Source organism: Cheilinus undulatus, linkage group 4, assembly GCF_018320785.1.
Source record: "Cheilinus undulatus linkage group 4, ASM1832078v1, whole genome shotgun sequence".
Lineage (NCBI taxonomy): Eukaryota > Metazoa > Chordata > Actinopteri > Labriformes > Labridae > Cheilinus > Cheilinus undulatus.
Window position 1 is genome coordinate 20,454,316 of NC_054868.1, and position 281,816 is coordinate 20,736,131.

Genomic DNA, 281,816 nt, shown 5'->3' on the forward strand with positions numbered 1-281,816 from the left:
GTCTGAAATCATTTTTGTGTTTGTAGTTGAGTCCACTAGTCCACTCTATGCTGCTCACTATAGAGTGGATAGGGAGTAGTGAATGAGTGAGTGGTTTCAGACACAGCCTGTCTACATCCTCGGTACAATGTCAGACATGTTCCTGGTGCATGTTGGCCCTGCCAGGGCTGTCCCATGTCAGTGATTCTGTATGTGATTTTCACTGATCACACCAGAAGATGTGAGTTCAGTTCAACTATTTTTGTTGTCTGATAAGTTTGTCAATAATTAAGTAAAATGAATAAACAAATATATAAAATCAGTTCAGTTGATTTTTTGAATATTCTTTGTGATGTCGGTATCAAATTCTTAAACAAACGTGGCTTTTTACTGTATAAGAACAACATGGTCAGGTGGTGTAACCACTGTTTTTCATCAAAATATTAAAATACACAGAAAAATGAATATAGCATAGAAAGAACTATGCTATTCCAAGGGTTCAAATGGTTTTAAACCTTGCCACCAGTTATTTAGAAAATGGAGATTTTTTTAGGCAAGTGTACCCAATTCAGTATTACCAAAACGCATTAAATTTGAATCTAAGGTTCTTGGATAAAATGTATTTTAGCGTGATATTTGAGGATGTGTTACTTTTTTACATGAGTACCTTTGAATACACCATAGGCAATCAAAACATGAAATAACTGCAATTATTTTATGGTTACACCATTTGACATTTTCAGCTCATTTTAGTCTAACTTTTTGACAAAAAATGTAAAAACTGTATTTTAAAGTATCTGAAACCAACCAAAATACAAAATTTACATTCTGACAAACCAAAATGAATGCTTTGAAAACTATTTGTTGGGATTTTTTTTTCATCTTGACAAACCTTGTTCGTCACTGACCCAGATATAGGTTGTCCATATAGTTGATATTAATTTTTTTTTTGTCAAAATGTAGCATTTTAGCTCAATATCTCCAAGGTCATGTGTCCTGATGACTCAAAATAATTGCTGAATTATAGAACTACACAACTTATTTACATTTATAAAAAGTAAAAATTTGGCAATATATTTAACCCAAAAATTTTTTTAGGACAAATTTGAGGAAAGAAGAGGTGTGTCTTATTGTTCTAACTTAGTGCTATCATTTGAGGTCTATCTTCAGACAATTTGACATGGAAGCTATTGAAGAAAAAAGTCCAAATTTGGCAATAAATTTAACCCCAAAACATTTTGAGAACAAATTTGAAAAAAAAGAGGTGTGTCTTATTGTTCCACCCTAGGGCTATCATTTGATATGTATTTAAGTACAATTGGTCACATGACATGGAAGCTATTGAACAAAAAATCCAAATTTGGCAATAAATTTCTCCAAAACAACTTTTGAGGACAATCTGAGCAAAAAAAAAAAAAAAAAAAAGAGGTGTGTCTTATTGTTCCACCTTAGAGCTATCATTTGAGATCTATTTTAGTACAATTTGTGGAAACTATTGAAGAAAAAAGTCAAAATTTGGCAATAAATTTAACCCAGATTATTTTCAAGACAAATTTGTCAGAATATTAGGTGTGTTCCAAGTTTCTATTAACATGCGAGGTTGATTTTAGGACAACTGGTCACATGACAAGCTATTAAAGAAAAAAGTCCAAATTTGGCAATAAATTTAACCCAGAATTTTTTCAGGACAATCTGTGGGAAAAATAGGTGTCTTTATTGTTCCAACTTAGTATTATCATTTGAGGTTAATTGTTGGACAGTGAGTGATAACACACGGAAGCTATTGAAGAAAAATACTGCCTTTTTGAGACAACCGGTAATTTATTGACGGTCCCTAAATAAACACCCGACGTTGACAGCGAGGGTGCAGAGTAGATTTAACTGCCCTGCTGTTGCCATTCCCGGGTATAAAGAGTGAGAAGACACCGGTAGATCCGTGGTGAATGTCTGTTGAATATCCAACCTAAAACTAACTTCACCGCGATGGCATAACGTTGGTCCGGAAAGGACGGAACACCTAAAGCAAAACTCCCAGCGTAACTCTGTTTCTATATAGCCCCGTAACTCCAGCAGAGAGCTGTGTCAGGGGGGGAAAGGGAGGCAACCAGCGGCGGACGGAAGAGGACGCACCACAGCCAGAGCGCATAGTGTTGTGTTTGTTGGACGCATGCATGCCAGCGAAAACTAGTGCTATCCAGACCTAAAGAACTGTTTGGAATGAGGAGTCCGTGCCTTGTGTGTGGTAGCTTTTAACAATCCCACCGAAGACATCAAACGAGTTTCTTTCATCGCTCCGGGGATTTTCAACTTCTTTGCTCCGGGGGAATGCGAAGGGAGGAAATCCAGCCTCAGCTCCAAATAACCAGAGACTCTTAACTGGGTCTCCTCTCCAAACTCAGGAAATACGGCCTGGGAAAAAGTTTGAGAGCTTTTGGAAACAAGAGGGGGGCCATCGCTGACGTTTTACACGCGTTTTACGGCGTGATTTCAAAGCACCACTTCTTCGGTAAAGGCTACTGCAATCCTACATCAAGTTTCTGAAAAGTAGTCAAATGTAAACTCAGTGGGTGTTGTTATTGCAGGAGTTTTGATCATCACTATTTATAGACCAGCCTGCTCCGACCGAGGCTGTTCCTCATAGCTGTATATTTTGCCAACTGCGCGCAACAAGTTGCAGACACTCCCAGCAGAGGCAAACCTACACTAATTTGGGCCAGCGGATGGTATTTTCTGCGCTTCTCTTTTTGGATTACTCGTCACTGAATAGCACATACCCCTCCCCAACCACCTCTCTGGAAGTTGAGGGGGGGATAACCGGTGGAGATCCGGAGAGGGAGTTCAGGAAAGGACGGGGCTGGATCCGTGGGAATAGGCCTGGCTGTCAGGCCTCCTATGATCTGGATCTTGGACTGGACAGGGCTCCAAAATAACTCAGTCTGGAATATTTTCAAGGATCCGTTGGGATTATGATTGAAGAAGAATGTTTGGGGGGAAGAAATGCAAATCCTTACACACTGAGCCATGCATGAGAGGGCTAGTATTGGAAGGTAAAGCTGCATTAATTACAGATCATCCACCTTTTTAATTAACAAAGTGTGCCAACATGTTTTTACTCACTGTTCATTATAATCAAGATAGAATAATGTATGCAAAACGGGACAGTTTTTCAGCATTGTAACTTTATGTAACCAGTTTTATGCTTCACCTGCCAGAAGGGAATTTTTAAAGACACATTATTTTGTCACTTCTAGCTTTTCATTGTGACAGTATTTTTACGTTTTACGGACGAGAGGGAGGGCAAAAGAGCCATTTGTTGCGCATGTTCTGGAGATAAGAGGGACAGTGTAACTTTTGCAGCCACTTGCTGTGCACAACTGTTGACAGCCTGAATCTGGACCTCCTCAAACGATGAAGCCCTGGACCTGAGCGCCGCTTTTTACGTAATGAAGACAATTCTGGGCATTTTCCTGCTTCGACTTTGTAATGTCAGCAGTATCGATATTGCGCACATCCAGATGAGGTAATTTCCAGTCATGTAACGTCAGGAATGGCTTGATGAAAGCATAGTAAAAAAAACCGTTGCATCACAACGTTGTCCTTTCCGAGAAGGATGTTCAATTCAGGAGGCAGAAAGAGTGATGACAGTGTTTTTGCCGCAGCTGGGGAGAAAGTCGGGCTCAAACCCAGAGCCTTTTTGGAGAAGGATACATGTAATGTGAGTACTGACGCAAACCCGGGCTCGGATAATGAACTGCTCAAGAAACTGGAACGGCGCGTCTTGTGTGAGTGAGTGTGCAGACTGTTGTGTGCGTAGCAAAGACGTCTGTGCCGTGCTCACCATACATGCTGTGTGATTATTCCAACAAACACCTTTGCTCTCTGTCTGTCTCTCTCCTCCCCTCCCTCCTCGTGCCACATGTGCACACGCGGCGCCCACGCACTCAGTCAGGTTGCCTGAGCGCCATGACAAGATATTATTAATATTTAACACACCCTCGTTTCTCGTCACACAACTCAATATGGCCACTCTGCAACATCACCGGCAGCTTCTCATGCATGGCACGGAAGTGAGCTGCGACTCCAGCGGTGATGGCGCCGTGACCGTGCGGATTACCAACAGCCCGCCACACGTGCATCAACATGAGCAGCTGAGGGCTGTCAGCAGCGGAGCAGGCGGAGGAACTGGAGGATTTGGCGCTGTGAGTAAAATGAACCCTAACCTCCACAAATACAGCATCTCCTCCAGCTGCAGCTCAGCAGACTCCAGACCGGTGCTGACCTCCACTTCCAGGGTGCAGAGGGAAGCACCGCCCCTTTTTGAACGCTCTGCTGCCCAGTTCTGGGACCCCAAGTTTGACTCTGCCATCCTAGAGGAAGCGTGCCAAGAGCGGTGCTTTCCTCAGACGCAGCGGCGTTTCCGTTATGTCCTTTTTTACCTGGCTGTGTCAGCTGTACTGTGGGGGGTTTACTTTGGGGTTAACAGTGACCGCTGTGACCCCGTGGCCTTCATAGCCCCCACAGCCTCCTTTTTAGTTGTTCTCGTGCTCCTCTTTTTGTTCACCTTCACCCAGCCCTACACATGGTTATACAACCAGACCTCCTTGCTCCTAATCGCCATCACTTTTGCAATCACTTTAGCTCCACAGATACAGACTGCTGGTTTCACTGAGCTGGAGTGGAGCGGTGGTGGGAATGCCTCGTATCTCTCATCAGACAAAGCAGCACCACATCACACTCCATGCATCTCTCCTGTGGGCACCTTTTCCCTGTGCATGGAGGTACTGTTGTTGCTTTACAGTGTTCTCCATGTCCGCCTTTATGCCTCTATTTTGCTGGGGTTCCTGTATTCTATATTATTTGAGGCATTAGAGTGGCTACCGTTACTTCAGAAGAGTTATGACACGACCAGATGGGGGACAGGGTTAGTGGGTTCAGGGTCTGATTGGGAAGGAGACACCCTCCGCTGGCTGGGCCCGGCTAAAACTCTGCTTCACCTGTGTGCCCACGCCATAGGCATTCACCTGTTCATTATGTCAGAAGTGCGTTCTCGCAGCACCTTCCTCAAAGTGGGCCAGGCTATCATGCATGGAAAGGACTTGGAGGTGGAGAAGGCCTTGAAGGAGCGAATGATTCATTCAGTCATGCCAAGAAGAGTTGCAGATGAGTTGATGAAGCAAGGTGATGATGAAGGTGTTGGCGAGAACTCTGGCAAGCGTTATTCCTCTGGTGCCTGCTCTGCCTCAGCTGTCTCAGTGGGTGGCGGAGGAGGCGGTGGAGCTTCTCAAGTCCAAAGTGCCACAAACCCCAACAATCATCGTCACAGCAATCACAAACGGAAAAAGACCTCCATTCCCCGCGGACAAATCATCTTCCGGCCTTTTAATATGAAGCGCATGGAGCCTGTCAGTATTCTCTTTGCAGACATTGTGGGTTTTACAAAAATGTCCGCTAATAAGTCAGCCCCAGCCTTGGTGGGCCTACTGAATGACCTGTTTGGACGTTTCGACCGACTTTGCGAACTAACCGGCTGTGAGAAGATAAGCACTCTGGGAGATTGCTACTACTGTGTAGCTGGCTGCCCCGAGCCTCGGCTGGACCATGCCAACTGCTGCGTCGAGATGGGCTTGGGGATGATCCAGGCCATCGAGCAGTTCTGCCAGGAGACATGTGAAACTGTCAGCATGCGAGTGGGCGTCCATACTGGCACTGTCCTGTGTGGGATCCTGGGAATGAAGCGCTTCAAGTTTGATGTGTGGTCAAATGATGTCAATCTGGCTAACTTGATGGAGCAGCTTGGAGTGGCGGGCAAAGTCCACCTGTCAGAAGCTACCGTGCGGTTCCTGGATGACCATTACCAGAGGGAGGATGGCCGAGTGGCAGAGCGAGCTGGGCAGAACGTGGTGGAGAAACTCAAAGGTGAGTGAATGTTTGTCTGATGCGTTTCCTAACAGGAAGTAACCGTGCAGAAGTTTTATTGAGTTGTTGAGATTTCAGGCAGTAGCAGACAGAAAAACTGGCGTACTATTTACTAAGTCCAAAGGAAAAAATGCTTCAAAGTATGCTGCGTTTCATCTTGAAAGCATTGAGATCATGTTAAAATGATCAAAAGGTTAATGCTGCAAAGACTAAAAATATAGGATTGCATGGAGAGGAGTGCAGTTGAATGAAGTGGAAGGTTAGTCTACAGGTTTGTTCTGTATCAGCATAATACTGATTACGTGCACCTCAGCGTTAGGTCATCAGGTTTGAGTGGGGTCAGTGCATGCCTTGACAGCTCTGAAATATGCAATCTGACCAGTTGGTCCAGTCGCAACGATAAACCCACGGAGGCAACAGATCTGGCTATAAGATAAAGAGGTGAGAGCACCAGGAAGAGAGACATGCTTTTGTTTTAATAATTTGACAAGGTGCTGTTAATTAATTCCAAACACCACAGAAACCCTGAAGTCAATAAATGTCTTTGTGAATTGTGGGCCAAATAATACAATCACATAGAGCCATTTTGTTGCCTAAAATCTTCTGTTGCTCTTTGTTGACTTTCTTGTGCTTCCAGTGGTTTTGTTGGACTTCATATTGATTATAAAGTTGTTATTTTGGAGCAGTGCTCTACAGATTTATTATAGGGGCTCAACATTTGAATGTTAGAGGCTTGTGTTGCTGAGATTAGAGACTTTAATCTCCAAAAACAAGTGAACTGGAAATCCATGCAGCATACAAATTTGGACAACTTGCATAGTAAAGCTGTTAATGGATACTTTAGCACAGAAAAGACAGGAAGCTGTAATATTCCTCTCAACACTTCAAAAAAGCTGATAAACAGTGTGTGACTTCAGCTAACACATTGAGTTGATTTGTTGGATTTTTTTAATCCCACTTTAAAAGTTAAACAAGGTCAGGTTGTTCACAGATTAGGACTTGGCTGGGATTTAAAGCAGTTTTGAAGAATACATGAATCAGCTCACTTCAATTTAAGGGACTAGCCTCCATGAGCTGCTTTTACTCTGGCAGAGCTGTCAATCAGCACAAGATCTGGTTTGTTTCATTATTTGTGGCTTGTTTTTACAGTCATTCATTTTAATGCAGATATTCTGACTGATTTCACTGGACTGAACAGGTGGTTATCTTGAAACACAAGGTGTAGCACAGGTGTAGAAAATGCACTGACACTGTAAAGAGGCTGAAAGAACTAGAAGATACTCTTTTAGTCCATCTCATCACTTTGTAGGCAGCAGCATCAATGGAGCTAATCTACCCAGCAGGGAATTCCTCCTGTGCCATCTAATCTTAGTTCTCTTACAAACACATACTGTCTGTTCTATTGTCAGGCCTTATGTCACACTGTATTCACACTTGGCTCTAAATGGTGCCATCACTCCCCCTTCCAGACTGGCAAGTTCTATATTGACTTGCTTTTGTTGTTGGAGGGGAAAGGGGAGAAAGGCATCTTGGCGTCCCCTTGCTCACTGCTTCTTTGGCAGTATCAAGAGGATTCAACACAGTTCTCTTTGCAGTGATATTGACAACCCACTGGTTGTTGAGAGAAATAAACACTCAGAATAGTGTAGTAAGAAGTAGATAGAGGGACTGATGACATTTCTCAAAGCACGTTGAGGAGAAATCATTAGCAATTCCTTTTTGTAGGTTTTGGTGATGTAGGATTCTTCACATCAGTTTTTTAGGTACCTTTCCCTCAGATGATAAAATCCTTTTCTCTTTGCAGTGTGGAAATCGTTGTATTGAATAGTTCCTCTTAGTTTAACAATTTGAGCAGTTCCAAGTGCAGCTTCAGCCTCTTTGTTCCACTTTCCTTATCACTGGACTCGCCCTCTGTCCTAGACTCCCTATCATTTCCTTTACAGTACTATGAAATACAATTCATACACAAAAAAACAACACCGTTTTGTTGTAATCAAGGAGTTACACCCTGTAAGAGTAAGAGGGATACAGACACAAAAATGATCAATGCCATATTGACTGAAGTATTTTGATACTTTTTAATACTTAATGACACCATTTGCTCTAAAGCGATACAGTTTATCTTTTAATTTTCCTTTATCAGTAGGGATGAGTGTAGAAATCTGGTACCAACATGGTAATGGTATGGTATATTCTTATTTTTAATAAGAAAAACATCTTCTGGCAGTTTTGCCTTTAGTTGATAGGACAGCTGACGAGAGACAGGAAATGTGCGGAGAGAGAATGGGGAAGACATACACCTAACATGCGCTGAGACTTTGGAATCGACTGTGACAAGCGCATTGAGGATTATAGCCTCTTCTTATGGGCACCTGCTCTACCCAGTGAGCTACAGCGGCGCACTACCTGTACTCTTTTAACCCCCTTCACTCTCTTTATTATCAAATCAAGCACGGTTTAGGCACCAGCACTATTTAAATGGGATCAGTTTAGCACTAGTATGAGAAAAAAAAACAATACCCAATGCTGCTTATCAGTAGTAGAGTTGCTTTATTATGTAACAAAAATTGTAATCATGATTATTTTGATTGATATTGAAATTAAGGCTGAAACGATTCCTTGAATTATTCAGGTGATTCGATTAAAAAAAAAATTCCTTGAGGCAAATAATCTGCCTCGAGGCTTCGCTAAATCAGTCATGTATCCATATATGTCCAGCTGTAAGCCTGGACATCGCGCCCTGTGTTGCATGGCGTGCTGTGGTTTGCACGGACGCCATGCAATACAGGGTGCTATTTGTGTGGCACAGTGCACTTGTTACTCGCTGTTACTACAACGTAACATGCGTGATGCGAGACATGAAAATCACGAGGGAAGAGGAGTTGATGCAGTGATGTTTACAGGTACGTGTCCTGCATTTTTACGCAGCCACTGCCAGTCACTTCATGGCAAATATGGCACTATGCCTGCACCTGTGAACCTACGCAGATCTCTGAGTTTGCCTGCATGACTAGCTGGTGTCGGACAGCGCTCAGTTTGTGTCTGCAGACTTCAGGGCATTTCATCAACTTCTCTGATTGACCCAATGGTTTCACAGAAGACAGTCAGCCTTCACGATTCAAGTCCTATTTTGGTGCTTTCCCGTTCTCTCGCTCTCGCTCTCGCCCTCTCTCTCTCTCTCTCTCTCTCTCCGCATGCTCACATTATACATTTCATTTTAAATTATTTAAAATTTAACACACTGACGTCTTGATTACAGCGTATGTTTCAAAAATTTTCAGTATCCTGAATAATTTGATAAGACTTACATTGATAATGAATTCACACTAATTAAACAGAAACATGCTATTGCCACAGACAGTGACTGAGACTAAATAGGTTAAAGTTCATCATCATACATTCAGGATTCAACAGGTCATAGAAGCAGCTTTATCCTTTGAATGTGTTCTCCAGGTCAGTGGATGGTCTTAAAGGGTCAGATTTTTATGGTCGATGAACCTTACAAACAAAAATGTGCAAAAATTAAAAGTGCACGCCCTTTGAAAAATTGACCGTATCTAAAGGTTCCCCCTTTCGGACATCATCAGACCACTGTGTGAATGTTGGAGCTTTATTCTTGCTATTATGTGAAATGTTACATTTATGCATAAAGTAGAGGATGTTAAAATGATTAAGTGTCCCTTTACTTTAATGACAAACTGGAAAATAAAAAAAAACTACAATAGAAGAAATAAAGTGTTGGCAACAAAAAAGTCCTTGGAGAGGATCCCTAACCCCAAATATGGCAAAATCTAATGTAATTATTTAACTTCCTGTCCTTGTAACTTTAAGAAATGTAAATTGCCATCAGAACGTCATTGCACTTTGTAAAATATATCTTCTTTAGAGAACCTGTTAATACCAATTTTTAATATAGAAGTAGTTCATTTAAGAGGCCCTAGCTTCTTTTCTTGTTTGTCTAGTACTACTTCTCTTTAAAAAAGCAAAAGTGAGTGACTAAAAAAATGCAATATTTCTTATTAGAGTACTCAATTATGAAAAGAATCAATTACTGCAGCCCTAATGGAAATTGCAATTTTTAAACACAATGACTAACAGATTTTACATCTACATATGTGCATGAATTTTTTGATTAGGCCTGAGTAAATCATTAAAAGTTGCATGAAAGCAGCCACAGCTTTGTCACATTAAGTGTTCTTGGTTTGATGCATTTTATTAGGATTGATTCTGTACAGTAAAAGTTGGAGGGATGTGTACACTTAAGTAAATTATAATCAATGCATGTCAATAAAACATGAATTACTCTTTATTTTACAGGCTGTTTCTCATGCCTTGCAGCAGTGGTTTAGTTATTGTATCTACTGATCTAAGGAAAACAATCTTGTTTACATTTAAAAACAGAAGAAATATATAGGTGCAAAAAAACACTGCATGCTCTGCAAGAGTCAGAGGGGGAGGTAGAGAGGGAAATCACAAATGAATGAATGAATATCACAGCAATCTTATAATTTGAATAATTAAAATAGCATGTGCAAATGTCCTTTGTGATTTGTGTCTGAAGAAAATTTGGCAGGGACCTGAAGAAAGGTCCTTAAAACCCAACAACATGACTTCAATAATGAAACTAGAAAAGCACTCAGAGAGCGCAGACCTCCGCCATTAGCCCTATCTCCCATTAGTATAGCATCCTTTAAAAAATTCTTGGATCCAGATGGTGATCCAGATAACTCCCAAAAGCTAATCAGTTCTTCCTTTCCTAAAAATTTTTATCAAAACCTGCCCACAGTGTTTTGAGTTATGTTGCTAACAAACTAACAAACACACAAACAAACTAACAAACGAACAAACCCACCCGATCACATAACCTCCTTGGCAGCAGTAATGACTTCCCCAGAAACAACTTCAGGATAAAAGCATTATTTGAAAAAGTGTGTCTTATTCCTGAGATTAATCATGATTAATCAAAAAATTTAAATCTTTTGACAGCCCTAAAAGTAACCCTAAAGTACATCTCTGAGTGTTGACTCATCAGTTTTTTTGTAAGTCTCTTTTGGTCATGCACTGTAAGAAGAAGAGGAGTGTTCTCCTATTTTTGACTTTTGTCCTCTTATAATTGAAGAATAGATTGTGCTTATAATTTGAAATTTAATCTGGATGTGTAACGTACCCTACAGTATATCCAGGGAGGTACTGACAGTCAGGATGCAGACAGTAAATCTGCTTTGCATTTTCTAACTCTGTTCCTCACAGAGCAGGTATGCTCATTCAGTGGCTTCAGATTGAGCGATGCTCACATTGTTTATTACCAGAAAACTGAAATGTTTAGTTCATTGCTCAGAAAAAATATGAACATCTGGGATGTTCAGGCACAAAGCTGAGAGTAATTGCTGTGCTTTAAAGGGAGGATGCGTTCGCACTGTTTCTCACACATTATAAAACCAGTGCATCATGGCTTGTGGCACTTCATTGTCTTGGTTTTATGACTTTGGGAAGCGAAAATAGTAATTGTAATGGAAAATCAATTAATTACAGTGCTTAACAAATTTATTAGACCACCTGTCTCAGAGACCATCCAGCATCATGAAGTGCTTTAATGCCAACTCTTTCATTTTCAGTGAGCTCTCCATGTTTTACCACTTTGACCAGGAATGAGGAATTTTCAAACTGAATTCACCTTTTTATACCCAAATTTGAACCGGCTCACTGGGCTTCTCTGAGAAATCAGAAATTAATCAAGCATAACATTCAACCACTAAACCTAATTTTTCTGTTCAGGAATGCAAGTAAATAACTATAATTTGACATATTAATCAAGAAATATTAATGTGCTTTACTATTTTTCAGTTTTTTTGTCAATCAGTAAACTTGAAAATTCATGAATAACAATAATAATTATATTTTAGCATTAAAAATATAATTTGGGTTGAAGAGCTTCTACATATTGGTGTATTAACCATTGCAGTAACATAAAAAATGATTTTGGATTTACCAATTTTTACCAATGCTGTTAATTTAGGGCAGCTGGAGCATAAACCTTACTTTGGGTGGTAGTGTAATAAATTTGTTAAGCACTGTACCTATCACTGATTAGTAGTATTGAACTGTTCTGAGCAGTCGTCTGAGAGCACTATCTAAATTGAGCCAGCATATTTGTGTAATTAAGACAGTATGCTGGAGTTTGCCCGCTACCTTTAGTTCAGTCAAAATCAGAAATTTCCCAATATTCACTGCTTTGACTTGTGTTGTTGATGCTGTAATAAAGAAACAGGTATCAGTATTACTTTGTCTGATTTTTACCTGTCAATTCGGGTATTGTGACAACCCAAATAATGATCAGTCAGGATTAAATAATCCATAGTAAATATAATCTTAGTTACAAAATGTAGGGGTTACAGCAGCTTCTCTCCTGTCCTTTGTCCATCTTTGTATTCTTCCCTCCTTTTTCTTTCCCTCATACACATTTTGTTATCAAAGTCGTTGCCTCAGTCCCTCACCTGGCACCTAGGTGTGTGTACTGTAGGCTTTGTTGTGTAACACTGCTTAATGTAATCTGCTTAGCTGTTGTTCATTGATTTCCTCAGTGGGCTAAAGTGAAAAGTTCTCTCTTTTAGTTCTCAAACACCCGCCATATGCATATTCTTTCTTAAATAGTTACATCAGAAATGTCCTGTAAGTAAGTGATTTCTGTAATGAAATGTGAGAGATGGTGAAGCAGCAAGCATTTATCATGGTGCAGACTACATTTACAGCAAACTCACACACATCAGCTTTACGTATTTCACGAGAGATGCAGGGCTGAGTCATACCTCTGCTGACAAACGCATAAACTCTGCAGGTATTCAGTGAGGAATTTAAATACCAGAGGCAAAATGAGCAATATTTCATGCTTAGCAGCACTTCAAGGAGAATCAAAAGTTCAGGCCAGTTAAGTCTGAACTGTGTCAACGTTTTAAAAGTATAGTCTAGTAATATAATACATAATTTATTTAATACTGCTGTTTCATAGCTTTTTACTTCCTTTTACAATTTTATCTCAATTGCTTTTGCACCAAAACACAGAGTCCAATTCCTTGAGTGTTTTAACCTACTTGGTAATGAAACCTGATGAAACTCTGATACAGTTGTGTTGATATAATGTATGTACTTACATTTATGAACATTAAAGCATGTTGCTTGTTTATGAACTTGAAATAATGGATGCACAATATAATTTGCATGCTATCAGTATTGGTATGTATTAGCTTGAAAAGTTAGTTACCAGTATTGGCAGACAGGAACATTTCTGTCGATATTTACAACTTCTGTATCAACTGTAAAAACTGGCTTTTATCAGCTATGAATATTGGTCCTTTGTAAAAATGAGTTTGAGGAGTTTTAGCAAACGTTTGCATGGATAGGTATAAAACAAAGTGGTCGAAAACACGGTTTAAAATGAGCAACTGGTTGGATCATTGGTGCATAACTCCCACTTAATTTACTGATGTTAACTGAGAAACAAGGTCTTGAATATAATCCAGTATCACTGAATACTGTCATTCTTGATTTTCATATTAAACTTCATCACTTTATGCTGCTTGTTAGAATAAATTGGCTGGTAAAAAATGGCAATGGCTGGTAGGGCTGGGAAATAATGCAATCAAGGTTAATTGAACTTTTGCTTCTTAATAATTTCCAACGATTATTCCAGCCCCGACTCGGTTTGTGCTGGATATATCTGTAAACATTTTAAAACAAATGAATACAATTTTTTGTATTTTAACATTTAATGCATTAATCTTGTGTACTCTGGAACTCAATTATATGGATAAATCTTTGAAAAAGGTTATCATTAAATAATTTTGTTTCCTTGTAGAAATTAAACAGAAGTGGTACTGATTCCAATTTGATTGGCTGATTTCAAATGAAATTGCCTGGTCTGACCTGATTAAAAAAACTAGCATTGACATCAAAAAGATTTTTTTCTAACTTTTATTTGGGCTAATGGATGTTTAATTTTGAATACATCTTAAAACATTGACTTTCTTTAAACTTTTTATGTTAAAAAATCTGCAAAAGGTCACCAGGTCAAATGACCATCTCTTATTTTAACTCAAACTAATCTTCACCAGTAGTTGTGTCACACCCCTTATTTTGCCTGCTGTATTAACCCATCATTTATGCTTACATTGTTTTAAAAATAAAAGTATTAATATCTAACTACTCAGTGAATGTAACTATATTTTAAGTTTGTATTCTGTACATATAAACAGTCATTCTAACAAACTGTTCATCCCACCTTGTTAATGTAACTCGTGAGTAAAATAAATCATACAACACACAGTATGTAGTTATAAATCTAAATAGGAGGCTCTCATAAGCTCAATAGCTACTCAATACCTACCAGCATGTTTCCTTGGAAATTACAGAATCATCTGGCAAATTGGCTAAAAATACAAAGATTTCTAAGTCTGATATGATCCATTACTGCCTCACGTTTAACAGCAGGTGGTGGCGACTCCTTACTCTGCCTGGTTCTGATGTACTGATAACTTTTGCCCCCCTTGTTAAGTGTTTCTGCATTGGCAGAGTGGAGATGGTGGAGACTGTGACATACATGTACAATGTGGCTTTAGTTTACACAGTGGTATAGCTGTATGTCTGCAGTCTCAAGGTTTGGACCTTGAACTGCTTCAGTGGTATCATAGGGTGGCAATGGCACCTTGTGAGGTACTCTGTTGGTTTGTGTAGCTGTAGCTTGTGCATGTATAGATTTCTGCATGCTTCTATCACTTTCTCATTGTCTCTGCCTTGTCTTTAATTCTTCATGCACATCAACACTCATGTAAGAATGAGTCTCTCCTTCAGTATTGTGTGTAGCGGCAGTTCATGCCTTCAGGCTGGTTAGTCTGTACTAAATCAAACATGCCAGCTAAATATGCAGAAGCAAATGGCAGATTCTTGACTATAACCAGGCCAGTCCCAGTGGGTCAGTGACTCTGCTGTTGTACACTCTTCTTTTGTCCTTATCCTGTATTTTTTGGAGGGGTAACATTTTACCTGCGTCATAGTGGACTGTCTCATATGCATTACACCTCTACCCACATTCACTTCTGTCTAGATAGATAGAGCACTGAAACATTCACTACATAACAAAACCTATGCAAAAATGAATAGTTTAAGTTACAAATGAACTGATACAGTTACAAGAGCTAGCGAGGTGAATTATGATAAAGACATGACATCCACGACAGAACATACTGACTGATCAACACTTTTGTACTTCTAATAAACAGAAGTGCATATCAAATAAACTTACAAAAAGTAAGGAAATTTGTGTTTGGTAGATTATTTCTTTGTTGTAACAATAGTTGTTGTCAATAAACAGCTGGAAAGCCTGTTTATTTCCCTTTTAAATGGTGCAACATTTGTAAGGAATATGCATTTGTGGGATGAGCAGCAGAGCTGAGTATGTGGGTTGTGTCCGTGAAAAACTTTCCAAATCTTTTCTGCCAATGCCAAACAGCTTCCTTAACAGATATCCTCCAAGATGGCAACACTACTAAAATAATAAAGGAATCTACCAAACACAAATGTCCTTAATTTTTGTTCTAAGTTTATATACATATCACTACAGCACTGCACCATGGAGGGTAGAATATGAACTTAGGCCTAATTTAGTGTGTTTGTGTTGTATTCTAATTTACCTCTGCTTTTGCAGTGTCTCCCTACTGCACTATTTTATATACTGTCTATTCACTATGACCCGTCTCATATATATTCCTTTTAAGACCAAAGCATCTGTTCCTTTTTTTTAAACAGGTGATTGAGACCTGTGACTCAGACCAATCCCCTGTTTCTTTTACTTGTAACTTGTCTGCCTCTTTTTTTTGCATCACTGGTGGTTAGGATGGTTGATATACCACAATTTGAAACGTCTGAAATGAAATATATCGCTACCTGTTTCCATATCTAGGTAAAAATAGAGTCACTAGGCAGCAGATATTGGAGGCCATTTCTTGTTTTTAATGACCAAAAATTGGAGGCAAACACTTTCTTAATAGCACACATGTATTGGCAATATTTCATTACTGAAATGCAGTTTTTGGTGTAAATTTGACAAAAGATCTGTCTTCTTTTAAAGCTTATCTGCATTTTAAGGCACAAGATGAAGAACACTCATTACATGGTACAGCTTCTTGTTCTATTTCTACACACAATGTGAAGTCCAATGGTTGCTATGGGTTGCCATGCAATTTGCAATTATCATAAGATAACTTTCGTTATATTGCATATTACATTGCAATCATTTCCAGAATGTTCACATGACATAATAGGATCCTAGTCTTTGTAAATTCTGAATTTTATGCAGGATTTTTCCGCATTATGTGAGCAAGAGTTGCAGGAATTTAAAGCCCATGAATGAAACTAAAATCTAACTTGGGGGATCATCTAGTCTTCTCCTTGTTGATTTGTCAATCAATAGCATAACAACAGGGAGTACAGAAGCTGAGGTTTGGAGTGAAGTGAGATAAAATGCTGTGGAAAAATTGCCCTTTTTATGGGCATTTTAATATGAAAACACCCTGATGGGGAGTCAGTGTACTTGGGTGGCCCACCCAAGAATAGCCTGTGTGTGGAAACACTGCATAGATACATAGATTGACAGCTTTCTGTTAACAAAATGCAGCTTGTGGTTAATAACTGATAGGTGCTCTTCAGGGCTCAAGATGAAGGACGGCCTCTACAATGATAGGGCTTCTTGTTACTATCAGTAATGTGAAGTCTGATGGTTACTATATTGTAGGTTGCTATGCGATTTTATAGTTATCATAAGATCTCTTTCATTGTATTTTCATTATATTAAAAATAGGTAACTTGCAGTAAAGAAAGGGTCTTATGATAAGAGTGGTTGGAGTAATACATAAATGCATGACTATGTACTGGACAATTTGATGGCCTGAATTCAAAACGGATGATTGTCCAGCAAAGAGCTGCTTTTAAAGGAACATGGCTACCACATGAGGGTTGATGGTGATTTTATGGCATTCAGTTTGTGTTTGACACTTTTAAGTGTTACCACCACAAAGACATCTTCCAGTGGTACTGCTAAGTAAGGAAGGTATCCCATTCAGAGGTAATGGTTAAAAAAGTCTGGAAGCCTTGCTTTTTCATACAACTGATAATCAAAATAGTTGAGATTGTATTGTTTGAAAAGATTTGGTATTAGAGGTTTTGTACATTTTGAAAATCTAACAGGAAAGAAAAAGAGAGTCATAGGATCATACATTAAATCAGCCAGAGGTTGATAAAATACATAACTATTGTACTCAAATAAAAGCACAGCTACTTTGATAAAAATTGACTGAAGTAAAAGTAAAATTACTGGTTTAAAAATCTACCCAAGTAAAGTTTCAGTAATAAATGTATAGTGTACTTTAAGTACTAAGTAGATACTGAGGAGTTGTACAGTAAAATATGATCTTCCCTTATTGAAAAGAACAAGAAAATCAATGTCTAACCAGGTTGTTCAGGTGAAGTACCACCTCTATAATAAAGTAAATATATGGTAAAATTGACAGTTTTAAGTAAAATTCAAATATAGTTCAATTAACGCTTTCAAATTGACTTTGTTAGCCCACACTGCATATGGTTAACCTACACTCTGATTTACTGGCAAGGTGGGTCTCCTACGGCAGGAACAAAGCAGAGAGTCAACTTAACTTTAACTCAGTAGATAACTTCACTCAGCGTTCACTCCAGTGTTTGCTGTGTACAACAGATGTTTTGGGATTTGATGTGGAGTCTTTCTCCCTTTACTATATATGCCTCTGTTTTCAGAGGCATTACAAGAGTATTGTACTCAAGTATAAGTACAGTTACTCTTGTTAAAATTGCCTTTAGTAGAAGTAATAGTAATAAAAAAAGTATTTGAATATAGTAACTTGAGTAAATGTAATTAATTACTTTCCACCTCTGGAATCAGCTTGATTTTCTTTGCTTTAGTGTCTGCAACTCATTGTCGCTACTTTTAAGACACACAATTCAGTCTGTACCGTGCCCAAGCATGTTTGATCCCAAAATCCAGTTTCTTTGACTGGTGTGAGTGCTCAGTAACATGTTCAGGCATGGTATACTTCCCTAACCTTGCACAGCAGATAGATTTGCCAGACTCTTTCTCTGTCATCAGGCAAATCCATCTCAAAAAGTCCCAGTGTTCGCTTTTGACACTGTTCGGAACAGTCAGTGTCATTTGAAGAGAATGAGGCGGTAGCTATGAGTGGGGTTTAGTTGTACGTGGCCTATAGCTCCCGGTGCAGTGATTTGCGGTTTAGTTGTACATAGCTGATAGCGCCCAGAGCAGTGATAAGCTCGGAGTTAGTTACTGCAGCAGTTTTGTCAACACTGGACAACACTTCTTTATTAAAACAAGGGCAGAGAGCAATACTGAAAGCTTTTCATAATGGAAAACATGTTTTTGCTCTTCTCCTGTCTTGTGCTGGCATAGGTTTACAATTGTTATTTTGGGGTTTGCTGGTGTATGCTGGTGCAGTAGCTCCTAGCCTGGATGTAGCTGTTGGAAAGTGGCAGTTCAATCAGAACTGAACCACGTTTCCCTATTACTCGCAATAACGTAAGTACTAAAATTCTGAGATTAGTTGCATTGAAATGCTGATCATTTGACAGCCCTATTTAAAATGCATATGTCAGAAAAAATACACTTCTGCAGTTAGAGCTATGTTCTTTATATGTTCCAACACATGGCTCTTTGCTGGTTTAGTCATCTTAATAGCTTGGTTTTAATTGTCCAATCATTCATATAACCGCAATGAATAGTCCATTTATTCTTGTTAAAAGTGGTAAAGATGAAAGGGCATTATTAGAGTGGTTCTGTCTGAATTTCCACAGTGCACTGCTCTGTAGTGTACTGTTCTGCTGTGCACCTTCTTCAGTATTATATTAGGTACATCCTTATTCCATTATCATTAAAGCTGACACTAAATCATCATTTTATAGAGACAGTAAGCAGCTAATGAACCAGCAGAGTATAAGGAGAGGCCACAAGCACTGATAACATGAGACAGCCTTCTTTCTTCTCTCTGTCCTTATCTTCTCTTGAGCTCTATCTCTCCTAATAGGCCTCTAATAGCAGTCTGTCATCCTCTGCATCTCTCTCTCTCTCTCTCTCTCTCTGTTAATGGCTCTGTATAGTCACTCACTCATTCCCTCTCCCACACAGTTGTCTAATAGGATTTTATTTTGTTCATTCACCCCACATATTTCACTACAAGTTTGTCATTGTTGTTGCTTAAGAATGTGTTGAGTCAAGTGTTTGAGTGTTCAGTGTGGATAAGCGTGCCCAACCCTGTCCTGGCCTGATTGCCTGAGCAGTATGCGCCCACACACACAAACACCTAATCTTTAACTAGCCTTCCCTGTCAGGTTTTGTGTAATAAACTCTTCTATTTCTGTTACAAGCCAGAGTTAGTTTCTGTCATTAAATTAATTCCCACCCGATAAGTCACCAGCTCGTACTTTCAGGTTTTTTTCTTTGCAGTCTTTGTAGTGATCGAGCCAAAATTTGCTTATGTTTGCATAGGGGTTATTAGTAATTCAGTGGAGCATATCATAACTGTTCAGGACACATTGTATATGTGTTTGTTTTTTGTTCGTTTACCTCTGCTTAACAGACTCTGAAGTGTTGATTAAGCCTGTAAATCAAAGACTGTTAGGATGTGACCTTTAACATTTGGCTTCCCTTGCACCTGGTCTAATTTTGCAGCATGGGTGACTTGCATTTTCCTTACATCACCCAGTCAATGTTTTTGCTTTGTCAGTGAAATGTGAAGGCTGAAATATTGTGAAAATATTCATTTTTACAAAAAAAAAAAAAAAACAGCCTCTATAGCAATATGAGTTATGTGAAGCTGCAATAAAATCCACAGCACTATCACTGTGGGATTTTGAACTTTGCAATGTCAGTCAGTCACATTGTTAATAGTCCTAATGACTCACTTCCTGGTGGACCGAGACCTTGACTTCAAGTCGGTCTTGCTGTTACTAATTGACTAGCTCATGCAGAATTTATGAGTGCCAGAGGAGCAGGGGTCAAGACGCCATTGTTTTGTGTATGTGAAACTTTGTTTTTGATTGCCCACTTGGATTAAAACAAGGGCTTAATGATTTGTGATTGCATTTAAGAAGCTATTACTTTTAAAATCCCTAATAACTCAAGTAATAAGTAATTCCAAATTTAATTTAGCACAAAAATTAAAGAAATGTGTGTTTGGTAGATTATTACTTTGTTGTAACAATGTTTCTTGGCAATAAATCTTATACAGTTGGAAAGCCTGTTTGTCTCCCTTTGAATGGGGCCACATTTGTAAGGAACGTGCATTTGTTGGATGTGCAGCAGAGCTGAGTATGTGGGTTGCACCCATAAAAAACATGTCCAAGTCAGGAACCTGATTGGCACCTGCTATGTTCTGCGATGAGTCCAGATTGGCTGTTGGACTGTAGGGTCAAAGTGTGGAGAAGACCTAGAGAAGGCTATGTTGAATACTGCTGTGATAAAGTAACATCTTTTTACGGGGGCAGTGTGAAGGAAAAGGCTTGCCATCATTGGAGGCAATCTCAATGCAGAGCGGGGTTTATCAGAGACTACCTTCAGAATTTGGGAGTGGAGAGGATGGAATGACCTGATCTTAACCCCAGTGAACACTTTGGAGTGGCCAGAGTTCATGCCAGAGTGACCAACACAACCACAATGACTGACTTGATACAAATGCTAGTTGAAGAATGGGATGCCATCCCACAGCAGTGTATGACCAGGCTGGTGACCAACATGAAGAGGAGGTTGTGGCTGTTGTGGTTTTGTATGGTTCTTCCACATCTACTCTTGTATTAATAAATCGTTAAATTACCAGTATGTCTTGCTTCTGCAGACTTCAATCATCCAATCCACCAAACCGCATCAAAGAAGAGTCATTGGCAGAATAAGCTGTTTGGCATTGGCAGAGAAGATTTGGAAAATTTTCCATGGGTGCAACCAGCATACTGAGCTCTGCTGCTCATCCCACAAATGCATGGTCCTTACAATTGTGCCACCATTTAAAAGGGAAATAAACAGGCTTTTCAGCGATATAAGATTTATTGCAAAGAAGCATTGTTACAACAAAGAAATAATCTACTAGAAACACATTTCCGTCTTTTTTGTGCTATGTTAATATTATAAATAACACAATATTAGATAGATCGAACATAAACTGTTCTTTACTCAAGGCCAGGTAGATATGAAGATGAAATTAGATGATGCATGAATCAATATGAGCTTCATATTCTTATCTATCTCCATTAGTCACTGAGTAAATTGCCTGATTAGTTTAACTTACAGCCTTGTAAGCAGTCATCATGACAACATAACAGCTTTGACAAACAGGTGTGGTTAAAACAGCACTGTAAAAGTCAGCAACAAATCACACAAATTAGAGTGTAGATTTCAGAAACAACGAAACCAAATCTGGCTGTACCACTCTTGACAATTCCAACTTAGGCACTGTAAGAAAGATGATATGTTAACATGTCTGTGAACTTCACTAGACCGTCTTTATAAATAAATACATACACCAGTAGATTAAAAATATGAAAAATAAAGCTTACATGGTGTTGACTCATGTTAAAAATTCAGTATGAATTTTTGTAATGAATGGAATGTTTTTATTTTCCATTCTCATTTTGATTTAGAAAAACATACAAAAATAAGAAAAGTAGGACTTTTTTTCAGAAAGAAGGTTTTAACATGTAGGGGTGTGACGAGATGCTTATCTCATGAGATGAGATTTGGTTCCACGAGACACAAGAAGAGACAAGATTTTACACTTTTTCCTTCATTTTGGAAAAATATAGATGGGTAGATAATATGTCCTTTGTACAGCTGAAAGTCATATTTGCAAAGCATTCAGGTCTATTCAGAAATGTTTAAACTAACTCCTCTTGTACTGAATAGGCTATCAATGCTTACACACAGTTTTTCTTGTCTAACTCTGACTCAAACTGTACATTTTAATGCTCTTCAAATCAGACCTTTCATTCCAATAGTCTACTACATCTTTATATAACTACACTATACATAACCTTGTAAAGCAGATGGATACGCCCATTTCCTTGTTTTTCACTGGCAAATCCATCTTGCAAAATTCCCATCTGAACCGTTTGGGCCCAGTTAGAAAGTGACAGCACTAATCAGCAATGAGGGGCATTACTTTCAGGTGCCGCAGAGTCGTGACGTGAACAAGAGCTGGTGCAGTTATGGAGGAAGAGATAAGCATGGATGCTGCTAAAGCGCCAGTTTTATCAGAAGTTGACGACATTTCTTTGTTAAGAACAAAGAACAGCAGTGAGTTATTCACTATTCAAAAGCGCCAATAGTCGAGTACTTAGGCACTTACATGTCTATAGTCGCCATGTTTGGCTTATTCCTCAGTAACTGTGCATGCACAGCTTGCTAGTGGCTACATCACGTGTTTTGTTGCTCTGATTGGCTGTAGAGATGTGACAGACAGAACATTCATCCAATCATGCTCCGAGTTTTTTTTCAAAGCCTCTGCCTTTTCTCAAACGTTTCCTATTGAAGCTTTCCCAGATGGATGTGTTTCACACATCCATCTGGCGTGTCAGGTTACACTATACACTCATTGCAACAATTACAATAGTAATAATAAAAGCATTTAGATTATTTTGAAAGTACTTTAAAAACTATTTACAACAGACTGAAATATAAAGAGATGCATCAGTAAAGTCAAACTATTTCTCATCCTCTTTAAGGACATCCATATTTAAAACACTCAAAAAAATGTTTCTGTCAATAACACATTTGCTGTAAATTAGAGGAAAAGATTGATTTATTGTTTTGTGGTCTTTTTCTCAGATGAGCTTTGACAGTGTTGGACACAACGCACAGATGAGCGTGTGTGTTAATGTGTGTGCGTTGGTTAGCGAGTGTGTGTCTCTGCTCTGTCTGCTGTCAGACAACAAACAGAGTGCATTTAACCGGGGGTAAAACTTCTCTTTTTGGAGCTAACAGTGGACTCTGAGGCGCTCAAACTGAGTAAGTTTAGCTAAGTTTACCGCTGCAGTATACAACGACCCGTTGCGTTGATGATATGCACAGCCAACAACTGATGGATGTGTGTCTGACAGACAGTGAGACGAGAAGGAGACATGATAATGTAGCAACTGAATAAAAGTTATAAAGTAACATATACCAGCACTGTGAGTGAGTCTGTGCGCATACACGAACTGGTGGAGACTGCACAGTTTTCCAGCAGCAGAATTTCATCATTTCACACCATCATGATAAAGTTATTATGCATTTGTGGAGCGATGATCTGAATGGGTCATGGATCAGCTCCGTTACTTCATCAGCCCTCCCACCAACAGTTTTAAAGTATCCAGGGCATCTTTGTGATCTTTTTTAATTTCCATTTTGAAATTGTTTTGTGTAAGGAGAGCTGCTGATCCTGGTGTCAGGGCAATATTGATTTTACGAGATGATTTTCACCTCCTCGAGAAATCCTTGACCTTGTGACGTTTTGATCAGAGCTCATCACATCCCTATAAACATGGTATTAAACTAAAAGGCTCAGCCCTAATTAAAATTTGGACTGAACGATTTGGGAAAATCAACTAATTGTGATTTTTTTCCTCCAGTATTGCAACTGCGATTTGATATGTGATAATTTCTTACCTTTCTTATGTTACGTTTTTTACCAACAAACACAAGCAATAAATCATTCTATACTACAACCAACACAATATTAGATAAAACTAGACCTGAACAATTTTGAAAAATATAAAATTGTGATGATTTTGACTCATATTGCAGATTGGCTAGGAATTGATGTATTGAGGGAGTTATGATTTTTATATCATTCTCAAATTTAATCAGAAAAACACAAAAAATTAAGACTTTTGTAGACTATTCTAAAAACAATTGCCTGTGGATAATTGCATGATATGTAATGCATGACATTTCTGCTGCAAAAAAAGTTGCAAACTGGTGTTTGAAACAAATTTCAGGTTAAAGAAATATTGCACCTTCAGCTATTTGAAAATTGCAGCAGACCATATCACAATTTAATCTAATTTTCGATTAATTGCCCAGCCCTAATTAAAATGTATATCTCTGTGTATATGAAAACTGTTTCAAACACTACTTATGATAAGCTGTATGTGCCAGTTTGCCAAACGCAGCATCTTTTTCGCTCTTCTGCTATGTTAAGTGTGTGAGTACTTGTGCATTCCCCAGTAAAGTACACCAGAGTGGAGCTGAGCTAAATGACTGCTCTGAATAATAGATACAGAAAGCAGCTTAAGCCTGTTACAGAGTCTGTGAGCTTCCTCTGCAGTCATTTATACAGCCCAAGGGCTAATCATTGACAAAGAGTTCTTCATCTCTTTGGTGAAAAATTAGATGAATTTTAGACATCACACAGAAACCACATCAGAAAGTATTCAGACCCCCTCCATTTTTTGTCAGTTTTGCTACATTGCATTTTTATTTTCATTAATTTACACTTAGTACCGAATCAAGACGAAGTGAAAACAGAATTTTAGAAATTTTTGCAAATTTATTAAAAATGAGAAACTGAAATATCACATTGACATAAGTAGTCAGACACTTCAAATTCAGCTCTGGTTCCTCCCATCATCTTTTATATCCATTAATTATTTATAAACAGCAAATTTATTATATTCCCTGCCAATTAGGGAAGGGCGATATGGACAAAAAAAAATTGTCACAATATTTTGCTGTATTTATTGCGATAACGATATAAATCACGATAAAAAATAGTACCATTCAACACAATCTTTTCAGCTAGGTAAACTGTATCAAAATGGCTGCTTAACTACACCAGCTACATATAAATATAGATACATAAATATATCTATATTTATATAAATATATAAATAGATATCTATTCATGTAGGGATATTTTAATTTATTTATTTATTTATTTTTTTAAAGATTTATTTTTGTGCCTTTATTAGATAGAGGAGGACGGTGGATAGAGTCGGAAACAGGGTTAAGAGTGGGGGAGAGACATGCGGTAAAGGGCCTCAGGCCGGATTCGAGCCCGGGCCGCCCGCGTACATAGGGAGGGCCCTTAACCACTAGGCCACTAGATGTTTCTGCACATGAGCTACGAGTGTGTCGCAGGTGATGACGTATGTGTGCGTGACAGTTGCAGACAAATTCGCCATCAACCATAGTTTGTCGTTATTATCGTTAAATGCCGTTTTCTCATTGTGGAAAGTTTTTCCGCTGTATATTGCAAACAAGAGGATATCGCCCATTCCTACTGCCAATATAGTCTCGTTAAATGTTTTAGTAATTTTATATTAGCAAGCCCATGTGCACAGGTTTTGATGTTTATTTGTCTCTCGTCTTTGTGCCCTCAACAGATTGACGCCTCGAGTCTACACTACAACAACATGTGGGATGCATTTTAGTGTGTGAATGTTGCATTTGTGTGTGTCATTCACATACAGCGTGAAAGCTGTTGCTGCATAGAGACGCACGAATGGTTGAAGAGACTCAGCACTTTTGCAGTAGAGCTGGGCGATATAGGCCTAAATTAATATCATGATATATTTGGCTATATCACAGTATCGCACACCATTAAATGTTCTCACAGTCTTTTATAGTGTATGAAAAGTTATGAAATGTTTTCTGTGTTATGTTTGCTATTGTTGATTATAAAAATTGTGATTAATTTCCTCATGGGTCACATTTGTTAGCTGTTGGACCATAATCTCTGACATGTACAACTCTGGCAGCAAATTTTCTGCAAAATGTGCAAGCCCAGACAAATCATACTTTGAGTGTCCTTATGAGATTTTAAAATCCTGTCTTTTCAACAACACTTACTGGTGCCATGTCTTTGGTCATATGTTGTTTTCCTGCCACCGTAATGTCGGCATCATCTTGCAGATTACCACATTTAGTTGGACATCTTCTTGTTGAAATCAGAACCGATGCCAGATGCCAGATCCAGTGCTGTCCGTCTCTTAGCAACGCAAACCTTAGCGCTCTGTTTACTCCCTTCACTGTCCTATGTTGCTTTCCTCTGCTGATACAAAAACGCGCATGTGTGGAGGAAAGGTTTTCTAGACGGGCAGGGGAGTGAACTCTCTGCTGAGAGAGGCATTCAGAGACAAGCAAAACTCCAGAGAAAACTGTACCCAGACAGCTCCATATTTCCACGTTATTAAAACTCAGTGTTCACGATATAGTCATTTTATTCATCCAATGTGGCAGAAGCCGCGATACATCGAGTATACTTGATTTATCGGCCACCCCCTACTTTGCAGTAATTTTTTAATGAGAAATTTAAACCTTGTATGGGACAAGCTTCAATACTGCAAGCATCTATCATAAACATTGCTGCTAATTAAAAAGCATGGTTCAGTGAAATGTAGGTTGTGGCTATGATAAATTCAAGTGGCCAGTTGAAGTCAGGTATTAGCCACAGCTGAAATTCACCCGCATTTGGCCAGTTAGCGGGTGTTATTCAAGCCCTGTTAGTCCCACTTACTTTTCCAGACTTTTTTTTTTACCTTGTCCCTACTTTTTAGAGAGATATTATAGTCATCAAACTCAAAATAAGCAAATAATTTTCATGAAATGACTGTTCAACATCTGATGTGTTATTTATGTTCTGTTGTGAATTAAATGAGGGTTATGAAGTTTGCAAATAATTATGTTCTGGGTTTTTTTTTTCAAGATTTATTTTTGAGCGCTTTCATGTCTTTATTTGATAGAGTAAGGACAGTGGAGACTCGGAAACAGGGAAGAGAGTGGGGAGAGACATGCGGTGAATGGCCAAAGGCCGGATTCGAACCCGGGCTGCCCATGTACATGGGTAGCGCCTTTAACCACTCGACCATCTGCGCTCCCCAATAATTATATTCTGTTTTTATCTACATTTGACACAATGCCCCAATTTTTTGGAATATGGGTTGTAAGAGGGAAGGCATAGTGTTGAAAAGTACACAAAAGTTTGGGAGTCACACATCATTACTAAGCTGACAATGACAGTGGTTTGATTCCTGTGTTGGACATCAGCCATAACACTGTGATTGACAACACTCTGACCACTCACTGGTCGACAAGCCTTGGTTACTTTTACCCATCATGTCAGTGTGAATAGTGACTTGCAAATATAAGAGTACCTTCTGTAAATAATTTATTTTGTTTCCAAGCATCATTTCTGAGTCTTAAAATGACCAGAAGTCATTCCAGTATTAGTAATCAGCAGTTAACTGCTAAATGATGTTTCACTCAGCTTTTAATCTGTTTATAATACATTGGTTGTTCTCTGCTAATCATGTTTTGCTGTTTATTTTCTGACTTAGTTCAAATGTTTTCCACTAAACATAAAGAAGAAATAACATTTACACAACCACTTTGCATTTCAGATGATATTTAGCAAATGAGTGGTGTTTTATACATAAAAGCCTTCATTTTTTGGTGTGAAAATGAATTTAATATCTGCCTGTATATGTGAGTAACAGCCTTAAGGGTAGTGGGAGCATAGATGGTATTTAAAGCTCTGTTCCCTGGTGGTCTGTGTAAGACATCAGAGAGAGAGAGAGAGCGAAGGATGGAGGCAGAAGAAGGAGTATATTTTCTGGTCATGACCCTTTCCAGAGGATTTCCCACAGTCTAGTTGATGACAGCTGTGTGTGTGGTTGTGGAGGATGGAGTCGGGGGCATGCGATTCAGTTTTATGGAGAACACCTAAAGAAAGATATGTTTGATGATAAGAAGTCCTTATAAGGACAGTCTGCTGCATGTTCATGTTTTTATACCATCCACTGTAACATATTTAACATACAGAGATTTCTGACAAGTGTCCAATGAGCAAAAGTCATGCTGTTGGAGAAAAAACATTTTACCATTATTTTAACTTCTTTTTGTCAGGATTTCTAATAAAAAAAGGCCATGTAATTATACCTTTAGAAAAACTGAGGAAGACAAAAGAACACTCCAAGTAACTCAGAGAAAAGGTTATTAAGAAGTCAAGGCACTGAACATTCCCAGAGTTCAGGTAAATTCGTCAGAAAGAAATGGAAGGAATATGGCACATGTGTAGATCTGCCTAGATCAGACTGTCCTCACAAACTGTGTGACCGTGCAAGAAGAAGGCGTGTGAGAGAGGTGACCAGAGGCTCTGAATATAGTAACTGTTGCTCGGGTTTTTCACTAGCCAAAACTTTATGGGAGAGTGGCAAATAGAAAGCCACTGTTGAAGAAAACTCAGACTAAATCCTGACTAGTTTGCTTAAAAAAAAGCATGTGAGAGACTCCTTGGTCAAGTGGAAGAAATTTATTTGGACTGAGAGACTAAAATGGTGATTTTTAGCTACCCGACAAGACGCAATGTATGGAGGACACCAAATACTGCACATCCCCACAAATACACCATCCCCACTGTGAAGCATGATGGTGGCAGCATCAAGTAGTTGGGATGCTTCTTGGCAGCCTTGCCTGGAAGATTTGTAAAAATAGAGGATAAAATGAATATGGCAAAATATAGGAAAGTCCAGACAGACAATCTTATGCAGTCTTCAAGAGAAACACAGCTTGGGAGAAGACTTATTTACTAGCAGGACAATGAATCAAAGCATACAGTGAAAGCTGAACAGGAATGGCTTAAAGACAACAAGGTGAATGTTTTGCAGTGGCTGGATCAAAGCCCAGACCTCAATCCAATAGAGAATTTGTGGCTGAACTTGAAAAGGCATTTTTTTTCCAAAAATGCTTAATGAAATTGACCTCGATTGATTAATAAAACCAATAAAGGGTTAAAACATCAAAAGCTGTTGAGTACTTTTCACAGGCACTCTACATGAGTATGTTTTTCAAAATAAAGCTACAGTATCACACCGACGCTGCATTCCTCTCCTCCATGCTCTTTATGTGTTTTGAGTTGGTGGCTATGACATCCCTTAAAATGTAATACTTGTAGAATTTGTGTCCTGATGCTTTTTAAAGGAACCAGTTAAGACAAAAATTGTCACATTAGATTATTGTGAACAATCTGTCACTACTCTGGGGTCTGGAGTATAACAGTTGGTTGATCATCCAGCCTGTTTTGAGGCAATAGCTCGACACGTCAGTCGTCATCGGTGTTCCCTCTGCATCTCCACCAAGGTTTGTCATTTTTTACTCAAGGACTGTCCTCAGAGTGACTCAGAGCCTCTGTGAAGTGAAGCACTTAAATGCTTTTTAACAGCTGTTTGTGTGTGTGTGTCTGTGTGTGTGTTTATCAGAGTGACGCAGTGACAGTCGGCAGTGCGTCACTGTTACAGGCAGACTACTGGACTACATGTCTCTGTCTCACACACGCACTTCAGTTGAAAACAGATGGTAAATGATTAAAAAGAGATTTATAAAACCACTTTGCATTCATAAGAGCAGATGTTATATTTGTAGAAGATCAAGAAGTTGACATTTAGGAGATGTTTATAATATTAATTTTAAAAAATTCTGATAAAAGCTGTGTATTACATCATGACTTTACCCTCATTGTGATATTGACCTTCTTAATAGGTGTATGCAACTTTGAAAATAACATTGATTGATTCTCAACCATATATTCCCATCTACCATGCAAAAATAAAGTCAGAGAAAGTTGTGGTTTCATGAACCATGCACTTAAACCATTTGGTTACTCAGCTGAAGGCCCAGTTACTGATTGGTTGGTGCAGTTTTGTTGTGCCTCAGTGTATCTAAAGGAGGAGAGGCTTGAAGAGCACGAACTGATTGATGAAGACACCTTGACATGAACAATGGCACTTTCTTAATTTGAAATTATTTTAAATTAAGACAGATATCCTGTCATGGATACACACATATTCAGAAATGTAATTTAAAGCTTAAACAACACCCTGTAATTAGAAATGAAAAAATATCAGGGCCAATGTTTTGTAATTACTTATTTTGGTGTAAAACTCCCATCATGACATCATTTTCTCTGACAGTGACCAACAAGTTTCTCCAACAAGTCACATCTTCAGCTCAATCATAAATCTCTTCTCTAAATCAGCAATTAGATGTGCTCAATGTCAGCAGTAAGTTGTTCTAACACAGTAGATAAACATCTCCAAATGATATCTGTTCATGCACACATCAAAGTCATTATTCTTGCTAAACTCAAGAGCACATTTAAATGTTTTGAGAGCAAGGGTGCGAAGAAACTTGAGCCCTCGCAGAGAAAGTTCTGTTAGTGCACAGAGAAAAATCAGAGTGGCAACATCACAAACAAGCAGAAGATGACATTAATGAGCAGACATCGCAGAGTAGGGCTGAACAATTTTGGAGTTTTTTGTCTTGTGATTATTTATTAAGTTAATGATGTTGGGTTTTTTTCAACAAACAAATAAAAAATGATTCTATGTTAGCCACTGGCTGATGTTTGTCAAAAGAACTGATATTGGCAGACCCCAGTGTCAAACTGATGCATCTTTGCATCCCTACTAATGATTTGACGTACATTCGAGAGCAACAACAACACAAGCAAAGATCTAGACAAGAAGAAACAACATCAGAAAGTACCACAAAGTGCTTCAAGTCCAACTGGACACAGGTACTGCCATGCAGTATTAAAGGCAAAGCACATAAAAACTACACATACTTGTATCATATGGGCCTGATTCAGGCCCCACTGGCGGTTTTAAAAGGTTCTAAATCTTTATAAATTTTTATATAATGTGTTTTGAAACAATACAAGCAATGTTCTTTTCTATAATTGATAGTATTGAAAAGTACTGAACCTTAAAAGATATATTTTTAGGGTTTTTTTATGCCCTTTATTATGATAGAATGATGGTTAGAGTCTAAAATTGAGGAGCGAGAGAGAGAGAGTGGATGATAACATGCAGGAAAGGAGCCACAGGTTGAACATAACCACTCGGCTACTGGTGCACTGAAATGTTTGAAAAACTGCAGATCCCTCAGTCACATTTTAACTAGAAGCTACAGCAGGCAAAAATAGAGATTTCCATCATAAAACATAAAAAAGGCAGAGTATTGTTTAAGTACTAAAGCATATTGGGGCATTTAGACTGTGTAGAAATTTGTTTGCTGTTTTTTGGTAATTATTAAACTTCTAACAGGCAGCCATGACTCTGAAAGAAGTATTTTATGTTATCACTGTCCAACCTTTGTGCGTTTTAGAACTGGTCCCAGTTCAAACCAGAAAATGTGTCATGATTCAACTCAAGTTTAAGAAGTTCAGTACATGCTAACTGAACCACTAGACTGCACATAAAACCTTTATGATATCCCGTACTTTTGTTTTATAATGAGTCGAAGGAGATGGAGGAGAAACAGACATGGAGGATGGAAAGAGAGTGAGAGAGGGACTCCCTTCGCTGAAATAATGGCACAGGACACGGAGAGGGAGGAGGTATGGATGGATGGATGGGAGGGAGGAATGGGAGGGTATTGGAAGGAGGATCGTGTGAGAGCCTCATCCCTCGGTTTCATCAGCGTGTCCAAATATGGAGGCATCTGCTGTTCTCAAGACTTGCCGCTGACCAGAGAGAAACTCAGAGGGAAGGGAAGGAAGGAAGGAAGGAAGGGGGGTTGAAAAAGAAAGAAAAAATGGTCAGAGAAAGTTTAAGTGGAAGTAGCATGACTAAAACAAAATCAGAGACAGAAAGACTTAATGGATATCATGAAAAGTGGTGGGAGATGTTAAGTTTGGCAACACAAAAAGAAGTGAAGGTGAAGGTTAAAGGGATGTTTGAGTACAAGTTAGACAGTTTGAAGGCCAAGTTTGCCAAAAAAGAAAGCAAGATGAAATATATTTCCAGTGCAGGAGATTTTTGTTTTCTGTCTCTTCCAAGCTGCCTGTTCAAAGTAAAGATTGAGAACAAGATGGACAAAAGATGGTGACACTCTTGATTTGTCCTTTTCTGCTTCTGTGAAGTTCTTTGGTGCCTAACTGATTGGTTTATGTTGTCTTTTAAGGGTCTTGTTATGTGTCCTGTTTTCACATTTGCAAACATCCATTTTACTGTGTGTGGGACCAGAGGGGAGCTGGTGACCTTTGGGACACTAGGGATTGTTTTGATCAAGTGGTCAGATGCTGCCTTAAGGTCAAAGGTCACTTGTCAGGAAGTGCAGACTCCAGATTGGGACGATCCATGTGGGATTGTCTGAAATGTCGTCTTTAGTCTGCCTTCAGCAGTACATTCAGAGGAGGACTGAGGTGTGAGTGTTGATGAGCGATTACTCATTGTGTTTTAGTGAACATGTGAGTTTAAACACAAACCTCACTGACGAAGCACGATGTTAATATTGCTTTCCAGTGTCAGGTGATTCAAAGTACCTTGCAAAGCTGGTGGATTGGCCAGATTTCATGTCTGTCATCAGGTAGATCCATTCTGCAAAGCTTCAAGCTGAAATACTTGTTCCCAGTAAGAGAATGACTGGACCATTTGGCGCCATTTGTGGAGAAAGAGGCACTAGCTACAGGGTTTAGTGTGACTGCAGGCCTGTCAGCAATAGCGCCAGGTCTTTCTTGGTGGAAGATATGTTTTTTGCTTTCCTTCTGACTGCTTTCCTTCAAGTGTTTGGTTCACCAGCCTACTAACAATGGCTACCTGCTGCCTGTCAACATTGGGCTATATATTTTACACCACAGTGTGACACACGCCAAATACCTCATACATTTTGTTGCTCTGATTGACCTTTAATGAGTATGATAGGCATTAGGGATGTGTGATTGTACCTCTGTTTTGAGGACAAATTTTGGTTCTGGTTCATCAAAAAAGAGCTTAATTCAAGGTTTCCCTTATTTATACTTTTAAGCTCAAAGTAGTGCATCTTATAGTTTCATCCATCAAATGTTATTTAGTACTACCTTTGATCAAGGCTGCCCATAAAGGGAGGGGATAGAGGAAAAGGCTTTATGGGTCCCAGCCAATTAGAGGGCCCATGGCGATCAAGAAAAAAAAATGGTCCATTGGAAAGTTAATTTGTGATAACTATACTTGTATTTATCCTAAATAATAACCACTCCTATCAAAGCACCAAAAAATAATGTTATTTATTTATTAATGCTGTGGTACAATATAGCCTTTTCAATCTGTAAACCATTCTTAAAACAGCATTACCTTTTTATGGTCATGTGAACAATGTGGATGGGCCCATTGACATTAACCATTAGAACGTAATGTCAGACTTCAAGACTCAGTCTTCCTATAGATTTATGAATTTGCACTTTAAACTGCTAGTTGTGAAAGTCATGGAATATTGTCTATAGACTGGTCTAGCTTGCTACTTATTACTATACTTTATAAATTTATTTTTATTTTTATTTATTTTATGTTTTTTTCACTTCCCTAAATTTTCAAGAATACCCAGAGTAATAGCTTCATAGAATGACAGGATCATATGTACAACACCCCTATTTACTTCCAATGATAGGATGACAGTTCATCTCTGATTCATTAATAGCACTTTCAGTACTGATAGGCGCCTCTCCAGTTTAATGTATTTTATGACGGCTTCCAGCCCAATGCTTGTTGCATTATAACATGGAGGTTCTCAGCCGAGTTACTTATTTGTTTCTCTATACTTTAATAGAGTTTATAAATGGTTTTCTTTGCAATTTTGATCTACACAGTCATATGTTCTTGTCCTAGATCTGCCTGTGCAGGATTTGTTACATTTTACTTATCTCTATAATGAGGTTAACAATAAGCACTATGTCGTGAACATTTGAAATTGTAAATATCACACATAGCCACTGGGTTGTATGTTAACATGTGATTTTTTTGTCCTTGAAACATGTTCACATGATGACTCTTAGATCGTGTGATTGCCTATGTGATTACCTTCACCTGTGAGGCGCTTTGCACTTGTCACTTTAGTCTGATGAAGAGCATCTCTGCTCGAAATGCACCTTGGTGCAATAAGTAATAATATTTTTGGAGCCCTGCAGTGTGTGAGACATCTTTCTGTTCTTTGTCAGACTTCAAGGCAGAGCCATGGTGTGCATAAATGTCAGGATACATAGAATAAAGTAGAAGGCACTGAAATAACTTTGAGGGAAAAATAAAGAAATAAATAACTGCATAGCAAGGGCAAAAATCACCAAAGATGAGTCAAAGTGGCGTAAAATATGTGAAATGAGGCAAATATGGGATAGAGCAGCTAATATGGGTTAAGAGAGGAAAAAAGGGGCAAAATGGGTGGAAAAATGGTGAAAAGCAGTTAAAGGGGGGTAATAATGGATTAGAATTGGCAATAAGGCATGGCAAAAGTAGTGAAGGAGATTTAAAAAATATAGTGCTAAAAGTGGCAACAATTAATTTGATAAATAGATAAACAAATAAATGCATAAATAGATAAAAAGAACACGCACATAAAAACAAATCACAAGGTGCAGGCTCAGACAGTAAGCAAATACACTGTCACTTCACCTACACACACTCATACACATACCTCAAGAACACACTAAAAAACAGTATCTTCAACTAGAATATAATACAATATGTTGGTAATTCCTGCCCATTTTTCTTTGTTTCTTTCTTTGTTTCTTTCTTTCTTTCTTTCTTTCTTTTTTTCTTTGTCTCTTTCTTTCTTTCTTTCTTTCTTTCTTTCTTTCTTTCTTTCTTTCTTTCTTTCTTTCTTTCTTTCTATTTTCTTAAATTTTGTGGTGTTAAGTTTTTATACTTGGTTTTGTCATGTCTCTCAACATGTCTTTTCACTTGCCCTGTTCTGTTCTGCATCACATAATAAAAAAGGAGGGGTTGCAGGCTTTTAAACTGTGCACTGGATGGCCCTCTCCTCTCTAGTCTGCAGAACAAAGTGTCTGTGGTCTCCACAAAGAATTTAAAATTTTGATTAATCCAACCACAGGACAGTTTTCTATTTTGCTTCAGTCCATTTTAAAGAAGCTTTGGCCCAGAGAGCGTGGCGTTTCTTGATCGTCTTCACACATAGCTTCTTCTCTGGATAAAACACCTTTAACCTGCGTTTGTGGATGGCACAGCAAACTGTGTTGACAAACACTAGTTTCTCTCAGTGTTCCTGAGCCATTGCAGTATAGCATCTTGTCTGCATTTAATGCGCTTGTGCACAGAGATTTCTCCAGATTCTCTGAATCTTTTAATGATATTAAGTACTGTAGATGGTGGAGTATTCAAAGATTTGTAATTCTACACTGAGAAACTTTTTATGAAACTGTTCAACAGTTTTTAGATGCAGTTTTTTTGCAGATTGGTGAATCTCTGTTCATCTTTAATTCTGAGAGACTCTGACTCTCTGAATGCTCCTTTTATACCAAGTCATGTTGCAGACTTTTTTCCAATTAACCCACTTAGTTAGATCAAATTCAAAATGAGCTAATATTTTCATGAAATTGTGAAATGATCTGATATCTGATCCAATATGTTGATTATGTTCAATTTTAGTTTGTTTTTTTATATGCAGGTAGGGAAATATTTTCTCAGCTGAAAACAAAAGAGAAGTCATAAGAAGGGGAATCTTAAGATGACTCTTACAGAAATCATCAGAGATAATTTTCTGTCATTGTGTTTATGTCCTTGCAGTTTCTGCAGTGTGCCGATTCTTTGGAGTGTTTTCACAGCAGTCTTTTTTCTGAAGTTTGTGTGTGTCTTTGGTGTGTATGGCCTTGGGGTGTACATGTGGAATGTAGCGACTCAGCTTCATTTCCTCTCCATTCATACTTCTGTTCATTCATTCCATCTTTCATTCAGGCTTTCATGCATTCATTCATAAACGTGTGCACAGCGTTTGCATCAGGTCTCCTGATGTCAGCTGTGCATGTGTGTTCCTTTACACTTTTGGGTGTTTTCTGACACACAAGGAAAGAAGAGGCAGAAGGATCCCTCTGCAGTGCTCAGCCGTTGATGAGTCATACCAACAGGAAATGACAACTTTGTGTGTGTGTTTGTTCAGATTTATCACCTCTCCAATATGTCTCAAGCAGGCAGAGGCAGCATATTTCCTGGAAAGGGTGTCTGGTGTGTGAGAGGCTATGACCTCGCATGGGTTTGGTTTGTGTGGTCGCTTCACAGACCTACACAGACAGGCACAACCAAATTATTCTCAGTATGAACTAACATTTATGTTAGCCTCTGTCGGAGTTTTTACTGTCCACTGCTAATGTAGTACACATATTTCTGTTCTCATACACATGGGCACACTTTGAAGTGCAAGCATCCTAGTTTTATTTTGAATGCTTACATTGTTTTCCTTTGCACACAGAAACAAAATTATTTCACACAAAGCAAAAACTACCAGGGTCTTTATTATAAGCCCTCCATGCTAATAGTCAGTTGTGTCTCCTTTTTGCTGGCTAATAGCCTGCAGTCATTTGTTGTAGTTTTCAACAAGTCTCAGACACATCTCCTGAGGAATTCTAACCCATTCTTCTTTGACAACATGACAACACAGACCTAGTTTTGCTGCTTGCTCCTTCTTTCTTCATGATTCCTTCCACTTGAGATTCCCAGTTCCAGATGAACTGAAACATGCCCACATCATAACACTCCTAATGCTGTGTTTCACTGTGGGGACGGTGTTCTTTGGTTATAAGCCTCTCTCTTCATTCTCCAAACTTAAGCAACGTCTCCATGGCTGAAGAGCTCAAGTTTGGTCTCATCTGACCAACGAACATGCTTCCAGTATGATTTATCTTTCTCCAGGTTGTCCTCAGCATACTTTAGTCTGGCTTGAAGGTGTTTGGTCTTCAGAAGTGGAGTTTTCTTGGTCCTTTCCTGTGCAGGGCACTAGTGATTGTCTGCACTGAGACTACAATTCCTGACTTGGCTAAGTCATTCACAGAGAGATTGGTCTTTAGACACATCTCTTACTAGTTTTCTTTCCAGAGTCTTTCTCTCCCCACCTCTGCTAGGCTTGTTCTGGACCCTGTGGCTCTCTTTGAATTTCCTCATGATACTTCCTACTCCAGTTCTTGAAACTTGGAAACGCTGTGATAGCTTTGCATATCTATTTCCTGCTTTGTGAGCATCAATAATTTTTTCTCAAGTCTAAACTGAGTTCTTTTGTTTTTGGCATGATACTTTCTCCGGGGATTTTTTTATACTGTGTGTAAATCAGAAGATAATCCTCAGTTTTAACTTGATTTTACAAGCTTAAAGCATTACACAGGTCTTGGTCAATTCTAAAGGGGGCTTATAATTTTGACCCTGGTAGTTTTTAGGTTTTCGTGAAATAATTTTGTTTTGGTGTGCAAAGTAAAGTGGAGAAAACACATATATTCACTGCTGATATATCAGTTGTAAATGCCCATGCTGATAATATGGCACATCTTTAATTTGTATGCTATAATTTTTGATTAAAGTGATTTTTGACAAGTAAATTACGGCAAAAAATATCTGAGATTATCAATAAAAATAAAACATGAATTGCATTTTCTAGAATAAGTTCACACTTCAGAAACATTTGAAGCTTTCCGCTTAAAACCAGACATTATCAACACTCACTTTGGACTTATTTAATTTAACTCATGCATGAATCAGTTAGAGAGATAGATCATTTTACCTTGGTGGTCCAAGATGAAACACTTTTTTAACTCTTGTACTGATCAGATTTTAACTCCAGTGTGTGATTTTGGACTGGTATTTTATAAGGAGCATCCTGCTAGAGTGAAATGACAGCCTGCAGTCCTTTTAAATTTTTGAATGCACACCCGTCATGTTGTTGTATGACAGGTGTGCATTCAAGCACTAATTAATGTATCCTTAATGCTGAAGCTGTCTCCAGAGTGGGTGGTCGGTTTTGGGAGACACTAACCTTGCAAAGCAGATGGATAAGCCTGTTTCCTTGTTTTTCACTGGTGAATCCATCTTGCAAAGCTCCCATCTGAACTGTTTGGGCCCGTTTAGAAAGTGACAGGACCAATCAATGACAAGGGGCAGTACTTTCAGGTGCAGCAGAGTCGTGACATAAACAAGCAGCAGCAAGAGCTGGTGCAGTTATGGAGGAAGAGATTAGCATGGATGCTGCTAAAGCGCCAGTTTTATCAGAACTTAACGAACAAAGAGCAGCAGTGAGTTGTTTTCTTTTCAAAAACAACAAAAGTTGAGTACTTACATGTCTGTAGTCGCTATGTTTGGCTTATTCCTCAGTAACTGTGCATGCACAGCTTGCTAGTGGCTACATCACGTGTTTTGTTGCTCTGATTGGCCGTAGAGATGTGACAGACAGAACATTCATCCAATCATGCTCTGAGTTTTTTCAAAGCCTCTGCCTTTTCTCAAACATTTCCTATTGAAGCTTTCCCAGGTTAGGTGTCAGGTTAGGGAGACACATGGTTTCAGTGTTTATTCTGTTGTGCTTTTTATCCATTAACATTCGTGCATAGATGGGATTTGTGAGTCATATATGGATGAACTGGTTTGTGTAATACAAGTAGCTGATGTGATTTCTCATGTTTGATGTATGACTGTGACTGTCAGTTTGAAATTGTGGAGTTTGCAACAATCCTCCAAGTCTTGGTGGATCTCAAGTTTAAACTGTGTTTTATTATTGATGGTTAATGGCATTTTACTTTCTTCATCACAGCCATCAATGTAATCCCAGGGCATAAATGTAGTTAAGCACTGACATACTGCAGATGTGCAGCTTAATGTAATATTCCCACAAATATAATAAATGTTCCCCAAACGTCATAGCAGTTGCCTTCCATAGTTTTTCATTTTACCTTTTTTTAAACTGAAAATCTTCCAGACAAAAGAAAGATATATGTGTTTAATTTACTTGAAATAAAATGTTATTTGCATGTTTCCTTCCACCTGAGGATGATAATGATTTTGTGCTAGAAGTCTTTAAAACAGTTTCTATTTCATGCATGCTTTTTTAAATATTATGTTCAAGTAATAATAACTCAGTTTTTGAAACTTGAAAGAATAAAGTTGTGAAGACAAGACATATGATTATTTTTAAACTGTTGTTTTAAAAAACTGATATAACTGATGGAATCCTGACCTTTTTTAAAGTTTTAACTAAAGTTCGACTCAGCTTATACCACCTCTGTTGCAAATGTATTTCATTTTGTCTTTCCACCAAACAATAAATGTAAAAATACAAATGGCACATTTGTTTAAGGATTTCATGTGTTTTTCTTAAGATAACAGTGTGTGTTAGTGTTTATGTGCCCATTATATAAAATGCACACACACGTGAATTACACACAAGGTACTAAAACTTGTCGATGAATATAAAAATAGCAGTGGCCAAAAAGTTCATTTTCATATTACATTTGTGGAAAACTCTTACAGTTTTGAAAGTGAAGGATTTTCACCTTCTCTTGGACTGAAGCAAATTACTGCAAATGTAACAGCTTTTACACATTACATTGGAAATTACATGTTATGTTTGTAGTAGGCAGCTGTGACCATTTTGTGGGCAATTTAATCAAGCGTAGCTTTATTTTAGGCATGCCACAGAGTCGAGCTAAGATGAGCTAATCTTACACAAGCCCTAATCAGCTGACAACCAGCTGATTTTCTCTAAGCACGCTATTGGCTAATTGCTCTCATGCTGCCTTATTTACGCTAGGCTCTGTTACTGTCTTTGCAAGCTGCTCTTGCAACCCTCCTCCACCCCAGCTCCTCCTTTATTCTGCTTCTTACTTAATCAGTGTCTTCTGTTGTTGTTGATGCCTGCTCTGCTCTGGGTTTTTTTGCTTCTACTCCCCCCTGCCTTATGCTTTTCTTATTGGCATAGGAAGAGCAGGAACATGTGCAGTTCCTGCTTGATGCTTTCCAAGTAGGCTTTTGGAAGGACAGGGGGATCCCAGAACAGCCGCACTGCCAAGTATAAATAACAGTAATAAATGCCAGTGAGTAACTATTAATAAAGAAATATTTATAGCTGCAAATCATGTGTGTTCCATGACAAAGTGGTCCTGACTGAATTATATTTGTGAGATTATCATATCAAAAGTTGTAGATAGCATTTTTTTTTTTGGCAGATGTTAGAACTCCTTTTCTGGATTATCATTCTACAACAGTGCCATAGTAAAACTTGGAACTGCTTGAGATGGGCCGCTGTGTAATGTTCTAACGGCATGTGAGTTCATATTGCTGCAACTGGAGGAGATAACACATCATTTCCAAAGCAAGGACTCCCACAGTAACTCAATTTAAAGTGATTTAATTTTTAAGTTGCGGTGCAATTTGGAGGGACAGTACTGCCATTATGATAGTGCGCAACATTTATGTCATATGTATGAGGGTGCAGAAGTGGGATTCATCACTAATTCCGTTCTCTTCACCATTATAGGGTGGTAGTGCAATGTCATGGCACATCAAACAAAGCAGTTTAAAAACACCCCAAACCCCACCAGTCTGGTCTGTGCTGTTATGTATTTCAATGAAGCAGCCATTTGAAATACATAATGATTGGGGTGAATTTTCAATCGTGTTAGTTCTCATGCTGCCTGCAGCTGTGGTATGGTGCTGCATATCTTATGGTAGGCTATAGAGGTTGACTTTGCATATAAGCCACACCCAACTTTTTGAATAATTTTAAAACGATGATATGGTCGTTGTTTACGTGTAAGTACAGCTGCAGACTAAAGTAAAGGAAGTGCATCAAAATTAGGCTGAGTACACATTAGACTGAAGGTTGCCTCACACAGGTCAGTGTCAATATGGAAGTATCTGGGATTTTTACCAAAGAAAAAGACCAGAGACACCATATAAATGAAACTGGAACATTTCCAACTGTAGACTAAATGATAAACATGCACTTCACCGTGCTATATCTAATTAGATTCGGTCTGACAGCGGGTGCTTCATCTGTAACCTTATCTGACTCCAGGCCAGTTAAAATTACATTAAGGACAACTCGTCTCCCATACCTCCAAATTATTCTCTTTGGGTGTTGCTCATGTCAGGGTGTCTGATATTTCTGATCATTTAAATGCAGCATAGCAGCAGAGAAATCACTGTTACAAATTGCACAGATTTGCTATTTCACACTCTTATTTTAACTGTTGATTAAAATCGCAGACTCCAAATCAAAAATTTGCACAGACTGGAAACAAACAAAAAAAAAAAAACATTTTGGTCACTGTGTCTCAGAAGAAAACTCTTCCTTGTATGTGTCCAAAAGTATTTACACGGTGTATAAGCATTTCGCAGCCTTTGTGGCTGGCGCTTGGATGTCTTTGTGTCTTGTAGTGGTTGTGCGTCCTCAGATGAACCCTCTGTGCTCCAGGCAGCTGGTCTGAATAAATCAATAAAAACCATTGAGCTGCATTGAGACTTTAGAGTGCTGGTGTCACTTTCCCTGAGTGCAGCATTTACAGAGCCAGGAGAACATCAGTACACACACTCACACAAAAGAAAGCTCTGCGGTGTGTTTCATTGACTGCACAAACTCGGTAGTAAAGGATTAGCTTAGTTATACCTCTGAGCTTGGATAAACACTGATGATACAGTGCATGTGGCACTTTGCAGTTATTCTAAATGTAGCTGACGTTCATGCATTTGCACTCAGACTGCACACACTTCAACCTTCTTGGCATTTAACTGTCAGAAAACTACAAATTTCTGCTGTCTATAATGTGAGGCCCTTGAACACCCTCCCATTTCAAGGCCTGTTTAAGAGTTTAAAGCAAGCTGTTGATAAAGTTAGAAAGCTGAAATGGAAGTAGACAAGGAATGTGGGTTATGTGAGGTATGCTAAACTCAGTGGCCTTCAAAGTACTCTCTGTCTCTTCCTCCCCCTTGCCATCTCCTTGCCGTTTGCCGCTTTAGCCGCTTTGCCTTTATTAATTCTAGTTTCCTGTTGATAATGCAGAGCTACAAAGTCTTCACACGTGTAAATGCAGACATTGCCCATATTTATGTCTCTGTAGTTAAAGGATTTTCCAGCAATAACAGAAAGGGATGAGGCAATACCCTCCATTAGAGTAACAAACAAGTACAAATATAGGCAATCCTAATCATTTTCACAATATTTCTTGCTGTGCTCATTTTGATCATTATAGTCTCTTTTATAAAGAAAAAAATGTGCATTGTTTTGTAAGTAACTACACATCAAAGTAAAAAAATATTGCCAGTGTTTATAAGAAAAAAAAGCATTTTAGTTTTCAGAGAATATTGAGAAAATGATCATACTTCCCAAAAATAATAAATAAATAAATAAATCAAATATAGGAATTAGAAAATTGTTTTGAAAAGTTAAAAAATGGTATCCTGAACTAGGTACAATAGTATTGTGATGTAAGTTAAGCATATACACTTACCAGCCACTTTATTAGGTACACCTTGCTAGTACTGGGATGGACCCCCTTTTGCCTTCAGATCTTCCTTAATTCTTTCTGGCATAGTTCAACAAGGTGTTGGAAACATTCCTCAGATTTTGGTCAATATTGACATGATAGCATCACACAGTTGCAGCAGATTTGTCTGCACATCCATAATGCAAATCTCCCGTAAACCCAACATTGGATGTCTTTTAATCCATTTTAATCCAATTACGATCATTTATTTATTCTAACTCAAATGCTAACTCGAATGCTAACCGCTAACTCGGACGCTGACCGCCATGTTGTTAATAATTCAGTATTTAATCAACCAGAAAAGTGTTAAGTGTACTGCTAATTTTGTATGTACTTTTTTGGAAATATAAAACTAGATGAAATGATTCCAATAATGTTTCAGTACCTTTTGGACTTTTTAATCAAATGTAATAAATACTGTGATAATACTGATATCTATGATACTTTAGATCACCATAATCATGATATGAAATGTTTATTTTGTTATATCTCTATCGCAGTCAAATCAAAAATGAGAAGAAATGAAAATGAAACAAGCGGTTCTGTGTATGTGTTTGTGTGTTTCCTGAGTGACGGTCACCGAGCGAGATCAAGAGCACAACAGAAGAGGCACAAAAGACATCATTAGGCGATTCACAGCTATATGCTTCACTTGTTGTACAGAAGGCCACTGTTGACACCCATTAAAACACAGCTCCAGCAGAGGAACTAAAAGACGGCAGTAGTGAACCTTTGCGTGTTTGTGTGTGTGTGTTGGGCTCTCATAAATGGCCTTTGTCGCCTGTTTGGCTAACGACTCAAACCTCTAAGTTAGGGCTGTTATTGGCCTGGAGGTTGAGTACGTGTGCCAGGTCTACACTGTCCCTGCTCCCAGAACAAGACACGCAGTGCCTCCAGACTTCTGAGATAAGTTCATTGTTTGTTACACATTCAAAACTAATTAGATTTATGCAGACAGGAGAGAAGGACAAAAAGCTGTGGTAAAACTCTGTCATGCCCAGGACTTCTACACTTCTATGCTTCTAAACTACAACTCCCATGTATCTTTTTACCTTTGCAGTTTGTATCAGTTTAAGATCAATGCTCATTCGGGATGCACGTTATCATCAGCATAATATCAGTATCGGCAGATTTGAGCCTTCAGATGTCCCCAAAACATGCCTGTGAAGTCTGTTGCTGAAAAAACACTCCAGTATTGGATTTTTGCATGTCTAAAAAAAAACCTCTGTTTCAGCCCAGCTCAGAACAAGCTATTTCTGTGTCTGTGGCTTTAAATATTATTGAGCTGTCTAAATCCGCCCCTGACTCCGCCTCTCTCAGGAAATGGATGTGGTTAAATTGATATGGCTCAGCTGCCAGCTAATAGGAGGATCAGGATGGAGGGCGGAGTTTTCTTCCAAGTGGGGAGGGCCAACCGAACCTGGGGGCGGTGCTAACTTCCCATGTGACATCATGAGGGGAAACAGTGGGGGGGGGGGTTCCAGTTCTTGGAGTGATTGTGGACAGGCCGGAGGCACATTTTGTTAGAAAGCCTGTGTATGCATAATATATCCCCTTTAACAGGTGAATTATCAGTATCTGCAGTATGACAATTTCTTCACAAGTTAGGCCACAACAAGGTTTGGTGTACTCTCACCACAAACGAACCACACCAGAGTGCGAATGGAAGCGTACCGGGACTCGCCTTTTCAAGTGGTTCAGTTGTTTTGTCTGCTCCAGAGTTCAGTACAACGAAACTCCAGAACGTTTTAAAGCAAACAGGTTAGGTGTACATGCACCTTTGCCAACAAATGGAGCCAAAAACTGTGTTTCCTTGAGTGTCTGCTTGAGGTTGACTGGAAAAAAAAAACCTGAATCCTTCATTACAGCTCCTCAGAAATAAACAGGTGATGTCACTGAGACTATGTCCAGGATTATAAAGTCTGTGTTTTGTTCAGGCAGCAACAAGAAACAGCTGACACCAAGGTTGATCTCGCACTTTGGACTCTGAGTGCTCAAAAGCTGAACTGCATTGGTTTTGTGTAGAAAATAGGTGTTATGAACAAAAAAAGAAAAACCTTAGGGGCCCTAATTTTGCCAACATGTGATCAGTTTAGGCTCCTTAAAACTGGACAAATTTGAATCTAAGAAAATTAATAGACATAAAACTACAGCTGCTGCTTCACAGCACATTATGAATGTGCCTGACTGATAATTTCATTAGCTTTATCCATTTTAAGCTGTTTGGTACAGATGTTTGACTGTGTGTGTTTGCATATTTCTTCAGTCATTCTCTATGAGTTCCATGTCTTTCCTGCAAGGTCCTGCAAGGTGCACGTTAATCCATTCCCAAAGGGACCAACTTTCTGCCAGACATCAGCATATTCCCTGCCAAATACTCTGTGAACCTCTGAGCCACATTAACATGGTCCTTCATGAAATAATTTGAAGGAATTTTTGTCGTTTGATGTCTGGATGGAGAAAATAAAAAACAAGATAATCTAAAGGTAGAGGGGACTCCAGTAAGTCTAAAAAGCAGCATCCAAAAGAGACCCCTTTTTTATTAACAGAAAACTAAATCATTTTAAACAGTTGAGTGATTAAAGAAGTTATTAAAGAATTGTATGTTTTTTTTAGAGATGTTTGGAACAGTCATATAAAAGGAGATGAAATGTGATGGAAAAGCTTGTGTTGACATTAAAGGGATTGTGTGAATATTTGTGTGTGTGAGAGACGCTCTAAGAATCATTAAAGATGTTGAAAATATACTGTAGTACACAAGCCGACGCATGAACACACCCATGCTGCATCGGACTGACGCACATGCTTTCACATAATGGTCCAGATGCTCATCAGTAACTCTCAAACAGGGTGAATATCACATACCTCTCTCTTTCTCTGATGGGTAAGAAAAAAACTGCATATCAGGCCAGCTGATCTGGCTGCGTACATTAAAACTTTTCTGTGAGAGGATTCAGTCTTGCCTCTGTAAGAGAAACTTTCAGTGAGGACATGCTTGAATGACAGATCCCTCAAGTTTCTAAGAAACTTCCTAAGAAGCATTTCTTCACATCGTGCATCAAAGTAGAGTTCAAGAGGGAAATATCTTGTTTGAGAGATTGGTGGTATCGGCCATTTTTTAAAAAGAATAAGATAAGAATGTTTTCTAAGAGGATGAACATGCATTATGTTACCTGGGCTCATTTACATTACCTATAAGAAGTATTCACCCTCCTGGATGTTTTGCCCTTTTATTGATTTTATAATTGAAATGATCAATATAATTGGACTTCTAAAAAAACATCTTTAATGTCAAAGTGAAAACTCATTTCTACAAAGTAATGCCATCTAAATAGAATATGTGATGTAAAATAAGTGACTGCATAAATATTCACCCCCTTCAAGTTAGGAGATGCATCTTTGGCTGCAACCACAGCATTGAGTCTGTTTGGATAGGTCTCAGTCAGGCTTGCACATCTATTCACTGCAATTTTACGTGATTCTTCTTTGCAAAATTGCTCAAGCTCTGTCAGGTTGCACAGGGATCGGGTATGAACAGCCTTTGTGAAGTCCAGCCACAAAATGTCTATTGGATTAAGGTCTGGGCTTTTGACCCAGCCACTCCTTGTCTTCAAAGCATTTCTGTTCAGCTTTCGATGTATGCTTCAGGTCATTGTGTTGCTTGTGTTTCTCTTTCAGACTGAATAAGATTTGTCTGGCAGGATTTTTCTATATTTTGCCGCATTGATTAATACCCACTACTTTTACAAGCCTTTCAGTGCTGGCTGCTGAGAAGCATCCCCACAGCATGATGCTGTCCCCACCATGTTCCACAGTGGGGATGGTGTGTTTGTGGTGATGTGCAGTGTTTGGTGTCTGCCAAACATAACATCTTGCCTGATGGCCACAAAGCACCATTTTGGTCTCATCAGACCAAAGAACATTCTTCTGCTTGACCATGACGTTTCCCACATGCTTTTTTGTGAAATCTAGTTGAGATTTAATGAGTTTTCTTCAACAGTGGTTTTCCTTGTGCCACTCTCCCATAAAACATTGACTGTTGAAGAACCAGGAAAAAGAAGTAGGAAAGGGCCTTCCCAAAACTGTTGTTGGTGTGCTTTACACCACTCCATCTGTCCATTGGTATTAAACTGGTAATGCTAGGCTTGCATGCAGCTGCTCAGTCATGGAAACCCATTCCATGAAGCTCCCGTTGCACAGTTTTTGTGCTTACATTAATGCTGGTGGAAGCTAGGAACTCTTCGGTTATGGAATCAGCAGTATTGGTGACCCAGCTCTTTGATTTTACATGGTCTTCTGCTTGATGGCTGAGTTGCTGTTGTTCCTAAATGCTTCCACTTTCTAGTAATATCACTTATAGTTGTGGAATATCCATTACAGTGCCACGCTTGTAGTCACTGAGCTCTTCATAATGATCCATTGTGTACCATTAATGTTTGCAAATCTAGTCTGCATGGCTAGGTGATTGTTTTTATACACCTGTGGCGACAGGTTTGATTGAAACACCTGAAACGCATGGCTTAAAACATCTGTCCATATGGTGTAGCACAGTGAAGAAATGTGGATATAGAACAGTCCAGGTCTAACATTTCAGGCTTGTTTTAGTCTCCATGATGAAAACTAAACATACTTTTCATCACAGTTTTTATCACCACAGATCTATTTCTCCCAAGTCTCAGTCTCAGTTTCCTGATGGTAAAAGGTAGATGGCCAACATTTTTAGTCATAGTTTTAGTCAACAAAACACACTGGATTAAAAGCATTGAGGATTGACATTAACCAAAAGAGATCATAATCTAAAATGGATTATTGAAGTCCTGTCATACAATAATTCTTATACCAAGTCTAGAGAAGATAAATCATTTATCTGGTTTATCTCTTAAATGAGAAATTAAATCAATGAGCACAAAATAAAAAATGCTTGATGACTGAAGTTAAAATCAGAACAATCAGATTCAATTATGTAAATCCTTAGTCAGTGACACTCATAAAAACGATACAGAAACCCCTGATATATCTATTAAATATCATGTATATCTCTTCTTCTAGAAGATATACATGATCTAGCCAGCATGTAGTATTTTTGTCACATTAGCTTTTAAAAGTTGTAATGGTTTCACTGAGTAGAGATACTGAATGAGGGGTGTTTTTCAAGAATAAAAGAAGACATGACAATAAAATGTTATAACAGCAATCAGTGTAAGGAAGAGAGACTTCTGTACCAGGCCTCTTATGTCTTCATCATGCTAACCAGGTTAGCAACTTTAGCTGTTTAAACAAAGAGGCCTGCTAGCCAGGTTACTGTGTTTAGACAGGCTGATAGCTGCTGGCTATGAGCCATTGCTCTAATCCACTGTTTGTATTTTTTCTTGTTGGCCCAACACCAGTGTGAACACGGCCAGAGCTCTGGGCTGATGTGCAAACATTGTTGGTGAAACACCCAGTATTGCATTACCACTCGTCAGTGCGAGCATCAACAAAGAGTGGCTGACGAGAGTTTTACTGCAAGTGGTGAATTATTTTTACACAACATTCACATAACTTAGAGGTTCATAAATTCTAACAAGGAATGAACATTTTTAAGACAGATTCTGTTTGAGCGGCATGGTTTGAAAGCCATAAACACAACCTTAATGTAGTCTTTTTTTAGCTTAAATGATCCATCACCAAAATGTACAGATTTACCAAACTATAAAAGTCATAATTATGAAATATGATTGTATGCAGAACTGATTCCTTTTTTTTCATGTCTTCTCAGGGCTGAAAACTTACCTGATCTCTGGCAGAAAGTTGGAGCATGATGTGCAGTGTGGCTGTTCACACGTGGGACTGTCAGCAGGTGTTGGCCTGTCCTCCTGTCACAAGCCCCACACCCCAGACCTCATCCCTGGAGGAGCACAGGCTGCTGACCCTCTGCTATCCCACCAACAGTCAGACAGGATAGGGGTACGTCCAGAAAAAGTAAAAGATTAAAAGTTAAACATTTTTCCCTCTGATGTCTTATCTGTGATGATGAATGCTGCTTTTTTAACAGGATAAGAACTCTTTGTTCTACTTCAACTCTTTTTTAACCTTTTTTGTTTACCTTAAAGACTCAGCTTGTTTACATCATTTTCATTAGTGTAGGCAAACCTGAGGCTAGGTTTGTGAGTGTTACCGGTACTAGTCCAAGTCCACTGAAGGTATGGTCTCTTGTATTATTCTTATAGACTTCGACACAGTACGCAGGAGATGTGACTTCAACCGGGCCAAAGTTTTGGGTACTCATCAGCGAGTAGAGAGTTGTGAAGTCAGTGTTGTCTCCTGTCTTTTTACAAATCATTGTAGCCGTGCAGCACAGACCTATTTATCAGAGTTGCACAGCAGATGTGAAATTAGGGAGAGGGTCACCTCTGGCATCTTAAAAATCAGAAGAAAACATCCATGGTAGCCTGCAAGCTGGACTCCATTGTACAAACGGAGCATAAACAACAACAGTAACTAACAGGCCCAACTTATACAACACCTTGACCAACACCTGAAGCTTATACAGGATTTACACTGACAGGCTACAAATGAGGATGATATCAACACCTGTAGAGATCCGCCTTCACTCAGGATTTATAGTGAACAACACCTGCAGCAGGGACAGAGCCAGACGAGTCAAATACACTGGGCTTAGCCCAAACTTAGGAGGGTCCAAGGGCGTGCTGACTATCAAAGCATGCATCCCCTGAATTATGCATTTTTTATTTCTGCATACCCAGCACTTAAATGCACTATTTTCAAAACAATTTAAAGAAAAGTGTTGATTAAAAATGCCAACAAATCTATTACACCTTACAACATGTTTAAGATCGAAACATTTTAATCATGCCAGAGGAAAAAAAAAGGAAATTATAAAAGCAAAATGTGTGGTTACAGATGCAGATTTATTCATGAGAAATATTCATATTTACCACTGTGTTTAAGTCTTTAGAAGAAAAAAAAATTAAAGTTTGTTTTTTTTTCATTTGCTACATGATGAAATTTTTGTTTTGTGATCATTATTGTCCATTTGTTTATCATCATCCAGGTAGTGGCCTTGCATTTAAATCATAAGATTTAGAATGTGGATTTTACCAAAATGAAAGATTCAGGGCTTTTGAGAAAATATTAAAAGTATAAGCCCTGTGAGCCACCCCATGGCTCTGCTTCTGACACACTGATCTTCCACTCCACAGGATTTACACATAACAATGCCAAAATAATGTCGCAGGCCTATGAGCATCTCTATGGTGTGCCTCAGTGACGCATAGGCAGAGGTTCTGGCATGGAGATGCTGAGCCATTATGCTGTTATTTGGGGGGAAAACACCTTATTTGCTTAAAAAGTGGCATCTTTTCTTAAAGCGCTTTATTTACAGACAAGGACAGTAACAGCAAGGCACAAGCAGAGTTAAAAACAATACCGTCTGTGAGAGCTGACAGGAGAGCACTACAATTTTGACGCCCACAAACAATAATCAGGAAAATAATTCCACCCCCATATGGCTTAAAACCAGATAATGTTGACATAAAGTCTGTAAATATGACTCTGACGTTACTATTGTTAATATAAGGCTTGAATTAGTCTGGTGCTGGCTGGTATAGCCTACATTTTGACCATGTTTGGAACAGTTACTGCTAAAGAGGATGTGGGTGTTGTTTTTTTCTTTCTTCCATGCTTCATTCAGAGAAAAAACTTTGATTAGAACAGTGAAAAATGTTCTTTGTCTATGGTAACGTTTGCTGAATGCTCTACATGGCTGCTCAGAATTCAGGAGCATTGGATATACATGCTGCAGGTGCAGGCAGAGGGGATGACACTGCAGGAGCAGGTGCTATTGGTCAGAAATTCAGGGGGAATGGGCAGATATGGTTTTACAAGTCCCACGCAGGGCTCTATCCCAACGTTCAATCCGTTCAGTGCCGTGTGACCGAGGAAACACAGAACTTTTCTCTCAGTGTCTTGCTCCAAGTGCACATGGACCCCTGGCCTGTGCCATAATTATCTGCATTCATAGTTATGCTCCTAAATTCTGACACCTGCTGTAGCATTTGGGCTAGAGGTTTAATAAATGTATTGAAAAGACTCTGAGGTAGCAGGGCAGCCCTGCATGCAGTTGTAGAGCAAAGTTATGGGACTGTAAAGGCTTTTTTCCTGCAGCAAGAGAAGAGTAAAGCACCTGAAGACAGGATATAAAATCTTCTCCAAACCTACCACAACCTGATCAAAACCTGATCAGCATCTAAACTAAGAACAAAAGAGCATATTTACCTCAACTTGGTTTTACTATTCTTCTGCTACTCATGATGATTGGTCAACAGTCCTTCAAACCTACTCTGTATTTGATTTCATTTTTCAGACTTCTGAGAGAATTGATGAAATAGCAGCTGCTCAAATGTTCCTCTCTTGTGATTTTGCAACACCTCAAAATGTTTTTCTCTAATTAAATGTGTCAACCTCTCTCCAGTAATCTGTACCTTTTCTTTCTTCCAGCCTTCCTGTGTGGCTCGCTCTGTGGTCTTGTCTTCAGGGACAGAGCACGGTGACGATGTGGCTGTGCTGAACGGCTGCCAGGAGGAGCACAAGTTGAGCAGTGCAAAGGTTTGCCACACACATATATGAACAGGGACAGCACAAATTCAGGAAATGATTAGTTGAGAATTAGATAAAAAAGGAAAGATCTTTCTACTGTTTTGAAGGTGGTATATTTGATTTAGAAATTTTATTCTGAAAAATGATCTAAGTGCACTAGTGTGCCTTTTTATATGCAAAGGGACTCTTTTCCTAATCTTTTTGGGTCTGTAGCCCTCTGTTGAAAGCATAAACCAACTTGGAAGGAGGAACCTAGTTGCCCTTAAGGAAGCTTGTCAGACAAAAAAACCTGGTTATTTGAAGTGAAAATAAAACTTCAGGGCCTTAATAATATTATACTTTATAACACGGTATTAATCCTTCTTGTGATTTTGGTCTGTCTGTTCTTCCATTTTCTCTCCTACACCCAGTTCATCCCAGGTCACAGTCCCAGAGCAGCCAACGGTCTCCTGAATCCCCCTCTGGAGGACCCGGTGCGGGCCAGCCAGAGCTCTTTGTGCGACATGCTCCAGGAGAAAGAAAAAAAGACAAGCACCAGCACAGGAACCGGCACCAGTCTTGGCATGGCTGGCGGTACTGGGGCAGCGGGCACAGGGATGGATCACTCGGCCCTAATCCAGCTGAGGGCCAAGAACTTCAGAGAGAAAAGTGACGTCCACTTTGTGGATGTTATTAGGGAGGACAGGTGAGCCGACAGTGAAAGATATAATTTATGAACAGATGATGGCTGATAAGGTTGGAAATGTAAGTCGTAGGGCTGTATTTTTTTTTTTTTTATTTTAGTAATAATGGAAAAAATTAACCTTTTTCAATATTCTGTCCTTACTGGTCACCATTTAGCAGAGGAATAAACATAGCATTTAAATAACTAAAGATATAATATGTAGAATGTCTGCACTGAAATGTCTATATTAATGTAAAAGTGACCATTCCTATGTTATGTATGTTTTCTAATTGAGGTCTTACAGCGTCTCAAATAATTCCTAAAGCTTTCAAAGATAGAGAAATCCTTAAATTTTTATCATTATAACAGGGCATGTTTTTTAAGATTGGTTGCAAGTTCAATCGCCCAAAGTCATCTCCATGACATAGAAACCCTCCACAGTTGGCATTTCCAGCTGATTGACACCAGCACTGCTCAGCAATGCCCAGCTCTGTGGCCTCCTTCTCAATGCTACCACTCATTTTGAATTTAGGACAATGTTCAATAAAAACAGCACCTCATAAAGTATATTTACTAAACAGCAAACCAACATTTTGTGTTCATTCATAAATTCCTCATAATGAGGGAGAAATACCTTTAAAAGTGCACTTCCACATTCGTGTTGAAAGTGAGACTAGAAGGCATGCACATCCTTAGATACCAGAGCACATACACAGTCTGGGACTGCTTCCTGTATGAAGGCAGAAGTGCACTTTTAAATGCATTACTTTCTCATTATGAGAAATTTATGAATAGAAACAAAACACCAGTTTTCTGGTAAGTTAATATGCCTTATGAGGTGCTGCTTTTATTGAACAAAGTCCTTAATTCAAAACAAGAAGTAAACGGCAGAGATGGCAGTGCTGGTCTGTATCTTATTTATTGTGTTGTTTTATTGTGAGCCTCCCTTGCAGCGGAATTTTACATTTTGTGTGTTTAAATAACAATTAATTGTCCTTTAAGAGATGCAGGGAAAAAAACATCAACACAGAGACAAAAATACAGACATTATTTATACAAAACTATTGTTGAGTATGTGTAATAACTCAGTAGCTTTACATTCAAAAGCCATTAAAGTTATATAATCTTGGAGGTGTTTCAGTCCATAAATACTTAAATGCTCTGTTTCATTTTTGTGGATCTTTATCTGGATCTATTTGTACATTTTGAGTAGTTTTTAAAATCAGTAATTGTACTTTTACTTACGTATATGTTGGGGTAAGTATTGTTCTCACTGCTTTTTTAACACGTCTTTTCCTGAGTAAAAAATTAAAATCAAAAGTCAAAACAAGGAGGCCCAAGCTTTATTGCAACAATAGTTGTTTGGCTTCAATTATAAAACAGTCAGTAACACACTGTGAGCTAACGATTTTACAGGACATCCAAAATCATCACCAGCCAAATTCAGGCACTTCTAGCAGCTGCAGGTTAATTTGCTTATGTTAGCAGCAGCCTAACCTAACAGAGTGATTTTTTTACAGTTAATGGCGTAAATTAAACCCCTTTTTCTACTTGTTCCTACTGTCTTTATGAGCAAAGCCCAGCAGACCTACACTCTCACTGACCAAAATACCTGCCTCCTCCTCCCTTTGTCAGAGCTGCAGTAATATGTTTACAGTCAGCTGTGTGCTAGGATAGTTCAACTCAGGATCAAATGAGAATAGTTCTCCACTGCAACTAGTATATCTGCTAAAGGGGTTTGAATCAATGTTTACTGAAGTCCAAAGTAATTATGCTATGTTATCAATGCAGCTTGTTAAAAATGACAGATTTTTGATTCCCCCAGCCACAGTGGCAGGTAGATGAAAAAGTTAAATTCCAACCCTGTTGCACAGTAAGGAAAAATCATATTTTACTGTACAGCCCCCTCAGGTATCTTGAGGAGCTAATCTGTACTCAGTACTTTGAGTTAACTTTAAATCTATAGCTTAGTATTTTCACTTGGCAAGATTTATAGACCAGTAAATTTACTTTCACTTCAGTAAATTTTACCCAAAGTAAGTGTACTTTTACCTAACAGTAGTTTTGTATTCCTTCTCTACCAATACTGCTCATGTACAGCATTCAGTCTGTGATATTTTAAAAATAGAATTACACATTACAAATGTATACATTGGATTACATTTAAGCAATATATTTTGATGATTGGCAAAGTACTGAAGTTGATTTTTATTTTTTCTTGTGATTCACAGTCTTATGAAGGATTACTTTTTCAAGCCACCAATCAACAAAATCAGCCTCAATTTCCATGAGAGACCCCTGGAAAAGGCTTACCGCAGCAGCTACAAGGAGGAGGTACACATATACTTCTCCTGCATTAACAATCCTATAATCATTTCATAGTATCTCTTCGTTTTCTGTGCTTGTTTGTGTGTCACTATAAGTTAAACCTCATTATTGTTTTACTCAGTATTACAACATTTTAAATATTCCTGGTAGAATTGATATGTTCTTTAGTTTTTTCATAGTTTTATCTATCCTTGTATTAGAAAAAAAGCAAGAAAACACAAAATACATCCATTAGTTTTGCTGAGATGTAAATTGAGGTATATGCAGACCTTAGGCAGAGTTATCTGCACTGTTTGAGTATTTCTGTGAGTCTTTGATGGTTCCCTGTCTGTATGTGAAGGGGCAGGGTCTGCTCAGGGTTGTGCCTGTATCCCCTTCTTCACTACTTTTAAATCACATTATATAGACAAACATTTTCACCCATCTAGGAGTCCCAGCATTGACCTCGCAGACCTGCAGCCCCCTGCTGTTACACCAGCGTTACTGCAGAGCCAAAAAAACAGACATGTAACCTCAGACTTTCTGTAAATCCACAGTGACTCTTGATGATCATCAGTGTGCACTCCATGATTTTCTGCCTCACTTGTTAACAGAAAACTATGGTTATGATTCTTTCATCAGTAACAAATTATTGGTCCATATTTTTGTTTTCTTCTCTTAAATGAAATTTATATGTAAACTCCTTCCACTTTGGATTTACTTTTTATTACGTGTCAAACTTTATATTTCATAAATGGCTTATGCTACATTTTGCTGTTGAAATATGTGCATTTGAGCAGTTTTGTGTTGAAATAGTAGGACATATTGGCATGTGTTAAAGGGGACATATTATGCAAAAATCACTTTTTCAGGCTTTTCGGGTACCAGAAAAAATCATTTCCCTTCCCCTTTCTCTTTCTTCATCTTTCAGAAAATGTGTGCTAAAACAAGCTGTTCTCAGATTTTACCCTAGTGACCTCACATTGGGAATTAGCACCCAACCCTAGGTTTGGTTGGTCCTGCCCGCTTGGAGGAAAGTTCCACCCTCCTCTCCTGATCCTCCTCTAGCTGAGATGCTGGATAGCTCAGCGGGTTACCCTGCTGTCTGTGGTCTAGGAGATTGATGGTTCAAATACCAGTTGGATCCTAAACTTTGGATAAAAGTGTCTGCAACATTGTAACATCAGGAAAGCCACATTCATTTCCTGAGAGGGGAGTGGTCAGGGGTGGAGTCAGACTGCTAATTACCATTTAAAGCCACAGACACAGAAACGGCGCGTTCTGAGAAGGGCTGAAACGGAGGGGATTTGGACGTGCAAAATCCAAATACTGGAGTGTTTATCAGCAACAAACTTCACAGACATGTTTTGGGGACCTCTGAGAACAATATAAACTTGTCTTAAAAGGGTAAAATATGTCCCCTTTAAGATTATCATTTACAGTATTTACACATGTATAACATACATTATTAAATACAAACCATATAAATAGGTTGCTATTTTTTATGGTTATGTGTTTTTTTAATAACAAAAAGAAGGACTCTTTTGTTCTTTTGTTGTTGTTTTTTTGGTAGCCCAAAATAAAATTTCTGATTGTAGGACATTATTTACCCAACATTCATAGATAGATTATATTACCGAGCAGTTATTTAGCAACTTCACATAATTGCTCAGGACTAGATCATTTTGTTTTGGATTGTTGTAGAATCATGTTTAGTTTTTAGACAAATTATAGTCATCTTTCAAGAAGACACAAACTTTTTGATAAAAAACAATAAATATGCATTAGGTTAGTTATGTATAAGGCCTTATTTTATTGTATTTTTTTCCTCAGTCTTATTCTCCTTTTTCCCTCCAGGTGAAGAACCAGGTTCAGATGCAGACATTTGCAAGCTCCACTTTCAGCTCCTTCTTAGACGTCCTCCTCAGCTGTTTTGTCTTTCTCGCTCTGACTCTGGCCTGCTTTCTCCCTCCCCTGGTGAGCCCAGCCACCGCGGGTCCTACGGCTCTTGCTGCTGTGGCTCTCACTCCACTGGCCGGCTTGTTTGAGCTGGCTTCCCTGGTGCTGTCCATACGGTGAGGAGGCTGAAAAATTGATTTTGTGGGGGTGTGCTTTTGTCTGTGAGGGATTAAAGATGTGTACATATGAGGGCTGTCAAGTTTAATTATGTTAACTGTGATTAATTAAGGTCTTCAATTTGTGTATGGATTTTTAAAATTGTGATTAATCACAGGCTTTATTGTCACTTTCAACTCAGCATCTCCCTGCAGCCTCATGATGGCTGCGTCAAATAAGTCCACCACTGATGATGATGTCATCAGTGATGTCAAATAAGTTCACCACTGCTCCTTAATGTGTCATATCACTTAAAAAAAATCCAAGACAGCCCAGTGGCCAGGTAAAAAGTTATTTGCACCTTGTGTTATCAAACATTTACCTTTGACTAATCTCTTATTTTCTTTTCAATCCAAAAGTTTTATTTTCCAGCAGTTAGGTTCATGTTAAAATCTACAATCTATACGTATAGGTCTGTATCCAAACAGGAAGACAACTGCCCATAGTTAAATACTGTAGAAAAAACACAAAAAACAGTTTTGAGGGCAAAATAATGGCATTTTAAAATGTGATAAAATGGCTTCGATTAATTGCAATTCAGATATAAATCTTGATTAACAATTTTTGTGTTTTGACATCCTTAGTACATATATGTATCCTTCGTCAGCTTGGATGTCGATTTTTATGGCCATTCAAAAAACGCGTGAAATATTATTTTATTCAACATTTGCCACTTTAGTGAATTAAACTAATTATAACTCTGTGTTTTCTTCCTCTGTATTTTTTCATCCCAGGATGAAAAAATACAAAAATAAAAGTTCTGTGTAATCAGGGCCTCAAAATATGATTTGTATGAGTAAAAGCCTTTAATTCTTGGGCTTGAGTGGTGTTAAAATACCACACATGGGCCCTCTGGTAGCACTTTCACTCTCCACCAAAAACAAAACAACATTATTTTATATGGCGATTGGCTCCCAAACCACAATGGTTTAACTTCCTCTGGCCAATGGGTCTGGCTCTTGTCCATTTATCTGTACCAGGCATGACACAGAAATTTACTAAATAACCTATTACTGGAAACAATTCGAAACAGAAAATAGTGAATCATTTGGATATCTAAACATTTGTTTTAATCCATTTTGTGGTTTTATTGGTTTTGGCAAGCATCTCAGTGGAAAACAAATTAGTTTTCACTTGTTGCTACTTGAAAATGGGCAATAAATCATCACTCTCTATCAGTGGCTTTTACAGCACTGTGGTGTTTTCATAATGTGTCTTAATTAAAGACTGATGAGAGTCTGCTGCACACTGCATGTGAGCGCTGGGGCAGGATTATGACTGGGGTGATGGAATCAGGGAAATATAATGGGAGAATATAATTTGTTAATGTCTTTTTCTTTGCTGCATTTGGTGTGTGATGAAATTCAATTGTGGTTTGTTTTACTTTTCTGTTGATTTTGATCCTCTCCTCTCTTGCAGTATGGCCTTCTATCTGGAGGAGGTAATGAACTGCACCCGCTCCCTGCTCCTGGTGGTCTCTGGATGGGTCCCACGTCATGTGATTGGGGCTGTGTTGGTCTCCCTCCCTGCCATCTCTGTGTTGTCCCACCTCATGTGCAGCTGTAACTTGCCTCTCCAGGTAAACATCTTTGTGAAGTTTATATCAGTGGGTGCAAAGTTTGCAAACTTTTTTGAAGATCTCAAATGACAACATCCTGACATCCATGCATCAACTGAGAGAATATGGGAAATTGTTACAGTTGTTACAGCAGCTATAGACCCTTTTCAGGCCGATATCAAGATTATGTTATCGTAGAGGCTGGGGGCAAAAGAAAGATCAGCACGACTAGCAAACACAGAGTGTTCGCCATGTAGGAGACTTAAAATGTGGTTGTGCTGTTGTTAATTTTCTGTCAAAGTGTTTCTGATTTTTTATCAGTTAAAAAAATCTGTGCTTTCCTCTCCTGGGGCGACAGGCTGTGGGAGTTTTGTGCACATAACAAGCCCTTGGTTGTTTCTGTCCTCAATTTTCCTCAGTCCAATAATAAAGAAGAGGAGGAAATGTGAAAATCGGATGATCAACTTTCAGGAGTTTTATATTAAACTGCTGCGTCAGTCGTAGTAAAAGACTTTTAATAATCAGCCAATCAGCTTTGTAGGACATCATAAACAAAGTTTATGGATTATTTAGTATGCTTTTGCTCCAGCCAATAATTCACAAAAAAACTGAAACAAAAAGACATTCTATTTTATGTTATATTTATGTCATATTCATAAGTGCATATATAAACATTGGGACATGCGTATTTATTATATCCTGATCTGACAATTTGACCCATAGACCCAGTTAAGATGAGGCTGAAAACTTTATAATTTTCAGTTTCTGAGTAAGCAATCTGTCTTTTCAGGAAGGGTAGAACCATTGGTGTAGTGCAGAGTATACGCAGGTATGCTAAGTATACTCACTAAATTATTAGCCCTCATAGAGTAGGGCAGAGTTAATTTCAACTCCCAAAGAGTAATTTAACTCCTTTCTGAATCAAATGGTCTTCAGCGTTAGAGTTTTTTGACAGTGTTGATCCTCCATTGTTCAACTCTGTAAAGAGTCAAATGATCTAAACTCTGCCCGCTGTGATTTAAAATCTGGGGGCATGAATGGGCGGAGTTCCCCTTAGGGATTGGTATTGAAATCTGGTACTGACATGATAGACATCACAAAACATCTGATACCTACCATACTGAACTGCATCACGGATTTTGGTACTTAATTTCGGTACCCCAGCCAACTCAACTCAACCTCTTGCAACTATATAATTGAGTACCAGTACAAGTCTTTTTCCACATCTGCACCCTGCCAATTGCTACCATGTATGCTTTTGGGTGGGAATTGTGATCAGGCGTTTGTGTGTCCAGTTGGCCCATCACTGTTTTGAGTTTTCTGAACAAGTAAACTTCATACCACAACAACTACAGGAACTAACACTTATCAGTGGTAGAGAATCTACATGTGATTTCAAAACTTAAAATGTTAGCTTCACTGATATCTCTAAGCAATAATAAGCAGAGAGGAGTCTGGTGGTTTGAGACCCTACCCATGCCGGTGGTCTAAAGTTCCTTTGAGAACAGCAGAACTGTGAGCTGGCATTATCCCCGAAACAAACTGTTGAAGGGAATAGCGAGCAGGTTTCAGGAGGCTTTGTCTGTGGATCTTGGCCCTTGAAATGTTGACTTATCTTCATCTCTTGAGTCCTGCATGTGAGATCATCGAGAGCAGCCTTAATTTTCAGCCTTTTTCTGAAATTTTGAGTCATGTCCATATCCCACTCTGAAGAACTCTTTCTCTTCTGCTCGCTAGATGTGTGCTGTTTTGATATCTTGTTTTTCAAGGATTTTCAACAGCCCGTTTCTGTATCCCTGTCTCCCCTCCACCCTGCTCCGTCTCTTCCCTCAGCTCTCTCTATCTCTTCAGGGCCTGCAGATCAAAGCGGTAGTCTCAGGGAGGGTTGTTAATTAGACATGCAGTTTTCTGGACTTTAATGCCTTTGAAGCTATAAAACCCAATAACAGTACTGGAGGGGAGGGCATGACAGGGAGACAGGGATGACACGTGTAGGGATGAGAGGAGAAAATGTTATCCTCTCAATATAATCACTAACAACCTGTGAATGGCCTCAAAATACCAATGCTTCCCTCCATATTTGAAAAGATTCTGACATGAATATTTGTGAGAGCCCAAATAAAACTGGTTTTACATTAAATATACTCAGAAAAGGTTTTGGTCAGTTTCTGACTTTGAAAGGTGTTTGATTGCAATATGCAAATATTGTATTTTGAATTGTAGTATTGGCATGTTCTCATACCAAACTTCTTTGCTGTTCTGTTATTCCACTTCAAAAACTTCCCCTTTTTTCTAGGTGACCATGTTTTTGTGCTGTGCTACCATCCTGGCCATTATTCAGTACTGCAACTTCATTCAGCTCAGCTTCTGGATGCGTTCGGTCCTGGCCACTGCTACAGGTGTCGCCCTGTTGCTGATGTTGTACAGCTCCTTGCACAGGTACAGGAAGCTTTTGTTCTCACAAGTATCTGTGTACATACTCATCAGCTTCATGCTTGTGGTGCCTCTATTTTCAACTAGAGTGATGGTAACTTTTTATTAATGGTCAACTAAACCATTAAAATATATGGAGGGATCAATTTGGAGTTCAAATACAGAATCCATTAAGCACACAATATGATGCACACAGCTTGGAGAGGGACCCTTTGTCAGTCTATTCAACAGATTTATTTCTTAATAAAATGTTTTACTTTGGCTACAACATTTTAATTACAAGCTGCCTTCCTTCTTGTCATTATCTGTTGCCTAATTCATCATCCATTTATTTATTTAGTTATTTTAGGTATTATATCTAACTATTGAACTATAACTATAAAAATTACTGACATATCGCTGCTACACTGTTGGTGTCTTAAGAAAGACCGTTTGTGATCTCACCACTACTCTACGTCAAGATGTATCGTGTAGCATTGTGCTCCACATTGAATACAATGGAACTCTATTTTTTTTTTCCAATATGTATGCCACATACGTTTTTAAACTGCAGTGATATCTTTGTTGGCTCTCTTAGGTGATCTTTGGCACATTCTAGCCCTTTTAAGCCAATGAGCAAGCAACCACAGAACAGCAATACCGCAAACCTTGTGTATGAGGGTGACCTGATGATGTCATAGAAATTAGGGGGCGGTGCCACAAAAGTCATCTGTACACATGAAAGAAGAACAGAGAGAAGAGAAAAAGGAGTGTGTTATACAGGGGATGTCCTGGAATGATGACTCGGTGCAACATTTAAGGATTTTATTGAAAATCTGTACATGTTTAAGATTGTTTCATAGCACCAGTCTTTAACCAGTGCACCCAATATGTCTTCTGAGAAGTAGTAGTAAGATTAAAACACTTAAGAGTGCATCTGAGTTCTATGAAGTTCAAATCATTGCATGCATTTAATGCTTTAAAGCAAAGTGTATCATATTTGATACTATGAATCTTCAATCCAATCAACATAATCAATAATTTACTTAAAATTAACAATCTGATAAATTATTTAAAAAGCCCTGCAGTATTGGTCGCTAAAAATGCCTAATGTATCATATCTGATACAGAAAAGCTACTTCAACTGTTTCTTTTTTCAAGCCCTTTTGTTTGTCATTATCTTGGCTTCAAAGCCAGAAGTGACGGTAGTTCAGAGACTTGAACTTTAGAGGAACTAGAGGTTAGCAAATGAAAAGTAGGTGTGGTAGAACTAGCGTGGTTAGAGTCTTTATCTCAGTGATAGTGTGTTCCAGATTGCATACTTTGATACAAAATACTTTATAAGTGCATGCAGTGTGTTCACACTGAGAAGTACATTAAAATGCGGATTACTACTGGCACATTCAAATGCGTCCAAGAATTGTGTGTTGAATGAAGGACACTTCATACCCTCAATGAACGCTAGTGGTGTACTGGACACGCTACTGTTAGCATGCTAGCTTGTTAGCTAACATTAGCTTCCGCTAGCTAGATAAAGGCATTTAAGGCAAAATAAGCTTATTTTCTTTTAGGAAATGTTAAAATAAAGTACACGTTAAAGGAATATAATGGTGAAAAATGTCCGTGTCTGTTTGCAATTTGCAGTTAATGAGGAACAGTGTAAATTAATTACCCAGGAACTACACCCTGGTTCCAGTGATTGAAAAGGATGCACGCGATTAGCCAGTTAGATTCAGATGTCAAACTTACTGGTGGAAGATGTCTGTTAAACTAATCATCTATCATTTTTATGAACGCAGCCCTGAAATCCCAGTCAGATGCTCTTTTTAAACTGTAATGAAATCTCCAGACACTAGGAGCTGCTGCAGCTTTGATGAATGGCTGTTGACTTTCTGCCAGAGCTTTCCACTGGCTCCCTGCTGGTCATAAACATGAAACGCTTAGCCATTAGCATCTCATATGAACAAGGGGCTATGGCAGTAGTTTGAACTAGGAAATGGTAATAAGTTGTATGTCGACTGATGAGGGTTATACCCATGGATCACCACTCAGTCAAAGTGATGAGTAACCTGGAATGTTAATCTGGAAGAAGGAATGGGGGCTGGTGAAGCTAGTGGCTAACTTTAGCCACGCTTTACTCAGCATACCAATTTCAGGTTCACTATAGAAACTAATATGTGTTCAGTGAATGGTTTTTATACCCACAAGGAACTTCCCTGCACACTCTAAACAACAGTATCCCATGATCATGGGTAACTATCATTTATATCAGTGGTTCCCAGCCTTTTGTCCTTGGAGCACCCCCTACTTGTATAGTAAAAATGGTGAGCCCTTCCAGGACCACCACAGAGAAAATGCTTCTCTCATGTCAAAGATTAGCATCAACTTTAATTGTTTTTAGTGTAAAACAATCCCCCAAAAGCAGGCCCATACACATTTGTTGCTACCAAAAACCTTTTATGTACCATCCAGTAAGTGTGTTGCATTGATTTTAGTCCATGTATGCAAACCTGATTTTGACAACCTCAGGGCAGACAAAGCCTTGCGCCACTCCTGAAATCTCAGGCTCCCAGGGGCGCCCCGACTTAGGTTGGGAACCCATGATTTGTAATAACCAAAACTTTTCTTAAGAGCTTAATTCTTGTCTTATTCACATCCTAATAAATTAACACAGGTAGATCAGCACTGTACAAGTCAATCTCTATTTCTTCAGAGAGTAAATATGATTAAATCAGACCATCAGTAAATATCTGTAAATTTCTGTGTACAGTGTGTATGTGGCAATTATTAAACTTCTTTTCCCCCTTCTGACACCACTCTTGTCTTTTTCAGCTCCAATCAGAACAACCTGGCAGCTCATGGGTGAGTATCTCTGTGGATATGGAGGAGTTTGATGGAGAAGTGACATTTGAAGGGTCAACAGCTCTGGTGTATTTTCTTCATGCTAGCTCTCTCTCTCTGACTTCTTGCAGTTTCCTCTTATTTGTCCTTCCCTCTGTATTTCCCACTCTCTCCCCCTCTATCCATGTGTGCACCAGAAGTAATGACTGCTAAATGTCAGTAGTGGTGAAAATGACTCATCTAGCTCCTGCTGGCTTTAATTCTGTATTAGAGCCACAAGTTAGCTACCTCTGCTACCAGGGAGAAGACAAAGCTGGATGGAAAGACTCTCTTCGAGGAGTTAGCAGCTGTTTCTCAAGACATAAAGAAAAAACATCTGCTCAAATTGTACTTTCAGCTTGTAGATGATTTAATGATCTGACGTTAAGGTCAGAGATCTAGGCATCTTTTTAACAAGCAGATATTAACATGTAAGTTTGCATCTCTTCTACTTCAACTCCAATTTATACATGTCCCATAATGATTTCTCACCCAGAAGCATTTAAACAAACATGCTGTTTTATGTCAGAAGTGATATTGGGAGGTCTAAAGAGTGTTACAGAGACGTGAACTTAATTGGGTTTGACTTAAGTCAAAGAAAGTATAATGATTTCCTCCTCTTAAGTACTATTGGTACAGAGCTAGTATTACCTGTGGATCTCTGATCATTTGTGAATAATTTCATATTTTCTGAACAGTAGCAAGCTGACTAATAAACTTGCGCAAGTCACCTGTCATCTGCAACTGATCAGAGGAAGAGAGAGAAAGTCTAGCCTTCCTCCCTTTAATGCATGAGAAAGGGAGATTATCCTATGTTAAATATTAATCTCTCCTGTTACTCAGTTCAGTCAATCAATCAACCTTTATTTATACTCGAGATATCATTGAGGGGCACCCTCATTTACAATGATGTCGAGTCCATTACAGTGGAAATTCAGGGAATACAAACTAATAGAAACAGAGGAGAGACTGATAAAAGGGCATTAAAATCATCGGACTGGTGATGATGAAAATTACAGTAAAGGTCACACTTATGTACAATTACAGACATAAGGTTGGAGGTTCAAAATAACATTTCTAAAAAGCCCAAAAGGTAAAAGCTCAGTAAACCTAAGCAGCTGCTGTAACCTATTCCACAAGTCAGAAGCAGAATAGGAAAAAGCAGTCTTTCAAAGTTGATTCTGTGAATATTATTCTGGACTCTATAAATTTGGGATCTGTGTGTGCTAAAATGTGGTTGCTAATTTGCTCTCGAATGTTTACTTTGCAAATTACAAACATGTTTAATTTGCACAGGATTAAAAACACATAAAAAGTACACACATAGATATTTACAAATGGTACAAATGGGCAGAAGCCCCTAGGTAATAATAATCCCATGCGAATAGGGCAGAAGATGAATTACAACATGGATATAAAATTGCAGTTTTACAATTCCACTCGAGGTACAAACTTCAAAAACTCCTGTCATCACATATATATCATTTCATCCATATAAAATGTGTCCTGTGCTGGAAGTATTTTGTCATAATGTCATGTCATTAACATTTAGTATTATTTATGTCTAAACACACTTGGTGCAGCACAGTCCTGTGTGTCCCTCTCTCTTCTTAGTCTGATTAATCCTTGTCTTAACCCCCCCCCCGAGCTTAAACCACTCTCACTTTTCTTCTCCACTGTTTCCTCTCTCAGACTGAACATCTCCACATCTGGTGATGAAAGTTCGACATCAGTCGTCCCTGCCTCTGACTCTCCACCCCAACCTCTCGATCTTCTGGTCCCAGAGGTCGTCTTGGCCTTTTTCCTTCTTCTTCTCCTCGTCTGGTTCCTCAACCGTGAGTTTGAGGTCAGCTACCGACTACATTACCATGGCAACGTAGAGGCTGACAAACACCGTTCAAAAATCCAGACAATGCGAGACCAGGCTGAGTGGTTACTGGGCAACATCATCCCCATCCATGTCGCTGACCAACTCAAGGTGTTTAATTCTTTTTTCATAGGAAAATATTATATTAATACCGTATATTTAGGGTTACAGTGAAACACTGACAATACACAAATGTATTCTTGTTTTAAACCTGAACTCACCAACTTTTATGAAACTATTTCTATTTAGGTCAATTACAGTATAAAGCCTCAAAAACTTAATTTAGAAAAGTCTTCCTTAAATGGATGTAATACAGGTTTTGTGTGTGGAACAATGTTATTTAACAGGTTTCTTATGTGAAATAACTTTAGAATATTTTAAATATAAAACCGTATTTTAGTAAAGTATATGTATTTTCCTTTTATTCTTTCTATATGAAATCTTTGGCTATCATCACTTTAAGTGTCAACAGTTCTTTACTTTTGTGGGTGTCTCTTGTCCTTTAAATAGTTAAATAATTTAGCATTGTGGACTCTAAAGTCCATGTAATTTGTTGTCTCTAGCAGTGCTTAACAAAGGCCCACTAGTGGGCCTGAGAGGTACTATAGATGAACCATGACAGGTCATTTACAATAACTAGGCCCTAACCCAAGTATGCCAATAAACAAAAATAAAATCAAGGTTTTGGAGTTGCCAAGTCAAAGTCTGGACTTCAATGCAAATGAGATGCTGTGGTGTGGTCTTAAATCGACAGTTCATGCTGGAAAACCCTCCAATATGGCTGAGTTAAAACAATTCTGCGAAGAAGAGTGGGCCAAAATTCCTCCACAACGATGCGAAAGACTCATCACCAGTTATCACAAACGCTTGATTTCAGTTATAGCTGCCGAGGGCGGCACAACCAGTTATTAGGTTCAGGGGGCAATTACTTTTCAATTAGGATGAAACAAATGGGTTTGGATTTTTTTCCCTTAATAAATAAAATCCTCATTTAGAAAATGCATTTTGTATTTACTTGGGTTGTCTTTTTGAGATATTAAAATTGGTTTGATGATCCGAAACATTTAATTGTGATAAATATGCAAAAATAAAAAAAATAAAAAAATTAATCAGGAATCAGAAAGGGGGAAAATACTTTTTCATGGCACTGTAACTGTTTAGAAACTGAGGATGGAAGGATCTTCTTAAATTTGATGTCATATTTTCTGTATATAAATATATATATATATATTTATTCCCTGAAAGTAATGATCTTTTCATTCACTGCTTGTTTAGGTGACCCAGAGCTACTCCAAGAATCACGACAGCGTGGGTGTGATCTTTGCCAGCATCGTAAACTTCAGTGAGTTCTATGAAGAGAGCTACGAGGGTGGGAAAGAGTGCTACCGTGTCCTAAATGAGCTGATTGGAGACTTTGATGAGCTCCTGCGCAAACCTGAATTCAAAAGCGTGGAAAAAATCAAGACAATTGGAGCAACTTATATGGCAGCGTCTGGTCTAAATGTCCGACAGATGGCGGAGAATGACGACGAATCTCCACACGCTCACCTTACGGCACTGTTCAACTTTGCCCTGGAGATGATGGGCGTCCTTGATGACTTTAACAAGAACATGCTGGGGTTTGGGTTCAAGTTGCGAATTGGATTTAACCATGGACCGCTTACAGCAGGTGTGATTGGCACCACGAAGCTGCTCTATGACATCTGGGGAGACACAGTTAATATTGCGAGCCGCATGGACTCCACTGGCGTGGAGTGTCGGGTGCAGGTGAGCGAAGAAAGCCACGCTGTGTTGAGCAGCATGGGCTTAGAGTTTGACTATAGAGGTACAGTGAATGTGAAAGGCAAGGGTCAAATGAGGACCTTTCTGTACCCCAAATGTGGGGAAAGCATAAGTCAAGATGAAGCAGTCCAGGGCGCTAGTGTCGCATCTTCATTTGTGGTTGGTAAGACTTCAGGATCTGTTGCCCAGACAGCAGCTCCTCTTCCCTCTTCTTCCACTCCTCCTCTTCCTCCTTCCTCTGTTTCCTCACTCCCTCCCCCCCCACAGAGCGCTGAGCTTGAGCCTCAGTCCACAGAGATAAAGGAGGAAGGATATAGGGACGCTCCCCTCCTCCCTGACACAGACCTTCTTGTCCCTCCCTGCTCTGAACTCGGCCCAGAGCCCAGAGCTGCACCTGCACATCTGCCCTCTCAGGTGCAGCCAGCTCCTCTCGCACTCCAGGAGGGGGAGGATGAGGAGGAGGCCAATGAGCTAACAAAACTCAATGAGGAGTTTTATGCTCGTCTCTGATCTCCTCTGTTGTCTGCTGCCTCTTCACAAATGACTGCAGGTGTGGGCAGAGGGTCCTTTCCTTTAGAGTGAAGTGACCTCGGCATGGATGAAGAAGGAGGACTTTGTCACTCCAAAACAAACAGTGTCTTCTTAAGTCAATCAGAGAAATGTAGCCTGAGTGATGGGCGGTTTGGACCTGAAAAGAGTTCAGAGAGAAGACATGTTGTCAGCTTTGTCCTTGGTGTTTTTTCTCAATCATTTTTGTTATTAAGTGCCTTCAGGACTAGAAAAGTAAATGAACAAACATGAACACTGAACAAATTTTTATCAATCTTAGTCTACACAACATGCTGTGGTTTTCTTATGCCATGCTTTTACTTTCAATGCAAGAATTTCTTTAAGAAAAAAAAATACATTATTTTTGTGGCATATCATTTGTTGTAACTTGATCAAAGTTGTGATCTTACTTAAGGGAAAATTATTTTAGATTCTATATAAGTGCCAGTGCTGAAAAATGGGCCGAGCAGGGAACTATGGGAAGAATGAGGGAATCACACGAAGCAGTGTTAATGCATGTATTCTGCTTTAACATGAGGGCTTAATACAGTATTCATCTGTGCACGAGTCTCGGTAAAAGGGGACAAGAAGCTACAAAGCCGACTGCATAGATTTTAGTTTGTGTAGCAGCTAAATGCACATTTAAGCACAGGTCTTGCACAGTGTTTTCCTGACCACTTGTATTTGGTAATTATTACAGTGAAATTACTTTTGAGAAACCCTATCTGTCACAAAAAGTACAATCAAAGCACAAAGTTGGATCACATGAGGGAATTGAGGTTTAATAGAAGAGTTTGATGTAAAAATTTAGATTAACACAGAAGCTGGCGGGCACTTTAAATATACATGAAGTGAAGTTTCACCAAAGAATTCTTTTAAACACTCCTCCCTTGTACACTGGAAAAAACTCAAACCATAGCCAGAGTAGTTATCTTATAAGAACAACTGGATGCCACAGTGACTCAAAAGTCCAGACAATTATCTTATTTTCAAATATAGAATACAAAAATAAGCCCTTCATTGCTTATAAATAAAAAACTGACAATACTTACCAAGTGTCTTGCAATTAGTGACCACATTTCCTTTCAAAACACTATCACTAAACACAAGTGATATTTTTAATTATTAGAAGCAATTTACGACTTATTTTTCGCTTTTTTATAACTTTAACTAAGATGTTTATCTGGACTTGTGAGGTTAATATGGCTACTATGAGTGTAATGAGATATTTTGACCTGTAATTAGAGAATTACTTTGCAATGATTTGAGTTTTTGCAGTGTCGACATGATAAGATGGATGTAAAAAGGCTGGGGCTTGATCTTAAATTGAGCAAAGTGATAGTTAGATTGAACCACTCTATATGACCAAAAGTTGCTGTCAGAGAAATTAATTTGGCTCCTTAACTGTGAATGCATTCAGGTTCAATCACAGAGTTCACAGCATACAAGGTATGGCTATCCAAAAAAACAAGACTAATGTTTTAATATAAATTTATTTAACATAAACATTTTCAGCTCTTTCAACTTCAATATATTCCCCTTTTGCACCAACACTGCATTCGGATCTTTCACTAATCAAAGAGGTACAGTAGGCCATCTTTGCATTCTTTTCTTAAAGAGGGGGTATTATACTTTTCCGATTTTTAAAACATAAACATAAAGTCACAATGTTGGGTGTCCATACTTCACGTATGCAAATTTTCAAACCGCAAGATAAACGTATGTGGCAGTTATCTTGGAATTAGAGTGTAAACTGATGAAAACGGTTCGTAGGGAATCTCCCTGAGATCTTCCCGAGACGAGATTTCGATGGAGTAAACTGATGAGGTCATCGCAATAGGATCTCCTGACTGGTTCGTCCGTGCTGCCGGCAAAGCAGAACAGACCGCCCCCACAAGGCCTTTTAGCCATTTAGCCATTTAGTAACACAGTAATTAAACACTTCCCAGATATGTCCTTCTCTATCATTTGCTGCTGCTGGTTTTCTTCCCCCTCTCTCTCCAAACTATCAGGGTCAGACTCCGGGTCTAACACGTATGGACGTATATCAAAATTCGCCATATTTTTACTCAGTCAGACCGGTTCATTCAAAGTTTTCAACTACTAGCATAGCAATATAGCCACATTAGAGGGGGCGGGCACAAAACATTGAGTCCTGCCGCCGGCCAGCCTCCGGAAAATCAGCCAATCGGAGGAAAGCAGGTCCGTGGAGGGTGGGGTGTTAAAGAGACGGCAGCGAAAACAAAGCGTTTCAGACGGAGGTTAGAATAAGGGTTTTTCAGGATGCCAGTGTGAGAAACATGAGGAGTTTTTTGAGCTGTAAACCATGTGAAGCTACTACTTGGGTATCAGAGAGATGGTGTAAAGCTTTGAAAAAAGGCATAATACCCCCACTTTAACTTCTGACACACGCTCAAAACATGTTCCATTAAGCACAGATTTGATCTTAGGCAAAGGAAAAATCCCATGGTGCTAGATGAGGTGAATAGGGAGGGTGATCAAGCAAGCACTGTGATTTGTTTTTGGGACAGAACCTGCTTTACTGAGAATGCAGTGTGAGCTGGCACATCATTTTGATGAAGAATGATACCATCTGTCTCTTTCTTCAGACTTTTTTTCACAATTTTTCTAGAACCTGTTTGTAACAGTGTTGATTCACCGCCAATTCTTCTGGAGACCAGTTCTCCAAAATGATACCCTTAATGTTAAAGAAAATAATCAACACAGCCTTTAATTTGGACTTGCTTTGTCGTGCCTTCTTCATCCTTAGTGGTGTTGTCTCAGGATCATAGTGGAAGATCCAAGTTTTATTGCATGTAATCATTCCTTTCAAAAAATGTGTTACCTTCAGTTTGTTCCAAAATGTCCCCACAAATATGCTTGTGTTTTCCCTTTTGATCAGGAGTCAGAAGTTTTGGGACAACTTTGGCACACACCGAAACCATGTTCAAATTTTCATGCCAAATTTACCAAACTGTCTCTTTATCAATGGAGACAATTTCTTCTTTCTCATTCTGAGTTGTCTATCATTTTGAACAGTTTGTTGAGTGTTTTCAGATGTGCATGGGCTCTCGGAACATTTATTGTCTTGAACATCCTCTCTGCCTTCACAAAATCTTTTGTGCCATTCAAACACCCGTGACCGTGACATGCAGTGTTCTCAATACACCTCAGTTAATGTACTGATAGATTTGGCTGCTATTTTGCCCATTTTACCAAAAATTTCAAGTTAATACGTTGCTCAACTTTTAAGCTAATCCTTTTCTGACACCTTAGTAAAAGCATGTTGCTTCAATCAGCAGCTAGCAGTGAACTAAAGACGTCATTGATTGGAAACTTACAGCAGTTTTGCTTGTATAACCAACCTTTAATATTAACACTCTGTGTGACTGTGAATCATGTGGTTTCATCGTCATAACCGCAGTCTCATTATTTAATAGCCATACCTCGTACAGAGTCTGAGAGTGAACTGCACATACAGGAAGGATTCAGACTTTAAGAGTCTTATAAAAGTCACACATGTATTCCCTGTTCCAGGGTGCAGCTTCATCCTTGAGAAGTCGTTTTAATAAAGACGAGATAAAGAAATGTGTATAAGACAAGGTTAATGAGGACAATTCATTATTAAAAAAGCAAACACGTGATTTTAGCTATGAACATTTTCCATCAGCTACTGTTCTGCCAAGAGCAGGCAACCAACTTTAACACCTGCCTTTAACAAGGGATATTTTGTTTTTAATAAATCCCATGAAAGGAACAAAACCGGCATCAAATAGTCCCAGGTCCAATGGGTGATATGTCTAGTGTATTTTCAAGAACATCTGGCATCTTTTTTTATCAAAAAAAAAAAAAAAAACATGAATATGAATATGGGCGATGGCAAGCTGGCATGTCCTGGTCTGGCCTATCACGGTGAGCGACCAGAAAATTATTCCGTCAGTCTTTGTTATCTGAAGATAGTGACAGAAATTAATCTGATATAAAAGGAAACAGATTTTTTATCACAAGATAATAAGAGAAATAAATGAGATCTTCAGAAATAATCTGAACTTATCTTTTTATCACAGAAAAACCAGCGTTGTCAGCTCCGGATAAACAGATACGTCGGACGAAATCTTAAGAAAACAATCATAAATGACTGGAAAAATTGAGTGAATATAATGTATGCGTGCATGTCTGCTTATTGATCTGGGATTGATCATTCATCATTTGTTGGTTCTGACCTTTTAATTGGATTTATTAACAATTGTGAAAACAACAAAATAAATCAATAAATATGACACACTGAGAGACAGAAACATAAAAGCATGGGACTGTGAGGGACAATCGTGTAAATCATCAATGTGCTCTTAGTAGATGATATGGTGGTCCAACTTGTGCAAAAGCACAGAGCAATTAAAGTTTGTACAGTAGTGTTTTTAACTCCTCAGATATAAAGTTTGTAAAGCTCCATATGTTGTCTTTGCTGCCAGAAAAAAAGAGAAACATTGTTCAGTCCGTCACAATGCATATATTCATTATTTAAGTATTGTTTGCCTTTAGCTGTGTGACTCGCTGTTGAAGAGGTGGGACATTTATCATTTTCCTGTCACAGCCTTTATACAGAAGAGGCCCCTCTACTGTATCTACCTTCTTAAATTGTGCCACTTAAATCGAGTGATCTACAGGTGCAGTGCAACCTAAACTAGCTGATTGTTTTGTGATGCCTAAAAGTATGACTGTATTTTTTTGTATTTTGTATTTCAGATTTTTTTTTATCATGGTGTTTTCATTATGAGCGTAGGTAATGATTGTATGTTTGAGGAGATTGTGCTTGTTGTTGTGCAGGTTTTACAATGATTGTTTTTGACAGATTCCATCTTTTTTTTGTTGCTTTTACAGTTTATTCATCCTGTCTTAACCCCTCGCCGCGAATAGTGTGGGGGTGTTTCCATCCTGGACTACAAACTCTGTAGTTCTGTTTGCTCATTACTTACTTCCTACTTTGTCTTTACACCTGAAAGCACTTGTTTCCCCCTTTAACTGTGTGTGGGTGTGGGTGTGTGTGTTTGTGTGTGTGTGTGAAAGGTTTTTTTAACGTTTGCTCCAACCCAATAGCACAGAAAACATCCCTTTATATGATGGATAGTGAATGATGGTCAGTGAACTACATGGCCACTCTAACTGTTATTATGCTGTCGCTGCCTTATCCATTGTGGATTTATATGCACAAAGCTGAACAAAACCCATATCTATTTTTGAAAATGCTAAGATTCCAATTACAAAATATAAACTTCATATAAAAGTAAGAAAGTTTGTGTTTGGTATATTATTTCTTTGATCTAACAGTGTTTCTTAATATGCCTGTTTTTTTCCATTTTAAATGGTGCCAAATTTGTAAGGAACATGCATTTGTGAGATGAGCAGCAGAGCTGAGTATGTGGGTTGCACCCATAAAAAAATTGCGGAATCTTCTCTGCCAGTGCCAAACAGCTCATTTTGCCAATGACTCTTGCCGACACCATTGCATGGTCTGACGGTGAAGTGCAGTCATGGCAGGCCTCCTGGCAGCCCTATGAGACTGCAGATTGGCTGCGTGCAGTCTGTTCCGGATTGTCTTTGCACGCCCACTTCACAGTCTGTCATCCCCCACTATATGGAACTTGGCCTTCAACTTGGAGATGGTACTAGAGCTCACTCCATAGAATGCCATGTGTTGGTTTTGCAGAACACCAGCTAGAAGTTGCCCAATGAATAAGAGAAACCCATCTAGGTACTTTGCCCAAACGATACCAGCTCCTCCCCTCTCTGGGGGAAACCATTCCATAAAAATGAACAGCAGTTAATGGATTTAATACTTGCATCATAATAATATGAAATAAACAAAACTATAGATGTGCATGAGGGTGTGTTGAGGCCAGTCCCATCTTGTGACTGGAGATGTCATAAACCGACATCACATACCTTTTGTATGTTGGAGCTTAACACTTGAATGTAGTAAATAAGTTTGTTAATGTGTGAAAAACTGTTAACACGCACACAGCTCTTTCTGTCACAGAGTGATCACTAGCTTAAAGTCACTAAGAACACAGCAAAATGAGCTGTTGGGCATTGGCAGAGATGATTTGGTAAATTTTTCATGGGGGGAAACCCAAATACTCAGCTCTGCTGCTTATCCCACAAATGCATGTTCCTTACAAATTTGGCACCAGGCTTTCCAAGAAGCATTTTACAACAAAGAAATGACCTACCAAACACAAATTTCCTTACTTATAGTGCTGAGTTTATATTTTGTAATTGGAAACATGTTATTTGGAAGACCAGTAATCATAGTAACCAAATTATTTTTAGCACTCTTAAAAAATAGATATGGCCTAAAGATTTTGCACACTGAGACACTCATGTCACAAGCAGTAACAGACACAAAAATAATAAAAGAGGAACATTAATTATTGTGTGTAGCTGTCTTCATCTGTAGCAGAAAACTATTGTTTACCTCTGCCATTGTGCACATTCACATCCAGTGCCTTTTAACCAAGAAAATGTTTAATCAGCATATCTGGGCTTTAAATGTTTATGTAAGATAATCACAGTAACCTTTTTAGCAAATTCCCTTAAACCTGTTAACATGTTTGTCTCAAAATTGAGACACAAATTGAGCAACAGGATACCTTCGTTGTTGGCTTAAATTGTCATTAATTTTGTTGATTTAATTTAATAGTAGTTTCTACTCTCAACACTCTGCCAAATCTAACAAAAGCCATGCTGCTGCAGCCCCAACTTGCACAGCAGCGATAGAAACTGGGCGTGATAGATTTGAAGGCTGACACTCCACCTTATCTATATTACACATCTGTATAAGTAAATTATTTAAATTAACACTGCTAGCTCAATTAGCTGTAACACAGCTGTGGGCAAAGTGTGCGTGATCTTGACTGTATGGTTAAGCAATTTCCTTCTTTGCTGGACATAATGAGTTTGATTTTGTACCAGACCTTCATCATTTTTATTTGTTTTAATATTTTTCTTTTTATATTATGTTGAACATTAAGCATGTATCGCTCACACGCAGGTTTCTTCAACTCACTAAACTTTGCTCATTTAAGGGAACTTAGGCTATGTCCTTCTCTTGCAGTATGTTAATGAGGTTTTTTGATTTTTGCTGAGTTTCCCATCAAGTTCAGTGCTAAAGTTAGAAAAAGCAATCAGGAAAACCTCTAAAGGCATTCAGAGGAAGTATTTTGTCATCCTGTTTTGATTAAGAAGTGTGATTTTGGTTTGTGATGGATAAAAGGGAACGACATAAAAGCAAAAAGTGTTTTTTTCCAGCACTTGTTAAAATCCTCACCGTTATATAGCACGGCCAGATATTCTCAGTGTAATTGTTCCAGTAAATTTAATCCATATGTGTTTTCAATCACACTCACAGTATGATCCAGAGTTATTTGATTTAAAAATTGTGTTTCCCTGCTATGTTCTTGAATGAGATGTATTATGTATGTTTTTGTGCACATTACCCATGTATCATTTATCAACACATGATTATAATCTGTACACATTTGCACAAAGCACTCAGTGTTTGTACATATGCAGTTATTTTATGTCACATATGATTTTTTATACATGTGCATGTGTCAGATTTTGCCAGAGAACAATGATCAAGAGACACGTATTATCAGATTGATTCAACGCGTGTCTGTTTGAGTGCGAGTGTTATGATTTTATTACACTTTTTTCAGTGTGAGAGAAATAAATCTCCATCCAAAAAACAGCTGAGTGCACTGGTAAATATAAAATGACGAGTTTGTGAAACAATTTCTACAGTGTAGGTTGAAATTTTTGTTTTGTTTGCAGCATTTCAATGCCATATGCACAATACTGGATAACTATGAATTCTGAGATAACATGTTATAGAGAGAAAGGTGTTTTAGAGTGTGATAAAGATATGATGTTGTATTTTTAACATACATTTTATAAAACATCCTTGGCCTGAACCAAAACAGGCTAGTTATTTGTATTTACACTAAGAAAGCAAGAAAGATACTTGTTCGGACAGATAATTTTCAGTTCTAAAAAAAATGAAACAGGATTAGTTAAAGAAAAATTAGCTACCCTTAAAGGCACTAAAATTGTAATTTACTGAAGGACTTGCACAGACAAGTCTTAACTAAGACTAACTTAAAACGTGTGCAAAAAGATGTACAATATGAGCAGAGGTGGACTTTGCTACTACTATGCAAAAGTAGGCAATTGCATGGGCCCCAGACTACTAAAGGCCCCCAAAACACATAGGCTAACTACCTTAATCCCTTTTCCTGCGCTGTTCTGCATTCTAGCTGTTAAGAAATTTAAGGGGGGTTATAACACTCATCGAAAGTGCAAAATATAAATTAACTTGGTTATATCATAGTGGCATTAAAGCTTTAAATAATAAAATGTAAATATTTGTCAATTAAATCTCTTTTCTAACCTTTTCTTTTGAAAAAAAAAAAACAAAATACAAAAACAAGTCATTTGGTGCAACTGTTATTTTACCAAATATTTTATAACAAATGTTATACAAAAATATCATGAAATATATATATTTGGCTACTTTTTTCAGAGGTTTAGTTTGGTAAAACATGACAAAAAAAGGAAAAAGAAATCAAAAGTGGAACAAATTTTTTTTTTCTTTTAGTAAATTCTCATTTGATTTTGAAATCAACATGCAAACTTAGTATTACATAGATCTGGTGTCATTTAGATGTCCATTTAGAGTCATCAAATAGTTATTTTAAAATCCACCAGGACATTTCTTCACAAAGAAGACTGTTACACAGTCAATTTGGTTAGTTTTATGTCATATTATAAGTAGGACTTTCTTGGATAAATCAGAATCTAAAAACAGTGGATATGGAAGGCCCCGTACCTGTTTTTGCCAAGGGCTGCACTTAAAAAAAAAGCTAAATCCGTCACTGAATATGAGTTTAGTATACCTGCCCCTGATTCCTTCAGAATTATTGATTTTAATATCTAATGTGTGCTAAATTCTCAATGTAAGTAGTTCATCTGGTCAAGGGCCTGGGAAATGCATTATAAATTATGTAGAAAACGATTTCATCTTAATTTTGCAATTTTGATATTGATGTGCTTTCTTTAGAATTTACATAATGTAACTTAGAAGTGCATTTGTTTTAAAGAATTTATGCAAAACTCATGCTCTACATTGTAATAGTTTAAACACAGCAAGAATGAAAAAATGCTTTTGTCTGAGTCACAGTTAATTGTTTTTAGGAATAATACTGAATTTGTACCTTTCATAAATTGCACTTACAAAGTAGAAGTAGCCTGTGTCTGCGTCTCAGACAGTGCTCTAGCGCCCCCAGTGGTTGACAGGAGCAGCGTTTTCACGCAGGGCGTGATTGCGCGGCCCCTCCCCCTCCACAGCCGAGCTGGAAAAGAAAAAAAAAAACTTTTTTGTATCGAAGGAATCAACAGCCGCCATCTTGTCGTGGCTCGGAATTAGGATTTCGGTCCAACAGTGGTTTTTACGTAGAAATCGAGCATCCTTTCCGTGATATGACAGCGTCCTTCCTCAGAAAACGAAATCTTAACATCGCATCGGAGACATTTTGTGCGAAAAAACGGGGATTGGATCGGTGGTCGTCGGGGAAAAAAGCTCCGTATATCTGATTTCCCCTTCAGAGTGCGGCGATTCAGCCCCTGTCGCCGTTCGGGAGCAGTATTGTTTACCGTGGGCAAGCCAAGACCAGGTCGTGACTTTCGAAGTGATTTGCAAATATACAGCATTTTTATGCAATTGTGCATTTTTGTGGAGCTTCGCGCGATTTTTGCATGAAGAAATTTGACGTCACGCAAAATGGGTACTTGGAACATTTAGAAATAACGACCTCTCCCCCGGAATGCAGCAGGCCATCTAATTTAATTGGATCGTTTCACTGAAGTTCGATTTTTACATGGGGAATATTTTATTTGGGGTTATTTAACGATAATAATGTGGGTGTTGGGTGTTGGATTATCATGGGGTGAATGGCGGTGGCGAAGCGGGGCGCTATTGCATCTCTTTTGAAAGGCACCGACTCTCACAGCACGGAGTAGCTAACGCTAACAGTTAACTTAGCTAGTAGCAGGCAATTAGCTAGCTATTAGCCAGTTAGCCAACGTTAGCAGGCTTCAGCTTGCTAATGTGCTAACCGGGAAGGTTGATATAACTTACCTGCCGTAAGGTTACCATAGTTATCTACTTAGCAACCAACTGGACACGATAGCAACCATGGCTGAAAACCTGCTGGACGTTGGACCTCCCAACTCAAAGCGGCCGAAGCTGAATTCACCTGCCCTGTCAGCGTCCGATGGACCAGGTAAAGGCCTCAACACCGTATGCACTTGTAAACACGACGTTTGTTCAGATTGTAATTTAAAAGTCATGTGTAATAATAAATAAAATCTATCAGCTGCCAATGCAGCCCAGTTGTGAGTTAGCAGGTGATCTGGGTGTGCTGAGCTGTTTGTTGGTAGCAGTAAAGTCTGCCTGTGGTTTTACTGCAGTGTTGTGGCTCGGTTAGCATGTAATTGCAAGGACCGGTTTATTAGGAACACTCGCCTTTGCAAAATGCAGTTCTGCAGTAGTTTCTACCTCTTGAGTGCATTGTCTTTGAGCTATGTGCAATACAAGTCAAACATCTAAACTCTACAATAACAATCGCTGCAATGACGAAAAAGCTAACGAACCCCCTAAACAGACCAGTAGGTGAGCATTTTTATGAGTTACTCTTTTAGTCGTATCTAACATTAACTGATCGGAGGTGTAAGCTAGTGATGATCATTTCATATAAAGATATTATAAAACATATGGGAGCAGTAAAAAGCTCTGCGTCAGAAGATGAAATGTTATATAGTTTTGCATCAGAGTTGATGAAAACGTGGTGTTATTGCAAAGCTTTGTTGTTCTAAAAGCTCACACGCTGCAAGCCTTCAGTCTTTATGGAAATTGTGCATTACAAACGTGTGTCCATCAAAGCCAACAACTGCCAAGACAGGACCTTCTTAAACAGTGAGCGATTTCTTGTTTGTTCAGTCTGTTTATTGTTGTAATCAAGCCAGCAAGAAGGAAGAAGACCAACAAATAGCATTTCAAAATGACACTTAATTTATCTGCCAAGTATAAAAATGAACAAGTAGAGACAAAAACAGTCTCATTCTGTGCCAAAGCACCACGAAGCAAGCCTAAACACTCAAAGACCAATCTGGATGTGATCAGTGGGCCTTTGATTGTACAGTAAATATTTTATTTGCTCATGTTCTTGTTGATTATGTTACAAGATTTATTGAGACATCTGTCTCCGTGGAAGCATGTACTTAAAAATGCTATGTGCAAGAAAACATGAAAATAAATCTTCATGCTCTGTGAGTGTAGCAGGTATTTTAAAACTCCTCTCTGCTAGCAATGTGAAATTTAGAAATTACTGCTTTAGTCAATGGACATGATGTGCCTGAGTAAGACTAGCCCTCCTAAAACATTTAGAAGAGAGTGACTTAATCAGGTACATTATTCACACTGATCTGAACGCTTTAAAAAAAATGGTGTTATTTGGATGGCCAAGACAAAAAGAGCAAGGATTTAAAGAGGTACTTACTGATGTAGTAACCATTAGGGGTCAACTGCTTATCAATCTGGACCATTATCAGGGCAGATATTCTGAATTATGCTGATAATCTGTATCCCCCTTTTGAAAAAAATGTACCATGTTCCTTCTGGCCAGTGATAATTTCATCAACTAGAACTTTGACTAAAAATGTGAGTTGACTACCTTTATTTTCTACAAGGACTAGACAAAGACTAGCTAAAAATTAGGGATGCATGTGTATTTTCATGAAATCAGTATCAGCAGATATTGGCTTAAAATGTGAATTATCTGTATCAACAAATATGAAAATTTGTCTATTTTACAACCAATATTTTGGCTGTAAAAATCAGCCTGTAGCAGCTGTAAATATGGACATATGAACAAATAAGTTTGTGGAGTTTAAAGCTGGACTAACAGACCCGCATCAGTTGAAATCTTTTTTTTAAATATGTCTTTATTCCTTACACTTCAAAGTAGAGCTGGGCAATTAATTAAAAAAATAATTGAAACCGACATTTATAGCCTCTAACTGACGTAAACCTGCTGTCAATTATTTCAGTTTTTACCTCTACTAGGAAAAATTTGACCTTTTACGACAAACTATTTTCATTTTAGCTGATGTTCGTTTTTATTTCAAATAACCATAAGTTGTTAATCTGTGTCTGTTCCTTTCAGTTGTTTGTTTTGAAGTTATACAGATATTTACAGAACACTGTCAGAGATTTGGGGTGGAATAATCGTTCATCAATCATAATCAAGGCGAAAGTTCAATGAATTGTGATTTTGATTTTTGTCATAATCGCCCAGCCCTACTTCAAAGTGTGTTTTAATAACTGAAATATGATGATTTGTTCCTATTCAGACTTTAAATTGTGTAGAAGAACTGAAGTTTTTGGTATGACCAACATTTGAATATTGGTATCTATATCGGTATCTGCAAAATGTAATTTGTACATTTTGACATATTGCGTATCTGCAAATATCCAATATTGTGCTACCTTACTAAAATAAATTTTGATGAAAATGAAAATAACTCTGAAGAAAATAGGATAAGTTTTCATCAAACTGACTTAAACAGGACTAGAATGTTAGTGCTGGGCTGTTGAGTATTCAGAATCTATATTTATCCACTGTGCATACAAGATCGGTCAGTATTTTCATCAATGACTTTTAAATGGAAGTATTTAAAGTGCATTAAAATGGATGTTTTACAGTTACATTTTTTTACAAGTTACCTGATCAAATTTGTTTAAAGAAAGAAATTATTTTGACTTCAAGTAAAGACTCAAATTTGAGGGCTTTTTATGGACTAAAACTAGACCGAAATGTTTTTGAGTTTTTATCAACTAAAGCTTAAACTTTGAAGGTTAAATGACTAAAATACAACTAAAACTCAGTCATTTTAAACTCAAGACCAAAATTAACACTGCTTTTGGTACTGTATATTAAGTATTCTCCACAGTCTTGCCTAATTCCTTGTCCACAGCTATTTGATTGGTTAAACGTTTGGAATAAGTTATCAATTCTTAAGCCACGGTGACACTTCCCGTTTTCCCGCTGCTTGCCCTGTGCTGTTTCAAGTGTCTGTAGAGAGAGTGCTAAAATGTGAATTTTGCTTCAGTTTTAATCAGTTTTCCATCACTGCTGTCTTTTGATTGCTGTACGTCTAGAAGTACGTAACTTCCCACCAAACTCTCTCTCTCTTTTACTCATGATCGACTGAATGGTTTGCATATTGTAGGGCCCTATGATATCCGCGTTAACAGGACAGAATCGCAGAATTTGCCAATAAAAATGGAATCTACTGTTTAACGCGGAAATCACGGTAATTGAATGAATTTGATTGAAAAACCTGCTCACCCCTCGAGGGCTTCAAACTCGAGTCGAGCGGAGTCAAGATTTTACGAAGTCCTGTAGTCTAAATGATGTTACATTCAAGTATCAATTAGCTTAATAATTCCTCCTGTAGATACTGTAGTTCCCTTTGTTTGCTTAGCGAGCCAACACGTCTGCATTAACGTAGCAGTCTGATATGAGGCAGACGGACAGACAGTAATGTATGGAAAGAGATGAGGAAAGAACCGTTACAGTCAGGAATAAAACAGTGCAGCATCAAACTACATGGAATGCTAAAGACTGAGAGAGGTAACAGGTTTACTTTTAACTAGGGGTGTAACGCTACAGAAAAATTTCGGTTCGGTACGTACCTCGGTTTTGATGTCACAGTTCGGTACGTTTTTGGTACAGTATTTCAAGCGAATAAATAAAATTTAATTTTTAAAATTAAATTGTTTTAAAATAAATAGGCTGAGTAAATTACATTTAAATTATAAATAATGTGGCGACCTCCTTCCAGCAGTTCTTCAGTGATTAAAAATATTAATAAATAAATAAATTTTTTTATTTACTAGTTTTTTTTAATTGATATATATACCCACTCCTTAAACGCTAAAATTTCCAAGCCAACATGAACGCATCATCACTAGGGCTGCAACGATTCATCGACATAATCATTTGTGTCGACTATAAAAATTTGTCGACGTGTCGTATTATTGTTTCTTATATTGGTAAAATCTAGTACTGGCCAGTAAGGACTCATCTGTAGTTGCAGTTCACTACAGGAAGTGGTGGGGGCAGTATCGCTCCCACTGTTTACATTTTTCACAGAAACTGAGAAGAAGTTAAGCATGGCGGAAAGCACGGAGAACACACCAAAAAGCCGACCCAAAGCTTCCAAAGTTTGGGAACATTTTATAGAAAACAAATTGGTGAAACAAGTCAACGGCAAACTGTTAAGTCAAACTCTTGTACCATGGCAGCACTACAGCAATGCACGAACACCTGAAACATAAACACACTGTAACTGCCGCGTCTTCAAATACCGCGAGTGGGTAAGTTTGCAAGTTGCATGAATATCTTTTAGATCTTTTGCATTTAGTTACTGAGCCCTTTGTGCTTCAGGCACGAGGATTAATTCCAGTAGCCTACTTATAACGTTGGTGCCGTACGTTAATCAGTCGGAAAACCATCTTTGATATTTGCTAGGGTAACGGTTTTTTCAGTAACGCTATTTTGTGTGCAATTTACTTTAGTTACCAGTTAATACTTTTATATTAGAGGAAAAACAAACCTTGACGATGTAGCAGCTTGACATGTCAGGTCAATTTGCTAAACCATTAATTTTTCACAGGTGTGCATGCATAAGAAGGCGAGGTAAAACGATGATCCAACATAGTGTGCCAAATAGCCACGACTAGTCGACTAATCCTAAAATAATCGTTAGATTAGTCGACATAAAAAAATAATCATTTGTTGCAGCCCTAATCATCATACAACCAAGTTAGCTTGTTGAGTATGCAAATTAGCGTCTAGCCTGCTGATTTCAACACGGACTTCAGCACTGGTTTACTTTTTTAACCAATGGGACCTACTACAAAGTTTGGGAGAACTTTTCACAGCCCATCTAGGGGTATAAAGAGGTTAGAGCCGTGTGAAATCTGAGGATAACTTTACCTATGACACAGCTGCAGACATGATGGCGTCTTCTCTCTCCCCCCTCCGGAGCTGACATTTGAGGATAAAATTAATTTGATTCACAGAGCCAGAGCACCAGTGTTATAATTAAAACTATCTTAAAGAATAGGAAATTCATAACTGGCTGGTGAGACTTTTTGTTGATCCTCCTCTTGACAGTGATGTTCTAGTTTGAGTGGAGCATTTTTAAATGCTTTAATGGTGCATTGTTGTAGTCTTTGTCCACTGTTGTATTTTACTGGGAAACAAAGTGTTCCTAAACAGGACACTTTTATCTGGGCATATTCAGGCTGTTGCTGTCGTTTGCTGTGGTTGCCAGGACATTGTGAGTGGCGCTCTGGTTTTCTGTCTGTGTATGAGCTTCGTTTCACACGTATTCATTCTGTACACGTCTGTACCGTACCGAGAGGGCTGTACCAAATCAGTATGGTATGAATGCGCATACCTTTACACCCCTACTTTTAACCATCTAAGTTTAATGTGACCTTCTTATTAAGTTACTGTCACTCTCTGTTTGAGAAAACAGGAGGATTTCTTCATTTACGTTATAAGCATCAGTTAGGATGTGATTATACATGTGGATGTGTCTTAAAATGTTGGAAATACACAAGTAAGACAACAAAATTACAGTAGCAACATTAGCAACCCCATGGCTAAAATGTCAAAGGTATGGAGATTACTAAAGCTTGAGAGCAAAAACAGCACACACACCACTTGCAGCATCCGTTAAAAGACTGTTTCCAGAGGTCGTAGCAGCAGGGCTGCGTTTAATACTACCACTATGATCCGACATCTCTGAACTAAGCATGCAACGGAATGCTAGGGGTGTAAATAACCAGTGTCATCCTGATACGTTATGATATTGATATTTTGGACACCGATACGATATTTTCAGCAACAGAGGAAAAGGCTGCTACACTAAAGCTACAAATTCTGGACTTTAAGAGGAACGATAAATACCCTAAGAACTCAACAATAAGCAAATTATTAACAAGTGCTGGAAGACAAAATAATCCAAATACATAGCATTGTTTTTTGACATTTACATTAAATTTTATTGCAGTAAAGATGCAGAGTACAATAATAAGACTAAAAACTTTGTTTTTCCACCATTAAAAAGAATCTGTTGACACAAAAGTTGTTGATAGCTAACATGAACATCATCTGACTACTTGAAATTATATCAAAGAATGGCCATTATAATGGGGCCTCGATCCAGTATGTAACATTTACTCATGCTGAGTGAGAAGGTTTCACTTGCTTACAAAAAATAATTTGGAATAATAAATAAATCATGCCATAATCTCAGACGTTTGAGATTTTTGAAAATCCAAATGCTCATATCTTGATAATGATTAAATTGTGATTAATTACACAGCCCTATGTAATGTATCCTCTTAAATGGATAGGTCAACTTGGTATAACTCCAAGATTGAGGGAAATAAATCAGTACAGCTTTAAAGACTGTAGAACCAAGCGGAAACCCCAGTGAAAAATAAACCAATGTGGAAGTGTGAAAAACTGAAGTTTCTTAAAAAAAAAACATTGGAGGCTACCCCGTTTTTAAGTGCCCCTTCTTACAGTAGCTAGATGAAAAAAGTGTTTACAACCTGGTTTAAAAAACACATTTGGCAAGAACATTTCACATCTTTATGAGCGTACACTGTAAAGAAGTGTATTATATTACTCATCCATTTTGGTATTCTAAAGTATACTTGCTATTCATAATTAGGGGTGTGACTGATTTGACTACAAGCATGTTGTGGCTGTTTGTCAGAAGGCTAAAAGCCCACCTCGGGTCCACCACTTTGTCTGTTACGAATGTTGCAGACACGGTTTTCAATATGGCAAGTGCCACATTTGGGCTTCAAAAGATGACCTGTGGGTGAAATCTCTCAGACTATATCCACTGTTTTGTATCTTCTATATGTAGAACACTAGCCCTGCTTTTTTTCCGAAAGACACTTTTATTTTGACCAATGAAGCCAATGTTTTGGACTTATTCGTGGGTAAATTGTAGAGAGTTGAATTGTTGCACAATTTATATAATGTACAATGAATGAGACCCTGTGACAATGCAGATGGTTTTCTTAAGAATTTACTGTCTTGTCAAAATCTTGTCAATGAAGAACACGTGCCATTGGATAGCCCACAAAATAAAACAAAGGTGGCACAGCCTTTAAACAAGACAGCTGTCCCAACATCAGTGAATCACAACACACATGGCAGAGGCCCCACATGTCTGCAGTGATCAATCATTAGACCTGACCCGACAACTCTTTATAGTTGTTGTGGGTTACACTTGGGACCTCAGAAAACCCATAGGACATCAGTGGGCGTCTCCTCTCAGCTGTAAGTTACTACGCAGAACGAGTTGGCTTTCCTGTCAAGCCTGGAGCTTTGTGAGCAGCACGTCTCTGCTCTGACATTTGGCCTTTGCCTTGTGCGGCAGAAATGAGCGTCTTATTTCGGGGTGTAATGTAACCCGCGGGGAGTGTTTGCATAAAGCAAAGATACCTGCAGCGTCTGTGGCCTTTTGGTGTTTTCATTATGTCACGTTTTGCGTGTGTTTTGGGAGGATCTTTTTACTATTATGGCAAAGAATAAACACACACCCTGTTGGTCTATTCAGGCCATGTGTCAGCCTGCTGGGTCCCTGCCCCCTTCTTGGCTCTCTCTTTTCAGATCTCTATAGTTTATATTAAAGCCAAGGTTAGCCATTTAAGTGGATAAAAGGAGAAAAAACTTTAGTTTAGAAGATTGACATTTTTAATGTAAGTCTGGACAGAATGCGCTTAGCTCAAGAAGAGCTCAAGAAATTGTTTTTTTTTTTTTTTTTACCATATCTTTTGGTTTGACAGTAACACTTAAAACAATTACATATTACTGCTGTCTGCCATTGTCTAGTTTACCACACTAACATTACATCTACATCCATCTAAATTCCTACTTGCCCTGTCTAGGAGATACTTTTTTCTGGCTGTCAAGTGCATACATCTTGCTCACAACATACTTAGAACTAAAATCCATTACCTGTCGACTGTGGAAAGCAATACACAACACTTCTTTCTAAAGAAAACTGTATTTATTAGCTATGTGTTAGCCCACTGAAAATTATATTTAACTTTGTACAGATCAGTGCAATGTGAAAGCTGCACAAGGTTATTTTCCAAAGAAATTCAAACTCAGGAATTTCTAATAAGGTAATAATACAAACTCAGAAATATTTTTTTCATAACTGATGAAACCAACTATTCTCAGAGGAAAATCAGGTCAGCAAAACACTGACACTAGAGGTGGCGGGGTCTGCTACATATGCACCAAATATAAAATGGTGCTTTTCTTCTGTTTCTATTTGGTGTAACTATTTATCATTAAACTGAAGAAATTTTGCCAACATGGGAAAATCAACCAAATAAGATTTTTCTTGTTTGCAGCTCTTCAGACACATCGTTTCACCCTGTCTCATTTTGGAGCTGTGGTTTTATATTTATGTTCTTTTGACAATATTTATGATCATTAGTGCATTAACGATCAAATAAAACACCCATGTTTGGACAACTTTCCCTAGATATTACATTATCTCCACGTGTGATCCGTGATCCATGTATGTTATGCTTGTTGATGACGCACATTGGCATGTCATAAGATCTGGGTGTGAGAGAGCATCGGCAGGAAGTGGCTGGAGAAAGATTAAAACGAGGAAATGGGAAACTTTAGTTTGAACACAAGACAGCACACCTCAATGAATGAGCTTTACTGAAGAGGTGCACCACCTGTGGACTTCCTCTGCTCTTTTCCCTTACACACGCTCCTCTGTCGAGCACATCTGGCAGTAATGATATACAGATTTAAAATGATAAATGTTTAAATTTGGAAGTTAAAGCCTGTCTTCTTTGTATTGGTAAAATATTTATTGATGTGACCTACTGAGAATCTTTATTGATGATGGTGTTTACCTTCATAAAGGTTTTTAGTTACGTTTTTTTTTTTTTTTTTTTTAAGTAAGCCTTTAAAGAGCCGCAACTGGTCACTAAAGAGCCACATGTGGCTTGAGAGCTGCAGGTTGAGTAACACTGAGTTAGATCATATCATAACTGAGCCTCAAGACCTTCCTTGACCTCTCTGAGTAGCTGTCTGCATGTCAGCAGACACGCTAAGCCAATGGAGGCAGTGACACACTGCATCTGGCTACTCGGGGGTTCTGCAGAAACAGAAACGAGAGAGGAAATAATAAAATAAATGAATAGCAAAGCTCAGAGTCGTGCTTGCCCTATTGGGCATGTCCTTACAAGTTTTGCTTGCCCGTCAGCTTTTTGAAGTTGCCCCGGGCATTCGGGCAACCATTAATGTTGGACCCTGGAGATAAATCAGGACGGAAGGAGTATCTCTCTTTTTCATCTCTGACATAGATGTGCTCTCTTATCCTCCTTCTTCCCTCCCCTCCTCCCGTAATATGAGGAAAATAATGAACTGTTATCTTACAGGATCTGGGAGCTTATAAAAAAGTTCAGAATACTTCAGTGTCTGAAAAAGACACCAAGCATTTGTTAACTAAATCTTATTTCACATCAGAATAGGTAAAGATCAGTTAAAATGTTTTTAGAATTCTTTGATGGTTTTAGTTGGCCCTTGAGTTGTGGCTACAGGATGCAGCAAATGTAGATATTATTAAACTTAATCATTTATGATCACTGATCTACAACCGGAAAGAAGATTGAAGTGCGTAAAACTCATGTTGTGGTGGATCACATTAAGCCAGTGGTGCACTTCAAAAAGTTTGATTTTAGGGAAGCTACCGCTGTGCCAGCTAGGGATGGGTACCGAATTTGGTACTTTTATAGATACCGATCAAATTTCGTCTGTACTCCAGAGTTTCGATTCATGTAAAATTGAATAGTACCGTGTTTTAGTACCTTAACACATCCTTGTGACTGGAAGAGTAGTTAATTTTCCATGCCGGACGTGATGCAGCATTGCACGCATCAGAGTAATGACGTCGGTAGCAGCTCACTGAGTCAACAAAGCAAGCATGGCTGATTACGCTGCAATATTTGTGACTTGGAATGCAAGACTTACCATGGCAATACTGAGGAAGCAGTGTGATGATTCAGATCAGCTTCCGCTGCCTCCTGCTTCCTCGCCCCACTCCCTCTCTGGCTCCTCACTTTAAACCGTGATTTGCCCGTTGAAAATATACCAGATAAAGGCATAATTTTGTTCTTCCAGCCACCTAACAGAGACTCATTTGAGGCATGGTACGGATTGCTGATGGTGAGTGCATCTTAAAAGTTGCTCTCCATCTCTCCAACTTGGCAGGGCTGGTGCCGTACGAAGCTCTCTGTTAGGATGGATCCAGAGCGATTCTGATGTACTCCTTTCCCACTGGCCGAAAAACCCTTTTAAACACACTAACAATCGGCTCCTGTCGGCAGTGGGAAAGTCTCTAACCAGCATTCAGACCCGCGTCGGCTGACCCTGCAATGGACACTGGTTTTTATCGGCTCGCCTCCGATCGGCTACAGTGGGAATGTCGCACCCTGGTAAACGTGGGATGACTTTGGCGTAACGTGCCTATGTTTATATTACTTCAAGTAATACCTTTATATTACTTGCCTGTTGTGATCTCATATCCTTTTTGTTGATGCACAGAAACTTTATTCTGTCTGTGCATTTAAGCCTGAGGAGGCAGGAGTTTAAAGGCAGAAGTTTCGCAGCATGGCAGTGCAGTTTAACAGCGCATATAAACACAAAAATGCCCATGTCATAATGAACATATCCGCTGAGAATTTTTTTCTCCAAGGACAGATTTAGCACATTCAGCCTGTTAAAATCTCATGGATTAGCTCATAAAGCGCCGTGCGTCCTGTCTGTGCGCAGCTGGAAAGAGAAATCCTTTTCAAATGATGTAATCTATTAACGTTTCATTTATTTATTGCATTATTTGCCTCTTGGAAATGATCACATTGATCCTCTTTTTTTGTTTGTTATTACACAGAAACTTCAGCCCGTCAGCTGCACATTAAAGCCTGATGCGCGCTGCTGCTGGAGGAGACAGAATAGGCAGAGGTTTCGCAGCACGGCAGCGCAGTTTAACAGCACATAAACACAAAAAATGCTTTTCTGGCTCACTCTTGTCATAATGAAGATATCTGCTGAAAGCTATTATTTTTTTGTGAGCAAGTCAGGCTTCTACAGCCTTGGATTTCTCATGGTTTATCACATGAAGCGCAGCGCTTCCTGCGTACAAACGCAGCTGGAGAATGGGAGATTTTTCTAAAAAGTTGTGTCTATTTACCTTTATTATATGTCTGCTCCTTGGAAATGACTATATATTCTTTTTTTTTAGTTTTCACCCTTAAATCTCAGTCTGAAAACTCTGCTGTCTCCTCCATCAGCTGTTAAGCCGGATGACAGCTGATGGAGGAGACAGGAGTTTGGCAGGCTGAAGTTTCTGTTTTAAATCATTAAAAAGATCGATGTTTGCCTAATATTTCCAAGAAGCAGATGTGAAAAATTGAAATAGAAACATTGTTTAAAAAAGGTTTTCCTTAACTTTATTTGGCTGCGCTCAAAAGTAGGAAGCGCTGCGCTTTACTGGATAATCCATGAGAAATTCAAGGCTGTAGGAGCTGAATATGTCAGTTGAACATTAATTATTCTCCGCAGATATCTTTTTTATAGAAATACTGAGATAGAAAGGCATTTCAGTGTCTGTATGTGCTGTGAAATTTCATTGCCATGCTGCAATGGGTGTATATAGCTTTTCAAAACTTGATTTGCAATTCCCTTTTCACATTTCTCTGCTTGCTGCGTTCTTAAACCCGCTTTCTACAACTTAACAGGCTGAATCGCTGGCGACTCCATCAGACGGCTTCATTTGAGCTGCAGCGCTCAGTTCAGACTGCTGCAACTCATTCTAGAACCGTCTTGCGTCGCGAATCTTTGGTCTGAACTGGGCTTTAACTTTGTTTCGGTTATGATGATGTCTCTAACGTGATGACATCAACTTTATACACCAGAGGAAAAAAAACAGCCACGCAGCTCTTCTGCTGGTGATCAGACTCGGGTCTGCTGGCAGTGGGAAAGGAGTCACTTGCCGACTGATAGCGGGTTTACCCGTATTTAAAAAACCCACTTTTACATGCTAATTTTAGTGGGAAAGCTGTAATGGAGTGACAGAGCCACAGGCTCATCCTCACTGCTTATTTTCATTGCAGAACGAAACAATTTGCTACATTCTGTTAATTTTTGCAGTGAATACAAACAGAACGTAACAGACTTGTTGTGCAAGGTTCTTGGGAGTGACTTTTTTTTTTTTCAGATTCAGGCTTGGTTATGCTTCTACGTGGACAGGCGCATGATTGATTGATGTGTGGAGCAGCTCTGCTCCTACCAGAGAAAGTTGACATGTTTTGTTAAATAGAGCTGCATGAGGAAAAAAATGTGCAGTACATGTAGTTCATGGTAGAAGTAGTTTGTTTACTTTCATTTCTAATTTGTAATACTTTGATTTATGAAATATTATACCTTTATTTGTTTTGACTCAATCCTTTACTACCCACGCCAATGAAATCGGCAGGGGGTTATGTAAAGGGTTCCGTATCTTTGTTTGTTTGTTTGTTTGTATTTGTACAAGATAACTCAAGAACAGAATGTCGGATCTCCACCAAACTTTCAGGGAATATTGGGATAGTGACAGGGAAGAATCGATTAGATTTTGGTGATGATCCATGCACCCGTTCGGTTTTTCTCGCACTTCAAATTTTGAACACTATAGTAATCAATGGGAGCATGAGTTCCTCGGTGGCGCTGCTTAAGCGTGGGTCTGCCGCCTCAGACGGCCTTTCTAGTTAATTTGTTTTTAATAGGGATGCACCGATATGAAAATTTGGCCGATACCGATATCCGATATTAATATTGCTGTTATGGCTGATAACCAATATGTACCTATATCGATATTGGTAGAAAAAAAATACAATCTGAGATGATCAAATTTTGTTCTGAAAATCATGCAAACTGAATTTTTGAATATCTTCCTTTATTTTCAAAACTTGTTGTACTTCCAAATAAGGAGGTGACAGGGTCAAATAAAACAAAAGTAACAAACAGTGTTACTTATAGTAGGGATGCAGGATATTGGATATTTTAAAACTCATTTTGCCCGATCCCTATACAGATATTTAATTACATTTTTTTCCACTGTAAAAAACACCAATTCCATCCTGGACTACATTTAAAAAAAATATTGATAGTCTATTTTTGTAGAAACTGAGAAAGAGAAATAGCTTATAAATTTAGATCGAATCTCCTTATAACTCAGCCAGTTTGCAGGTTGGCTCCCTGAGATACTCCTGACAACGGGCTTTAAATAAAAACAACGAAAGATTCTTAAATGCAAAAAATCTAGCTATAGTTCACAGCTTAAATATGATTTTACATTTTTGACTCAAGATGAACAACAGAAATAAAACTTCAGCTGAAGTAGTTCTCCTGATTCTGCTTTAAACAGCACAAACTAAGCAGCCAAGTTTAATGGGCATTTCACTGTAAACAGCTCTGTAACAACACAGTGACACCCACATCTCCAGCGCTGGAGACACCTTCCTGCACCTTCGAGTGTGCATGGGAGACTGCACACAGAAGTCCGTCATTGCTTTTGCCATGTTTTGCGCATGTCACGACATAGACGTTCTTCTCTATTTTCCATATCAGAAACATGTTATCAGAAGCGGCTGCAACTGCGGCTGCTGAGTGAGCACTCCTGTGAGTGTAGGACGGGCTTTTTAAGAGTGAAATCCTCATCTATCCACTCAGGCAGTGAAGCACAACATGCTAACAGGACGGACACTTGTCCACATATCTGTGGTGAAGCTAATATGTTTATGCTTTAACAAGGAGCTTCTCTACGTGACTGGAAACAAAGTTTTGCTGTTCAGGTAAATGCATCATTAGCCCCGGAAGCCCGTTTATCACACAACGCCAAAAGGCTAATTTTTAAGAGCTATAAATTTTAAGATTTTCCTGTTCAGCTACTTACCTCTGGATGGCCACTGCTGTATTTTTCAGCTTTGTCAAATGAAGTAGTGGCTGCTGACGAGTTTTCCCTGGTGCGAAGTTTTGTCATTATATGAAGAAAGTCCTTGTAGTCATCAGGTTGGCATTTTTTTAGAAGCAAAATTAAACTGGTGGTGTTTAAGGCATGTTGTCAACATCCTCCACACATCACATGTACTTTACAAGCAATGCAAACAACAACTTTGCTGTCTTGTTCCCACTCCTGAAACTTCTCCCACACGGCCGACATGCTGTTGTTGTTGTTGGCGAACATCTGGCGTCATCACATGCGCTTAATTATGACATCACATTATCGGCCGTACACATTGGTGTAAATTTTACTATCCGCCAATACCAATAATTAAGTTTCTGAGCTATTATTGGCCGATACAATATACTGCCGGTAATATCATGCATCCCTAGTTTTAACTTACTCACCCTCCTTTGTCCCCAACACACATTTTTCCAAGAGTGGAAATTAGAGTAATCAGAGGTAGTAAGGCTGGGTTTTAATTTGTGCAATATAAAGGAAAAACCACTGGGTAGTTATAGTAGTTAAGGTTTTCCATGTTGGAGTAATTTATAAAAACACTTGTGATGTTACATTACAAATGGTGTTTGATGTTGTTTTGAGATATTTGATAGTGTTTTGATATTGAGAAATGCATATCTAAAGTCAGAAGTTTTGAGGTTATTTTGTAAATGAAATAACATTTATTATTGCAAATTCACACACAAAAGTACCGAAAATGGGTACCGTTGTGAGCAGGTACCCAGTATCGGTACCGTACCGGTTCAAATGTGAAAGGCACCCATCCTTAACCATGCCCATGGCACATGGTTATATATGCGCTGGTACATATGTGCGTGTTTGTCTTTAGCCAAATTGGCTCAATGTCATTAACATGAGTTCTTTGATCACTTTTAAAGCATCTACACACACAGGTAGTGGAGCTGCTGATGGAAAAAGATACATTCATAAGGAATTTATTATAAACTTGCCACATTACATGGCACCATCATCATGCCGATAGTTGAAGAAATACAGTGACTATTTTTTAATATCCGGGGATACAGTATTACTGTATGCCCATTCCTATTACATACATACACCACTCTTCAGCAGAGGAGACAAAGTTTTAAAACATTTCAGGATAACCTTTCCCTGTACTTGGTGTTGTACACTCACTGTTCATGTAGGATCTTCGTTTCCTCAGCCAGTGTGTATCAGACGCCCCTGCTGTCTCTTGTGCATGCGGGCTGGTTAGCTCGGTACTGTAATATCCATCTTTCAGACATTGAACCTCAGTTTGTGAGTACCGTATTTTCCAGACTATAAGTCGCTCCGGAGTATAAGTCGCATCAGTCAAAAAATACATCATGAAGAGGAAAAAAACATTTATAAGTCGCACTGGACTATAAATCACACCTATTTAGAAACTGACACACAGTTGTCCGTGCTCTGATAGAGAGACGGTTGCGTTGCGTGAAGCGGTAACACCAAGAAGGCCCGCCTGCAAAGTCTCCTCTTCTATTCCTCTCCTTGTGAACTACCAGGGCGTGGAGACGTAACTGCACCGTTGACAAGCCTCTCTTGGCAGCACGTTGTTCAAGCACCCATCTGTGGACTCGTTCCTCCAGCTCTGGCCATCTTGCTTTCAGCCCGTGATTAGCTTTCTTTGTTTTCTTAATTGCTGTAAGAGTAACCTCTGCTTTTTGCCAGTCCCTCACAAGTTTCTCACTCACTCCAAACTTTCTTTCTGCTGCTCGATTCCCATTTTCGTTAATTTTTTCAGTGGTACAGGAGCATATAGCATATTGTTGTCACAAGCCTAGAGCGCCCTCTTGGATGTAGACGATAATGTTTACTCCTTCTGCATGTTAGTATGAATTAACATTAAAAAACATGTTAAATTATGTATATTTTGATATATAAGTCACACCTGACCATAAGTTGCAGGACCAGCCACACTATGAAAAAAAGTGCGACTTGTAGTCTGGAAAATACAGTATGTGATTACAAAGACTGGGCTTCAACCTGGAAATACAGGCGAGTGTTGGTAACTAGCGGATATAAGACATGACAAAGTACTCTTTGCTCCCACAAATCCTGTTTACTGAGGCAATGAGAAGGAAAGAAGAGGCAGTTGGGTAAAAGATTTGAGCAATATCTAAATGAAACAGTCATTAATTTTATTTATTTTAGGAAAATTATTCCTATCATCATTCTTTCTAAATTCAGAGAGAATACAGCTGCTGTAAAGTCCTCTGTTTCTAAGGCTAACAAAAAAAACAATGTCAGTGTAGCATGAAATAATACAGGAGATGAAGGGTGTGACAATTTTCTGGTGATGATTAGTTTGAATTAAAATAGGAGATGGTCATGTGACCTGGTGCACTCTTGAAGATTTTTGAAATTAAAAAATGTTAGTCATTGTTTGACGTAAAATTGAACCTCTGTTAAAAATCCTTTGAATGACAGTAAAAGTTTTTTTAAGGAAAGAAAATCTGTTTAATCCAAAATCTTTATCAAGATGTCAGACCAGAAAAAAATCTGATATGGGAGTTGGAAACCTCTAGTTTAACTACTATAACATAAAATTGTTTGAAGAGAACATATTTTTTCATAGGTTCAGGCTCTTTAGTTTGCTCTTAAAGTGCCAATGATTGATGCATTTAACTTTTTAAAGGTGTCAGTTTTTCTCCCAGGGGAGCATGTCCCCCGTCTCCACTAGACAGTTCAACAGCAGTAATAGGTCTGTGAGCATTTGTTTTGAAAAAAGTTTAGGGTCTGTTGTTGCCATGGAGATGACATCAAACACGAGCAAAACCAGCACACAGTGTGATGTTACGAGCTCAAATCTCTGATTTTCCATCTACATGTGAACACTGTAAACAGAGTTTCTTAAAATCTTCACCCTGGAAGGATTTTTCGAAAAGGTTCATTTTCACTGACCTCAAACAGTGATGCATGTGGACATAAATCAAAACCTCTGTTTTCATGTTATGCCGCCTACGTCTGGACAATGCCTTAGAGTAGGCCAAATTTAACTACTATTGCCTTCATGCATTTTATCACAGGATAGTGGCAGATTTAACCAGACAGCATAGCCCAGAACCATATATATGCTAATATGAATGCTACACAAATACGCTGTTGGACTGTCAACTGGCATATGATGTAGACAATTTTGTACCATGACATATGACTTAATAATCCAGCAACACAAATTGATAATTACATTCACAGGGCTGACACCCTCCAGTTGGTTCGTTGCTTAGTTGGTAGCTGAGCTCTTGTCTGACCAAAATTTTAGAAGTCAGACATCCATGGAGAGCATGGGGGCCAGCAATAGATGATCAAGAAAGAGTGAAACCTAGTAGACAAGGCAGCAGATGCAGATAATTCCAATTAATTTCTGGTCATTTCGCAGTGGTTACGCTTTGACAAACTTGGAAACAAATCTGCATTATAGTGGTGAGTGGAGCCACGTTTAGTTTGATAAAGCTGCTGAAACTATATGTTTTATAAAGTTCCATCTCATTAAAATAAGCAGGTTTAAATTATAGTCTGTTACGGACAGATGGAGAGTAGAGGAGAAGGGCAGCAATGTCTCCTGGTCCCTAAAAGTTCTTCTTTTCATCCCGGCTTACAGATTATCTCACTTGCCTTAGTAAACAAAAGCAGATAGTGTTAAAATTATTCTGAATGATAAAAATATGAAAATGTTATTGAATAACTGAATATATTCAGTAAAAAAAAACTAAAACAATTTTTTCTACGCATGTAACACTGGTTAAGTTAAACAACTGTAGCCGAACAATGCTTGCACAGTCTGCAAGTAATAAAACAACACACGAGTAATGATGTCCACTATGAGTTCTCGAGAGCCTTAGCGCTTGTACCCACCTGTAATTTTGATGCAGATCTTTGGTCTGAACTGGACTTCAGGCTGTGAAGATGGTAATTGAACAGCAGATGTTAAGAATGGCTTAAATAAGCATTTTTCTAGTTTCCCTTTAGGGCTTCTAGATTAAAACAACAATCATAATCAAGATTGTTTGGGTTGATATTGTGATCACAAACAGATCTGAACACTTAAAAAAACAAGTAATAAAAGAAATAAGTAATTAAAATAATAATTACAACTGCAATGAGAACTAGAGATGCACCCATTGTTAAATTAGGGCTGATGCCAATGTTTGAAATAACAATTTAGCCAATACTAGTGTTGATTCTTTTAGTGCCTGCAGTGCAAACATTTTGTTTTCATGTTTAACCGTGAGAACAGATCAGAGTTTGTCTAAGAGGTCACACCTTCTGCCCAATAATGAATCTCTCTTCTGAATCAGCCATTGGATGTGGTAATGCAGCATTAAATTTACACAAGAGATAAACATCTGCTACTGAATTATGTTCATACTCACATTATTTGTCAGTGGCTGATGTTAGTCGATATTGGCCGATACCTCTGTTAACCCAATGAATCTGTGCATCCCTAATGTTAACAATAGATAAAAGTAGGTTAACTATGGTTTTAAAGTAGTGATGATGTAGTCTTTGAGCAAAATATGATAAACATTGGCACATTTTCCAAACATGAGAAAGTCTATGGACATAACGAGTGCAGCACAGTAATAGTTAAATCTTGAGTTTCTTGCTTTCATGATCACGGGAAGCCTAAATTGTAACTGAGATTGAAAAGCAATTAATTGTCCAGCTGAAGTTTCCTTTAAGGGGACTCTTAAGTGGCAGAACAGCACCAAGTGGTCTTCTTGCTCGGCTTGCTGTTACTAAACAGCAATGTGGAAGGCAGGCAGCCAAGCTGCACCTGTCCCTCCAAGTCCAGACACTCGGGCCTTTGGGCAACATGACAGACATCCCCAGTCTGGACCACTGCTGGAGCTGCTTGTGCTGGTATTTATAGTCACCAACTCCCAGATGGGAGCTGGGGGGGGGGGTAATAACCCCCCCAAAAAAAGAGAGAGGGTCAGTATTACCACCAATCAGTGAAGGAATGGGAGTAATTGGGTGAAAGAGCATAAGGAGAAAAGAACAGTGAGCACAAAGGCTGTGTCTGAAATGGCATACTTTTGCACTGTTTACACCAAATGTGATATCATATTCAGGAAATAGTACATTTTAAATTCATAGTATGCAATTGTGTGAATCTAAGATATGTACTAGATCAACCATGATTTTTTAAAGCATTGAACGGGACTGGTTGTACCAGGGTGGAGGTATCGAAATGAAGTATTGATATCTGTCTTTCAGTCCAGTAGGTATCCAGTGTTTCCCATACATTCATTTATTTGTGGCGGCCAGCCATTAATAAATAAGGCTCCCCACAAATAGATTCTGGTGCTACCTGTTCGCCCTCACTCTGTTTATGTAGCATGTCGTCAAAATGACTATATCGCAAATATCTGAGTATAAATTATGTGGAAGTTTGAGCCCCCAGGGTACATTTCTTGCTGGTGTTTTGCTTCTCCCATTGTCCCTGAATGAATCTCTCACAGCAGAGAGCTGTCTTTTTCTCCTCTGCCCATCCAGAAAACTCCTGCACATGCGACTGGATTTTTTTTTATATCAGCGCCGAGAGAAGCAAGGTAGAAGAAGGTAAACAGAGCAGAGTGGTGAGTTAGCGGCTAGTAAGATGCCTGATGGACACCGAGAAACAGCACTGGATCTGCAGCGTTGAACAGTCATTCAGCTTTGAAAAGGAAGAGGTTGCACTTGCACAGTATTTGTTAAAATACGCCTCAAGATGACTCCAAGATAACGGCAGCAGTAACACAACACGCCACTAAAGACATTAGCACAGTGTTGTTGAAAAGCCAGGATTTAAAAATCTCATAAAAACATTTAACCCAGAATACAAGATTTCCCTGGGTGTGAACATTTTGCTGAAAACTCCCTGCCAGAGTCGTACATGTCAGAGAGAAGACGGCCCAGCAGCAGACAAATGTGACCCACTTCTCCACAACAACGGAGACTTATGTCAGCCTAACAGCTCAAAACACCGACAACAAGTAGTTAAAATGTTCCCACCTCCAGACAAGCTTTTTCCCCCATGATCACACATGAGAGTTTATTGAATAAGGTCTAAAGATGTTCCCATGTCATGAAATGTCAGAAACTGGTCCAGCGTTCATCAGCACAGACAATTGGCTAATATAATCACAGCTGTGAGCCTGAATGGAGGACTAGACTGTAGGGTTTTGCATGCAGGATTGTTGAGTTTTTTTGTAGGTTTGCTTCACTCTTCATGAGGGAAATAATCATTTCATAATCATCAATAGTAAACATAACACAGAAAACATTTCAGGACTTTCCATACACTGTAAAAGGCAGAGTATTTCATGATTTATGTATTTTTGATTTATTAGTAAAAAATTGAGTAAAGTCCTTTTCAAAATAAAACTGCTAAATATGACTTTATATTGGTTTTTACTTTCTGCATACAATTTTATTAAAAATCCAGTAGAACAATCTATTTTCATCACCAAACTAGAGGCCATTTCAAAATGTTACGATCTATATCGTGTATCAGGATATAGCAAAAATATATATATGTTTTTTTGTTTTTTGGGGTTTTTTTTTAATTAATATTTTTTTTAGGAAGCCCCGTAAAATAAAATGCCTTGAGAGAGGGTGCAAACTCTGCAGGAACAAAATTGAACAAAATTGTAATTGTGATTTAAGTTACCTACTTTATTTATTTAACCTAATTTCTTATTTTTTTTATTTATTTATTTAAATAAGCTATTGTATTTTTTATTTAAATATATTTATGTTAAGTTTATTTGGTGTTTGTTTACATTTGACATTAAATGAAAGTTTTATATTCAAATCCAAATCAAACTCTATGAGTTTTTGTTTGTTTGTTTGTTTTTGTTTGTTTTGTTTTTTTTGCCCCCCTGGGCAACCCACCACCAAAAATAGATTCCAGTCCTGTGGGAAACAATGGTTTTGAATGTGGTGCCATGTCCGTACCAGATTTCGATACTCATCCCTACAAATAAGCAGGCAGTTCTATAAAAAAATGTGTTTATTGGTTTATTGGTATGCAGTTTAACTATTTGAATTTGTAGTAGATGTAGTATGTGGTTTCATACACAGCCAAAGTCTGAGATAGAAAGAAGAAGGCAGCTGGCTGCTACAGGAGAACAGTGGTACCCCCAGTCTGTCTCTCTGTCCCTCCCCCCTCCCCATGGTTGGGACTTCCTTGACTGCATGTGGCACTACCTAACCAAAACATTGCTTTGCATTTTTGGCTTTCAGCCAGATAGCCTGGGGGCAAGGCCGCACAGTGTGTGTGTATGCGTGTGTGTTCATTCAGAAATAACTGCAGAGTCTGGCATGGTGGTTGAGTTAAATGCTGCTTTTCTGAAAGCATCCATGTTGCTGCTGGTTAGAGAGGAGGAGAGAGGTAGGGCGAGACGGATGGCCCCTTCAGCTCAAACAAGCTCTCTCCACATGGAGCACCTGCTTTCCTGATGCCAGGGACAGACAGCGGGCCAGCGCAGTCCATGAAGGAGGCTGTGTTTACTCAGGACAGAGCACAGACCAAGTGCCCTCATTAAAGACTGGATTCTGACTGAATCTAAATTAAGACATCCAGCGACAGCAGATGGGAGAGGGTGATGGCCTTGGTCTCTCCTCTCCCGCACTGTTGGAGGGATGATATTTACATCATTACCAGTGATAGATGTGGACATTTTTTTCATGTTAGATCGATTGAATAGTCTGCTTTCCATTAGGGTCTGGTAGAGCTGGGCAATTAATCGAAAAATAATCAAAACCGACATTTAGAGCCTCTAACCGAAGTAAACCTGCCTTGTCGATTGCTTCAATTTTTTGCTCTTTTCTTGGTAAAACTTGACTTTTTATGAAAAACATTTTCATTTCAGCTGATGTGTGTTTTGATTTCAAATGTTTCAATAAATAACCATAAATTGTTTATTTGTGCCTGTTCCTTTCCGTTAAAATTAGACAAATATTTACAGAATAAACAGAGTCAGAGGTAGAGCCCGACTGATTGATCAGCAATTATAGCGTATCACAGATTTATCAGCACTGGCCAATATGTAGCCGATATATTAACTTTTGCTGCATGGGGATTTTGTTGCTTTTTGAAAACGGGTCCCAGAGTGCATAAATCTGTAAACGACTACCGTTTCTTCTCCGTGTGGATGGCTATCCTCATCTTTCTTGAGACGAACGTCACACGCAGTGTAGCTCACTGAAGACGCCTGCGAAGGTCCGACCAAAACAAACATGGCGGACTTAGGGATGTCACGATTACAGATTTCTTGGTGCATTTATTGTCGGAGAAATAATTGCGATTTTACCATTATCACGATTATTTTTGCATTAATTAATTTCACACTACCATGCATAAGTAAAATCACATGAACACTCCTTATAGGTCTTGTATTTTAATTTATTTCCATCCTAGGATGCTCCCATAACAAAATAATATATCAACAATGTAAAGTAACCAAAAATTTCAAGAAAAATTATAATAATCACATTTGAATGGACCACTCTTGGTCTTAGCTGAGTAGTGTTTGAGTTAAAAAGCTGTAACTCAGTCAGTCACATCTGTTTTATATCCCTCAAATATAAACACATTTTTTATATTCACAACAGTATTTATTAAAGTTTCTCCTCAAAAACAAAATTTTCCCATTTATATTGGCATTTGAACACATCATAACATATGTAATGCAGTTTTCTAATTTACTGAGTTCACCTGAACGCATCATATTTTCCATCTTCAGCTCGTAAAGTTGGCTTTGTGCAATTCTGCCGATGCACCGCAGATTTTTACACTGGATTAATACTATTAACAAACAGGACTGTCTCTTAGTTTTGGAGCATTTATCAGCATTTATCTGAGCAGCTGAAGAAGAGAACTGTCCTGAAGCAGCTGAAGTGAGGGATATGAGCCTGTTACTCCCAGGCATGTGACTCACAGGCAGCGTCTTTTTTCCTCAAGCCGACAGTTTAAGGTACATTCTTGTTTGATGTGATGCATGACACTTCTAGTTTATGTTCCCCTTGAAAGAACTGAGGTATGTTTTACACCAGTCTTATCTTAAAATGACATTTTGTCACAGAGCCTGTGAGACTTGATAGCAGTATCGATAAGATAAAACCTTATTGATTTTGGGTATTTCATAAACACTCTTTGATCCCCATCCCCAACATTGACATGACTTAACCCAGTTACTATTTACCTTTACTTTGGTGTACAATGCTGGGTGGTTATCCTGCAGGTGCTGAAATATTGCCTGGTTTCATGGCAACTCTTTTGTGGCATGTTTTACATTTAGGCTGGCCGTCTTCCACAATGACATCCTGGTCATTTTTTTTGTATCCAAAAAAATCCCACACGGCTGACTTCAACTGTTTATTCTGAGGGAACAGCTCTTCCTCTTCCATGCTGTAGTTTGTTTGGGACAGTGACACACCTCGCCTGCAATAGCACAACTTTGTTTTTGTTCCGAGCAAGTTGTGCTGTTGTACCAATATGGTTCCTGGCATAAGCTTTTCTGGAAATTGATGGTATTTAGGGAACGTTACGATTAACTAATCGTAAAGTTTAATACCGCAATTAATCGTGAATACAGGTAATCATGCCATCCCTGAGCGGACTACAGGGTTGTGTTCTTGCTGCAGAAGATACTGAGCTTGTTATGGTTTTTACAGCAAAATGTGATGCTCCTTTACCACCACTGCGAAATGCATGCACCATATGCTCTTAGTTCCAATGCGGAGAACAACCGGAAGGACAACTAGAAGAAAGTTTGTGTCAGTTTTCTGAGAGCTGCTTCTTCTCTTTTAGTGCATTTCCGTGGTAGCAATACAGCGCTACGTACAGGCTTGGCATATGCGCTACAGCGTTTTCAGTCGTTTAAGTTGCGTCTTTGTGAAATAAAGAGAAATGCAACTGTTAATTACCATGCCCACCATTATCTAATGAAAGACTATTATACAGCATTTTAACGTTGTCCACGTTGCATCTTTGTGAAATAAACAAAGATAAATACAGCTGTTAAATTAGTATATACACATATAGCATATATCAGTTATCGGCCAAAATATTGGATATCAGCTTTTTTTCCCCAATATCATCAAAATCCAGGTAAAATTTTCAATTAATTGTGGTTTTGATTTTTGCCATAATCGCCCAGCCCTAGAGTCTGGTATCATTTGAGGGCTTTTTTCCTGATACCTGTGCTTAAGTAATACTTTTAAAACTGTGCTGTTACCTAAATCGTACTTGGATTGATACTTTTAAGAGAAAAAAGTGTTAAAAATCAGCAGGTGAATAGAAACTGTTTCAATATTGCAATTTATTCAGAGAAATAGAGGCTCAAAGAAAATCCATATACTGGCATTACATCAGAGACAAACAATAATAGGGTCTTGTGAAAGTTGTATTTTTTCCAAGATTCTTTTTTTTTTCCAACCATCATTTTATTATTTTGCCTTTACACTTGTATTACTATCAGAGAGAGTGTGCTGTTTAAGTGAATGAATTGAGGAGGAATAACTGCAGTAAACCTTTTTGCTATGCATTTTCCATGTCTTTGATGTGTTTTTCACAGTCCTAGGCATTGAATATTTTTTGAGGGTTTTTCGTTTGTTTGTTTTCTTGGTTTACTTCGATATTTGTATTTCTCCCTTTTCTGATTTTTTTTTGGGTATACTTTGTATTTTCATTTGTTGCTGATTGCTTTGCACCTGGTTTCACTTGTCTTGCCTTTCTCTGAGTTGTGTTGCTGCCTCTAATTGGTTGCCACTGGTAATGGGAGGGGCCACACTATAATGGTTGGTTTCTTAGCCCTGATGAAGATCTACATGGTCAAAACATATTGGCTTTTATATGATTAGGTCATTATAGTAAAGGCTTTTCCTCCTGTTCTCCAAGAGCACCCAACTTTGCTTTACATTTTTTAAGGCTTAAGTCATATTGAGTAGGGCTGGGCATTTAATCAAAAATTAGATTAAATTGCAATATGGTCTGGTGCAACTTAAAAATCGCACAAGGTGCAATATTTCTTTAACCTGAAATTTGTTTCAAAATATCAATTTTAAAACTTTTTTGCTGCAGAGATGTTATTAATTACTTATCATGCAATCATCCAAGTGGCAGTTTTTTTAGAATAATCAACAAAAATCCTACCCTTGTGTACGTTTTTTCTTACTAAATATGAGAATGACATAAAAATGATGACTCCCTTCTAAACATTAATTTCTATTCAATTTGCAATACAAGTCAATATCATCACAATTAGATATTTTTGCAAATTTTCAGCCCTGGTTATATCTAATGTCGTGTTAACTTTAATATTAAATGCTTTTTATGACGTAGCAACAATAAACGCTGGTGAGAAGCACTCTGGAAATTAGGATATAGGTGCTGCCAGTGCTAAAAGAGCTGGCTGTGGTCACCAGCCCTAAATGAACAAATCACTCTATTCTGTCAGACACAGAGTGATGGTAATTTGATAAGGTGATAACTTTAATGTTAAGTGGTGCAAAGTAAACCTGTTACCTAAACTTGTCTTTACTCTCACAGTACACATACAGCTCATGCTGTTTGATGCTACATTTTCAACTCCTCTAACATCACTGTCTTCACCTCATCTCTCTTTCTGAAAAATGTTTTTCCCTATTTAAACTCTCTCAGGTATCAAAAACCACTACTCGGTAGTCAGTGCTTTCAGTGAACATTGATTGAACTATTATTTGGTTTACTTGAGTAGATGCATACTAGGGGTGTAACGATTCATCAATCTGGATTGATATATTGATTTTTTGAGCAATGACTCAGTCAAATCGATTGAAAGTATAAACATCGATATTAATCGCCATTTTTACCTTACACTTTTAATTTGAAAGTCCCCCCACGTGCTTGGTTATAACAGTTTCTGCCCATCCATGAGTCACAACACTGCTAGGCGTGGATAGCAGGTAATTGCTAGCAGCCAAGAGAGTATCAATATTGTATTTTTTTTCCTTTATGTGAAAGGTAACAGATTGTGGTAAATGGGTTCACAATATCGTCTGATATCGATCACAGACCTCAAAATCAACTAGAATCGAAATCGAATCGTGGCAGACTTTGTGATATCAGCAAATATCGAATCGTTGTTCTGAGAATCAATATTGTATCGTATTGTGATGAAACTGGTGATTTACACCCCTAATGCATACACCAGTAGTTTTACTTCAACAAAAGTAAAATTCAACCAAAGGAACTGTTTGCACCCCTGGTTTGAATTCTGTACAGTTGGTCGGTTGGATTATTAATGCTGGTACATTGTTGATACCACATTTTGTACTCATTCCTAGTCTAGCACACAGGAAGCCAGTTAAACCCAACTCCCACTACACAACAAAGTATGGCTTTAAATGACAAAAGCTAATGCCCTTTTTGTAAGAGGTGATGTTTCCCTTCTGGAGCAGACCATTACAGATAATTGAGCTCTGGCTAAAACCTTGCAAAAGAATCCTAACCTTAAGACACCCTGATCTCTGGTTTTGGCTGATACGTGGAAGTTGGGCTTTTCACATGAAACTCTTTCTTTTTTTTTTCTTCTCAAGTCTAATCAGACATACTGAAAAAAAAAAAAGATGTGGTCCAGTAAACCTGCCAGAGAATAGCCTCACTGCACTCAGAGCTGGCAGATTTTTTTGGCTCTGTGCAACTTCATCTCAAACAAATCATGGTTCCCAAGGCGCTCAGCATTGTCACACCATCCAGAGGTGTGAGCATAAATATTCCCTCCACCGCCTAGCAGGAACCATGAGTGCTGCTGGATTCTCTCTCTTATCACACCACATTTGTCAGCCAATAGAGATGCTCTTATTATCGTGTTGCGTCTCGATTCTGTCAAATGCTACTGGGAAGATGCTGTATTCCTGCACCAGTTAGCTTGCCGTCTCATTAACATCCAGCAATTGAGAATAGTTAACATTCAGATTTAGGAAGAGGTTCAGTTGGAAAGCAAGAGATTTTTAGTTGTTGTTGTTAATTAATAAGTTGTTGTCTCTGTGGCATACCAAAGAAAAGCTTTGACCTAAATGTTGGTTCAGGTTTATGTAAGGCATAGTGACGTAGGAGGTTGAAATTAATACATGAAATTGTTTCATTTCAAGTGATCAGAGCAACACACTTGTAACTGTTGGATTTCTATAAAATTAGATCAAGTCATTGTCCTTTATTTTTCTTTCACCAGATTTGGGGTCACTATCCTGGGATGATTTGGAGAACGACCTTCCAGATGAATTGATCCCCAATGGAGGAGACCTGAGCTTAATGGGTGGGATGCCTTCAAATGGCGGAGCAACACCTGGAGCTGGTGGGCCAGGTGGCGCCTCTGTGGGCCTTGGCGGCGGCCCTGTCGTCCCTGATGCAGCCGCTAAGCACAAGCAGCTCTCTGAGCTCCTTCGAGCAGGCAGCACCTCCAGCATCACAGGCGCTGGATTAAACTCAGCGAGTCCTCAGCCAGGTGCGATGGGGCCTCAGCTGGGCACACTAGGAAAGAGCCCCCTAGGCCAGGGCTCCCCCAACAACCACCCATCCCCTCAGGCCCAGAAAGCAGGAACACCAACCGGAGTAGCAGGACAGAACAACAACAATAATACAGCAACAATGGGCCTGAACACAACAGGCTTTAACCAAGCCATGATTAACAATAACCAGGGCCATGCTGCGCTGATGGCCCAGGGGGGGCAACCTCAACCTGGGCAGGTGATGAATGGTGGCCTAGGACCTGAGGGTGGAAGGGGACGAGGAGCAGGGGTGGCAGGCATGCAGTACCAAGGGCAAACAATGCAGGGCACTGCACCAGGACAAGGAGGAGCAGGAAGTGCATTGGCAGAGACACTGACCCAAGGAGGGCAGCAGATGGGGGCTCATGCTTCCCTCAGTGCAGCTCAGCAAGCAGGCAACATGAACAAGGTGAGTTGCACACCGTTGCAGCATCTATTTGTGTTACACTGGTCTTGGTGCATGAATATTAAAAAGCCTGGGGTTATTTTGGCAGGCGATCAACTGACTCGTGGCTCTGATTAGTTTCTGAACTTAATTTGTGAAATTCATTTGATGTGCATGTGGAAATCATTTAAATACTGAAGGCAAATGAATGTGAATGTGGAAGAGGGACAGAAAAACGTAATATAGTTGTTGATTAGATGTGTCATCTCTGCATGTAGTCCTGTTCTTCATTACTAGTATAAATCAGAATTATATTTTCTAAACTCATCTTAATTTTTCCCTTTTCCTAAATTTAACATCTTACCATAGGCAAAGCATTTTGGCTTATTCATATAGCCATTTTAAGGCATGATATTTTTGCCCCTGTGACGTGTTGGTGTTAATTTTTGTGTTATAGAGGGGTAACTGGTTGCCTGGATCCCTGCTCTGTGCTGGCTTTGGAGGTAGTAACGAAGGCATTAGGCCAGAGATACACTTACTCTTAATCCGGGTGTATGTGTTAATAATCAGACTACCATCCAGAGTTCATGCTGGACTTCTTTTGTTGCTGGCAGTCCTCAGGATTCTGGCCCTATCGAACCACTACCAGACATATGCTTGATAGGGCCACATATGTCTAATAACCAGCATTTAATGGTAAAAAAAAAAACACAAAAAAATAAAACACAATGCTGCTATCCAGCATCATGGCTACACTAGACCCAGGCTTGGAGCACACATTTATGTGGCCTGACCCGAGTCCGAGATGGTAGAAACTGAGCTCAATGGTAAACCAGAGCTGTCCTTGGCCTGTTATTATAGCCAGCTTGTTAACACTGAGTACACATGACCTGGCCTGAGAATGACTGAGAAATGTAGATGTCTTATTTGTCTGAATGGAATTTGTAAAATCAAGCATAATGTGAAGTGTGATCAGCTGTTCCTTACACAAATGCAGTCAGTTGCACCTTATATTCCTACGTTTAAGGCATGAACAATTACACTTAGTTTCATATTAGCGCTCAGTTAGCCTATTAACAGTGGCAACTACCATAACTCAGCAGCTTACAACAGTTTATTAAAAGATGACCAAAGCCCCACACTAAAAGACTGTTTTTTGAGCAAAATATGCTTTCACTCTTCTCCTGATTGGCTTCAGCCAGAGTTTTATTGACCAACTGGCTCCACTGATAGTGAGCAGTGATGGTGGCTGCCTGTTGAGCACATGTTTCTCACCAGTGCATGCCCATTACTTCATGTCTTGTTGCTGCGATTGACTCGTAATTAATGAGATGAGAGGATGTCCATCCAACCACTCTCTGATAATTTTTCAAAGGTTCTGCCCTTCCTAAAGACAGACAATGGAAGGTTACCCAGATTAGTGTGAAAATATCCAATACTATGAATATATGAAAGTCTTTCTTGTGTGTTTGGTTAGCAAAATAGCAGTGTTTTTGTCTTTTTGCAGGTTTATTAACATGGTGGTTGTTAGCAAGATATGGTTGTTTAAACACTGCACTTTTTTAAAAATGAAAATTCCATCTTTCCAGCTTCAGCTCTCAAAACCTAGGTGATGATCGATTGTCAACTCACAAAACACAAAAAAGCCCTTACGTCATTGATAGGAAACTTTTCATTTTTGGTTTATCTATACATTAAGCCTGCTGCTTGCTCAATTGTTCATCCTGCGATCTACCCCCTCCTGCTCCTTGTTATTGCTTCAGTTTTTCAGAGATGAAATGTATACTCTAGTTTCAGCAGCTCTGATCTTATTTTTGGCAAGGAGCTGTTGTTGATACTGCTGTCAACTATGCAGTTGTAGCTGAGATTAGGGCTGCAGTAATCGATTCTTTTTGTAATTGAGTATTCTGTCAATTCTTCTGGCGATAATCTAGTACCCTAATAACAAATATTGCATTTTTTTTAATCTGTCACTTTTTCTTTTTCAAAAGAAGCAATACTAGACAAAAGGGAAAAGAAGCTGGGTCCCTTAAATGAACTACCTCTATATTAAAACATATTTTACAAAGTGCAATGAAGTTCTGATGGCAATTTACATCTTTTTAAGTTTCAAGGAAAGGAAGTTAAATAATTTCATTAGATTTTGCCATAATTTGGGTTTTAGGGATCCTCTTCAAGGAATTTTTGGTGCCAACACTTTATTTCTTCTATTCTTCTATTCTTCTTCTAAATAAAGCTCCGTCTTTAACACAGTGGTCTGACGTTGTCTGAAAGGTGAACCTTTAGATTACAGGAATATGGTCAATTTTTCAAAGGGTTTTTGCTTTTTATTTTGCTTTTGAGTTCATCCACCCAAAAATTTTGACCTTTTAAGACCAGCCACTGACATAGAGAACACATTTTAAGGAATAAAGCTGCTTCTATGACTTGTTGAATCTATGCTGACTATATGATGATGAACTTTAACCCATTTAGTCTCTGCCTCAGTCACTGTCTTTGGCAATAGCATGTTTCTGTTTAATTGGGTGTCAATTTATTATCAATATAATATTATTCAGGATGCTGAAACTTTTTGAAAAAATACACTGCAATTAAGACGTTAGTGCGCTGAATTTTAAATAATTTATGATTAAATGCATAATGTGCGCACACAAAGAGAGAGAGAGCGACAGAAAGCACCAAAACAAGACTTGAATCATAAAGCCTGAGGGTGTTCTGTGAAACTGTCAGGTCAATCAGAGAAGTTTATGAAATTCCCTAAAGTCTGCAGACACAAACTGAGTGCTGGCTCACACCAGGGATTGATGCAGACAACGCGTAAACTCGGCGATCTCCGTAGGTTCGCCGGTTCAGGCATAGTGCCGTATTTGCCATGAAGCCACGGGCAGTGGCTGCGTGAAAACACAGGATGAGTCAGAGTTTCTGCTAGACTTTCTTGTCCCTAGTCAAAATGACCGGCAGTCCTCAAGAATTCCAGCAATTTAAAACAACTACCGGACATTTGCTTTTACATAATTTGCTGCATTAACGGCAGCAAGATGCAATAATCTGAAATTCTGTGATACATTGATACATACAACTCTGTGCTAAACGGGACTGAGGACACATTTTTATTTCCAAACCTGACCCAAAACTGAAACAGTAGAAACCAAGCCGACAGTAAACCTGAGTAATTATTACCCTGTTACAGACTGGTAGACACATACACATGATTAGATGCTGGAAATGACTGCACAAAGACTTTCTCAGATTTTTCTTTGTGAAAGTAGTTTAAAGTATCAAAATGAAAGCCGCGAGCTTTTCCTTACGTAGTCAGTTACACAATATACGTTAAACTCATAAACAACAACAGTTAGCTTCACATTAGCACTGTTAGCCTGCTGGCACACTGGCCGCTACCATAACTTAGCAGCTCACAACAGTGAAATACCATCCTCCACCGACAACAACCAAGCATCCAAACACATAACTCCCCAGTGCTCTGTTAACTGGACACTGCGTTAAAACTCTACTTCAAATAAAAAATGAGTCTTACTGTCAGTTTTCTAATATCAGTCCTCATGATGATATAACTGTAGCCTCTGCTAAAGCAGTAAATCCAACCATCCTTGTTTCTCTGGACTAGTCCGGAAAAGACAAAAGCTCCACAGCAGATAGTCCGGTCCAGTCCTCCTTTCATTTATGGCTTATCCAAGACTGCTTCTGCTAATTAGCCAGACATCCCTTGCATTAACAACCTGGTATGGGGAAGAGAGACGGAGCCTTCGCTATCAGCTCCAAGCAGTCCATGCCATTCTGCACGATGCAATCTTGTGTTGACTACAGTACAACTTTATCTGAGAATTGGTCACAGGTATATTTATCGAAGTCCACTACAACTCTCCATAGGCCTTTCTCTCTCTGTAGCTGCATTGGTGTTTAAGGCCTTAGCAACACAGTTCCCTTTGTTTCAGCCTCTACATTACTTGGAGCGATGACAAACTCAAAATCCTTCCAAACTGCTCATTATACTAAGCCTTTGGTTAACCAGGAAAACCTCACTGAGATTAAAATTCTGCTTTCCGAGAATGTTCTGGTCAAACTTCTCCTGCATAGTCTCCAGCAGTGCTGAGCACGCGCAGAGATAGATTTGGTGTGATGTCATTCTCGTCATCTTGCCTGCATGCAACTTAATTAGCCATGTGCTTGCTGTCTGAGGAGATAACCCCAGCACAGCAGGTGTAGTAAGATTAGGCTACTTTTAGTTTATATTAAAGGATTCTCACAAAATATTTTCTAGGTTACACAAATGTAATATGCAAGTTTTCAGTATTTACTTATCTGGTCATTGGCATATTTTCTGCCGGACATTTTGACTGGTTATATTTTTATCTGCCGGACATCCGCTCTTGAAACCGGCCAGTGACCGGCACATGCAGGCTAACGGAAACTCAGGGATGAGTGCCTGTCAGCTTCAATGAATCAACTTCTCCTCCTTTGTGATTTTCACGCCTCGAATCGTGCATGTTACGTTATAGTAACAGTGAAAAAAAGGACATTGTGCCACACAAATAGCTGTCTATGTGAAACACAGCACGCCGTGCAACACACAGCACGATGTCCAAACTTACAGCACAGGCGTATATGGATACATGATACACAAAATATGATACAAATGACACTTTTCTCTGATTTTCCTAAATAGTCAATGTAGATGACAGTAATGACAACGTCAGTCTAATTTTCAAGTCGTCAACTGTTAGAGCATAATTCAAGTTTAATTAAACAAACCTTCCAATGATATCGATTTAAAAAAACAAAAAAAAACAGCTCAAAATGCACTGTTCCACATTATTCCGCACAACAGAGTGGTGAAACATTTTATAGGTTGAAAAGAACTGAAAATGGTAATATGTTGAATTTGCAGCATTAGGGGGTCATATTAACGGAAATTAAAAGCTATTTGAATCAAAAACATCTAAACAGGCCAACTTACATGTTAATATAGGAGCTCTTCTTTAATATCACCTTCACAATTCTTGCATCCATTCAACTTGTGAGTTTTTGAAGAGTTTCTGTTTGAATTTCTTTGCAAGATGTCAGAATAGCCTCCCAGAGCTGCTGTGTTGATGTGAACTCCCTTCCACCCTCAGAGATCTTTAGCTTAAAGATGCTCCAAAGGTTCTCAACAGGGTTGAGGTCAGGGGAGGATGGGGGCCACACCATGAGTTTCTCTCCTTTTATGCCCATAGCAGCCAGTGACACAGCAGTATTCTTTGCAGAAATGAAATGAAATGGTGCATTGTCATGCATGAAGACAATTATGCCATGGGAGGCATGGTTCTTCTTTTTGTACAATGGAAGAAAGTGGTCAGTCAGAAACTCTATACTTTGCAGAGGTTGTTTTCACACCTTTAGGGACCCTAAAGGGGCCTAACAACTCTCTTCCCATGATTCTGGCCCAAACATGACTCCACCACCTCCTTGCTGATGTTGCAGCCTTGTTGGGACATGGTGGCCATCCACCAACCGTCCACTACTCCTCCATCTGGACCATCCAGGGTTGCACGGCATTCATCAGTAAACAAGACTGTTTGAAAATGAGTCTTCATGTATTTCTGGGCCCACGGCAACCATTTCTGCTAGTGAGCATTGGTTAGGAGTGGCGGATAGTAGGTTTATGCATGACTGCAAGACTCTGGAGGATCCTACACCTTGAGGTTGGTGGGACTCCAGAGGCACCAGCAGCTTCAAATACCAGTTTACTGCTTTGAAATGGCATTTTAGCAGCTGTTCTCTTAATCTGATGAACTTGTCTGGCAAAAACCTTCCTCAATATGCCTCTTATCTGCACCAAGCCATTTGTGATCTGAATCAGCCACAAGTTTCTTAACAGTAGGATGAAGTTTTTGTGAAATATCTAATGTTTTCATACCTTGTCCAAGGTATTGCGCTATTTAAAGCTTTTTGGCAGCAGAGAGATCCTTTTTCTTTCCCATATTGCTTGAAAGCTGTGGTCTGCTTAATAATGTGGAACATTCTTCTTAAGTGGATCACATTGTCTGCTGCTGGGCCATCTTCTCTCAGACATGTACGACTCTGGCAGGGAGTTTTTAGCACAATGCTCGTGCCAAGGCAATCATATATTCTTGGTTGAGTGGCTTTATGCAATTTTTAAATCCTGGCTTTTCAACAACACTGTGCTCATGTCTGTAGTGATGTGTTGTGTTACTGCTTCCGTTATCTCGGAGTCATCTTGCGGCGTATTTTAACGATTACTGCGAGTTTGACCTCATTCTTTTTAAAGCTGAACCCCCGGCAGATGACAGACCCAGCACTGTTTCTCGTTGTCCCGTCTCTGAACGCTGCTAACTAGCCGCTAACTCGCCACGCTCCTCTGTTTACCTGTAGTGTTTACCTCCTCTCTCCTCTGCTGATACAAAAACGCGCATGTGTGGAGGAGAGTTTTCAGAATGGGCGGGGGAGTGAGCTCTCTGCTGTGAGAGATGCATTCAGGGACAATAGGAGAAGCAAAACTCCAATGAGAAATGCATGCTGACTGCTCAAAACTTCCACCTAATTTATACTCGGATGTTTGCGATATTGTCATTTTATGCATTGTGTGTGGCAAAAGCTGCGATACATCGAGTTTACTCGATATATTGCCCACCCCTACAGATAATTTGCCTTGAGGAATTTTTTAAGTCAAATCACTCAAATCATTTGAGGAATCGTTTCAGCCCTAGTTAAGATCCTTCCTGAGATGCTTAGATTATGCATGTGTGATCTCAGTGGCTGCAGTGTGGCCATTGGCTGCTTATCTTTGACACCAATGTGGTTTCACAGGAAATAAGAAGGAAGCCATCTATTGTGTGTCAAGGCCAAGACACCAAAGCCGTATGTAACCACAGCACACTGACAGATGTGCTACGAGTGCTGAGGGGAGACTTAGGAGAGATAGCAAATGTGTGCTTTGAGGTTCACTTTCAAATAGAGTTGCAGGCAGACATGCAGTAACCACAAGAAAGATTAAAAGCTGATGTTGATGTGGATCTCTGTAAGTCGACTCCTGTTATTATGATGTCATCAACACATCTAGAGTTAAAAAAAAAAACCTAGCCCTTGTGTGCATGTGCTCCTTCTTTTGTTTTTTAATGTCTGGTTGTAAATCTTTTTCTGGTGATTTGTGTGGGTTAGAGGCGGCTGTCCCTCCTTCCTGCTCCACTCTCCTTTGTCATTGTGAACGCATGATCACTCCCTTTGCTTTCCCTTGGTCATTGGACGGCTGTTGTCAGTGTCAGTAAGGCAAGGGACGATAGGTATTGTAAACTACTTAATCAGTTAGCATGACAGAGAGCGGGTGTGACGAGGATGAAGAAGGAAGGCGGCTCAGCTGAATAGTCTGGCCTGGCACAGAGCACGGAGATGATAGTTGGCAACCATCCTGCCTGGCGATGTGCAGAGTGTGTCATAGAGTGGTAAACTGAATGGGAAGACTGAAGAGGAGGGGGCGTGCCCGTGTGTGTGTGTGTGTGTGCGTGGGGGTGTGTGTGTGTGTGTGTATATGTTTGAGAATTACTGTGTGTGTCTGCCTGCTCAGCTGTGTTGAAAGGCTGCCAGTGTCTGGTCGTCTCAGCTGGGTCTTTTTTATCTGGCCTGCTGGAGCGGTGTCAACAGCCTGAGGGGATACAGCCTGGCCTGGCATGGCAGAGTCTGGTGTTCCAGCAGCTCTGTGGATGAGAGAGCAGTGGCAAGTTGATCGGTGTGTTTCCTTACTTTTCAGTGTTCACCTCTCACTGTGTGCCGTTTTTGTTGATGTTGGATGATGGGGGTATCGACTTGTAGCTCAGTATTTTAAATTTTATGATGGCATATTTGCTCATTACATATGACATTATCAGCATTACTTCTCCTGTGAAAAGTTGAACCCTTGAAAATGTGCACACATTCAAGATGTGCCTTCCTTTCTTGATTACATGATAGGTATAAAAATCTTGCTGTTGTGCCTGGTGTTCCTTTTGTGGCCATTGCAGAGCTGCAAGTTTGATCATTCAACCACCAGCTGACAACTGAAGTCATTTAATTAGGACTGTCCACCATCAAGAGCCTCAGGCTATTTCAGACTTAAACGACTGTAAGCTCCTTGCACAAAAAGGAAGCCAAGTTAGGCCTAGGTTGTGGTTGCTTGTGTGAAAGTTTCATTTTACTCTCACCAATCCACTCTAAGCCGTGTTTCAGCTGCAGTGTTTTTTTTGCCGTCCACTTGTTGCAGCTGCCAGAACTGGCCAACCTCTGAAGAAAGGGGAGAAGAGAGGGAAGGATAAAATGACGGAAATGTTTCACCAGTAGACAGCCTGACCAAAATTCATCATGCCAATTGTTGGTATCATGCTGAGCTGTCACAGTGCCAGAGCATTGGTTTTTGGTTTAGAGTGAGCTCGGCACAGTCATCCTGGCACAGCTATTGTAGTGCCTGTTTTGTACCAGGGGGTCTTGTAGGGACAAATTGGCAGAAAAGTGTAAGTGGACGGCATGTTGGTACTGTTGTGAAAAATAGAGATGAGTGATGACCTCAGAATAAATTATCGTCCAACATAACTGAAGCCTTATACAAACAGGCGTATACCAAAAACAGAATATCATGTGAAGTTTTTTTGTCTGCAAGTTCATTCAAAAAGTGAAACCGTGCTATTTTCTATATTCAGTGTAAAGAAAGGGAAAAACTTGTAAAAGGATATATGATACAGTCTTTTCAGCCTTTTAAGAAGTATGATAAATCATGCTCTCATCACTTGGTTGGCTCTCCTTGAGTTACTGCAACAGAGCTGCATGGCATGGAGGCAGTCTGTCTGTGATACTGCTTGGGTGTTTTGGAAGCTGACATTGTTGGGTTTGGTGTCTCTTAGTTCCCTTTTTAGGGTTAAGGTCAGGCAATTTGGCTTGCTTTGTCATTTTATCTTCATCCTTGGTGATGATGTTTTCCAATGCATTGACTGCTCTTTTTTCTCAGAATCGTGTTGGAAGATCCAAGTTTCATCACATGTAATTGCTCCTTCTAAAAAAAGGAGTTTCCTTCAATTTGTTTGAAGTGTCTCCAAAAATTTGCTTGTGTTTTACTTTTGATCAGAAGTCAGAAGTTTTTGGATTTTTACATGCATAATTATACATCCACTGTCTAAAATTTATTTGAATAAATCTTCCAAACTGCATCAGGTCACATGGCCATCTCTAAGTGTAACTGAAGCTTATCTCCACCAGAAAACTGTGTCACAGCCTTTTGTTTCTTGTATTAGTGATTACTTTTATTCCATAACTCAGGTGGAGTTGATAAGTTATGTTTGTTAGCCTGAATACCACAAAATTAATTTAAATGATACAGGAATTTAATCTTGTTTAGTTTACGTTCTAGAGATAAATAATTTGCCATTATTAACACTGTGTTCCTACCCCCTTGTCACCTAGGTAATCGATGGGAAACACTGACTTAATTGATGTTGCTTTGCTATAAGTAGAGTAGACCTCAAATGTAAATGCAAAGCAGTTGTTAGGTAGTTGAGAAGGATATCACACACATCAGTGCACCACATGTACAGACCTTAAACTTTATTGTCTCACCATTAAAGCTGTGAAATAATTTCCACTTTTTAGTAAATCAGCTCCTCTGTTGTCTGTTTCTTTCTTCAGATGGGCTTGGGCAGCAACGGGGGTCCATTTGGGGCCCAGCCCTATGGTCAGGGGGCCACAGGGCCTGGTCAGCAGTTAAACCCTCAACAGCAGCTCCAGAACAAGGCTGCCCTCGCCAACAGCCTGCCGCCCTTCCCCAACGAGCTCAAAGGGGCCGCTGTGTCAAGCGTGCCCAATATGGTGAGTACTTCCATCACTTTTTCAGCCAGTTGTGTCCGGGACATTTCTGAATCTTCCTCTCGTGTCAACACAATATTAATTTCCATATAACAATAATGATTTACTTAATGAAAAGAAAACAGCCAAAGCAGTTTTTCCATTGCAAAACTTTAAGAAATTAAGCAAAACTAAATTCCCATTATCAAGAAGCAGATGTTTGCAATATTATAACAGCATATTTTTTGTGCTTAATGAATTGATACAAGCTGTATATGACAAACCTGGTAACTGTAGTTACCAGAATAAAGAGAATAATGTTTTTATTCCATTAAAAAATATATATTTTTTTATTCTTACTTCCTTTATGCAGCAGCTCCAGCAGCAGCCGCAGCAGCAACCGATGCTCCCACTGGCTGGAGGCGGAGGTGTGGCGGTGCCTTCAGCGGGCCCCACAGCAGACCCTGAGAAACGCAAGCTGATCCAGCAGCAGCTGGTTCTGCTGCTTCACGCACATAAGTGCCAGCGGCGGGAGCAGGCCAATGGGGAGGTGAGGGCCTGTGCCCTGCCTCACTGTCGCACCATGAAGAACGTCCTCAACCACATGACCCACTGTCAGGCCGGCAAGTCCTGCCAAGGTTAGTGAAAGCTTTTTAAACTAAATAATGAAACCAGATCTAGAACTTCCTTTTTTCAAACTAAAATCTCTTTTAAAGTTAAGACTATGCTGATGTTCAGTCACTTTTTTAAGGGTTAGGACACCAGAGTCTCGTTTCTATATTAGCCTTTTGAACTTTGATTTCTCAAGTTTTGTTTTTAATAAAGTTGTGATTTTGAATAGGACTAAATGTTTAGGCAACATAATGAGCACAAGATCTCTCCCAAATTAGAAGTTGGAAAAAAAAAAAAAATGAGAGTGAAAGCCACTGGTTCAAATTTAGCTGGTCTGGGTGTGCTGCAGCAGATGGGCAAAAAGTAAAGAAAATGTTCATATCTTTACAAAAACACAGACATGATAGTGTATATCTCTTTCTATTTGTAGTTTCCCCAAAGTTTTTTTTCTTAAATACAAAAATAGCAAAACTAGCAGTTTGAAATCCTTTCCTGACCTTGATGACCGCAACCCAAGCTTTTACATCCATCAGTGATCATTTTATCAGCTAAAATGCGACTAAGGTATGAGTCAGCAATCTTTTTTCAGGAGGAAGACAGGATATATCTAAAAATATATCTTTGATAATAAAAAATCTGCAGAAAATAAGCTTGGTTTTGTCAATGAGACTAAAATCTTATTCCTGGACTCTTGGACACTGAAAATCCAGGCTTTGTCCCCAGTATGCATATGATCAGTCAGAGGTGAGGTGAGCGAGCAGTTCCTGTTTGAGGCAGTGTGACAGCGAGCAATGCTAGGTGGCTGAAATCTTTAACTCTTTTTTTTCTTCTTTTTTAGAACTTTGGGGTGCACAAAAGTTTTAAAGCACTGCTTAATAAAAGAACTAGTGATGCACTGATTGTGGGAAATCAGGGTTGATGCCAATTCCTGTTTTAATTAACAATTTGGCCAATACTGATGTTGATATCAATTTTTAATGTTGAACAACTGTAGAATTCTGGCCTTTTTTGTATCGCTTTAAAGGGATACTTCAATATTTAGGCAAACTCGTCCATTGCCATAATTCCTAGTCTTATATTTTCATAGCGTGGTGAATGTACAGGTCACAACTTGTCCACAAGAGCGTTTTGGAGTTGTTGGACTGTGGATTTGATGAGTTTGATGAAAGCCGGAAATACCGTCTGCTTACATTGAGTTGGCACAGCAGGTCCGAACTTGGAAGCGCCGATCTAAAAATAGCTTGCACCGACAACTAAAGGTAATGAACTTATTACTAAGACTATAGGAATTATGGCAATGGGCGAATTTGCCAAAATGTTGAAGTATCCCTTTAAAGAGGACAATTCCAACTGAAGAAATCCACAATAGCATTTCTAATTTAAAAGTAATTGATTAAAAAACTGCAGCTTAGCCTTACTAGCCTGAAATAAATCACTGCTTTCTTTTTTTAAATAAGCCCCAACGTGACTTTTATTCTTTAAACAATGAGATATAATCCTATATCTCATTTTAGAATATAGTGATATAAAAGTGATATATTACCCATCCCTCATCTTATTATTCTTGGTAAGATGCTGGTATAACATCCAGCCCGACCTCAAAGGCTGCCTCTTAGTAAAATGCAGATATATTGCCCAGCCCTAATTCTACTTTTTGGTAGGATGCATGTTTTTAAGTACCAAGATAAGCGTCTATGCCTTGTTGCTGCTCAGTCTTTCTCTCCTCATCCAGGATTTTAGAAGCAGAAGTAGCATGCATGCCACTCAGTTGCACATACAGCTACCCTTGTACACTTTATTTAAATTCCTCATCTAAAAAGCGGTCCTAGTACAGGGATCTAATAAGGTAGACAGATGGATCAGAATCTGTTTGCTCAAAACTTTCTTGAATAGACTCTTATAAATTGGTATTTAGTATGAGTTTGTTGTAGTTTTTACTCTGTGATCAGAGTCTACCTCCATGTGTAAAACAGCGTTTCAGTGCTTTTACCGAGGGGATTGTGTCAGCAGCAGATGAATCTGATGCACAGACTCCTCTCATTAGCTGTTCATATGAAGAGAGAAATCAAAGAAAGTTTTGAAACTAACTGCTGTGCAGTTAAAGTTGCAGGGAGAGCGTTGATCAAGTGGGAGAACTCTTCCACTTGATCAACGGGTCCTGCTGCAGTCTTTCTAGCCTTATTCCCACTGCATCCGCGCAGCCTGCTGGCACAAGTAGACAACAGGAGAATATTTAAAGTGTTGAACTCTTTTTCGGCTAATTTCTAGCACATGAGAGATGCTGTGCTGCGTAGGTGGCTGACCTGAACAGTCAGCTGGAAGCAAACACTTGTCGGACTGTGGTCCATCATTGCTTTTGTCATATTTTAAGCATTATCTGTTACAGCAGCATGCATTTCAAATTTATCAAGTTTAATGTAAGACAAATATCAGCAACCCTCATCGGTGCTTTTCTCCTTTTTTGCCGATGGGGGTTCAGAGGGCCACCATTTGCCAGTGTTGATGTTCCATCAATGCATTGGTGCATCACTTAAAAGAACCCATTTCTCACAGCAACAAAAAAATGAATCATTTGCAAGATTATATGCAACAAGAGTCAGTGGTACAGATTGCAGTCAAAACTAAAGATATTAGACACCCTGATGTGATTTGAAATCCTTTATTAATTACTTTATTGTTAATTTTACAACCACACAGTGCAGTTTTATTTTAATTTTCATGCTTTATGCAAGGTCTGGTTTGTATTTCAGTTTTGGTTAACTAAAATGATTTTTGCATTTTAGCTGCTTAGTTCATGTAAACTTTAATAACCTTGTTCAGGACAGTCTTCTTCCTCATGCTTTCAGAGCAGCTGCGGTGAACACACCCAAACATTGTATTTAGCCCCGTTGGTTAAACAAGATATTGATCCAGTCTTAAAATCTGTGCTGAATGCATCAAGATAAAACTTCATTAGCTAACTAAAGGAGGTGACATGTTACATTATGATGCAGTTCATGGTCATATCACTTAAAGGGCTATTAGGGGAAGATAAATAAGATGTTCTCTTGATAAAAATGTTACTTTAAGAAAATAAAACAAACACATAAATGTTTGTTTAAGGTTCTCCCCCGTGTATTTACATGATTTTAATCAGCCGACAAAGTGCAGAAAACAAGGCACAGCAGGCTGGAGTAGATGCTGAAATAATCACCTCTTTATAAAAACTGCAAATGTGATTGAGTGGGAATCTGTTTGAGTTGAAAATCCATCCTAAATTGAATCACTACCCAAGAATCAGAATCAAATGAAATCATGGCATGCTGAAAGATTTACATCTCTTGTGTCTGTCCCTAACTGAGCTTAGGGGTCTCGTCCCCCCTCTTAATCAAAAGCACCACCCTTAGCTCTTACCTGCTGACCTGAGTGCTAGCTCAGTTTGCTCTACCTCCACAGATTTTCTTCCTCTCAAACCTCAAGCCCCTACTCTTCTCTTTCCTGTCGGCAACAACATTGCTGTGATAAAAAAAATTCCCCTCAAGCTACTCTCATTTAAATTTGGCTCCATGTCTGTGCTCTGGCCTTGGACTTGAATGCTTAAGTTACATTTCAAGCCAAGCATACTCAGAGGCCAAGGTGTGTTTAGTGTGAATGAATCTGTGTCTCTGCTCCCTGCCTGCCAGCTCATTTCCTCTCACTCAGGATCTGTGCTTCTCGCTGCCACTGAAACAACCATGGAGAAAGATTTTGTTCCCGAACATGAGTTATCGTTGTGGTTTCAGATTCATCTGATGTCTGTTGGCTCAGTTGATTTTTACCCGAGGCACCCTGCAGTTTGCGGTACGACTGGTGCTTGGACTGGCTTTGGTCCTCACTCTGAGGCCCTTTTCTTTGTTCATCACTGCATGCAGAATCTACAGACAGTCACCATCATGGATGCCCAACTATCTTTGATTGATTGCCAGTAGTATTGGCATTTTAACAAAGATGATGAAGTTTAATTGTGTTTATTTGTGCATAGCCCTTGAAGCCATGTGCTAATTGTTTGTGGGGTTTGGAAATGCCAGAGAGCCAGTAAGGCTGAATTTAGCCTACTTGTGATTCTTTTCTGATAAGCTGCGAGTATATTAGCATGGCCAAGGATGAAATGAAACTTCTCAGTTACCCTGGCCGAGCAAGTGGGAATAATGTTTAGTGTCCTTTCACACTAAGCCAAACAAATATCGCTCAAGCATTGGAAATGTGTGCAGTTAGCTTAACCTGAGATCTTTAAATCTTTAGTTTCTCTCATTAGCTGGCTGTCCATCTGTCTCACTTTATATACATTTTTCCGTTTTCCTTTTCTGTCCTCCTCTTTCTGACAAGACCACTAGGCCAATGCTTTCAACATTTGAAGTGATCAGATCTTATTTTCATATGTGCCTAGAGCATGAACGAGCCTTAGGACCCTGTAGCTGTTCTTAATGACTCCTGCCGTCCCACCACAATTCTGTTTAATCAAAAACAAAACTGCTAATTCATAGCACCAGTAACATCTTGTGGGAATAGCGCAGTTTAGCACTTTTTGGCGGGCTATTGATTAATCTGTTTACTATTTTGGAGTTCAGTCTAGTTGATTTTAAGTGAATTCAATATATTACTATATTTTACTGAAACATTTCAAAAGCTTGTCATTTAGATTTCATTTTTGTATTTTGCTCTTTCCAACAAATAAACATGTTAAGTATGCGAAACTGTGTGTGTGGAAAGTTCAGCAGACGTCTCAGGTGTGTGAGGATTAGGGCTCTTTGTATGAAAAAAATCCTCTTTTCTTGTTCTGAAAAAACAGACATGAAGCATATACAAATAAAGTTAAGTGACATAATTTTTAAATAAGCACTTTGCCTATATCACAACTGTGCTAGACATAAATGGAGTAAGTAATCCTTGAAATAAAATACATGATAAATTAAAAGATGTGTATAATACAAAACATGTAAGAGCACGACTTTCCCTGAATCATTATGTCTCTGCAATAATTAACTTGAAATTTAAAATGGTTGTGACATGGATTTATTTAATCACTTTGGATCACATTTTCCCATCATTGTGGCGTGAGGCGAACAACTGGAAGGATCTGATTGTAAAGACAGTAAATTGTCCTCATCTGCGAAGGCCATGAGAGTGTTCCCAAACCTAGTAGTAAGTGTAGGGACTCGTTAAGAATATTACTCTAATGTTGAATTCAGCAGGTAGGTGTTGATTTGTAGACCAAAACTTAGTTATTGATGTGCAGCTTTGAGAATAAGAAACTTGGTTGTTTTTTCATTAATATAAAAAGCAGACTAAATGGAATCATGACCTTTTTAACTTTTTGACCTTAGCTCTCAGATTGTACCACCTCTGTTAAAAATGTATTATTATTTCCTACCAACAACAGAAAAATGTAAAAGTTGTATTATTTATGACTGTTTGAGAAGGAGCTTTGGGTTGAAAATATATCTTGTATATCTGTTTATTCATCTGTAACTTTGCTACTTCTCTGGCCTTTAAAACGTAGAAATAGCATTTTTTAAACCACGTGGAAACAAAAAAAGTATTTAAGTTTTCTACAACCTTTTTAACAAAGTACATTTATTAATGGATATTTCAAAGGTTTTTAATGTTTTCTTTTAACAGGTTAATACTATGATGTCTATACAGACGAGATGTGTATTGCGCTGTGTTGCTAATTTGATTAGTTTTTGCATCATGTTTCTGAACAACTTTCCTCCCCTTTTGTGTGATTATTCCTGCAGTGGCTCACTGTGCATCATCCAGACAGATCATCTCACACTGGAAAAACTGCACACGACACGACTGTCCCGTCTGCCTGCCCCTAAAGAACGCCAGCGACAAGCGCACCCAGCAGCGTGAGTAAAAGACGCATGCCTGATCAACAGTCACTTTATCCAGAAATTCAGAGAACCTTCTTTTCAGAGGTGGATAAGAACTGGGTGTTGTAGGTGCTTATGAAAAAATGTCATACAGGATTCGGGACAGAACAGAAAAATATTTCCTGCTATACCATTACCATACCATACCATACCATTAACAGGCCAGAGTGAAGACAGAATGGATGAGCACTAAGTAGACGGATTTGGTAGGAGACAAAGGAACATTGCCATGTTTTTATTTTTTCTTAATTTTTGTCTGTTTTTAGCCAAGCTGACCCCCCTTTTGGTTTGTGTGTGTGGGGTGGGGGTGTGGGAAGTTGTTTGTGCCTCTGGTTATTATGAAATAAAAAAGTACTGCATTGATCAAGTGGGACATCTAGACATGGCTGGCTTATTTTACAAATGCTTCAGTCTTCATTGCAGAGCTGCTTGATAATTTTCAGTCCAAGTAGCTTGTAAGTAGGGGTGTGCGGTATATGCTGTGGATGGTAGGGGTGTAAATCACCGGTTTCATCCCGATATGATTCAATTTCGATATTTTGGACAACAATATGATTTTTTCCGGTATCACAAAATCTGCCATGATACGATTTCGATATGGGGCCCAGGATCGATATCAGGTGATTTTGTGCAAAAATTTCACACAGTTACAGAAAGAAAAAAACAGTTTCTGCAATTAAATTATTGACAGGTCTCTGTATTTAATAAAAATATATCTTTAACAAAAACAACAAAGACCTGATTACCCCGATTACCTTTAAATCAGGAACACAACTATGCACATTTGTGTTAAGACTAGTGGTGGGACTCGATTAAAAAATTAATCTAATTAATTAGAGGCTTTGTAATTAATTAATCTCAGTTAATCGCATATCAATATTTGACACAAGAAGCAACATTTTTCAATTGAAATGGATTTTGGTATATGACTGAATCAATGAATAGACACATAAATCGGCAACAAAATCGTGTTGAGTTTCATCACTGAGTGTTAACATAAAGTGCACTATGAATAAGGAATATTATGATTGCATTGTTGGAAGTTTTCTTTCTGCATGGCAGTTCATAATTTGGGTCAGAAGACGCTATCTGTCGCACCGCTTCTAGCCCCTTATCTTCTACCACCGAGAGTGGTCAACAGTCCACTTCAATCCATTTTGCCAGTGAGTTTGTTAATTTGTCAGTTGTGGACTTACTAATTTTGGCTCTGAACCCCGTCATCTTGTCAAGTGTGGATTGGCAACACTGCCAGCTCAAACTAGGAACGCTGCAGCTAGCAGAGACAACGTTCCTAGTTTGAGCAGGCAACACTGCCTGCTCAAACTAGGAACGTTGTCTCTGCTAGCTGCAGCATGTTTGGCACTGAGGTGGTAGCGAAGGCTAGAAGAACTCCGGTGATGGGCAAATTCTTTCTTGCACAATTTGCACACAACTGTGCTTTTATCCAGGTGTCCATCCGGTAGTTTTTTTTTTAAATTAAATTTTCCGCCCACCAAACCCAGCAACGACTTCTCATCGGTTTCCAAAGTGTTTGTTGTGTTGTGTCCTGTCCTGCTGTTTGGAGTGCAAAAATAAATTGCGATTAAATGCGTTATTGTTTTTATTCGCATTATTTTTTCTGTAAATATTTAATCTTAATTAACACAATAAAGTCCCAGCCCTAGTTAAGACATGTTGATTTAATACAGCTAATTTTTTCAGTACCAAACATTTTTATTTCCTCACATCCCCAGATCCCTCTAAAGCACCAATAGCTATGGATTTTTTCTGCAACCCTTTATAATAATGATCAAAGTGTTTGGCCTGTGTTCCCATTTTAGATTTTTTTCTTAAACTTATTTACACACATGTGGACTTCAACAGATATTTCTGCTCTATATCAGCCCTTCATACTTTACATAGGGGCCTGTTAATGTGGCAGATAGTTAATTTAGTTTATTCACTTTATGAGATTTAAATGAGGTAAAATATGTGGCATATGATGGTATATAATGATTCTTTATCATTTTTTATTTATTGCAACTGTGATTTTAATAAATGGAAAGGTTAGACAGAATACTAGAGCAAAGTTTTATAAGTTGCTTTATAACAAGAGTAAGGGGGTGGGGGTATACAGAGAACAGCTGTCCTGCCTGATCCACAGCTTATATTTTCATAATAAATCTAACGTGAGACAGCGATGTAAAATAAGTGTATGAAGAAGATATGCAGCAGTGGACTTTATCCTCTCTGGGTATCTGTGGTCTACTGCAGACAGTGCGCTCGCTTCCTCAACCATAACGGGTGGAGTGTTTGTACCCGTGAACGATCTCATATGGCCGTTATATACAGATGAAGACGTAGATGTAGTTGGCAAACTAAGGGGAGAGATCAGTCCTGCAGTAGCGTCTGTCTCAAATATATCCACACAGCAGAGAGAAGAGAGGATATCCTCTTTCCCTCAGCCATGAAACTTTAAGCCACAGCTGCTACTTAGTTAGCTAACTTCTTAAGGACGCTGCTTGAGGCAGAAACTGTCAACGGGCGTGCGGGGGGAATTTCAAAATAAAAGCATAGCTTGAAGCATCCATTTAGATCGATGTTTTGACTTTCTGTCGATCTGATTGGGTCATCAATCAACCAATCGATATACATTGATGAATTGTTACACCCCTAGTAGACAGTATAAATGATATAAATTTGGCCTACAGTAAAAATTTGGACTGTACCGACCAATCATGATAACGCTTATTAATGACATCATCGTATCTGCCTCAGTGTGAGTTAGCAGGCAGAAACACATGTTTTTCTCTCTCAAAGTCTGACGACTGTACCACAACTAAGTCAGTGTCCTGTCTCTGTCAGCCTGCCTGGGACTTTAACACAAGCTAAGTGCTGCTTTGGCTGGTCGCAGAGGCCAGCACTGCAGCTCTTCCTCTTACAACGGCAAAAACAACCGTTTAAAAGTCTATTTTAACTTATGGCTTTCTTTTCTAAGTCCACAGTGAGTCAAAAATCCAGGCTGCAATGTTAAATGAGGTCTGGTTGAATGAAAAGCTGCTGTAGACTAGCTGTATTCTCTGGTATGGCAGCCAAAGCTAAGCTAACTCAATGCTAAACACAATACTTCTGTCAAGCTCTTCAAAATAAAAGTGCGCGGCTGTTATTTTTCTGAAGCACTTTTATTGCTAACGCCTTCACTAGGAAACATGTTCAAGTCATTAGCAGCTTAACACACCTCATCAGGTTAGAGATGAAATGTGAAACTTGGAGTGCAGTTAGACAGAAGTGAACCTGAGGGACTTAAAAAAAATAAAACATGTTTTCTGTGTTCCTATACTTGGAGGTAAATTGAGTATGCCATCAAAGCCTTGTTTTAAGGGGAGAAGGGGGTTAATAACACTTGAATTTGGATTAAAAAGCATTATTTCTTTTTAATTTGTAATACCATGATATTATACAGTGATCGTCAAAGGCAAGAAAAATACTGTGATATGATTTTTAGGCCGTATTGCCCAGGCCTACTTGTAAGTTGAGTTTGAATGTTTTGACATTCTGGATAGTCGGTCAATTTATTTTCTAGGTTAGTGCTCCTCCACGATGAGTAAAAGCACTCAGAGAGTAATGTTGTGGTCCTGCTGGGTTTGTAATCTGACACACAGGACGGCTTAAGAGAGTGATGGAGGAGAGAGAGTGGGAACGGAGAGCATTTGGAGGAGTCCCACTGAGCCACTGTCTGTTTGGCTGTTTACAGCAACCCCCCATTTATAAACTAGCCAAGTTGCATGCTCTGGTTGACCCCCACAGTTTTCTCTTTTTTTTCCCCTCCTTCCATGCAAATTGTGACAGATTCACAGGCTGTTTTTTTTTTTGTTCTACCTTCATGTTCATTTTTCACTACATTCATTGCTTGATACTTTCCTCCTTGATTTTCTTGTTCCTTGTCACAACTGCTCTACTCTTAAGTTTTTATCACTTAGAGCATTCCACTGTTGGTTGACCCCTATTTGGCACACATGTTCAAGAACACGATGCCGGTGGTTGAATGTAGCCTGCCAACACAAACAGAATGTAGTATTTCTTTGTTCTGCCTCCTCAGATTTTTGTCCTTCCACAAACTAAGAGCTTGTATACCCTAACCAAGCCAGAACCTGGATACACATGCTAATGTTGTGTCCCCTGAAGGGATTCATGAATATATTCCGTCCACTTCTGTTTAAAGCATTTAACATTACCTTAATATATTCCCTGTACCATGCTGTCTTTTGACTTCATTCTGCCTGCAGTCATACTGTGCATGCATGTGTATGTGATGGAACCTGCACTGTTTTGGATCTTTGCCAAGTTTTGGCACACTATTGTAACATTTGCTTTATGTTTATATACTGTTGCTGGTGTTAGCTGACTGCTCCATCTCTCTCCCCAGCCATGCTGAGCTCCCCAAATGCAGGCCTCCAGAACCCCATGTCCTCAGTTGGTGTGGGCCAGCCCAGTGCTCCCACCATCAATACCTCAGCCCCTATAGACCCCAGCTCCATGCAGAGAGCCTACGCAGCACTCGGGCTGCCCTACAGCAGCCAGGCCACCGGACAGGCCCAAGCCCAGCAGGCAGCAGGCCCAGGACAGACGGCAGGTGCTCAGAATGCACAGGCACAGCAACAACAGCAGCTCCCACAGCAGATGAGACCCATCAATGCACTTGGTAAGGCCAGAGTGGGGATTTTATTTAAAGAAACTGTATGTGCATAAAGACTTTATGCAAACGCCAACTCCATGTGCCTTTCTTAGATGTTTGGCCACCAAATGCTGTCATGTGGTTTAAGATTTAGAATAACATGACACCTCACAGTATTGTCCATGAGACACAATACAAAAAACTCTTGAGTTTTTAAAAGGTCTTTTAGTAGTGACACTCTAATGAGTAGGACAGTGAGAGTCAAGGCAATGATATTTTACAGTATTGACCCTAACCCTAACCCATATCAAACCATTCAGTGAGCTTTGTGCCCCATGGATGGTTTTGTGTAACCCTGGATTGACCACTCTCATCTGAACAGACATATTTAAAGTCCCTCTATGGTGATAAATATTTTTTAAAAATCTGTATTTTAGGTTTGCTGTACAACAGACCACTGTTCTATGAACCACCAGGCCAAATTTCAGTTATGAAAACGTTTCTAAGTTATAACATTTAGCTTCAAAAAATGAAAAATGAGACAATAATATCTTCTTTAAGATGGTGTTTTAAAAAAAATGTTACAACCTGACTGTAGGAATCATCTGTCTTCTCTGCTAGACCTGTCATTAATTTGCCACCAAAGAACCATTCACATTTACAGGCAGATGGTTCAGAGCTAAAACTCTCTTTTTTCTCATCCTATTTTTAACCCTTCAGGTGTTCCTTATATCTCATTTTCTGAGTTTTATGAAGTTATGTCTCTCTCCAGTTTGAGATGTCTTTTTGTTCAGTTGCTGCTGAAAACACTAAATTTCCTGATGTTGGTCTTCAAAATAAGTCTTCAATGATGATGGGCATTGGAGGCTTTATTGTGACCGACTTGGCAGGAATAGACTGTCTGTCATCAGACGCTTTACTAAATTTAAGCATTGCAACAGTCACAACCGGCTTCTTTTAATGGTCCAGGACTAAAGACGTGAAATATGGATTAAAATCTGTCTTCAGCAGGTAAGATGATCTGCTGCATCTGGTTAAAGTAATGAATAGGCAAGCACCCCAGCAATTAGCCTCTCCCTGACTTTACGATGAACTTTGATCAGAGCGCAGCTGCCTGGCTTTGTGCAAGAGCAGAGACAGAAGTTGGGGATTAAATTGTACTGTTTTCTGGCACAAATCTCTCCATTCTGACAATTTCAATGAGCTGGTGGCCGTCCGGGCTGAAAGATTTATGAAATTTACCTCCCAATGAACAAAACATAGCATGGAGCAGGCTGTCAACTGCCAGTGAAGGTGGTGACATCAGATAACAATAGACTGTATTTAGATTAACTGCAATCTTGAAAAGTTTAAAATGTGCTTGTTATGGAGCACCCTTTAAATCAAGATAAGATTACAGCAAGTGTGTGTTTGCTGTATAGGGTATTCTATTGGGTATTGTAGTTGTGGCAGCAATTCAAAGCATTACAGTGACTGAGCTTGATGATGAAATGAAGGTGGTGCTGTTTGCTCACAGTGTTCATGTTTACAGGTAACCAGATGGCTCTTGGAGGTGCGACGATGGGTGTGACAACTTCAGATCAGACGAACCTGCACACAGACTCTCTTCCAAACACACTCAACACTAACAAGTCAGTCCCCAACTATTTTTTTTCTTTTTTTAATTTAGAGAAAACTTGAAATGCACAAGTTTACTATGTCTGATGCTCTTATGGTTAGATATCAGTGAAAAAAGTAAATGTAGATTAAAATTAAACACATGAATAAGGTATAATATCTGATCTTCTCCCTGCTTCACCTGCAGTCAGCTGCTGTCAGACGGGTCAGCTGTTGGCTCGATGGGTAACCTCCCCACAGCAGCACCCATCTCTGCCACAGGAACCCGGAAAGCGTGGCATGAGCATGTCACTCAGGACCTGCGCAATCACCTCGTACATAAACTGTAAGCTTATCCTGCTACTGATGAGCTGTATCTGTCTGACAATGCCTCTTAGTCATCTTATTTGTAAATCACCCTCCACTTTTTTTGACGCAGACTTCAAAAGTTAAGATGTAGAAATTTGCAGACACATATTTAAGGCTACAAATTACTTTCTTCTATGGCAGAGTACAAGCCATATTCCCCACCCCTGACCCGGCAGCTTTGAAGGACAGAAGAATGGAGAACCTGGTGGCCTACGCTAGAAAGGTGGAGGGGGACATGTACGAGTCTGCCAACAGCCGGGTAGGTTTATATTGAAAGTGGCCCCAGAAGGACCAAACTAGAATTTCTCACCTTATCAAAAGCAAGACCTGGAACACAGCAGTACAGCTTCAGTATGCATGCTTTTTAAATCTTAATCTTTGTTTCTTCTCTGTTTTCTGTTTAAAGCTGTCCAGTTTGTCAACTTCACATTTTTCTATTTTTCCCTTCCCTCCTCTCAGGACGAGTACTATCACTTCTTGGCTGAAAAAATCTATAAAATCCAAAAGGAACTGGAGGAGAAACGACGCTCAAGGCTACAAAAACAGATCATCAACCAGGCACCTATGGCCGCCCAGGGGACGCAGCAGCCCGGCCTTCCCCAGCCCAATGCCTTCGGCCCAAGGCCACAGAGTGAGTACAGTGTTTTTAAGGCTTTCCAGGCTATTGCAGGTAAAATCTCAGATCATTTATTTCCTTAAACATTTTTGAAACAGGATAGCTTTGGGAAACTTTGAAAAACTATTCATGCTCTAGATGAACTTGAAGTATTCAGTATTTTATGGAAGTTTTTATTATCTTCTTTGTTATTCATACAGAATGTTTTTCCTCAAAGCAACAGTTGAAGTATTACCCCGTTAGAGCTAGACCATTATGAGAACATTTGTTATCTATCAAGATGTTTTGACTGGTCTGGTTAATTATGTCACTTAAAATTAAAAACCCCAACACTTACAACTATTAGTGTTTTCAGTAGAGAAAGAGATCATGTACAACAGTGTAAAATGACAAAACTCTGATGCAAAGTTTTATCTCTAATGCTGTTAATCAAGATGTGCATACTTTTTCCTGTATGCCATAAAAATGAATAAGAATCGATATCTCTTCAATGTAAAATCATGAAGTGGCAGTGCAGATGTTGGGTAATAAACCAAGTTTAATTTTGCTTTGTGTTCAATGTTGTGTTTTTCTTTCTCTTTCTTTAAAGATGGACCTGTTCCCCTTCCAAACATGCCAAATCAAATTATGAATCGCATGCAGGTTTCACAAGGTAGGTCATGGATATCTGATGTTTCATGTTACCCCTGTTATGATTCCGATTGTTGTCACTTTCATTTGAAAACTGAAATCTGCATTAGAGTGCAAACACGGAACTGAAATCTTCGTTACGTTACTATAAGGGATGCATGATAATTATTGGTACCGATAAGTTATCGACCAATATTGCAAATATTTTGTAGAATTGTATTATTTTGATATAAAAGTCAACTGTTAAAATCCACTGACATTAAAGGCTTTCTTTTAATTGACGAGACTTAAAAGTCTGAGACAGAAGGTGGCGTCACGGTTCATGGCCTGGTATTAAGTCCCCAAGAAGAAGAAGCCTCTGGAGCACAGGGACCAAAGCCAGACTAAACATGGCTTTACTCTTACTGGGCTTTACTTCACTAATGTGGGAGTTTTTCAGTGTTTCAGATGAGGATAACACAATTGTGTTCCCAAACTTCCAATATCATAAAAGAGCCATCACTCTAACAGCAGACTATTAACAGATTATGAACCAGCAGTGGCCGCAAGCATTAGGACCAAGCCGAAGTAGTGCACCGGCCAGCAGGAATTTGAAAGGTGCAGAAAGTTTGTCAGAGACAGCCAAAAGGCAAAGCTCATAATGACACAATGAGCCTCAGTCTCTGGTTTCATCAGATATGGTTTCATTCAGAGTCTGGTCAACATCTCAGGTAATATCAGTTTAACCACAGACAACACCAGTGTTTTGGATCAGGGTTGCCCTTTGTCATTTCTCAAGCTTGACAGCTTATATCATATGCACTTCGTTTTCGCTGCAAGCTTTTAGCTCCTTAATTTTTGATTAAGAAATGCACTCTAATTTTTTTTATTACTGGGATTTTAATAGGGAAATGAACCTGATTTGACATGTGTCAGCTGAATACTTGTTAAGTTCATTGAAATGTCAGATTTGACATTTATCATGGAAAAGGTGAAAAAAACTAGTATTTAGGTTCAGTTTATAATGTACACTTAAGTTAAAGTTAAAAAAAGAATAAACAGATGTCTTTTTCATGTAAACACAAGTAAAAACCACCATCACAGACCACACGTTGGGAAGCGCTGATTTAGAGGATAAATAATATGCCAAATAATATGCAAATAAAAAAATGATAGTGAAGCACAGAACTTTCACATACACACATCAGATGACACGTGGAAAGAAAAACAAACACACAGGAGAATAAAGCTTTACAAAGACATTTCTTAATGTCTCTGTACAACTTCTGCATTAAAATCAACGCATGCAAATTGCTTACCTTCCACTGAAGGCCCATGTTGACCACTGCTGCTGGTAGCATTGTGTTTTGCTTGTGCACTTCTTGTTGAGTGGTGTCTACCCGTTGCTGAGAATCATTGTCCACTCTCTGCAGGAATCAACCAGTTCAACCACATGGCTTTGCCCAACGCACAGATATCCCAGGCACCTATGGGAGCAAGAGCTGCCTCCCCCATGAACCACCCGCAGCAAATGAACATGAGCTCCGTCCCAGCGGTGAGGAGAACAGGGTTCACTAACTAACACTCAAAGAAGCTTATAAAATGTGAAGTTTCTGGTTGATTTACATTTTCAGTGATCTGTCTCTGCTTGCTGGAAGTGTAGTCATTTAAGTGAATTTAATGTAAGTTGCTGTATAAAAAGACTATTGGAAAGATCTTGTATCGATAGAAAGGGGTTACTTGTTAAAAAGTCATAAAAATAGAAGAATTGGAATAAAAGATAGTGAAGAAATTTCTGTTTAAATAATGGTGCCAAAAGAAGCTTATATGAACTTGTAGTAGAGTATAGTCCCTAAACTTGTAGCATTAAAGAACAAATCTACATTGAGTAGGTTGGTTTGGGGGAAGAAACGTCCACAGGTCAACTGAAGATGTAAAGAAACGTGTTAGGGAGGAAGCATCACTGTCTCTCCTCCATAGGAGTACAGAGACAGACAGGCAAGTGGATAGAAGTAGTTCTTTAGTCATGGGCTAATCAATCATAAATAACACCAAAATGTAGTAGCCTACCTTTGACTTTTGGCTTGGAGAAAAAAAAAACAATCAAATTGTGGGAGCTGTATGAAAAAAAAAAAGGAAACAGTACTTTTTGTAGATTTTCAGAAAATTCTAAGAATGCCGTGATAATACTGATAACCATGATTTGTAGGTCATGATATGAAATTTCAATATCCTTATATCTCTAGATGGCTGATAAATTCAGGTTGTTCTGTGGAAACTTCCCCTCACTGTGCATATTTTGATCAAATTTCCCTTCCCTTGTAGATGGGAATGTCTCCCTCCAGGATGCCCCAGGCTCAGGGCATGATGGCCGGGCATGGTGGTGCTAACATGGTGGGCCAGACGGCAAGCCAGGGGCAGTTTATGGCTCAGACTCAGTTTCCTCCTGGATCTGCTGCGGTCGCTGCAACAGGCACCATGAATGTCACTGTGGGGCCGAACATGGGCCAACCACAAGCACAGGCTGCTGTCACTCAGGTGAGACACCAAGATCAGTGTTACAGTGATGGTGTTATCTGAGTGGGATTAATGCTTTGGCTGTTTTTAGTGAAGCTGTCCCTTTTAGAGACGCTGCAGAGTTGTGCTAATTCCAACTAGCTGCTGGAGAACTAAAACTCAAACTACTTTCACCAATCATAAGATACACTAATTACTCTTAAATTGATCTCATAGCAATCACACTGTGCTCTCTAAACCTCAGATTCTGTGTGGTGTCGTGTTTTTCTGTTTGATCTTATATCTGTGTTTGTCTGCCTATTTTGTGTGTGTGTTTGTCTGCCTTCCCTCTGTGTGTGTGTGTCCTTCTCTCCAGCAGCAGCAGCAGCAGCAGCAGCAGCAGAGCGCTAACCTCCCCATGAATGCACTTGGCCCCTCACTGGGCCCTCAGCTAGCCTCCTCCCAAACCCCTTTGCACTCCACGCCTCCGCCTGCCGCCTCCTCCGCCTCCACAGCTGCGGGGGCCACTAACCTGCCGCACCCCCAGCCCTCCAGCCGCAGCTCCACCCCCACCCTCCCTGGCCCTGCCCCAGCCCCGGGTGCCACCCCACCCCGCCCCACCCAGCCCCAACCCCAGGCGGAGCTCCCCGCGGCAGCACAGACGCAGCCCCCACCTCAGCCCCCTACCACACCGGTGAGACTGAGACCCTTCGCATGCCCTCCACTTTGACCCCTCCCTTACCCCTGCAAGCTCCCATCCTCTGACTGCCATGTACCATCCCGCCCATTCACATCCACCTTTCTGTCTGATAACTGCATCTCCACCAGCATCCATCACAGGGGAATGTTTCATCTTTCAACCTAAGCAAGCCAAGAAATCACCTCCAGAGGTGTCCATATGTGCCGTGGCTTCAGCCCTGCATGCAGAGAGATCAGTGAAGCTGTTATCAGGTGCTCATGTTTGTCTGCTCCCTCTTTTCTTGTGTTACAGCTGTCTCAACAAGGAGCCAGTCTGGAGAACAGAGTGCCCACGCCGGCCTCAGCCGCCAGTGCTGACCTACCTGCCCAGGAGGTCAAAGCAGAGGCACAACATGACCAACAGGAGTTTGAGGCTGCTGGCGGCAAAACTGAGCCCAAGATGGAGGTGGGTTGAAGCTTTGTGCTATGTGCAGTCCTGCCAACTGTACACATTTTGCCTAACAGGTACGCAGTTTGACATGTAAATATGCTGATACGACTTGCCTCTCTAAACTACGCAAAAAGCTGCGGACCTGTGAGTTCTGTGGGAAATGTGCATGTGCTGTACTAATGTCTGACAGCACAGTGCAGCAGTGCGGTGAAGCAGTTTCAACCAGTTATGCAGAGTAGCAGAGAATAACGAGTCTGCTGAACCTATAGTGTTATATCCTCGCTCCCCCTACTTCCTGCCTCCTGCCCTCTGCCTCCCTCTGCGATTTGAGGTTGACACTCCTCATAGCACAGGTGCGCTGACAAGGTAAAAGAGGTACGTGTATGCCAGGCGCGCAGTTTTACTTGTTGTCACAAAAACTTCGCTCCACTTTTACTGAAGATTTGAAATTCATGCCCAGTCCTTTTACTTTATATTTTTGTACATTTTAAATTCAAGCGAAATGTTATTTCCTCTCGTCATACGTAATCCTCTGTGTCTGGAGTGTGAGCCGCCACGCTCTGTATGGTGATATGGTGGTGAGAGACTGACCTGCAGCAGCTCATACAGACGGGGCAGGCTCAGGGCATACACAGTACAGGTGGTCGTCATGTTAAAGAGGAGCACTGCTTTAATCCCAAGTTTTTTGTTGAGGCAGGTAGACTGGACGATGTTAAAAATGAGTATCTGCTAGCTTGCTTCTCTGTTCTCCTTGTCCTCTCCAATTACGCATAAATGGTCACAGTGAGAGGACAGAGCCCTCAGTCTGGGCTAACTTCTGATTAAAGATTAATGTATGAAACAGTGCATTTTCCCTTCACTAATATCGTAGCTGCTGCTGTTTGGTTAACAAGCCAATACGCATCTGAATTTAGCATACAGGTCTATATGACACGGACAGACAGCAGTGTATGACAAAGAGATGAGGGAGGGAGAAAGAGAGACAGGAGGAGTAGATCAATACATCCAACACTGTGTTAACGTTGTGTGTGTTGTTAGGGTAAAGACATGATTTGGTGATAGATTTTTTGTTTTATTTCAGTAGTACTGATGTTATCATCCCACTGTTAGAGAGAAAAGAGGGATCTGTTCATTTACATTAGTTCTAATAACATCAGAACCCAGTGTGATAGTACAATATGGACCAAACTCAAACAGTGTTTAATGAATTTCTAATAATGTTACAAATATTTTTCTATTACTCTGAGTATCAGTAAATGTATAAGGTGTGTCTAAACTATGGCCCGTGGACCAACTGTGGCCCTTGGTCCTTTTGAATTGACCTGCAAGAAATCCATTAAAACGGCCCACAGAAGAACATAAAACTTGTACTTTACTTTATTTCTTAGTTTGACTAGGATTAACAATAATGGGGTTTATACAATATGGTGATATTTACAGATTAAATTTAGCTTATATTAATACCAATATATAAATGTATAGACCAATACTTCAGTCCTTGAAACACAGTTTTGAACAAAGAAACAAACGTCACTTGAACACATGAAAGTTTAAGTAAATAGAATGAAAACAAAAAACGACTTCAGCTGTTTGTTGGTCCTGCCTAAAGTTATAAAAATGAATGATTAAATGATTATAGCAGCAAACAGCAGCATGAATGGAGCTCATTTGCTCCTCTGTCTGATCAGTCTCAAGGCCTGATTTCTAAATCATATTGTTCTGATGATCCTCAAGCACCAACACTTCTATCAAGTTAGTCAGCGTCCAGCAGTTTACTTGTTTTGTGTCTGAATGTGGAGATGAACCATCAGCGTCTCTCTTCTCTGCTGCACCCCAACATTCTTAACAATGATTGGCTGTTAGCTTTGTTAGACATTAATGTAGAGCTGTATTTTAGGCTGTTTTGGTTTTGTTTTTCAAGTACTGTCACTTACTAAGCATATATTTGGTTACTGGTTGGTTTTAGAGATGTAACAAACATTTTACACATTGTGTTACTGGTTTTTGTTCTGTGCTACAAGATTGTCAACCTCTGGAGTAGCACCGGTGCTATGGGCAAAAGAAGTTAACGTACAACCCTTATATACGTGGGTGTGGGTGTGTGTGTGTGTGTGTGTGTGTATATATATACACACACACATACACACACACACACACTGCTATATTACTGTGTGCAAAGCAAAGGAGTTGCAAAAATCTGCACTTAAAGCCGCACGACACAAGTGTTACTCAAAAAGATCTGTATGTGCTTGACAAGTTTTCACTTTAATGCAATTCTAGTTAAAAGTCTAACTCCATCATTGCCATGTCAACAAAAATAGAAGTTCTAGGCCTTCAGTAGCTGACTTGCACATTAAATTGTAAAAACAAAAGAAAGAAAACTTTGGCAACGACTATCAATATATTTGTACATTTTATGCACTATTCTCATGGGGAATTTGTAATAATACTGTAGGGTGTTTCTTATTCTGTTCCAGTGTATTGACCAAATAAAATGTACTAAGTTTTCATATCTGATGTCATGCAGCATCTCCAGAAAATTCTCTTCAGAATTGTCAGTTAATTCAGGTGCATCACAGACTTTGGTGCAGTGCATTTGCACAGGATAGGCAAACACTGACATCAGGGGGTAATTCTTATTCTTCTCAAGTTATCAGAGGACTCTAGGTAATACTCATCTCTATAGTAGTACTTTAGACAACAAGTTGTACATAGAAATGATGAATGCAATTTTTAAAAATTGATTTATTCCTCTACAGTACATCGTTCTTCATGATTTTTAAAGCTTTAATCATTTTTGCTGGTCTTGCTGGAATTTAAACTTGACCAGGTTGTAATTAATTAGGTTTTTGTTTTTCTTTTTTTGAAGACCGAGGATGACTCTTCATCAACACTGGTGAAGAAAGAGGAGCCAGAGGAGAAGCCGGAGCCGATGGAGGTGGAAGAGAAAAAGCCGGAAATGAAGACTGAACCCAAAGAAGAGGAAGAGGGTGGAGCTAACAGCACAACCTCCTCATCACCCTCTCAGTCACGGAGGAAAAGTAAGTCTGATGCCAAATAATGAATACAACCTGTGTAGAGTCTGTGACTGACTGAAACAAGTTTCACTTCGCAAGTGGAAAGTGTTTGTGTTTATGATTTATACTCAGTTTCATTCAAACTTTCATCATAAATAATCTGACTAAGAACAATGTCCAGACCCACCGACCTTGTTTGTCTTGGCAGCATTTGTCACTTATAATAAACATGCCATTTAATGGTTGGTGGATCAACACAAAAAATAATTATGGCAACTCAAAGGTGGCCAACACACTGTTTTGGTTACAGAGGATTTGCAGACGAAGGCACGGTGTGTTACAATTAAAAATTTATTTTGTCATTTTGGTCTCGTTTTAGCTGACAAAAGCTCTAAAACATTTAAGTCCAATTTTAGTTGATAAAGTCCTTACACATGAGTTTTTACTTTTTGGCAAAATTATTTTCTTTAACCTAATTTTGTTAACTATCTTGTATATTTATATTCATGTAAAACACCCAAATTAATGAATTATCAATACTCTGATTACTTAATACACTGGAGAAAATACTAAGATACCTTGAATACTTTCTGCTCATTGTATCCTTGTACTACGCCTAGTGGAGAAATATGATGGATTTGAACATCCAACTGTCCAACATTAACATTTTAGGGTGCACTCACATTAGACGATCTGTACAGTTCCTGGGTACATTTGAGCCAAAAGTCCAGTATGTTTAACTAGTGTGAGTACGCTCTTCTGTACTTCGGTGCAGCACACATCCCTGGCCCCAGCAAAGAAGGGGGAGATGGGCCAAAGCATGGCATGAATGTAAATGAAGGAGCAGCAGCACGGGTGACATAACTTAATGTGGATCTGACGCAAGACGTTTTGGGAAGAGAGATCCTTATGGAAATGACAGATGTGCAGTATTTAAAAATTGAAATACATACATCCAATACATTTAATGTACATTTTGCCCTTCAATTATTAACCATTTGTAATTAAAATAAAGGAGAAGGTTAATATGACGCAATTTATTATTTAAATGAAGCATACTGAAATATCCGTATGGCAGAGATTAGCATCATTAAAAGGACACGTCTCAGGGCACACAGCGCACACCAGGCAGCAGCTGCATGCTCAACAGAGAGACTATCTAAAAAGAGAGAGGCAATAGAAAAGCAAGGTTTTTCAAGAGAGAAAGAAGAGAAGAGATGAGAGAAAACTAGGTATTTTTTCTAATTTGATTTGAACAAGTTCTGAAGATTTTTTCAGAGCTGAAGTATTTAACCAACTGCAAACTGCTGTACGTCTACCTATAAATCTAATAGAGCCCAGTCCTGTCCATATTTGTGACCATGTCATGTCTTGATGAATCTGAGAAGGTTTTGATTGTAAAATAAAGCTTCTCTCCTTGACTGAGCCACAAACAACAGCTCTCTGGATTACAATGACTTTCATCGTGCACAACAGATAATCTGCCAAATACATGGACAAGTGTGTGCTGGGGTTGATCTCCATACTGATTTAACCTTGTATAATTATAATGTCAAATTAATATCAAGTTGATTTATTTACCTATTAACTAATTTCTTGTCAACAAGAAGTGACACTGGTCTTGATCGCTTACGTTTAAGCAGGACATCGTTAACTTATTCTTTGGTGTATTTACCTCCAGCTTTAACCATTTTAAAATGGTTGAAATTCCTCTTGTCATTGTAAAAATTTCTTTATAAATGAATATTTAATCCAAATCCAGACACAGGCTGTCCTGTGACATGAGAGGTCTGCAGCACTAAAGGACACAGAAATTACTCAAAGAGAGGTGGCCCATTTCTTGGTGCATGCAGGGATGCCAGAGGGGTTCAGATTGTATACCAACATGCAGAAGAACAGAGGGGTATCACACAAAAAACAGGATAAGGGATTAAGCCGGTAAATATTGGTTATCCTGGATGAACTTAGCCTCAAGTCGGTTGCATGAAAGCAGGTCAGGTTTATCCCGGACAAGTAACCATGGTGATTTATTCTCTGCAGCTAGCCTGCTCCAGACTAGGCTAACAACCAGGATAAGATTAATCCTGTGGTGGCTCTGCTGTCAGTATTGTGAGAAATGAGTGTGGTTTACAGCATTTCCATGGTTATTCTACACGTTACACCATTTAATCATCCTGCATCCAAATACTATAACTGTAGTTATTTCATTTGCCGGTTGACTTTTACTATTAGTATTATTTATTTGTACAGATTATATAAAGACAAAAAGCACGTATAAAAAGACAAAATAGTTGAGCAATGAAAGTAAGAGGCCAGATGGTTTGTTTGGAATTTCTAGTTTATTTTGCAATCGCCATTTCTCAGCTTTGAGTCTGAAGTGGACAGAGCAAAAGTCATAAGGATTAACACACTCAGTCACAAATATGGTAACAGTGTGCACTGCAATACTTACCTCCCGTTCCAATTTCTGGATGTCTAGTTCCAGTTTCCTTTGCTTCTTCGTTTTGATTTCAATGTCCAACTCAATTGGATTTCATTTTTTGTACAGTCTTAAATAATAATACTTAGTGTATACTTATGGTGAGTGATCAAGACTTAGAAATGAATCATTTGGAGATGCTCTGTGTGATGATGTCAGCATGTGACATATCCATAATCAGGCCTTGATGCGTTGAGCAGTATGAGTGCAGGCCAAAAGGGGGACTGGGGAGTAGGGCTGGGCAATTAATAAAAAATTTGATTAAATCGCAATATGGCCTGCTGCAATTTTCAAATTGCAGAAGTTGCAGTATTTCTTTAACCTGAAATTTGAGTCAAAATACCAGTAAAAACTTTTTTTTTTTTTTTTTTTTTGCAGCAGAGATGTTATGCATTACATGTCATGCAATCATTTAAGACCCATTTTTTTAGAATAGTCTACAATAAGTCCTACTTTCTTCATTTTTGTACATTTTTCTGGTTAAATATGAGAATGACATAAAAATTACCATAACCTTCAGTACAATAATTCATATCCAATTTGCAGTATAAGTCAAAATAATCACAATTACATATTCAATATTGTCCAGCCCTAGTTTTATCTAATATTGTGTTGGTTATAGTATATATTAGTTTATTGCTTGTGTTTGCAGGAAAATACTCAAGATTCACTAAAGATCTATTTTAGCAAGTTTTAGTCAAGTCTTCCTCATGGGAGAAAAGGTAGTCAGCTAAATGTTTTAGTCACTGACAAAAACAACACTGACCTGCACACCATGAATATCAACCAACATATATGTTGGGTTTTTTGAGTTGTTCTTTGTGTCCTGAGATTTTTTATAATTCAAGCAGCAATATTAACTCACCTAACACAACTAGTCCATAATTGTTGTTTAGTCAAAATGTTGTGTTTATAAAATCGTCCACAGACAGCATAGAAAAGTGCTAACCCCTTCTCTTTGCTTGTGTTCATTGTTGTATTTCTGTATAAAAAAACATTTCCCTCTGTTGTTGTAAAATAATATTTGTCTTGTGTTTTTTTTCTTTCTTATTTCAGTCTTTAAACCTGAAGAGTTGCGCCAAGCTCTTATGCCCACTCTGGAGTCTCTGTACAGGCAGGACCCTGAGTCCCTGCCCTTCAGACAACCAGTTGACCCAATGCTTCTAGGAATCCCGGTAGGTGCCAGTATTTGGTTTAACCTTTCAAACTGATGAAAAGTTTTCTTTTTATCTAAACCAATATTTTGTAGTTGCTCTAGTGAACAACATTCAGCTGCACTTTTTGAGCTTTTTTTGGTTTGAAACATGAACACCTCCTCTCTTTCCAGGATTACTTTGACATTGTGAAGAATCCCATTGACTTGTCCACAATAAAGCGTAAGCTGGACACAGGTCAGTACCAGGAACCCTGGCAGTATGTAGACGATGTTTGGCTAATGTTCAACAATGCCTGGCTCTACAACCGCAAGACGTCCCGGGTCTACAAGTTCTGCTCAAAGCTGGCCGAGGTGTTTGAGTCCGAGATCGACCCCGTCATGCAGGGCCTGGGATACTGCTGCGGAAGGAAGGTGAGATGAGGGGGCTGGACAAAGAGGAAGTTTAAGGTGTAATGAACGAGGTGGAAAAGAAACATTGGCCAGAGTGTTAATTTGACTGTTTAGCAGAAATGAAAGGCAGAAATGCATTTTTATATCTTGATGGAAAAAGCAGTGTGTGTCAGTTTTACTTCTCCACTTGTGCTTGCTAATACTTCACTGCCCAGAAATAACAATAAACTTAAAATCTGTTGTACAAGCCGCACTTTGAACACCTTTTTCCTTTCAAACTAGCTTTGGCTTTTGTACAGATGCCACCATTATACCAGTATGAAGTGCTGAGAAATTCAGTATCATTAGTGCAGACACTGGACAACACCTAATGCGATTGAAAATTCACTACATTTAATGTTTACTGCAATTGGCCATTTAACTGTTCAGAACATGCTGGAATACATAACAACATAGACCAGACTGTAGGGGTTGCTGGGACTTTTTAACTGTTTTTCTACCTTGTTAGGTCATAACAGTGCAGTGAAAGAATATGGAAAGTATACTGTCAAGTAAATGAACTTAGTGGAGAGCTGGTTTGACTGTAAACACTCCTCAGGAAGCACAAGTGTTGAGTCTGTCTTACAACACTCACCATAGGCTGATGGTGCAGCCACTGCACTATGGTTAGTGTATGCATGAGCTCCAGAGGGCAAAAAAAGACGCTACTAAAAGAGCAACACATCTGCATAGAAACTACCCGTTGTGAACTTTGCTAAAAGAAATGGAAATAATCACGACTGACTTGTTCAGATTTTTTTTGACCATCTTTTTGTTCTTATTTGTGTGTGCAGTACGAGTTCTCCCCTCAAACCCTCTGTTGCTATGGCAAGCAGCTCTGCACCATCCCCACTGGAGGCACATACTACAGTTACCAGAACAGGTAATGGCATCTGCCATCTATATTTGCACTTACTGGTTTGTTTGAAATATAAATATTGCAGAAGATTGGATTTTGATCTCACAGCTTTATCTTACACATGACACATTTGCATGTAAAGGTGCTTTCTGTTGGGTAATATACACTGCATTACCTGTCTTTAGTTTGGGGTCTGTAGCCTTACAGCTTCAGAGAGCCCTCAGAGATCCATGTGGTTGTGTCAGTCCAACAGCTTCAGATTCGACGTGTGTGTGTGTGTGTGAATGACTCTGCTCCCCACTGTTTTTGTTTATATGTTTTAGAATTGCTAATAAAAGGAAAACCTTTATTAAAGAGCATCAGACAATGAGAGAAACAGCAGTTTTTGCTCAGCATCCATTGAATAATGTTAAAATTCAGTGATGCTGCCCCCTCTCTTATACGACGGATGATAATATAACACTTTGGAAAAGGCCACAAACACAATTACCCATCATTGCCTTTTCCTCTCAGTTAAAAGCAGCAGACGGCTGCTTACACCATGTTCCCTTGCACCTCCTGCTGTACAAACAGTGTAACTGCAGCTCTTTTTTCCACACTTTAACTGGGCAATTTGAGAGCGGAGCAGCACAGCAGCAGTGGTGATACAGCAGAGCCTGTCAGACAGCGTGAGGCTCCTGCAGCGCAGACCATTTACACTCTCAATGGGAGCCCAGGGAATCCCCGTTCTCTATTATAAAACACAAAAGACGAGCACTACTTTGTGCACAATTGAACAACACAAGGAAGTAGCCAAATACTAAATAGTGTAAAATGGTACATTTTTATCTGTCTGTGACACAAAGAGCAGCGCTTAAGTATTAATCCCCTACATGTATAATGTAAAATGTGCTGATTGTTTAAATGAATGTTACTGCAGGTATCATTTCTGTGAGAAGTGCTTCAATGAGATCCAGGGAGAGAGCGTGACGTTAGGAGATGATCCTGCACAGCCACAGACGTAAGTAAACCAGAGATGGAACCAGAACCTCCTTCAGCACAGACCTCAGTCTCTTTAAAGAATGAAAGAAGTTCGATTTGTGTCCCAGCTTTTATTATGTTGATGCAAACTGTAAGGGTCTAACACCTTCATATCCAGTTTTTAGTTTTTAACTTCAGACTTATTGTTGATTATTTCCTAGTCTGTCAAGAGTTTTTAAGACCATTGCGTTACTAATGCAGTACTAATTAACAGAAAATTGTTCATGTGTCCTAAGACTAAAAAAATACAAAAGATCAGAGTTTAGGATTTTTATTACTAGGTCTGTTCTTGATTTTCTTTTTTTATGTTTTAGGATGATATCAAAGGAACAGTTTGAGCGAAAAAAGAATGACGTTCTTGACCCTGAACCGTAAGTAAAAACAAACACCTCCCCCTCTCAGCGTGAATTTCTAGCACTGTCACAAAGTGTCGCTTTTTTCAGAATCTATTTTTTGTCTCACATGTGTTTAATAATCACTGGCTGCTTTTCCTGCTTACTTGTTCCTGATCTCGTCCTAAAAAGCTTTTTTTCCTGCCACCACATCTGGCTTTGTTTTTTCACTTTTTTTGTTTTCAGGCTCAATCTTGTATTTTTTTCTCTCCCTGGTGCTCTCTGATCAATAGCTCTAGTCTCATTAGGGTCTCAGGGTAACTCAGAGGCGCCACCTGCTGAGTTTAACTCTGTGTCAAAACTGTGTAAAACAATTTTTCCAGCAAAGATGAGAGGATTTTATAAATCTGCAGTGATTTACTTTATCATTGTGACGTACTTTGAATGAAATGGACAGACCTTATTAATCCTCCCACAGACGTGCACTGGCATGGCATGTTCTCAACGGCTTGTGGAACATAAACCTAAACTGAGATGTTGGTGTGGTTTGGTGAATCAGCAGTTAACATTTCATTTTTCATGCAGAACATGTAAATTAGGAAAAAGACTCAATTTAAAGGACTGTAATGATTACAAGACGTTTTTATTTTCTATATTTAACATCAATTACTCAACATCCCTGTTAAATCACATGTAAAGCTAATTTTCCAGTCTATCATTTTTTGATGATCATATATATTTCATATACTTCATGTATAAAAATCATGATTTTTTTTTTTTTTACATTTTTAGAACAAACATCTAAACAATTTAGGAGCATTCAAGAACAAATGAATCCCTTTTCATAAAACAACATTCTCTGTGGAAAAAAATGAGCACAAGATTCATAAATAAATAGAATATATATAATTAAACTGATAATGGTGAGTGTCCACATATTCAGAATATAAAAATGTAAAGGTTATTTAACTAATAAAACGTTAACACAAACTTGTAATATTTGCCCACTCAAAAATGAACCAGTAAAACATAGAAGCCCCCTCCCCTTTTTTTTTTTTTTTTTTAATTCTTAATAATTTGGTCATTCTCCTATTTCCTGTCACAGTACTCTGGCTGTTGAAGAAGTCCTTGATTATTTGTTGTGTCATCATTCTTTGTTTGATCCCAGGTGTCAAAAAAAGTAGTCAATAACTGATTAAAAAGTGCTTTTTTCTAATGCCAGATTGCAAGACATTTCTTGTACGTATTTTAAGGCCTTTGCACACCAAGGACGACGCACATAAACTGCACGAAAATGAAAATAATTCTGAGGCAAATTTTTACTTTCTAGGCACATCAGGAGCAACGCAATTTCCCGAATAAATTGTGCACAAAGTAAAAAAACATTAAGCTGCAAAATTCTGCAGTGTGATTTGTATTATCCTCTGGTAAAATAACATAAATCAGAGCAGAGGATAAAATGAGTGCGGCTTAGGTCTGTGTTGTTTCACTGTGTCATAATCGGCACAGCTCCCTTTTTCAGCCAGATTGGCAGAGGAACCAACTTTTCATTCCTTCTTTAAAGTATATTTTGTTAATAAGGGCACACGTAAGTTTTGCTGCAAGGGGGGCTCACTTGTTGATACGGGACTGGTCAGAGGAGTAATTTCAGGGAGCTGATTGACCCAGAGCAGTGATTAGCCTTATACCTGAGGTGAGAGGAGACCGTGTTCTTAAATGTATCATTGGTGTAAAGTCCCATTTGATTGAAGAAAGGCTCTGGCTGTGCATTTAGCACATTTAATTCACACGGGTATGTTTCAGGCTGCCTGCTGCCTTTCTCTGTCTTTCATTAGTCTACGTAACATCATAGAAAAGACAAAACTAACTTAGCATTGACTACAGAAAAATAGTTATTTGAAAAGCAGAAAAACATCTTTCAAACTCTTTTACCATGACAGCATTTTAATTGGTCAGATAGGTGATATCAGGAAACTTAAAAATGTCAGCCATGGTTGTAAAAAATACTAGCTACATTTTTGCACTGGAAAACTACATGGCTGGTGTGAAAGCTTGCATTGACCAACTATAAGCTGGATAAAGATTTTTAAAAAATTACGTGCAATTTATTTGCATGAAAAACATGCACCTGGTGTGCAAGGGCCTTTATTCAGTGACCAGAAAATGTAGTGGATATCTGTAATCTGAATTATGTATATGTCTCACTGTAAACGTTTTTCAGGTTTGTTGAATGTAAAGACTGTGGACGGAAGATGCACCAGATATGCGTTTTACACTACGAGGTTATTTGGCCGTCTGGGTAGGTTTTCATTCCCTACGTTTTGATGATTTTCTTGTCATATTTATACATATTTTTGATTGATTTTCTTCATTCAGCTATCATTAACTTCTCCCTCTTGCTCCTTTCAGATTCATCTGTGACAACTGTTTAAAGAAGAGTGGAAAAACACGGAAGGAGAACAAGTTCTCTGCAAAACGTTAGTTTCTTGAATCACATCTCTTTTGTGTTATTCAGTTTCAACAGATAATTGCTGTTCTGTTTTTTAAGCTTTAAAGGAAGGAACATCTAAACCTTATCCACCTGCACATGGTCTGCATGTGTTTGCCTCTCATTGGCTCTGCTGCTGTGGTCCCCTTGTTATTTTTTATGTTGACTTTGTGGTTTCGCTGGTATTCTCCTTCAGCTTTTGAGAAAATGTGTCTTTCATGGTGTCTAGTGCAAACAGATTTGAGCTCTCACACAAATGAAGTGTTGTGCTCTTCTTGTTTGCTGAAGGCTATTGAAGGTTGTCTAAGACTAAATGCAACTTCTGCTTTTTGTTAATCCCGTAACTTTTCTACATTTTCTCCTGTGCGTTTTTATACTGCAGGCCTGCAGTCGACACGATTGGGAATGTACATAGAGGACCGTGTGAATAAATACTTGAAGAGACAGAACCATCCAGAGGCAGGAGAGGTGTTTGTGCGAGTGGTGGCGAGCTCTGACAAAACGGTGGAAGTTAAACCAGGCATGAAAACCAGGTAAGAGCATCATATAGATGGCGGGATCAGGTTATAATCATCTGATCCATCACGTTCCTAAAATCATGAACTAAAGTAATCCTTTTTGAATAATAAAGAATTCAGAGTGAAGATGAGAAAAGCCATAATATCAAAGACAGCCACATTCCTATCTCCGCCTCTCTGATTTGTCGATGCCCCAGCCCAGCTCGTATTTGTTCTGAGCTTGTTTTATTGTCCCTGCCATACAATGCTAAATGCCCTCTATAAAGCTTTTATACCTCTCTGAGTGATGGTGGAACCTGCATGTTTGACAAGATGGAGTGCACACCCACCCTGAGTACCTCGGAGGGCTGTTCACCGTTTCATCATACAAGATCAAAGTGTGCAAAGCTCGTCCTGTGCTCGCAGGGAGCGGACCCTCATCCAAGAACCTGTTATCTTCAGGTTGACTGATTTAGGGATGTTTCTTTTTTATTGACTCAAGGCCACTTGAATTAAGCTGCTGAAAACAGGGACACACAACCATTTTGTCAGGCAGCTTGTAACTCTTCCGAAACCTTTTCAGCTACACAATAAAGGATTATTTTAACTTTATGAATCTGTACAACTACAAAAAACTTTAATTTATAGTTTTGTTATCTAGCAACTGATGTTAAATTCCATCTACAAAGAGTCAGAGAAAGCATATTAGATTGTAGTAGTTTTAGTAATTAGGGCTGTCAAAAGATTCAAAATTTTAATCAATTTAGAGAACGTTTGTAGTTAATTGTGATTAACTGCATCCCTTTGGTGCATTTTAAAATTCCACTATTTTGCATTAAAAAAAGTTGTTTTGTCATTTGGCTTTCTCTGTTATCTTAAACTAAGGATACTTGACTTCCTGTGTAGATACAGACCTTATTTGATAGGGAGATGAAAGAGTTTAACCTGAACATAACAATAGAAAGGGAAACTTATTATGGATTGAAAAGGAAACTTTTGATGTTCCCACTGAGCTGCCTGAGTTTTTTAAAGTGAAGTGAGACATTAAGGAGCTGTGGTGGACTTACTTGACATGACAGTGCCTGTAGGGAGACGTTGTAGTGACTTAACTAAAGTGTGCTCAAAGCCTGCAATTACTGATGATTTTAAAAAAAAGGACACTATATGTGGGCCTTAATGCTGACAGCCCTATTTCTAATACTTCTTTCTCCTTTTCTATATCAGGTTTGTGGACACAGGTGAAATGCCTGAGGCCTTTCCCTACAGAACCAAAGCACTTTTTGCCTTTGAGGAGATTGATGGTGTAGATGTGTGCTTCTTTGGAATGCACGTGCAGGAGTATGGCTCTGAGTGCCCATTCCCAAACACTAGGTATGAACATCCTGTTACTTTAAGGGACTAAAGAAATGCAAGTGAGGTACTTTTTCTGGGTTAAATTAACCATATTCTTTCTTTCTGCCTCTGCAGACGGGTCTACATATCATACCTTGACAGTATTCACTTCTTCAGACCTCGGACTCTACGTACAGCAGTTTACCATGAGATCCTCATCGGCTATCTGGAATATGTCAAGAAGCTAGGGTACGTCTGACATTGCTTCTAAGAAGAATTCATTTTGAGTACTATTTACATGAGACTACTATTACCAGTCGACCTTTGATAATCTGTAAATTACCCCGACGTCAGTGTTTGGTGTGGTGCATTTGCACAGGATAAATGAAGTATGTGATGTGCTCCAATTTATAGACATTTCTGAAGGTAAACATAAGGGCATCAAAAATGAAGTCAATTTTTATTTCTAAAATTCCTACTAAAATGCAATGTTGTGTACATCGTATTCTGCAGGCGACGTTTCTTGCATGTGTCTTATGAATGCTGTTAACCAGAGTTTAAGTGTTTTTCCCTCTATACATATCTATTTTAACATTTCTTTTTAGATCTGTAGCAAGCTATCCATGACTAATCAACTAGTGAAATATCTCCTAACTCCAAATTACACATTGAGCTCTGTTAAGTTACCTGTGTGTTTCTGCTGTTGATCAGACAGAGGAAGAGCAAGAAAGTCAAGCATCCCCCTGTTGATGTATGAAAAACGGAGACATCTAATCCTATTTAAGAACCTCTCCTGTCACTTTTTAACAGTTTTGATGTAGCTGATGCTAATGATGTTATTCTGCAATCTATAAATTTGTGATCATAACACATCCATAGCAGCCCTCCTCACACAGATCAGCTGTTGAAGCCTAATCACTAATGTTGAGCAGCAGATTTTAAATCGTAAATTATGTTTTGTATACAAGGTATGGGTAAGTAATACTGATATAACGTAATGCACTTGCAGAGAGAAACTATAGTAAGTGGAGCAGAATCTGTGCATATGAGGAAAGGAGCAGTGCATACACGTACATTTGCGTGTAGAGTTTAAATAAGTAAAGTAAAATAAAGCCATTTTTACACATGGGCTGAAATAAACTGATAAAGAAGTGCCGTTTATAACCTTTATGTGTCAAAACTTTTTTAGCAATCTCTTTCACTGCCTATATTTTTATCAGTCAGAAAGAGGAGCACAGGAAAAAGCCGCATTGGCTGTAGAAAAATGTAATTTCCACCCTTAGTTACAGAGATTGTGATGGTTTTTAGTGTTTTGACTTTCCTTTTCTTTTAATTTCTGGGGTGCCAGCCAAGGGTAAACCTGGCAAAAGTCAGTTTGGTCTTCAAGTCACCACTTGATTTAAATCACCAACTGAAAAGATGTAAAAGTATAAAACTCAACAACCCAAAATTTTTAAGAAATGGAAACCTGTACCAACTTTCTCAGTTAAAGAATCAAGTTTGTATTAAAATGAAAGAAAAAAAAAAACCCACACACAAAAAACAATAATAATGAAACAAAAACCCCTTAACAAAGTCCCCCCAAACAACAACTCAAAAATACCTTTACAGGCTCTTTTTTTTTCCAAGTTCATTGATTTCAGTTCTTTAAATCCCCTCCCCCTCTTTAATTCAGTTCAGTTTCAAACGCAATTCAGTTCAGTCCCAGAGGCAAAACAACCCAGTTCAGTTCAGCAATAAAACGTCATTCAGTTCAGTTTCAACGCAAGAAAACCCAGTTCAGTTCAAAGAAAAAGTCATGCAGCCATGCAAATTAAAAAAAACTCTTGTTACTCACAGAGTCACAGCCTCTTTCGTTTAACTCACTATCAGCTGTCAGTCAGTCAGCTGCGTTGGCAGCATCTGTGTCAGTCTCCTCCCGTCTGCACCTTTTCCTGAGGTTGAGTAGACTTGAGTTGAGTTGAGTAGTTGAGCAGATTCAAGTTGAGTTGAATTGGTAGTTTTTCCAGAGGTGAATTCTTGTTTAAACGAGGGCCTAAACTACCCCAACGTTTAGAATTTTACTGCGAGGTGGGTTTATACACAACCAGCTTCCACAACAGACTGACAGACATGCACTTTTTTATGTAGAGCGTGACGTCATTCTTGTGCGTCCCCTGTTGTGTGAAGTGAAAGACAGAACGGCGTGTGGCTTGTTACAACCCCTTCCCCCTGAAGAAAGCCTGACTAGGCAGTAACTCACAGGATTCATATTACCTGTGGACCTTTGTGTGAGCTGAAATATGGTTGGTTATTTTCCCCAGAATTTTTACTCTGAAAATTACAGACATGGACGATGTGCACAGGACTAAAAACACAGACGTCCTGCATGATTATTACAAATCCCAGAGTTCCTGAGGTACTACTAACCCCATGCGAGTTGGGGCATAAGGAGTAAATTATTGCTGGTATTGATTTTGACAGTGGCAGATGTCCTGAAATAAAACATTTTATCTATTTTTCTCCCTGCTTGTCCCCACAGCTATGCCCAAGGACACATTTGGGCATGTCCCCCTAGCGAAGGAGACGACTACATCTTCCACTGCCATCCTCCCGATCAGAAGATCCCCAAACCGAAGAGGCTGCAGGATTGGTACAAGAAGATGCTGGACAAGGCTTATGCAGAAAGGATCTTGCATGACTACAAGGTATGGAAGAAGAATCTTGTTGAAGCCCTGACACAACTGTGCTGTCTGTGGTTAAGAAGAAGAAAACAGAGCTGTCTTTGTGTGTTTTCTGTGAGTAGTACTGAGTTCTACCACTTGTGCTGTTAACAGGTAACTGTAAGAAAAGGTATATGCTTAGTTAATTTGATTCTGTAAAGACAAACCTTTTTGAAATCTTGCCTGATCATTGTCTTTTGTCATGTTTAGGACATCTTCAAACAAGCGACAGAAGACCGCCTGACAAGTGCCAACGAGCTGCCATACTTTGAAGGCGATTTCTGGCCCAATGTGCTGGAGGAGAGCATCAAGGAGCTGGAGCAGGAGGAGGAGGAAAGGAAAAAGGAGGAGAACACAGCAGCCTCTGAGACTCCTGAGGTGCGACTGTCATGTTGCAGTTTGATGACATTTTACTGGCAAAGATATTCCTCAACCACTCTGTCATTTTTTAGTCATCCCTGACAACCATGGCTATTTAAAATCTCATAAAATAAATATTCTCATTGTTTATAGACTGGATTATCATTGTGTATTAAAATTTTGAATGGATTTTTAAAATTTGATAATTTATAACCAGATGTTAGACTAAGGTAGCAACAAAGATAACAGTGCAACATGAAAATGCTTTATTGATTGATGCTTTATACCGAAAGCCTCTCAATGATGAGAAGCATCTTAACAAATGAAAATATTTTACCCCTTAATATTTGTCATTGTACATCCCTCACAGGGCACACCAGGTGACAGCAAAAACGCTAAGAAGAAGAACAACAAGAAGACCAATAAAAACAAAAGCAGTGTGAGCCGAGCCAATAAGAAGAAGCCTGGGATGCCGAATGTAGCCAATGACCTGTCCCAGAAACTCTACGCCACCATGGAGAAGCACAAAGAGGTCTGACCTGTTTTAGTGTTTGTGGTTTCTTACATTGGAGTTTTTATCTATTTATTTCAAAAGCCATTTAATGAAGACTCGATATGAATTTGAGGGCATGCTAGTGAATAAAGGATAGACGTTAATGAGGAAAACAAAAGTTTCTTCCTTAATATTTGATGTGAATCATTTCATATCTCTGAAGTCCTTTTAAAGTCTTGCTGCTGCTTCTCCATACCTCATGTCTGTATTCCCTCTCTGCTGAAGGTGTTCTTTGTGATCCACCTCCACTCTGGTCCCATGGCCAACACCCTACCGCCCATCGTTGACCCTGACCCCTTGCTCTCTTGTGACCTAATGGATGGCCGTGATGCTTTCCTGACGCTGGCCAGGGACAAGCACTGGGAGTTCAGCTCTCTCAGGAGGTGCAAGTGGAGCACCATGTGCATGCTGGTTGAGCTGCACAACCAGGGACAGGACCGCTTTGTCTACACATGTAATGAGTGCAAGCACCATGTAGAGACACGCTGGCACTGCACTGTTTGCGAGGTGGGTTCATGTTTGGCAGCAGAGATTATGCTCTACACATCATGCAAACATTCAAGTGTCTGTTGTTTTAGCCAGTAGTTCACAAAAATCCTGCTTTCCTTGTTTTGTGTTTTTCTAAATCAGATTGAGAATGACATAAAAATGATCACTTCTTTTAATACAACAATTTCATTGAATATCAAATATTATATAAAATTAGTGCAATTAGATATATTTTCAAAATCATTCAATCCTAGTGTGATCAATCTAATGTTGTATTGGTTATAATGTACAATGATACATTACTTGTGTTTGGCGAAAAATATACAAGATGAGGAACTTAAAGAATAATCGCATATTAAATCGCAACATGGGGGAGGGGGTATCGCAATTAACAGTGGATTGTTTTCCAAATTGTTCAGCCAAAACTCATTTTAATGACTTTTCCCATCTTCCTTACTGCAGGACTTTGATCTGTGCATTAGTTGTTACAACACGAAGGGGCACGAGCACCAGATGGTGAAGTGGGGTCTTGGTCTGGACGACGACAACAACAGCCAGAGCGGAGAGGCCTCCAAGAGCCCACAAGAGAGCCGGCGCCTGAGTATCCAGCGCTGCATCCAGTCGCTGGTCCACGCTTGTCAGTGTCGCAACGCCAACTGCTCCCTGCCGTCCTGCCAGAAGATGAAGCGAGTGGTGCAGCACACCAAGAGCTGCAAGCGCAAAACCAATGGTGGCTGCCCTGTATGCAAGCAGCTTATTGCTTTATGCTGTTACCATGCAAAGCACTGTCAGGAGAACAAGTGTCCCGTCCCGTTCTGCCTGAATATCAAGCACAAGCTCCGCCAGCAGCAGCTGCAGCACCGCCTCCAGCAGGCCCAGCTCATGAGAAGAAGGATGGCCACCATGCAAGGCCGAACCATGCCGCTACCCTCCCCACCGGCCACAGCTGCTCCCAACACTCCCACATCCCACCCCCAGCCCAACACTCCCCAGACGCCCCAGCAGCCCCTTTCCAACCAACCACAGACCCCCAATTCAGCCGGTGTAATGTCCCCTTCTTTCCCTACCGCCCCTCGCAATGGCCAGCCCCAGGCTCCAGTGTCTCAGGGCAAGCCAGGACCCCAAGCCTCCCCTCTGCACCAGCAGCAGTCCCCCCTCCCCCAGCAGCCCCAGCCCCCACAGCAGCTTCAGCAGCAGCCACCCCTCGCAGCAGTAAAGATGGCGCGTCATATTGAGATGATGGCTCAGGCCCAGCAGAACCAGCAGAACTACAGGGTCAACATGAACGGCCTGACCATGAACCCGCAGCAGCAACAGCAGCGCATGACTGGGCCGATGCAGCCACCGATGCAGATGGTGCCGGGGCCCCGGGGACCTCAGGTCATGCAGCCAGGCATTGCCCCAGGACAGTGGCCTGTTGCTGCAGGACCAATGCAGGCAGCTCAGAACCAACAACCAGGCCTTGTTCCAGGGCAGACTCCCCAGCAACCCATGACCATGCAGAGGGCCATGATGGCTCCTGGGCAGCAGCCTCAAACCGGCCCAAGGATGATGATTCCCCAGCAGCCGGGTGCTCGGCCTCAGACACCCCAAAGACCGGGTGCTATTGCCCCCAATGCCCTGCAAGACCTGCTCCGTACTCTCAAGTCTCCCAGCTCGCCCCAGCAGCAGCAGCAGGTCCTAAACATCCTGAAGTCCAACCCTCAGCTGATGGCTGCTTTCATCAAACAGAGGACAGCCAAGTACCACGCCAACCAGCCCCAGCAGCAGCAGCAACAGGCAGCGCAGCAGCAGCAGCCCGGTATGCAGGCAATGCAGGCCATGGCCATGCCAGGGGGCGCTGTGCAGAGGCCAGGGATGCCCCCTCAGCAGCCCCAGCAGCCTCCTGCTCAGGGCATGGCTGCATTAGGGGCCCAAGGGCAGCTGATGAATGCAGCACACAACACCACCCCTCAGATTCAGGAGCTGTACCGCCGGCAGCTCCTACGGCAGCAGCAGCAACAGCAGCAGCAGCAGCAGGGAGTGATGCCTCAGGGCCATCCGGGACAGTTCCCCGCTCAGGCGCAGGGCACAGCAGCTACATACTCCCAGCTCCGCATGCAGCAGCAGCAGCAGCAGATAGCCATGCAGGCGGGTACAGGAACAGCTGGGGGTCCCATGGGTCATCTCTCACCCATGGCTCAGATGACGCAGCCTGGGATGGGGATGGACTCCACTCAGAACTTACTGCATCAGCGGCTGCTCCAACAACAACAGCAGCAGCAGCAGCAGCTCCCCCCTCAGCAGCAGGCCGTCCTCAAGCAGCAGATGGGCTCTCCCGCCCAGCCCAGTCCCATGAGCCCCCAGACCCACCTGCTGGCCGGCCAGCCCCAAGGTGGAGCCCACCTCCCAGGTCAGCCCACACTAGCCAACACCCTCAACAACCAGGTCCGCTCCCCTGCGCCGGTCCAGTCCCCCTGTCCGCCCTCACAGCAGCAGCCTCAGCAGCAGCGTCCACATTCCAGCCCCTCGCCACAAGTTCAGAGCCAGCCGCAACCCTCGCCACAGCACCCTCACCCACCCCACTCGGCTTCCCCGCACCCAGGTCTGGGAGGCCCACTGTCAGCATCCATGGAGCAGGGACACTTGGGGACGCCGGAGCAGAGCGCCATGCTACCGCAGCTTAACACGCCCAACAGAGGGGGTCTGAACAGTGACTTGGGGATGGTGGGAGATGCTACAGGGGACACTTTGGAGAAGTTTGTGGAGGGATTGTAGCATTTCTGCTGGGAACTGAAGAACGCAGTGTCGCTCCCAGGGACCCCTCCTCCCACTCCTCTTCGTCCTTGTTCTCCCTCAGACTCTTTTCCCCGTCAGAGGGCTTTGTTTGTTCTTTCTAAGGTTAAAAACTTTTTTGTACTGACATGTAAAAAGTTTCAACTGTTGTAAAAAGAAAAAAGAAAATTTGGTTGCAGAAAAACAAAAAAGACAACACTTTTAGGGAATGTAACTGTTTCCTAAACCCAGCTGATGGGTATTTTCTTCCTTAAGATGTTTGAGGGATTTGCAAGTTGCTTCTTAAATGAAATTTAAATCACAAAGAATATATTTTTTGTTTGAGACCAAATCTGTTCAATTACTCAATTTATTTTTGGTTTGTTTTTGGTATGGTTTCATGCCTTTCTTGTTTCTTTTCTTCAGTTTTTTTAAGAAAATGTAAAATTGCATTATATTATTCATATCTTTTTATTTTGTACCTTTGGAAAAGAAACTTAAAGCATATTTGTGTTGAAACTGTAAAATAATTTGTCTGGGAATTGCACCAGGTTTTGTTCTCTTCTCAAGCTGTCATTGCTGGCAATTGTAATCTAGTGTTGTACCATTACTCCAAGATGTTGCGTTCAGGGACAGTTCCCCTCCTCTTTGTGTATGAAGAGCACTCAGTTGTATTAAAATAGGAAACGGACTGCGGGCATGTTAGCAGGCGCACATGAAGACACTGACACAAAGTCACACAGTCACTAAAGTAACTACACCTTGACTGGTTTCACAAACAAGGACTGCAGCTGCATCTCAGTGGCTTGGAAGTTTAAAAAAAAATCTGTCTTGCTGGTGTAGAAAATTGTTGCTTTGACATTAAAAAAGAATTTGTCATACTTTTTTTGTCATACAAATGTTGTAAAGTGTAAAGAGAGAGTGAGAAAGAGGCCAGCCCCCTACGCTGAGGTGGAATGATCGGCGGTTGTTTGTAGGCCACACCTCGGACCACCCCCACATCCTCTAAATATTACACCAAGCTGTGTGCGATTTAGGGATGAAGGGCACGTTTGAGATTCACCCCGAGGAAAACTAAATGTTATCAACCCTCATTCCTCTCTCACAAAAACTTGAACTGGGGGGGATTTACTTTTTCTCCTATTGTAAATCAAGCTATTAAGCAAAATACTATAAATATAAGGAAGAGAGAATGAAATCACTGTATAAACTGGTTAAAGACTCATTTCTTACTTGTATACCATATTGTTAAATAAACTGTGTGCAACAGAAGAGCAGTACTCTGTTGTCTGAATGATGAGGCATCTCTCCGCCTGTTTGTGTTTATTTTATAAAAGTCAGTAATACAAAAGTCAAAATACTAGGTACAGCACCAGTTAGGCTCTAAAATGACATTTCTCACAGCCATCAGGGTAAATTTAAGCCTAAGATGTAGAGATGCAGCATTTTGCAGACTGTCTCTGTTCATCAGAAATAGCTTATCTTGAATAAATGCAGAAAACTTAAATATGTTCTAAAAATAATGATTCATGCCCAAATGTAAATAATGACATTTTAAAAGAACATAATATTTCAGTCAAAGGTACATTGTGTAAAATTGGGAATATTGTCATCATCTAACAGGATTTGTTATGAGACTGTTATAAAATGTGGCTGGTGATGGCTGTAGTTGTCTGAAGCGAGCTCAAATCAAGCCATCAGATGATGTTGCAGATAGAAACCGTACTCACTCATGTCTCCTCCATCAGCATAAGCAGGACCATGCGGTGCTATATGAGCTAATACATGAGAAACTCAAGGCTTTAGGAGCTATACTTGTTCAGTGTTATTCTCAGCAGATATTTGATTTTTTTTTAAAGACTTATTTTTGGGCATTTTTGTGTCTTTATTAGATGGAGGAGGACAGTGGATAGAGTCAGAAACAGGGTCAAGAGTGGGGGAGAGACATGAGGGGAAGGGCCTCAGGCTGGATTTGAACCCGGGCCGCCCGCGTACATGGGGAGCGCCTTCAACCACTAGGCCACCTGCTCCCCACCAGATATTTGATTTTAACTAGACTGAGCTAGCAAAGCATCTCTGTTTACAGTGGGTTCAGGAAGTATTCTGAACCCCTTTACTCTTTCAATATTGTCATGTTGCAACCTGATAATACAGTTAATTTTTTTTCCTCAGTAATCTATACTCAGTACACCATCATGACAAAGTGAAAACAGAATTTTAGGTTTCTAAAAATTCTATTTTAAAAAAATGAATTATCATGTTGACTTGGCAACAATTACAGCCTCTGCCTCAAGACTTTTTGAATATGATGCAACAAGCTTTGCACCCTGGGATTGGGGAATTTTTTGCCATTCTTTGCAAATATTCTCAAGCTGGATAGGAACTGTCGGTGCACAGCCATTTTCACATCTCTTACGAGATGTTGGACAGGGTTCAAGTAAGGGCTCTGGCTGGCCCACTCTATGACATTCACAGAGTTGCCCCTAAGCTGCTCCTGTGTTGTCTTGACTGTGTGCTTAGGGACATTGTCATGTTGGAAGGTGAACCTTTGGCTCAGTCTGAGGTCCTGAGCAACGCAGAACGGGTTTTCATTGAGGATATCCTACTGTTGGTATGGTATTGTCAAAATTAAGGTTTCGGAGTGGCCAAGTCCAAGTCCGGACTTACATCCAACTGAGATATTGTGGTGTGAATTTAAACGTGCAGTTCGTGCTTGAAAACCCTCCAATATGGCTGAGTCAAAAAATGTTGCAGAAACAGCTTTAGAGTGGCAAAAATGTTGTAGATTTGGCATGAAGAATTGAATAGGGCTTGAAAGTAGAAAAATAGGTCCAACAGTTGAATAGACTAGTTAAGAGTAGCAAAAATGTTTTAAAAATGGCCAAATAAAGTAGTGAAAGGAAGTTTGAAGAAGTGGCATAAATTGGCACAAATGAGTAGAGTGGCAAAAAGATTCAAAAATGGCTGAGTGAGGTAGTGAATACAGATTAAAGATGATACAAAAAGGGTCAAAGAGTGGCACAAATGAGTTAAGAGTGCCAAAAAGTGGAAAAAAATGGCCAGGCAAAGCAGTGAAAAGTGGTTTAAAAGTGGCCAAAAAAGGCCGAAAAGGCTTAAAAATTGGCAAAAGTGTTGAAAAAATGGCTGGATAAAGTAGTGAATAGAGGTTTAAAGGGATAAAAAAGGGGCAAACAGTGGAATAAATGAGTTAAGAGTGGCAGAAATGTAGCAAAGACGGCCAGATAAAGTAATGAAAATGGTTTAAAAAGTGGGTAAAAGAGGCAAAAGTGGCAAAAAGTTGTTTTAAAGTGGCAAAAATGTTGCATAAAATGGCCAGAGAAAGTACCACTAGAATACAGGGCCGAGTGTTTATCTATCAGCTCCTCTCTCTGTCTCTGCTTCACACACCCAGGCCCGTCGCTCCACCAGCTCTCTCTCCTCAGGTTGTTTTGGTAGACAGCAGGTTAGACCCACAGAGGTGAAATATCACAGAATCTGAATGTCCGTCAGTCCGGCACATACATTCTAGTCTCATCTCATCTTTGTAACAAAAAGAAACCTACTTTTCGTCAGAGTTTTTAATCATCAGTAATCTATTTTTAGCACGTCCTTGTCTTGTCTTTCTTCATTTATTTGTTCTTATTAATTAGAGTCACTACTGAATTGACTAAATTAATTGGTCAATGGATTGAAATTTGCATCAAATTAAACAAAAAACTGGGGGGGCCCTGCTCTTCCCTTTTTTTGTATTTTTGCCAGCCGGCCTAGGTTAATGGTCAGAAAAGCTCTCTGATAAAGAGAGAGAGGCAGTTGTTTGCAGACTGGCCTATAAAATGCAGACATACCAAAAAAGGCACCCAGAGATAAGAAAGGCAAGCCATTTCCAAATTACCTTCAACACTCAGCCAAAGGATGTGAGAAAACAAGACAAAATATTTATAGAAAGCATCCCATGCTTTCCGTTCACTCATGAGGACAAATCCGTACAACAGTGCATTATTTGAAATAGAAATGGCTATCGGCACAAGTAAATAATTCAACCAAAGTAAAAATGTTGCTCATTAACATAGGGAAGTTTTAGTTAAAACATACATTAAAATTTGATTCTTAAAAGAGCAACATGTTCTGGTGGCTGACAAAAAAAAAAAAAAAAAGTAAAAAATCTTTCTGGGGCCCCCAGATTCCTAGCTTTGCCTCTGGTTTGGTCTGTATGCACATGAACAACTGCACAATCTTTATCACATTGCTTCTGTCCACCACTAAAAATGGTTTTTAAATAAAAGAATCAATATGTGACTGAAATGCAGAACTACAGCCTTCACAAAACTTTGCCTTTTAGGAATTAGAGCCATTTTATTCAGTGCCCCCGAAGGAGTAAGTAAAAGTAATTGGACAATTAACTGTTGAGTAGTTTTGTGGACTAGTGTGGTCTGTTCCCTCATTTCTTCTGGACAAATAAAGCAGGTAAAGGGTCTAGGGATGATTTAAAGGGCTGAATTGACATTTTGGTGCTGTTCAACTGGAGCTATCAAGATAAAGTCAAATGAGTTGTCAATGCAAATGAAGGAGGCCTTAATAATTAAGCTTGAAGACAAAGTAGATCTTTGAGAGAGACAGCCAAGACTTTGGAGGTGGGCAAATCACCACTTTGGTTCATCCTTATAAACAATGAATGTAATGACAGACTCATTATCATGAAAAGGTCTGGGAAACCCTGGAGATAACTAAAGTGGATGATTGCAGAATACTTTACTTTATAAAGGAAACCCCTTTGCCCATGCATGTGGCACACATTAGTAGTTATGAACATCAGTTGTCTTACTGAAGCAAGAACAAATGCTGTGCTTCTTAGAAGAAACACCCATAATCAGCCATAGCCTATTTGTTTTGTAGGTAATTCATGATAAATAAAACACTTAAATTATTCTGTGTTGACATGCGTGTATTTGGCGCTGTTTTGCGTAATCTTTCAGATGAACAAACTTACAGCTTGTAAATTACAGGCTTGTTATATCCATACAACTTAAAGGTAGAAATGGCCCGTTTAATTATTTAGAACCGTCTTACCCTTACTCACACAATAAGTAAAAATCTAACAAATAATATACAGAAATTGATGCGCAAAAATGCGCGCCATTTCAAGGTAGTTCTGTATGACGCACTTCCGTTTGGTCCCCAATACGTAACCGGAAGCGGCTGAATGTGAGCACTTTTAAAATGAAAACAAACCCTGTTAGCTAGCATCGTTCCCTTTGAACGCATCTTATTTACATATTTCGCTGTATGTACAGTGCACAACATAAACGGGAAGCAAAAGCGACATGAAATTGAAAACTAAACTATGAAGCGGAAGACTGAAGAGCAAAGCCTTCCAGTCTTAGGAAGGTAAAGTGTTTAGTGTTAAAGCTAGCTGTCTTACTGATTTCTGTTTAACCGACGAAAAAACATTTAGATCAAGAAAGTGCCTTGAAAAAAAACATTTGTTTTTATGCAAATTGGCGTTGGGGGTTGGCATGATTGGTCTTTGAAGACTGCAGTCAAGGAGACATCTAATCCAGCCATAACTAGCTCTGTTAGCAGTCAGATACTTTGAGCTGAGGGGCAAACTGACATGGTTTTTGAAGACTGACATGGTCCCACATCATGGATGACTCGGACCAGGACTTCACAGACCTTTGCTCAAAGCTGCTGAAACGAGTCCGCAAGAAACCAGCTGACTCCAGGCAAGCAAAAAAAGCAGAGCAGCCGCCCTCCAGTCAGATAATACAAGGAGACAAGAGCAGAAAACATAACGGGACAAACGGAGATGTAGGGTCGAAGTGTGCAGTGACCCAGTCTGTGTCTAACGTTGCTGAGGCAGGTCCGCCTGCTAAACGGAGAGGACAAGATTCAGGAGATGGTGGAGCATTGGATGTGCCCGAAGCTTCTGTAGCTTTAAAACAAGTTGAAAAAAAGCTGGTGGCAAAAGATATAGTTCTCCTCAGGATGCAACAGTTCAAGAGAGCTGATCCTAAAAGGATGGTGCCTGAGAGCCAAACAACGGGGCACAAGAGCAACTGTGATCCGCCTGAATCTTCAGCACAAAAACGAGGTGAGACGAGTTGACACTCCTGGCACAGATATTGATTTAGTCTCATTTTAAATTTCATTGTCATCCATGATTTAGAATGATTTAGACCCTTGGTTCTCAACTGGTGGCTCTGGACACAACGGTGGGTCACAAAGCCATTTCCAGGGGGTTGCGAATGTGTGTCTGGAAGAAAATATGATGCAAAAAGTCCATGATGTGCTTTTATTTTGAAAGACCTGTCTCCTTGCCTTTGTTATGCCACATCTTTTGTTCCATCTCAAGTCCAAACTGCCCCATCTTTTCATAAAAAAGATGTAGTTGTGATTGAAAAAGTTAGAAATTTGGGTCGATATTTGTTTTAAAGGAGTTGGTGGTGGGTCCAGCCATATCTGAAATTTTGCATCATTTTTCCCACATATGGTGCTTATTAATCAGTAATTCTATGATGACTATTTGTGCTTTTAGAGTAATATGGCTATGACTTCTAAGCAGATTAAAACCCTCAACTTTTATCATATTCATGTGAAAGGGTATATTTAAAATGTCTTAGAGCACAATTTGATCTTTTATATATTTGTTCATTAAATTCAGAAAATTATGTTATATTTTTTTAGTCAAAATATCCAGCCAAATGTAACTTGAACATACCCCTTACTTGCATCAGTACCTAACATCTCTCCTCTCTATCCAGAAGTTCAAGAATCATTCAGCCCAGGCATGTCATCTGAGGCCCAGGACAGTGACGAGGCTCTTGCTCTGCGACTGCAGCAGGAGCTGGACAGGGAGGCAGCAGAGTCTCAGACTGTAGACCTGGAGGAAGGTGGACTTTTCTTCTGTCAGATCTGCCACAGAGACCTGTCACATATGACCCCAGAAGGGCGCACACAGCACCTTAACAGGTCAGGATAATTGATGTGAAATTTAATGTATTTGTTGCAGAGGGTATGCATTGAGGTCACTGTTACACCGGGCCATGTCCCTGTCTTTTAGACTGATTGTCAAAATGTTCTTCTCCATAGGGGAAACGGTAAAACATTAAATAAAAAGAAGAATATTTGCCCAAATAAAGGACATTTTGGTTAGACAGAGTCCTTACTTCTACCGAACACACAGTGCACCACTTTCCTGACACTTAGATTTCTGGTTTCAGTGCAGGAAAAGCAAAAAATGAATGCACACATAGGCCAAGTTAAATCAGCAATGGCTGATACACAGAGGAAACTTTGTAGCCAAGGATGTAATCCATGTAATTACTTATCTACCCTAGCTGTCAGTTGTCTGTGAAAAGATTGCTTTTGTTTGTTTGATTTGTTTATACAGTCAATCACATCACAGATGGTTACAGCTCAATGTTTAGTTCAATGAACCCAGGCTTTCATTTAGTAGATGGTACCTGATTCAACACTCTTGAAACTGTCATTACCTTCATCTACACTCAGTTTAACTCTCAGCTGTAACATTATGTCAGTAGTACAGACTGGAGGTGTTATTAGATTTATACCTGAAGAAAAATATGTGGAAATACCGTTTTTTATTTTGTCAGACAGAATTCAAGTTAATTAGATGATTTGATTTATTTCATGATACATATCTATAGACTAAAGGTTATATTCTTTGTTGCAAATGCAGCCAGGTTAATCAGACTTCAGATCAAATGTCTCAGCTTTCCCTGAAACAAACAGGTTCAAATGAGTGGGGAAAATGAAGTGAGATTCAGACACTATTCAACAAAGCAGCGGCTAACAGTGGCTGTAAGAACTCCCGCCAAATGTGACATCTTTTGCATACCCTTTATTCAAATAAATCTCGTGCTTCCTGTTTATGCACAGTGCTTTCAGAAAGTATTCAGATCCCCTTTACTTTTTTCCATTTTGTTATTTTGCAGCTTGGTGCAACAATCCTTTAAACTCATTTCTTTTTTCATTTATCTACAATGAATACCCCATTGTGAAATAGTGAATGCTGATTTTAAGAAATTTTTGCAAATTTCCAAAAAAAAAAAAAAAAAAAAAAGAAACTGAACTATCCCCTGACATAATTATTCAGATTCTTTACAAAAACACTTGTCCAAATCATGCCCATTTAATTTAATTTACCACAGCTGGACTCCAATCAAGGTGTCAAAACATTTCAGCAAAGACCAAACATAAATAAGAGGAACCTGAGCTAAATTTCAGTTCTTGTTGCAAAGAGTCTGAATGCTTATGTTTATGTGATATTTCAGTTTTTATTTTTAATACATTTGCAAAAATGTAAAAGTCTTTCACTTTTTCATTATGGGGTACTGAGAGTAGATTAATGAGAGAAAAAATATTGTAGCATCAGGCTGCAACATAAAATTGAAAAAAGTGAAGGGGGTCTTAATACTTTATGAATGAACTGTATTTGAAATCTGAGCATGATTCCTTGTTGCAGGTGTTTAGATGAGAGTGAACAGAGTGCCCCTGTGCTTCCACCTCCTCAACCCCCTCCCCCTCCTCCTCCTGGTGTCCCTGACTGTCCCATTTGTGGCAAGAAGTTCAAGTCCCAGAAGAGTCGCTCGGCACATCTAAAGCGTTGCTCCACAGACTTGGGAGTCTCTCCAGCTGTGCTGCTGCAGGCCGTACAGAGACAAGCTGAGGAGACCCAGAATGCTCCCTCTGCTAACACACTGTGAGTCAGTCTAGACACAACAAAGTACAACTCTGAGTCTTCTTTCAGTTTTTTGAGATACTCATATTTGCCTGCCAGTGTTGACTGTTAAAATCCACACTCAGGGAGGAAGGCAACATAGAGACAATGCTGATGTTAACTTTACCATATTGATTTCATTGGTTTCATGATACCAGAATATTAGACTTTGGTATGATTCAAGAAAAAATCAAATTATATCCATCATTTTTAATACCATGGCAACAAAACTAGTTGTCCCAGGCAGCCAATATTGTTTTTAAATACCAAAATACCTGCACACTGTTTTAACTACACAAAAAACAACACCATTGTTTTGTATATAATTTAAACAGTGTGCAGGGTTTTGTGTGCAATTGTTGTCAGATTCATTCATTTCCTACACATCCCTCTGAGGAAATAGATGTGTGTTTTTTAAAAATCTTTATTCCTGCTAGCGATAAACAGTGTTACCTGTATGATATTGGTAAAGGCAGGTATAAGCTTAAAAGGCTAAATATTGGTTTCTACAGATATTAACTTTTCTGCTTATATTTAAAGCAGATATATTGGTAGTATGAATCATTTATCATCAAAATGTACTGCTGTAGCATCATGTATAAGTGACTGTCTAAAGCAGTGGTTCCCAACCTGGAGGTCGGGACCCGTTTGGGGTTGTGAGACATCGAGAAGGGGTCGCCAGATGCTTCCAAAAATATGAAGAATAGTTTTAAATGATTTCAAATGGTATATATATATATATATATATGTATATGTGTATATATATATATATATGTATGTATATGTATGTATATATGTGTGTATATATGTATGTATATATATATATATATATATATATATATATACATATATGTCTGCACATGACTTTTCTTGCACAAAGTAATAATGAAGTAGTAAGTAATCATGAACACAACCTTACTGTTTTTCAAACTGAAGTAACTTATCATACATCAGTCCATGAGTGTTTCTAAATCTTAGTCAGACCCTGTTCTAGCCTTTATGTTGTTTTTGTTTTTTTTTTTCCACTCCAGCATACAGACTGGAGGTACCAAAAGAAAAGGGCCATCTAAGCCGGGTCTCCCAGCAAGGAAGAAGCCCAGGAAGAAGACCGAACCCCTGGATGAAGACACCATGATGGCCCTGGCTCTGTCGTCGTCCCTGCTGGAACAGGAGAAAGAGAAGAACAGAGAGACAGAGTCAGAGAGACAAACAGAGACGGCTGCCTCACACACCTCTGTGCTGAAGTGGAGGCCTGACGCAGGTAAAGTTACATCACCACATCATTTCTGTTAGTTTGTCTGTTTAAGTCACAGTTTGATACAATACAACATGATACTATAGGATGCTTTCATCGTGTATTGTCCCTGTCTGCACTGCTAGACATATTCAGTTGATTAACAGTCTAAACCTGTAGTTCTCAACTGGTGGGTCGGGACCCAAAAGTAGGATGAGGAGCTGTTGTCAGTAGGTCGCAAATGTGTGCCTGATAAATAAAATGGTGGAATACTCTAATTATTATGGGTAAATTTATGTTTTATAAATATATCAACATAGTTCTCTCCTTTTCATTGGATAACAAAGCAGCATATTTTATGAAAATCTGGTAATTCCTCAAGATCTCTCCAAAATAGCTGAAAATTGTCATTGAGATTGTCATGGGAAAATGGAGCTAAAAGTGTTTTTTTGTCTCTTTTTTCAGTCACATTTTTTGTTCTGTCTAATGTCCAAACTGGAACATTTTTTATTAAATAAGTAATAGTGGCTTAAAATTTTGGGTCACAGTTTGTCATTACAGAGACTGCGGTGGGTACAGAGGCTGGACCAATTGAGACTCGCTTGTCTAAACCAGTGGTTCTCAACATGTTTAGATTTAGAACGCACCACCACCCACTTAATAACACTTCGCAACCCACATGGCTTAAAAATTTCAATCATGACCAAAATGTTTTTTATAAAAATTGTGCAGTTTAGACATAACATGGAACAAAAGATGTAATGGAGCAAAGAGATGGAGGTATTTCTTTCAAAATAAATGCACATGACAGACTTTTTGCCACACATTTTTTCCAGCCACACATCCACAACCCAGTAAAAAAAAGGCTTTGTGGTTGCAACCTACTTGTGAGAACCAAGGGTCTAAATAATCCTTATTTACTCAGAGACACATAAATAACAACCACAAACAACATTAACTAAATTGCACATCATCTAATGTTTCAAAAAACAAAACATTAATGTAAAACAGTATGTTGCCATAATAATGAAGCCCAAACCAGGCACAGCTTTTTGTGTTTTCCTTGTCATTTCTAAATTCCAGATTTTGTGGTTTTAAATGTTAAGTCATGACAGTGTTTGCCACACATACACTTTATTTGTTCCTCAATTTACAAGGGCATAAAGAAAACTAAAGTAAATTTAGTAATGTGATATAGAACTACACCTTAACTATGCTCCTTGTACAAAGATAGAACTATAGGTACACTGTGGGGATAGAAATAAACAAACAAAAAACTGTGTATGTCCGTGCTTGTGAAAGTATTGAAATAAAAAAAGACACAAGACTGCGTTTACTATAAAATGGCACAGAGGGACCACAAACTGGTGGCTAAGAACTGAACAGAATGCAGGAAACCAAATGTTCAATGCACGTACCTTTCTGTCTGGAGAACACCAGACCCCCACCCCACCTGATAGCGCCAACTATTAAACTCTAACTATTTGCATATGTTGTTGTGTGTTAGAAAGGGGATATTTTACCTGATTTTTGGTCCTATACCAGTATAAATGATAATACTGTGTTATCTGACCTGCTCTTTTTCCTCACCATGCCCATGTGCAGGTAGGGGGCGTGGGAAGAAAAAGGTTGCTGCTTCTCGCCCTCCTCAGCTCCTCCTCATTCAGGATGCCAACACAGCTCAGACAAGACTGCAGGAACGTGTCGCTGCTCTTCTGCTGTACAGTCCGCCACCCTCTCCACCCACCCCAACCCTTTCCCCCAGCAGTCTTCCTGGCTGGAGCGGTGCTGCCCCCCTCTGGCATAAGAGCAAGCTGCTGGACGAAGGCTCCACCTGTCTGTCTGATTTCTACACTCCTGAGCTCAGAGAGTTCATCACACCCTGGGAATCAGGAGCGGTGAGAGATGAGAGACACTTTTTGTTGCTTTTATTTTGTCTGATCTGGATGGAGAGTTGAACGTGCTACAGTTAATACTAGGGCTAAATGATTTGCAAAAATAATCTAATTGCGATTATTTTCCTCAGTATTGCGACGGCGATTTGATACATGATTATTACTAGGTGCTTTATCTTGCGTATTTTTCAGCAAATTCAAGCAACAAATCATTCTATGTTACAACCTACACTTAGTCAAGCATGTTTCGACTTTCCAGGAAGTGCATAGCAAGAAACCCCCATATGGATAAATGCAGTTATGACAATGTGCATTGAAAACAATTAATTTATTCAAAGGAATTAATTCATAGTAGCAGAATCTGAATAGGAGGGAGCATCCAGCTTTATTCTATAAAAGAGGAGGCTGGGGTGGAGGAGGCAAAGCTTTGCCAGAAGCAGCGTGATGCATCAGCACTGATGCAAGCATGGATTAATGAGCAGTATGTCATCTTTAAATGGACCGCCATTTTATAAAAAGATGACAGTTGAATGTTTGCAAAATGTGCATAAAATCTCTGCTGCTGCAAAAAAATGAATGTATTAAACTGGTATTTTGACATGTTTCAATTTAAAGCAATGTTGCAATGTCTGCTATTTGTAAATTGCAGCATCTAATATTGCAATATAATCTCATTTGCGATTAATTACCCTGTCCTAATTAATACTCACTTTTAAAATTAAATGCCTGTTTGTGACACAAATAACACTAATTTTTATTTTTTCTCAAAAGGCAGGTAACTATAGAAAGTGACAAGCACTATTTTTTTATCAGAAAAGCTGTCAGCAGATTGAGATTTTTTGTAGTCCATATTAGATTACCAAATAATTTGAAAAACTATTATTTTATAAATATTTTAATAATATACCTGTGTTATCATGAACATGAACTAGTAAATGAATGGCTTTCCTTCATTAATACTTTTTCCTCACAAAGTAATATGTGATTACAATGAGAAGAATGGATTCATTTTCTGAAAATGCTACAGAAATAAATCAGATGAGCTGCTGTACCCATGACCAGCAGTTTTGCATCAGCTATGTGTAAGCTCTGCTTTAAGTTAGAGCTTAGATCCACATTATGCATCAAAATAAGGAAAACCCTGATCAGTTTTGATATTTAAAAAGATATCTCTGTATTGTGTTACTAATTGAAAAAAAAATTCTCGACTTCTGCTTAATCTTTTTAAACTTGTCATAATCTATGGTAGAATTTGAACTTTCTTGGTGCATCAAGTAGATAACTAAGTAAACAGCTGAGTAAAACAGTGAAACTGTTTTCTTCCACTTGCAGACTGTTCCAGCCTCCAACAGCACCATCAATAACCTTGAGTCTCCCAAAAGAGGGGCGACAGAAGGAACTCCTCTCACAGGATCCAGAGCCTCCATCCTGCCATCCTCTTCCAAGACGCCCTCCTCCACCCCGGGGACAGGGCAGCTCCCAGTAGGCAGCCAGGCGCTCCGAGATCTGATGGAGCTGGCTGATGACGGCATGACCCTCACTCAGTGTGGCTTCACTGCTTCAGGCTCTAACGGTGAGAGAAAAACACACTTAGGTCGCACTCGCACTAGGCCCAGTTGTCCTGTACTGTGCCGTACTAAAACAAAATCGTCTCCCCTCCCCAGTCTCCCACTGGTCTGTACAAAAATGTACACAAACCCTCTGCTCAAATATTTGGTTATCGGTAGAGTGAGGTACATCCCCACAAAATAAAAAAAAAAAAAATCATACTGATGGATTAAAGATCTAATTAATTTTGTGGCTTTGAACACATTTAAACACTCAGATGTTTTTTTCTAAATGAGTCTTAAACAACTGGGATCCACTTATACTATGTTTTTGGTTTTAGACTCCAAAAACTACTGATTTTTCAGTGTTTCAAATGTTTTCAATACTTCTAAAGATGGTGAATTACTAAAATAAGGTTTCCCCTGTCATTTCTTGAAGAAAAAAAAACGAGGTTTGCAAATGTGGGGTTCATGAAGTGGATTCTGAAAAAACCCTGTTGAAAAATCAAATCATAAAGGGTGCTATATATTTCTTTAACCAGAAGTGTATGTCTAAATACCAGTTTAATCCTTTTTTCTGCAGCAGAGATGTTATACTCTACACATGTGATTTAAATATTTAAATGTCATTTAAAAAATAGTTTGCAAAAAATCCTACTTTCCTTTTTTCTGTGTGTTATTGATCATGCCTTTCAATACAACAGTCAAAATGATCAAATTAGATATTTTTTCAAAATCTTTTGTCCCTATTTTTTTGTGCTAAAACATCAACATTTTGGGCAGAATGTCCTGAAATATTCCTGGGTTGGTTGTTCACATGTGCATCTCCCAGTGGGAGACTTCAGTGCCTATGAAATGTATTTGCCCCTTAATATTTTACCCTTTTACTGAGTTTAGAAATCAATCTTTGTCAATATAATTTGGCTTTTTTTTAACAAAAAAATAACCAAAACATTTTTTGAATGTTAAAGAAAACAGCTTTATTCAAAGTAACGTCTATTAAATTAAAATATGTAATCTAAAATAAGTGATTGCATAAATATTCACCACCTTCAAAGTGACTGACCTAATTCAACAGAGGTCCTTTTAACTGGTGCTAATAGTCTCACAATTATTGAAATGAGGATCACCTGAGTGCAGTGAATGTGCCTGAAGTGATTGTAGTATACAGACACCTGTGTCTGGAGGGTCCAGTCACTGGTTAATCAGTATTTCTGGCTGCCATAACACCATGAGGACAAAAGAACACTCCAAAAACTCAGTGAAAAGATGATTGAAATGTGTAATTCAGGGAATGTACATAAGTCACTGAACATCCCCCAGAGTTCAGTTAAATCCATCATCAAGAAATGAAAGGAATATGGCACATGTGTAAACCTGCCTAGTCAGGCCATTCTCACAAACTGAGTGACTGTGCAACAAGGACACTAGTGAGAGAGGCCACCAAGACACCTATGACTACTCTGAAAGAGTTACAAGCTTCAGCAGCTGAGATGTGAGAGACTCTGCATACAACAACTGTTGCTCTGGTTCTTCAACTGTCAAAGCTTTATGGGAGAGTGGCAAAGAGAAGGCCACAGTTGAAGAAAACTCAGATTAAATCTTGACTAGAGTTTGCTAGAAGGCTAGAAGACACCAAACACCGCACAACACCACAAACACACCATCTACACTGTGAAGCATGATGGTGGCAGCATCATGCTGTGGGGTTGCTCCTTGATAGCTGGCCCTGGAAGTTATGCAGTCAATTATTTTACATAACAGATTTTTTTTTAAATGACTTTGTGGAAATCTGTTTTAATTTTGACATTATTTTAATTTTTTTGTAATTCTTGTGTCGAAAAAGTCTGGTCTTACACTACTTGTGAAATAAAAGCCATCAGTGGGGTGACAGTGGCTCAGTAGGTAAAGTTATTCATCTTGCAATTGGACTATATTGCTGGCCACTCTACACAGCAGCCTTCACCATCAGTGTGTGGGTACAGTGTGTAGCGATTAGGGATGAACACAAAAAACCTGTGGCATAATATGCACTTTGAGTAGCCAGATGACTCGAACAGTGCTATACAAGCTCATGCTCGTCCACCCTTTACAATAATTCCCTCCTACGTGCATGCGCTGAATTTCCCTAAATATTTCCTGCTGCATTCATACATCGGCTCACACCACTTAAGAAAACTGGAAGGAAATATCTTGGGTACAATTTGGATGAAAAAATGGTCTGTTTGTGTTCACACATGTATCTCATCCAGAAAAATGTGGGAAATTTTAGAAGTTTTGTGCACATGTAACCAAGGTTAATTTACATTTGAAAGAAATATGCCGTGGTTATATTTAATTTATAAAACTATTTCTCAACTTTGCCATTGTTTTGGTTCTCTCTGTTCTTACAGGCAAGAATGTCGGTCAGACCACAAACCTTCATCTGAGTGGCTTCGTCCCAGAGGAGTCAGAGGAACAGGCTGACCTCTGTGTGAGCGGCTTCCTACCTGACAGAACACACACACACTCAGATCACACACACAACCGATCAAGGAGGGTGACCAGTCTGTCAAGAGCAGATAAGGAGCAATCAGTAAGATTTTTGCCCTTATTTATAAACTAATCCAAACAGAATTTTCATTTTTGCCACAGTTAAAATCAGTCTAAATTCTTTCAGTTGAATTCATGAGAAGTAATTAAGGACTTCACCAAAGCGTCTGTCCAAATTATGATGTTAAAAATAGTGCAGTTCTGTATTTTTTTTATTCCAGTTCTACCTCTGATGTGTCGTCTGTAGGTTGCTATATCCAGACTGTCTTCAGATCTGAGCAGCATGGTGAACAATCCTCAGCTCAGTGATGTGCAGCTACAGGTGGACAGTGGAGATGTCTTCTTTGCTCATTCCTTCATGCTGTATGCTCGCTGCCCTCTGCTGGCAGAAATGGTAATACATTTATGGTTTATATGGCTGCTCTTTGATGCAAACCATATTCTTCTTCTTTTTTTGTGATCAAATTTTTATTTCAATTTTGACAATTTAACAAGAGTACAAACAGTAAATCTTACAGAGCTTGGGGTGGGGGGGTAAATATATATACATATATATATATACAACATACGTATGCATTAGTCCACTTCTGAATCCTTTTGGGTACCAGTACATAAATATATCAGACAAGCACTTGTTATCTGTACCCCTTACCCATATGTAAACATGTTAAATCATACATGTATATGGAAAACAAACAAAAAAAAAAAAACAATAATAATGAAGTGATAAAATTAACAAAACACAAACCCATCCCAATGTAGGCCCCTAGCCAAATAAAAACCTTTTAGAATACCTATTTAATTAACCATTTTTGGAGGTCGTTTATTACCATAGACCATATCTCAATGACAGAGTCTTTCACTCCATGAATGTGGGCAATGGATATCTCTAAATAAGCTATGTCTAAATAAATAAGAAGCCAAGCCCAAACAGAAAGAAAGTGAGGGGGGTTTCCAGCCTGTAGCCACCAAATTTTTTGCTGCCATGAGCCCGGCCAGTAATGCCCATTTTTTGCAAACCGTAATACCAGTCACTGGGAGGTCATTTAATATCAGAGCTGCAGGTGAACAAGGCAGTGCCAAACCAATTGTTGTGGAGAGGTTAGACCCAACGGACTTCCAGAACGCTGCTACAGGGGGACATTCCCAAAACATATGTTTAAATGATCCAACTGCTTTTAAAGAGCAGAAAGAGCACAGAGGGTCGGTAACTATTTTCATTTTATGCAATTTTCTGGGTGTTAAATACAGCCTGTGTATAAAGTTGTAATGAATTTGTTGATGGTCGGGGTTCCTAGAGACAAGCTCTCTATTAAGCCAATCTTTGTTCCAATCGAGAGTGGGATTCATTTCAGAGACGTCTGTCGTCCATATAGTATCTAGATGGAGGGGTCTATAAACATGCTGAGGAAGCTAAAAATTCTAGAAAATAGTCCTTTAGTAGCTTTGAAGATGGATACTGTTTTCTAGAGTGGATGTGTTGCAAGAGGACTGTGCAGCGGGATCATATTTGTAATCATAGCAGATGTTAATTGTAAGAAAAAGAAAAAGGTGTTGCGAGATAGATTATACTTGTCACACAGATCTTGGAAAGGCAGTAAGCCCTCATCAACAAAAATATCACCAAGAGCAGATATACCTTTTCTTTCTCAGCTGGGAAGACAGATGGGTGTGCCGTCAATGAGTAACCTTGTATTGTTAAATAGTGGGGATTGTGGGTTCCATCTGAAAGGGCAACTACAGAGTTTTTCTTCCTTCCTCCACACTGACAGTAAATAGGAAGTAATAGGGCCAAACTCACGGCGGCATTTATTGATAGGAATGCCTGAAAACAAAAATCCCACCAGGGGATGATGGCCAGTAAGTTTCTCATCCAATAGACACCACAACACCTGAGCATCTAGCTGGAACCCAGTTAGTAAGGGTCTAAGAGTAAATGCCCAGTTATAGTATTCAAAATTGGGGAGAGACAGGCCACCAGCCTGTCTCTGACGTTGCATTGTGGAAAGCTTAGTACGGGGGCGTTTGCGGTTCCATATAAACTTTGTTATAGCTGTAATTCTTGTGGTTTGTTAATTTAGTCTAGTTTTTATTTTTGCAAAAATGCTTTGTTTTAGTTTAGTTTTTATTATTTTTAGTGTTAGTTTTAGTTCAATGGGCAATATGGGGAATTTGTCAGGGGCGAGATCCAAAAGGGCTCTTCACTTTTCTCTTTATTTATTCAATTTTTTTGTTTGTATACAACTCAAGATCCAAAATGACCACTGTATAAAGTATTTCAATCAAAACCAGGTGATTTAACAGTCTTCCAGGCATGGGTGTCCATGTCAGTCAATCTGCTGCTGTTAAAGACTAAAACTAAGGAGATTTGTCTCTAATTTCATTTTAATTTAATTAGCTTTGTCAGCACAGAATTACATTTCAGTTAGTTTTCAATGTTTTTTTTGTTTTTTTTGTAAAGCTTAGTTTTTATTTGGATTCAGTTAACTAAAATGATTTTTACATTTTAGTTGTAGTTACTGAGTTTTAGTTAACTAGATTAACCTTGGTCTGAGCACCAGAATGTTGAATAGAAGACAACCATGTGTCATGGTCTTTTTTTTTCTATTTTTTTTCCACATAATATTTAAAATATTTACATCTCATTCACACATGGTGCATAGCATAAGTGTGGTTTTCCATCTTGTTTCTTGCATTGTTATTCCATAAGGAAGAACTTGATCTTATCACAGTGACTTCATCTAAAACTTCTGTCCAAGTTCTTGGACTTGCTTGTCTTCTTCCCCCTGGTGTTCTTCAACCTCTGCCTTGTTGTCTACTGCCTCTAACACACACCTTTCTGCCTTAGAAAAGTGGCTTATATTGGTTTAATCTCAATTTGTAGGAAGTGTTGTCAGTTTTGACTGACTGTGAAGAGTGTCAACTGCTTTAACTGTGTTTAACTTCTACCGGTGGTCACCATTCTGCATCAGAAGTGAATCACAATGAAAATATGTTTTAGAGAGTGAGACTGTGCGTGATATATATAAATATATGAAGAAATCGGGTATTAAGGTGACAAAATCACCCTTGGAATAGACAACAAAGATATGCAAACGATGATTTATGAAAATAATGAAGTGCATTTTCCAAATATAAGAAGTGCTTTCAGCCTTTCACCTTAATATCTCAAATGCACTACACTGATCTCAACCTCTATCAAACTATCAACATAGAAGACAATTAGACATTGGTAGTGTGAAAACTCCCTTGCTGCTGACGTCTGGATAACATGAAAAGAAAAATGAAACAGGTTATAAAAATGGTCCATCCATCACAAGTATATCTCTATTATTTCGTCAGTTTTTCTTACACTCACACTGATTCCATTATTTTAAATGCACACTATTAGTGGCATACTATACCAGCCCAATGTAAGACAGTTTTTTGTTTGTCCTTGAACATGAAATCTTTATCCAGGCCAGTATATACATCAGTTCTTTGCCTGCAGGCATTTCTTTTATCTTTATGGCCTGTCAAAGCTACTGAACTTTAAATTCTGCATGAGCAAAAGCAAGTTTGTTCACCAGTAATCACAGTCCAAAAGGCATAGAATGGGGGCCTGGGTTTGTAGTACTAGAATCCCCCCTTTTTAATGCAATTTAGAGTCCTCTATTTAAATATGTCATCACAATTTTCTCCTGCCTTTGCTCCTGTAACAGATTCATGAAAGTGGTTTTGGGGTACGGGAAGAAGGTCTGCCTGCTGCACAGAGGGTGCTGATCAGTGATGTCCCGGGACAGGCTGTGCTTGTTTTGCTGCAGTACCTCTACACAGCTCACTGCTCTATCCCAGCATCCCTGCTGCCTCATGTACTGGAGCTAGCATCCAGGTTAGTGTCTAGTTAAGTGCAAGTTAAATTAGATTATAATGAACAGGGGGAGTTCAGGATGCTGTCTTGCTGTTTAAATCCTATTTCTGCACCTTGTGAAGGTAAGGTGGCAGGATGTTTTGCTTATGATAACCAATAACGTTCAACTGTAATTATCATTAGAACTCTTTGCCAAACCCACTTTTAATATTATGGTAATATTGCTACATTTATTTATTATTTTATTTATTTGGCCTTTATTTGACCAGGATAGTTCCCACTGAGAAACAGAAATCTGTTTAAAAAGGGAGTCCTGGACAAGAACGCAGCATGATAAGTTTCACAATTTGACAAAAAACAGAACAAAAACAAAGATTACATCAATCAACTAGTCAACGGTTTTCAGTAGAATGACATGTGCATGCACTGGGCAAATGTCCCCTAATTCTGGCTTTAAAATCTCTTAAACCAATGCAGTGCTCAAGCTTAAAATGAACTTGTAGCTTACACCAAGATGATGGAGCAAAAACATTTTTCCCAAACAAGCTATTTTACCACAGATGGGGTGAATTCATAGAATTTCATATGTGATGAGTCCATGAGAACAAAAGTTACAGCTACTAACAGTTTTTGGAGTCAGTAGAGAACAAAGATAAGAAGGTAACTCATGTAAAAAACCTTATAAAGAAAACATACCAATGTTGCATGCATCTATTGTACAAATATTGTATACTTCTCATACAAAACACAATGATTGGTGCAAAAACTCAGACTAGAGACAAATCACAAGGCAGCATGATGCACCGAGTCCAGAGAAGATAAGGTAGCATGCATGTAAAGAATACCACCATAATCAAGTAAAAGTTTCATCCTTGTTGCTTTGATTGGCCCATAATTAATGTGACAGAACATTTGTTCAACCATTCAAGAATTACAAAAAAAACCTTCCCTTCCTAAATGCTTTCTATGAAAGCTTTCCCAGATGAATGGCATGTCAGGTTAGGTGAAAAAGCATGAAGAGAAACATTCAGGGACAGGAGACAGCGCAGTCTCTCTCCTCTGCTCACAGCACGTAGCTACCTTCTGCTTAGAAAAAACTCAGACTTTGAGAGTAGCATGCACTCACTGGCTTCAGCTGCTCATCATCTGCTTAGACCATCAGTCAAAGCAATCCCAAACTTTGTAGCATACCCCATAAATTAAAAATAATAATCCAGTGGTGAAATATGCATTGAAATATGCTGAATGGATTTTAATTTGCTCACTTAAGGAGCTGAAAGATGGACATCTTATGATGCGTTCCAAACATAAAAATCCACATTGATAAAGTTTTTATCTTTACTTTGAACAGGTTAATACTTTAAAACTGAAGTATATAGTGATCTGAGCTGCTAATTCTGCATGTACTTTTCTTTACTACTATTTTAATATCATTACATCTCATTTTTAAAGAAACTCCTCTCCCTGCTTTTGTTTGTTTAGGTTTGACTTGCAGGAACTGCAGCAGCTTTGCAAGCTCCACAGAGAGGATTCTACAACTGAAGGTGAAGAGGAAGACTACATAAATCAGGAGAACATCAACAACCAAACAGACCAGGCCCTGGAGGAACTGCTCCGCTCCATGTGGAACGAAGAGGAAGAGGGCACTGACACAGACATGAATAACGAAGGAGAAATGGAAGAAGATCAGCAGGCAGATAGTCTCACAGCAGCTGAAGTAGAAATCCATGAAGAGAAAGTAAACGAAGAAGAGATGGAGGAGATCTATGAGTTTGCTGCCACGCAGAGGAAGAGGGAGGACAAGGAAGACAGCGTGGAGGAAGAGGAGGTATTTACGAAACTGACAGAACCTAGAAGAACCTCAACAGACCTCAGTGTAAAAAACCTGAACCAGACATCTCCCCTGAAGCCGGACCTCAGCTACAGCCGCCTCTTTTCCCAGTCCTGGGGCGTCTACGAGGAAGGAGATCCCTCCTCTGCAACACAGGACCCGCTGTCCCAACAACATAAGTCCCCTCTAAAACCCACATTCAACCTGTCAGGTAGAGCCTTGCTTCAATCTTCAGGGAGTGTTGTTGAAGAGAATTCCCTCAGCCCTCCTCCCAGTTCATCCAACCTTCCTGTTACGGGTCAGTCACCTGGTCTAGTGGGACCCCGGGTTGCTGAGTCTTCTCTTTTAAAGCAACAAAGTCAACATTTTCAGAGTATCTGTGCCCCTGTGTCTCCTCATTTGAGTCAGACAAAGAAAGAACCTGAGCTTATAGTTTTGTCTGACTCAAGCGAGGAAATAGAGGATGTCTTTTGTCCCTGTAGTTCATCCCCGAGCACTCACACCCAAATCAAAACTCAACCAGCCCTGAAAGAAAGCAAATTCACCATGGAAGTTAGAAAATCCAGTAGTTTAGAGCAAAGTCTTGGTGATTTATCTCCAGCCCCAGTTCAAAGTTATCCAGCAGAGTGTTCTCCTGAAGTCTCCTGGCTGATCCCATCCACACCGCTCAAGCACATACAAAGCACCACAAGCAGCTCCACTCAGACCAGGAGCAGCATGTGTAGGACTAGGCTGTTCTCCAAACATGATGTTTCATCCTCCTCTGTTTTCTCTTCTCCTGCTTTACCATCAAAAAATAAGGCAACCAGAGTGTCTACCCTTGCCGGCCCAACAGAGGGCAGCATTCCTCTGGTAAAACTGGAGGAGGATGATCCCTGCAGCTCTGACTTTGATCTCAATTTTTGTTCAAAACAAACCAGTGATCCTGTTCTAAATAAGGATAGAGACTATTTTGCAGTTCCCAACAGCAAAGGCAAAGCTTTACACCCTTCATTTTCAACTTCATCAAAGCAGGAGACGCCCCTTCACCCCCACGCAAACATTCAGCCACACAGCAGCACCCCTTTGCACACAGAGCTACACCTGCCCCCTGCTTATCCTGCAACATCCCCGCTCCACTGCGATGCTAATAAGCAGAGGTCGACAAGTAAGGAAAGGGAGAAGGAGCCTTTCAAAAGCCCAGAGAAGACAGAGTTAGGAAGCTTTCATCTCTCCCCACTGTCCGACCCATCAGACCCATCCTCTTCTTCTTCAACTAGAGGTCTTCAGAGCTCACAGAGACACAGCAATGCATCATCTCATCAAAGTCGACATTCTGTCGAGTCAAATAGTCACAGCAACACTGAGCCTGAGAGAAAAGGAGAAATGGAGTGTGAAAATGAAGATAAAAGTAATAACCAAGAGCAGCATGGAGCTAAATCAGAAACTCAAGACGCAGATTTAAGCTGCCAGCAGAGCTTCATGGACATGGACGAGCCCCCCATAGCTTTCAATGACTCTTGGGGCCTTGATGCCTGCGCAGACGTGAACCCGGGCCGCTTCAGTCTGAGGCTAGAGGAAAGCAGAGGGTCCAGCAAGCAAGAGGACAGCCCAGAACAGAGAAAAACAGCCAGGTCATCTTCATCTGCTGACTCCCAGCCTTCACCAGTGGCTCTGAGTGTCCAGTCACCAAAGAGTCGTAGTGGTGTGAGTAACTTTTCTCCTTCAAAAGCTCACAGCAGACGACCACAGGACCCCTCCACTCCTGAGATGAACAGTATCCTTGACTCTAAAATTTGGAACAGCTGGAAGGAGGAAGAAGACGAAGAGGAGGAGGAGGTAGCTCTTCCTCTCTCCCAGAGGCTGAACCCTTCTCCCAAACTCAAAACACCGGGTAAGTCATCTCCCTTGTAATATTTGTGATTTGGCATTGGATTTCTGTCATTTCCTGGAAAGCATGATCTGATGTTCGGTAAAACCAAGTCTTACAAAAGATTGTTTTTGCCTAACAGAAAAGAAAGATTTGCTTTTTTACTATCAACTTTCCATAACAAAAGAGTGGCCATTTGATGAGAGAGAAAAACTTTTTTTAAAAGATAAATGATTTATTTTTGGGCTTTCTTGCCTTTATTTAAAGAGAAGGAAAATGGATAGGGTCAGAAACAGGGATGAGAGAGTTGGAAATGACTTTAAGGAAAAGAGCCATGAGCCAGACTTAAACTTGACGGCCTGTGTAGATGGGGTGCATCCTGACAGCTCGGCCATCTGCGCCCTAGAATGTAGCTGTTTGTAACAGAGGTGGAAAAAGTGCACAAGTAAAAAACAGTTACTCTGTTTAAAATTTACTTCCGTAAAAGTAAAAGTAAAAGTACTAGTGTAGTCTAGTCAACTAAAAGCAAAAAGTATATCTAAAGTTTCCTGTAAGTATTGAGTAGCTACTGTGGAGTTGTACTATAAAACAACAAGAGAGTAGAGCTCCATCCAGGTTTTTCAGGTAAATTCACACCTCTTTTATAAATTCAAATACACAACAAAATTGACAGTGTTAATACAACTCATATAGAGTTAAATTTAACACTTAAAAATGTCTATATTGTTTCACGCTCAATATAGTTAAACTATACTTTTGTAAGTGTTCAACTATTCACAGTATGACAGAGTTACAGTAACTCTACAGGTAGTCTGTGGCAGGTTGGGTCTCGTCTGGTATGAACAAAGCGGAGAGTCAACCTCATAGCAAGGCGATTCATACTGATGAAAAATATGCCCTTTGCGTCATTTAGGAATCACGTTAAGTCACAGGCTGCAACTCTAACTCGCTGAATTACTTCACTCATGGTGCAAATGTGTTTCAGATCAGTGACTCTTTACAGAGCTGAACTAAAACTTGTGGATAAATAGAGTTTTTGAATTAAAAAAACATGTCAGTTCATGTATTTAATTCTTTGAATTAGGACAGTGCTCATTAATCAACATGTCATCAATATGCACCAATGTAAATATCCCAGAATTGGCACAGAAGTAAATTTAATCTGTAGTCTTCAGTCAGGTACTTACAAAAACATGACAGATATTACACATGGTGGTCCACCAGATAGCATACCATCTTTATTAAATGTAATGCAAAAACAAAGGCAAACATAAATCCTTATTTTCAAAACTTCAGTATCAAAATCTAAATATTGATTTTCTTGCAGTCAGTTATACAAATGCCCCCAAAATCACCATAACTTAACTAATTTAACATTAGATTGAATTTTCCCCCTATGAACTTAACAATTCATCTACCATTTGAGCTAGCTCTGAATCTGAATATGAAACCCTTTAGTCAGACAACAGTCAAAATCTTCACCTAAAAGAGCATGACTTTATTCATTCTCTAACGTTTCACTAAGAGGAATATCCAACCCAGAATTAGCAACATAATTTCACTGCTTAATTTTCATTCATTCTTTCCTGGCAACAAATCAGAGAGATGTTTGAAACTTTTCTCTTTTTGCATCTCAGCCGCTACATCACACAATAAAAGGCGCCGCAGCCTGGTACCCATCACCCCCATGCCACATTACTCCGACATGGACACACCAGAGCTCAAGAACAAACTCAACAGGTGAGCTGCTTCACTATCACACCTCCCTGAGGTTAAAGAAGGGGCATGAAGAGCCAAATGCTTGTTTTCTCTCTAATCAAGGCTGAGAAGCCTATCCAATTAGCTCTCCTGTTTTCAGAGCCAAATTAGTCTGTCTGGATCTACTCTCCATTTCTTGTTTTCATCCCATCCATCTGTTTGTTTCTCCCCTTACAAATGACTCTCCTTCATCTGTGCAGGTTTGGTGTTCGACCTCTACCAAAGCGTCAGATGATCCTCAAACTAAAGGAGATCCACCAGTACACCCACCAGCTTGCCAGCTCTGACTCTGATGGCGACTCCCCCTCTGTGGGCCGTGCTGCTCAGGTGAAGCCCCAACGTGCCAGCACAGTTGCTGCCAGGCGCAGACCAACCTCCTGTGCCCAGACAGTGAGGTTTAAAGAGCCCAGAGCGCCTGAAACCTCCCCTCTAAAAAACAACAGGGAGGAACTGCTGTCTGCCTCACAGGGCTCCAACGCATCATCTACAGCTGAAGAGTCAGAGAGGTACAGTGTTGTCATCTCAGGAGTTCATGACTGTACACCTAGCCCACTGAAGGGGTTTTGTTGTCACACAAAGAAAACTTAGCTTCACCAAGGACTTGGGGGAAAAAAGTGATACATTTCTGTCAAAAATCAATACCCAAAACTACCATACTGTAATAGCATGAAATAATTGACTGCATAAATATTTAAAGGGACTGACCTAATTTAACAGAGGTCCAGTCAATTGGTGACTTGTCTCATTTAGTGAAATGGGGATCACCTGAGTGCAGTGAACTTGTCTCGAGTGATTGTAGTATAAAGACATCTGTCTTTGGAATTTCCAGTCATTGGTTAATCAGTATTCCTGGCTACCATAACACCTTAGAGACAAAAGAATACTTCAAGCAACTCCGAGAAAAGGCTATTGAAAAGTTTAAGTCAGAATTGGATACAAAAAAATTCTGACACTGAACATTTCCCAGAGTTCAGTTCAATCCATCATCAAAAAATGGTAGGAATATGACACGTGTAAATCTGCCTTGATCAGACTGTCCTCACAAACTGAATGACTGTGAAGGAGTCTAGTGAGAGAGTCCACCAAGACTTTAGTTTCCGCTTGTACTTACATTTTATATGTTATCCCAGCATGTTTGATCTTGAGGTTGTTACTTTTGCAGGGAAATGTGATAATTTTACAAAGTTAATAATGGAATACTACATTCTTCTAAGCTTTATTTTTTAATTTAATAAGAAAGTGAATGTTCATTTCATTCCAGTACTTGTTGCTCATTGAAAGATTCATTTCACCCCCTTCCGCTTTTTCAGGTCAAACCCAGAGTTGTGCATCTCCTCCGATGGAGACTCGGACAGCGATGGCGGTATCTCTGCCTCCCAGGTGGCCTCCCGTCTTCAGGATCGTCTCCAGGCGGTGCGCTCCTTCATCCTGTCCGACTCTATGCTGTACACTCAGATCCTCCAGTACCAGCCCCTGGTCCTGTCTCAGCTCCAGCAGAGACTCAAGGCAGCTGGGATCCGACTGGGCGCAGCCAAACTGGTCGACTACTTAGACTCTCAGTGCATCACCTTCACCACCGCCAAGCCCGGCCACACGGCTCAGAGCTGCAGACGGGTCAAGAAGACAAAGGGAACGGGTGATGGTGTAGCAGGCAGGAAGAAAGTGGTTTCAGCAATGCTTTGAAACTGCTGGAAACTTTGATATAAGGACATTTTTATGCAGATCTTTGAAGATATTTTCAGGAGAAAATGAAATTGTGACTTTTAAAGGCTTTGTAGTTTCATCCCAGTTTAAAACTGACAAACTTGTTTCTTATCTTACATATTTTTAAGTTATTTTTGTTTCAATAATTTGTTTTTTAATGAAGACTCGCTGTGAAAATAAAAAATGGTCAATGTTGCTGAAAGACTGAAACACTTCTTCAGACTGAAGAATAATAAATGTGATTGAGTATTAAAGATTTTACAACTGATCTCATGTGTTTGGTGTTTTCAACCCAGTGTCAATCAGAATAAAAGGAATCCAAAGAAAAGAAAAAGGTACATTACACAATGTTTTTGTAAAACATTTTACTCTTTTGATTTTCAATTGATTTCTATTAAAAGATCAGCCGAGATGTACATTCAGCTGCAGCACACTTCAGAAAGGAGGCAGGTTCTTTGAAAAGAAAAACTCACAGCTTCTATCTGATTTGTCGTTCATGTAGAGAGACGGGTCCTTCACGTCAGCGCTGTCACAGTTCACAGTCACATATCTCTCAGTGCATCATAGGGCAGGTTTACGTTAACCCAGCAACGTGAAGCACAAGACATCAAATCAGACTGAAAATTACACACAGGCCTGTTGTTCCACAGATCCTGAAGACACGCTCGCCTCCTCTCTGCCCTAGTGATGCCTGCAATGTCGGGCATCAACGTGGTGCTTCCTGTCCCTGTTCAAAACTGCACACAGTCATGACAGGTTGGCAATATTGGCAAGGAAGCGCTGAGCCCACCACTCCTCCAGGTCGATGGGCACAAAGTCTGCACAGAAACAGAATTCAAGTATAATCTGTGAGGAATCATTTTATTCATTTATTGATATGAATACAAAAATATTTTAACAACAACAGAGATGATGGAAAAAAATAACAGGCATATGTGACAAAGCGCCAGTGACTCATTAAAAAGGGAAGGTTTTCCTCGTCGATACCAAATGCTGCTTAGTGCTGCACCAATGGTAATTTAGGTTGGGTTCTTATAATTTGTCAAAGAGTACGGTCTAGATCAGCGATCCTCAAATGGTGGCCCACGGGCCACTTCCGGCCCACCAGCAGGTGTCATCTGGCCAGCGAGACATTTGGGAAGAAGATGGAAATTTTAGAAAATATATAACTTTTTAATTTTTACCCTCTCAGGTGTTGAAAATACACATTTTCACTCATTTATCATGATCTTTCTCTAATTATAGCAAAGAAAAGCCATGATACTCTGCAATAAATGAGTAAGATATGGTACACTGAACTCTCTTTAGAGCAGGGAGGAGCATCGTACAATGATCAGCAAAGCGGCAGCAGTGCAACGTCATCACCTCAACTCTGCAAACATGCTGCCCAAAAAGAGGCTGATACGGACTGCATGATTTTTTCAGACTGAAGGAGAAGTATTTATTGTCTCATTTAATATTGATTCTTTTGTTGAAGATGAAGAATTTAACCATCCTACACAGCTGCACACACTCTCATTGAGTCCAGCCCTTTCCGCACCTCTGACTAGTTTTCTGTATCTCAGGCCTTAACGATGTTTTTGCCTTGTAAAACTAAACTTCTATCCCTGCGGGGGATTAAAACAGCTGCTCTCAGGATAGCAAACACTTTACCTGCGTAACAGTCCGTCAGCTCCAAATGCAGACATCTTATCTCGCTTTGGTGATTCAGTTCATTGTCAGCCTGATTTAATCCCTCATTATAAAGAATCTGTAATGCCAAACTAATATCAACTACATTTATTTACATACAGTTTAATTTTATGTCAACAAGAGGTGCAATTATGGTCTTGATCACTAACATTTGAACAGGACATAGTTTATAAATCCTATGTGTATTTATCTCCAGGTCTCATCAAAATATGGTAAAAAAATAACTCTCATAACAATAAAACAAATTGTTTATAACTGAAGATGTATTCCTAACCTGGACACAGGCTGTCCTATGACATGAGAGATCAGCATTTTTGGTCTTGGTGCAGCGCTCACAGACATAATTATGCACTGAGATGCGCCACTTCATGACGCGCACAGGGAAGTCAGGGGGACTCAGAGAGAACGGACATGCAGAACAACGACTGTTGTGGCCCAGACGTGCTTAGAAGTCAAGTTTTCACTCAGTAGGTGAGGGTTTATAGCTCTTTGAGCAGTAATAGAGCAGCAGTCAGGGAAACATCTCAGCAGGATCCTACTCTCACTCTCTTTGTAGCATCCCTCCTGAGCGAATGACAGTTGACTCTGTACTGATGGTTTTCGTGGTTTATTTTAACTTGACAAAGTCAACAAACTGCAGTTGCAGTTACTTCAGTCACTTCCTTTCTGGCGCTCTCAAAGTAAAAGTCTGCTACTGTTTAACAGGAAGTAAAGTTACCTCAGCTTAAATCAATACAGAACTTCCAAAATAAACCATTACAAAAGGCTATATCTGTAGAAACACTTAAGGCTCAAAATTTATATTAAATTTGGTTACTTACACCCTTTCTGAACTCTGCACTGATCCCAGGTTGGCTGAAATAATCTCAGGGTCTGATCAGATATTGTGGACAACAGGTTGCCATTTTAAAGCCATAAACAGTAATGCTGAATGAGTGTTTATAATGAATATTCCAAACTTCCATATTCCAGTGTGTCTTAAAAACATTAAAAATGTCTAAAAATTCCCACCTGATACAAGGACAGCATATTTATGACTGACCTGTTTAGATTACTTGCAAATAAATCCTCTGTCTAAAGTTTAGCCAATTAAGCCATACTCCGTGTGTGTGTATATATATATATAGATATATATCTATATCTATATATATATATATATCTATAGATATATCTATATCTATAGATATATATATATAGATATAGATATATATCTATATATATATACAGTCAAGCCCAAAATTATTCATACCCTTGGCAAATTTTGACTTAAAGTTACTTTTATCAACCAGCAAGTTTTTGTTTTTTTTTGACCGGAAATGACACAGGCTTCTCCCAAAAGATAATAAGACAATGTACAAGAGGCATCATTGTGGAAAAAAAATATTTCTCAACTTCCATTTACATTTGAACAAAAAGTGGCATGTCCAACATTATTCATACCCTTTGCAAACTGTCACTGTCTTTGGGAAAATCCAAAGTTCTATACCATTCCAAGTAGTCCAAGCTGTTCTAAAGCATCTTAATTACCCTGATTCGTTAGGAACAGCTGTTTTAATAAATTCAACAAGTGAAAAACAGCAGCTCTCTGCAGTTGGTTTGTGGACAGTCATGGCTAAGACAAAAAAGCTCACTGAGGACCTGCGGCTGCGCATTGTGGCTGCTCACAAGTCAGGAAAGGGGTATAAGGCCATATCTAAATGTTTTCAAGTTCCAGTGGCTACAGTGCAAAGTATTATTAGAAGATACAAGACGTTCTGCACTGTGGAAAATCTCAGAGGACGTGGTCGGAAGCCAGAAGTGACACCTGTGCTGGCCAGGAGGATAGTGAGAGAGGTGAAAAAGAATCCAAGGATCACCACCAAGGCCATCCTGGTGAATCTGGGCTCTGCTGGTAGCAACATCTCAAGGCAGACAGTCCAACGGACACTGCACACTGCTGGGCTCCATGGACGCAGACCAAGGAGGACGCCACTTCCCCAGATAAGGCACACAAAAGCCCGCTTGACCTCTGCAAATGCTCATCTGGACAAAGAAGAAGACTTCTGGTCTTCTGTTTTATGGTCAGATGAAACAAAAATTGAATTATTTGGCCATAATGATGTGTCCTTCATTTGGCGTAAAAAAGGAGAATACTTCAACCCTAGGAACACCATCCCTACTGTCAAACACGGTGGTGGGAACCTAATGCTTTGGGGGTGTTTTTCAGCCAATGGGCAAGGGAGCCTAATCACAGTAAACGGCACCATGAAAAAGAGGAATACATCAAGATTCTCAAAGACAACATCAGGCAGTCTGCAGAGAAACTTGGCCTTGGGCACCAGTGGACATTTCAGCACGATAACGACCCAAAACACACAGCAAAAGTGGTGAAGAAATGGTTAATGGACAAAAACATTAACGTTTTGCAGTGGCCCAGCCAGAGTCCTGACTTGAATCCAATTGACAATCTGTGGAGGGAGCTAAAGATCAGAGTAATGGCAAGGAGACCCTCCAACCTGAAAGAGTTGGAGCTCATCACAAAAGATGAATGCGCAAAAACACCAGTGGAGACATGCATAAAGCTGGTCAACAATTATAGGAAGCGTTTGATAGCTGTAATAGCCAATAAAGGCTTTTCTATTGATTATTAAGAAGGGTATGAATAATTTTGGACATGCCATTTTTTGTTCAAATGTAAATAAAAGCTGAGAAATATTTTGAGAAATATTCTGAGAAATAATGCCTCTTGTACGTTGTCTTATTATCTTTTAGTAGATGCCCGTGTCATTTCTAATCAAGAAAAAAACTTGCTTGTTGAATAAAAGTAACTTTAAGTCAAAATTTGCCAGGGGTATGAATAATTTTGGGCTTGACTGTATATATATATATATATATATAGTGCTTAACAAATTTATTTGACCACCTGTCATATTTGTCTCAAAGACCATCCAGCATCATGAAGTGCTTTAATTCCGACTCTTTCATTTTCAGGGAGCTCTTTGCGTTTTACCATTTTGAACAGGAATGAGGGATTTCAAACTGAATTCACCCAAATTTGAGCCGGCTCACTGGGCTTCTCTGAGAAGTCAGAAATTAATCATGCATAACATTCAACCACTAAAACTAATTTTTCTGTTCAGGAATGCAAGTAAATAACTATTATTTGACATGTTAATCAAGAAATAATAATGTCCTTTACTATCTATTCCGTTTTTTTGTAAAACAGTCAATTTGAAAATTCATGGATAACAATAATAAATCTATTTTAGCATTAAAAATATCATTTGGGTTAAAGAGCTTCTACATATTAGTGTATTAACCATTGCAGAAACATAACTAAATGATTTTGATAATTACCAATGCTGTTAATTTAGGGCAGTCGTGGCACATACCTTACTTTGGTTAGGGTTAGGGTGGTCTAATAAATTTGTTAAGCACTGTGTATATATATATATATATATATATATATATATATATATATATATATATATGTGTGAACATTCAAGACATCATGTCTGTCCCTCAGCTTTCTGTCCTTGAAAAATTTTGGCCCCCAGGAAAAAACTAATTGGGGAACCCTGGTCTAGACCACTCTCTTTGTAAAGTGCCCTGAGATCATTTTTTTTATGAATTGGTCAGTGACTCTTTAAAATGTAATAAATTCTTCTGTGAGACATAACACATAAAAGGCAGTAGAGAGGTTTGCTACTAAAGGCCCCAATCAGACATGCAAGTGCATCTCAAAAAATTTGAATATCATGTAAAAGTTTTCTTGAGATTTACTTCAGTAATTTCCATCTATTATAGATTCACCTTTTTGTTTTTATCTTGAGGATTACAGCCTACAGCTCACAAAAATCTAAAATCCGTAACCTCAAACTATTATAAAACTGGAAAAGTCCAATTTCCAGATGTTTCCTGAGACTTCACTCTCTCTCTCTGGTTCAGTACACACAACCACAGTCATGGGGACTTGCTGACTTGACAAATGTCCAGAGGACGATCACCGTCATTCTCCATAGGGGGTAAGCCACTTAAGGTCATTGCTGAGAGGGATGGCTGTTCTCAGAGGCAGTATCACAGCATATTCATGTAAAGTTGACTGGAAGGAAAAAGTGCGGTAAGAAAAGGAGCACAAGAAACAGGGAGATGAGCTGAAGGCTGCTTTCAAAGCAACATGAGCTTCATATCACCCCAGCAGTGCCACAGACTGGCTTGATTGGCTCCATGCCATGTCGCATAGATGCAGCAATTTGTTCAAAAAGAGCTCCAACCAATAATTGAGTACATAAATGAGCGCAAGTCAGAGGGTCAACATTTCTGGATCATCAATCTTTTTTTGTGTGTTCTGTAATACTTGAATATTTAGTGAATGTGGATTTTAGATTTCTGTGAGCTGCAAGCCATGATGTAACGTACCCAGAATATAAGGGAGTTTCACCTTTTGAATTAAATCAGAGTGAAAAAATAACCTTATTCTTATTACTTTTAAATGAGCCACCTATACAGCTGTCATTTCTTTACTATTTTCCTGAGATGAGCACCAAATTCTGGACAATTTTTTCAGTTACCTGGGGAAGGGGAAAATATTTACGGCTGTTAAAGCAGTTAAAGCCCCAGGTGAGGTGTCAGTTCACCTCCACAGTACTAAAAAGGTACCCTGAAACAAGACACAGAACCCCTAGCAGCTAGGGCCCCATGACCCTGCTAAATCTCCACTAGTGCATGCCTCTAAGTAATGTCTGTGTATTTCAGGCCTGTGTGATAACAGTGTGCAAACCTGCATTTTCCTCCAGGGATTAATGGAGTATGCAGAACAAAATTAAAATGGAATCAAAAGGATTTTTGTTTATTAGTTTTCTTTTACTTTGTCATTATAATTCATTGCCCTGTCTTTATTTAATGCAATGTCTTACAACTATACTTTTTAAAGGTTTTATAGGTTTGAATGTTAGAAACTATCAAAGGCAATAAAAATTGTAAATCATAAAAAAAAATAAATATCATGAGGGACAAGTCCAGCTCCTTAGAGAACAACAAAATTTAACTTGTTATCATGGGACATCAAAATACAGCAAAATGTTTAAACTCATCTTCTCTTAGAGCTTTTTTAGCTACTCACACCAAGTGTTATATATTAAAGGTTGGATATTCACACACAACTGCTGAAATTTCCCAATAAGTGATGCTTTAGTTCACTGCCAGCTACTGATTGAAGTGCACTTTTTTTGCTAAGGCATTGGAAAACCTTAAAAGTTGAGCAATGCATCAACTTGAAATTTTTGGTGAAATTGAACAAAACAGCAGCAATCTTTTGGTACATAAGCTGAGGTGTATAAGGAACACTGCATGTCACGTGTGTTTGAATGGCAATGAAGAAGAAGAAGAAAGAAGAAGAATGAGAAAAGCAGGTTATGTTCCAAAAATTAATCACATCATTACTAGAACAGTTAAATCAAAATCAATGGCAGCTCTACTTTCACTGCCATAGCTAAACAATAATAGTACTCTTTACTCTATCATCATAGCTGCTAATGCTAATATCACAGTTTTCTGCCTTCTATCAATCATGGTTAATTATTGCAAATTCTTCATATATTGTGACCATTATTACTTATGTAATAGCCTTATCATACAATATGGAGGTAAATTTATGGCCATGGCAGCCATAATTTGTCCTGCATTTGTTGTTTTGTTGTTCCTCTTGTCCCTCTTCCTGCATCCCCCTCTTCTCTCTTCCTGCTTTTCCCTACCTCCTACTCCCCCTTCCCATTTCCAACCCCAACATGGCAGACGGCTGTTCAACATGAGCCTGGCTACGTCCTTCAAAGTGATGGTTTTCCGCACCACTGTAACAGTGCTAAATGTGCTGAGCTTATAGCGATTAATGATGGATCCTTACGATAATATATCAAAGAGTATGGTCTAGACCAGTGGCTTCGATCAAGCCTCAGGACCCACCTTCAAATTCTCAAAGAGAAATTACAACAAAATTCCAGATATTTTTCAAGCAATCGGATTCATTTAACAAAAAATTAGATCAGTTTGACCCTCAAACAGTACAAACCATGCAACAGATCAAACAGAATACAAAACAAGCAAGTTTTTAAAAAGTTTCTGAGCCTTCTGGTGCAATTTTTGTTTCCACTAAAAAGGGCTCAGCGACCCACCTTTGGGTCACAACCCACCAGTTGAGAACCACAAGACCACCCTCTTTGTAAAGTGTCCTGCAATAACTTTGGTTATGAATAGTGTTACATGAATAAAGATTGATTGAATGATTGATATATGAAAAGTCAAGTGATCATTACTGATCCTGAGTTAAAATCTGTGTCTGCACTAATCTCAACAGTGATAGACTAAATATTTCAATTTAATTAACATTTTTTTACACAAGTGTATTAGACTCCATCTCCTGTAATGTATACATTTCTGAATAAATTAAACAGTCTAACTGTGACTCATCTCACAGGAGTAAAGCTCCTCCAGTCCTCATATAGATTATTTAATACTCGTCTTTATTCTTTAATAAGATGACCTTCCCAAGCCATGATTCACAGAGGAAAACTGGAGCAGACAAGTGTGTGAGAGAGACAGGTCGAGACACAGCAGTAAGCAGTCGGGGCTGGTTTATCTGGAACAGCCAGGTTCGTGTAGACCACAGAAGAGTTAAAAATTAAAGTAAACTATTACAACAGCTGCCCTCTGGCTGCAGATAAAGCTTAGCCAATCAGCAGCAGGAATGTGATTCCCATTCAGCTCTCTTGTGTTACTAAACTCGCCAGGAATAATAAAAAACAAGACAATGACTGGCTCAAAGTTCGTGGTGTAACAGTCCTCAAAGAGGTTTATCTGCAGTGATACCATAAAACTACGAGAAGTGAGATTAGATAGAAATAGGTTTGGTGTATTGTGTTTGTATTTTAAGAAGTAAAGCTTCTTTATGAATGGAAATTGCACAAGCAGCATTTTTTTTGTTGTGTGAGAGAGTAGCGCAGGTACTTACTCTTCATGGCAGTACTGGGAGACTTCTCAGAGTACTGAACAGGCCCATGGCTTTCAGTCGACCCCACACTGTCCCCATCCCCCAGCTTCTGCTCCACCTCCTGCCATGCTGCAATGAAACACACAATATGACACAACATTTCATTAAATTTTTTTTTGAAACACTAAAACATCCTAGCACTCTTATGAGAGGGCCTGACTAGTAGAGGGGTTGTTTAATCTGCTGTAGGTGAAAGTTTCCCTGCTTCACCCTCTGATAAGCTTCATGGTTTCGTCTCACCTTGAGTGTAAACCTCCAGCCACACAGCATTTACTCTAAACAAATTAGCAACTAAACAACTTAGAACAAATTTACAGCCTCTTCACAATTTCAGTCAAAGTAAACATGCTCAGTCAGATCAAGGCCCATCAGGGTTTTTATCTCAACACAAGGTTGTGTCCAAGGGTTTCTTTCAAGTGGGAGCACAGAAGAAAAGTGGAGCGCTCTTCCTCCCGTCTGAACTTAATGTTCACCAAAAGTCACCTCAGAGTGGCCTTGGCTGGCTACCATCCAAGAGAAACACAGATAGGATAATGATGTGTGCAAATTCAGCACCACAAGTCACTCATTTCCTCCAGAACATGAAGTATTTGCCAGCAGTAAGGCATGCTGGGTAAACTTCAAGGCAAAATAATCTGGATTTTTAATAACTTACTGTTTTTTTTAGGCTTAATAAGAAACTCTCTAACCCTGATGACAGGTTTCTGACTTCCTCTGAGTGCAGCTTAACTTGTTGTTCATGAGGCTGCAGCAGAAGGTGTGTATTTTTAACCCAGTTCTACCTTCACAAGTTAATAAGTGCGACAGTATTAAAAAACATGTTAACTTTGAATCCAGGTAATCAGTTCAGTAAAGCTGTGCTTTTTGAGATTTTGTTACACTTTATAGTGGTTTGAAATGAGTTATGGCGCATCTGTTAATTATTAATGATTAGCTAACAGGTGGTCAGATCACAGGATTTACAGTGTTGTACAAAAGTCTGGGGTCGTTGTTTTATCAATGTCATATTTCATCATGTCATTCTGGAAAACATCGGATTAGGAATGGTTTCATTTTCCAGCATGACGATGACTCCAAGTTTAATGCTAAGGCAGAGAAATCGAATTTGAGAAGAAAAACTGCAGATAAAAACTACAGACTACCCTGCATAGTGTCAGACAGGAAAATTAAATACAGGATCATATAGACAGGGGATAAAAAGACAGCTTAAATCTAAAGAATTGTGAGGAATGCTGAATAAACCCTGGTACAATAAATCATTAGATTATCTGCAAAACTTCAAGACCCCAAAGGCTTCAAAAATCTCTGCTATCGGTTAAAAAAGTACCCCATAATTTTCTTTTGAGTTGACAAGTGGTTTAGTTCTACATTTTTAAAAACAAGATGCTGTTCACAATTTGCCTCCTACTTTTGGGTCTCAGCTAGCTGAACTGTGGGTCTACAACTATAACTTCACTTCAGCAAAGCTGCATGGATGTAAATGTTAAGTGTTGTAGAGTAGTAGGAAAACTACAGATTTGTACACTGCAATGTCCACTTTTCTCATAGCATTTAATCTCATAAACTTAGGAAAACAATATCCAGTCTATGCAAGCACTGGCATTAAACCTTGCGGTTATATCCTCTCATGTTTTGATCCTGAACCCCTCACCTTCAAACACAAATCTGACGTTCTCTTCATGTGCAGGAGTGAACCCCTCAGCCGGGCTGACGGGCTTCTGTGTGGCTGCAGTGTGGTAACGCTTCCCATTCAGACGGTTGAAGACAATCTTTGGGGGTGGAGAGCTGCAGGGATCAGACAGGGTTAATCAAGAGAGTCAGCTCAAGGATTGAGACAGCTTGCATCACAACAAACGGTTAAATCTCCAGTTGATGGGTTATATGTGGAAACTTAACTCCTGGATGCTTCATGATTGACTGATGAACATGTAGAGTTCTCTAAAAATGAATAAAGTTACAACCTTTGTATACTAATTCTGCTTTTTGCAATGCATTATGGTCAACTGAGGCTTGCTTCTGGAAGATAATCTTGTCGCTGGTGATCTAAAGGTACTGTTCTGTGATACTTTCTGGCAGTGATTATCAACTGGCAGCCCAGGGGCCACATCAGGCCCCCCACAGCTTCCCACACTGCCCTCGGAAAATTATTAAATTCAGAAAATTGGAGAAGGATCAAATGTAGCAGAAATTCTTTAAATATATATTTGAGCTTTTTATGCCTTAAATGATAGAGGACTGTAGATTTGAACAAGGGCCACCTGCATAGATGGGGCAAGTCTCTGTGCGGGTAAACTTTCTCTGTCTGAGAGTCTACACTGAAGATAGTTTCCTCTATGTGTTTTTTAGCCAATCACGACATAGCACATTAGTACCAATCTTAGTAATGGACATTAGGGCTCCAGAAATATGTAGCTAAAATACATCGCCCCCTGTGGCTGGCTGCAGTATAGGTGATAGAGCTTATCTCAAATGGCTAAAAGTTCCATTAATTTTTGAAGGGCAGAAAATTATTGTAAAAATGTGATAATAACACCAAAATATTGACTTTTATGGTTGTTTATTTCAGAGTCCAGCCCCAACAGCATCTGTTGAGAAAAATCTGGCCCTTGTGAAAATGGAGTTGATGACCCCTGCTTTATGGTGTGTATTTTAGTCTACTTTTAGAAGTATTTTTCTAAAACTTATTACAAGTATATATTTTTTTAAATTATAACATGCCAATGCACTGCGGATGAAAATTAACTTTTAGCTACATTTTAAATATAAATATGATTGTACAATCATAACAGGTCGACCTACTAACTAACAACAAAACAAAAATACCAATTCATCATCTAATCAAAGAATAATTTATACAAGTGAATCTGATGTAGATATACTTGAGTACATTTGGAGGCTGAAGTCCATACTGTTTTCATTGTTTTCCACCACATTTAAATAACGACTCAAAACTGTCAAACAACTTGTTTTAGCTTGGGGGTAAAAAGAGCAAACTAAGCGTTTTCGAGCAGCACCTGGATCCCTCCACCCCCTGGTGCTTAAAAAAGTCACCGTAGGGCTGGTGTAGTCAGACTCAGAGGTGACAAACTAGCCTCACAGACCGTCAACATAGCACAATAGCACCTTTAGTTTAAGAGCTGTTGACTATCACAAGGTCACCATGGACGATAGTCAGGCATAGAAAGTTGTGTCCGATAATGGAAGCAGCAACGTCACTTAAGTCACACCGACGTTATATGATCTCAGTCACAGCGCACGTGCGGGGTATTTTGGGCCCACGCAGCTAGAACAGCTAGCATCAATTATTTTACAGCAAATGCACCAAAAACAACACGGTGACATGCTACTTACTTTGCAGAGAGCCAAGATGTCGGCTTGAGCTTCAAGTCGCTGAATTTGCTCTCGATTTGTTGTGTGGGACCTTTAAGACAAAATTCTGGGTTACAGTGTTCATAACTCACTTTAAAACAGTGTGCATGCAAAGACTGAGGCATGATACAGCTGCACACACAAAAACTTCACGTGTCATTGAAAAATAATCAATCTGGTGTTACATTGCATCATGCTTTAGACAAGACGCATTCACCAACCTGTTCTCCGTTGTGTAACAAGTTTGCTGGGACCTCTGGTGATTGTGTACATCATGTGAACAGCAACCTCGAGGAATAATCTGGTGTCTTTTTTAAAGAGCCTCGCGTCTATTTAATGGTCTGGTCAAAGCATTGGCTATCAGCTCCACAACTTCCACTCCCCAGTCCGCTCCTCCTGACGCAGCCACGTTGGAATAACAAAATTAGGTAACGTCGTGTTTTCTTTCCCGGGACAGGTGCTTCAGAGTCGGCCAGAAGCCTGCAGGACTGACTTGATACCCGGTGTTTATTAATGCGTGCCCTCCTGCTCCTCCTATCCAGCAGGTGTTCAGCTTTAATGAACCGACGTCCACTGCTCCTGTGAGAGGCTCGTGTAGGTCAACCAAGGAGAAAGCAGCTCCGTATACCGGGGATCAGTCAGTCAGAGGGGGGACACTATGCTACCTGACGCCCGGGGACAGTGACACTCCAGCTGGACACTGTGTCCTCTATGTTCCGCTGATGCTCCCCGGACAGATTAGTATACCTCTACTCTCAGACTGAGCACAAGGACACTGCACACTTTAAATTTTCATCAGGACAGAAAGCTACCATGCTGAGCCACCTGTCAAGGATCACAGAAGTAAGAGTTATATTTCCGGTAGGGAATTTCAAATTAAAATTCTGCTCATTTTAGACACAAGTAATGAGAAGCAAGATTACTAGTATAATAGTTAGGCCTTTTTCACTGTCTTTTAAAATGTATTTTTATTTATTTATTTATTTTTACCTTTTGTTTAAAAAGGTTGTTTAGTTTTAATTTGTTTTTGCTGATAATTTGTTAGATTAGTTTTGCTTTTTCAAAAATGCTTCAGTTCAGTTTAGTTGTTAGTTGTTTTAGTGTTCGTTTTAGTTTTTAGGCAATATGGGATATTTGTCAGGGCAAGACCCAAAAGGGCTCTTCAATTGTCATTTTATTTATCCAATTTTGGTGTTTGTATTCATTTGGAGGCCTAATATTATCCCTGTGTGAGGTCTTCTCCAATACGATCAGGTTATTTTACTCTCTCCAGGCTTGGGTTTACACGTCTTTGACATCAGAGTATTCTGATGTCAAAGACTAAAACATTAGAGATTTTGTATCTAACTTTATTTTATTTTAGTATTTTTTTTGTAAGTAAAGTAACTTGTTAGAACAGTACCTAGTTATAAATTCACTTGAGCACTTTGACATTCTTTTTTTTTTTTAATGAATCACAAGATACTCGTGCTGGAGCAAGATGGCAATAAAGTATATTATTTGACTTAAAATATCACTAGATGTCAAATTACTTACTCATAAGTAAACTTTGCCAGCCAACCAGCCAACATCCAAAAAAGGGCTAAAAAAGCCAGCATAACTTAAAATAAATAAATAAATAAATAAATAAATAAATAAATAAATTCAGAACCAAATTAATAGGACATTGCATTTCTGTAAAAGGAATCCGTTTATGGAACAATCTTAACATTTAAAAATTACAAATACTTAATCTAGTGAGGAAACATGATGAAACCTGTTAAGCTTTTGATCTGTTTTTTGGTGTGTTAACAAGCAGATGATTTTGTGATTTGATATGACATGAATAACTTTCTAGTAGGATGTGACTAGCTGTTTTGGTCTGCAGCTTCTTTATTCTAATACATATCTCTTGGTGTTGTGTGTATTGCTGTGTCAACTAATGTTTTCTGAAAGAAGAGCAGAATATATAAGATTTTTCTTCTTTGTGCTCTTAAGATTAGAGATTTCATGTTTGGATTTAATGATTATGTTCAGTCTGGGAATTCGTTAAACTTATAATAAAAATAATAAGAATAAAACAATGCTCATAACCTTCACTTTTAAGTTTTCATGTCTACTGGCTGTTGCATCTGTTAAACAAAATAGATATTGTATTGACAAATTCATCAGAGCTTCATCTGGCTGCATCAGAATGGTGTGAAAGTGAATGCTTTCATTACATGGGTAAATATGCTTGTTTACAATTTTTTTTTTCTTAATGGTCAAAAATTCTTGATTTGTGATATAATTTTATTATTTTGATGAGTATTATTACACTGAAGAAAACTCAAATTTTTCAGCCTTATATGCGGTAGTAATATGCCAACAAGAAATTGTTATGTAAACATGTCACTGTTGAGTGTATTTGGCATGGTTAAGATGTTTAGATTTGTTGACAAATAAGAAAATTTAAGGGTAGAAAAGGGAATAGTTTGTCTTTTCTTTCCTAGTTTTTATTTATCCAGGAGAGACAAAAGCACCTTTATGACAGAATGTGCCATGACCTTGGAAAAAAAACACACATAGCTGTTAGAGTTCCCAGGATGCTGTTGTAGTATTTGTGTATCTGTTTTGGGTTCATCTGCAGTCTTACCATATTTGTAAAATGTGTAGATCTATGCATTCTGTAATGGCATGGTTCTTAAGTTTCTTACATTGTGGTAGCTTCTTTACTGACTTTTACTTTGAAGTAAGAGCCTCTCCATTTCCGCTGTCATTGTTTGTGTTTGCCAGCGGTCTGACTGCTTTACGAAGCAGGGCAACCCCCCTTCGTGACGTCACAGCACGCCCCTTAAACGGGACTGAGGAGGAGGAGCGCGAGCGATCATGGAGTGATCACCTTTCACCTATTAAACTGCACGCGCACATAGATAAATGTGTTTACAGTTAACGAAGGAAAGTGAAGAAAAAGAAGCCTCCTTCTGCTGTTTGGAACTTTGCTGTCTTAGTTTGTTAAAGAACTTCTGAAGAATTTCACTTTCTAACACTGGAGGTTAAAGACCAAAAACATGCTCGTCAGCATGTGCACAGGTAGCCCATACCGTACTGTTATGACTGTTCACAATATAAACGGACAGCAGGTGTTTGGTAACGAGGGATCAGAGCCGGGACAAGAAGCTGATCAGACAGGCTTAACCACGGTGATATCCAATACTACACCTCCCTCTCTCCTACATTCATCTGTACAATCTGGGTCAATCACCTGAGACCAAAAGAGGCTAATCTGTAAACACCGTGGAGGCTTTCACATACTTTCTGTTCTGGTCTGGCACAAAGATTTAGTTATGAAGCTTTCACACTGGCATTAACAATAATAATAATAAATATTATTAGAAATTATTATAACAAAAAATCAAAATTCCCTAATGGGTGGCTGTAGGAATTTTATATTGTATTATTTAGAAGTTTAAAATCCTGCTAATGTGACAAAACTAACTCAGGACTGTCCACTTCATCATATTGACTTCCTAGATAACGCAACGTAGCTTAAAAAGAATCAATCTGTTCCTCCATGTATCAAGTTATTGATGTACAAACATTTTCTGACCTTATCTTCAGTCCCAGTTGTCTCATTGTATGACAGAAAAAACAAATAATAATTTTACCAAGTGACAAGGATGAACCAAGAAACAAACTTCATCTTTGACTCACAATGGGCATTTGTGGCATGCTTGTGGGAAAAAAAGCCTTGTTGAGATTATGCATTCACAAGCAAGGGATGAACATAAAGCCTAATGACCTTCATGTATGACATTGCTTTCACGTGGAGTTTCCTTGCAAACTCCAAGCAGGCGTTCATGTTTTTTGCACTGAGGAGTGGCTTCCATCTAGCCACACCTCCATAAAGCCCAGATTGGTGAGGGGGGCTGTGATGATGGTTGTCCTTCTGGATCTTTGTCCCATCTCCACATAGGATCTCTGGAGCTCAGTCAGAGTGACCATTTGGTTCTTAGTAATCTCTCTTTTTTCCCCCTGATAGCTCTGTTTGACTAGGTGACCAGCTCTTAGAAGATTGCTGGTTATGTGAAACTTCTTCCATTTGAGAGTATGGAGGCTACTGTGCTCTTGGGAACTTTCAATGCAGCAAAAAACTTCTGCACCTGTCTCCAGATCTGAGCCTTGCAGCTCTCTGAGCTCTGCAGGCAGTTCCTTTGACCTCATAGCTTGTTTTTTTTCTCTGATATGCACTGCCAGCTGTGAAGCCCATCTAAAGAGAGGTGTGTGCCTTTTTAAATGTCCAATCACTGTTATTTACCACAGGTGCACACCGGTCAAGGTGTGGAAACCTCTGCAAAGATCAAGAGAAAGAGGGGAACCTGAGCTAGATTTTTAGTGTTTTTTGCAAAGGGTCTAAATACGTATGTCAATGTTATATTTCAGTTTTTTATTTTTAATAAACAAGCAAAAAAAATGTAAAATTCTGAACTTTGTCATGATGGGTTACTGAGTGTAGAGTTGGGAGTTTTTTTCTGACTGTGGCATCAGGCTGCATCATTGAAAAAAAAAATTAAAAAGTGAAGGAGTCTGAATACTTTCTGAAATACCAGTGATACCTCATCATTCTTATAAATGTAAAGTGTCTTGTTACAGTGGAAATGCCCTGATTTTTCACTAACCAAATCCTGGCAAATACGCCTTGAGTAGCTGCCAGTTTCTACAATAGCAGCCTGTTCCTTATTTTAATGATGTTACTTCTCTAGACCCAAAATGTCACTTTTAATTCAGGGATTTTCTGAATAAAGCACATTGAGTATTCTCTGTCTCAGCATACATCCCTCTCAGTCTTTTTTTTGTTTGTTTATACCCTTAGTAATGTTCAAACACTTCCAAAATACTTTTTTTTCCAGTTTAATCGATCCAATAAAAACACAGAATATTTCAAATCTTCATCGTTTATTTCTTCTCCCTTTAAGACTTAAGAGTTTGTATTACTGAAATGATTTCAAAGATATATCAATTGACAACACAAACTTGGAATCTGAAAACTTGACCACAGATCAAATGTAGAATAGTTTCATATTTAGGCCAAACTGTGTAGATTTCTGTGGAATCTCAAAACATCTCTACAAGTGAATTAATAAAGACAGAGTATAACCTTAATGTCAGCTCCAACCTGTTATGTTCTCCTGTTCAAAGGCCCATATATCACAGGTACTGGCTCACTGGCTCAACTACTTTCACACCTTATTCAACAGAAACATCACTGGTGTTATTAGTTACACCTGAGCTCTTCCTGCTGTTACAAGTCACAGTGTGAATTCTCTATTTACTGTCTCCATGTGTTGTTGTATTTCACACCTTTTCACTGTATGTGAGGTCTTGCTGCTGTTTCCCCTTAGTTTGAAGTCAGAGCTTTACAATAAGCTCTCATGTACTAAAGTTAACCTCTTTGGATACTTACTCCCACATCGCTGCTTGCTTATCCCTTAATGTTCATCTGCTTGTGAATTGGTAAATGTATGACATATTGCTGGAGTGATTGTTGTTGGTTGTTGATTTTGAGTTGTATTTACAATATAAACCCACTGAAGACCGCATTCAAACTACTATTTGTATGCTAATCTTGTTCATTCTCTTATAAAATGTACGTATATCTGGTTCTAAATTTAAGTTTAATAAACAATAAAATCTCATTTAAGGTAGTTTACTTGAAACAAATGGCCTTTTCTGCATAGAAAACAGTGGATGACATGATAGGCCTTTATAGTCAGTAAAAGAAGCTTTTACCGTCAAAAAAAAAAAAATATATATATATATATAACACTGCAGTCCTGAGTTGTTCAATACAGTACATTTGATTTTTTTTAACATACTGCCTTATTAAAAATATTTAAATCAATGCAGGTCAGGTACCTCAACACATCTGAGAAAAAGTAGTCATTCAGAATAAAACATGCAATTTGGCCTCTTCTTAGTAAGTATGACAGCCATTATGGAGGGGTATACTATGAAGTGAGTTCATACCCAGGGTACCAATTTTCACTGACCCTGACAAAGGAGATCACCCTGAACAGTGTTAGATTCTAGGTCAACCCAGAGTTTCTATGAGTGTGCCAGGTAAAAGGGACTTAGTCAGATTTAACCCATCACTAGCATAAAAACTTCTGCTGTCAGTAGATTCTCAGCTTGGGAGTAACTTTGATATAAAAATACCACAAAGTCAAACACAGGTTCTAGACTAAAATCAGCCCAACTGCAGCAAAAATATGCAGGAAGAAAAAAAAATGACAAAGTGAATGTGCAAATTAAGGCTTACAATACCACTTCATTATTATTTGTACACAACAGATCTGAACATCCCTGATAGGAACCTCAATTTCTTCTCTTAAACTAATTTTTTTCTCATGCGGTGCGTCTGACAATTTAAGACAAAACTGATCAGCTGCAGCTTCACTGATACAAGTGCTACAGTATGAGGTTTGTATAAAGTGAATATGAAAAAATAACTTAAAGCCATAAGTATTCTTCATTTCATATCTTATATGCCAAAAAGTAAAAGCTTCAGAGCTTTAATTAGCCTCTGTTGTAGATGATTATTGTATAAATAACTATTGATGTACGAGATTTTAATAGAAATTTAGACGAGATGCACAAAGCGTTTGTCGGTCTCCCTCCTCCTCTCCCATGATCAGCTCTCAGAGCTCTCAACACACCTGACTGTCTGGTGTTTCATAAAAGTCAATCTCTTAATACAACCTGCTCTAAGGTAGGTGAGGTATTCAGCATAAGTAGCTGCAGTGATCTATGCAGGTAAGAAGTGATCTACCTTTGTAGGTGCTTCAATGCCCTGTTTGGTAGTATACCCCCCTAGACGGTTTCATCCTCTCAATCAAATATCCACACTTACACACTCACTCAAATAAAGAAGCTTATACGTGGAAAAAGAGTGGCACTTGATGCCACAAAATGACTGATTAGAAGACAGTGAGATGATCCTTTCATAGGAGTTATATTTCTTAATCCTGTGAGAACACACTGTGTGCTGTGTTGGTATGCCTCTTAGTAATGTGGTTCACAGTCCTCCAGCAGGCTGTCTGTGATGTAGTTAACCTGCAGCAGCTCCTGGTAGTAGTCCTTCTCCACCTGAGTGTTGACTGTCCATGCCACCACCTCCACCCCTCTCTGGGACCAGTACTGCACGTAGTCCCTGCAGATGAAAAAGCAGAATCTTTTTATATTGTTCATTAAACTAGTAGTTACAACCATTTATGAATATCAGTTTTATTTCTTGAACGAGAATGAAATACAAGATTACAATACAAAAAAGAGAATGCATTCCACGGTGGATTTATATTGTAAATACTATTTCTGCACAGTTTGTCTAATTGTAATTGCAATCACAATGCCTGGATGTGCAATTACATAAGAGGCTGCAATTATTTTTGTATTTTTATTTTTGTAGGCATTACAAAAATGCCTGCAGAAATCATCGCCTCCCAGCTCCCACATCCAATCACTGGTCTTTCTCTAAACACGGCGGTCCATTTAAATATGACGTACTTCTCACTAATCCCTGCTTGCATTAATGCTGATGCACCATGCTGCTGCTGCTGCTGGCAAAGCTTAAGCTCCTCCACCCCAGCCTCCTCCTTTATAGGATAAAGTGTGTTGCACCCTCATATTGAGATTCATGCTACTATGGATTAACTGCTTTGAACTAATATCATTGTATTCAGTATGCAATGTCATTAATGTATCAATATGCGCTCCCTGGAAAGTCAAGCATACTGCTTGCCTAACCTAGGGAGCATCTTTTGAACGGAACCTTCTCCACCAAGAAAGACTGTATATTCATTTTGCAGTAAGATAGTAAAACAATTGGACGCGACTGAAATGCTTCCGTATGTTTTGAGCTGAGAAATACACACTTTAAACTGTCATTCTCTGCATTTTCCATTATAACCAAGCAATAGACCTGTGATACCATTATGTATCATCATCATGATCGCAAATTGCAATATTGTCCAGTTAAGCACACATTCACATTATTACCAAATCATGCTGCACTAGTAAATATGCCATACAGAACCAATAAATAAATAGAAAGAGCTGATGCTCAAATCAACCCCCTTTGCAAAAAGCAGACTCACGGTGAGACAAAGTTCTTCTGTATGAGAAAGGCAGAGGTGCCACAGAGCTTCCACAGCACGTGATGGTGAGCCCAGTCTAACACGATGTCCATTAGTGTCATCCAATAATGTTTCCATAGTGGTGTGAATCGCGGGGCCCCATCTCCGAACCGGCTCAGGCTCCAGGGTCGGTGGGTCAATGCTGTGACCACTTCAGGGTCGCTCTGTCTCATCTGGGTCAAAATGGAGCAGAGACAGAGATTTAGTAATGGCTATTGTGACATATGCAATAAAAAGGAGAGACAGAAATCTAGGCTCTGGTGTTCTAAATAAGGTTAGTCTTTTCTTTCCCATATGGTTTGAAAATGTATTTAAAGAAGGTAGTTCAATTAAAGTTTACAGTTCACAATTGCTTATGCACATAATAACTGTAATTTATGCTTTTGCAACTGTTTATGAGATTTAAAGGGCTGTGATTTGTTGTCTTTTAGGCATACTTGTGAAGTTAACCCCTATGGTTAGGGTTATGGTTTCCTTCTTTTTATAGCTAGAATTACTGGTGTGTCAGAGAGGATGAGCCAGAGCCTCACACTTTGAGCGCTGTGAGTGCCGACAATGAAATTTGCACACTGGCGCTATTCAGGCAAAGCCCAGTTAAGTCATTCAACACTGCTATATTGCATTTTTAAATAATTTTTTGCTGTTTTTAACCCTTTTTGCCCCTTTTAACCACGTTTTGCTGCTTTCATCCATTTTTGCTACTTTTTTGCCACATCTTTAGACAGTTTTAACCCATTTTTGCCACTTTTGATTCATATTCACTGTTTTTTTTTTTTTTCACCTTTACACACCTTAAAACCAATTTTTGCTGTTTGCCCATTTCTTCAGCTTTCGAAGACTTTCAACCCACTGTTGTCACTACATGCCCATTAATGTCACTGGTTTGCCTCTTTTTTACCACTTCAAACCAATTTTTGCTGCTTTTTGCTGTTTAAACTTATTTATTGCCACTTTTTGCAGATTTCTTTGTTTATTGCCTATTTTGCTGGCTCTTGTCACAATTATTTTATTACTTTTCATTACAGTTGTCTCAGTTTTTTCTGCTGTGTTTTCTGACATCCTGACATTTGCCCATATCATGGCTTAGTTTTGAAGTCTGACATTACTGTCCTAATCATTTAGTTCAGTGTGCCCATCCACATTTTCAACATGACCAATAAAAAGCTAATGCTGGTTTAAGAAAAGGGCTTTAAATTTTGAAAAAGGCTACATTGTACTACAGCATAAATAAATGAAATTCATTTTTGTTGCTTTGATAAAAGTGATTATTATTCAGGTTAAATATAAAATATGGTTATCACAGCTTAACTTTACAGAGGACCATGATTTGCTGGCCTCCAGTTTGGCTAGGCCCCAGAAAGCTCCCCCTTTACCCCCCCTTATGGGTGACATTTCCTCCACACTAAGCATTAAGGATTACCACTGTATCTTAATGCCCCAATAGGATATAAGTCTTTGTTTATGCATTGTGTAAATGAGGTGTATATTAACTGCCCCCTTTTAACCTACTCTAATTTGCCCAACAAATACAAAAAAAAAAAAATCCTTACTCATTTGTAGGACTAACCAAACACTTTTAAAACACTTCAAAGAGTTTTCTCACCCTGTAGATGACTTTGGGCTCAAAGGAGCACACGATGCTGCTATTGTAGAGGACTGGATGTTTTTTATACAGCTCTTTAAGGGCTGCAGCTGCCTGGGAGAGGCACAAAAACATGGTTATTGTAGGACAGTCAAGTGTGAAGAGATGAATGTGGGAGGTTTTTTTCTCACTGCGTGTGTGGTGACTAGCAGCTGTGTGCATGCGGACACTCAGCTGTGGGCCCTGAACTCAGAAATGTCCGTGCCTGAAACAACAACCACTGCTGCAGCTCTACATTCCTGACTCATCAAAAATGTGCTGAGTAGCAAACAGCTCATCCAGCTTTAAAAGGTGCAAGATTGTTGCAAGCCTCAATAGTTGCCCTTCAATATGTGCAATCAATAGTACTACAAGGTGCAAAAACATTCAGTGATGATGCAATATGATACAGAGCAAATAAAACATGCATGTGGCAATGAATGTGTGTTTTTTTCTGTGTATGGGGGTTCAGTCTGTTCCAAAGTACAGCACAAACTGAAACAAGTGCTCTAGATGCCCTACAGTACTTCTCAGTGTCAAGCACTGGAACATTAAACAAGCACACCCCAACCGATGATCACACATTGTAGACAGTAAAAGCTTCAGACTATTATCCTCATGTTCTCTTCTTTATGTAATGTTGACTTGATACAGATCAATTAAATCAACAATCACAGACAGATTGCATGTAAACAAGCCTTAAATTGTTTGGTTGGTTGGCTGCACCTCATCCGGATGACCCTTGACATCAAAGTAGATAGTGAGCTGCAGCTTAATGCACTCCTCTACTGCCTCCTCCAGGGTTGGGATCTTCTCTCCTGCAAACTTTTCCCTGGTGATGAATGACACAAATATTATTGACTCAGCATGTCTTCCAAACAGTTAAACACTGTACAAAAGTATCAAACTCCAACTGTAATTGATAATTTTTAACATATCTATACTGCATTCCCAACAGCAGGACCTAAACAAGTCAGTACAGATAACTCTACATCAGAGAACATATTCAAAACTGAAAACAAGACTAACAACCCTAAGTGGAAACATAGGCCTCTGATCTCCTGCTCAAGGCAAGCTACATCAGCAAGCTGTGACATAAAAAAAATATGTGTGACTTGTGTACCTTGCGGCATTTTCAGCAATCTATTGCTCCCCAGTCACCCCCTTCCTTTTATCTTTCTTTTTCACTCCAACTGTCGTTATAAATAAGGATTTACAGTCTGCACAGAGCTTCTAAATTTGTAAACATGTCACATGTATATGCAGCATGCCAATATTGCAGATATTCATTACAATCAGGTGACTTCAAATATGAGGAAAGGCAATACAGTCAACTAGAGGATTTAATTATGACATTTAACTCAAATCAGTAAACAAATAATAAACTGGCATGACTGATATTACTGTATGTCTTCATTTAGTTTCAATGTAATTTTAGTGAAAATGTAATTAGATTACATATGCTAAGGGGATGTGAGTTGTACAGTAATGTCATTTATCTAAAATGTCAGTGCACTCTGTTTAGATCATTTGTTATTTCTCAACTTTTCAGTATTCTGGTATTAAACCAAATCCTGCATCTGTGATTTCCAACTAATAAAGTACTTTTGATTTTCAGTTCTGAAGTGATAGCTGCAGTCAAATTCTACAAAAAGTCAGTAATGTCTTCCCATTAGTCCATGCCTTTCCGTCTGTACATATCTCATATCTCTTACCTCAGTCGATGTTTAGCAGCTGCGTCGAGTTTGCCCAGCTCACACATCTTCATCTGCCTGAGCGGTCCTGACCCGTTAGTGGTACGGTCTATGGTGTCATCGTGCATAAGTATCGGGATGCCATCTGCTGAAAACTCCAGGTCCAACTCTACGCCTGTCGCCCCATTTTTACTGGCCTGCAGCAGGACAGACAAACAAAAGGGTTGGCTGTAATTCTGGGGGATTTATTTTCTGCTACAAACCAGAAAATCTTGTCTCTAAAGGTTCAAGATCCACTTTTATCCTCATTATGGGACAATTTAGAGCACAGGTGCATCTAAACAAATCTGAATTTTAAATAAAAGTTAATTTCTTTCCTGTGTAACTTTAGAAAGTTAAATTTTTTTATATTCAGGATTCATCCGATACAAGTGAAACAGAAGAGGACTTAATTTTTGGCCCATCTTAATGGTAACAGCTTAAAACTTACGAAAATCAAAAATCCATTATCTCCAAATATTAAAATATTGTAGAAACTCAGGTTCAGTACACACAAACACAATCATGGGGAAGACTGCTGACTATAGTCCAGAAGACAATCACTGACACCCTTCACAAGGAGGGTAAGCCACAAAAGGTCACTGCTGAAAAGGCAGGCTGTTCTCAGAGGCTGTATCATGCATATTATGGATAGTTGAATGGAAGAGAAAAGTGTGGTAAGAAAAGGTGCAAAAGCAACAGAGATGAGCTCAGCCTTGAGAGGACTGTCAAACAAAGCAGATTAAAAAACTTAGGGGGGTTTCACAAGGAGTGGACTGAGGCTGGAGTCAGTGAATTAAGAGCCATTGAACACAGAAAGGTCCTGGAACTGGACTACATGTCCCTAGGGTCAAGCCAACCCTTAACCGCTGATGATATAAGCATCTCACCTGGGCTAAGGAGAAAGAGAACCGGACTCTTTTCAGATGACATTAAATTTTGAATTTCATTTGGAAATCAAGGTTCCAGTGTCTGGAGGAGGATCAGAGAGGAATCCAAAATGCTTGAATTCCAGTGCTCTCAGGTTTCACTGTCAATGATGGTTTGGGGTGTCATGTCATCTGCTGCTTTTGGCCCACTGTACTTTATCATGTCTAGAGTCAATGCTGTCAGCCGTCTACCAGAAGATTTTTGAGCACTTCATGCTTCCATTTGCTAAGAAGCTTTATGGAGATACTGATTTCCTTGTCCACCAGGACTTGGCGCCTGCTCACAGAGAAGCTAAAACTACCAGAAACTGGTTTACTGACCATGGTGTTACTGTGTTTGACTGGCCAGCCAACTGGCCTGACCTGAACGCTGTCAAGAATCTCTGGATTACTGTCAAGAGAAGGGAGACACCAGACTCAACAATACAGAAGGGCTGAAGGCTGCTGACAAAGCAACCTGGGCTTCATAACACCCCAGCAGTGCCACAGACTGATCCCCTCCATGCATCACTGATGCAGTAGCTGAGCCAAAAGAGCTACAACCAATTACTGAGAACATAAAAGCATTATTTTTCAGAGGGTCAACATTTCTGTGTTATAACACCTTATTGGACTGGTGTTTTACGATATTTCAATATTTTAAAACAGTGGTACTGCAGCTGGAAGTCATAATCATCAAAATCAAAACAAAAAAGTCTTTAAATATTTCACTTTGTCTGTGATGCATCTTTAATATATGGAAGATTAACTTCTTGAATTAAATCACAGGGAAAAAAGTTTTTTTTCATGATATTCTAATTGTTTGACATGCACCAGTACTGCAGAGTAGATGGCTTCCCACAAATTAGTCTGGTTTTACCAGAGGTTTCTGCTTGAAATATATACATTTTTCTTTCTTCCACTGTTTCCAAGTGCTTTGTCTTTTGTGTATTGTGCTGTTTCTGTTCTACAAATAGTACAATCTGTACACTCAACATGGTGTGTTATGAAAAGGTACTCAGTAGATATAGTAGTTAACGGATTCATTGGCTTTTTTTCATAACAGTTGATATTTTCCAAATGAGTATGAACCCATCCTCTTCAAATGAGAAAATATATCTAACCATCAAGACGATGTAGGACGTGTTTTATCAGCTGAAAATATTTTTGCCCAGTTATTAACAACGTTGTAGTGTATAATAGATATGAATGATAACAGTGGTGGTCATCACAGGTTAAGGACAAGATGTAGTCTTTTTTTTTACCCCCCTAGTGAAAATAGTTACCAGGGATGAAGATGTGAAATATTTCTGCTCCAGTGTTGGTGTGCAGCTCAGAACCCCTGCTAACACAAGCTGTAAGATGCGGTATAAGAACCCATAACCTTCACAGACCCCTCTCACCTCCCGGATTGCTGCTATCGTGTTCTCCGGAGCGTCGTGCCCACCGCCCCGGTGAGCGACCACCGACACCTGGCCGGAGCCAGCCATGCCCTTGGCGGGGTGCAGCACCTGCCGGGCTCGGCTGGACGGTACCTGGGGGAACCGAAACATGGCCACAAAGAGGTAAAGGGAAGCGGTGAGTGCGGTCGTCCACAGCGGGCTTCGGGTTCCCAGCAGGACCAGGACGAAGACGACGGAGTACAGACTGACTTCATCTCCAAGCTGCAGCATTGTTGTCCTTGCTTGCCTTTCAAAAGTGTTTCAGAGGATAGAAAAGTAGCACCTTGATATAAATGCGACCCTGCCGTTAGTCCCCCCCTCCTGTAACGTACCCTTTCTTAAACACCACAACGTGGTCCGAAATATGGTCATATTCCGTCTAGCTCAGACATAACACCTCTTCGGAGGCTCATAAATAGAACACGTAAGACCAGGACAACCTGTCTCTGGTCTGGTCTGACCGAACCAGGACTAAAAGGAGGAATAATGTCTGGTTTCTCTTCTCATTAGAACGGATATGACATCTGCTCAGTGCGTCTCATTTCCGCAAACCGAAACAGGTTCATAACAGGGGCACACAAACAGGAAAAAGAACCCTGATAAGATTGACAGTACTTCCGGGTCGGCGTATGTGCTTCCGGTTACATTACAGTACACCTTTGCCTCTTCTTAAAAATAAAAGCTTTATTTTTCCATGTTCTCTATCCCGTATTTAGTTCGTCGCCGGTCATGGTGAGTGTTTTTCTTTTCTTAGTGTCAATTTGTGTCAATAGTGTCAATGATTTCACTGTTCTCCAAGAGACCGGGAACGGGTGTTATAGTTAAATTATTAGCCGCTGAGGACTCTTGAAGTATGACTGCTCAGTCAGGACTGCGGAATATCATCAGCAGTTTCTTAATACTGAAAAGAAAAGCAGTTAAATGTTGGTTAATTCAAACAAATGCTTTGTTGCTTAAATGCTAGTCTTATAAGCATGAGCGTAGGTGAACGAAGGATTTCCCCTTAGGTACTGAAATGTAAATTATTCCACTAGCACACCATAGAGTACGGTGGCCTGGAAATGCAATACGAAAATTACAAAATCTGACACACTTTTGAAAAGCTTGAAACAAAATGACAGAGTCTGAAACATTTCTACAAAACTTGAAACAAATTTCCAAAGTCTGATACAGAATTGGAAAGTCTGAAACACTTTTACAAACGGAAACTAATTTTGAAGTCTTTAACGATACTTGCAACTTTGGGTGACTTCCAGCAAGTATGTTCACTTTTGCTTGGATACTGTTGTTTGTTAATTTGTTTAAAAAGTTCTAAAAGTGTTCTGCAAATTGGAGAATTTGTCTCAGCTCATGTGAAACTGTTTTGGGAATTTATTTTGTAAAATGCAAATTAAATATTTGATGTGTTTTTTTTTTTTTTTAAATTGTTTCATGAAACATAAAAATGTTTTGAAGTGTTTCTGATTTTGTTATTTTGTATTGAATTTATTTTAAATTTATTTTTAAAACATGAATTTGTTTCGTCATTTGTTTCAGAAGTGTTTCAGACTTTGTAATTTTTTTTATCAGACTTTGTGTAGTTGTTTAATGTTTTATAAAGGTTTTCAAGAATTAGTAATTTTTCATTGGATTTATTGTAAATTTGTTTTTAAAATGTAACTTTGTCATTTGTAAAAGGGGTTTGCTAATGTAAATTTGTGTTATGAAATGTAAAAATGTTTTGGTTAATGTGAAGTAATTGGTCTTTTCTCTACAGAACAGATCAGTGGTGCTGCGTAGGCTGACCTCCCGCATCCTGTCCTGTACCAGGGGATCATGTCTGCTCACAGGCCGGATGACATATGGTGTGCAGCCTCATTTACCAGGTCACACACCTGCCCAGCAGAACTTTAGTGGACACTTTATACCTAAAATCACAGCCCTTGTCAGGTATTCAGACTTGTCCACACAGAAATACACCATGATTTACACCCTGCCACACATAAAACTCCTTAGAGCCGTGTCCAGGCTCAAACTGCTCCAAACTGCTTTCACTCTGGTCATTCTGCCACCAGTATTAGCCCTATATCTCCACGGAGATGTCTCCCTCTTTCTTGTCAGCTACACAACCGGGATAGCACTGTTTGCTGGTGTCATGCTATACACTGCCAGTCACTTTTTCAGAAGGATTGTTGGAATGATGTACCTGGACCCATCACAGAGCACTCTCAAAGTGAGCCACCTCACCTTCTGGGGCAAGCGTAACGACATCTTCCTACCTGTGTCGGATGTAATGACCATCGCTGACACAGGGGACTCTCTAAATGAGACAATATTGAAGCTGAAGACCTACAGCAACCCACAGACATTTTATTTCTCCATCTATTATGGACGTGTTGTGGACAAGCAGGGCTTTGAGAAAGTGTTTGGAACCTTACAATAATGATCTGTGGAAAAACTACAGGCTAAGATGATATTTGTCAACAGTTAATATTATTGATTACTGAAAACAAGATTTACTGGCATCTGTCTGGCTGTCATGCCCACCAGTAAAGATGATTTGTGATTTACTCAGTTAAACTTGCTTTAACAAGCCTTAGCAGGACTGAGGCTTCAGAGTGAAATGGTAAATGTCCAAGACAGCTCTGCTAACTTATGTTTAGAAACAATGAATTAAATGTGAAAAGCTGGTAAAAAGTTTGAGGTTGTGTGACTGATATTTGTTTTATATCTTAATAAAAGATGATCCAGAGTACAGCTGGAAATATTAAGACAAGCAAGGTCCAGCAAAGGTCCTTTACTCTAAACAAAAAATGTTAAACATTTTAATCTTCCCAACACTTCACAAAAGTGTTCTGGGTAAAATCTGGATATTGAGATGGGTATAAAACCATCATACAAAAGACAAAAATGATATGTATAGTAAAAAAAATCAGATTGAAAAATGTATAATAATATTCACCATGTTTGGTGAATGAGGCCCTTTGTTCTTAACTTGAACATGGAACACAGAAAAATACAAAATATACAAACAGACTGATAAGTACAAGACCGTGAGATACCAGGGGTACATCATATCAGTAACATAACATATCATTGACACCCACCAACCACTTTATCAGGTACACCTAATCAATTGCTTGTTAACAAAAATAGCTAAACAGCCAATCACATGGCAGCAACTCAGTGCATTTAGGCATGTAGATGTGGTCAAGATGACTTGCTGAATTTCAAACTGAGCATCAGATTTGTTGCTGGTTTGAGAGGATAGAAAGGCAACAGTAATAACTACACATTACAACCAAGGTATGCAGAATACAATCTCTAAACATACAACACATCGAACCTTGAAGCAGATGGGCTACAGCAGCAGAAGACCAGACTGGGTACCCTCTCTGCTAAGAACAGGACAATGAGGCTACAGTTCACACAGGCTCACCAAAGTTGGACAATAGAAGATTGGAAAAACGTTGCCTGGTCTGATGAGTCTCGATATCAGCTGCGACATTCAGATGGTAGGGTCAGAATTTGGCATAAACAACATGAAAGCATGGATCCATCCTATCTTGTGTCAACGGTTCAGGCTGCTGGTGGTATATGGAGTGGAGGATATTTTCTAGGCATACTTTGGGCCCCTTAGCACCAATTGAGAATCGTTGAAATGCCACAGCCTTCCTGAGTATTGCTGACTATGTCCATCCTTTTATGACCACAGTGTACCTATCTTCTGATGGCTACTTCAAGCAGGACAATGTGCCATGTCACAAAGCTCAAAACTGGTTTCTTAAACATAACATTAAGTTCACTGTACTCCAGTGGCCTCCACAGTCACCAGATCTCAATTCAACATAGCACCTGGGGGATGCGGTGGAACAGGAGATTCACATCATGGATGCGCAGCCGACAGATCTGCAAAAACTGTGTGATGCTGTATTGTCAATATGGACCAAAATCTCTGAGGAATGTTTTCAACACCTTGTTGAAACTGACACAAAGAACTAAGGAAGTTCTGAAGCCAAAAGGGGGTCCAACCTAGTACTAGTAAGGTGTACCAAATAAAGTGGCCAGTAAGTGTATATTACACATATAATAAAAACAACATGATAAAATCCCATGAATTTAGATAATTTTGCTTTTCTTTTACTGCTTTGTAATGTAGTAGAAAATTACATTTCAGTGTTTTTTATTAAAACTGGAAAAATGATACAAAATATATAAAAAATTGCACTTATGGGTATGAAATTTTACATAAGGAAGGATAAGGTTGATTAAGAAAAATGTTTTCATTGCCTTAAAGGGAAAATTATTTCAGATGGGAAGAAATTCTCACACTTTAAAGAGCTCTTTACAGATCTTCTTGAGCCCCTGCTTCAGTAGTGACAGTCCTCAAGCTCTATGTTCTCCTAGTCAGCTGACTCCTGCCCTCTGGTGGCCTGAAGAGACATAGTGGTAAAATATCACTAACTCTTTATATTGTGCAGCATACAGTGCTATATACAGTCTGATTCTTTCTGAATTTTATTCATCACATTCTCTCTTTTTTCTTTAGAATTATTTATATTAGTTTTCACGCTTCCCACCGCAGGGCATATGCCTTTTTTTCTGCGCAGTACAATAGCATAACATCACATTGGCTTTTTTTCTTCTGCTTTTTCTTCTTTTACACGTGTTAACCAAAAATATTTATAATTGCAACACTTTCTGGGAGAAATGGTGTATTTTCTGGAAAAATTCCAGGGGTGCCAATACTTTTGCCCATGATTGTATATAATAAGCATAGATAGTTTAAGAATAGCATGAGTTCAAGAAACCTTTAAGTTAAATTGAAGAGCTAAATCTTCTTTATGAAGAATTTGAAGTTCATTTTTATAGTGTGCACTTTTTAAATAATTTATTAAATAATTAGTCCAGGTAATTTATGTACAGTGATTTGCAGACAGAGGTTTTCAGAGATAAAATCTTGCTAACTTTTTACCTAACATTTGTGCTTTAAGACAGTATTTGCACATAAAGCTATCTCACTCTACTCTTTCTCTATTTGAGAAAACCTGCCAGAACAAAGCTTTAAAAATGTTGCTTGGTGATTTTTTTTCTGTAAAAACTGAAATAATACAATTTTTAGATGAAATTTGTGCAGCATCACATGTTTAGAGTAAATTGTCACATGACCAGAGCTGTTTACTTCCTGGCTGCACCTGAAGAAGAGTTTAGTTTTTCAATCAAAGTTATCTATTGTGCTGCTTCTCCCGTCAGTTTCCATCACTGACATCAGTCTCACTCAGGTTTGGTCATTAGTTTACCAGGTGAGCCTGATTAAAGGGAAACTGCTAAAGTAGATTATTCCACATTATTAAGCAAGTCACAGGTTTCATGTAATATGGGGAAAAAGAAAGATCTTTCTGGAGATGAAAGTCTGAAATATTGCAGTATCTCTGAAAGGTATGAAAACACTGGATATTTCAGGAAATATTCAGAGAGATCATCTTACTGTGAAAAGATTACTGCAAACATTTCTCCTTGTGGGCAAGGGTGGCTTTACACACATCAGCAAGCCTCTGGAGGATCCTTCATTGAGAGGTTGTGGGGACTCCAGCAGCTTCAAATACCTGTTTGCTACTCATCGTGGATTTGTTCACAACTGCTTTCTTAAAATGATGAATTTGCCTTACAGAAACTTTCCTTAATACACTTTTTATCTGAACAAACCCGTCTGTGCTCTGAATCTCACACAAATCTTTTCACAGTATGAAAATCTCTCTCCACTGTCTTAAATTATTAGAATATTGTGGAAAAGTCCAATTCAAAAAGTTGTGTTGGGGGGGGGGGGTCACAGCTTTAGATACCAGATGAGGGGGCAGCTCCATGGAATAAAAGTTGTGAGTCACTGGTCCAAGTGAAGGATGTGGGAAGGGAGCCTTGGATTTAAAACCAGGCTACCTGCTTTAAGGACTCCACATGGCGTGTGCAACCTCACTGCTGGGCCAGATGGCACTCCAGATAGCGAGATTATTAAAGAAAAAAATCCCTTGATAAATTCAAATCATTTGTCTTTTTCAGGACTTTTTATGTTTTAACAATTCAGAATGATTTTGTTCTTCATAAGAAATTTCTTTGTAATTAATTTGTTTATATTATTACCAGAACAGTGATGGGAGTACTGGGCTTTCATTTTTTACATCCTCTCTCAGTGCAGGTCAAGAATATACACTGAAAGTCTCAATCTTCCACACAAGCCTTGATGTGTCAGTGGGATACATGTTTCCTGACAAAGGGTATCCACAATCCAGCTGTTGACACACTGAAGCTACAGCCCTTCTACCCCTATCAAACACCGGGTCATCCACTGGTCTCCAAACATTGTTGAATTTCACTTATTCCACCTGTTAACCTGATGTTTAGAGACTCTGAACAGACACAAAATGGCTTACTACATGAAAAGGTCAACTTATAAATATGCATTAAAACCTGTCAACTTTGTATCCTTTGGTTCTCCTGCGTTACCTGCAGAATGATATGTAGGCCTGAAGACCTGAGGAGAGTCAAACAATACAACATGGATGACAGTTTGCATCTACAGACCAACCCTAACCTTTCACTGTAAGTTAATTTTACTCTAACACATCAGTATTAACATACTCACCTCATTCAAATTTCCTTTTTAAGAAGCAAGGACAGAAAAAAAATCCTCTCAGCCCCCCCTTAATGCAGTCTTCCCAGTGCAGCAGCTTGCTGTTTATCGTTTCATTCACTTTGTCACTTGTTTGCATCTGTGTTTGAATTCCCCACTGCTAACCACATAAACTGAGCCATCCATTTCTCTATAATCTCCTCAATCAAGTTCCTGTTGTCAGTCACGAATGCTGGCTGTCTCTTTAGAACTCTGAATTTTCAACTTGATTTGTGCAACACTTGCTTCAACTAACACTTGAGCTTTTGTAAATGAGCTGCTGAATAATAAGACCCCTTAGATAATAGGTAACTGTCACGCTGTGCTCTCTGATGTCTGTGTGTTATTGCTGTAAAGAGATACAGCCCAACACTATTTTCACCCTGTTTTAGATATCTTGCCATTCATGAAAACTGAAGTTGGGTTATCATTCAGCACAGCTGAGGCTGAAATAAATAAGTGGTGTCATAAACCCCCCTCTAATGTTGGTCTTTAAACAAAACCTTGCACAAAAAGTAAGAAACTTTTTTGTAACAATGCTTCTTGGCAATAGATCATATACTGTTAGAAAGCGTGTTTATTTCCTTTTTAAATGGTGCTACATTTGTAAAGAACATGCATTTGTGGGATGAGCACCACAGCTGAGTATGTGGGTTGCAGCCATGAAAAATTTGCTTAGTCTTATCTGTCAGTACCAAACAGCTGTTTTTTTTTTTTTTTTTTTTTTTTGCTGTTAACTCGTTTTGAGCTTCTTGTACCCCCAGGTGCTGACAATCAGGTACCTGATTGGCACCTGATTGTCAGCACCTGTGAGCATGGGCCCTGATACAGTGGTCAGTAGGTACCTGCTCCGAGATATGGCATGCCACCAACAACCTCAGTGGTTTGACAGATGTTAATCAGTGCAGTGACAGGCAGGACTTATGTGAACACTGAAACTGAAATGGTGTTTGACATACTGTCATAAACACTTACTGATCCTGTGGTCACAGGTTGACTCACAAGATTAAAAGATACAACAAAACCAAACTATATATGAACTCTCCTTCTGATTCAGTGGTTACTAGTCTCCATTTCTGGAAAATTACTTTTTACCAGAGTCATAATATTGCTATGTTACATACCCCTCTTTACATAAAAATACAACATTTACATTTAAAATCACAAGTCCAAATCCAAAATAGTTGGGGCACTGTGTAAAATGTAAACAAAAACAGAATGCAATAATTAGCAAACCTCATAAAAATATTGCATACACAATAGAATGAAAAGAACAGATGTTGAAATAAGACACTTGAACATTTCATGAACAATATTAGCTTATTCTGAATTTGATGGCAGAAACACATCTCAGAAAGTAAGAACAGGGCCGTGTTTATCATTGTGTAGCATTCCCTCTTGTTTTAACAACAGTCTGTTAAGGTCTGGGATGTGAGGAGACCAGATTTGGGAGAGGAATGTTGTCCCATTCTTGTTTGATGTGGGATTCTAGCTGCTAAACTGTAGAGTATCATCTTTGCTGGATTTTCCATTTTACAATGTGCCAATTGTTTTCCACTGGTGAAAGGTTCTTCATGTGTTATTTTAATATTTTTTCAAAGGAAGAATTTTTTAGTGGTGATGGCTTATCAATTGAAAAAAAGAAAAACAACAAAACAAGCGAATGTATTTGCAACTCTTAAGAGATCTGTTGCCTCAGTCCCTGTTTGGGTGTTTGGCATTTCTGCTGTTGGGGCACCAAGGTTGTAGTACTCAAGGTCTGTATTCTCCTGGCCAGCTGGTTTCTGAGCCCTGGTGGCGTAGAGAGGTATGGTAGCAAATGAACACCAAGTGCTTTAAACAGTCTGATACATTCTGAATGTTATTGATCACATCTCTTATGTGTTCACTGTACCTTTCTGACGAAGCAGATAGCTGCTAGGAAAGATGCCAGTGTCAGCAGCAGGCCAACAAGCCTCCCGATGAACACTTTAAGAGTCAAGAAAGCAGTTATATTATAAGCACGGATAGTTTAAGAATATCATGAGTAAAACGTCTATGTAAAATTTAAGTGCAATAAATTCTTTGTCAAAATTTGAAGTTTATTTGTAGAGTGCAAATTTCATGATAAATAACTTTTAGATGTATTTTTTGTACAGTGATTTGTAGAAAGTGGTTTTCAGGATATAACCTTTCTAATTATCATAATTAATAAAACATTTTTGTTGAAAAAAGAATCTTTTCAAAGCCTTTCTCAGATTGATTCCATGGGTGGGAAATTAATTTTTACCTTGTATTAATGTTTTCAAGAATGCTATCTCACACTACCGTTGGTTACCAGCATCATTTGCTAGAGAAAACATTACTAATATTTGAAAAAAAAAAATCAGCTTGGCATAATTTCATAACTTAAAACTGGGAACAGGAAACTGATGCATGCTCTCTGGGCAACGTTTTTTCTGAGCATTTTAAATTAAAAACTTGAACAGAAATAATGCAAATGCTACTCATACCTGTCTGATTCAGCTTACTGTTATCCGCCTCGGTGTGAGAAATATTGATACTCCCTGAGGAGAGATAGTGAGAGAAAAAAACAACAACAACAATTTAGTTAAACACAGCTGTGGTTTGCCTGGTGGATGTGGTCTGCTTCCATAAACAGTAAAGGATCAACAATTTCTGAGTGAGATGTGTGCTGTATTCAGGGGGGGAAAGTTACAAATTGCATTTACAAATGTAATTTCAAATTTCAAATTACTGAAATTAAGTGTTTTTGGGGTATTTGTACTTTTTTGAGTACATTTTGCAATCAGTAATTTAGCTTCTACTTCAGCAAGTTTTAACCAGAGTACCTGTACTTTTACTTTAGTACAGAGTAGCACATAGCAAGAGAATGATTCCATGTCACAACCCAAAACAGCAAAAACCTGAGTGTCGATATCTCAGGGTAAACATTTCAGAGTTGCTTTTAACTTCATTCTGAGTGAAATAATCTTAAGTGTTTGGGTTATTTAACAGTATTGATCTACTAGTGCTAGCGTAACTCTGCATGATAGTCACTTGATCTCAGCTCCCCATCATGCCCTTGGGCAGAGTGTTCAGATGTGTTTTATATGTGTTTAGTTGTGTTTAGATGTTGCCTGTTGTACAGTGATCCCTGCTGGGGTTCTTTTGCTCATGTTTCTGGTGGATTGTTGTTTTTATTTGAGACAGATTTCCACCATGAGTGAAGTTATCCACTGAGTTAGAGTTGCAGCGGATGACTTAGATGTTCTAAGAATTATTGCAGCTTCTGTCATGTAAAATATTTAACACTTTCAAAGTTCAGTTTAACTTTATGTATTGTGAACAAATATAGACACTTTCTAAAGAGTTAACTTTATCTCTATATGAGTTAACTTATCACTGTAAATGCTGCTGTGTATTTAACTAAATTATAGAGGTGTGTGACTTAACTTGAACAAACTGGTTGGAGATCTATTCTCTTGTTGTACATGCCAATAAGGAAAGCTCCTATTTTACTGTAAAAACTCCTCAGTAGCTACTCAGTTCTTAAAGTAAACTTTAAGTTTGACACTTTTACATGGGTAGATTTATAGACCACTATGTTTACTTTTACTTAATTAAATTTTAGCCGCGGTAACTATACTTTTACTTGAGGACAATAGTTGTGTACTATTTCCACCTCTGGCTGTATTGGAGGTGGTAAGGTGAGCTGGAAAGAGCCTCCTGGGTTTTAGTTGCCAATTTGACATTTGCTGAAAGCAAAGATGGACATAACAGACTGAAAAGGAATTCTGTAAAATTCTTTAAAAATGTATTCTTTTTCGAAGCAATCATGATCATGTTCATGACCTTGGATTTTATTCCAGTAAACCTTGAGCATTTTCTGTGACGACTAAGAAGCATAAATTTTCCATCATGAATTATGTTTGAGAACTTTTCATCACTGAGTTGATATGTGCAACTCCCATTAGTTACAAATAAAATTTTCTCATTTGGCAACAAAATGCACAGCAAAGCTTAGTGAGAAAAGCACCCTGCATTTTCAGGTTTATTTAACAACTTAGCAAAGAATTCATAGAGGCAGTTGCTAGATTCAAACCTTTTCAGGGCAGTAAGATTTTATTTTGTAAATTATGTCTCTGAGATTATGGATACAAGTGACAGTTGAAATGAGTTTCCTCTGAATCATGGCTAGGCTCAGCCTTAGCGATAGGGTAAGGAGCTGAGACATTCATAGGAAGCTTGGAGTAAAGCTGCTTCTCCTACATACTCAAAGGAGTCTATTGACGTAGTTAGGGCACATGATGCCTCCTGGTCACCATCCTTAAGAGGTCTTTAGGACCCCTGGGAGAACTTACTGGAAGGGTTATAATGTATATCCTTCCTTCTGGCTTGGGAATTCCCCCCAGGAGAAGCTTTATAGTACCACTAGGGAGAAGGGCGTCTAGGTCAACTGTGATAGCCTGCTACCACTGTGACCTGGCTCCAGATAAGGATGGATGGGTGTTCCCATTTCAAGAAAAATAATGACTATAATTTGGAGTCAGCTACCTGTGATTAACTGCTGTATCTAGTTGATTTTAGCAATAAAGGGTGCTACCTGAGCAGGTGATATCCAGGCTGAATTGCGAGAACCAGGGCCTGGTGGATACATGTTCCCTCAGTGGAGCATCAGAGGAAATGATCCCCCATACATATTTTGAGGAAGAAACCTTGAGTTCAGCTGACAGAGCTAAGCCGCAATTCAGTTGTTTACACACTGATGTCGCAGACTTCAGGTCTCCATGTAGACCATCTACCGGTTTCCATTGATCCAAGAGTCTCATCTCCAGTCTACCAGCACAGTGGCTGTCTTCTGCCACCAGCCTTACATCATCAGGCTCTAAAGAGAGGGAAGAAGAAACAAGGTTCAAATTTCCTTCTTTACCATGAGCTAAAAAAAACAAAGGACCAGGTAAATTATCTTTTTTTCTTTATGAACTCCTGGCTTTTATTAGCATGATGTTCTTTTCTTTTCTCCTTTCCCCCATAAGAATAAGGAAGTTGGAAAATGTAAAGCCTCAGCCCTGTCTGGTGGGGTGAGTGCTAGCCCTGGTCAGGTCAGGGTACCTTACCCCGTCTCTGTCTCCCCTACCCTCTTGCTTGGCTCGCTCTCTTTACTTTTCTCTCTCTGTGAATTTTTTCATGTTCTCTTTGCATTTTCAAGTGTAATATTTACCTGAAATAGTCAATAGTCATGTTAGGATGGGTATCAGCATTGTGACCTTCTTGAATTGGCATGTACAGATCCTGGGTCTGTTGAAGGCGGTGGTGCTGTTTGGGATGTGGTGACCGTCCGGTAGACAGATAAGATAAAGGTTGTCTCTGTGTTTGCATGGTTAGTGGTGAGCGCTAGCATGGAGGGAGTAGGTGGCTCTGGGACACTGAAGATCCTGGAGGTGTAGTGGGGCTAACTGGCTAAAACCCTGGGGAAAACAGGTTCCCACTTGACAAATCTGGTGAAGTGCCAACTTCTTGTTGTGCATCTGTCAGCACAGTTGCGGCAGCCAATATTACGGGCTGAACTGTGTTTAGGGATCTCTTCCCTGAGCACTTATCCTTTTAGTAGGGCACAAGTATCTTTTGTTCACTTTAAACAAAAGTATTCTTCAGCTTTTTCTTTATCATTTCATGGCTTTCATTAACAGACATTATTTGTCAGTGTGACTTAGAAATGTAAAGGTTAACACTTTTACACTTCTAGCCATGCAAGGATTTATTTTACATTACATTTTTTTTTGGGGGGGGGGGATTTTTGTGCCTTTATTAGATAGAGGAGGACAGTGGATAGAGTTGGAAACAGGGTCAAGAGCAGGGGAGAGACATGCAGCAAAGGGCCTCAGGCCGGATTCGAACCCGGGCCGCCCACGCACATGGGGAGCGCCTTTAACTACTAGGCCACCTGCTTCCCTACATCACATATTTTTATTTAATCGACATTACTTTGTAGAAATCTGTTTTCAGTTTGACCTTACAGAGTTTTTTTTTTTGCAAGAAAAGCCAAATTATATTAACCATGACTGATTTATGACCCAATAAAAGGGTAAATAATTCAAGGGGGTGAATACAATTATAGGCACTGTATGTAATGGTGTAAGATAAGGATTTAGCTCACAGCTGAAGTTCAGCCTGGACGGGCCTTTTTTATTTCCTTCTTATATATTTGAAAGCTTGAAAACAGCTACATAATTATCTTTTTAGTGGCATGATCTTTTTAGTACCACTGCAACACTTAACTGACACCAAAAGGCCAATTCTAGCTGTTCTTTACCTGAGCACTGAAGTTCAACATGTGGGCAGGGTTTCCTTTCTGACTCGTGGGTGTCACAGTCCAGCAGAGACGACTCATTTCCCCAGCAGTTGAACTCTTTCCTCCACCTGGAGGGGTTGTTGCTTTCATAGAGCTCTGACTGGAAATTCAAAGGAGCCCTACAGCCGATCTCTCTACAGGCCACCTCTGCTTCCTGCCAGTCAAACCCATCTTTACAAATCGAGTACCACGACTGATTGGCTCTCACCTCTAGTCTGCCTGAACACAGAGTGCTCCCATTCACCAGCCTGACAGAGTCTGCAGAAGGGAAAGAGAGAACAGAGTGTCAAACTACAGTGCTGCACTCAGCTGTGTGAAAAAAACTTAAAGGGGACATATTGAGCGAATATCACTTTTTTAGGCTTTCTTACAAAAATATGTGCCACGGGCCTGTCCACAATTCCCTCAAGTACCAGAAAAATCCATCCATCCCCCCACCCCCCCATTTCACAACCTTTGTGTGCTAAAACAAGACATTCTCAGATTTTCCCCCATGATGTCATGTGGGGAGTTAGCACCGCCCCCAGGTTCAGTTCCCCCCCCTGCTTGGAAGAAAGTTCCACCCCTCTCTCCTAATCCTCCTCTCTGCTGGCAGCTCCATTAAGCCATTAAGCCACATCTATTTCCTGTGCAGGGTGCGGTCAGGGGCAGAGTCAGACAGCTCATTAACATTTAAAGCCACAGACATAGAAATGGCTCGTTCTGGGAAGGGCTGAAACAAAGGGGTTTTTAGACATGCAGAAATCCAATACTGGAGAGTTTTTTTTAACAACAGACTTCACAGACATGTTTTAGGGACCTCTGAGAACAATATAAACTTGTCTTAAAAGGGTAAAATATGTCCCCTTTAAGAAGTATTTGTCCATGTTTTTTTGTAATCATAATCAAATGCATGGGTTAGAAAAACAAGATCTTCGGTTTAATGTGTCTCAAATCTCATTTGTAAAATGAGGTTACCATGAAAAAACTTGTGCCTATAGCTACCAGTGGAAAAAACAAATGCCGGTTTGTCAAAATCATAATATTGACTGAAATAAGAAGAAACAAAGCTACACAAAAAAACAACTGACATTAATTTTTTTGAATAACTTAAAAAAAAACACTTCAGTCCAGTTTCAGTCAGTAAGTCCTTATATACAGTGCTTAACAAATTTATTTGACAACCTGTCTCAGAGACCATCCAGCATCATGAAGTGCTTTAATGCCCGACTTTTTCATTTTCAGTGAGCTCTCCACGTTTTACCATTTTGAACAGGAATGAGGAATTTCAAACTGAATTCACCTTTTTAAACCCGAATTTGAGCCGGCTCACTGGGCTTCTCTGAGAAGTCAGAAATGAATTAAGCATTACATTCAAGCACTAAAACTAATTTTTCTGTTTAGGAAAGCAAGTAAATAACTATAATTTGACATATTAATTAAGAAATAATAATGTGCTTTACTATTTTTTCAGTTTTTTTGTAAATCAGTAAATTTGAAAATTCATGGATAACAATAATAATGATATTTTAGCATTAAAAATATCATTTGGGTTAAAGATATTTGCAGAAACATAAGAAAATTGGTTTTAACAATTTTTACCAATGCTGTTCATTTAGGGCAGCTGTGGCATAAACCTTACTTAGGGTGGTGGTCTAATAAATTTGTTAAGCACTGTTATATATATAATAACTTTTAATCAAAACATTGACTAAAATTTGTGGAATAAAAGTTGAGAATCATTGGTAAAGGAAATGCCATGTAGGGAGCATGGTTTGAAATCAAATGCAGAATGCCGGCTTTAAGGATTGCACAAGACCATGCCAATGCTGGGCCAGCTGGTACCCCAGATGAACAGATTATTTAAAAAAAAATCAACTGATGAATTTGATAATTTGAATCTTTCTGATTTTTAATTTTGTTCTTCATGGAAGATTTCTTTGGAATTAATTCATTTTCAAAATTGTTATTACAATAGTGATAATATTTGCTTAATTTTCTCTCTCTTTATTTTCAAGATGTACTAATGCTCATGCAATTGCTGCTGCATTACCTGAGCAGGTGATGTCCAAGCTGGAAAGGGAGTACTGGGACTGCATTTTTACATCCTCTCTCAGTGCAGATGCAGACTGAACACTAGAAGCCTTGACCTTCCACACAAGCCTTGATGTGTACTTTTGCTGAATTTTGGCTGACAAAGCGGATCCACAATCCAGCTTTTGACACACTGACGCTGCGGTCTTCAAGTTCCAGCCAAATTTTGGGTCATCCACTGGTCTCCAAACATTGTTGAATTTCATTTGCAGTTGTCCAGCACAGCGGCTGGCTCCACCTGTTAACCTGATGTTTAGAGACTCTGAACAGAAACAAACTGGTTTACTACATGATAAAGTCAACTTAAATATACACTGAAACCTGTCAACTTTGTATCTTTTTGTTCTCCTGCGTTACCTGCAGAATGATCTATGCCGGCCTGAAGACCTGAGGAAAGTCAAATAACAGAACATGGATGACAGTTTGCATCTACAGACCAACTCTAACCTTTCACTGTAAGTTTATTTTACTCTAACACATCAGTATTAACATCTTCACCTCATTTAAATGTAATTTCTGAGAAGCAAAGACAGAAAAAAATCCCCTAGCCATCCCTTAATGCAGTCTTACCAGAGCTCCACAGCAACATGACTGCTGTTAGTATGTGTTTCATGTCGACGGAGTTTATCGTTTCACTCACTCTGTCACTTGTTTGCATCTGTGTTTGAATTCCCCACTGCTAACCACATAAACTGAGCCATCCGTTTCTTTATAATCTCCTCACTCAAGTTCCTGTTGTCAGCTTTCTGTAGATCTGATTTCAACCTGATTGTGAAATACTTGCTTCAACCAAAACTTGAGTTTTTCTAAAAGAGTTGCTGAATAATAACAGAACACCATTTTACTCTACATTTAGATGAGATTTTAAACTCCATGTTCAATTCACTTCAGGCTAGAAAATGAATTACTGACACTCTTGTGCTCTCTGGTGTTTGTGTGTTATTGCTATAAAAAAAATACAGGCCAATAGAAACTTTATTTTCATGCTGTTTCAGATGTCTTGCTTGGGTTATCATTCAGCTCAGCTTTCAGGGAAGGCCTTGCACATTCCAGCAAGATGATGATAAACCACATACGTAATATGTGATTTTAAATGAACTATTCCAAGTCTTAATGATACTCATATTAGTGTTGTAGTGCTTGAGAATGGTCTTGGTCTTAAAGGGGACATGCTTTACCTTTTTAATACAAGTTTATATTGGTCCCAGAGGTCCCCAAAACATGCTTGTGAAGTTTATTGTTGAAAAAACACTCCAGTATTGGATTTTTGCATGTCTAAAAACCCCTTATGTTACAGCCCTTCTCAGAACGAGCCGTTTCTGTGTCTGTGGCTTAAATGGTAATTAGCTGTCTGACTCTGCTCCTGACCACACCCCTCTGAGGAAATGGATGCAGCACTCCTTTTGTTACAGACACTTTTATCCAAAGTTAAGGACTTGACTGGGATTTGAATCATCAATCTCCCAGACTTATAGTCAGCAGGGTAACCCACTGAGCTATCCAGCATCTCAGCTGGTAGCTGAAAGGATCAGTAGAGCGGGGCAGAACTTTCCTCCAAGTGGGGGAGGGCCAACCAAACCTGGGGATGGGTACTTACGCCCCTTGGGAGGTCACTAGGTGTAAAATCTGAGAACGGCTTGTTCAGCATATATTTTCTAAAAGGTGGAGAAAGAGAGGGGGAGAGGAAATGGATTTTTCTGGTACTTGAGGGGATTGTGGACAGGCCAGGGGCACATACTTGTGTTAGAAAAGCCTGAAAAAGTGATTTTTGCATAATATGTCCCCTTTAAGAAACTCCACTGACTTGTTCTTAAGATATTGTGCTCACAACAATGTACGGACATCCTGAAAACATAACGCCGCTGGCAGTGGCTGTCACTGAGACAGGACAATGCTACTGATTTGTAAAGGAGGAGTTTGACAATAGATCAGAAAAACATTTCTGTTAACACAAATGCAAAACACTTAGTATGTCCTCATTCTTCCAGACACAAAAAGTACTTACACAATTGAAGAGTTTGAATTGACTATCTTGACCTTTTTATTTAGCATCTTATCAAAATTGTCCACAACATGTAGACACAATTGTACACCAGTGTTTTTGTCATACGATTGCATTCAAGTTCTGTTAAAAGTACTTGATAGAAAATAATGCATTTAAAGTTTTCTGGTGAAAAATTTCCTTTTCCTCCTCTGCGTATTCTGAGATTTATGTCAACTTTTATGTTGCACTTTCATTATTTTGATTATCTGTCTTGATATTCTTAGCGGCCTGGATGGAATAAAGTTTCTCCACGGTAAAATAAATAAGGAAATGAGGCAACAAAATATGTCAACTGAGGTATGAAAGGCAATGTATAGATGAGGAAATGCCTTCACTGTTTTGCATAAAACAGCCCTTAAAATGTTTTGAGCTTTTTTCAGAAAGTCATGATGAAAACATTACATATGGTAGGATGCTTCTCTGCTGATAGATTAAGAGTCACAGAGCTAAAAAAGGTACCAGGCGGTGAAACCAGCGAGGATGGCAACCCAGGCAGCCAGAGCTACCTGGCAAGGCGGATGTTTGAGAAGCATCACGGCTAACTGGCAAGCATAGGTGGGATTCCCACTGGCAGCTGTTGAGATGAGGAGACAGAGGAGATGGGGGGAGGGAAGGCAGAAAAAAAAGACAGCCATCATTAAGACAAGCCTTATTAAGGATTAAATTATGTTATTTTTGCATGCTTTTATACTTTGTATGTGGTTTAGGTGGCCACCTTGCCCATTCTACTTCCTTTTACTGTTCTATTTGAATAATTTTGACCAGGGCTGTCAAACAATTAAAGTTTTCAATCACAATTAATCAATTTATATTGGTAAACACAGTTAATTATTTCCTTTTTTAGCAAATTTTTAATTTTTACCAATTTTGCATTTAAAACTGTCTTTGTGTCATTTTGGATTTTTCTACCATCTTAAACTAAGGATATTTGGTTTCCTCTTTGGATGCAGGACTGAACATTATAACATTATAACAGGGAACAGTAATAAGGTAAAAGTTTGATAACACCAGGTGCAGATAAGTTTTGACTTGTCCTCTGAGCTGTCAGTGAGATTTTAAAGTGAATGAAACATTAAGAATCAGAAGTGGACTTATTTTACATCACTGTGGCTTCAGAAAGATGCTGCAGTGGCTTAACAGAAATGTGCTAGAAGGAGCAATAAGCATGCCATCAATTGCAATTAAAAAAAATTGTGTACTAATTATGGACCTTAATTAATCACAATTAATGCGATTCATCTCAACATACTACTGACAAGTAGTCCATCAACCTACTTAAAAAATATCACATAATTCCTCTAAAGTTACATTATTTCTAAAACAACCATAACACTGTTTTCACACCATTTAAACTATCTCTTGATCTTCCATTATATATGCTGACATATTCATCCATAAGGTTTTATATTACTCTAACATTTTAAACTTCTTTTAAAATCACTTATTCATAATTAAATTGTACATTTGACATCTCTGTATAAAGGCACAGATGCTCTAAGTGCATGCACATTGCTAACTTGACTGGTTTCCTGTAATAATGAGTAATGTCTGGTTTTCTTCTCAACGTCTTTATCTTATCTTATAACACTGGTTTTCCCATGATGACAAGTTAATTATAGAGCTCTCTAGAAAACAACTGAAATTCACCTGTTTCTACTGAGAACCAGTGTTATTATCTTGAGATGACAACATCTTTTTGGAAAAAAAAGGAAATTTACACAATATCATGGTGAAACGTGATAAAATCTGTTGTATGGATAACTGACAGCATAGGTTTTCCATAAAAAGGTCTACAATACAGCATTTACTTTATGTGTTCACATGTTTCTTTTCTGTGTATGTCAGAGTTACACTGAAGACTATCTTTTCTTCATTTACTTTATAAACAGGAATCTGTGAGACAATTTTAGGTCTTATTCTTACCCATTTTTGCTGCATAGTAGGGACATTTGTTAATATCACCACCCTCCATGATCTCTGCATGACTGTGTCCCAAACCTGCCTCTTGGACCTCATCTTTGATGGTCTTTCCAATCTCTTCAAGCTCTGTGAACACCTGTTTTAGGCATAAGGTAAGATTTTTGACATATCTTTTCTCTCACCAAACAACATGCCTTTTGATAACTCCTTCTGAAGTATACATTACAATTTTTACAATCTTTATGAGCATCTTTCGCTCCAATTCAACAGCTTATCCTCTCTGTATTCTCACCATCATGTTGAATCCAAAGGCCCGGTTAGACTCATCCACAGTCCTCTGTTTGGCGTCAGCATCCATTTCCAGCTCGTTCATCCTGCTTCTGTAAAGCTGTTTGAAGCCTTTGTGACTGTGGATCCCTTCAAACTGGTAGAAGTTCAGGCCCTCGCCTGTGGAGGGGAGCTTTAAAGCCCTCTGGGCCACTTTCTTCAGGATCTGTCCACCTGAGAGGTCACCCATGTAGCGGGTGTAGGAGTGGGCAACCAGCAGACCTGGGTCCTGTGCTCCCACTTCATGGATGCGGTCCACATATGGCTTGGTGCCTGCAGAGAGACTGACCTTTGAAGAAGAACACATCATTATAGCCAGACAAAACTTCAAGTCAGATAAATTTCTTAATTGATGTATGCGATGATTTGTCATGCTGTCATCCAAAAGTGCTGGCTTACAAAAGCTTCTCAGACTGTGCTCTAGTTATGGTGTGCAGTGTCATATTAAATATAGCAGCAAAAACAGTGTCAAACTCATTGTTAAAGCAAAAGATTATAAAAAGCAGCAATTTCTGTCTTTCTTTATCTCTGATCAGGCTCTTTAAGTTAAGTATCGGGGCACATCAGGATGGACTTGAGTGATGATGATGTTTATCATTAAAGCTGAAATTGCATGCACAATCTGATATGCTGGCACGCACATTTCATTTTTTTACAGATAATTTTAAAATAGCTCTTTAGAACTTAGTATGCTCCACTCTATCCTCATCATTTGTGGTGCGACTACAGTAAAGCAAAACTGAAAGAGCTATGATGCATTTAGAATTTTTCTTAAATTATCAAGATGGACAAGTGCTTGTACCATGTTCACCAATAATGTCTACACATTTGTGTACTGAAAAATTTAAGTGTTGATTCACTGATCAGAAACTGAAATCGTAATGCTGTTTACACAGCAGCAGGTCTCCTTGTGTTCTACTTCCTGAAAATTTGTGTTCTGCAATGTTTTCTGCTGACCTGGCTCTCCCAGTCTTCACCATAGAAATACTCGAGGTCGCGGGCCAGGGCCTCACGCCGGTGCAGCTCTGTGGGAAAGTAAATTGGAGCAATAAAGGGATGGTCCTTATTCCTCTCGATCTCTTCCTCCATGGCTGAGTAGACAAAGTACAGAGCTGCTGTGCCCCTCTGGAAACAGAAGCAGAAATACAAGAAGTGAGACATAAAAATAAAGCAGATACTGTGATGTCTTGTATAACATTTTTATCAGTCAAAAAAATTAATTTGATAGGGGACCTTGCCTTTGGCGGAAAGATTATTAAAAAAAGATCAATATTTTGTGACTAATAATAAACTAAATTTAGTTCAGTGTAGTGTTTAGAGCAGTTAATGCTGGAATAACACATATGCAAACCAAGAAGGAATTACCAGAGTCTGTTTCAAAGAAAATGTATCTCATTATTACTAATAATGGTTTTGTAATTACTTACTGTTGCACCATATTTGTGGCATAAATGCAAAGTAAAGAAAATTTACTGTCATTTTTTTCGACCCTTCTATGCTACAACTAAGGCCCAACCATAGACATGGTTGTACAGCTCACAGCTCACAAAAATAAAAAAATCCACAATCTCAAAATATTAGAATATCAAAAAACACCAGTCCAAAATAAGAATTTATAATACAGCAATGTTGACCTTCTAGAAAATTACGCTCATTTATGCGCTCAGTAATTGGTTGGAGCCCCTTTTACCCAAATGACTGCATCTTTGTGACATGGCATGTGCCAGTCAGTCTGTGACACTGCTTGGTTGCCCAGGCTGCTCTGATAGCGGCCTGGGCTCGTCTGTATTGTTGAGTCTGGCATCTCTCTTCTTCTTTACATTTCTCCAGAGATTCTCTAGGGGTTCAGGTCAGGCAAGTTGTCTAGCCAATCAAGCACAGAAATATCTTGTTCAGCAAACCAGTTTCACTGTGGACAAGCACCAAGTCCTGCTGGAAAAAGAAATCAATATCTCCATAAAGCTTCTTAGCAGATGGAAGCATGAAGTTCTCTAAAATCCCCTGGTAGGTGGCTGACAGTGTTGATTCTGGACTTGATAAAGCAGATCAACGGCAGCAGATGACATGGCCCCTTAAACCATCACTAACTATGCAAACTGAACACATTGGACTTCAGGCACCTTGGATTCTTTGCTTCTCTGATGTTCCTCTTGACTCCGAGACCTTAGTTTTCCAAATTAAATTGGAAATTTACTTTTGCCTGAAAACAGGGCTTTGGACCTGCGTGCTTGATCCAGTTCTTGTTCTCCTTAACCCTCGTGAGAAGCTTATGATGATGTCTGTGGTTCAGGACTGACTTGGCACTAAAAAAACCACACTTGGTGTGGTGGAGGGTGTCTTCTGGACAATAGTGTGAACTGAACTGGATTGAAAGAATAAAGGCTCAGAAAACCTTTGCAAATTGGACTTTTCAACAATATTCTAATATCTTGAGATAATGGATTTTTTATTTTTGTGAGCTGAAGGCCTTAGCCATCTAGATTAAAACAAAAAATCTTGTTTCACTTTGTATAAGATGAATATAGAATATATGGAAATGTAACTTTCTAGAGTAAATCACAGGGGGAAAAAGAACTTTGACCTGATATTCAAATTTTTTGAGATGCACATATAAAAAGGCAAAAAGTAAAGTATTTTGCTGATTCTCTCTTTTTTTAAATTAATGGAAAGTATTGGGGTTCACAATTGTTATCATTGCCTTGGTTAAGAGTGAGACCATGTTTAACTAACCATAAAGGGCCCAGCCATACAGGGGCCCTCATTGGTGGCTTGGCTACAACTTAATCTGTTGACAGATATTTTGCAAACATCACTACTTGTTGGACACATTATGCTTAATGTTGATAATTAATGGTTTTCATAAAAACCTTGAAGAGCTCCTTTTTGATGCGGCCTCTGAGGAAATCTTTCACAAATGCGCAGTTCTCTGCTCTGTCGTGGGACTCCTTGGTTCCCTCGGCTAACATCTCGGACAGGTCGGTCGGCCTTGGTGAGGAAAAGAAGATAAATGGCACTTTTAGCATTCTGCTGTTCCTACAATTTGCTAACTACAGAGCAAATTGATAAAACATATTTATATATATTGTCTCCGTACTTAAGAAATTCATCATCTTCATCATCCAGCACAATCCTGGCTCCTCCTTTTGATACACCATTGGATATGAGCTCTGAAGTCTCTTTGGTTTCCATTTCGAAGGTGCCCTAATGAGTATTACCTTAAGACAAGACTGTAATGTAAGAGTAACAGAAGAGAAGAAAAGCTGAAACTTTTAACACCAGCAATACAATTTTAAAAATTCTCTAAGATATACAAAGAAAACTAATCCTTGGTCATTTTTAGAAGTCACACACTGTATCTCAGTAAAGGGCATTTTGGGGGTATTAACTCTCCAGCTGTTAAATAGGCCATTCATGAATCTTGTTTACTGGAAAATCTATACTATTCTGGTAACAATTCGTATGTACTGTTTATGTATTAGCCTACATGTGAGAGAAATATCACCCTTACCCATGCACAAGTCAAAGACAGGAGATGACATTTAGGTGAGTTACAAGACTGACATTGAACGTAGCCTGTTTAGTAATAAAAGAGTAGCTACAGAAACGCAGAAAATCCCTGACACCACACAGTCTCAAAGAAAAGCACTCATTTCTTGTCATGTCCGCATATACGGATGGCAAAAACAGCAAATTTACCTTGTTAAAACACTGTCTTCGTAGCCCTAAGCAAGGCAGCCGGACAGACCGTAGAGGTGGAGCGGTTCCTCTGACAATAAGCCAATCGGTGTTTGCCTTGCAGAGAAGAGAAATGCCGATTGGCTAGACCTACAGCTTCTAAACCAATCAGACGTGTCATAACACTAAGGAGGCGGGCCCGATCTGAAGCACGTGTTGTTGTATATAAGCGCGTAAAAGTATGCTGGGAAATGAAGTTCTCCCTACGAGAGTGTCAGAGAAACCGCTAGAAATAAGAAAACACTTCGATTAAATCTTATACCAGAACAAATGGCTTCTTACATGGCAAACTAGGAGAAGGAATACTAACACATTTTACGATAACTCTCTTCTATTTCAGGAATTGACCTGAATTGTTGAGGTCGCCACCTTAGAAGGCAACTCTCCTAACTAAAATGTCTCTAATCAATGATTTAGTTGTCATGAACTCTTCCTAAACGAAGAGTGGTTTAAAAAAGCACATTAAATGTTCACAGTTCCTCTTACAAAACTGCATGGAGCTCTATTTGGTATTATTGTTGTAGTACACACTTAAGACCAGCAGATGTCACCAGACTCCATATAATAGCCTACACGTAAAAATGCATCAAGTGGTCCTATACTTCAACATAGCATCTGAAAAGACAGCTTAATATACCGACTGTCTTCAGGATGGATTTTTGCAGATTTTCCAGCCTACTGTCTTGCTTCCTTCACTGATGGACCATTATGATATTATGTGCTGTAACAACTTAAATATATCCTTTATACCATGCAAGTACCCCTTACAAAACTATTACCACTCAAGTATTTGTTGTAAACCCCTAGTTAGGTCACTGCAGTCTTTGCTTTCATTGTTCCTTTTGTCTAATGTCAGGCACACAAAATACAAACATGTATGCCCCTCTGGCATTAGATGACAACACAGTAACTGCTTGCTGTTTACATGACAGTTTGTTTCACCTACTTATACACCTACTCAACCTGAATTTTTAAGCTGACAGCGGTTAAACTAGGTATTATTTGTGTAATGGCAGTCACACCCTGAATAAAGACCACCCTCAGTTCACCTTTTCCATCCTAAAAGAACACTTGAGCACACGAACAAAGGAACAAAGATCCCAGATTGGATATTTTCCTCTGCAAAACCTCCATGTATTGAAAGGGAATCTGGCAGCTCTGAGAGCTTCTTTCATGTATTGAAGGGCCCTGGAGAGCCTAGCTCCGCTGTAGGAAAACCCCACTTGTACTTGTTGGTGTCCTGCTACAAAACGTCCAGCTACACAGACCCACCTCTGTTTGTTTTTGTCATTGTTAATAACCGAGACAAGCTTCCTATGATCAACAATATTGCATTGACCTCGACTCCATTGCAACCGGAGTGATTTTGCTTTTATATTCAATACAATTTCCTGTGTTTATTAGGATTTTGGCTGCTTTCTCTGACTCATGAGTAGTTAACAATATATAGGAAGGTGCATGTAGCTTTTAAAAACTGATGTGCAATATTCCTAAGTATGCCTAGCCACTTGTTTTTGACCTGGAGGGATTTATCATGCTGCTACTGTGATAGCATCATGTGTGTCTCACTCCCTTGAAGTGCTATATTGAGCCTATTGCTCCCTAGGGTTTACATGACGCTGCTATGATCTACTGTCCAGCTATGCCAGATCCTGGTAATCACACATTTGTCATACTGGTACTTTGTTCCCCAACATTGTTTACAACATTCCTGATTGTTTTTGGCACAATATTTTAGATCTTTATTACACAAAAGGGAAACCTTCCTGTCTTTGAAGGATTTCCTCTTGTTTTTAATTTTCAAAAGCTTAAAAAAAGAAAGAATCCTGGATTGGATTCATTTTGGCCTGGTTCACTTTGAATTTGTGCATGCGGTGGTGTATTTAATGGCCTTTTAAGGACTATTCCAGGCCAGAGTCAGGCAGGACACATGTTGACACACACGTGTGTCGTTCTGCAGCCAAGGTCAAGCTTGACAGCATCTGGGCCTTTTGACCAACCCTTGGTAATATGCCCATAGACTGCTGGTGTTTTATTTTCTTTTCCCTTGGGACATCCACAGCACAACCAGGGGTTCGTTGCAACCGTACTTCCTACCTACATGTTACAAGCATCGCGACCCAACAACTTTGTTTCTATCTGTTGTTGCTTTTCTAATCTGCCTTCTGCACCATCCTCAGCTGATTTGTTGAGCTGATTGCTAGTGCTAGCTTGGATAACATTAATTCTTGACTCAGTCTGGTCCTGACCTGGTGTTTTCTGTTTTACAAGCCTGGAAAAAGCCACTTCCCATCCGTCACATAGGTTTTCTTCACATGCTTGACCCCTTGGGCCTTCAGTGGGTGTCTGGTCAGTGTGTTTCTTTACAATAGCTGTGACTTTAGGCTCTTTTGCCATCCAGTGGCTGACAAAAGCCACATTAAATACTATTGCAAAGAAATTCTAAAAACTCATTTGGCAATCAAAAAATAGAAATCTCCCATGACCTAACCCTGGGTACTGACCCACACTTTGGGAGTGAGTGCTAGGTTCTCAAGTAGTCTTGCCCTAGGACCCACTACCAACTCCTTCATCGGCAATCATGACCCAAATACCAGATAGGTTTTTTTTTTCAAACCAGATTTTTTAATGAGCATAGTTCTGGTTTGGGCACTGGTTTGGCTGAGTTGGTAGAGCAGGCACCCACATACAGAGGCAAGAGTCCTCGATGCACTGCTGTGGGATCAATTCCCAGTCACAGCATTGTTTGGTGCATGTCACTCTTGCTCCCCAAGATTCTTGCCTGTCTTTAGCTGTCCTAACAAATAACAGCCAGAAATTATATTTTTTTAAAAAAGAGTAAAAAACATAGTGTTTCAGCATTCCTTAAAACAGTATACAGTTGCCCATGATTTCTCTGTTTTTACCCTAAATGTAAAGGGCGTTGGGCCTCATTCACAGACTGTTCATAAGAAGAAATGTGTTCTTAAAATACACATTCACAAAAGTTCTCCTCTCTTTGATTTTTGTCTTTGCTCAACAAAAAACTTGAAGAATACCCAACAGCACTCTTACAAACATTTGAGTGCTTATGTGATAGGATAAAATGCTAAATTATGCACTTCTCAGTACTCAACTATGCTAGAGTAAGAATGACACAATAGAATATCATTTTTGATTCTATTTCATGGCATGTAAAAAAATAGCAATTTAACACTACTACAGTGTTAGATAATATGCAAAAATGCAGTAAACTTGACTGGTTCCTGAGCCTTTCACTATAGCTACAACTCAAATCTTGGTGAACTTCATGCCTTTGTGTTCCACTTTGACTTTAGCTGCTCCTTATACTGGAACTTTGTGGCCACCGTATGTTTTTGGCTCAATCCTGCACTGACCAAGCATGGGTTTTGGGCTATCATGGAGTAACTTGTAAAATGCCCTCCTTGACATTATAGTGAATCCTCAGCCTGTGTCTACTATAAATGTTACAATTTCCCATTTACTTTTTGCTCTTTTCTGACTGGTTCTTCTCTAGGAATGACTACTCATCCAGACTGTATATTGTCATGAGACCGTCTTTAAGGCCTTTGCACATGGAGACAGTTTTTTTTGGCACATTAAACAATAAAATAAAGCTTGTGTGTCAGTATGCAATCCTGTTTTGACACTGATGCCGAAACTTTCGTCTGTCATTTTTTCAGAACAGGTTAAAGTTTGGTGTTTTTTTTTTTTTTTTTTTTTTGCATCAGTCCAAGTCATTTAGATGGGTGACTGATGATTTAGATCAGTGCCTGGTCGTTCCTTCTGCTCTCTTGTGCTCCCCCCTACTCTCTCCCTCCCTCGCAGTGAGCCCTCGCTTTATACACTTAGATTTTTCCGTGCATTTTGTGGATACCAACCATAGTATATAATAGATAAAGGCATAATGCCTTTGCAAAAGTCAGTCCATCCTCTGACAGCAGCCTTCACTGTATCCTGTCTTCATTTATGACACGGATCAAATGATCTCTCAACATCATTGTAAACAAATCACCAAAATTACAGTCCTGTGCAAGCTTTCCCAGTTCTGCTACATAATCACCCACACTTTGCATATTATTGTAGTGCCCTCTGTTGGGCACTAAGATGCAATAACATTCCACAGTCCCTAAACAATGACAATTTAAGATTTCATTGACAATCTGTACATATTTAAGATTTTTTATGGCCCCATTTTGGAACCAGTATGTCTAAGAAGTCTTCTGAGAGATATCAAGAACAATTGGAGCAACGGTGTGGTGTGCAACACAGCAGGATACTACACTATCAGTTTGCTGTAAACTGGTAGCTACTGGGGATACCGCTCTGATTTATAGCAGCAGAGAGTGAAAAGCTTTGCGTCTCTGGTGGTATTGGGGGGTGGAGTGGGGTGTAGATCCAGGGACTATAAATTGTGAGGGCTGTGGTGGTCTGCAAAGTGTGTGTGCTTAACCCTGCATCAGGTTTATAATTAGAAACACACCTCCCTGTACTCGGCTGCAGGAAACAGCCCAGGACTCCATGTGAGTGTGAGGCTGTGGGCTAACAAAGAGAGGAAAGTGTACACATGGGGCAGGCATGCGATGTGATCATGGTTGGGTATTTGAATGCTGCGATCACCTTGTTAGAATGTGCAGGTGGATGGAGAAAAGCTATGAGACAAGGTAATGAGACAGAGGAAATAACAGCCATATTTAGTCTTTGTTCCAAGTAGAAATAACAGAAATAGTTAGGATATTCTGCAGTCAAGATCTGAAAGCTGACTCACCATCAGAAGCTGCAGCTTACTTTAGAGTTAACATTGTGGTTTGTGTTGACTTTGGTGCCCTGTCTGAGTCATACCTCTGATCAATGTGCTATTTTATTCATACAGAAGATTACAGCCTGCGCTCTTTTACCAGTCAAATGCATCACTAATTAGGAATCTTGACAGCGAAAAAGCTGTTTCTTTGTTTGATGTTGTTCACTTTGTCTGATATCTTATGCAGTAGCAGACATCTCTGGCAATTCAACATAACTGTAAAGAAATAAAAGGTCTTGTCATTGATGGTCTTCTAGGCTTTTTTGGCCATAAAACGTCAAAAATAACAGTTTCCCTCTGCTTTGTACTCATCTTCAAACTCATCGCTGACAGATGTGAGGGATGACCAGCCCTGATTTATGAAGAAATTTGAATCATCTATGACCAACATGTAGAAGAAAAAAAGCAGCCTGAAAGTTATGGTGTAAAGTCCTACGTGAGCTCTGGTGTTAAACTAGTTAAGTTGTACCTTAAGCTAAGTTTTTGTTTGATTACATTACGGAGATGGAAGTTTCATCTTGATTGTAGAGCTCAAAAACTGACAAAACTCACCAAAATATTGCTGCAAATATGACATTTTCACTCAGTCTGACCAATCAGTTAAAAGCATTCAATTATGCAGTGTGTGTTTCAGTGCTGTGTGTAATTCCCTTTAAGCATGCTAACAGCTGAAGATAATCTCAGCTATCTGCTGTTAATCCTCAAACTATCACCAAAACAACCAGATTTTACACTGGCCTTTACACTTTAAAGCAGTGTTTCCCAACTTTTTCCAACTCAGGGCCCACTTTTAAGTCCCAAAAGTTTTCGCGGCCCACCTCCGATCCCATAAATACAGAGGCCATATAACGTGTTCTCAGAGCACTTTTTTCATTGAAGGTTGAACATAAAGGACTGAAGTGAATACAGGAGAAACATGTTGGAAGCTCCACAGTTGCTAACACAGCATCTGTAATATGTTGCAACACCTTCAGTATTAGTTTTCAAGGAGCTGTCCACACAATAACCTCTAGATAACAACAAAAGTTCCTATCTCTCATGATCTGAAATGGTTTGGCGGCCCACTCGCAATACCTTCGCGGCCCACCAGGGGGTCACGGCCCACAGGTTGGGGATCACTGCTTTAAAGGATTAACATTTAAATTGTAACTTGAGCCTAAATTGAAAATGTTATATAATTGGTGCACCACTTTAAACATTAGTAGAGTGTAAACTCTGCTGTGTATAAGAACTATGTCTGAACTTGAACAGCTTGTGAAACCTACAGCAGAACACCTGGCTGAGGTAGAGTCTTATGTACTGCAAAAAGTCCCATAGATGTTGTATGTATATTGTATTGTATTATCAACACTTATGAAAATTCCTCTGGTCCAATCAGAATATTCAGCCAGAGCTGTTATGTAAAGTCCATAGTTGGCAGTATACAAAATACAGAAAAATGTCTTACAATGTTTGAGACTTAGTACTTTAACCCTGCATTAACGCTGCTTTTGAAAAGTGTATGACAAGAAAGCTGACACACCAGATAGACTGCTTCAAATACTCATTGCTTGGGATGTAGTGTTTCACATCCACCTGGGCAAAAGGCCAGAGTCTATGTTAGGGTAGGGCAGAACCTTTCAAGAAACTCTCAGAGGTTGACTGGTCAAACACTCATTATGAGCCAATCAGAGTGATAAAACATACCGAAGTAGCTAGCATGTGCAGCTCCAGTGAGCTAATAGTGGAGCCAGTTGGTGAACAAAACTCATACAAAAGCCAGCCAGTCAGGAAAGGAACAAAAACATTTTTTTTCCACCAAGAAAAACTGTCACTGTGTTTCTTTACTCTTTAAAGGGTGAAATTACGTCATCTTCTGATGAAACAGTCGCTATAGCTTCTGAGCTAATCTCTTCACTGGTGGCAGCCATTGTGTACCAACTTGCTGTACAGCTAAACCCCACCCATAGCTACTTCCTTGCTCTCCTCAAATGATGCTGATTGGTCTGGTGATGTTTCACTCTGGGCAAAACTGTTTTAAACTGGAGCTTTGCAAGATAGCTCTGCCTGATGACAGATATGCAATCTGGCCAATCCATCAGCTCTACGAGGATAACCCAGGAATTGGACAACATTTTTCATACTTACAATTTATATCTAACACAGAACATGCATTCTATATAACATTTGATATAGAAATTAGGCTTATTTAGCAGTAAACTCTAAAACTTGGATATAAAATTGTGCTGCTATTAGGAACAAACTATGCTCATCTCGACAGTGAAGCATAGCTTTCTCCAACACACACTGATCCCCTTTATATCTGCTCTCCACTGTGTCTCCAATTAAATCTGAAACACATGGAATGAGACAAACCTTAAGTCTGATTAGGAACCTTGTATATTAGTGATGAAGAATCCTATTTTTGTAAGTGAAAACAGTTACATTTGGTTAAAAGCCACAAAAGACAGGAAATCCTGCTGATTCCTGCTAAAACTAAAAACACCCAGTTCTTCTTTTTTTTACAAGGCCCTTGAATAAGTTCAGCTGTCCAACAGTTCTGTGTGCTCTAAAGGATTTCTGAAACACTCTACAGTATGTTACCAGCCAAGAGACACAAGAATATTTTTTCAAGCCAGATTGCTGAATTGTGCTAAATAAGTGTGTAAAAATAGTTAGTTTGTGATTTTGATGCAAAGTTCCTTGTCCCCCTCACTCCCCTCCCTACTATACTGCCCATGTAACCATCTTACAGGCATCAAGTACTTCTGTTGTAAAGACGGATATGCAGATTTGCAGCTATCTGCAGTTGTTTTCTTGTGTGTTTTGACTTTGACTTATACAAAGATAACCTGTGTAAATACAAAATGCAGTTTATAAATGATGATTTCATTCATTAAGGGGAAAAAAACACCCAAACCTACCTGGCTCTATGTGAAAATGCCCCATCCTTGTTAGATCATGAGTTAACTGTAGTTAACTGTATTTTTGGAAACCTGAGTTCAATTTTACCAGCCACACCCTGGCCTGAAAGAGTCACAAAGCCATTTAAGACTTTAAGACCTGCAGGTCTCACTTGACTCAGTCAAGATCAGTGTTCATGAGTCAACAATGAAAGAAAAAGACCGGGCAAAAATGGCTTCAATGGGAGAGTTCCAAGGCCAAAATCACTGAAGACCAAAAAGAACACTTTTGCCAAAAAGTATCTTAATGATCTCCAAGACTTTTGGGAAAATAATCTGTGGACTGACAGGATAAAAAGTTGAGTATTTGGAAAATGTGTGCCCCGTTATATCTGGTGTAAAACTAACACAGTATTTCATAAAAGGAACATCATGCCAAGTCAAACATGGTGGAAGTAGTGTGATAGTATTGGGCTGCTTTTGCTGCTTCAAGACCTGGACGACTTGTCCTTATTGATGGAACTATGGATTCTGCTCTCTACCAGAAAATTCACCCACTCCGCCCACTTCAGGATTTAAAAAAAATGCACAGAAAGAGGGCAGTTTGGTACTGAGAGGAGGGAGGGGGAAAGGACGTTTTTTGTTTGTTTGTTTCTTTTAGAAGACAGGGTTTTCCAGATGAAGCGGAAGTGACAGTAACACAGAGTCCCCAAGCACTGCTGTCTCATAGCAATCTTTTGAGGTGGAGGATTTTTCCCCTCCAGAGTCCCCTGGGGCAGGGAAGTGGTGGCTGACCGTGGTGGTCCTGAGCACTACCTGTTCAGGCCATTGGCTCCAGCAGCGGCGTTACTACAGCCGTAGCTCTCGGAGCTGAAGCAGTGCAGGTGCAGGCAGGAGAGGATGGGAGTGGTCTCTGAATGGTAAAGTCAGTTAGAGGTGGTAACGCTCTACCTTTTAAATAGAGTTTGTGACATAGAAACCTACCGATTGTAGGTTTCTACGTCACATAGACCCCACCTTTTCAAAAAAAGATTTTCAAGGCAGATGTCCATTTGAGCTAATTAACAGACGTAAAATGCAGATTTTTATCAGTTTGGTGCAAATGTCAGAAATAACAGCAACATTGACGTGTTTTATCATAGTTCAGTCAAATACTCAAGTGTACAGCTGAAAAAAAATGTTTGTGTTCACTAGCCTAACTCTTTAATAGCTTTTCTTTGTCACCAAAGGTAGAGATTAATCAGCCCGTCCCCTGACTCACACCCTGAGTCTCTGCTATGTCTGTGAGCTGACTTTGCCACTGTATATCCAGGCTTGTTGCCTTTGTCAGTGAGTCAGCTGTTCTTTAAGCAAAACTACAGCTCTTGATCCTTTGACCAACAGTCTGTTCGGTCAGTTTGAATACTGTTATTGAATATTGTTATTGATGTCTCGTTCAGCGGCAGTCCGAACAGGCAGCAGTGTAGAATCAAGCTCCTTGGCGGAGAAGGTGCTGCGCTTGTGCTCACATCCTGTGTAACTGTTCAGGAGAGGTGAACGATTTAATCTCTGGTTTCCCTCCAACAGTGGCAGATGAGTTCACCTGGATTCGTGTACAGATAAAAACGTCATGGTACACAGGGAGAAGAGCGAAGGGCAACTGATGAGAAGTGTCAGTATGCTGGAAGAAGTCCCGGCCAAGGGGCAAAATTAAGAAGTGCCAGTACTGCGTACCGGTGCATACCAGCCCACTTAAAGCACTGCGTACATACAAACACATGCACGACACACACACATCAAGTCAAACACAGCCCGTATGGAGAACAGTGAGGAGAAAACATCTTCCCTTTATTCAGTGCTCTTTTGTCTGGGGAGGGGACATGTCACTACAGGGGATGTGCAAAAACCTCTTCTCTGCCGAGACAAGCTGTCAGTGTGGCTCTCTGTTCCGGTTTTAAAAAGAAAAGTCTTCCAGTTCCGAGTTAACTAGTGTGTTCGTTACAGTGAGATCAAAGCTAACATCTACCGCGCTAGCAGGCCCTGGATATGCCGGACAAGCCCATCGTATTGATCACAGACCCATGCAAAAACAATCCAGGACTAGGGCGAAAACATCTCTTCTGTCACAGAAAGCTTTCAGTGTTTCTCTCTGCGCTTGTTTTAATAAATGAAAAGCTTTCAGGCCTGTTTTTATGCTTTATTTCATACAGAAATATACAGTTTTAGTAAAACAGACACAATGCTAAAGCTATATCTGAGGTACAAGAACTGTGGAAGCAGCCATTTCTGAGAGCTTCCAGTACAACTAAACCCCACTCATAGCGCAACTCTGTATGTATGACTCTATTTACCGCAGCGGAGGCAGCCATTACCGATGGCCTTCAGTACAACCAAACACAACTCTGTATGGTATGACTCTGAAAGTAGCATCGCTCACTCACATACATCCATAGACAAAAAACAAAATTTTGTATTTACTTAGGTTTTCTTTGTCTAATACCAAAATGTGTTTGATTAAAATAATCTGAAATATTCAAGTGTGACAAATATACAAAAAGGTGGCAAATACTTTTTCACAATGCTTTATGTATTTACGGCATGTTTGACGTTAATGCAGTCATTATGGCCTCTTGTAGCATGTTTGTCATTTCCTGTGCATGCCAATTTTTTTGCATTATATTGGACTTTTGTTTGCACTTTTTTTTTATCTGCCTTTAGTCTGAATCTTCTGCAGGTTTTGAAAAATTGAGTTTCTACAAATCTCTCATTAGCAAGGAAAAATGAATGGCTGTTGTGCATATAGGGAGCTACTAAAGTTGTTTTCTTTTTTCTTTTCTTTTATACCAAACAGTCTGTGGAGCTAATCAAAGTGAGAGAAAGGATTTTGTTGTTCCTATGAAAAGAAAATGAGACTGCAGCTATGCTCTGTGAATCATGCAGCCATGTTCTCGGACATGCTTCACCGCATCTTCTGTTTCATTAATTGTTTTTATGAAGAGGCGAGTCCCACCACCCTGGCAACGCAGACCAAGGCTGCACAAAAGTCTCAGTAGTGGTATGTTTTTGTAAACAAAAAGAGTTAGGGATTCACTGGTTCACCAATGTTTTTTTCCAGTAATAGTGCAGGGGATGTGTTGTGGGGTAACACAGGGTGAAGCTGGGGGAATCTCACAATGGACAATGGATAATCTGCATCACAACATCCATTGTGTTCTGGGGTGTAATGTCTCGAAGTTTGGTCCACGGAGCCCAAATATTCCCTCCTTTGAACCAGAGTCTTTTTTTCCTGTACAGCGCATACTTTCACCCGGGAATCCACAACAAAAATGTTCTATTTTTATATGTGGGTATTGAAACAACACTGCAGGGAACTTCACAAATGATTTATTTGAAGAAAAACTGCACACTGCATAAACTGGATTTTAATGTTTCCAAATGATTGAGGATTACAGTTATACTCCAACTGTACTTAAGAGGTAAATAGAGTGATCTGACTTCACAATGACAGAGAACCTGTGTACAACACATTGCATTATCACCGCTACAGGAAGCCCAGCAGAGTTCAGGGGTTAATGTGTGCTGCGTTTGCACCCATTTGGCACATTAGCCTGCTCTTTCCCAAGCTGCACTGAATCTTTTCAGCACAATTTTACATCACTTAAAAAAACCACACTGCAGCCAGCATGCACGTCCCGTTCTCACACCAGACCTACAGAGAAAAGCCTTGTGAGACACGCTGCACATTTGAATCCTTTGAAAGCGATGCCTCACCCAGTGGGGGGTTCCTGCTGAAAAGAGGAACGCAGCTCAGCCTCGGCTTCAGAGACGCGTACAGGATGGAGGGAGGAAGAGTATTTTTCTCTCACTATTATGTCTCTTGTGTCTCCAGTTTAAATTCCCTGATTGCGGTTGGGTGAGAGCAGCCTGCTTCCTCTTTAGACAGGTGACACAGAGGAGACCAACTGGCTGATTAACTGTGTTTACCTTGGCGAAGCTCATCAGACTGACAGTCTCCACTGCACGGGATTTCCTCAAGGTCAATCTCATCAATTATAAACAATGCCACATTACTGGGGGAGAGAGCAGGAGGGCGTGAGGGTGGGGTTAGGTGTAGTAAGTACCCTCTGGGTGCTGCCTGATGTAATCTGGTCCGTCATTGTAGCACTGCCCCTCGAGACTTCCAGTTCTTACCTTGAATGCTGCGAGACAGGAAGGTAGTGTTCTTGTATATATCAATGGTTGGCAGGTTTATGGCCCAATCTTTCCAATAGCAGCAGCTACATTGTGCATGCTTTATGAGATTCAGTATACAGTATGTGTGTGTGTGTGTGTGTTTTGCTGAGAGAATAGACAGCAAGCTCTTGGCTATCAATTACAGCGATAATGCAAACAATGCAATACGATGGCAGCATACATTGTTAGCATAAGGCCTCAGGCACTTAAAGTCTTCCTGTGTTTTGGTATTTTAACACATATCATTCATGCTGCCCCAGGCTGCTGACATGGGCCACACAATGTTTTATTTGGAGTGCTTGCACTAGTCTCCAAATGTTGGATTGTCATGCAAAAACCGCAACTAGTTATAACATATGCAAGGTAAAGTATGGCACAAAGTGCTTTACAATTGTATGCAGAAACTTTGGAAATGGTTTAAGGCAGAGCAATTAATCAAAATTTGGATTAAACTGCAATATGGCTTACTGCAACTTTCGAATTGCAGAAGGTGCAATATTGCTGAGCCCTGTAGTATTTTTCTGTTCCTGCAGCCAGGCTCAAGTGGACACTTGCTGTACTGCAATTTTTTGCACTTCTGCATTGGTGTCATTCTTCAGGACTGGAGGTTGCTGCTTGGTTAAAACCTAGTATATGGCAGGATGCCTGTTGAGATGCCAGACTGAATTGTGTGTTCTTGCGGAGTGATTAGTTTCTGGGGTGTGTAATTGTGCTGTACCTTATGTCTGTGGGTTGAGAATGTAAGGACCCTCAAAGTTTAAAACATAAAGCCCTGTCGGCAGGAAACGGCTAACCTGACATGCCAGATCCACTGAATATATTTCAATCATCCGGGAATGCTCCATAGAAAGTGTTTGAGAAGGGAAGGACTTTTCTGAAAATCTTTAGAAGGTGAAAAGAGGAACGCTCTGGCCGTCACATTCATGATGGGCTATCAGAGCGACAAATAAGTGTGCATGTGCTACTCTTGTGCAGGCTACCGCTACCTTAGATGGTGAATGGCAGAGCTTCATGTCAAATTGATGCCGAGGCTGCTCAGGAGACATACAAAAACAACTTCTGTACCAAGACAAGCTTTAGGTGTGACTCTTTGCTCTGGTTTTAAAAAGAAATGCAGTCCAGTTCCGGTTAAACTGCCACTTTCCTACAGTGACATCTGAGCTAACAGCAGCCCCTTGATACACCGGAAAACCCAACCATAAAAGATAAATGTTGTCCAGTTCTGACAAAAGTATCACTGTGGCTATTTCTGAGCTAATCACTCTGCTAGCAGCTATTGTATTCAAACATTCATATAAGTAGTTACCCTTTTCCCGTAACTATCACATAGTTATGTCGAAGCAGGTCAGCAAAAGAGCGAAATTACCTTTCTCAACATAAAAAGCTTTTAGGGTGGTTTTATTCTTTATATCATACAGAAACGTGGTCCAGTTCTAGTTAAATGGACGCAGTGCTAAAGCTTTATCCACAGTAATCACCGCAGTGGAGGCAGCCATCACCGACAGCTTTCAGTACAACTAAACTCTGCCTAAAGCACAACTCTGTATGTATGGCTCTGAAAGTATAGTCACTCAGTCAGTCAGTCACATACATGTGTAGGGCTGACCTCAGTGGTCAGCCAAATATTGAAAAAATGAAAAGTGACAAAAATAATCATTTTTTGACAAAAAAAGTTTTAAAAATATTCACATTTTTACCAAAGAAGTAATTGCATTTTTTGGGATTAGCTTCTGTTGAATCATTATTATAAGCAGTTCCTGTCTGCAGTGACACAGAGGGACACATTACAGGTTCTCTGTGTCTCTTTCTCTCCATCAGAAGTTATTTAGGTTGTCTCATCTAGTTTCAAAGTGTTGGCAGTTTGGCAAAGCATGACTGAAGCCAGAACAGCCAGCCATTGGTTGTCACAGCTGGTCACACAATGCATTGAAGGAAACATTTTGGTTGTTAATACTAAAGCTAGTAATCAAATACTAAAGCTAGTAATCAAATCAAAAAAGGAATTAAAAAATGAATAAAAAAGATGTTTGATGTTGGAGTCACTGGTGTGGATTTAGTCTTTGAATTCCCTGGAAAGTCACCAAAGTTCCAGGCTTGCTCGAATAACCATTGTAAGAGCTACGAAGGCATGGATAGTGTCATTAGAGTGGCAAAACGAAGGGCTTCATACCTTACAAGGCAGTTAGATTTGCTGGTCTGTCTTCAGGCAAATCCATCTTGAAAAGCTCAAAACCACACCCTTTGAGCATGGCTGTAGCAGCAGTTTTATCCGAACTGCACCACAATACTTCATGAATTGAGGAGCAAAAAACCATACGAAAAGCTTTTTGACTGAAAAGGTGTTCATGCTCTTCTGCCGATCTGCTTTGGCATGAGTTTGCAAGAGTTGCAGGGGAGGGGATGAGTTGGTATGGCTGCCAGAGGAGCGATTAGTTCTGGTGTAGCCTATAGGTGGTAGGTTTATCAGAATTTGACCAAAATTGTCCATGAAAACAAGGGCAAAGAGCCACAACAAAAGCTTTACAAGACAGAAGAGGTTTATCTCCACTTCTACCGATGTTCTTCTGGAAGTTTTTGTGATAAATACAGGAGGGGTTTAGTTGTACTGTAAGCTTGTATATACAATGGCTGCTGGTGGAATGATTAGCTCGGATGCAGCTTTAGCGACTGTTTTTTATCAGCTCTGGACAGCATTTAGGACCACAAAGAACCACACTGAAAGCCCTTCTGGGCAGTGAAGAAGTTTTTGCTCCTGTCTTGTCTAGATTTGGCATGAGTGTCATCCACCAACCAGCTCCACCTCGCCTGTCTGGCAAGCTCACACTTACCAGAGCTGCACATACACTGCCATATTTATTCTACTAAACTACTATGCTATACTATAGCTACATCTGAGCTAATCACTACAGTGCCAACAGCCATTGCCACTGGTTTCTGGTTTAACTAAGCCTTGTCTGATGCATGGCAAAATTATTTCAGACTGGAGGTTTGAAAGATGGATCTGCCTCATGACAGACATGGGATCTGGGCAATCCATCTGCTCTGCAAGACCATATGTACTTACCTTCATGCTCTTTTCTTTAAATGAGATAAATCACGTGTTACAGACGGCCTGATCTGCAGCGATGAACAGCCTAGCTTCTGTGCCTCCTCTCCAGGAGGGACCACCTTTTGTCACGACTGATATCTCCAGTGGTTAATGCACATTTTGCATTTCTTCTGTAAAGTTGGGCCTATACCAGGGGGCTAAATGGGTTTATTTTGGCTTTTGGAGTCAGCCTCAAGTGGACACCTTTGTAACTGCAATTTTTGACACTGCTGTTTAAGCTTTATTTGTACCTGTTGATGTTTTGGCAGCGTTTGTCAGCATATAATGTAAAATCAATTTTGTTGCTCTTCTTGCTGGGTTACTGATTACCTCAAAGAACATGTATACTTTTCTCTATTGAGGTTATTTACTGCAGCGTTTGTAAAGTCCTTATTCGGTTATAGTGAGTTCACTGTGAGGAGGTCAAATTTCAGTACAGGCTTCATTTTACACTCTGCTTACTTTTACAGATCTTGCAACCACAGAGGGAACAATAGATCTCTGCCAGAGAGTAATTCCTCAAAAGCACGTCGGTTTTCCCAGAAACCCACCACTAATGAGGCAGCGTTGCTGATTGTTGAAAGGTTCAAATGGAAAAATCAAATGCTTCTTGTGTAAATTAATACCTCATTATATTTTTAAACACAGCATATAAACCACAGACACTCTGTTTTTATTCCTGTCCCCATAATTCTGAGGGAAAACTGTTGACAAATGAGGAGAGTGTACTTTCATTTTTTTACATAATCCCTGTAAAATAAGCCTGGCCTTTGGAAGGAGGAGTATAAAGGTAACATAGAGACTATAGCAATCAGTAATGCTTGCCTTTAATACATCTTTATTAAACTGCGCAAAGGGATACATTAAGCAATGTTTGGCTATAGATCATTTAAATCAGGTTTTATCTTGAAGTTGTTAAAAGGGGGTTTAAACCATATGAAATCATTTATTTGAAAACGAAAAGCAAATGTTAACTTCTATTCACTATTTGGTATGTTTTCATCTGTCCAAGTCAAAAACTGCCAATTTTTACAAACTGATATATTTCCAAGAAATCAGATACAACTGTATTTCAGTCCAAACTCGAGGTCCATTTGTGCAGCTGAGACTACACCCTCTTTAACAATCAGCTGAGCCTGTCATTCATTATTACGGCTATAAACTAACAGGGTATGGCCTGGTTTTTCCATCTAACCAAACACACATGGGTATAAAGCATACACTTATACTGACTTTGTGTTGCCAGTCCTTTCCTATCTGTCTGGAGATCTGACAATTCAACCTGTTTCTGTAGAGGTCTTTAGCTTGATATGACTATTTAAGTCACTGTCATTCAAATAAAATGCAAATTTTATTTGTTATCAACTTTTATTTAGCCAAGTTTGTCCCACTGAGATCAAACATCTCCTTTTCAAGGGAGATCTGGCCAAGAATGGTAACAATACACAGTTTCAACAACATAAACACTCAAACTCATACTACAGAAAGCAGAAACCCTAAAAGCCTTCTTTCCAAGCTCAAATATACTGTATGTAGTCATTAAACATTTTAACTCATGTTAATTTGTGCTGACACTTGCGGTCTCAACTGAAATGACTTGGAATTTGTAGTTTTGCCTTCAATATTTCAGTATCAGCCTGATGGGTTGCAATAAAAGCTTGTAATGTAACAACCAATTAAAGCAACCAGTCTTTTGTCACTACAGTTCGAATTATCAGAATACAGTGTGGTAAAGCCACTGATTTGTTTTTATTGTTTGCAGTCTGTATTCCAGTTTGTGTGATTTGTTCCTGACTTTCATACTGATGTTTAAACCACACTTGTTTGGCAGAGCTTTGTTATGTTGTCATGACGATTGCTTCCACCGCTGTAAGTCTAACAAATTTGTCAGGTTACTACTGTGATTGAAGTAGATAAGAATATGTAATATATATTGATTCATGAATTATCTGATTTCATCCTAAGATAGGTCTGGCCAACAGGAAGGAAAAGTTTTATATTTAATCTGTCTAGTACTTGTTTGGTTATAATATAGAATTAATTATTACTTGCATTTTTTTGAAAAATACATATGATGAGGAACTTCAAAAAAATAACAGCACAATAAATTACAATTGCATTTTTGAAGAAAAAAAAAATCTCATCAGGTTATTGTCCCAAACTTATTATCAGCCCTACCTGAAAGGACATATAATATCAACACAGTAATACTAGAGTTTAACCCCCTAAATGAGCCTGTGTCCAGACTTCTTTAATGGCCAGTTAGTGCCATAAGGCACACTGACAGCAACATTATTTCTGAAATGTTTGTCCTATTTCTATTTTAAAATCTTAACATTTCAAAGCCAGCCTCAAGTGAACACTGTAGAAACTGCTCTGCTGCATTGCCTTCATTTTTAATCAATTGAGGTTATTGATTGAATGCCCACAGAGCTTGAAAGCCATTGCCAGATCATAGTTTTCTTTGTGATACCCTATATTTTTGACTGGGTTTTAGGTTTACTAGGGCAATCTGACAAAAAGAAAACCTGGCTTGGTCAGATTTGCTTTGCAGTATAGCACATGGGTCACCGTATTGGTGGAACTTATAGGTACGGAACGGCACGCAGTTTTTTGGGTTTCCATAGAGCAAAAGTTGGAAAGCGTCCCAAAAAAAAAAACGACCTGTACCGTCCCACTTTTCGGCACCCTTCTGTAGGAGTGCCAATCTTACCTACCTGTACCAAAAAGATGGAGCTACACACACAACAATAGGGGCTGCACTGATGTCCTGTCAGTGCGCAACTCAGCTGCTCGCCTCTGGGCTTCAAACACGGAAGTCTGCGCTGTGAGAAGCGGGCGAAAATGGGAGAAAAGCGGACTAATATCTGCCTAAATGGGAAATATTTGGACTCGACGGAGGTCCAAACTGTTTCCTAGTCTATGGATATTGATATCTGACCACAAATCAAGTTTCCTGACATTTATCTGGACCTGATTTTAAGAACACAAAGCAGAGCCCAAATGCTCACATCAGCCTGATCCATCTGTGATGGATGGATGAGAAACTAAATTAATGTTGAAGTTTGTGAATACAAAGCCTTAGAACAGTTCATTCTCTTCTGTAACTAGTTATTAATCTACTTTTTACGTTAGGTAACCTGTGAAAACATCGCTCTGTGGTTGTTGAACGTGTTTGTAAAACTTCAGGCTGCAGACTCTTTTAAAACGAGATCAGCACACCCTGGATTTCTGACTTGATCTAGCTTGATGTTAACACCAGCTAAACTTTTACTTTATTTTTAATGTGGCGAATTCTCACAGTACATCTCTAAACTTTCATATTTTCTCATATAAACTGTTCTGGACTAGATATATTCACATATTAACGTAGCGGTACGACTCAAACCATCTCTGAACACATATTCCGTCAGCTGAGGATCTTTACTGACAGCGGTTAACATAATTAAGATGTAGTTATTTTTTAAGAAAGCACTTTCAGCTGAAATAAAGCTGTTTACTGCTTTTTCCCGACTGATTTCTGTCACTCATCCTTTCTATAACTCTGCAGCTGGAACAGCAGACTCGCACTGTCTGTGACTTCACATGCATGCTTTTACAGCCCCGCCCACCCAAGTGAGAGCACGGGTGTCTGTGGAAACGCAAACTATTTGGGGTTTAGTGTACCAAACCGAACTGAATCAAACCGGACCCCCTGATGGAAACACGGCTTTAGACTTGTCAATATTTTAGTGTTTTATCGTGCCGTCTTGTATTAAACCACATCGTATCATATTATGCCATGCCTTGCTGTGTTGTGGTGTGTAATGTTGTTGCGTGTTTCATCTCATGTCAAATTGTGTCAGGCTGTGTCTCATGGTGTCAGGTCTATTGAGCTGTAGTGTATTTCACAGCACTGTATCATGCAGTGCCATGTCGTCTTGAATTGTATCATATTGTTCATATTATATCTTACTGTATCCTACCCTATCCTATCCTATCCTATCATTCCATATTATGTTGTGCTGTTCCATATCGTATTGTATCCCAGCATGCCTATCCTATCCTATCGTATCCTATCCTATCCTATCCTATCGTTTTAAAATCATCATCATCATCATATCATATCATATCATCATCCTATCCTAATGTTCCTTATTGTGTTGATCCAAAAAGTATAATATCGTAGAGGATCATATTGTATCATGTCGTATCATATCATATCATATCATTCCAGATCGTATTGTGTTGTTCCAAATCATATTGTATCATATCATGCCAAGCTGTATCGCCTTCCATATTGTATTGTAGAAAATCCTACAATGGTCAATATCTTATCATATTGTATCATATATAAACATATTGTATCCTATCATTTCATACTGTGTTCCATTTCATATTGTATTTTATCATGTCATATCATAGCATATCATATCATGCTCTATAACTTATCGTATCTTATCATATCATATTGTGTTCCATATCTTATATTATCTTATCATATCGTATGGTATCATTTCATATCATATCAAATCCTATCGTATCCTATTATATCATCATCCTATCCTAATATTCATTATTGTGTTGTGTTGTTCCAAAGAGTATCATATCGTATCATATCATATAATGTCATATCATATCATATCATATCATGTTCCATATCATATCGTATCATATCATATCTTTTTATATCCTATCATATCATGTTCCATATCGTATCATATCGTATCGTGTTGCATATCATATCATACCATGTCATATCTTATATCATATCCTGTTCAATATCATATCATATCAAATCATATTATATCATATCGAGTTTCAAATCATTTCGTATCATATCATATCGTCTCGTATCATCATACCATATCATATCATATCATATCTATTTTCCATATCGTATCATATCAAAAATCATAACCCCACATTTTCCATATCGTATCATATCAAAAATCATAACCCCACATGTTCCATATCATATCATATCATATCATATCATATCATATTGTGTTCCATATCATATTGTATCATCATACCATATCATATCATATCATATCATATCATATAATTTTCCTTATCATATTGTATCATATAACATAACCCCACATGTTCCATATCATATCATATCTTATCATTTCATATCATGTTCCATACTGTAGCATATCTCATTATATTATACTTTGTTCCATATCATATAGTATCTTATCATATCGTATGGTATCATTTCATATCATATCAAATCCTATCATATCCTATTAAATCATCATCCTTTCCTGATGTTCCTTTTGTGTTGTGTTGTTCCAAAGAGTATCATATCGTATCATATCAGTTCACATTCCATATTGTATCATATCAAATCATATCATGTCTTATCATATCATATCATATATCGTGTTCCATATCATATCATATCATATCATATAGTGTTCCATATTGTATAGTATCATATCGTGTTCCATATCATATCTCTTCATATCATATCTATTTGTATCATATCATGTCATATCATATCATATCATATCATGTTCCATAACATATCATGTCATATCATGTCATATCATATATCGTAATCCATATCATATCATATCATATCATATCATATCATATAGTTTTCCATATTGTATGGTATCATATCGTGTTCCATATCATATCTCTTCATATCATATCTATTTGTATCATATCACGTCATATCATATCATATCATATCATGTTCCATATCATATCATGTCATATCATGTCATGTCATAGCATATCATATCAAATCATATCATATCATATCGTGTTCCATATCATATCGTGTCATATCATATCATATCATATCATATTGTGTTCCATATCATATCATATCATATCATATCTTGTGTTCCATATCATATCATATAATATCATATCATATCATGTCGTGTTCCATATCATATCATATTGTATCATATCATGTTCCATATCATATCACATCATATCATATCATATTATATCATATCATATCATATCATGTTCCATATCATATCGTATCATATCATAACAATTATCATGTTCCACACCATGTCATATCATATCATATCATATCATGTCATATTGTGTTCCATATCATATCATATCATATTGTATCATGTCATATCATGTCAAATCATTTATCATTTCGTGTTCCATATCATATCATATCATATCATATTATATTGTGTTCCATATCATATCATATCATGTCATATCATAACATATCGTGTCCAATATCATGTCATATCATATCATATCATATCATAACATATATCATGTACCATATCATATCTCTTCATATCATATAATATAATATCATATCATATCATATAGTGTTCCATATTGTATGGTATCATATCGTGTTCCATATCATATCTCTTCATATCATATCTATTTGTATCATATCATGTCATATCATATCATATCATGTTCCATATCATATCATGTCATATCATGTCATATCATATCATATCATATCATATCGTGTTCCATATCATATCAAGTCATATCATATCATATCATGTCATATCATATCGTGTTCTGTAACATATCATATCATATCGTATCATGTCATGTCATATCATAAAATATCATATCTTGTGTTCCATATCATATCATATAATATCATATCATATCATGTTCCATATCGTATCGTATCATATCATAACAATTATCATGTTCCATATCATATCATATCATATCATATATCATATCATGTCATATTGTGTTCCATATCATATCATATCATATTGTATCATGTCATATCATGTCAAATCACTTATCATTTCATGTTCCATATAATATCATATCATATCATATCATATTATATTGTGTTCCACAATATAATATGATATGATATGATATGATGTCTCATGCAAATCTCTGTGAAAAAGTGTTAATGTCCCTGTAAAGTTAATTCCAAAATTTGTGTCTTAACACACTAGATATGTTGGGGTAAAATTGGAAGCGTTCAAAGACTGAGATCTATGTATGACTGAATTTTGGATTTAGACCATTAGAAAGTTGTTCACTTCTTTCCTGGCTTGGTTTGATTTGGGCAAATATAGCAACCTATTACTTCACTGGTTGCTATGGGGAATTACTGCACCCCCACTAATTCTACAACAATAAAAAAATCACTGAGCAGTTCATCTCAATACAGTATGGGCCAGATCGACTAAGAGCCCAATTTGCATGTATTAATTCGCGTGCGCAATCTAGAATTTTGTGTTTGGGGTTGAACCGCGGTTTGTGGGTGATTTACTAGGAGTGATTGGGTAAATGACAAGAGGTGCAAACGTGTTGGAGACACGCCGATTTAAATGAGGGTTTTGCGTGTTTCATGGTTTGCAGCATGGCGAGTTTGGAGAGCTGAACACGCAAATTGAAATTCGACCTTACAGAATTAGAGGTGTTTGGTGGATGAAGCCAATAAACACTTAAATGAGCTACAGCAAAGAAGCCCTGTTTGGTCTCATTCAAGGAGTCAAGTCTCATTCAAGTGCGTGGAAACCTAATAAACCCGGCCATACGGGGCAAGTTTTTCATTTCAGGTTTTAACACTTAACTTTTCACAAGCTAGTGTTAAACACACACAAGGGGGAACTTTTAAGGAAAATAGAAAAACCTTTAAAAGTAAAGAATATACCAAAATGCAATGAACAACAATTCTGAATGAACACAATCAATAAAGCGCTCCAGAGATCGTAATAAAGTCAAAGCCTTTCATATTTAATTACACCACCACCAGAACGAATGTGCACATCACGCGTAAAGTTAAATCAGAAGTAGGTCACAACAAAATTAATGATTTGATCACAGTCTTTATAGATTCAAAATAAACTTAAAGTCCCAATCTAACGAAGAAAAGCAACTTTGTCCCTCTCCAAGCACTTTTAAGTGTCTTTTAAGGCTTTTAAAGTCAGTGATGCATGCAAACTCAATATAGTCTATAATCCGCAAGGAAACGAGGAAAAAAAATGATAAATCCACACAGCAAAAATCGATCGATCGCTAATTACTGGTATACCAGGTAAAAAGTAACAAAAATGAGACAATCTCACCAAAGTCCACAGCGTAATCCACCAGGGAAATAATCCTTTTCCTGCTCCCTGATGCACGCTCCAGCCTCCATGCAGAGAAATCGACCAGTACACTATTTACTGTCTTCTGTCGTAACTGCCGCTTACTTTTACTTTTCAGTCTTGTTTTCAATGTGTTCGGCTTGTTTCTTTTTTAAATTTTATTTTATTTTCAGGCCCTAATTTTCTAGGTCCGCCTGCTCCTTTTCCCGGTTCTCTCCGTCTCCGCGACACGACACACCCTCCTTATATCATCTTATTTTATACATTATTTTAACCACATATCAATACGCAAAAATGACAGCAACATACCAAAATGACAGCGGGTACCCACATATAATACCATTTAATATACAGGGACTATTTTCTTTTTAACTGTACAAAGAAAACCTGCCATTTTCCATCATTTCATTCATTACCATAAGTTCAAATAAACTTATTTTAATTTACTTTTTTGGTGACACTGTCACAAGGCATTGCATGACTCCTTCTTGTGGCTGGCTCCAAATATGCTCTGAGTTCCTCCAACAGCTCCAAAATGGCAAGGCTGCATAGGCGATATGTTTTAATGCCTGTTTCCTCATTCATTCCAAAAATGTTCACATGAGGGTGAAAAATGCGTTCTCTGCGTCTTCTTTCAACATTTCATTGTCTCCTTCTTGATAAAATAACAGCAGCCATATGTACGCAATTACGCATACAAATCGTTTGCACCTCCCTTTGAGACATGTTAAATATAGACGCAGTTTCTATGAGCAAAATTGCTTTCAGGTTTGATAAATCGCTTTGCGTGTGCTAAAATAATATATTTACATTTTCTCCTCCCAGCGCACGCACAATTGCATGTAAACTCCCCATATTGCACATTCATTGCAGCAAACGTACTAACTGGATGCAGAAGAGCTATTTTGCACCTTTGAAAGACGCAACCCTGAGTGTGCGCTGTTAGTAAATCAGTTTGTACATTTTTTATACATGCAGACCTTTAGTAGATCCGGCCCTATGTTGTTAGCTGATGTTACGGCCTTCATTTAAAGTCAACAGCCAGCTACATGCTATGTTTTAAATTTCCCAAATCAGCCACAGTTGCCTATGGGTCATAAAAAGAGATATTTGTGCCAGAAAACAGTAAATTTAATACCCAACTTCTGTCTCTCTGCTCTGGCACAGAGCCAGGCAGCCTCACTCTGTCCAGAGTTCACAATGAGGTCAGAGGTCAGGCTAATTGCTGGAGTGCTTGGCTGCTTGTCACTCAAACCAGATGCAGTAGGAACAAACATCTTACCTGCTGAAGGTGTGTTTTAATCCATATTTTACTCGTCTTTAGTCCTGGATGATTAAAAGGAGTGGGATGGGACTATCTCTCTCCAAGTAGCCACAGTTCAGTCCCTCTAAACTGTTAGCATTACGATGCTGTAAGGTATCCCATGATAGATATGTTCTTTTCCTGCCAAGTCTGTCTCAGTAAAACCCTCCCATGTTAATCATCATTGAAGACTTGTATTTTGGAGTGTTTTCAGCAGCAACTTAGACGTCTCACAAACAGGAGAGACATAACTTCACATTACTCATAAAATGACAGATAAACAATACCTGAAGAGTAAAGGCAGGATGAGAAAATGAAGCTGAGCCTTTTCATTCTGAACTGCCTGCCTGCCATGACATAAATGTGATTGTTTCTCTGGTTGCTTAAAAAAAGAGAGTTGTCCCAAGCAGAGTATATTTTAAAATGTGAGAGGATCGTATTTCTCCTGAGTGGGTGTGGCTTCAGCTCATTCACCAATATGCCTGTACCATCCTGGAGCAGATTTACTGCCTCATTTTCATGATTTAAAGCTTAATTTTGTAAACTTTGAGATTTTTTTCATTACTTAAATTTGGTCTGGCAGTTCTTAACACGATAGTCATAATAAAATACAGATTTTTAAAAATCCCTTTAAAGGGGCTTTTATCCTGACTTCTATTCACTGGCTGATAATAACCAAAAAGTTTACAAGCCAGGTATGGTGATCTTTTATCACCTGAAAGTAAAGCAGGACAATTAAACAAAATTTAGATTCGATTGTAATATGGCGTACTGCAATTTTCAAATATCCCATGATGCAATATTTCTTTAACCTAAAATTTGTGTCAAAATACCAATTTAATACTTTTTCCCAGCAGTGATGTTATGCTCTACAGATCATGCAAACATCTGAGTGCCAGTTCATTTTGTAATATTTGGCAAAAAGTCCTACTTTCTTTATTTTTGTTTGTTTTTCTTAATCAAAATGAGAATAACAAAAAAAATCATTCCTTTCAACACAGACCGTGTTTCAGAAGTGCAATCCACATGTTTACATATCATGTTTCTTACAGTGACCTAGTTCGAATTATCAGAATACAGTGTGGTAAAGCCACTGATTTGTTTTTATTGTTTGCAGTCTGTATTCCAGTTTGTGTGATTTGTTCCTGACTTTCATACTGATGTTTAAACCACACTTGTTTGGCAGAGCTTTGTTATGTTGTCATGACGATTGCTTCCACCGCTGTAAGTCTAACAAATTTGTCAGGTTACTACTGTGATTGAAGTAGATAAGAATATGTAATATATATTGATTCATGAATTATCTGATTTCATCCTAAGATAGGTCTGGCCAACAGGAAGGAAAAGTTTTATATTTAATCTGTCTAGTACTGGTTTGGTTATAATATAGAATTAATTATTACTTGCATTTTTTTGAAAAATACATAAGATGAGGAACTTCAAAAAAATAACAGCACAATAAATTACAATTGCATTTTTGAAGAAAAAAAAAATCTCATCAGGTTATTGTCCCAAACTTATTATCAGCCCTACCTGAAAGGACATATAATATCAACACAGTAATACTAGAGTTTAACCCCCTAAATGAGCCTGTGTCCAGACTTCTTTAATGGCCAGTTAGTGCCATAAGGCACACTGACAGCAACATTATTTCTGAAATGTTTGTCCTATTTCTATTTTAAAATCTTAACATTTCAAAGCCAGCCTCAAGTGAACACTGTAGAAACTGCTCTGCTGCATTGCCTTCATTTTTAATCAATTGAGGTTATTGATTGAATGCCCACAGAGCTTGAAAGCCATTGCCAGATCATAGTTTTCTTTGTGATACCCTATATTTTTGACTGGGTTTTAGGTTTACTAGGGCAATCTGACAAAAAGAAAACCTGGCTTGGTCAGATTTGCTTTGCAGTATAGCACATGGGTCACCGTATTGGTGGAACTTATAGGTACGGAACGGCACGCAGTTTTTTGGGTTTCCATAGAGCAAAAGTTGGAAAGCGTCCCAAAAAAAAAAAACGACCTGTACCGTCCCACTTTTCGGCACCCTTCTGTAGGAGTGCCAATCTTACCTACCTGTACCAAAAAGATGGAGCTACACACACAACAATAGGGGCTGCACTGATGTCCTGTCAGTGCGCAACTCAGCTGCTCGCCTCTGGGCTTCAAACACGGAAGTCTGCGCTGTGAGAAGCAGGCGAAAATGGGAGAAAAGCGGACTAATATCTGCCTAAATGGGAAATATTTGGACTCGACGGAGGTCCAAACTGTTTCCTAGTCTATGGATATTGATATCTGACCACAAATCAAGTTTCCTGACATTTATCTGGACCTGATTTTAAGAACACAAAGCAGAGCCCAAATGCTCACATCAGCCTGATCAATCTGTGATGGATGGATGAGAAACTAAATTAATGTTGAAGTTTGTGAATACAAAGCCTTAGAACAGTTCATTCTCTTCTGTAACTAGTTATTAATCTACTTTTTACGTTAGGTAACCTGTGAAAACATCGCTCTGTGGTTGTTGAACGTGTTTGTAAAACTTCAGGCTGCAGACTCTTTTAAAACGAGATCAGCACACCCTGGATTTCTGACTTGATCTAGCTTGATGTTAACACCAGCTAAACTTTTACTTTATTTTTAATGTGGCGAATTCTCACAGTACATCTCTAAACTTTCATATTTTCTCATATAAACTGTTCTGGACTAGATATATTCACATATTAACGTAGCGGTACGACTCAAACCATCTCTGAACACATATTCCGTCAGCTGAGGATCTTTACTGACAGCGGTTAACATAATTAAGATGTAGTTATTTTTTAAGAAAGCACTTTCAGCTGAAATAAAGCTGTTTACTGCTTTTTCCCGACTGATTTCTGTCACTCATCCTTTCTATAACTCTGCAGCTGGAACAGCAGACTCGCACTGTCTGTGACTTCACATGCATGCTTTTACAGCCCCGCCCACCCAAGTGAGAGCACGGGTGTCTGTGGAAACGCAAACTATTTGGGGGTTTAGTGTACCAAACCGAACTGAATCAAACCGGACCCCCTGATGGAAACACGGCTTTAGACTTGTCAATATTTTAGTGTTTTATCGTGCCGTCTTGTATTAAACCACATCGTATCATATTATGCCATGCCTTGCTGTGTTGTGGTGTGTAATGTTGTTGCGTGTTTCATCTCATGTCAAATTGTGTCAGGCTGTGTCTCATGGTGTCAGGTCTATTGAGCTGTAGTGTATTTCACAGCACTGTATCATGCAGTGCCATGTCGTCTTGAATTGTATCATATTGTTCATATTATATCTTACTGTATCCTACCCTATCCTATCCTATCCTATCATTCCATATTATGTTGTGCTGTTCCATATCGTATTGTATCCCAGCATGCCTATCCTATCCTATCGTATCCTATCCTATCCTATCCTATCGTTTTAAAATCATCATCATCATCATATCATATCATATCATCATCCTATCCTAATGTTCCTTATTGTGTTGATCCAAAAAGTATAATATCGTAGAGGATCATATTGTATCATGTCGTATCATATCATATCATATCATTCCAGATCGTATTGTGTTGTTCCAAATCATATTGTATCATATCATGCCAAGCTGTATCGCCTTCCATATTGTATTGTAGAAAATCCTACAATGGTCAATATCTTATCATATTGTATCATATATAAACATATTGTATCCTATCATTTCATACTGTGTTCCATTTCATATTGTATTTTATCATGTCATATCATAGCATATCATATCATGCTCCATAACTTATCGTATCTTATCATATCATATTGTGTTCCATATCTTATATTATCTTATCATATCGTATGGTATCATTTCATATCATATCAAATCCTATCGTATCCTATTATATCATCATCCTATCCTAATATTCATTATTGTGTTGTGTTGTTCCAAAGAGTATCATATCGTATCATATCATATAATGTCATATCATATCATATCATATCATGTTCCATATCATATCGTATCATATCATATCTTTTTATATCCTATCATATCATGTTCCATATCGTATCATATCGTATCGTGTTGCATATCATATCATACCATGTCATATCTTATATCATATCCTGTTCAATATCATATCATATCAAATCATATTATATCATATCGAGTTTCAAATCATTTCGTATCATATCATATCGTCTCGTATCATCATACCATATCATATCATATCATATCTATTTTCCATATCGTATCATATCAAAAATCATAACCCCACATGTTCCATATCATATCATATCATATCATATCATATCATATTGTGTTCCATATCATATTGTATCATCATACCATATCATATCATATCATATCATATAATTTTCATTATCATATTGTATCATATAACATAACCCCACATGTTCCATATCATATCATATCTTATCATTTCATATCATGTTCCATACTGTAGCATATCTCATTATATTATACTTTGTTCCATATCATATAGTATCTTATCATATCGTATGGTATCATTTCATATCATATCAAATCCTATCATATCCTATTAAATCATCATCCTTTCCTGATGTTCCTTTTGTGTTGTGTTGTTCCAAAGAGTATCATATCGTATCATATCAGTTCACATTCCATATTGTATCATATCAAATCATATCATGTCTTATCATATCATATCATATATCGTGTTCCATATCATATCATATCATATCATATCATATCATATAGTGTTCCATATTGTATAGTATCATATCGTGTTCCATATCATATCTCTTCATATCATATCTATTTGTATCATATCATGTCATATCATATCATATCATATCATGTTCCATAACATATCATGTCATATCATGTCATATCATATATCGTAATCCATATCATATCATATCATATCATATCATATCATATAGTTTTCCATATTGTATGGTATCATATCGTGTTCCATATCATATCTCTTCATATCATATCTATTTGTATCATATCACGTCATATCATATCATATCATATCATGTTCCATATCATATCATGTCATATCATGTCATGTCATAGCATATCATATCAAATCATATCATATCATATTGTGTTCCATATCATATCGTGTCATATCATATCATATCATATCATATCATATTGTGTTCCATATCATATCATATCATATCATATCTTGTGTTCCATATCATATCATATAATATCATATCATATCATGTCGTGTTCCATATCATATCATATTGTATCATATCATGTTCCATATCATATCACATCATATCATATCATATTATAACATATCATATCATATCATATCATATCATGTCATATCATGTCATATTGTGTTCCATATCATATCATATCATATTGTATCATGTCATATCATGTCAAATCATTTATCATTTCGTGTTCCATATCATATCATATCATATCATATTATATTGTGTTCCATATCATATCATATCATGTCATATCATAACATATCGTGTCCAATATCATGTCATATCATATCATATCATAACATATATCATGTACCATATCATATCTCTTCATATGATATAATATAATATCATATCATATCATATAGTGTTCCATATTGTATGGTATCATATCATGTTCCATATCATATCCCTTCATATCATATCTATTTGTATCATATCATGTCATATCATATCATATCATATCATGTTCCATATCATATCAAGTCATATCATATCATATCATGTCATATCATATCGTGTTCTGTAACATATCATATCATATCGTATCATGTCATGTCATATCATAAAATATCATATCTTGTGTTCCATATCATATCATATAATATCATATCATATCATGTTCCATATCATATCACATCATATCATATCATATTATATCATATCATATCATATCATATAGTGTTCCATATCATATCATATTTAATCAAATTATATCATATCATATCATATCATGTTCCATATCGTATCGTATCATATCATAACAATTATCATGTTCCATATCATATCATATCATATCATATCATGTCATATTGTGTTCCATATCATATCATATCATATTGTATCATGTCATATCATGTCAAATCATTTATCATTTCGTGTTCCATATCATATCATATCATATCATATCATATTATATTGTGTTCCATATCATATCATATCGTGTCATATCATAACATATCGTGTCCAATATCATGTCATATCATATCATATCATATCATATCATGTTCCATATCATATCATATCATATCATATAGTGTTCCATATTGTATGGTATCATATCATGTTCCATATCATATCTCTTCATATCATATCTATTTGTATCATATCATGTCATATCATATCATATCATGTTCCATATCATATCATGTCATATCATTTCATGTCATATCATATCATATCATATCATATCGTGTTTCATATCATATCATGTCATATTGTGTTCCATATCTTATCATATCATGTCATATCATATTCTGTTCCGTAACATATCATATCATATCGTATCATGTCATGTCATATCATATCATATCATATCTTGTGTTCCATATCATATCATATCATATAATATCATATCATATCATGTCGTGTTCCATATCATATCATATTGTATCATATCATGTTCCATATCATATCACATCATATCATATCATATCATATCATATCATGTTCCATATCATATCATATTTAATCAAATCATATCATATCATATCATGTTCCATATCGTATCGTATCATATCATAACAATTATCATGTTCCATATCATATCATATCATATCATGTCATATTGTGTTCCATATCATATCATATCATATTGTATCATGTCATATCATGTCAAATCATTTATCATTTCGTGTTCCATATCATGTCATATCATAACATATCGTGTCCAATATCATGTCATATCATATCATATCAAATCATAACATATATCATGTACCATATCATATCTCTTCATATCATATAATATAATATCATATCATATCATATCATATCATATAGTGTTCCATATTGTATGGTATCATATCGTGTTCCATATCATATCTCGTCATATCATATCTATTTGTATCATATCATGTCATATCATATCATATCATATCATGTTCCATATCATATCATATCATATCATATCATATCATATCATATCTTTTCATATCATATCGTGTTCCATATCAATCATATTGTATCATATCATATCATGTTCCATATCATATATCATATCATATCATATCGTGGTCTATATCATATCCTATTATATCAAATCATATCATATCATATCATGTTCCATATCATATGGTATCATATCATAACATATATCATGTTCCATATCATCCTACATCATGTCATTTTGTGGTTCAAATCATATCACATCATACCGAATCTTTTCGGTTTCATTTCTTTTCGTATCTTATCATATCATATTGTGTTCCATATTATATAGTATCGCATATCGTATCGTATTATATCATATCATAAAGTATCCTATCATTATCCTATCCTGCTGTTCCTTATTGTGTTGTGTTGTTCCAAAGAGTATCATATTGTATCATATCATATCATGTTCCAAACCGTATCATATCATGTTATATCATATCATATCATATCATATCCTGTTCCATATCATATCATATCATATCATATCATGTTCCATATCGTATCATATCATATTATACACATGTGGACAAAATTGTTAGTACCCTTCTGTTAATGAAAGAAAAACCCACAGTGGTCACAGAAATATCTTGAATCTGACAAAAGTGATAATAAATAAAAAATCAATGATCCAAATTTCCATAAAATTAAACATATATATTTTTTGTATCTCATTTGATACATTATGTGTTTTTGGTAACTGATAATCCATTTTTATCATTTTTCAGATTGTATTCAGATTTTTTTTTTTCTTAGTAATTTTTGATCATATTGATTAGATAGAGGTATCATAAAAGTATGTATCAAATATGATACAGCAGGCTTTAAGGGCTTTAAACCAATTTAAAGAGGCTAATATGACCATAAATGTATATTGGGATTAGTATTAGCCCTTCATGGACTCACAGGGCCACCAGCATGGCTCTAGACTATTAGTCCTGTTAAATAAAGATTAATTAGTTTTTTATTTCTGATTTTTTATGTTAGGTACACATTAGCTTGGAGAGACCATCACTGTATCCCAAAATACCTCTGTCTCATTCCCTACGACTCTGTGGCGCTCAGAGCCTCTCCCTGTGGGACCTGTAGCTAATAACAGCATACAAACAACGAGTGTATCACTATTTGTCATATTAGGGCATATCCGAATAGGCAGAGCGAGCAGTGGAGTAAAAAGAGGGAGAGCAACGGTTCCTCCTCCAGATTCTCAGGCTGCTGCAGGTCTGTCTCAGTGGCAGGGCGAAGGGTTCCTGTGTTTGTGCCTGTTCCTGTCTCCCGCTGTCACCCTGAGGCTTGTCGCCATTGTTTCCGCAATGAGCGCCGGAGGTCAGGGTTACTCCCTCACTCGCTCGTTCTCTCTCTCTCTGTCCAAAACTCACTGCCCAGCTGAGGGAGGGGAACTGAGAGCATGCAGGAGCCCAGGCTCCAAGCAGAGCTGGACACACCTAAACAAATCACAGATACAGACTGCAGGCTGCAGAGCTGAGGTGCACACACAGACACGTCCACATTTGTTGTTTAGCAGGGGGATTCCAGGTTTTATTGTAAACACTATGCAGGTAAACAGTTAGACAGACAGTCTGGTACCCTGACACTGAACCACTTTATTTTATTTATGTGTTTACTTGTGTCAGCATCACTGAAGTATTCTATCATTTTAACTGTGCAATGCAATCATACTGTTAAATGAACTCTCTTTTCTACCAGGTGATGACCTAAAATATAAATTGTTGAAAATACACAACGGAACATAAACTCTCCACTGTCACTCGGGACATTTTTTGTCTTTAAGGGGGAATTTTTCACTCTTTTGCTGTCATTTTGTCTGTCCCTACATAGGCTATGTCTTGATTTTTGTGTAGAGGGATGAGATTAATTGCTTTAATCACAATTAACTAAGATCCACTATTGGTGCATTTTTAAAAATAGAGATTAATCAAATTATTTATCTCCCTTTTCAACACACTTTGGTAAAGCTTTGGTGTTGTGTCCCTGCAGCCACAGTGATGTAAAATAAGTGCTTAGCAGCTCTTTAATGTCTCATTTCACTGAAAAAACTCACAGACAGCTCAGCAGACAAGTCAAAGACCATCTGCACAACGTGCTAGCAAGCATTTACCTTTTTACTGTACCCTTATTTCCTTTTCAATCCATTACACAGATGCATTTTTTTTCATGGTAAAATTCATGTTATAATCTTGATCTTTTTATAAAAGCAGCTCTGTATCCAAACAGGAAGTCAATTACCCTTCAAGTTTAAGACAGCAGAAAAATCCAAAATAATCAGTTTTGAATGCAAAGTAATGGAATTTTAAAGTGTGAATAAAAGGATATGATTGCTCTTTCAATTAACTACAGAAATTTGATTAATCATGATTAAATATTTTAATGTTTTGATAACCCTAATTTAAATTTTACAGATTAATACTTTTCTACTTTCTTTCCTAAAATATTTCAATCAAAGCTAGCCCTGATCAAAAGGTTCTAATAGTTTTCAATTCTTTGAGCCTGTAGATTTGAGCCTGTAAATGCTAGTTTGAATACACGGTTTCACCATGCATGCGCAAAAAAATTCTTAACAATAAATGATGGAGGGACTAGGGTATATGTTTTTTCAGATTGCAGTCTTTGATGTGGCAAGATCAGCAACAATATTGATTTTGATGAATGATTAGAAAACTAATGCTACTATGCACCAAAATCAGTTTTGTTACCAATCTTTGACATACCCAGGACTATGCTAAGAAAGAAATCACACAGCCCCTGCCACCTTTTTTGAAGTAACTACTTTTTGATCATTTTTCATGATAATGAAAAAAACAAACAAACAAAAAGAAAACAAAAACAAAAACCAACCATGGCTTTTTTTTTTTTTTTTAATATTATCTGCTCCTTCATACATCAGCTTACCCAGTCTTCCTCCCTAGATTTTTAGGAGACTGGCAGGGAAATGTCTGGGTAAAGCCTGGTCAAATAATCCCTTCTATTCAAGCCTTCAGAGTTCCTTGGAAATACTGGAACATTTTCAGGAGTTTGTGCATGTGTAAAAGGGGCCACGGATGGTGATTGGCAAGGTTTAATATTTTCTGCTTTATACTTCAGTCAGTGAGTTATCTTTTTCAAAATGCCATGATGAAAGAACAGATTAAAGACTGACCATAACAACACCTGTTCACAGCTGGGTTTGTTGTACTGACAGGACAGATTTCTAGTTGATTGTCATACATATTACATGTGGTTAAATTCCTGTACTTATTTTTCTATAAATACAGACTTGGCAGAGCTGCTGTGTCTTGGAAGCCTGGAGGACTCAGATTGTTTATACAGGCTTCTCACCTCACAGACAGCGCAAATTGGTGCAATTCATACATCAAATTACGAAGATATTTGTTCTGGCATACGTTTCTGATGCTATCAGCTATTCCCAAAATAAATTCAGGGTGGTAGTGTGATGGGTCAAGAGTTATTGTTTTGAAAGAAATCTAAACGATAACTATGTTAATTGAGTGTTAAGGGCCTATTACTATTATTGCAGAAAGTATCTCTGTTCTATATCATGTTGTCAGCAGAAAGTTTCCATGCTGTGGTCAAACTCTTCTACCTCACACATATCTTTAAAGAGGGTATGCTGAGCCTGTTTGGTCATTATTACCTTGTTTAAAGTTCAGACTCAATTCTAGCTGTCAAATCTGCCTCTATAGACCAGGCCTAACTGAAGAATTGCCTGGGCCCCTGAAAAACCCAGTCCATGGGCCGTCCCCAGTTGTGCTTTATTGATAGTCAATGCATGTGTGTTGGATTGGTAGCTTTGGCGCTAGCATAGCTGAGAAGTGTGTCCAACTGTTAATGGGCCCTGATGTTCAAATTATTTATTCATGCTACTTTTGAACCACCTTTGCATCACTGTTCCCCTTCGTTTTGCCAATTTTGTTTCCAAACTAAACCCATCTCTGATAAAACCTTTTAACTACATCAGCTGCCCTTCTTTTTTGCCTCTTTTAACCCATTTTTGCCACATTTTAAACATGCCACACCATTTTTATCACCCATTTTCCAGTTTTCCAGTTCCAATTTTTTGCAACTTTGTACCAGTTGTTAACTCTTTAAACTCTTTTTGCAACTAACTTCTACCACTTTTAACTGATTTTTGCCACCTTAGTCCTTTCTTAACCCATATTCAAATGTATCCCTTTTTGCCCCTTTTAACCTGCTTTTGCCACTTTTTCACCACCTTTAACCACTTCTATCTACCAATTTTTGCTTCTTTTACACATTTGACCCCTTTTCAACTGCTTTCCACCATTTTTATGGCCCATTTTTCCCACTTTAAGCCATTTTTTTTTGCCACCTTAGCCCCAATTTTGCCACTCCAGACCTTTTTTGCCACTCCTTTACTAGTTTCCACCTTTTGTTTCTGCCAGTTTTTGCCACTATTTACCCATGTTTGCCAATTTTCATCTTTATTATGCAATTATTTAAAATTTTCCCTTAAAGTTGTTTAAGTATGCCCAGTGTGCCCATCCATATTGTTAACATTACAAATAAAAAAGTAAGTCTGTTTAAGAAAATGGGTTTACATTTTGAAAATGCTTTGATAGAAGTGGTTATTATTCAGGTTAGATATTTAATCTGGTAATCACAGATTAATTTGACCATGATTTCCCTGACCTGGGGACCAAGTGGGTCCCCCATTTGGCTGGGCCCCAGAAAGCTCTCCCCTTGATCCCCCATATGAATGGCCTTGCCATAGACAAGGGAATATATGCCCATGAGGGTGGAAATGTGACTGCACAGAGGATTTGCTGTATTTAACACTTCTTATAGTGGAGCATTGATCTCTTGGCTGCTTAATGATTTAATGCCAGGTTGAAGGATTTTAAGAATTTATATACTGACTGTAAACAAAACCTGTCCCACTGAATAATGACCTTTCCAGTCAAAGCCAACAATTCCATTTGGAGAATGATATCAACCAGCTGCTTCCTCCATGTTAACAGCTGGGAAGTGGGCCAAAATGCAACATTATTACCATGCTGATTTCTATTCTATCCTGCATCAGTCATGTGATATAAAAAGACAGGATGTAATGTCGTGATAAGCAGCTCTATTGACATATGTAGCTCTTTGCAGTGTTGTTAACTGTACAGTAGGAGCAGAGAAAGACAAGGGGACATGGACTAGAAAGTAACTAATAACATTTACTTTTATTACTTGGGCTACATGGCCCTTCAATCGGAGATCTTTTGGAGGTACACTCAAAAATGAAATCAAATGTCATACAGTAGTACAAATATCTGTCATTGTTGTTGCATCTGTTTACTAGTACATAAATGCTGTTGACGACTACTGATGACGTATCAGGATCTTGAAGCGTTGTAGAGGAAGATGTCACCACTATGAATTGTCACTTTTTTCAGGGGACAAGGGGGCAGTGGATAATGAGGGTTAGGACTAGTCCGTATAATCACTCTTGATCACCCAATGTAAACAGGTGTAAAAACATAGCGGGGAATAATGGAAGAAACCACATAAAAAACAAAACAAAACAAAACATTTATTTATTAATACATTTTAAAAATAGAATTAAATAACTTTAAAAATATTTAGAAAAAATGATCACTAAAAAAGATGAGATAAAAATAAAATATATAAAAGATCACTTTAAAAAGTAATAATAATAATAATAATAATAATAAATAATACAATTAAAGAAATAAAAAAATATTAAGTAAATAAAATAACAGGTAGATAAGATAAACAATCCCAAAACTTTTGGGAAATAAGTGACTGAGCTCAGACTCAATGACTGGCAGCCTTTGGGTGGCCTTTGCGATCAGGATCTCCGGAAGGATACATTTTTGCATATTTTATGAATGAAGACCAGAAATTAATATGTTTTCAAAGTAATCCACTGAGGATGAATCTCAATTTCTCAATATGGGGACACTTCATGACCTCTATGATTAATTGTATGAAGGAAGGGGGTTTGCCATCGTTCTCCTTTAATAAAATCAGGTATCTAACCAATAATGACGCAAAAGCCAAAAAATCAAACTTTACTTTAAACCTCCTCAGATATCACAAATAACAATGCAGTAATCGGTACTTTGAGTCAACTTTAAATGAATTACACTTTACTCCATTTTGCATTAAACTACTAGCTCAGTATGTCAGCACCATCACAGAGGTGTTTTGGCTTCACTCTTGTACAATGGAAGGAGCAGGAGTCATTCTTATCTGTTGCCAAAATCTCAAAAAAAAAAAAAAAAAAAAAAAAAAAAAAAAATTCCCTGAAAGTAAAATAGCAAGATCATAAAGATTTTTTTTTGAATGTTTATGTTTAGGGTCCACAAATTGATTCATGACTGATTAATTCATGCATGAAAAGTCACTGATTAATTCAATAATGCCCATGAATGAAATATCAGTAATGCATTTGAATAAATAGTATCTGATGCATGCCTTCAAATCATGGTTTTGAAATCACCATGACTGAGTTCTCAATGATGTTCATGATTTCTTCAGCCTGCAGTTAAAGGGACAAGACAAACAATGGACCAATCTGCTGAATCACAGATTTTGTAGGATTGCCTCAGCGTTATTGTCCCTTTAAGAGCAGACGTCCCTATGAAGACATAGTAACCACTAATGTTAGCTCATGACTCATGCATGAGATGCTATAAATACATTACTGATATTTCCACAAGTATTCATGCATTAATTCATGATATTTCGTTGATAATGGACCCTTACATAAAGCATTACTAATTTCTTCAAATTTGGTGTGGTTGGCCTCTTTTAGCTTGCATAAACCTTGATCTGGACCTCATTTAACACCTTTGGGATAAAATGAACTCAAACAGCCACTTTTCTATCAATCACGATCAGTGCCTCATTAATTCAACTAATGATTTTGTGGCTGAGATTCAGGTTCAGGTTCAGCCAGACTCCAGAATCTGGTGGAAAACTGTGCCGGGAACAATGAAAGCTGTTTTATCATGAGATTACTGCCATCAGTTTTGGAATAATGTGGTTGTAATGTTCCATTTCCAACGAGTTTTCATTGTGGATTCATCATGATTACCACTCTGCAGTGATCATACACACCCCATCCTCCATCTCCATCTTTTCTAATGCAAACACTGGGTATAAATGTCTTTTATCTTCCTCCACATCTCCGCTCTGTCCTCTTTCCCCCTATGGTGTTATTTGCTCAGCTGGCAGCAGACGCCCGCCCTCTGAGCTACATAGACCTCCATAAGTCCCAGCTGGCTTCAGATATAAGCCTGATTACTCTTTCTCAAGCTCTACCCATGTGCTTTTCATATTTTCTTTTACACCTTCAGCACATATTAGGCACATTTCCCTCTTTCCTAATGGAGTTTCTTTCACTTAGCGTGTCTAAATAAACAGTTTCAAGAGAAACCACCCCAAATGTGATGAATAACATTTTAATAAACACCGTAGGGCATGATTAACTCTCCGTTTTTAATATAAGACCATTACTCACGGTTTAAAATGCATCTGTGCTGCATTTTCATCAACTGCAGGTAGCATAGGAACATAAGGCCTCGGCTTTGACTGTGAAATCCGTCATTTTCCAGCTGAGATCAAGTTTTTAACTAATGGCTGATACCATCTGGTCCTGATGAGGAAAGGAAACACTCTGTGGGCTTTACGTAAAGGCCTGTTATTCTACCATTCATGGGGTACCACTTTGTCCAAACAGAGGCAAAGTGTTGGTGATAGATTCCAGTGGCGATAAGGACGTTTGTTTTCACTGTGACATTAGCAATCTCCTGTTGATCTCAGAGCGGGCTGAGCACCACTATGTCATCTTTATCCAGGGCCTCCAGGCAGCAGTGGACTTTATTGAAGTTTAATTTTTCATCAAATATACACACAGTCTTCAGATTATGCAGATAAAATATTATCAGTGATAGTCACACATTAGTTTTTGTGTAGAGGTAAACAGGTTTGTCAAACTGAGTCAAATACACTAAAGGTAGCAGTTAACTCAGTGGGACTATACTCTCCAAATAGGCTTTTCATGTTATTGGAAAACTTTAGGTCAGTGAATTCAGTGGTGAACAGTACAACTCAAATTCTTAAAATTAAGCCTGCATGATCAGATAAGTTTATCTGGTTGGATAGATATTTGTATCTCTCATATGTATGTTGAACTAAAAAACTCACTAGATATCTGCATTTATACTGCATAGGCACGGCAAAGAGCACTGCGGCACTGTGACGTCAAATTGCCAACGAGGACTAAAATGTAGCAGCCCCCTGGTAAGTTTATAAGCTCAAATTTACTCAAAATGCAGAGATCTAGAGAGTTTTTTAGTTCAATATACATTTGAAAGATACAGATATCTATCCAATAAGATAAACTTGTCTGATCATGCAGGGTTCCTTTTAATAAAATAATGGCACATTCTTTAAAATGGCATTAAAAATGGAATGTGTTTGCAAAATATGTAAACACTGCATCTATTTGAAAACAGTGCAAGAATAAAAGTGCCAACCAGCATATAAACATGTAAGTTTGAAATGTTTTACGCGGTGGGTCACAAGAGTGTGAAAGGGAATGTGAGTCTCTCCCATAGCTTGTGAATATGTAAAATAAAACAAAGAAAGAAAAAAAGGGTCCGCAGATGTACAGTGCCCAGAAAAATATTCCTCCCCTTGGGTGTTTTACCCTTTTATTGATTTTATGAATCAGTCATGGTCAATGTAATTTGTTCTTTTTGACCCAAAAAATTTTAACGGAAAAGTGAAAACAGGTTTCTACTAATAATTAAATAAAGATATGTAAGGTAAGATAAGTGACTGCATAAATATTCAACCCCTTCAAGTCAGTATTTAGGAGATGAACCTTTGACTGTAGTCTGTGTGGATAGGTCTCAATCATGCTTGCACATCTGGACACTGCAATTTTACTCCATTCTTTGCAAATCTGCTCATGGTCTGTCAGGTTGCACGGGAATCAAGCGTGAACAGCCCTTTTCAAGTCCAGCCACAAATTCTCCCTTGGATTGAAGTCTGGGCTTTGACTCAGTCACTCCAGAATATTCACTTTGTTGTCTTTAAATCATCTAGCTTTCACTGTATGCTTTGGGTCATTGCCTTGCTGGAAAATAAATCTTCTCCCAAGCTGTAGTTCTCTTGAAGACTGAACAAAATTGTGCTCCAGGATTTTCCTAAATTTTGCTGCATTTGTTTTAACCTCTACTTTTACCAGCGTTCCATGTTCAGGTTGTGGGGATGCATCCTTGCTGAGAAGCATCCCCACAACATGATGCTGCCACTACCGTGCTTCACAGTGGGGAAGGTGTGGTGTGATGATGTGCAATGTTTGGTGTCTGCCAAACATAGGGACTATTTGTGTACACATTTTGCCTTTTGTGCAATGCGATGTAAAGTCACACACTGGGTCACTAATGCATAGTGACTGCAGAGCTTTGTGACAGCGCTGCTGTGGACTCATAATATAAAAATAGTTAACAAAGCTCTGAGAAAAAAAGGGCTAAGATTGAAAGTGTTAGAGTGTACTGAGGGGGACATAACTGCCTTATAGTGATCCACCCTTGGTTAGTCGAAACCCCAAATGTCAACATGCTCAAATAAAGTCGGCTGTCATCAGGACTCATTGAGGGAAACCATATATCTGTGAGTGAAATTTTTAGCCTTAACACTGATTTAACCTTTTTTATTCATCCATCAGTTGCACTATAATTTGGAACTAGCACAGGCTTTGTGTTGGCTGTGCACCACTCTGCTGTCTCTCTTTGGGGCTGACAGTGAACAGGACCTTTCTAACATGTCTTATATTCTCCAGCACTGAGCCTCAGGTGACCTCATGTCAGTCATTTAATCAGGAACAATCACAAATATAACTGACACGAATGCACAATGATGGATCACTTATGTGGCCACTCATTACACATGAAGACAAATATACATCTCTGCTCGCACAATCACCCCATTTCCTCCTAAAAGTCTTCGGAAATTGTGTTTTAATTTAATTTGTAACAGCTTGACCCTCTTACATCCAGAGATCTCTGTTCCAGTGCAGAGAAGAAGCTGACAGGGACCTGAACATGATGTATCAGCTGTCTCTGGATTGGAGCCTGTGTGTGAATAAAGTGGTTTTACATTAACAGCAGGGTGCAGTGCCCCTGGGGTGTGAAGGAACAAAGAATGGTGTGTAGGCAGACTGTTTCTATGAACCTTACTGTTTTCAGATCACTGGGAGGAAACTTGGAGTGATGTTCAGGATATTTTAGACTCATTTTAGACACACAACACAACCTCACCAATTTTCTCGTCTTATTTTCATGATGAAAGGTACGGTTACATTTCTAAGCTTTTACTAACATTTTATTTTCAAGATTAATTTAGTTGTTGATTTAAAGCATGTAAGTGTATCACCTTTTTTATAATAATTTACATTTTTTTCAGACAACTCTAACATAGTGAGGCCTGTTTATGCCATTTAGGATGCACTCACACTTCATCCTGCTGTACAGTGATCACTGATAGTACTTGCACATGGTTTTGAATTATTTTTGATGTTAAAAACTTTTTTACCTTGAGTGTAGTTGTCTTCTAAGTTGGCCACATCCTGACTGTAGTAATTGAACATTTATGATAATGAAAAGGGTGCATTTTCAACTAAGAGTATGTTCTGGCTCTGTCTGTCTCGTTGATCCTTGGTTGCCATAACACTGCTACAGTTGTTTAATGTGAAGTGGCAATCAATACTTGCCAAAGGTCACATATTTTACCCTTTTAAGACAAGTTTATATTGTTCTCAGAGGTCCCCAAACATGCCTGTGAAATTTGTTGCTAAAAACACACCAGTGTAGGATTTTTGTGTTTTGAAAACCCTCTGTTTCTGCAAACAAGCTGTTTCTGTAGCTTTAAATGTTAATGAGCTGTCTGACTCCGCCCCTCTCAGGAAATGGATATGGCTGTCCTGAGGATCAGGAGAGGAGTGCAGAACTTTGTTCCAAGCAGGGAGGGCCAACCAGACCTGGGGCAGTGCTAGCACCCCACATGACATCATAAGGGGAAAATCTGAGAACTGGCACTGAATCCCCCTCCTTAATTAATGCTGTGCTGTTACTGTCCTCATCATTAGATGCTTAATGCAATTAGGTGGATTTGCATAGAGCAGAGGGATTTTTCCCCATATAACTGCATAATGACTCAGCATCTCCACGTTCTAGTTTGTGGTGATTGGATTACAACATAAGGAAAGCATTAAAGCTTTGCCTTTTGACTGAGCAGCTACAGACACATAATTGAACATGTTTAAGCAGCACCGCAAACTATAACGGACAAATAACAGCAAATAAAACGTGATTTCTAACACCAACGATAACACCTGTGTTATCATGTTTTAATATAAGCACATAAAAGTGCTTTAAAGTGAGCTTACTTTAATATAACAAAACTTGGTATTTGTGTTTAGAAACTGATGCTGTCACACTAAAAGTTTACTGAAGGTTTATATTTTTTGATGAATTATAAAATTAAATGCCCAGAAACAATGCACTAACAGGCATAAGATTGAGCCAACTCAGCACAGTATGTCATAGAAAATGTTTTCTCAGCAATTATCCTGATACTGACGCTCTTCATTCTTACATTTTATGTAAACATGTAGTAATAACAGAAAAAATAAAACTCTTATGTTATAATAACATGATTTATCCTGTCTCGTTAACATGATAATAGGTTTGAATTGGCTTCTTGAGCTGTTTATTCTAGGGGCCATGTGTTGAGAAAAGATAGTTTTTCAAAGAAACATCACATTAGTACTGTGGATAACAATGATTCAAGCAGTACACTGACTCTTTAGTTTTCTTGCTTTTATGTGATTCTTTAGAAATATCTATTCAGTTATTTATTCCATTAGTTTTTGGGAAAATCAAAGTGACAGAAACCAGCACTGTAGCTGATTCTTTTCTATTTAATGTCCATTAACCAACCATTTTATTCCTAGTTTCTCTCAAGTGAACAGGAAAGAAATGCATCATGCCTGACATTCTGTTCATTTATGACATCACTTATTGAAATGTTTGTGATATGTTTTTTATTGCCTAAACTTCAGCACCACTAAGCAGCTGCCATTTAACACTTAGAATTTACTCTTTAAGGCCATTCTTGTCGAACTTGTGTGGTGAAAAGTTCCAGAGCAGATGGCTGGTTTTGTTCCTGCTCATTTAAAAATGAATAATTACAGAGCGAGTTAATCAAGACTGATGACTATTTAACTCTGGGGGTTTCTCCTCCGAGAGATCACTCAGTCCTAAGCCTGCAGATAAAATGCGGCGTGAACGGTCATGCTTTGTTGACAGAGCTGTCGACAGCGGCGCTAAAGCCGGGTGGACTCCTGACATATGTCTGCCTGTTGTGTTGGCACTGATATGCTAAATACACATGAATGAATACATACATTTATACTCAGATGGCCTACCCCAACCCCAACTTTACTGACTCGCTGCCTGAAGACCCCTTATTTAGCATCAGGACAGAAGAGGACAGGAATCTCTGTGTTATTTTCTAGGGAAATAGAAATAAACAAAATTGGAAAAAAATGTATCTTGGATTCACTTTCCATTCTGAGCTGGGCACTATGGGTTAAGTCAAGTGCACACTTTACTACACTGTAACTTCACAGGGTTTAGAAGAAAAACCAAACCTCAGAGATAAAAAAACAAACATTCAGACAAGACAGCCAGAAAGATTAGTAAACTTTACTAAGATAAAATATCTTGAAGGTCTTATAGGTCAGCTTCTCCATCTTCTAACCTTAAAACTGCCTCACCAAAGGTGTTTGAAGCAAAGAGACAAACATACTTTCAAAACCTTGGCTATTCTTTCAGTTTTGATGTGGCCACTGTAACGTTTTATTTTAGATTTGTCAATACAAGACATGTTAATCTATGAGAATGCTGAAGATGCTGAATTTTTAAGCTTAGAAATAATTCAACAGAACAAAAATCAAACATACCATTCAAGCACAGTGCAAAATAACGGCTTTTGTAAACAAAATGAAGTTGAACTTCATCTGGATTTGCTGATATCAGATCTGTGTTCCAAAGCATGTGATGACATTTCTCAACCTTGCAAAGCTTAATTACTGGCCAGATTCCATGTCCGTCATGAGGCTGATCTTTCTTGCAAAGCTTCAGTCTGACACAATTATGCCAGGTCTGAGTACAAACAGGACCAATAAGTGTCATTTGAAAATAACAAGGTGGTAGCTACCAGAAGGGTTTAGTTGTACTGGAAGCTGATAGCAAAGGCTGCCGAAGGTGTAGTGATTAGATTGGACATACATGCAACAAAGCCTGCGAGTAAGTTTGGTCAGTAATCTCAAACCCAGTGATTCATACCTGACATGCATTTCAATCATATCACATGACTCACATGCTCCTAATTCAGTCGTCTGTTTAGGCTGCAAGATTTCTGTTCACTCTTTGCTTCAATCCACCTGCTGGCTCCCACTGGGGGGTTTAAGAAAAAACTGTGTTTTGTGATAGCTGACAATCAAATCCACTTTGAGAGGGGTACTGTTAACTTGAAACTGATCAAGTGGGAAAGGGTGGGAGCAGGAGGGTAAGAGGCATTTGTTTTGGTCTGAAAATTGCTCTGAAAGTGGCATGGTGAGTCTGTAAGATTAAAATACCTGCAAAAATAACAGTTCTGTTACTGTGTATTGTAGTCAGAGGAGGTGGATAATAACATCATTTTAAAATGCAAAAATATGGTGTGAACCAAGGTTATTATAATTAACTACGGTCATGGACGAAAGTATTGGCACCCCTGGAATTTTTCCAAAAAATACACCATTTCACCCAGAAATTGTTTCAGTTACAAATGTTTTTGGTAAACACGTTTATTTCATTTATGTGCATCGGAACAAAATACTAAACTATTATAACCTTGGTGTGAACACTTAACTTGACACATCAGATGGATGTGTAAAACACATTCAGCTGTAAAACCTTCCATAATCAGTGTTTGGTAAAGAGCAGAGCCTTTAAAAAAAAACCTCAGAGGGTGACTGGATGAACGTTCTGTCTGTCACATCTTTACGGGCCAATCAGAGCAACAAAACACGTGACGTTATCGCCCCAAACCAAGGTGCACTGCTACCGAATAAACTCCATAGATAGCTGCAAAACGCGAACCATGGGGACTGTAGACATGACTTTTGTGGTTTTTGAAAAGAGAACTCACTGCTGTTCTTTGTTCTTCATTTAAAGAAGAAATATCATCAAGTTCTGATAAAACTGGCGCTTTAGCAGCATCCACGCTAATGTCTTCCGCCATAATTGCACCGGACTCTTCTCACTGCTTGCATCACGACTCTGCTATACTGTATTTACATGTGCTGTTATGTTGGACATCTGTTATACATTGTTTATAAGGTAAACATCATCATGTAGCAGAATTCATAATTATGATTAACAGTCATGAACATTTATTTTATCACAATGTGAATATGCTCTGACTAGCTTGGAAAAAATCTGTAGATGAGAGCGATACGGAGTGATACAGATGTCTTGTTAGTCTCGAGCACACCTCAGTCTTTGGCCAGTATACTGTAAGCCTCCTTTTGGGCCTTTGTCTGATGATTTCCAGATACCAGACTCATTCACCACCAAACTGATTATTGACTTGTATAAATCACGGCAAAACAGACTCATTCAATCATTCCCAAAGTATGTGCAATACAGTATATCATGTATATTTCCATATGAACAATTAATCATGAAAATCAGCAGAGAATGAAACTTCTGGATGAGTCTTATCTTCAAGCATGAACTGCCACATCTCTGTCTTTGCTCAACATCCACGAGCTTAATACTTTAAACTCTTTATTTTAAAGAATGTAATATTTGTGATTATCTTCAATTCTCACACCAATTTCTTAATTTCCAATCTTAATCTGGTCCTCCTTGACTTCATTAACAATTTGTGTGTGGCTTTAGTGTGTATATGCTTTGTCCAGCCTCAGTAATGGCTTATTCTCAGAAACATAGATCTCTCATGTGTGAACCAGTGGCTATCAGATCATCCAGTGCAGGTCAAACAAGGACTAAAGGTTTGGGGGAAGCACCAGCAGTCTTTATTTTGGTTTACTGGCCTCTTGTGGCCTCATGAAATCCCCTTCAGGACAACCTCACCCACCTGTAATGTCCTTCATATCTGATTGTCTCAAAGTTGTTCTGTTTATGTAGCGTGTTCTCTAAAAGGACATTGTTGTAAACCTGTGTTGTTGAAAGACCTTTACAAGTACCTCTGATGAAACTTGGTTTATCCTCGTGCAGAATGCACACATGCACATTCACATTCATAAAACATAGATTTAGATTTTGTGGGTGATACATGAAGGAGTAACCACAGCAAGCCATAAAAGGTTTTTAGCAGATTATAACGTGAACTTTGGTCAATGCTTGACTTGTGTACATATTGCAATATGACTTAGATTGGCTATATAAATAAATAACAGCAATGAAATAAAGAGAGCCATAATCATGAAGAATTCCACCCATGGTGAGAGGATGCACAAAGTTCCCAATGACTTAGGCTGAAGGGGAGACTGGTGAAAAAAAAAAAGTTTTTTTTTTGACTTTATTCACATCAGTATGGATATATCCTGCAAGTCTCCCATGAATACATGTGCCAATGAAATTCCACTGGGTTTCTATCTGTCCATTCCTCTAAATCCATAGCCTCATCATGAAAATCTCTCACCAGCTCTGTCCCTGATGTTTGTCAGGGGAGCAGTGAGCAGCTTCAGAGTTGCAGAGGGTACTGAGGGATGTGTGGGCATTTTTCCAGGTTCACATCTATTATAAGTCTCCTCATGACTCCCTGTGGGGAGAGCTAAACTATGCCACCCAAGGTAGCTCCACAACCTCTGACCTGTGTGACATCCCTCTCTGGCTGTTAAGCAGTGTGACCTGTCTCACCACAGGAGGGAGTCACGGCTCAGCTCTTTTTCACTGCAGCGTTTTATTTCACTTTCCCACCCAATGAAAGCAACTGTGACTTATCTGTATGTGAAATGCAAATGTATAAACTGCTAAACATAAACTTTATATAGCTTTCTATGCTTATACGCTCCATTTCTGAACAAATGCTATTGATGACAGAGGGAATTCATGTTAAATCAATCATGATAAATCAGTATGGCTGGTGCTCGATGTATTTCACTTGTTGTCAGTTTTATGTCTGTAATATAAAGCTGTCAACCATTGGTCATGAGAAATTTTCTCATGATTAATGCAGGGGAAAAGTGAGGTCTTATTTATAGCTAGCATTACTTGCATACCATGTAAGGAGGTGCTTCTGCATTGTTGTTATGAAGCCAAAAGAAAACACTGATGCCAAAGACTATTTAGATGATGCTACTATTCTCTCTCTGCTGTATCCTGTAACTTGAGAACTCACTGCATTACTGAACAAAGACAATGACTTTTTTGAAAAAAGTTAAAATTATGGGATTATTTGTGCTTCAGTTTTTGATTATACAATTCTTTGCAATGTTGTCGTTGATTTTCATCCCAGGACAGCAGAGACTTGTACTACAAAGCTTGGGCAGCATACCTGCATGATTTGGAAAAGCACATACCTCTTTGTAGAAGGCCTCATATCTGACAAGGCATATCAGAGCATAAACCAGGGCATGAGCTGGTCGTCCAGCCAAACTGAGCAATCAGGACCTTATGTTTTGCTCTGAGGAGAGGCTTCCATCTTTTTTAAAAGCTAAAACAAATAATGAGAAAAATGTCAGAGCAGGTCACCAGTCTTGATCTGGTAAATTGTACACAATGCAATCTTTTTGTATTGTTTTTACTGCTGTTATATGATCTTAGGAGACCTGATTTTAATCTGCTGAGGAGAGATAGAGTCCCTATAAAGAAGGTTGAAAATAAACTCACCCTTTCTATGCCAAGTCTGATAAGCTCATTACACTAGCCTGCTTTCAAAATGACTGACAGATTCCTTCAAATCAAAGCATTTGTTGCCTGAGGATGTTCCCAATGGTCCGATCTCTAAAGAAACATCTAAACAGATTTATTGACATATTTGATGGAATTTTATTTGATTCTCAGCAAATCATTATTCCAGCACCTTTGAACCCTCATGCCCTTTGGTCCAGTTTAAATGAAAAAGCCCACTGGGCAGCATCCAGTCTTGAAAGATGAAGCCAGGGTGGTGGTGCAAATCAATGCAGTTCTTAGAGTGTCCACTTGAGGCTGGCTTTAACAGCTGAGGCAATCTCTTTAGGTCAGATATTAAAGGACAGCTACACCCCAGGGTTTTGGCTGAAGCACATCTACCCATATATAATCAATGACTAACAAAAATATCCTTACAACACCTATAGGATATTTCATACCTTTGAAATGCCTTTAAAGATAAAATATGTACATTATTTGGAGTAAACTATCTATATTAACTTAAAAAGTGACCATTTCTGTGTTACAGCACAAGTAAACTCATTTTGTCTTCTAGTCTTGCTAAATTATTTTGTTTCTCTTTTATAAGACAAAAAATGAAGGTGATGCACTGACATGTTCGACTGTCATCTGCAGTCTTCCTCAGAAGCATCACCTGGCTGCTGTGACGCGTCCTTATCAGCTGTTCTTTCCAGGTGTGGTCAGCCTGATGGAACTGACAGGTCTATCAGGCTGACCACGCCCCCCGCCACCGGATGGTCTCTCAAGGAGAGACTCCTAGTTGTGGGAAGCTCCTTCATTGATAGTGTACTTGACCCATGTCCTGATTTACACTGCCTCTTTAATTTACCAAAATTTGCTCAAATATCCACTCTGACTTAAAGGACATGTTACCACTGATTACATTTTGGAGGTCAAAGGTCAAGGTCATGGGGCATGTGTGCATCCCTTGCTTGTAAGGGGTCTTTCTCAAGAAAGATCCAAGTGATTTTCTTTCAACTTGGCACAAATGTCCACTCATACTCAAAGAGGAACTGATTAGATTTTGGAGGTCAAAGGCAAAGGTCAGTAGACTTTACGGTCAACTACTGCTTATCATAACATTTGTAGAGAGGAAAACACCCAAGCCCTTTCTCTTGATCCACCACTGAAACATTTCATCCAACATTTCATCCCTCTTGATTTTATTGAGGCTAAAAGTTATGCACAATTTACATAATTGACTCTCAGATGGGTGCTTTGGAATAACCTGCAAGAAGGTTAGACTTAAATGTAGCTGAATCCTATTACTGATCATGAGCTGTTTTCTTTTATAATGTTGTTTTCTGGAATGTGCTAGCTAGATACTTGCATTTACCAGCCTTGATGGACATGTTTCAGCATCAAAGATATTCATCTGGCAAGCCTCAACTTCCTTAAAAAAGGGGGAGCTGGAAGCACGTTTACGGCACGTTTTCCAATATAGTGCCTGCCATTATTGGGCTTCATTAACCCCTTTCCAGAGACCATTAAGTGACGTCACTGAGACTATGTCCATGTCTCTTTTGCTGAGTGTGTTTTGAATCCAAGTACAGCCTTAAAATGTGCTTAATGGTATGTTATTTTTCATTTTCTCACTGTCTAAGTGTTTATTTCTGAAATGCAACACAACACCTGTCATAAAGAAACACTCATCCAGGGAAATTTCCTTGTGAGGCAGTCCTCATCATTGTTTAAACCTATACACCTAGATGCTTTACATCACATATATTATCCCCACAGACCAGTTCAGTTGTAACGGATTGGGGTTAAGAGTTTTTATGAGGGAATGGACAGGTGTCAGTGATTTTTACACTCACATTTCTTACCCTGTCTGGGGATTTGAACAGGTGACCTACAACTAACAAGCCAGGGTCTCCAGAGTTGATGCTACTGATGCACTTCATGGATTAACAAAGAACAGAGCAGTATAACAAGAGGAATCTATCCAATAGTTTGCTTTTACATCTGCATAATAAGTTCACAAAGGAATAAGGGGTCAGGAAACATTTAGATTCTTGGCTCGTAGTGACCCTGCCTCCTGAGTGAATTCTGTAAACATCAGAAAATGAGAAAATCTTGACGTAAACTCGGCCTTAAACCCTGTTCTCTGTGACATATGTTGAACTCTGATTTGACATGATTAAATAACTGTTGTATCTCAGTTGTCTGAAAAGTCTCTCCAGAGGGAGTTCAGCTCTATGTGTTTACATTCAGTCACTTCCTAACGTGTTTGTGTGTCCATACACTGTATTTAACATCACACCTCTGAAATGAGGCCACAGGAGGCTCAAACTTATGAAACACATGTGAGGATTTCACTTTGCCCTTTTCCCAAGTAAAGCAAGTTCATGATGCGGACTCCTCACTGGGTATGAGAAAAACCTAACCTCTCTAGGGTCAGCCAGGAAAGTCCGGTCCAATATAATCTGACGACTCACTCCAGCAACCACACTGGAAAGAAAATGTTGGGAAGTTGCTTGTGTTTAACTTAGGGCCAAAGTCTGAGATACCGAAGCAGAGGGACTGAGCTTGTCGTTAGGTCGCTCAAATTGCTGATTTTACAGAAGATGACATGTTGGTAATATTTGCATTAATTTGCGTCGGCATTAAACCAAACCTGTTGTCAGACAAAACCAATAAAAGTTTCACCTCGGACAAATGTTTTCAAAGAAAATACAAAATGAATGGATTTGGTGGAACACAAAAATAATGTATTTAAGGCCCCTGTCCACTAATGGCTTTTTAGGCTGGTAACACTCACTACAACACCCTCAGAGTCCTTCTCACTAGTGCTTACTGATGTTCTCTGCGTAGCAGTGGTAATATCATTGATTAAAAACTATGGCTGAAAATGTTTGACATGAAGAGGATGAGACCAGGACTAGACATACATGGATCTTTCATAATAAAAGCTATGGTAAAAAAGTATGTTATGTTTTTATTAAGGAATCTACGTTAGTGCTAGACTGCTGGACACTCAAGATCCAGGACAGTTCTCCACTGTGCAAATTGTAATTAAAGTAATGATGGCTCATTAGTATGAGTGTTTCCGTTTATTTTATGTTTATTTAGAAATAAAAACAAAACTGTGAGTAACTTTCGTGACTAAAACTGGACTAAAATCTTTTGGACTTTTTAATTTACTAAAACTATTTCAGCTCTATTTTTTTAAGTTGATTGAACATATTTTAAGTGTGTTTTTTGTGGGGCTTGTTTGGTCGTTGTAGTGAACAAATTCCTTAATCTGCAGAGTTCACCCAAAATCCCTTTGGGCATTGAACACCTTTGCACCATGAGTGAAGTTACTGACTCAGTTAGACCTGCGGGAAGCAACTATGATACACAGTGGATGGTAGACTGAACATGATGGAAAAGGATTACCTGGTTAGTGTGCACTTTTCTTTTATTGTCACTTACAGTCCTGTAGCACTTAGGGGACACCATGCACTACTTTTGTCACTTGACAACATGAAAACAAAGCCACATTTTGCACTTCATGTAGAAAGCATGATTTTTAAGCTTTCTTTCAGTTTTTGTGTGATGTCAATAGGCAAAGTAAAACAGGAAATATGATCATTTTCATTTGATATAAAAATAAATGTTACACATATCGGACAGAGGACCGTGCTGTACAGGACTGTCACTAGTATTTTTTCATAATTTCAGGATATTGTAATTTCTTTTTAAAAATGACAATATATTGTTTTAAATAACAATTTTTAAAAAAACATTTTTGAGGGGTGTTGTGTTTTTTGGAGGCCCTATATCTAAGTAAATTAAACTTTAAAAAATATAGTTTTCATTTTATAAAGTTGGAATAGCAGTGCCGAAAAAGATTATTCCAAACATGGGCGTGGCATACATTTTCTGATTGGTTTATTTTGTCATGAGAAAAACTAACAAAATGGCACAATAGTCAGTGGACCTCTAAGGGTTAAGCTGGACTACCTCAGTTTTAACAAAAATTTTGAGCAGTTTCAACTTGTTC

At 38.8% G+C, this 281,816-nt stretch overlaps 8 protein-coding genes and 1 long non-coding RNA gene across 16 annotated transcripts; 4 read left to right on the forward strand and 5 right to left on the reverse strand.

The window, feature by feature from the left end:
- The first annotated feature begins 1,907 nt into the window (after nucleotides 1-1,907).
- Nucleotides 1,908-68,698, forward strand: adcy9 (adenylate cyclase 9). The gene is made up of 11 exons (XM_041784275.1): nucleotides 1,908-5,895; nucleotides 47,992-48,179; nucleotides 50,733-50,840; nucleotides 51,242-51,516; nucleotides 53,727-53,829; nucleotides 55,660-55,877; nucleotides 57,337-57,496; nucleotides 59,772-59,914; nucleotides 62,720-62,749; nucleotides 64,460-64,745; nucleotides 65,910-68,698. Exons 1-11 carry the CDS (start codon nucleotides 3,999-4,001, stop codon nucleotides 66,924-66,926), a joined length of 4,425 nt encoding a protein of 1,474 aa, XP_041640209.1. The 5' UTR covers nucleotides 1,908-3,998; the 3' UTR covers nucleotides 66,927-68,698.
- A 7,696-nt stretch (nucleotides 68,699-76,394) lies between these two features.
- Nucleotides 76,395-154,678, forward strand: crebbpa (CREB binding protein a). 4 transcript variants are annotated; one of them, XM_041784271.1, is made up of 31 exons: nucleotides 76,395-77,305; nucleotides 104,420-105,144; nucleotides 114,784-114,963; nucleotides 115,313-115,577; nucleotides 121,308-121,421; nucleotides 125,851-126,126; nucleotides 127,631-127,730; nucleotides 127,904-128,041; nucleotides 128,206-128,323; nucleotides 128,524-128,695; nucleotides 129,270-129,332; nucleotides 130,723-130,844; nucleotides 131,615-131,827; nucleotides 132,162-132,479; nucleotides 132,777-132,929; nucleotides 135,784-135,955; nucleotides 139,467-139,585; nucleotides 139,738-139,977; nucleotides 140,790-140,878; nucleotides 141,774-141,854; nucleotides 142,189-142,245; nucleotides 144,428-144,505; nucleotides 144,616-144,683; nucleotides 145,077-145,227; nucleotides 146,416-146,562; nucleotides 146,659-146,772; nucleotides 149,045-149,210; nucleotides 149,436-149,603; nucleotides 149,956-150,117; nucleotides 150,364-150,645; nucleotides 151,090-154,678. In XM_041784271.1, the coding sequence occupies exons 1-31, from the start codon at nucleotides 77,218-77,220 to the stop codon at nucleotides 153,382-153,384; spliced, it is 7,434 nt and encodes a 2,477-aa protein (XP_041640205.1). In that variant the 5' UTR covers nucleotides 76,395-77,217; the 3' UTR covers nucleotides 153,385-154,678. The 4 variants fall into 4 exon arrangements, with proteins under 4 accessions (XP_041640205.1, XP_041640207.1, XP_041640206.1 ...); XM_041784273.1 differs by having other exon boundaries at nucleotides 132,165-132,479; XM_041784272.1 differs by having other exon boundaries at nucleotides 115,316-115,577.
- Nucleotides 154,679-158,609: 3,931 nt separating this feature from the next.
- Nucleotides 158,610-180,534, forward strand: slx4 (SLX4 structure-specific endonuclease subunit homolog (S. cerevisiae)). Of its 3 annotated transcripts, none has more exons than XM_041785001.1 (13): nucleotides 158,610-159,472; nucleotides 160,143-160,350; nucleotides 161,867-162,103; nucleotides 163,153-163,382; nucleotides 164,961-165,253; nucleotides 166,583-166,823; nucleotides 169,191-169,372; nucleotides 169,577-169,723; nucleotides 173,031-173,200; nucleotides 174,662-176,883; nucleotides 178,497-178,599; nucleotides 178,818-179,123; nucleotides 179,928-180,534. In XM_041785001.1, the coding sequence occupies exons 1-13, from the start codon at nucleotides 159,025-159,027 to the stop codon at nucleotides 180,298-180,300; spliced, it is 5,160 nt and encodes a 1,719-aa protein (XP_041640935.1). In that variant the 5' UTR covers nucleotides 158,610-159,024; the 3' UTR covers nucleotides 180,301-180,534. The 3 variants fall into 3 exon arrangements, with proteins under 3 accessions (XP_041640935.1, XP_041640936.1, XP_041640937.1); XM_041785002.1 differs by having other exon boundaries at nucleotides 160,146-160,350; XM_041785003.1 differs by lacking the exons at nucleotides 178,497-178,599; nucleotides 179,928-180,534 and having other exon boundaries at nucleotides 178,818-178,981.
- Nucleotides 180,535-180,669: 135 nt separating this feature from the next.
- Nucleotides 180,670-193,238, reverse strand: mcrip2 (MAPK regulated corepressor interacting protein 2). Its single transcript, XM_041785004.1, has 5 exons — nucleotides 192,628-193,238; nucleotides 192,389-192,458; nucleotides 190,689-190,822; nucleotides 188,999-189,106; nucleotides 180,670-181,139 (listed from the first exon to the last, which is right to left on the reverse strand). The coding sequence occupies exons 1-5, from the start codon at nucleotides 192,680-192,682 to the stop codon at nucleotides 181,069-181,071; spliced, it is 438 nt and encodes a 145-aa protein (XP_041640938.1). The 5' UTR covers nucleotides 192,683-193,238; the 3' UTR covers nucleotides 180,670-181,068.
- Nucleotides 193,239-197,925: 4,687 nt separating this feature from the next.
- Nucleotides 197,926-206,812, reverse strand: gde1 (glycerophosphodiester phosphodiesterase 1). The gene is made up of 6 exons (XM_041786226.1): nucleotides 206,222-206,812; nucleotides 203,893-204,068; nucleotides 202,904-203,009; nucleotides 202,160-202,252; nucleotides 200,518-200,729; nucleotides 197,926-199,574 (listed from the first exon to the last, which is right to left on the reverse strand). The coding sequence occupies exons 1-6, from the start codon at nucleotides 206,489-206,491 to the stop codon at nucleotides 199,427-199,429; spliced, it is 1,005 nt and encodes a 334-aa protein (XP_041642160.1). The 5' UTR covers nucleotides 206,492-206,812; the 3' UTR covers nucleotides 197,926-199,426.
- Nucleotides 206,813-206,872: 60 nt separating this feature from the next.
- On the forward strand, nucleotides 206,873-208,934 carry tmem186 (transmembrane protein 186). The gene is made up of 2 exons (XM_041785883.1): nucleotides 206,873-206,992; nucleotides 208,017-208,934. The coding sequence occupies exons 1-2, from the start codon at nucleotides 206,990-206,992 to the stop codon at nucleotides 208,680-208,682; spliced, it is 669 nt and encodes a 222-aa protein (XP_041641817.1). The 5' UTR covers nucleotides 206,873-206,989; the 3' UTR covers nucleotides 208,683-208,934.
- Nucleotides 208,935-213,960: 5,026 nt separating this feature from the next.
- Nucleotides 213,961-215,454, reverse strand: LOC121507956. Its single transcript, XR_005991772.1, has 3 exons — nucleotides 215,399-215,454; nucleotides 214,801-214,874; nucleotides 213,961-214,697 (listed from the first exon to the last, which is right to left on the reverse strand). It is a non-coding gene; the product is annotated as an uncharacterized LOC121507956 (long non-coding RNA).
- Nucleotides 215,455-216,560: 1,106 nt separating this feature from the next.
- Nucleotides 216,561-221,926, reverse strand: LOC121508961 (scavenger receptor cysteine-rich type 1 protein M130-like). The gene is made up of 6 exons (XM_041786105.1): nucleotides 221,884-221,926; nucleotides 221,671-221,700; nucleotides 221,273-221,575; nucleotides 219,202-219,498; nucleotides 217,492-217,773; nucleotides 216,561-216,643 (listed from the first exon to the last, which is right to left on the reverse strand). The coding sequence occupies exons 1-6, from the start codon at nucleotides 221,924-221,926 to the stop codon at nucleotides 216,561-216,563; spliced, it is 1,038 nt and encodes a 345-aa protein (XP_041642039.1).
- Nucleotides 221,927-223,336: 1,410 nt separating this feature from the next.
- hmox2a (heme oxygenase 2a) lies at nucleotides 223,337-229,382 on the reverse strand. Of its 3 annotated transcripts, none has more exons than XM_041784383.1 (7): nucleotides 229,301-229,382; nucleotides 228,699-228,831; nucleotides 228,472-228,589; nucleotides 226,562-226,729; nucleotides 225,570-225,893; nucleotides 225,281-225,413; nucleotides 223,337-223,931 (listed from the first exon to the last, which is right to left on the reverse strand). In XM_041784383.1, exons 2-7 carry the CDS (start codon nucleotides 228,791-228,793, stop codon nucleotides 223,804-223,806), a joined length of 966 nt encoding a protein of 321 aa, XP_041640317.1. In that variant the 5' UTR covers nucleotides 228,794-228,831; nucleotides 229,301-229,382; the 3' UTR covers nucleotides 223,337-223,803. The 3 variants fall into 3 exon arrangements, with proteins under 3 accessions (XP_041640317.1, XP_041640318.1, XP_041640316.1); XM_041784384.1 differs by having other exon boundaries at nucleotides 228,699-228,819; nucleotides 229,301-229,355; XM_041784382.1 differs by lacking the exon at nucleotides 229,301-229,382 and adding an exon at nucleotides 229,113-229,216.
- Nucleotides 229,383-281,816: the final 52,434 nt, after the last annotated feature.

Bases quoted from the DNA above. Each gene is read 5' to 3' on its own strand.
- adcy9 (XM_041784275.1), top strand. From the start codon at position 3,999: ATGGCCACTCTGCAACATCACCGGCAGCTTCTCATGCATGGCACGGAA. The intron at 50,841-51,241 runs GTTTGCCACACA...TCCTACACCCAG, and splicing joins ACAAGTTGAGCAGTGCAAAG to TTCATCCCAGGTCACAGTCC. The intron at 53,830-55,659 runs GTACACATATAC...TTTTCCCTCCAG, and splicing joins GCAGCAGCTACAAGGAGGAG to GTGAAGAACCAGGTTCAGAT.
- slx4 (XM_041785001.1), top strand. From the start codon at position 159,025: ATGGATGACTCGGACCAGGACTTCACAGACCTTTGCTCAAAGCTGCTG. The intron at 162,104-163,152 runs GTGAGTCAGTCT...TTTCCACTCCAG, and splicing joins GCTCCCTCTGCTAACACACT to CATACAGACTGGAGGTACCA. The intron at 179,124-179,927 runs GTACAGTGTTGT...CCGCTTTTTCAG, and splicing joins ACAGCTGAAGAGTCAGAGAG to GTCAAACCCAGAGTTGTGCA.
- LOC121508961 (XM_041786105.1), bottom strand. From the start codon at position 221,926: ATGAAACACATACTAACAGCAGTCATGTTGCTGTGGAGCTCTG. The intron at 221,576-221,670 runs GTAACGCAGGAG...GTTTCTGTTCAG, and splicing joins CGGCATAGATCATTCTGCAG to AGTCTCTAAACATCAGGTTA. The intron at 216,644-217,491 runs GTAGCACCCTTT...CTTTGCTTTCAG, and splicing joins CCTGGATATCACCTGCTCAG to CAAATGTCAAATTGGCAACT.
- gde1 (XM_041786226.1), bottom strand. From the start codon at position 206,491: ATGCTGCAGCTTGGAGATGAAGTCAGTCTGTACTCCGTCGTCTTCGTC. The intron at 203,010-203,892 runs GTAAGAGATATG...ATTCATCACCAG, and splicing joins GCTGCTAAACATCGACTGAG to GGAAAAGTTTGCAGGAGAGA. The intron at 202,253-202,903 runs GTGCAGCCAACC...TGCCTCTCCCAG, and splicing joins TCAAGGGTCATCCGGATGAG to GCAGCTGCAGCCCTTAAAGA.
- hmox2a (XM_041784383.1), bottom strand. From the start codon at position 228,793: ATGGAAACCAAAGAGACTTCAGAGCTCATATCCAATGGTGTATCAAAA. The intron at 226,730-228,471 runs GTTTTTATGAAA...TTCTGTTTCCAG, and splicing joins TCAAAAAGGAGCTCTTCAAG to AGGGGCACAGCAGCTCTGTA. The intron at 225,414-225,569 runs GTGAGAATACAG...TGCCTAAAACAG, and splicing joins CCTTTGGATTCAACATGATG to GTGTTCACAGAGCTTGAAGA.
- crebbpa (XM_041784271.1), top strand. From the start codon at position 77,218: ATGGCTGAAAACCTGCTGGACGTTGGACCTCCCAACTCAAAGCGGCCG. The intron at 132,480-132,776 runs GTGAGACTGAGA...CTTGTGTTACAG, and splicing joins CTCAGCCCCCTACCACACCG to CTGTCTCAACAAGGAGCCAG. The intron at 150,118-150,363 runs GTCTGACCTGTT...TCTCTGCTGAAG, and splicing joins CCATGGAGAAGCACAAAGAG to GTGTTCTTTGTGATCCACCT.
- mcrip2 (XM_041785004.1), bottom strand. From the start codon at position 192,682: ATGATGTACACAATCACCAGAGGTCCCAGCAAACTTGTTACACAACGG. The intron at 192,459-192,627 runs GTTGGTGAATGC...TTTGTCTTAAAG, and splicing joins TGTTACACAACGGAGAACAG to GTCCCACACAACAAATCGAG. The intron at 189,107-190,688 runs GTGAGGGGTTCA...GTTTCATTGCAG, and splicing joins CGTCAGATTTGTGTTTGAAG to CATGGCAGGAGGTGGAGCAG.